At 40.0% G+C, this 217,864-nt stretch overlaps 1 protein-coding gene across 1 annotated transcript; it reads left to right on the forward strand.

Moving 5' to 3' along the window:
• Window positions 1–1,466: 1,466 nt before the first annotated feature.
• Sh3rf1 (SH3 domain containing ring finger 1) lies at window positions 1,467–164,518 on the forward strand. The gene is made up of 12 exons (XM_026389753.2): window positions 1,467–1,625; window positions 3,194–3,681; window positions 102,629–102,904; window positions 103,918–104,013; window positions 120,631–120,933; window positions 125,190–125,300; window positions 140,005–140,192; window positions 141,793–141,963; window positions 144,372–144,631; window positions 145,600–145,961; window positions 153,701–154,059; window positions 162,153–164,518. The coding sequence occupies exons 2-12, from the start codon at window positions 3,289–3,291 to the stop codon at window positions 162,319–162,321; spliced, it is 2,688 nt and encodes an 895-aa protein (XP_026245538.2). The 5' UTR covers window positions 1,467–1,625; window positions 3,194–3,288; the 3' UTR covers window positions 162,322–164,518.
• The last annotated feature ends 53,346 nt before the right edge of the window (window positions 164,519–217,864 follow it).

A 217,864-nucleotide genomic window follows, 5' to 3' on the forward strand; every position in this document is an offset into this window, starting at 1 on the left:
AGACAATATCACTCTCAGCACATTAATCTATTTAGAACAAAGCTGAGGAAGGATGACATAAAAGGTTGCTGTGCGACTTGAATTAATACATGTAAAGTGTTTAGCACAGTGTCTGGCTTGCAGTGAATGATAATTGTTACTTGTTATAATTTTTGCTTACTTAAGTGATCCTCATTTGTCTTGAATGGTTTAGCTATGGCCCTGGCTGGAGACCAGAGGATAATCTGAGACTCTTCCTCAAATTGTCAGTCTGGTTGGAGGCCTGGCAGGAATTGCCAAATCTCTGTAACCCTTTCTCCTTATTTCTGCCTAGTTTCTGCCAACGTTTGAAGAAAAAAAAATATATGTATATATAAATATAAATAAATATATATATATATGCAAATAAAATAATAACAACTTTGAGATCAATGACAAAATTTTAACTCGTTTTCCCATTTAATCAAGTCTGAAAAACAAACCTCCAAGCCTGTGGACAGGGCATTTTTCAAAACTATGCTTCAGAGTTTACAGGTGTGTGCCTGGGGCAACCAAAACAAAGATTACAGTGGTGAAGATGGCTGCCTCCCAGGCTCAGATAAAAGAGGTACCTCCCAGCGAGCTTCTCGGCGCCAGCCCACCTGAGGTCAGACTTTGAATTCTCCCGGTTTAGGGCAGGTGTTGAGTTTGGGTTTTAAGCTCAGCCCACTGTTCCCCTAGTCTTCCTCCATCCCGATTGTGAGTTTTGGGATCTGCAATGGTCCAGACTAGCTCGGGGTTGTGGGCGAGGGTGATGCTTGGGGGAGAAATGCCAGGCGGAATCCCGCAACTGGACCGCGGCCCCGGGACTGTCCCCCACCGATTCAGCACGCCACTCCGGACCTCAGGGGCACAAACACTTGGCTCAGGCCCTTCGGACAGTGTCCAGGACTGGGCGAAAAGGCGCAAAGCAGAGCGGATCGGTTCCCGCCAGGGCTGCTCCCGCCCTTCCTACGACCCAGCCCCTCGTGTCCCGAGCAGACGGTCTCGGGCCGCCGGGCACCGCGGGGCAGGAGGAGGACGCGGTCAGCCCTTGCCCCGGGCTCCTTCCTTCTGCACTCAGCCTCCACTTCCAGCGCCATCTCCCTGGGAGCTCCATTTTCCAGGCGTGTTTTCCTCCGTGAGAAGGCGTCGGTCCCCAAACCTCCCTCCTCGCTGCTCCCCAGGGATCTGGTTTCCCGGGCCCCGGGCTCCTGCAGCGTCTCCTCTGGCCGCCGCCCCCATCCTGCCCCGGGGTCCGGCGGGGCCGGGCGCGCAGGTAGCTCAGCGCCGGGAGAGCCGCGGCGCCCGGCGCCTCCCAGAGGTGCGGCTGCCGCTCCGGGGGGAGGCGCTGTGGCGCGGGGCCGCCCCCTCGCGCCCCGGGCGACGGCTGCGGCTCGGCCTCCTTCTCCTCCTCTTCCTCCGCCCTCCTTGGCTGGGAAAGTGGGAGGCGGCGGCGGCGGCGGCGTGCTGTGTGTGCGCGCGTGAGGGGGGCAGCAGAGAGGAGGCTCCCGGTGCCACCGCGGCGTCAGAGACACAGCGAGCGGCGGGCGCGGCGGGGCCGCATCTGCACCGGCCGCGGCGGCCTCTGCGGGGCCGCGAACAAAGAGGAGGAGCCGAGGCGCGAGGTAGGGCGCGCGGCGGGCGCGGGGCCGGGGGACCCGGTGTCGGCAGACCGTCGCCGCGGAGGCGGCGGAGGTCGCTGTGTCCCCCCCACCCCCGCACTGGTCAGCCTCTGCCCCCTCACCCGCGCTTCTCCTGGGGCCGGCCACCCGGACCTGCGGGAACCGAGCCCGCGGCCTCTCTGCCTTCTCCGGGCAGGAAGCTGCCCAGGCTCCGTGCCGCGGTTTCCCCGGGCGCAGCCCTGCGCCTCAGCTTCCCGGATGGCTGGCTGGCTGGCTCTCCGGGGAGTCGCCTCATCTCTGCGGGGCGACAGATCTGCTTCCCAGGGCACTTTGTGGGGCTGAGTTTCGCAACTTCAGGCTGCACGTTTATTTTTAAGTCCTTGAAAACTTCCCGCAGTCGTGGGGGGAATTTTCTGTCCTCAGCCTGACCTGATGGGAGACGGAGATGAGGCGGTGGGGTGAGGTCCCCGTTCCCGGACCCATCCGGCCGCGGCCGAGCCCCAGCCCCAGCCCCGGACCGTCCTCTGCCTGCGCCGCCGCCGACACCTGGCTCCGGGGTGTGTCTGCGGCGGGCGGCGCCGCGCCTCCTGCGGGGTCGGGGACTACCTGTGCTCGGCCGCGAGTAAGGGGGCGCAGCCCTGGAGCTCCCCAACCCCTACTTGGTCCAGAACAGCTGTCAGTGCTGCCATCCCAGTCTTTTCACTTCTCACCCCTTTGCTCCTAGGCATTCACATTTACATTTATTTTAGTGGTGGCAGTGTGTGGGGGGTGTTGCGTGGAACAAACAGTAACTGGTTTATAAATGCGTCTTCCTGAATGGGCCCCATTTTCATATTATGCTCACAGTTTTCAGCTCAGCATTCCATTGTCGAATTCTTTTGGTGGTAATTTTGCTAGATTTTCTGAATGGGATTAGGACCGGCCGTTCAGAAATCTGTTATCTGAGTTTGTCAACCACCACCACCACCAAGGGTGCTGTGATGTCTTAGATATTTTCAAGCACATCTTAGTTATATCCTTAAGAATTGTCAACCTTAAGGTCTTGGTTGGACAAGATTAAACAGTTGTTTTTAAGACAGAGCAGCAACATATGTATTTATTATTGGAATCTTGCCACCAGGGTCACGTGAGGTTTGGTTTCTTAAACGCTGAAATGGCTTAAAAAATCGGGAACTTCGTTAGGTTTAAAAGTAATTTCAGGTAGAGGAAACTCAATTGCTTCTGTTCAGCTTCTCCTGTGAGTTGAAGACTGTACTGAGGCAACTTTCAGAGCTGAAAAAATGTTCTTTACTGCATTTCATATACCCTTTTATTTCAGGAATCCTGTAAAATCGTTGATAGTCATTTCTGCACAGCAGACTCCTAGATCACATTAGCAATTAATTCTGAGTTGTTTAAAAAACCCTGTTTGTTTTTTGATTGTTGACTTTGGAGTTTAGAACCACATTCCAAAGCAAAGCTAAGCCATGCAGAGGAAGCACTTTTGTATACTTTTTGGTTCTTGGCTCCTCTGAACTTTTCTCCAGATAACACTAATTTTCTCTTTCCTCCTCCTTTCCTCATGACTCTAGAGCAAAGTCTGAAATGGATGTTACATGAATCATTTTAAGAGCTGCATACAACTATGAACATTTCTGAAACCCTTTTCTCAGTAAAGTAGATCAAGATGGATGAATCTGCCTTGTTGGATCTTTTGGAGTGTCCTGTGTGTCTAGAACGCCTGGATGCTTCTGCAAAAGTCTTGCCTTGCCAGCACACGTTTTGCAAACGGTGTTTGCTGGGGATAGTAGGTTCCCGGAATGAACTCAGATGTCCCGAGTGCAGGACTCTTGTTGGCTCTGGTGTTGAGGAGCTTCCCAGTAACATCCTGCTGGTCAGACTTCTGGATGGCATCAAGCAGAGGCCTTGGAAACCTAGCCCTGGTGGGGGCAGTGGGACCAACTGCACAAATGCATTAAGGGCTCAGGGCAGCACTGTGGCTAATTGTAGCGCAAAAGATCTGCAGAGCTCCCAGTGTGGACAGCAGCCTCGGGTGCAAGCCTGGAGCCCCCCAGTGAGGGTGAGTAGCCTGCAGAGGCAATTTGGTAAATAAATGTTGTGGTGACCATATTTTTCTGTATTCTTTAGCTTTATGTTTTCTAAATCAGCTCACTGCTTAAGAAGCTACACTTACTGGAACAGATTGGACATTATACCTCTATACCTCATGATCTTTATTTTTTTTTCTTTTTCCATCTTGGAATGAGGTAGGATGTAAATAATATAATTTTCTTGTTTTTAAAATATTTTCCAGCTAGTCTCTATTGTTTTTTAAGGTATGTTTTGGGAAATGGCATTTATTCAATGAAATCTAAAATAGCAGTTTTTCGTCCCTATTTTAAAATGAAATTTGATATGGTTTTCCCCTTTTTGTGGAGTTGGAGTCATAATTGTGGGAGTGTGTACATATGCATATTTATGTTGTAAATATGCATGTGGATAGAGCATAAGTAGGAAATCAATCCTTATTTTTTTGTGTTGCTTAGAGTCATTCTCCTGATTTTATGAATGCACAGCACAGAATTTACTGGTTGGAGGAATTCTTAACAAATCATGGCCACAGGTAGTAGAGTTTCGTTGCCATAGCAACAGAATATCACTTAGGACTATGCTGAACCATCTAGCTTTATATTGGGCTTTACAGGTAGTGAAATGAAATATTTCCATCAAAATGATTTTTCTTGGGGTTGGGCTGAAGTAATTTTAGGTGAAGTTAAATATTTGCACAGTTGTTACAATTTAAATTTCTAGAAGGTGGAGTATTCCACGTAAATAGAAATTGTGTTACATACGCTAGCTTCCTGATAAGATGGGCTTTTGTCAGTTTTTGCAAAAATGAAAAATGGTCATGGACATCAGATAATGAAAATGGTTCCATTTTTGTTGGAAGAAGCAATTTTGGTAATTGGCCAAACTCGTAAAAATCTACTTTTAGAAAGTAATTAAGCTGGATGAGAATTTTTTTTGAAATGCTGATAGTCAAAATTCAAAATTGACTTTTTTCATTTAATATAGAACTTCCTGTTAGGATAGCATTGTAATATGAATTTATGGATGTAGATATCAGACAACTGCAACTGAGTGGTAGTCCCCTTACCACCTTCTCAGGCTCATCTTTAACAAATGATATAACGTATTTACATCACTGGATGTGAAGTATGTAAACCATTGTTTGGTTCGTTAGAGTACAGTTTCCTCTTTTGACTATCGGGTTTCTTTTGATTCATATTTAATTTCCTTTTTTAAAGAACCAGACGAGGTGATATGGCCAGGCACGCCCGTAATTCCAGGGACTGGGGAGGCTGAGGCAGGAGGATTGTTAGAAGCCAGTCCAGGCAAGTTGGTGAAACCTTGTCTCAAAACAAAAAATAAGAAAAAAAGGACAGAGGATATAGCTTAATGGTAAAGTGCTTCTCTTGAATGAAGGAGACCCTGGATTCAGTCACCAGTTTAAAAATCAAAAACAAAACAAAACAACAACAACAACAATACATACACAGATAGAGAAAACTCTGGGTTAGGGAAGCTTTCCTTATCTGGAGCCCACATGTTGTGAAATTGACCTGCTTTTCTCTCCCCTTCCCTCCCAAAAGGGAAATTGCATGGAAATGAAGGCAGACCCTCATTGCTATACAAAATTACATATAAGAGGTTGTGAGGGGAATGGGAAAATAAACAAGGAGAGAAATGAATTATAGTAGATGGGGTAGAGAGAGAAGAAGGGAGGGGAGGGGAGGGGGGATAGTAGGGGATAGGAAAGGTAGCAGAATACAACAGTTACTAATAGGGCATTATGTAAAATTGTGGATGTGTAAACGACGTGATTCTGCAATCTGCATTTGGGGTAAAAATTGGGAGTTCATAACCCACTTCAATCTAATGTATGAAATATGATATGTCAAGAGCTTTGTAATGTGGTGAACCACCAATAAAAAAAAATAATAAAAAAAAATTAAAAAAAAAAAGAAATTGACCTGCTTACAGCTTTCCTTTTTACCTTTATTTTTTGACTACCTTGATTAGTGTATATGGATTCATGAATGTTTTCACCTCAGAACTAGTGATCAAGTGATAATTTCTAAGACTCTGGACCCTGGTCGCTTACCTTAATGAAGGGGTAGATTTGCATCTTAGTAGAGGTTTTGTTTCCCTCTTAATTAGAGAAAACATGGCTTCCGGCTGTGAGGAGGAGTGTCTTGGTTGTTGACACACCATACCTGTTGTGCGGAATGTGTTGAGTGTTTGATCACTGATAAAAAGGAATTTCACTGCTAAAAAGGAGAGGCTGAAGCATTCCACTTAATGTCCATTAAATTTTAAGTTTTCTTTCTAACATAAAAATTGACCATTTAATGCTATTTAAGTGAAAGAGCTGAACTGCTGTATTCCTAAGATTGAACTTCACTTTTCTTAGGTAAGTTGTTTGGAGATTTTGATCATGTTGTTGTTATTTTTCTGGCATATGTGATTTTCCTAATTTGCTTCCATTTTTTTCTTTGGCATGAGACAAATTACTTGCCAAGAAGCTGAACTGAACCTGAGCCTTATAATTCATGTGAAACAGTTGAGGTGACTCCAACAGATGTGTCTGTTACTACTACTACTGGTGGTTGGGTTGAAGCAAATGATAGAGTACTTATCAAAAGAACAACTTTTTTTTTTTTCCCCTCTAGTTACTCTTTAGCATTTACTGGTATCTTTTGCTTGCAAGTATTCAGAATAACCAAGGCTACCCATATGCTCCAAGCACCTGAAAGTAAATAATATCTCTAGAACATACTCCATTTAAAAGAAAGAATTCTGTAACATACAGCCACGTGGCAGTGTAATACACTCTTTGGGACACTTCCCTGAGGTGAGCCAGGGTAATAAATCTCAAACGTGCATCCTCCTCCCTCAGATGTTCTGACACAACCAAATGGTGCCGTGAGCCTGTTTCCACATGTTGTGCAAAGCTGAAAGTGATAACATGTGGAATGTTGCTTGAGTTTACTAGTTATGTTCTGTGTTACATTAGATTGTGACCATGTGGCTTCCTCATGCATTTAGCCAGGGTAGATTGAATGTTATCAGCAGATCCGAACATTTCCAATGTGTGACACACATCTTGTTCCCAGAATTTTAGTGTTTCCTGTCTAATATGAAGGAGAGAAGAAAGAGTAAGTGTTAGATTGGAGTCACCATGGGATCTGACAGTTCTTTACCTGGAATAAAGAGTTCTTATTGGTTGTTTGTTGGCTAGAATCAAGCAGCAGAATGAGCCATAGGGAGAAGGAGATGGCAGATACATACTGTTTTAATGCACTAAACCGGGTGCCTGTAGAACATTGTTGTCTATCTAATCCTCTCTCTATATATTATGTGTGTATGTGTGAATGATGAAGAACATATTTAAGTAGTTCCTATAGAATTGTGACCTAATAGAATAAATTTCTGCTTTCAATGTGTAATTCCATTGGCTTGAGATCTACTAATATCTGTACATGTGTTCGTCCACCTAGATATCATTACCTAATGATTTTATACTGTCTCCACCTCAATGTGAATTTATTCAACAAAAATAGATCACATGACCACTGATTCACACTAATTTTACTTTTCACTTGTTCTTTGTTTTATTTAACAGGTATTTATTAAGCGCTTATTAGGTGCCAGATTCTACACCAGCTGGATAGGTAATGATGGACAGACCAGAGGTAGATTCTGTTGATGAACTTTCTTTTCTTTTTTGCAATGCGGGGGATCAAACCCAGGGTTTTACTCACGTTAGGCAGGTGTTCTACAGCTGAGCTACATATATCTCCAGCCTATTGCACATGAATTTTTATGTATGTATGTATGTATGTATGTTTGTGGTGCTGAGGATCAAACCCAGTGTCCCACACATGCTAAGCGAGCACTCTACCACTGACCCACAACCCCAGCCCTGCACATGAACTTTTGAGTGCGTGGTCAGTCTCTCAGGAGAGATATTAATAACATAGCAATTCAGATATGTAACTAAAGGTGTTAAGTCCTATGACAGAGAGGAAGAGGAGCCCATAGGAGAAGGATCTGTGTTTCATGTGAAAATAAATGTGTAGCCCTTTGTGGTTGTGCATGCCTGTAATCCCAGCAGCTTGGGAGGCTGAGGCAGGAGGATCACCAGTTCAAAGCCAGCTTCAGCAACTTAGCAAGACCCTATCTCTAATTAAACAATATATAAAAGGGCTGGGGATGTAACTCAGTGGTTAAGCACTCCTGGATTTAATGCCTGGTGACCCCTACCCTTCCCCCAGAAAAGTGTATGTGTGGGAGTCTCAAAATTTTCTGTGAGGAAGAGGTATTAAGTAAGATCTTAACAGTGAAATGATGTTAATTTTGTGAGTGGGGCTGGACTGGAGAAGGGGCAGAAGGGAAGAGCATTCAAAGACCTTGACCTATAGCAGGAGGGGCTTGACTCCTAGGAAGAACTGACAGAAGGTGAGCCGTGAACTGAGCAAGCTGCAAGCTGCAGGAATAGTTAAAGCCAAGCCTCAAGTCTGTTAACCTACAAGGCATTAAGAACCACCACAAGGGGTAGTTAAGGGCTAAAAGGGTGCCAGAGAAGTCAGGACTCTTCACTTGGGATTGGAAAGGTGGATCATAGGGATTGGGATGATGAGCAGAGATTTAGAACTGACCTGGGATTGGAGCTTGGAGTCAAAGGATTGGGACAGAGGAAGGGTAGAGAAATCTAAATATGAAGGAACATGGGTGAAATTCCCTTTTCCCTGCAAGCACCGTGTATGCTTTCATTTCTTCATAGCCACAATCTCACCTCCTTTCCTTTTTCCAATTTCTTGCTCTTATGGGCTGAAATGTATCCTTCAAAATCTTTCTTATTGAAATACTAATCCTTGATACCTCAGAATGTGGCTCTGTTGGAGATGTGGTCTTTAAAAAGGTGGTTAAGGTAAAATGAGGTCATATGCATGGACCCTCATCCAAGATGACTAGTCCTCATATGAATAGAAGATCAGACAAGAGATGGGAGACCATGGGAAGACAGGTGGAGAAGATGGCCATTTGTAAGCCGAGGAGAGAGACATCAGAAGAGCCCTGCCAACATCTTGATTTCAGACTTCCAGGCTCTAGAATTGTGAGAAAACAGATTTCTGTGTTGTTGAAGCCACACAGTCTGCGGTTCTTTGTGACGGCAGCCACGGCTGACTGTGCATGCTTCTAAAGATCACCCCCTTGAGTGGCCTCTTGATCCACTGCCAGTCCCTTCAGTCCTTGTTTCCCACAGAGACCTGTGGTGGCCTAACCCATCTGTGTCTTTTCTTCTGAGGTGGAATACCCTTGGGAAGCAGTTCAGACCCTCCCACCCACCGCCACCGCCCAATTGCCTGTTAACAATTTCATAAAGTAGAAAGGAATGCTGGAAGAAAATGAGGCTTATATGACAAAGTTTTGGAGGAAAGGGACAAAAGAGTAGAGAACTCTTGCTAATCTCCCGTCTTGAACCAACTGGATTCATCCCTAATTGGAGTCTGACAAGTGCTTTGCGGGATGTACTGTTACTGGTGAAGATCTCTCAGGCTCAGTTCTATGCCATGATCTATACAATGCCAGGACAGGTGGCATCAGTGTGTGTTTTTGTTCAGAAAGTTTGCATTCTGGGGAGGTAGAATGCACAAGAAATGCAAATAAGGCAGCATATTGTGTAGCTCCAACTGGTGGAATAAGGTAGAGAATGAGTCCACATAATGAAGTTTGTGCTGAGTGTTCCCGGGATGAAATGTACAGTTCAGGGTGGAGTAGAGTGGACAAAACAAGCCTCCCTCAACTGTGGAGGGGTTAGTACCAACACTGTCAAAGAAAGGATGTCTGCATAGATGGGGATGAGGGTCTATATTAACTCATATTGGACCTACGTATGACATTTAATGTGGTAGTTTGGTTGAGGGAGCTGTTTTGTTGTTTCAGAATGAATGAATTGAAATAGGAAAGTTGAGTCTTTTTGGACAAATAACATTTGTTGCAGATATTCTTGACCTTGTACTTTATTCCTTTCATCCTGGACCCCTATTCCAGGGCTCATGTCTGTTTTACCCCTGAGCTTTATAGTATTCTTAAGTCAGACTTAGTGGTGACATCTCTGGTGTCAGGCTTTGATGGATCTCTCTCTCTCTCTCTCTCTCTCTCTCTCATCTATCTTTTTTCCTTTTGCCCCCTACTGCCCCTTTTTGTGATACTGGGTTGAATCCAGGTCCATGCTCCTGCTCCAGCCCCAGGCTTTGTCATCTTGAGTGGGGTAGAAGACAGGAATGGGAAAGGGAGACTGAGGTTCACACTCCATGGTAATTTAAAAAGAGAAATGTTTTATAACTTTTTTTTGATATAACACTTTTTATGTAACCACAGTCATATATATCTCCCAACTCCTCTTGGAGGAGAGTAGTATTTAAAAAAGGGAAAGAATGTAAATTTCAAAAGGAGTACATAAAAGTTTTTTGGTTGTAAACAATATTCAACATTATAGATGTATATGATATTAAGAATGTACGTAACTTCTATATCTTTTCATATATAGTTATATGTGTATGCATATAGTATTTTGGTTTTCTTTTATATAAATAGAACTTCATACAAGGCTTAGTTGGTGACTTGCCAGCTCCATTGCAGAGAGCTTGGAGGTATACAAGTGGGGGCTGGTGGGCTGAGTTAGGTTCATCTTTGACTTTTCAGAACCCTTTGTAGTGTCTGACGCGTAGTATACACTCACAAGAGGCTTGCTAAGTGAATGAGTGAACCACTCCTCACTTCTAGGGACCCTAAGCTACACATTCTCTCAATATTTTAACCTTTTTTTGGTGCTGTTTCCTCACAATCTTTAAAATAGGGATAACACTTAGCCTATTAATAGATTCTTATGGATAATGAGAGAATTGATGTACACATACTTGGAAGATTGTAAAGACTATGTAAATGGATGTATAATAATAATTATTATAAAAGTAGTTATTGGTTGTGGTTCAGTGGTAGAGCTTTTTCCTAGCATGTGTGAGGCACTGGGTTTGATTCTCAGCACCACATATGAATAAATAAATAAAATAAATGTTCCTCAACAACTAAAAAAAAATTTTTAAAAAAGTAGTTATTGTCTTCCTCACAAAGGAGTATAATTTTTGGGTGGTGAGAACATGAGTAATTGATAAGAAATGATAATGCATTGGATACAGTGTTTTGATGTAGAGCTACCCAGAATGGGAATGTGAGCTTAGTTCTTTTTTTTTTTTTTTTTGGTACTGGGGGATTGATTCCAGGGATCCTTAACCACGAAGCCACATTCCCCAGCCCTTTTTATATTTTATTTAGAGACATGGTCTCACTAAGTTGCTCAGGGTCTTGCTAAGTTGCTGAGGCTGGGTTTGATCTTGTAATCCTCCTACCTCAGACTCCAGAGGTGCTGGGATTACAGGTGTGCACCACCGCACCTGGCTTGTGTTCTTCTTTTATATGACTGGCAGTGTGGTAGGTTTGTTTACACCATTACCAACTACACGTGAGTGATGCTTGCAGTGTGACATTATGACAGTTTCGATGTCACTACATGATGGGAAGTTTTCAGCTCCATTATCATCTTAGGGGACTCTAGTTGTATATGCCGTCCGACCTTGACTGAAACAATTGCACGTCACTGTGTATCACTGTTGCTCCAGCCCTCTTTAAAAAAAAAAAAAAAATCTCCTTTGGGTGACTGAAGGAGAGAAAGAAGAGAAAAGATTATTCAGTTGTTGCCAGCTGGACAGGGAAAGGGAAAATTAGGGGACAAGTGTCCACCTTGACCCCTGCCTTTAGCTACAGCTCCTCACCGGCTTCTGCATCATCAGGTGCTGAACTTCACAGTTTGTTCTCTTTCCTGTCTCCCAGCCGTCTGCTTCCTTGCAGCTGTGGTCTGTATGCCAAGTGGTTGAAAGCAAGCGTGGAGGAGAAGGGTCCTTTTCCTTCCCTCAGTTGCTTTCCCAAATTGCTCTTTTTGCCCCCTAATTAGTTAATTGTCTCAGAGGAGGGGAGGAATCAAAGCAGAGGTCCAATAGGTGCATGGAGTAGGGGCAGTCCTCAATGCCTGCCTCTCTTCTTCTGTTGTCCATTGTCTCTTCCTCAGCCTCTCAAGGTCCCCTGGCTCCCCTTGGCACAACTCCATCCTTTAACTCTCTCAGCTCTCTCAGGGAGAATGCCTGCTTTGCCCCACAGACGCTCGCTCCATTTATTAATCCTTCCCCTCTCCAGTCTTGAAAACCCAAGACAGTATGTGAAGATCTTTTGATCTTGAGGCCAGAACGCAAATAATTTTGCAGTTCACTCTGTAGCAGGGTTGTTCACAAGGATCCATGAGTGTGGCAATCTAGTCCACGTAGTGAGGTGTCCTCAAGGTAGAAATCCTACGCATGGCGACCGAGGGGGGAACATAGATAGCAGGCAAGCCTCCCTTGCATGGAAGCAGAGTGTAGTGAGGGGTACTTAGGGTAGGAATTGAGTGATCGGAGATAGGTTTGCCGCTAAGACTCCCTCACTTGGGAACTTAGAAGCCCTCTCCTTCCCCCAGATTTAGCAGGAAGGATATGCATATCTCTTCCCCACATCCCCACTTGATTTTTTTTTTTTCAGGGACTTCTGAGAGTAGCAACCTTAAAAAAATATGCTGAGCCCTGGCTACCCTTCACGTGGGTCCCTTTCCAGCCTATGTGCCTGCCAATGCCTAGTCAAGAGGGTGGTTGGTAGCAGTTGTTTCATGAATGGCGACATATGGGTAGCTGTAAACACAGCCATTTTAAAGATAGATGTGTGAGTGGGCTCTTTCAGGGTAGCTGGGAAGGGAATGGAGGTGCCATTTCAGATGGCTGACAGTAGCAGTGAAGTAGTAGATTATTTGTGTTGTGAAACATGGAAAAAGTGAGCAGTAGGAGGATGTGCAAATGAATTTTTAAGTTACATTAAATATAGCGCAGAAAGACATGGCTGTCAAGTTTGAGCGTTTTTCTGTTAGCCTCAGGAAGTAAATTCTTTAACGTTTTTTTTTTTTTTTGCCGGGGGGGGGGGGTTTAAGGAAAAATTGTTTTGAAATGATGAACAGAAGTGAATTTTCATTATTTTAAAATGTAGTGAGTGGTCCTAAGCAATGAAGAATTATACAGAAATGAAAATAGGGTTTGCCGTAGGATATAATTTAGGTAAGGTGCAGTTATAATTGTGCAGTTATAATTTAGGTAAGGTTCCCCCAAAGTAATACCATAGCAATAGAGTAAGAATACCAATGTAGGATCCAGACAGCCCTAGCGTTTGTGTAAGATCCCTGGAAGTTGGTGTGAACCCTAGTGTTTTAAAGTTGAATGTTATGTATGTAACAAGGAGATTTTATTTCCTGTACTGCTAAAGGTATTCCTCCATTTTAAAAGTATATATCTGCCTGGTGTTTAAATCTATAAGGAACAAACAGTGAACACATATTAGCCCAGCATACGTGAGGCCTTGGGTTTGAACGCCATCACTGCAAAAAACACACAACAAACAGGCAAAAAAAAAACAAAACCAAAACAAAAACCAATTGAACACCTAGATTAAACATTAATAAATGTAATAAAATTAAATTTCAAACGTTAAATTTTCATTATCTGCTCAGACTACTCAAGATAACATTTAGTTAGCAAATCTTTCATTTTTTTGCTCCATTATAAAACGTGTTTTTTTAAAGAATTTTTAAGTAATAAATAATATATTTATCTTATTGATTTATTTTTATGTGGTGCATAGGATCGAACCCAGTGTCTCACACGTGGGAGGCAAGTACTCTACTGCTGAGCCCCAGCCCCAGCCCCATAAAACTTAGGTTTTAAGCACAGCTTTTGATCGCTATCTCTTCCCACAGTTGAACACAATTGAAGAGCTTACATCTATGAGGCTAAATATTTCTGCCATTTTTGAGAGGCCTAATTATTTTCATTCATGTCTTGATTGTACTAGTTGTGACACTTTTTTTTCCCTTTTCTCATTTTTATGAAGTGCAGAATATTAGAAGATACTGAGGGTGTTTAACACTGTTGCACCAAGGCTGTGATGTTGCTGGAACTGAAGTGTCGGTTGAAAGCACTGTCGTGTGACAGCTTGAAATGTTTATATATCACCTATTTGAAGAAAGTCCAAATCTGTCATCAGAAAAACATTGGGTCTTAATGTGTGAGGCATGAGAATGTATCGTGTGCAGAATCGAAGATCTAGACGGTGGAAAGAGTGAGGAGACCTAGTTTCCAGACCTGGCTTTGTGCTTGTAGGCCAGTGCTTTCTCTTCCGTAGGCCTGAGTTGGTTTCTTCATTTATCAAATGAGGCTTATCTGATGTCCGAGTTCTTTGCAGCCCAGAAATTTTATGCATAGTTACCCTAGCAAAGGCCAACTTTGATACAGACACTTAGAATAAACTGAGTTTGGTATCTCGATATCATCTTGGTAGGATGAGACCTGAGTCTCGCCAGTCACCCTTGGGCAGCAGTCGTCTGCCTCTGCTGGCCCTTAAGCCCACACCATGCCTGCCATGAAGCCTTCAGATGAATTGGGAGAAATTCTGTGTTTTTTTTTTTTTTAAATATATATTTTATTTAGCGAAAGGGTTTTGCTGAGTTGCTTAGCGCCTCACTAAATGGCTGAGACTGGCTTTGAAATCGCCATCCTCCTGCCTCAGCCTCCCAAGCTGCTGAAATGACAGGCGTGTGCCACTGTGCCCAGCTCTGTGGAGTTTGGAAGTGAGCCAGGCAGAGGATGAGGACAGTTTAGAGGCCTGATTTAAGCGCAGGCACAAGTAGGGTTGGTTTGCTTCATCTGCCCACCGTGATCTACCTCCGTTCTTCATGAATATTATCCTCGTGTAAAATTGTCACCCTCTGAAATCCCCGCATTCAGATCCTGTCCTAATAAGCTGTTGCACTGGAGCCTAATCTCCCAACATCTGAGACTGGGGGACACATTCAACCCTAGCAGCAGGCAACTAAGTTTCTCTGGGGCCAGCAACTCTGGAGGAGGCAATTCTAGTGGGAGTAACCCTGAAATTTCTCCTCCACACTGGGGCAGGGTGGAGAGTGGACAGGGATGCTGTTGGTAATCTTGCAGAGTCAACAGAAGTAAGCCAGGACTGTCAGGCAGACGGGGCCATATGGTCACCCTCACTAAGGATAGCGTGGGTAAGCCCAGAATACAGAGATAGGTTTCATCAAGCATAGGGAAGATGCCAAAGAATGCAAAGTCTTTTCAAAAAAAATTTCAGGGGAAATGCAGAGCGTTCGACTTCTTCCCGAATACTTCTTTTTGTGTACTTGGTGGTTCCTACTGCACAGAAAATGTGATACAGAGAAAAGGTGGGGGCTTAGCATCAGGAAGAGTTTCTCTATTTCTTGTTTTATATGTGGCTTTGGGCAAGGTACTTCCTTCCTTAATTTCTTCACTTATAAAATGATGGTGATTGTTTTCCAAGTCCATAAGGAACCCTCAGTGTTCAGTACCTAGTAGTTGCTTAATGAACATTGATACTTTCAGTTTTCACTTTCTAGAAATTATGACTTTTAGTATCACATTGCAGCTATGTTAAATAAATGGCATGTGTGTGTTGGGGGTGGGTGGGTGGATGGGTCCTGGCAATTTAATTAACCAACACCTACAGTGTTAATGCTGTAGGACATTTCATACTATTTAAATAGCCAACTTAAGCATTTGGTAACCAGGCAGTTTATAAGTTGGAAACTACAAATTATATTAGATATGTAGTTTAGTGTTGGTTCTACCACTGATTATAGTGTGATACTGGTTAAATCAGCTTTTGTGCACTTAATCTGTAACAGACAATGGTAAGCAATATTATCTCTAGTACCTCATCTTCCTCTCTTATTCGTGATATCTGGCCAGTGGAATTCATCATGTACCATCTGTGACTGTTTTTATCCTCTCTTCCTCCCTCCCTATGTAGGAAAATAACAGTTCAAAGAGTTTAATATACATATTTTTTTTTTGACTTAGTTCTTTCTTTAGTATGGAAAAGACTTAGTTCTCTATGTTAGTCATCTCCCCCTTACTGTGACAAAATGTCTGAGATAACTAGTTTGAAAGAGGAAAAGTTTATTTCATGGTTTCAGAGGTTTCAGTCCATAGTTGCTTGGCCTTGTTGCTTTGGCTCTGTTGTGGCACAGTACCTCATGCTCTTGCCATCACATGGTGTGGTTGAGGAGTCTGTTCATGTCATGGTGAGAGAGAGAGAGAAGAGAAGAGGGGAGGAGAAAGGAGAGGAGAGGAGGGGAGAAGGGGAGGCAAGGACGTGGCCTCAGGGACCTGACTTCCAGTAGGCTCCCCAATCTGGAGGCTAAGCCTTCAACACATGGCCTTTGGAGAACATTAAGGATCCAATCTACAGCAGTACCTAAGACTTTCTGTAAGGGAAATTAGGTGTGTGTTGCAGTGCAGTTCTAATTTTTAAAAATTAATGTTAGGAAGGATTCTCATGCCCTCATATGGTGTTTGGATGCCACTCATATGAGTGCATATGTATATGCATATACAGACACATGTATACGAATGAGGGAGGGAGAGAAAGGATGTATCCCTCTGTGTATGTTGTGTTTTAGTCATTTGTTTACCTTTTCCACCCTTCCCCATCTTTCCTGCTACTTTTATAGTATTAAGGTTATGTTGTGTAAATGTTATTGGTCAGTTTGTTCATGTTGTGACTCTTTTTATGTCTCTTTGATCTAAAACAACTGGTTGTGTTTTTTAATTGACTAAAACCATTTCTGATTTTAGTCGTGTGTATAAACAGATGCATTTATTTAACTGACAACTCTTTGATGAATTTCAGAAATGCAGCAACGGTCAGGAAGGAACCTTGCTATGCTTCAGCTTTCAATGGTTTTATTTATTTATTTTTTAAATGAGCTTCTAATTTATGTTAAATCACATACTGATTTTATAGGGTAAGAAAGGACACTGGGTGAACATTTTATGAAAACCGTCATTTACTGTATTTTAAAAAAGTGTCTTAAGAAGGATATTTCAAAGCTTTTGGCAACTTATTTAATGTCTTTTGGTCTTTTTAGCCAGGAAGTTTTCATTTTGTATCAAATATAAATCCCTGTCCTTGCAATTTAATCTCCTTCCACGTCTCGTCCCATGTTAATGGAAAGAGAAGTGCTCCCTGGTCCGCTCTTCTTCCTGACCTTGCAGGCTATTGTGCAGCCCTGACCTCCTCCCTAGCCATCTTTTATCTGAGCTAAATAACTGTGTTTGCTTTCCATGTCCTCTTAGGACTCATTTCCGAACATTTTAATCATTTCAGTCACTCTCCTTTGGACGCTCTCCAGCTCTTGCTCATCTTGCTGGGGTTCAGGTCCTGAAGAGCTCTTAGCGTGGTAATAAATAAAGTTCTGAATAGGGCTTCGTGTTGTGCAAGGGCCATCACGTGACCCTCCTGAGCATGCTGCTTGTTTTTACCTCTGGTTTTGCCTTCCTTTAAAAGTAACCCTAACTACACTGCTGATTCATACTTTAGTTCAACTTCGGATTTTCTCTTTAATTTTCTTCCATCTTTTATTTGAGTGCTTATAGTTTTTACCACCTTCCCAATTAAACTGCCTCCTGCTGTTTCTGTAATCCTTAAGGTAGTGGCAGTAATTTGCAACTATTAACAGGAAATCAGAAAATGTCAATCCAAATGTTATTTCTTTAATAAATGTTTGTAATGATATGGATGTTTGATCTTAAACACATATATAGCTTGTCTATTTTTTTAAAATATAAATATACATATTTAGATTTAAATATATATATATATATATATATATATATATATATATATATATTTTAGTTATAGATGGACACAATGCCTTTATTTTTATTTTTTTTTTTATGTGGTGCTGAGGATCGAACCCAGGGCCTCACACATGCTGGGCAAGCGCTCTACCACTGAGCCACAACCCCAGCCCTACAGCTTGTCTATTACATTGATTTTGAGTGTTCTCTGCCCACATGTGGTATTTAATTGTTCTCTAATTGTGTTTTAGTTTTGCCTTCCGGAACTTAAGAATAGGAGCAAATCTTTTTATAGCTTCTTTTTGGCGCGTGTGTGTGTTTGCACATACGTTTGTGCTGGGGATTGAACCCAGAGTTTCACCCATGCTAAGCATGTGCTCTACCACTGAGCTATACCACGCAGCTCTTTCTGTTCTTTACTGTGGTAAAAGTATTAAGTATTGGGTTAGGTATCTGTTATGTATGTATGTATGTGTATACCAGGGATTTAACTCATAGGGCACTTAACCACTGAACCATATCCCTAGCCCTTTTTAATTTTGTATTTTGGGACAGGGTCTCACCAAATTGCTGAGGCTGGCTTTGAACTTGTGATCTTTCTGCCTCTGCCTCCTGAGCTGCTGGGATTATAGGCATGTACCATCATACCTGGCTTCATTAACTATTCCTTGACGGAATTGGTGAATGATTGCTCATCTTCCAGAATATCATGATTCATTAGGACACATTCATATCTTCATAAGTGAGAGTGCCTAACCACATGTACATTTTTAGTGAGCTTAATCCCAAACATTTTTCTGTTATTTAAGTCAGCAATGAAAGTATTACCCAAAGACTTCATAAACCCTCATGAAACTTGACTATAATTGGATCCTGAATAACAATTCTCCTGAGAATGGCTCTTGAAACATTTGTGTTGCACCCACCTTGGTGGTCTAGAAATCATGTTTTCCTAGTTTATTAGAAAAAAACTGTTCTGTTGAGTTGATTCAAAAGCCTTATAAAAGTTAAAATATGTGGTCTGTTATCTCCTGTTCCCAGGCACATCATCCTGACATTGAGGAAGATGAAATAGACTAAAGGGAATTAACTGTCCAACAGTCATGTTGATTTTTACCAAACACCTTGTGATTTCTTTGCTTGCAAATCTATTTTTGGAATGAGAATGTTAAATTTAATAAAGGCCTCTGTTTTGATGCAGATAATCTATACACTAATTCCTGTGCTAAGTAATCCTGTGGATGGTCAGAAGTACAAGTAATGCTGTGGTTAGCAATAGCACCTCCTCATTTTAAATCCCACGAGAAGCAACATGCACATTCAAAATTAAATTAAAATTCTTGAGAATGAAGCGGAAAGAGGGAAGAAAAGGGCATTAGAAGAATAAATTAGTCCCTAGGGATCCTTTCCAATTCTCACATCATAAGCCAGCCAGCTGTGATATGAAACATGACAGGGGCCCATGGCTCTCTGGTGCAGATACCTGCAAGGCTGATTCTCTATGATTGTTAATGTATCAACTGTTTAACTATATGCATAGAAATACCTTGAGTTATTACTTCTCCTGGGAGAATAAGCTATCTGATACCTACAAATCAGGAACACTAGATCTATGTATCATTTGCACTATAGATTAAAGAGAATGGCAAATTTCTAGGAGAATTTAAGAAACATGTCGTGCTGTGGTTTCTAGGTACGCTGCAAATGAAGAGCTTTGTGTGGAAGGAGTGGGAATTCTATCATGATATAATCTACCCATCTGTAACTGTCTATAACTGTGGGTGGTTGCCAGTTTAGAATTAACTTGCCTATGTTCAGTGATATATATTGAAATTTAGAGTATATGGAAAAAGAGTTTATGTTTTGCTCATAAATGCATCAGTCCCTCAACACATTTATTTTCTGTGCTTGGACTGAAAGGTCACCATTCCTTGGCAGTATTACCAGGCATACTGGGATAGTAAGCCAAAGAACAGAATAGGTCGGTCAAAGATAAATTGAGGCAAAAATTGATTTGTAATTAGGTACTTAAAATCAATTTTCCTAGTCATTTAAATGTTACTTGACAGTTGTACTGAGTTGCTAATTATTAGCAACCATGTACCAGATAATACAATCTGCTCATTTGGGAGTAATTAGACTGCAACTATCTATCAGTAGCTTTTGGTTGAAGATGTAGCTATTGTATAGTTTGATAGCAGAAGCACTTTAATGATCATAAAAACATTTAAAAGCTGATTTTATAGAACTCTGTATATCTGAGTCCAGAGAGTCATTTCTTTTTGGTATTTGGGATTGAGCCCAGGGGCACTTTACCACTGAGCTACATTCCCAGCTCCTTTTATTTTTTTTCTTTTGAGACAGGGTCTCACTAAGTTGTTTAGGGCTTTGCTAATTTTCTGAACTTGTCCTTGAACTGGTGATCCTCTGGCCTCAGGCTCCTGAGTGGTTGGGATTATAGGTGTGTATCACTGTAGAAAAGTGAATTCTTTTTTTTTTTAATTTTTTTTAATATTTATTTTTTAGATGTAGATGGACACAACACTATGCCTTTATTTTTTATGTGGTGCTGAGGATCAAACCCGGGTCCCCCCTGTGCTAGGCGAGCACTCCACCGCTGAGCCACAATCCCAGCCCCCAGAAAGTTCTTAACACAGTATCTTGGGGAGAAAAATGTAACTAAATGTTTGTAATCTTGAAAGAATGAAGAAATATTTTAGCAACTCTGTGTTCTATTGGTTTCATGGCATCTACATTAGTCATGAATGAATTCACTTGTTCTCAAAGAACTTGTTTTGCATTGATATCACTGTTTGAAAAAGGAAGTGGTGATAAATTTCATAAACTGGAAAACGTAACATGTTCTAAAATGTGAAAATGGAATCCCTCTGCACTGTGGCCTGCAATGTGGATTTAATTGCTTTTCCCTATCACATCTCATGTGGACAGCATACCAGGGCCTTACCCTTGTAGGCATTCAATCTGCCCTTTACAGTCTCTAACTGATAAATACACTTATTTGGCACAAACACATATGATCAAAGGTGATCTGAACAATACATTGTTTTGATTAATGATTGCACAAGGCCTTTTTTTTTCCTTTAACGTTTGGACAAAGAATGATACCACAAAACAGTTTTTGTTAATAAAATAAATAGAGGTTAAAGAATGGGACGGTTTCTGGTAGGCTGTGCAGCCCTAAATCATTCAAAAGTAATGAAGCAGTTTTCTGAAACAGATTGTGTTTCCTTAAGAAGGAAGCCACCTTTGTTCCATGTCACTGATGCATTCCTTATAGGTGAGGTCACCCTGCATTGCTGATATCTCTCTCCTTTCATAAAAGGGAGATGTGGACCGCTCCCAGTGCATTCCATTTCTCACAGTCTGTAAAATAAGGCTTAAATGTACCTGTCCATTAAAAGCTTTTGAAGGACAAAAGCCAACCTTACAGGCTTTGTGAACCATGAATTGACAATAAAAGACAGTATGCTTCTGTTTTTCAAATAGCCTGTTTAAGGACAAAAGAACTATTCACTCCTACATGACTTTCATGTAGTTATAATAAAAGGCAGGAGGATGGTCATCTTGTTTTGTGCATGACTTTTAAGGCTGCTTGACTGAGATTATTTGAAACAATAGTTTTCAATTATTCAGACTAATAAAGTCACCCACAGGAATGTGGGTTATGGAGTGTATAAATGTTTCTATATTTATTTCCTTGGATAGAATGCAATTTAAGAAGTAACTCCCCTCTTTCTACCCCCTCATAAAAATCTAAAGAGTGAAAACATTTAAGGAATACCGGATTAAGGTCTGTGTGTGGAAAAGGGTCTCCTAACTAAACTTATTGTTCCCCTTGGGTCTTTTGTTTTATGTTTTGAGGTGTTGCCAAGGTTGTTGCCCAGGTTAGCCCCAGAATCCTGGTCTCAAATGATCCTCGGGCCCCTGCCTTCTTAGTAGCTGGGACTGCAGGTGCTCACCACAAGCCCAGCTTTACCTGTGTCTTTTAGAGTAGCTCCTTGTACCTCCATTAGTGTGACGAGTGTCTCTCTTACACAAAGCTATATTATATAATGGGTCATTAGACTTCAGCAGTACAACCAAGTCCTGTCTTTTCCTCCACCTTATCTCCTCAGCTTATACACTCTGCTTCAGCCTCAGAGTTTTCTTGCTGTTCACAAAAGCTTGATGGTGGAGCCTTTATACCTGCTCCTTGCCCTGCCTGGGAGGATGGCTTGCTCCTTCAGTTTTTTCACTTCTCTTCCGTCATTTCCTTACAAAGGTCATTTGTGACCACCAATTCCAAACAAGCCCCTGACGACTCTCAGCCATCTTCTAGCCTTACTCTGGTTTATTTTTCTTTGTGGTACTTATGTCCATCCAAAATTATGTTATACTTTTATTTGTTTACTGCCCCACCCCCAACAGAGAGTAGGCTCTTTGAGGGCCAGAACTTGGACTAAATTTGTTCTTGTCTGTATCCCTAGCAGCAGGCACACTGCCTGGTACATAGTCTGCTCTCAGTAAGAATTTGCTAAGATAACAAATAAAATCAGTGAATGAGTTTTACTTGTTGTGTGTTGGTGTTAATTATTCTGCAAACCTCATGTTGAAAAAATGTAGCAAGTAGGAAAATGATTGTTAGTCATTCAGATGTTTAAGTTAGATTGAATGTTTTCATAGCGGAGTGAATTAAAGTGTCATGTATGCTTATTTGGCATTTCACTTTGTGTTGTTTTTATGAAGGTAATTGTGGAATGATTTAAACAAATAATCTTGCTATGAGCCTTTTTTATTATTATTTTAAATTTTAAACCAGGAGATGAGCAACACAATTGCAAACTACAGCAACATCTCTGTGTTTAGCTCTTGGAAGTGAATACAATTCCTTTATAACTGATAGCGTTGGTGTACTTCAGTACTTACTTTTAAAGCAACCCAGAACACGTGATAATGAGAACACAGGGAGGAACACTTTTTCATGTATTTCTGCAAACTTCTGTGCTTAACGTATTCTTGGGAAGAGAAGTGACATTGTTTTTTGTACCTAAAACTGTTGAAGGAGTGGGTGGTAACACCTATTAATCTCGGCTGTGTCGTGACTTGAGCATCTTTCCTCATATAATGTAGTGTGGATTCAAATTAGCCTTCCCTTCCCATATCCTTGCTTCTCCCCCTTTGGCAACATATCACAACTGCATTGTGGGTTGGTTCTGTTGAGTGTCTGGAGCCTGATGACTGTAAGAAATGAATTTCCTTTATCTAATATGAGGTGTGTGTGTGTGTGTGTGTGTGTGTATAATAAAATTCCCTTAAATATGCCTGTGGAGGCACTCGTGAACATGACTGTATGTTTGACCAATTAGCATGCACTTAAGTCTGCACATGCTACCTTCAACTTATTGACTTAGGGAGCTACAGCATGCTAAACGCACATAAGGAACCGAGGCTTAGATGTGCACTGGTACATGGGCTCCTTCCCATGTAGAAATAGAGGGTGCCCTCTTATCCTCCAACAGGGTGTCTCAGTCCATTTCTGCTATCCCAACACAATACCTGAGATGGGGTAATTAATAAGGAACAGAAATTTATTTCTTACAGTTCTGGAGGCTGGGAAGTCCAAGACCAAGACGCCAGCAGTTTTGGCAGTTTTGGTCCCGGGGTGAGGGTTGCTCTGTGCTTCTAAGGTGGTTGCTCAGAAAGGAATATAGAAGGCCAAAGGGCAAGCTGACCTGCTGCCACATGAAGTCTCTCATAAGGGCCTTAACCCCTTCATGAGGGAAGATTCCCCCGCAATGTAATCACCTCTCAAAGGCCCTGCCTCCTCATACCATTATCACATTGGCAACACCTGAAATTTGGAAGGTACCCATTTCAAACCATAGCATCGGAAGTCGCCAATCATGTCGAGCAGTTCTGAGGGTACCGGAAATGAGCATGGCAGCTGCAGCTGGAGGAGGTCTGCTGCCTGCCACAGGTGACTGCAGACACCCTCCAGGTGAGCGCCACAATTCCTGCATGGGGAAACAGGGTGGTCTGTCCATGTGGGCGGTTCCCCTTTCCCATTTCTGTTCCTGTGGTCAGCTCAGAATTTCCAGCATCTTCAGGAATGTCCCGATAACCTCCTCAGGATGGGATCACAAGGCCCCAGATTCCTTTATTGTCTTCAGAACAGGAATACTCTCCCCTTTGGCCCCTAGCACAAGGTTGTGCTGCTCCCCAGATGTGTCACCCTTATTAGTCAAGCGACCCCACCTTGTTCACCTCTCCAGATTCCAGCTTTCCTCCTGCACTCAGGCACAGGATATGGCCGTCTCCAGCCTGCACATCTGTCTTCCCTCTCTCCACGATCCAGCTCATACCCTCAGACTTTGCCTCACATTTCCAGGCCTGAGTGCAGCTCTGAAGTGTCCCTGACTGATCACCTGTTAGTCATCTCCCTTGGGACCTGGTCCACCCCTCAGGTGTTGCTGAGGATGCTGTGCACAGTTCTTTCACTCTGTAAATATTTATTTGGGAGAAGATCCCTCAGCTGGCGAGTCCACCCTGCTCTTTGCCACCACAGTCTCTAAGCCTATCACACTTGTTCTCTGGTCCCGTATGGTTTGCCACCTGCGTCCTTCCCTCCTGTCCCACTGGCTTCTCCGGGCTCATTGTCTGAACCTTCCTTTTCAGTCGTTATCCTTTTCCCAATCAGCAATTCTTCTTACTCTGCTAAAATATGATAAAATAACACCTTTTATAATTCTCTAGCTACTTTTTGTTTAGGGTAGGACAGCCAGTGGATGGATAATAAAGCAACAGGGGAAAGGCAGCTTTTAATAATGAACTTCCCTAATTTTTCTGGAAAAGGGAGCTTTCATTCCCGCTTCCTTTTTGTAGACGAGCAGCTATGAGATGACTAAAGTTTTTTTTTTTTTTTTTTTCCCCGACAGCAGTCTTGCAAGGTTGTCATATTTACCAGGAAATTATTTTATAGATGAAAAAATTTCAACGAGCTTTTAGTTTCAGAATAAAATAATTGCCAGTTACATGACTTACATTAGTGGATCAGACCCCGTTAATGTAAGTTTGTGCCTCTCTTAAAATAAAAGTTGAAAAATTAAATTTGTTCCTTGGTAATTTGATTTGTAGGAAGTGAGAAACAAAGGATTCCAAACAGGGCTTTAAAAATCAGTTCTAATTAATTGCATGTGCAGATGCATCTGCTACGATGGGGAGGCAATTAGTCTAATTATGTTTAAAATACAGTTGCATGCTTAAATAGATAATCGCACCCTCAGGCCTGCCTATCCTTTTCTACTTTCTCCTTTAGGCATGTAGTGAATTTCTTTGGCTATTAAGCATGACCTCTTCAGTGTCTGTGGAGTAGAAGAAAGTGACAGAATGCAGGCAAGGAGGGCTGCCTGTGCTCCTAGCTGGAGTTTGATATGTCAGTGATAGTGTCAGTGCAACATGCCTAAATGAAAACTTTAAGAAATGCTGGGGCAAACTGATTCCAACCTGTGTTTTATTTTGGAGGATTTTTCTTTTTTAAAAAAATCCAAGTTCTTTCCAAAATATCTCATGCTTCAGTTTGAAATCACTTATAGCTGAATCCTAATTTGAATGTTATAAATTTCAAAGGGAGTCTTAGTGATGTCATCTCATTCTCTGGAAGTCGAGGCTGCTTCAGGTACCCCATGCAGAGCGGCCAGGTGAAGCGTCCTGGGGTTTCTGTAGTAGTTTCATAACCATGGAGCCTTCAGTTGCTGCAACTTAAAATGGATGTGGCACTCTTGACAAACTGTTTTTCTTTTAGACTTAAGCAACTCATATTTGCACAAGTGAATGGGCACAGGTGTTTATGATTGTTCTGCTTGCCTTTCATTAAAAACGAATGTGACCTCTTTTTCTCTTCAGTAGATTGGGTGTTATTGAAAGAAGCTTTTGAAGGTGGTCTTGTGCAAATACGCCCCTATTGCCCTTCCTTTGGTTTCCTGTAGCATTAAAAATGATTTACAAATTACATTTTCATTTTATAGGATATCCTGCTGTTATAAGACTAGTCTTTATTACTGACCTACCACAGCGATGCTGCTTTTCTTTCAGCTGCATTCGCTATATTTCTGGCCACGTTACTTGTAGCAGAAACTGAGGTTGACTCTCATTGATGCATTTGATACATTTGCCTGGTAGGCAAGAATGGGATCTTGAGGATAGACAGGGTAGAGATGGATAGACAGGTAGAGAGAAGATAGTTTTATTTAATGTACTATTTTTGCTAATCTGGTATAAGAACATAAGCTTACTTCATCTGTGTCCTATTAAAATACAGTGGATTTAGGTGGAGTACAGACAAACTTGAATGGAGGCTTGAGACAATCATTGGCTTATGATATGACTAGTATGCACAGTCATTGAGGTCTTGTGTTCACATTTCATCCATAGACACAGGCATCAATCTAAGTAAATTTGTTCAGAGGAAGTAGTTCATTTTATTTCCTTCTTTGAGGTTGTCTTGCAGTTGATAGTTAAAGTTGATTATTTATTGTCTGAAATGAATTAGTCTTATGGTAAACATAAGCAAATTCTTTTAAAATCTAGACCACTTTAGGATTTGGGTTTGTAAGGTACCAAGATGTATTATTTTAGCAGATGTTTAATGCTAATCACGCTATTGTTATGATGAAATATCTGCTTACATAATGTGAGTATTTTTAGTGTAGTGTGTTTACATCAAGGGGTTGGTATAAATATGTAGCTTTGAAAACTGGGTGTCTTATATTTTGGTTTGTTATATTTTACCTATTTTGTGTGCATGTACAAATATGTAATAATGAATCCTACCATTATATATGATTATAATGTACTAATAAAAATGAGAAAAACTTTTTACTTCTTTTCACTTTCACACAGAACCTTAGATACCACCCTTTTGTTTCTCATTAATAAAATGGTGATAGTACAATTTGAAGTATAAAAGGTATTTATTAGATTACAACACCTAAAAAACACACTGATAAAGTTTAGAAAAATTCAGCACTTTGAGGTTGTCCTTGTATCTTGGTTATACATGGGCAACTTAAAAAAATCATTATTTTGTTCTCTAATAGTGTTATTTTATTAGATATCAGCATATCTTAAATGTTTCCATCCACATTTGGTTAATCAGACACTGGGTTTGTGTCCTTTCCTTTCAAGTAATGCTAGTTATAGTTAGATGAATTTAAATTATTAATTTATGGTGTAGGAGAATTTAGATTGATTGACATTCTGGCATTGGAGATGTAATGTGTTCTTGAGTCCACAGAAAAGATGTATTGTGGAACTCTAGGATTGGGTAGAAAGAGATCATCTGTGTAGTGGCTTTAAAAAAATAAAAAACTGGGAAGAGCTTTTACAAAAGCAGCAGGAAGTACTTACTGAATCAGCACTGGTCCATTGTGTGGAGGGGTTTGCAGATTTTTAATTAAGCTGCTGAATACTTACAGTCCTCAATTCACATGGAAAAGATTTTAAATGGTGGAGGGTGCATGCACATTTGTGTGTTTGTGGAGGACAGGCAGTGACTGGGTCATGAAAATTAGAAGGTATGTATGAGAACAGTAAGAAAAATGGAAATAGAGTGTCTTAGAAAAACAGCAGAACAACAACAACAAAAATCACTCTGTGTAATTTTGAGATCAGACAAAGGGATGGCCAGAGCATAATGGGAGCATGTAGAAGCCTGTTGCTAAATCAGAAATGAACAGGAATGCAGCTCCAAACCTCATTTACTACTCTTTAGTCTGTTGCCCTAGAGACAGACTTAACATATTGACTTTGGCAACTCCAGGGTAGCCTGCCATGTCTGCAGTTATTTAAGTAAAGAAAGCTGAATTTGTGGCTTAAAAATATAAGTTTACTGTAGTCAGTGCAACAAAGTACATTTGTGGTTAGGTGGGAATTTCCAAAAGGTTTTAAGTCATCTTTTAGAAAATAATGAAATAAATAGAGCTGATAAAGAATTCCGATTCTGAAAAAGTTTAAATAGGAAACACAGAAACTGAAAGCAAGGCTATTTGAAAACCCAGTGCAAGAGGCTGTTGAGGACTGATTTAAATTTCAGGCATCATCTCACTTCCTAGCGTGGATGAGGTAACTGGAGAATGTAGATAACAAAATTAATAGTCAGGGGAGTGCTCAAAATATTATTTAAAGATTGTAATGAGAGAATTAGCCTAGAATGATCAAGATCCCATCCAGGTCAAATTTAAAACGATTCCTTAGAGCTACCGAGCTTTTCAGTTTTCTCTTATTCAGCTATGAATGTCTTGCCTTTTGATAGTATTGTGAGAATAACATTTCACAGGTTTTTTTTGAAATACAGTAAAGATTGTTTACAAGCTGTCAAATGAGACAATAAAAAAAAGCAGCCGGGAATGGGAGAGGGGTGAAGGTTGGGTGGCTATCTTGGAAATGAGTTCTCTTCCATGCAGTGCTGTTTCTGAGTCTGGTCTGAGGACCATCTGCATCAGAAACCCTAGGTGTGACACAATGCACGCAGCTGGTCACGTCCCACCTGCTCTATTCCGTTTCTCCGGGCTAGGATCCAGGAATCTTCATTTTGAGCTAGTTTCCCTGGAGACTGTTGTGTACACTAATGCTTAAAGAAAAACACTTCCAAAATATAAGGGCAAATCTTGGCTATTAGGACCTTATAAACTTAATGTTTAAAATCTTTTTTCCTTTGGCTGTAATTTTGGAGATATTTCCTCCTAAAAATGTAGCTTGATAATTTGTGTGGGGGAAAAATTTTTCATGTGAAAGTAGCTTTATATTTGTGATTCAATTATACGTCAGCTTAATGATTGGAATGAGTTTAAACGGATTATTTCTCCTTTGAGGAAGAGTGAAAGATAATCATTTAGCATTATAATTTTGACTTTTTTATTTCATTTTGTTTTTTTAAACATTTTTTTTAAAAAAACTTTAATTAATTATTTTTATGTGGTGCTGAGGATCGAACCCAGTGCCTCTCATGTGCTAGGTAGTGCGAGCATTCTACCACTGAACTACCAGCCCAGCCTGACTTTTGTCTTTTAAATTGAAATAGAAAAAGATTTGATTAAGAATTCATGGATTCTTTCTTTCCCACCAAAGGATCCTATTTATAATATCCATTGACATATAATCATTGTTTATATAATCTTTTTGGTAAAATTTTATTTATTTATTTATTTTGGTTGTGTCAATAGACCCTTATTTTTTATTTATTTATATGTGGTGCTGAGAATCGAACCCAGTGCCTCACACCTGCTTGGCAAGCGCTCTACCACTGAGCCACCATCCCAACCCCCATATCATCTTTTTTTTAATATATATATTTCAAAATTATAGATGGACACAATACCTTTATTTTATTTATTTTTATTATGTGGTGCTGAGGATCGAACCCAGTTCCTGTGTGTGTTAGGCAGGTGCTCTACCATTGAGCTACAACCCTATAATCTTAAGATTTTATTTAAAATATAAATGAAACTCAAATGACCTGATGCTGTGCTTTCTGGTTTTAACTACCTGGCAACAGACTTAGGTCTCTGGCCATGGGGCCAGAGAGGTGGGTAAACCCAGGTTGACTTTGCCAAGCTTTAGAGGGCTCCACAGGAGGAAACCAACTCCCATTTCCCAAAAAGCCTTGTATATACCTCAGTAGCCACACCTAGAGGCCAGGGTTTCCAAATGGCGATCCAGGAAGATCTCAGCCTGTGCTTCTGATTTCTCAGGTCAGCCCCCCATGGTCCCATTCTCTTTTTGGTGTAGGAGGATTTCTGGGGTGATGCATCTCAGGCCCTACCCTAGGACGCATGGGCTTTCTCAGTGTCTCCTTGGGTGGCATTCAGGAGCCTAGATGTTAGTCGTGAGCCTGTGCCCATGGACATCCCCATTTGCTCTGATGCTTCTGACCTTTCTCAATCCCTAGAGTCTTTACTTCAGTGCAGAGTAATTTAGAACCCAAACACTGCCCCCACAAAATCAGACCAAACCATCCTCCACATAATGAGGGGTGAAGTCCACTGTCTTTCTGCGAAGGGTCAATTTATTGAAGAAAAAAGCTATTAAGTTGAAAATGTTTAAACTTGTGTCCATTTCACACGGACTTGGACACAGAGTAGGTTTAAAAAATTTCAGCCTTAACCAAAAAGGAAGTTAATGTTAAATAGTCATGCTATTTAAAAAGACAGCCTAGCAGGAAGGGGGGTACTAGGTGGTGTTCAGTTAGACCTGGTGATACTTGGGAGTACTGTGCTGAGAGGGCCTTCTGTGTAAGTAGTGTTAACTCCGTGATGGATGAAACGGATTCATGCAGCATGGTTGGTTAATAAAGATGTATGCTTGGAATTTAATGTTCTCGTTCCCACCCCCCCCCAAAACGTGTAGTCATGGGTTACCTAATGACAGGGATATGTTAGGACAGGTGTGTTCATGGGCAGTTTTATTGTGTGAATATCATGAAAGTGTACTTGTACAAACTAAGATGAATGTGGCATTAGTAGATAACATAATTTATGGAACCACCATTGTACATATGGTTTATCATCGATTGAAATGACATTATGGGGCTGGGGATGTGGCTCAAGCGGTAGCGCGCCCGCCTGGCATGCGTGCCGCCTGGGTTCAATCCTCAGCACCACATACAAACAAAGATGTTGTGTCCCCCGAAAGACTGAAAAATAAAAATTAAAATTCTCTCTCTCTCTCTTAAAAAAAAAAAAAAAGAAATGACATTATGTGGCACGTGGCTGTCAGGTGATAGAGATAGTAACTCACTTGATCATTCTATGATGTATCCATACATAAAAACAGATTGTATACCATAAATAAATATGCCAATCACAAAAACCAAGAAACCACATAGCAATCATTAGTATTCTGAGTTGAACACAGTTTCTCAAGCCACTTTCATAGGGACTGGTGGTATAGCTCAGTTGGTAGAGTGCTTGCCTTGCATGCGCAAAAAAAGTCAAGCCACTTTCTTCAGTGATTAAACTGAAATTTATTGTAAATTTCAGTAAAACTGAGTTTTGTGAAATGCTTTGGGCAGTTTTAACTGACTTTCAGAAAGTTGATTTTCCTAAGAAGTAGCCTTTAGAACAGTTTCTATTTGAAATATCTTTGTTATACTTTACTCTTAATTGCAGTTATTAAGAGTGTACTCATTTTCATTAAGGTAGAGATGTATGAAAATGAGCCGGATATTGTTGAAGGGGAAATGGTTAAGCATTTGAAACCGTAGACTATTTTTAATTTTTTTTCCGAGAAATCTTGGATAAAAGTTAACTTTGAACAGTTATTTTAATAGCAACACATATACACGTGGGCTGAATTGTGGTAACTAGTTCACAGCTGTCTTTTTGTTTTCTGAACAGCACTTGGGATTCAGAATTCACTTCATTAGCCTCTCATTATCACCTTTTTTCTGTATGTCACTTGGCCATTCCGCCTTCAGCATATCCTTCACGTTTTAACAGAGATATGCAGTGGTAACAATAATATTCCCTTATACAAAGGAGGTAGATTTATAACCAGTCTTGTTGGCACAGATTTGGCAGAAACATCCGCCCACATATGGTTGCGAAATGGCAAAAATTCCAAGTTGAAGAGGGAGGTAAATAAGAAAAAAAGATGGATGAAGTACTACGTCAAGGACCCATACGTATCTAGTATATTCCAGTGTATTTAAGAATCCACCAAGGACAGTGCCAAGCAATTAAGCCATCTTTTTTTGTGAGTGCACAGAGGAGTGACATGGTACCTTGAGGCTGGGAAAGGGCAAAGTAGGAACAAAATTGGCTTTGAAGTTATTTACCTGTCAGATTTTATGCCTGAAATGGTTAAAATAGATCCACTTAAAATCAACGAGAAAGACAAAGGATAAAGATGCTGCTGATGCTGCTTTGAAAGTGATGGGAGGCAGGGCCAATAGGTGGAGGAAATAGAGGAAGATGCTAACGATGAGAAGTGTCTCATAGGAAAAGTGTTTTCATGGTGGACATGAACATTACGAGCACACAAGTCTGTAGTGGCTTATTTTTTAAAAATATTTATTATTTCGTTTTAGGTGGACACAATATCTTTATTTTATTTTTATGTGGTCCTGAGGATCGAACCCAGGGCCTCACGCACGCCAGGTGAGCGCTCTACCTCTGAGCAACAACCCCAGCCCCCTCACTTGGCCACCGTAAGGGTTCGCCTCACCCTTCCAAGTCCATGGCACCTGGTCACTCTCTTCCTCCTTGCTGAGCTGAGCTTTACCAGTGCAGGCTGGGTTTGGCTATCATCCTAATTCAGATCATGCTTGAAAATTATCTGATCCTTGTTAAAATGGTAAGGAAGATTTTATTGAAGACTTTTGCAGTCAGGAAGAAAGATTGAGCTCAACTCTGAAGATACCAAAGACCACAGGGTATTAATAGCCAAAGACCAGAGAGAGGGGGTCAGAAGAGATGCCAAGGGTGGGGGACTCTCTCCAAACGGACTGAGCCCAATTCTTGCTAAAACCAGGCCTGTAGGTCTTGAGAAAGCTCATTTTTTTGTTTCCAGTTTAACGCGGTAGTGTAGGGTGTACTTTCTGCAGTTTTATTATTAATTCCTTATTAGTAATATGTGGATGTCTTTAATATCTTGTAGCTTCTTGCTGACTCTTTGGGTCTCAGGGCACCTCCTTAAAATGTTTTTAAAATTCTCTTTAACTCTTTTCAGTTTCATTACTCTACATGTGACCCAGCTGGAGACGTCATTCCTTTACAGTAGCCACATTCAGAGTCTTCTAAATAAATGTATATTTAAAACTACACAAAATCTCACACGTAGCTGGGCATGGTGGTGCACGACTGTAAGGGGGCTGAGGCAGAAGGATTGCTTTTTTTTTTTTAATTTAAAAAATTTTTTATAAAAAGAATTGCTTTTTTTGAGGCCAGACTCAACAGCTTAGTGAGGCCCTAAGCAACAAGTGAGAGGGCATCTCAAAATAAAATATATAAAGGACTAGGGGTGCAGCTCAGTGGTAGAGCACCCTGGGTTCAATCCCTAATACCCCCCAAAAAGAAAAAAAAATCTCACATGCATATTTTTCTATACCAGCCCCCTGAAGACTTTATTTATTTATTTGGTTACCAGGGATTGAACTCAGGGCATTTAACCACTGAGCCACATCCCCAGCTATCTTTTGTATTTTACTTAGAGACAGGGTCTCACTGAGTTGTTTAGCACCTTGCTTTTTGCTGAGGCTGGCTTTGAAATCGTGATCCTCCTGCCTCAGCCTCTGGAGCTGCTGGAATTACAGGCGTATTGTTTTTTATTTGGGTAGGATATTTTCTTTAAATGTGTAAATCTAGCTTTTCTCTTCATGTTTAAAGAAAGTGTTTTTTTTTCCCCCCACACCAAAATTTTGTCTAATAAAGATTTCAGGTACTTGTGTGTTTGGCATGCCGGTGGTTAGCCAGTTACCTAGTAGGCATGCACACTATTTTCCCTCTCAAAATCAGTTTTAAATTCCTCCCAAGGAATTAAGGAAGTACCCAGTGAAGACCACCTTTGGAACAGGAGACCCTTTAAAATGTTCCCAGACTCTGAGCATGATCGTCTTCCTAATCCAGTCACTCTGCTCTGTGTCTAGGAATGGTCCAGGTTGACTTTCCTCATTGCATTGCTCCTTTCCTGCTTACTGTTGGTAGATGTCAGGGGGTGGTTTATCAGCAGACATTACTGTGCAGGTCACACAGCCAGCTGGCACTGCATTCTTGGCTCCTTCTGTCGGATCTTTTTCTAGTTGGCTGGCAAATTAAATCTATTCATTGAGAAGGGAGTGTGTGTGTGTGTGTGTGTGTGTGTGTGTGTGTCTGTGTGTGTCTGTGCTTGTTGATGCAGGTATTACTGGAAGGGGATGAGGCAAAAAACAAAAGTTAACTCAGTTAAGTCAGTTTAAATGCAGTCATCTCTCCTCTGCCTTCTAGTTTTTGGGTCCCCTGCATGTCACTTTGTAGCAGGGGATAATTCTCTGTTTTGTCATTCAGTCTGTTAGGCTAATCAGTCCCGTATATGGTAGCATTCAAGTCTGCATATTTATCATTTTTATTGGAATAAAATAACCAGTATAGAAGCAATATGTGTATTTATATATCCATTCCTCATGTTTAGAGACCTGTGATCTGAGTGGGAATATCTACACTTTAGTTTGCATCTAGGATCAAAAATGGGTTCTTAGCTGGGTGCTGTGGCACATGCCTGTAATCCCAGCAGCTCAGGAGGCTGAGGCAGGAGGATCTCGAGTTCAAAGCCAGCCTCAGGAAAAGTGAGGTGCTAAGCAACTCAATGAGACCCTGTTTCTAAATAAAATACAAAATAGGGCTGGGGATGTAGCTCAGTGGTCGAGTGCCCCTGAGTTCAATCCTTGGTGCCTCCTCCCCCCCAAAAAGTGGGTTCTTCCTGTGTGCTAGGCCATGTTTTGGGTGTTTTGTGTATATGAACTTACTTAGTGTAAGTGAGTTACCATTATCTCCATTTTACAGACGAAGAAACAGAGAAGTTAACTAACTTGATCTCACAACTAGGAAGTCCTGGTATCACTCACAATAATCTAAGTTATGGTACAGTAGCCAACAACCCTGGAATTTGAGAGGTGTAATACAGCAAAGGCTTATCTCGTACCTGGGATTCCTGTCTGGTGGGAGCCTCCTCATCGTCATCGTCGTCATCATCATCATTGTCACTCAAGAGACCCAGGCTGACAAAGGCTCTGCCTTAGTGCCTGCTTTCAGGAGGGGAACTTCGAGTTGACTCAGGCTTAAAGTTGCCACCTGGAAGCGTCATATTTACTTCTCCTGTCGTCCTGTCCAAAACAAGTCATTAGGCCATAATTTCACCTGACGGAGGTGGAAAGGGCAGCCCTGTCATGTGGAGAGAAGAGAATCGAGTTTGTGGTAGAGTTGGAACTAGAATCGAGGCAGCTGGGCTACAGAGGCCGTGCCAGTGGCTGCAACTGTACATAAATGCAGTTATTATGTGGAACAATCTTGTCACTTTGGATGCAGAAGAAATGTTATTGAAAGAAATTTTTTAAAAAGTTAAAAAAAAAAAGGGGCTGGGGATGTGGCTCAAGCGGTAGCGCGCTCGCCTGGCATGCGCTCAGCCCGGGTTCGATCCTCACCACCACATACCAACAAAGATGTTGTGTCCGCCGAGAACTGAAAAAAAAAAAAAAAAGTTAAAAAAATTAAAAATCCCCCAATGTGCTTATTATGTGGATTTGTAATATTAATGTGACATTAGTATATGAGAAGCAGTGTGACTTAACAGGTAAGAATATGGAGCTTCCCCCCAGACCCTCGACTTGGAGATTGAACTCAGGGCTGCATTGCATGCTAGGCAAATGCTGGATCATTGAGCTACATCCCCATCCCCAAAGACATAGATTCTGAGTTAGGCTACTTGGGTCAAAATGTCAGCTGTGTCATGGATTATCTGTGTGACTATGGGAAAGTTACTTCTCTGTGCTTCAACTGCCTCATATTTAAATGGGACCTCTTACCGAGTTATTGTGTTACTGAAAGTGGTTTTAGAAATAGTATTTGTGAGGGTAACACTACTAAAATCATAGTGTATAGTAAACATTGAATGAATGTTAGCTTCTGTTTTTTATTAGGAATTTTGTCATGCCACAGAGTAAATGATATCTTAAAAAACTTAACAATAAACAAAAAGTTTGACAACATTAATCTGTAAGGATATCACTGTGTGTATAAACCAGATTAATATAATGCTTGTTAATGCCTGTTGACTGTTTAATGTTTAAAATTTCAATTTGCCGCCCCCCTCCACCACAGTAGGATTATGGATGGAATCCTGTTTTAAGACTATCCATATAAATAACTTATTGATTTAGTTATTAAATATATGTGCACTTAGCACATCCCAGTGTATCAAAGTCTAGATGTGGAAAACTTAAAAATTAGAAGTGAATTTTTTAAAAACTCTGGAACAGTAGTTCTCAGTGGGGCTCTGGGAGTGATCTTGACATGTGGCCATCTGGAGGCTTATTGTCATGAGGGGGAGGGAAGGATGCTACTGGCATCTAATGGTAGAGTCCAGAGATGCTGTGCACGGGACAGTGCATAGGACAGCCAGCTTCCCAGACAAAGAATCATGGGTCTCAGATGCCCGCAGTCAGTACCAATGTTGAGAAACCCTGACCTAGACACAGAACTCAATTTACCAGGAATTGCTTTTAATAGGAAGATTCCTTAGAGTGCCAAATGCAGGTAGATTTCCTGTTGTAAATATCACAGCATTAACCTGTTGACATTAGTATGAAGCTCTCTGCAAGCACTGATTGGCAGTTCTTTTTTCTTTTCTTGGTACTGGGGATTTTCTACCATTGAGCTCCTTTCCAGCCCTTATTTGTGTCACCCCCTGCCGTCCCAAACTCCCCCATCCCTGAGCTGTGGATTGAACCTGGGGCCTCAGGCCTGCTAGGCAAGTGCTTTACCACTGAGCTACACTCCCCTCCACACACAGTTCCCTAGCCCTTAAAAAAAAAAAAAATTTCAAAACTGGGCGTGGTGGCGCATGCCTCCAGCAGGTCTGGAGGCTGAGGCAAGAGGATTGCAGGTTTGAAGCCAGGCTCTAAGCAAGCTGGTGAGACCCTGTCTCAAAATAAAAAGGGCTGGGAATGTGGCTCAATGGTTAAGTACCCTTGGGTTCAATCTCTGTGATTAAAAAAAAAAAATTGAGAGACAGGGTCTCGCTCTCTTAAGGCTTGCCAAGGCTGGCCTGGAACTTGTGATCCTCCTGCCTCAACCTCCCAAGCAGTTGGAATTACAGGCATGTGTCACTGTGCTCTGCTCAGGCAATTCTTTAAAAGCTGCATTGTGAGAGACATAGTAATGTCTATTAAATGACAAGTCCAGTGTTAGAAGTGTGTTGGTCCTCACCCATGAAAACGGCTGTCAGGACTTCACTGTTTGGGTGTGGTGAATGTTCTTCACCAAAATGTCCTTAGAACTGAACAGACACTTCACAGAAGAAATATAAATGGTCAATAAACATATGAAAAAGTGTTCAACATTCCTAGTAATTAGAGAAATACAAAATAAAACTACACTGAGATTTCATCTCACTCCAGTCAGAATGCCAGCTATCAAGAATACAAGTAACAGTAAATGTTGGTGTTTAGGGGGAAAAGGTAGACTGCTGGTGGGACTGCAAATTGGTGCAACCACTCTGGAAAGCAGTATGGAGATTCCTCAGAATAACTTGGAATGGAACAACCATGTGACCCAGTTATCTCATTCCTTGCCATATACACAAAGGACTTAAAATCAGCATACTGCAGTGACACAGCCATATCAATGTCTATAGCAGCTCCATTCACAATAGCTAAGCTATGGAACCAACCTAGGTGTCCTTCAAAAGATGAATGGGTAAAGAAAATTATGCTGATAAATGGATGAAACTGGGGACTGTCACTCTAAGTGAAATAAGCCAATCCCCCCAAACCAAAGGCTGAATGTTCTCTCTGATGTGCGGATGCTGACACACAGTAATAAAGTGTATGAGGGGAAGAATAGTAGTTCATTGGATTAGACAAAGGGAAATGAAGGGACGGGAAGAGGGATGAGATTAGGAAAGTAGAATGAATCGGTTATAACTTTCCTGTTCATATATGAATATACAACTAGTATAACTCCACATCATGTATAACCACAAGAATGGGAATTATACTCCATGTATGTATAATATGTCAATATACACTCTACTGTTTTATATATATAAAAGAAACAAATAAAAAAAATTTAAGAGAAAAATGAAAAACAAAAACACATACATAAATAAAAATGTCCTTAGGCTGCCATGGCAGTGTATTTGGAGAGTTCCATTTTAATTTGCATCCATTGATAACTGGGTGATTTGGTTCTTGGTCTGAGATCATATTCTAGACCAGGGTTTCTCAACCTTGCCTTGTTAACATTTTGGACCTGATGATTTGGGGAGAGATCTCTCCTGTGCATTGTAGGATATTTAGCTGCATCCTCAGTGTCCACTCAGAGGTGCCAGTAGCATACTCTTCCCTGATCCCCTGATTAATGGTCACAGTTGAGGTAGTCAGAAATTTGGCATTGCCACATGTTCCTAGGGGGTGGACAGAATTGTCCCCAGTGGAGATCCAGTGTTGGAGTAATTTGGATGAGGTTACTGTTTCTCCTGGAGTTCACAGACTGAGGTGGAAAAGGAGAAACCACAACAGCAAACCAGGAATACTTTGCAGCTTTAAGGAACGTGGGGAATCCAAATGGCAGTTGCAGGGTGTATCAAGAACACAGGACAGGGAAGCAGATGGTAATAGGGACAGAAGCTATTTTATAGCTGCTCTGGGGCAGGGGTAAAAATAGAGAAATCGTAGGGGAAGATCCTCAGATTTACCTGAAAGCTAGATTTTCAATTATTTCTCTTAATGAAATGTCAGCTTGTAAGGGCAGAGCTGACAGCAGGAAAGAGTAATGGTTCCATGCAATAATAGTGTAGAGGGAGGTGCTTTGCTGACGAAGTTGCTCATTATCTGGAGTCTAGGAGGAAAATCAGTCAATGAATTATTGTGGTGAAATATTAACTTTCATTTTTCTGGAAGGCAAATAACCAAAACAACCTAAAATAACTAGATTTGTTTTTTATGAGACTTACAAGAATTCCTATTTATCATTGTGTTAGATGTACCAAAATATAATGCAGTGAATTAATAGATGTAAAAATGCTTAGAAAAGTACCCATCCCATGATAAGCCGTCAGTCAATATCAGTTGTCATTATCTGTTAAAATGAAGACCAGAAATAATCACTCTATTGTCATGTATATCTAAAAAAGAAAAAAAAAGAAAAGGATATTCAGTATAGTATAGTTTCACTTGTAAATTCTTATATTCTAGCTCTTTGGAAAGAGAAAAGGTAGTTCTTTTATGATATTTATACTATATGTTAGCTTCCAGATAACCAGCATATTAAATTAACCAGAACATCTCATTTACCAACTGTTCTGAGTAAGCCAACGTTCATTATAATATGTCAAATATAAAGGCTTAATATTTATAGCCGGGCAGTTTACACCACTGATTGACAGGTTAGTAGAGTATGTTCAGAGTTTAGGGATTAAACCAAAGTCTTGCTTAATTGTTTGATGGGCATGAATTTATTTGTGGCTTTAAAGCACATCACTGAAGAGAGGTGATGAAAAATATCTTGTAGCAGCTGATTTTCGGGACTAATGCACCATTTATCAAAATTGACGGCACCATTTCATTTTATTTAGTTACTCTGTGTGTGTGTGTGTGCGTGTGCATGTGCGTGTGTGTGTGTGTGCGTGTGCTGTGTTTTGCTGTTGCAATCGGAAAGTATCCGACTAGTCAACCTCAGTTCATTTGCCCCCAACTAAAATACTGTCTAGAATGTGATATGACCCTAATTTGCCCTTGATTTTTAACTTCAAGGGACTGGGAAGAGAGGACCAGCGGAGTGAGAATATCTGGATTCTAGAGGACATTTCATTTCAGTCTTTTCTTCATTATTATGTGGCCTTGGGCAAGTCTTTTAATCACGTCAGAACTCCATTTCCCAATCTCTATGGGAGTAACTGTCCCCAAAGTTTTGGAAAGAGTGAAGGGATTTTGAAGGTTCTCTGACTTGGTCTATGCATTTCTAGTTTTTACTTCCTCTGTTTCATTCTCCATGTTAATCCAGCATCTTTACCAAATGTGGATCTAAATGTTGTTCCTTCAGAATCTTCTACTGAGTACAGAATAAAGTCCAGAAAATTTAGCGTGGTCTAAGGAGCCTGTTGAGACTGAGTCCCTCTCTCGCCTTGCAGTCCTTACTAGTGAGTGCTCTGGGTGTCCAGGGAGGACTACTTTAAACCAAGTCCTGGGAGCCTGCCTTCCTGCAAGTGTCCTCCTCTTGCAGTGCTGTCTGGCCAGCTCCCTGGTCTGGCGCACTCTCCCTACAGTGGACACAGGCACACCTTCCTTTTCGATAATACCATGTCTTGGATATATTTCCACTCAGAGTTTTGAAAACTGTTAAATATTTTTCACCTTCATGTCTTCCTAGACCAAGAGGTCTTTAAAGGTATCACCTCATCCTTAGATATATTTGAATGTCTATAGGCAAATAGTGCCTGGTATCTATTTGGTATTTGATGAGTATGAAGTGAATGAGTAAGTAGTTCAAGAGAGAACATTCATAAGGAAGTAGAAAAGGGAATTGATTGTGGAGGTGATTTGGAAGGAATAGTAGTGGGTAATTTGGATATGTTGGAGAAATAATTGTCCTGTAGCAACTTTGTGTAAAAATTAATCTTGGTTATTTAGAGACTTTGTATAGGAGAAATTTATTTTCCTTTTTATTCTGAATAATAAATTTGAAACAACAACCTGTTGAGCCTAATGCATTTATACTTAATGATTATAAACTTCAAGAAGTAGATCCAGTTTTTATAGAAATTTTTAAAAGAGGAAGTCAGTAATATTTGAATAGTTGATACTTTACATTTTTTGGTTAATGATAAAATTTTTGATTTATATTGAAATATTTCCAGAATTTTATGGAAAATCAGAGTGAAAATCATTTAAAAGACTTTATATCCCTTCAAAATTAACCTTGGTTTCTTTTAGTTGAATGTTGTATTTGATTATATAGTAGATGAAGAAAATCTCTTTGAGATGCTTTTTAAAAATCAGTCTGTTAAGCAACTCAGGAGGCTGAGGCAGGAGGATCACAAGTTCAAGGTTAGCCATAGCAATTTAGCAAGGCCTCAATCAACTTAGAAGAGAGACCCTGTCTTAAAGTAAAAAGGAAAAATGGTTGGGGATGTAGCTCAGTGGTTAAGTGCCCCTAGGTTCAATCCCCAGTACCAAATAAGTAAATAAATAAAAATTTAAAAAAATTCAATGTCTGGTGCTTATGAATAGAACATGGGATGTCCATGGTTCTGTTTGATGCCATTATTTTCAGAGAGATACATTTGGATTATTTATAAACATAATACAGTTTGTATAGACTTGCATCCTTGAAAGTCTTATTGAACGAAGCATTGGTTTTTAAATGTTTCATCCATATAAAAACAATTAGATAGGACAACAGAACCTTTTCATATTTGAATTGTTTCAAGTAAATTTTATCTTAGTTGCAATTTGGCATTGATTCAGCATTAGTTTGCAAATGCTTTTCGTGCATATCCCCTATGCTCTGGGGTTGGCTGGGTTAAAAACTGTGGAGTTAGCTATGTGCCACTTACATGAATAATAATACTCTGTGGAGTTGTGCCATGTATTCCTGCTCTCTTCTCACTTTCCTGTCTCAGCCCAGAGCATGTACAAAGGTGTTAGGAAACAGGGATGCTAAACCAAGCTAGAGGCTTTAGTGCTTTGGGACTTGTAACAACTTGTATGCACTGTGGCCCTCTTCAAGGGGGGCATAGTATGTATCATTTCCCAAACTTACATGACCTTAGAATAGTTTTGTTTTTGAAGCATACCAATTCATATTGCTCTCAGAAACACTTTGGACATTAAAAAAGATGTGTTATAGAGTGAATCATATATTTTGATTGCTGTTTTGAAGATTCAGAAAATTATTTCTGTGATCATTATTTAGTGACCGATGACAGTATTAGAGAATTGGATTGACAAAAGAACTATTCTTAATTAAATTCAAATAAAGAAGGAAGAAGAATTATGGAGATGACTCCATTTTCCTACAACTGAGTTTGGAATTAAAATGTCATGGTTTATTGTTATTGGAAAGTGGTGATATGTGAGACAGAGTTCAGCTATCTTTGATTAACTGAACAAAGACTTCTAAACTTTCTGGGAAACACTCTTCTAAGAGAAAGTAACATTAACTTGACAAAAGTATAGCCATGCATCAACTGCCTGTAGCTGAGGCATTACAACTATAGGCAGAAGCCTTAGGGCCATTCATCGGACCCCCAGCATACTCTAGTAGATGCAAACTACCTATAAATTCCGAAGATCTCTCTTGGTGGGGCTGCTGCTGTTTTTTTTTTTTTTTTTAATCAGGTTAAACTATTTTTTCACATTCTTGGAACCATTTAGATTTTTTTAAAAAAGAGATCTTTTTTTTTAAAAAAACAAAAATTTAACACAACAGAGTTATAGAAGACATTTGTAGAAGTATTCAGAATTAGTCTAGAGTTCACAGAGTAGGGAAATCTTCATGTATCTTGTGTGTGATTATAGTGTATATCAGTGTGTCTGTGAAAAAATAAAATTTGGTGTGTGTACTGACAGATGATTATGTATTGTGTCAGGCAGAAAAAAAAAACGCTCTTTATCCCTGTAAAGATATTCATCTTCTAACCTCAGAACCTGTGGATGTGTGGTAACGGGGCAAAGTGGAATTAGATTGCAGGTGGAATGAAGGCTGCCAATCAGCTGACCTTGAAGAGGGGAGGGTCCTGGGTAAACCCATTGAGTTCTGTGGAATCAAAGGTGTTTTCAGAAGGAGAAGAGGGAGGCCACTCCTGTTGAAGTAGAGGGAGGGACCATCAGCCAGGGAGTGCAGGCAGCCTTCAGAGCTGGAAGGGCCAGGGAACCGAGTCTTCCCAGGGGCCTCCAGAAAGCAATGCAGCACTAGCAGCACTCAGGTGTTAGCTCAGAGGGACCCATTCAGATTTCTCACCTCTAAAATGGTAAGTTAATAAATCTGTGTCGTCTTAAGACATGAAATTAGTGCTGATTGGTTACAGCTGCCATAGGAAACAAATGCACACGTATTCTGAAACCTGCTTAGGTGGACTCTCCCGTATTTTCAAACTACCTCCCTTCATAGCTGGCTTGCCTGCCTGCCTGCCTGTCTACCTGTCTATCCATTCATCCATCTATCACCCACCCATCCACCCACCAACATACACACATACTTTTGAGGTGCTGGGGATAGAACCCCGGCACACTAGGCAAATGACCTACCATTGAGCTGCATCCCCAGCCCTATTGCAAATGTTTTTTATTAGGATTTTTAATTCTTACTGAAAGTATACATTAAGAATATATATATTCAGTAATGATCTACTGTTGCTCCTGGTTAAAGCTTGAAACATGGAATAGTCAAATAGCTACTTGAATCAAGACAGAGTTTAAAGTCTATATATTACTTTCATAGGAAGGAAAATATTTAATAAAATTCGGATCAGGCATTTGGGATTCAGAATCACATCCTGACTTCATGATTGGTAGAGTTCCCTTCATTCATTATCATGACTTTTTTTTTTTTTTTAACAGTTTCCCTATTGAGTTTCCTGAAATGAAGCATTTCAGAATGCAATAAATTCTGCTCACATATCCAGGGGTGGTGCATTTCCCTGGGAGAAATTCCACTGTACCTACCCCGTTGCATTTTGACATTCCTCTTCAGAGTGCTGGGTTTGCTTCCGGTGGGTACGGTTCTGTGGCTGGGGATACGATTGTCTCTGTACTCACAAATTGTTTCCAGTTCACTGGTGGAGAAAGGCCCACAGAGTAAATTATAGCTCAATATGGTGGTATAGTAAAATAAATAATGCATGGATGTTATGGAACACCCAGGGATCCGGCCACCCCTGCCAAATGTTGTTTCAGAATATAAAATGATAATTCAGATTTAAAGAGAAACATGTTGCTGGGGCTCCATTACAAGTTGTAAAGCATAAATTCCAACTCAACACCTAACACCTGTTATGAAAACCACATATTTTTGTAGTCTACCGATAGTCTCCATGAATCATTTTGCCATATACCTATCAGTGAAAGATGAAATATCTGGTGACAGATACAGTTTATTCAGGAGGAAGATTTTTCCAAATATGTACGATAGGGAATCGTCTTTGTTTCTCATGGGTCACTTCAAATCTTTTTAGTGTTTAATAAATTTATTTTTTGAAATAGCTTATTGAGGTTACAATATAATGATTTTTATTATTTTATTATTATTATTATTGTTTTCTAATTGGAATTAATGGAACTCTGGATTCTTTTTTTTTTTTTTTCCCCAGTGTGTTTTTAAGAGCAGCTAGGTAACTGAGATAGTACAACCTAGATTTACAATTAGGGGTGACTAATGCTAGTTAAACTCATTCCATTTATCACCCAGTCACAGTTATTATAAGACAAGACTTTAGCTTCATTGACAATTTTAGCAGACTATATCAAATAGATTTAGAAAGATAGGTTTTCATCATCTGTAGTAGTCTCTTAGAAAACCGATGGTTCACGGTGGCCAATTATTTAAAAAACTACTGACCTAAATAAGCGTACTGCTGGCGTGTGCCGTTTCTCTACCTCCCTTTTTGGGAGAGTGTTGGGTGGTTAAATTGAGGTTAGCGTGGGCTTTGATGGATGGTCTCATCAGCCACTTAGTTCACATATTCCATCTCTTCTGCATGATCTCTCTCTTTCTGCGGTGCTAGGATTGAACCCAGGGCCTCATCCATGCTAGGTGAGTGCTCTACCACTGAGCTGTACCCCCAGATTCCCTCTTTTTTTAAACTCCAGCTTCACCACCTTTTTCTTTCTTACAGCATTCTTTACGTGTTGCTTCTCACTGCTGTGCCGTGGTGGTGTCATGATATATAGACAAAACTGTGGCAAAAAAGCAGAATCCTTTTGATTCATGAATTTGAGACTGAATTGTAAATGTCAAGTGATGGTGAAAGACAGACCACGTGGGAGTTTAAATTAATTTCAGAAACAAAACACACCCTTTTATATATATGGTCTGATTCGCATTATCTGGAAAGTGCTTCTTCATTCAGTTACCAAGGGCACTTAACCACCCACCTCTTTCCTTCATTCATGCGAAGCGCACTAAACAAAAGAGGCAAACCAACCGTGAGTCACAACATTTGGTTGTTCTAATGTCACTATATTAACTAGAATAATGGCGTTAGTCAGAAAATTGTTTCCCCTCGCCGTGAGTGTTGGGGAAGTGCTGCTCTCGGTAGCTTTATTGCCTGTCTCCTCTGTTGGGTTCCACATGGCAGCCACTGAGGTCACAGGCCTGAGGGTCGTCCCGTGTCTGCCAGAGGAAGAGGCGTGCCTTCTTTCCAAGGGGAACGGGTCTGCCCTTCTCTCATTTCCTGATCCTCAGTGGGTTGGGTCATCCTGTGGTTTTCAGGCTCTCCCTTTCCTCTGGGTGCTTGAAGCTGCCCACATGAATACTTAATTCTTAATTAATACTAAATTAATACTTAATTCTTAATTCTTTTCACGACAGACACATGCCTCAACTTCCCCACTCCCGCAGGCTACCACCACTTTTATCTCTTTCCCTTAAAAGCCAGCGGTGGAAAGCGTGTCCAGGCATCCACATTCCCTCAGCCTGGCTCACTTCCACCAATGCTCCAGGGTCACCTTTCTGTCTTGCCGAGAGTGGCACTCTTGATAGTTGCCAGACTCCTCTTAGGAAACCCGTCCGCTTTTTCTCAGTCTTCAGCTGCTTTGGATCTGTGCCCTTGACCTTCTGGCTCTCAGTGCCTCTTCCTCCAGGCCCTGATGTTCCCCCCAGGTGTTCTCGGCCCAGCCTCCTCTCCAGTGGAGGTCCTGTTTCAGTCTCCTGGCTTAGTGCCCACCCCCTTGGTGACTTCCCCCATCCCCAGCCCTCACCTGCGCCCGAGCTCTGGTCCCGCGTGGTCAGCTGGCTCTGCTGCCCTGAGGTTGGCCAGCACTCAAGCTCGGTCTGTCTGAAGCCGGCCATCTTCCTTCCTTCCTGCGTCCTCTTCTCCTTCCCCGATGCCTGGTTGTGCTGGTGGCTGTGTCCTCCCGCTGCTGCTCAGGGTTGTGCCTCAGGGCCACCCGGTCATGAGCCATCACTGCGTTCATCTTTGTGGTGCCTTCTGAATTTGTCCCCGCAGAGCCTCGCTCCCTTGACCCGCAGGAGTGTGGTCACTGGTGGCTCTCTGAGCTGGTCTCCCTCTGGGGTTCTCTCCTCTTTCCCAGCTGCGGTTGGATCATCTCTTAAAGCATAGAGTCCTTCTTGGGCATCCTGTTACCTGCAGAACCCGACGGCCCATCTCCTGAGCTGGCTCAGCAGGCCCTCCGTCATCTGGTTCCAGCCTCCCATTCCAGCCTCATCTTGGACTGTTCTTTCTCCGTACTCTTCTCCAACTGGGTGAAACCACCTTAGGCAAATAATTTTTTTTTTTGATGCTTTTTTAGTTAAACATGACAGTAGCATGGATTTGGACATCATAGATACATGGAGCATGACTTCCCATTCTTGTGGTTGTACATGATGTGCAGTTACACTGATTGTGTGTTTATATGTGAACATAGGAAAGTTATGACCAATTCATTCTACTGTCTTTTCCATTCCCATACACCCCCCTTCCTACACTCTGCCCTGTCAAATCCTATAGGAACTCCCCCACCCACCGCAAGTGTGAGTCCACATATCAGAGAGAACATTTGGCCTTCAGGTTTTTTGGGATTGGCTTATTTCATTTAGCACAATAGCCTTCAGTCCAGTCCTTTACTGGCAAATGCCATAATTTCATTCTTCTTTATGGCTGAGTAATATTCCATGGTGTATATGTACCATATTTTCTTTGCCCTTTCATCTATTAAAGGACACTAGGTTGGTTCCATAGCTTAGCTATTGTGAATCGAGTTGCTATAAACATTGATGTGGCTGTGTTACAATAGTATGCTAATTTTAAGTCCTTTGTGTATATGGCAAGGAATGGGATAACTGGGTCAAATGGTGGTTTCATTCTAGGTTTTCTGAGGAATCTCCATATTGCTTTCCAGAGTGATTGCACCAATTTGCATTCCCACCAGCAATGCATGAGAGTACCTTTTCCCCCACATCCTCACCAACGTTTATTGTTACTTGTATTGTTTTTTTTTTTTTAATATTTATTTTTTAGTTCTCGGCGGACACAACATCTTTGTTGGTATGTGGTGCTGAGGATCGAACCCGGGCCGCACGCATGCCAGGCGAGCGCGCTACCGCTTGAGCCACATCCCCAGCCCAATTGTTACTTGTATTCTTGATAGCTGCCATTCTGACTGGAGTGAGATGAAATCTCAGTGTAGTTTTACTTCATATTTCTCTTATTACTAGTGATGTTGAGCATTTTTTCTTATATTTTCATATATTTCTCCTTTTGTGAAGTGCCTGTCCAGTTCCTTTTCTCATTATTGATTGGGTTACTCATTATTATTATTATTATTTTGGTGTTAAGTTTTTTGAGTTATTTATATATACTGGAGATGAATGCTCTATCTGAGGTGCAGGTGGCAAAGATTTTCTCCCATTCTGAAGGGTCCCTCTTCATGTTCTTGATTGTTTCCTTTGCTGGGAAGAAGCTTTTTAATTTGAAACATCCCATTTATTGATTCTTGATTTTTCTTCTTGCACTTTAGGAGTCTGGTTGGGAAGTTGGTGCCTGGGCTGATATGACGGGAAGTTGTGCCTCTATTTTCTTCTACTAGATGCAGGGTCTCTGGTCTAATGCTAGGTCCTTGATGCACTTTGAGTTGAGTTTTGTGCATGTTGGGTCTCATGCATAGGGGCCTGATTTCATTTTGTTCCATGTGGATTTCCAGTTTTCCCAGCACCATTTGTTGAAGAAATTATCTTTTCTCCAAAGTATGGTTTTGGTGCCTTTGTCTAGAGTGAGATAACTGTATTTTTTTGTGGATTTGTTTCTGTGTCTTCTATTCTGTACTATTGATTTATATGACTGTTTTGGTGCCAATACCATGCTGGTTTTTTAAAACTGTAGCTTGATAGTGTCATTGAAGGCCTGGTATTATGATGCCTCCTGCTTCAGTCCTCTTGATGAGGATTACTTGGCTATTCTGGGCCTCTTATTATTCCAAATGAATTTCATGACCGCCTTTTCTCTTTCTATGAAGAATGTCACTGGAACCGTAATAGGAATTGCATTAAATCTGTGGAGTGCTTTTGGGAGTGTGGCCATTTTGACAGTATTAATTCTGTACTTTAGGTGATGGCCTTAGGTGATGGCCCCTTCTTCAACATAGCCCTAGTCTTGCTACTTCTTAGCCCTTCCGGTGTAAGCACTCCAGTCCAAACTGCCATGATCTTTTGGGTTGCTGCAGTCCCCTTATATCTGATTGCCCCGCAGCTACTTTGCCTCTTAGAGTCAGTTTTCCATGGATATCTTTCAAAGATAAAATTTAGATATTCCCTCTACGGAAACAGACAATATGCCATTTCGTGTTTACAGCTGTCTAGTGGCTTCCCCCTTAAACTCAAAACAAAATTATGTCAACTCTCGAGGACAAGCGGGCCGGACAAGATATGTCTCAGTGGGAAATCTTGTGCCCGTCCTGTCACTAGGACTGTTCAGAAATTAGTGGTGACTTCTTTGTCATAAGGACGGTATTACTGTCCATGATGCTCAATGAAAATGAGGCCATATTGTCAGGTACCAAGTGCCCATGATGCCCTTAACTGGGGACATTTGCACTTCTGCTACACGGGCTTTGTAGTTGTTCTTAGAACATAACAGACCATTCTGTCTCAGGGCCTTTGCATGTGCTTATCACATCCCTCTCTTTAAATCACTTTCCCCACTTGATTCTGATCTCTGTTCATATTACCACCTTTCCATCGATCATGGTTATGAAAGCCCCTCTGCATTTCTGTGCCCCAAGCTGCTTTATTTTTCTTCTTTATATTTATCTCAACCCGAGGTTAATTTCGGTATTCATTCATTGATGGGTTTGTGCATTTCCCCACCAGAAAGTAAACTCCTTGGGGGCAGTGGCTGCCTGCCTCACACTGGGCTGTCCTCCTCTTCCTCACCTGGCTGAAGGACACGCCTCCCCATCCCCCCCCACTCTTCTAGGACCCTTTCAGCAGTCACTTCTCCGTGCTGCCTTCTCTGATCTTGCCCATTCCTCAGAACCTTCTAGTGTCTGTGCCACACCCTTGCTGCTGGGCCAGGCTGAGAGCTCATTCCATCCTCGTGTCCTTATGTGCTGCGTGGAGCACCTTGCACGTGCTTCGTGGGCCTGGGCGACCTGTGGGTTGGACAGGGGTGTCACCTTAGAGGAAGTCTGTGTGTGGGAGGGCTGATGCCACGTGGGAAGGTGCCTGAACCTCATGAAGAGCTCCAGGGGGGTCAGCCCTGACCGTGGCCCAGGGAGGACAGTCTGGCTGTCCATGTCTGCACTACCCACTTGCCTTCCTCGCCGGCCAGCGCAGAACTTCCCTGTGTAGGACGGCGTGGCCTCAGCTGAACTCCTTTGGAAGCGTGGCCAGGGGCGGGAGGGAATAACCCTGTTCTGTGAAAGTTCCAGTGTCACCGAGTGGAGAGCTGTGCACGTCAGTTCCTTCTCACTTCCAGTTGTAAACTGCGTTTTAGAAGGTGAGAGATTAACAAGGGAAGCAGTAAACGGACGGAAATTTCTCCTCCGATTACCATTCCCCGCTTAGGGAAGCAGACTTCATTATTCCGTTATGGTATTTATCGAATAGTGTTGTTAAAGTTAAATTCGATGATCTTCAATTCCTGTTAGGAAATTGCCAAACGATCCAGAGCACCCAGTGATGTGTAATTGAAAGCATGTCACAGTGGCCACCGTGCGGATGTTCTTCTGCAGTGTGCCTTGCCTGCAGGGTGGGGGACCGTCGGTCTTAAAAAAGAAAAGCCCACACAAGTGGATTAACTACATATCGATGTCACAGAGTGGACATCTATACTTGAAAATGTCACAAGGAAAAATTAGCAGGAGAGCTTTTTGGTGGACGAGTGGAGAGAGCTGACTTTTAGACGGGTGCGTTATGTAGTCTGCTCTTATTGCCATCTGTGTACCCATTTCAGCTCAGTCGCTCACTGTGTGTACCATGTAAAGGTTTCGGATCCTTCTAGCCAAGGCTCTCGGAACTGCAGAACTCATACGTAGCCTGAAGAACAAATTTGAAAGCTCATGGCAAATAGGGGATAAAAGCTGAAGTGTTACGACATCTAGGACTGAGCAGTTATCTTCTTTTATTGTGAGACAGGAAGGATGTCGCCTTTCATTGTAGGTTATAAGGTATGTCACAGGAGTATGGTGTTCATGTGTTACAATGAAATGCTCTCATTAGGAGTGTTTTCAACTAATGCAGGTCTCACTGAACCAACCTTCTCTTCCAGTGTTAATGTTTTCCACCTTCTCAGAACAGAGTTCTCAGTACAACTGACGACCATCCATCTTAAATCAGAAATCATTTTTCTTTGATGAGGATCAAACACAGGAAGTAGGGCAATTTTCCCCCATATTTCTTTTTTTTATCAGTGCATCATAATTACACATAATAGTGGGGTTCCTTGTTGCGTAGTTATCCGTGCACAGGACATAACATTGTCTTTGGCCAGTATCGCTCCCCAGTATTTCCCCTTTCCTCTGCTCTTCCCTCTCCTCGGTCCCTTTCCTCTACTGATCTCTCTGCACTTTTCATGAGATACCCCCCACTTTTTTCCCTTTTCTTCTCTAGCTTCCATATATGAGAGAAAAGTACAAACTTCGACTTTCTGAGTTTTGCTTATTTTGCTTAACAGTGCTGTCCTGTTCCATCCATTTACAGCAAGTGACACAATTTTATTCTTCTTTATGGTTAAATAAAACTTCATTGTGTATATACAAGGCATTTTCTTTTCCATTCATCCATTGATGGACATCTAGTCTGGTTCTGTAGTTGGGCTGTTGTCAGTTGTGCTGCTTTAAGCATGGGTAGGCGTGTATTACATAGTGTGATGACTTACTTCTTTTTTTAAAGTTCTTTTTATTTTTTGGAAGTAGTTGGAAACAATACCTGTATTTTATTTATTTATTTTTTATGTAGTGCTGAGGATCGAACCCAGGGCTAGACGAACGCTCTACCGCTGAGCCACAATCCCAGCCTCTATTTACTTCCTTAGAATGCACATGAAGGAGTGGGATAGCTGGGTCCTGCAGTGGTTCCATGCATAGCCTTTGAGAAACCTCCATACTGATTTCCATAGTAGTTGTGTGAATTTACAATCCCACCAATAGCGTAAAATTACTCTTTTTCCTACCACATCCACTCTAACATATACTGTCATTTTTATTCTTGATGGCTTCTATTTTAACTGGAGTGAGATGAAGTATTTGTGTAGTTTTGATTTACATTTCCCTGATGGCTAACAATGTTGAACATTTAAAAAATATTTATTTGCTGGTTATTTGTATTTCTTCTTTTAGAAGTTGTTTGTTTAGTTTTTTTGCCACTTTATTAATTGGGTTATTTGTGTTTTTTAGTGTTAAGGTTTTTTTGTTTTTTGGTACTGGGGTTTGAACTCAGAGGCACTCAACCACAAAGCCACATCCTTATCCCTATTTTGTAATTTTTAATTTAGAGATAGGTGTCACTGAGTTGCTTAGTGCCTCGCTGTTGCTGAGGTTAGCTTTGAACTTGAGATCCTCCTGTCTCAGCCTCTCAAGCAGCTGGGATTACAGGTGTGTGCCACCGTGCCCAGCTAGTGCTGAGTTTTTGGAGTTCTTTATATACTATGGCTATTAACCCTCTGTCAGAAGAGTAGCTAGCAAAGATTATCTCCCATTCTGTAGATTCTCTCTTCACATTCCTGATTGTTTCCTTAGATGTGCAGAAGCTTTTAATTTGATGCCATCCTATTTATTAACTCTTGGCATTATTTCCTGAGTTTTTGGTGTCTTATTGAGGAAGTCCTTAAGGGCCTGTGCGTATATGTTGGAGTGTTGATCCTACATTTTCTTCTAGGAGTTGCATAGTTTCTTGATCCATGTTTTAGTTGACTTTTGTGCAGGGTAAGAGAGAGCAGTCTCATTCTACATATGTGTACCCAGTTTCCCCAGCACCATGTGTTAAATAGGCTCTTACCGCCAACATATGTTTTGGCACTACTTCTTTTTTTTTTTTTAATGGGTGCATTAGAGTTGTTCATTATGGTGGGACTTATTTTTACATATTCTCTCATCACACAACATAACAATATAATTTGGTGCATATCATTCCACAGTATTTCCCTTTGTTCTGGCATATCTCTTAAGGATCAGATGACTACATCTGTGAATATTCTGTTTTTATGCTAGTACCATGCATGTTTTATTTTGACTATAGCTCTGTCGTGTGTATGTCTGTCGACATATCTTTTATTTATTTATTTTTTGGGGGGTACCAGAAATTGAACTGAGGAGCACTCAGCCACTGAGCCATATCTGTAGCCCTATTTTATATTTTATTTAGGGACAGGATCTCACTGAGTTCCTTAGTGCCTAGCTTTGGCTGAGGCTGGCTTTGAACTCGTGATCCTCCTGCCTCAGTCTCCCAAGCCACTGGGATTACAGGCATGTGCACCCTCGGTCAGCTTCTGCAGTATCATTTGAAGTCAGGTATTGTGCTGCCTCCAGCATTGCTTTTTTGGCTTAGAGTTACTTTGGCCATTCTGAGTCTTTAATTCTTCCAAATGAATTTTAGAGCTGTTCTTTCTAGTTCTGTGAAAAATGTCATTGATATTTTGATGGGGATTACATTGAATCAATATATAGCTCTTGGTAAATAGAACAATTTTAAGTTTTATGTGTTGGAACATAGGTCTTAAATGGACCTCTAAGTCCAGGCCAGCAGAGTGAGGACTCAGCTAGTTGTTTGTCTATCTCGGTTTGTTAGAAAGAACTTCTTTTGAGGCTGGGACTGTGGCTCAGTGGTAGAGTGCTCGCCTAGCATCTATGGGGCCTGTGTTCGATCCTCAGCATCACATAAAAATAAATGAATGGAATAAAGGTATTGTGTCCAACTACAACTAAAAAATATATATATATTAAAAAAAAGAACTTCTTTTGTGTGTGTGTTCAGATGCTGCGCAGAGTTCTGTTTATAAACATTGTCAGCAGCAGAGTGTGTTAGGAATCTTCCACTTGAAAGGAAAATGACAAAAAGAATAAAATCAGCACTTGACTTGTCCACGGTGTCAGGTTCAGCCTCTCTGAGTGCCACCGAGATTACTCTTGCTCACTGGAGGGCACAGAGTGATGCGTCAGCACATTGAAAACTCAGCACATGCCGAGTGGCCTCTCACTAACCACTTGAGACCTTTCTGGGTAAAGCAAAGTTGTGTTTCAGCTGTTCCCTTCCCAGGGTCCAAAGACCGTGTATTTTTCACTAAACCAGAGCTGTTCCTCCACTGTTTCTGCCTTGAAGGCAAATTTAACCTGGGTCTGACCTTCAGTCTTGTTGATTTTAACCGTAATCAAGACCTCTTTGGGCTGGGGTGTGTAGCTCAGTGGAAGAGTACTCCCCTAGCAGGTGCAGAGCCCTGAGTTAAATCCCCAACACAGAGGGGGAAAAAAAAGTGTCCTTAAGACCTCTTCAGTGACTTTATTCTTGAAGATTGTAAGTATAAACCTCATAAAATGTATGGATTTGTAGATTCTTATTCCAGATTTCAATTTCATGTTTTATTTGTGTGTTACCCAGCAATAAATAATAGCAAGTTATGTATTTGAGCTTTGTGCTGCATAGTAGAAGACTGTAGCGCTTTGCAGGTCAGCTGTTAGGGGAGTCCAGTGCAGGGAAGGCCAGCCCCATGAGCTGAGTGCCTCCTTCCCAGACTTCTGGAAGCCCCTCAGGGCTGGGAATTGATGAAAACTCCAAAATGCCAGACAGTGCCTCTTCTCTTGGGACAAAGCCAGTGTTCTCCATCCCCAGCACCCTTCCTACTCCACCATCCACCCTCACCAAGATAGGTACTCTGAAAGTACAAGAAAAAGGAAAAATCATTCTGTGGAGGAGAGAATCAAACAGAAATTCAATTGGTCCATTCACTTCTGGCCGAGGAAAGCTAGTGTAAATATTTAATAGCAGATCTGGTGAAATGACATGTGTTTAAAATGAAATTTATTCTTCATCAGTGTTCGTGTGAAGAGTCAGCTAGCTGTGGACAACTTAACATTTTTCTTCCAGTTACAGGTATAAAAAGTTTATAGGAAAGAAAGAAAAGCATGTCAATTTCAATTTCATTATTAAGATAGTCAAAATCATGCACATTTATGCACATCTTAGAAATATTATTTCCTACATTGGTTACTTTTCTCCTGCTTAGATGAGAAATGAGACATGTTGGTGGACAGATGATTCTCGCTTTGACTGATTTAAGTAATTTTTTGGTATTTGTTTGAAGCAGAAACCCAAAGTTCCTCCTTTCTTTCTTCTTTCTTTCTTCCCTTCTGTCTTTCCCCTAATTTAGATTACCACATGCTGATTTGAATTGATTGCCTGGAAGCTGATTGCTAATAACCAACTGTCTATCCAAGGATCATTTTAGTCATCTTAGATAGGATAAACATCTGGGGGTGCAAAGCGTGTCATGGAAGTGGAGAAAATGATTTTATGCAGGGTGACAAGTGAGTAACTGATTCTGATGATGACTGGGTGAGAGGGGCACAGAGGAAGAGATGCCTCCCCCTGCCCAGGTTAGAAAGCCCTGGTTTCAGCAGTGAGAACCCAGGCACGCAGAGTTGTGGAGTGTGAGTTCTTGGAGTCGCGGGAGCAGCTGTCGGCTGGCCCTCTGCCTGCAAACAGGCCTAAAGGAAGTAGAGAGCAGTAGACAAAGGAGCACAAACACAAGCTGTCCTGATGCACCATCCCTCAAATATTTAGAGATTTCAGTGCAGAACATATCAAGTCCGCCCTGCCCCCCAGATGATTTCTGAGAGCTTTGAAATAGCTTCTTCTAGGAAGAAAAACTTGGAAATAAAGTAGTGACTCCTTTATTTGACATTGGTGAGGAAATAGAGGGTTTTGGTGGGTGAATGTGGAGCCAACTAGAGTCTCGTCTCTCATGTCCAAAATACCAGAACCTCTTTTTCAAACTTTTGTAATTTTCGTTGAATCTTACCTTAAACAATCCAGTGCTCCTGACGTTGGTTGAACGGAGAGGACATGGCATAAACTAGCCCTTCCCTAACGATTTACAGTTGCTGTTGTGTACACCATTGCTGCAGCATCTTAACATGGTCCACAGTCTGTTTCTTTTTCTGGCTCTGTGGAGGTCAGCCGTCACCTCTTTCACTGTTCTGACATTTGCGTCTCTCAGCTCCTTCTATTTTTGTAAGTTGAGAAGTCAGATAACTGAGCTTACTGTGAATTCTGTTATGTAAGGAAGGGTATTGAGGTCTACATAGTGACTCTGCGGCCAGTGGTGGAGGTAATTTGAGTGGCAGAATCATGCTTCTTTGCTCAGGACCATGATTTTGAGGGTAGAGTCTGTCAAAGGTCTAACTTCTGTGTACTGTCCACTACTACATATTGAAGGTACCTTGAAAGAGTAGTTAATTCCTAATAGCCTGAAGGGAAGTTTTATTTCCAGGTTACTTTTACTGAACACTTTAATTTTTAAATGCTTCCTTCCCTAATTAATGAGTTTATGTATTTATTAAGCACAGTGCTACCCACTTTGCATTCCTACAAATGCATTTCAGTGTCAGCTTCAGTCAGCATATAAATAGACAGTTAAAGCTGCGCTCATTCTTAAAATAACAACAAGGGACTTTGGCCTCATCTGCATTTTGGATTATGGGTGTGGGTGCTCCGTTTTGGGGTCTGCTCTGGGCCTTCCTTCCTTATGGGGAGAATGGTTAAATTCCCAATACCAGCCAGATTCTTCCAGCTCCAGGGAGATGCATGAGAGAGGGTTTATAGGAGGCCAGTGTTTCATTTCTCTTTGGAGGCAAATATTATACATATATACTCTCTTATAGGCGTGCAAGCGCACACACACTCTCCTCACACATGCATACACATTTAAGATAAAAATGGCTATCAAATTTGATCTTGGCTCCAGACTTGATTCTGGCCCAAACTCTGGCTAAGTGCTTATTCTCCCCAGGGATAATAGCATTCACATTTGAGTTGATTTCTGGCAGAAACTTCAGTCTACAAGAGAATTCTTTGTATCTTAATGATTTGGAAGATTATAGGAAGGTACTCAGCGAAGTTGAAATGACCCAGTGACTTTGATCAGTGATACTAGAAGACATTTGTTCCCTCATTAAAAAAAAAAAAAAAAAAAAAAAAACTTCTTTTGGGTAAAACATGCACAACATAAAATTTACTGTTTTAAGTACTTCAAAGGGTACAGTTCTGTGATGTGAGCGCATTCATACTGTTGTACCACCCTTGCTGCTGCCCATCGACAGAAGTGGGTTTTCCAGACATCCTGGTTTAGTAACCTGTCCTGAACAGGAGGAGTTGCTAACTGTGTCCAGAGCCCTGGTGGTATAGCTGTCTTATATACACTCTAGCTTTGTGCTTTGGCTTTCTGTCTCCATTGTCCAGAATCAGGTCCAGTGCTGATCTTGTCCAACCGGCCTAGCTCCAGGTGTTTGTCTAAGCCTCCTCTGACCATATGAGAATCATCAAGCTGCTGGGCATGGTGGTGCACACCTGTAACCTCCCAGTGACTCGGGAGGTGGAGGCAGAAGGGTTGCAAATACAAGGCCAGTCTCAGCGATTTAGCAAGATCCTGACTCAAAATGAAAAAAATAAAAAGAGCTGTTGATGTAACTCACACTGTCACACTGTCCCAGTGAGGTGAGCCCCTTGGTTCAATCCCTGGTACCATAAGAAAACAAAAAACAAACAAAACCAATTAGTTTACTGTTCACTAATTGAAAGAAATAGGTAACTTCTTTCTTTCTTTCTATCTATCTATTGTGTGTGTCCAGTAAACATCCATCCATCTGTCTATCTATTTATCATCTGCCTGCTTGCTTGCCTATCTACATATCTGCTTTCTTTCTTCCTTTCTTTCCATTTAGTTATCAATCAAAATAGCTAAGTACTTTAAATTCAGGACTTATGAAGATAAATAAAGATAAATAATTTTTAAAAAACTTAGATCTCTTAATTTTAAACAGTATGATTTCAGATTTTCCTAAAACTTTCAGAACATGAACTTTTGAAGATTTGTTTGTTATCTTTTGCCCACTTTAGGACACCATTATAGCAGCTACAACACATACTATATCACTTGAGTATTAGAAAGCTATTTAGTAGCCTATATTTTTATAGAATATAAATCCGTGAGTTTGGGGATTTTGAGAGAAGGTTAATGCAACACCTGTAATTAACAAAATAGAGGGAAATGAATAGGCAATCTGAATTAGTTTCATATCCATTAAAAAATTCAATCAATAATTATTAGCCTTTCAAAACAGAAAGCTTCAGGCCCAGTTTATTTTGCTGTGAATTCTATCAAAATTTAAGGAAGAAATTACACCAATTTTGATGCATTTTTTTTCAGAATAAAGAAATGAGGCACTTTTTCCTAATGTATTGTATGAGGCCAGCATTAGCTCAATACCAAAACTAGACAAAGACATTATAAGAAAAGGAAACTATAGACCAATACCTCTTGTGAACCTAGATGCAGAAGTCAAAGTATTAGCAAATCGAATCCAAAGATATATGAAAAGAACTATACACCAGCATTATTTTAAGTACGCAAGGCTGGCCAAACATTTAAAAATCGAGTAATGTAACCCATCATATCAACAGGCTAAAGAGGAAAAAAAAAGTCACATAATCGTATCATTACATATAGAAAAAGCATTTGACATAATTCAACACCCATTCATGATTTTTTTTTAATAAAGGGGAATTATCTCATCTTTTAACATCTACTAAAAACTTATATATAACATCATGTGTATTGGCAAGAAACTAGAAACTTTCTCACTAAAATCAGGAACAAGACAAGGATGTCTCTTCTCATCACTCCTTGTTGTCATCATATTGGAAATCATAGTTAATTAATAAGAGAAGAATGGGAAAGAAAAGGTATATAGATTGGGCAGGAAGAAATAGACTGTCTTTGTTTGCAGGATGTGATAATCTTAGTGAAAAATATGAAAAAACAAAAAAAAAAATGAAACACTCCTGGAACCAATAAGTCATTATAGCAAGATTGCAGGATGGCAGGTTAATACGCAAAAGTCCATCTCTTTCCTATATATCATTAATGAACAAGTGGAATTTGAAATTTAAAAAATACAATGCCATTTACCACCCCAAAGAATGAAGTGCTTAGGTATAAATCTAACAAAATATGTGTAAGGTTCTTACGAGGAAACTACAAAACTCTGACGCAAGAAATAAAAAACAAATAAAATAAATGGAGAGATAGTCCATGTTCATGGATAGGAAGATTCACTATTTCAAGATGTTTTGCTTTCTTCCCAACTTAATCTGTAGGTTCCACAAAAATCCCAATCAAAATTCAAGCAAATTGTTTTGTAGATGTTACAGAATGATCTGAATTTTATATGGAGAGGCAAAAGTCCCCAAATAGTCCATAAAGTATTGAAAGGACCAACAAAGTTGAAGGATTGGTGTGCTGCTGCTTCTTTGTTTAAAAAAAAAAAATCTTTATTTTTTTTGTTTGTTTATTTATTTGTTTATTTTTACGTGGTATTAAGGATCGAACTCAATGTAATATAGATGCTAGGGAAGCGCTCTACCACTGAGTCACAACTCCAGTCGGGACTGATGCTTCTTTAGATCAAGAATTACCGTAATGCTGAAGTAATCAAGACAGGATGGTAACGAGGGAAGGACAGACAAGTAGGGTAAATGGAACAGATTAGAGATCCCAGAAACAGACCCACATAAATGTAAGCAAGATATTTTTGACAAAGAAGCAAAAGGTATTACAATAGAGAAAAGATAGTGTTTCCAACTAATGGTGCTAGAGCAACTGGTCATCTTCATGCCAGAAAAATAAAACATCTAGACATAGACCTTATGCCCTTCACAAAAAAATAATTCAAAATGGGCCACAAACTATATGTAAAACTATAAAACTCCTTGGAGATACCATAGGAAAAAATGTAGATGGCCTCAGATTTGGTGATGAATTTTTAGATACTGTACCAAAGTTGCAACCATGAAAGAAATAATCAATAAGATGTACTTTACTAAAGTTAAAAACTTTTGCTCTGCAAAAGACAGTGTTGAGAGAATGAGAGACAAGCTGTAAACTGGGAAAAAATATTTCAACCCAAATATTCAAGAACTCTTAAAGCCCAACCTCATTTTTTAATAAAATAAATATGTATATTAAAAAATGGGTAAAATACCTGAACAGGCACTTCACCAAAGTAAATATGTGGATGAGAAATAAGCATGTGAAAAGATGCTCTTTCTGTATGTCATTAGGGAATGGAAATTAAAACAACATTGAGATCCCACTACACATCTCTCAGCATGGCAAAAATGTAAGAATGCTGTCAAAACCAAATGCTGATGAGAATCTAGAGCAACATGAAGCTTTCATAGTAGATAGGGATTCAAAATGGTAGAATTACTTTGGAGTACAGTTTGTCAGTCTCTTATAAAACTAAGCATAGTCTCACATGTGATCCAGCCATTATGTTCCTTGGTCTTTACCCACAAGAGCTGAAAACCTATGTCCACCCCAAAACCTACACATGTATGTTTGCAGTAATTTTACTTATAATTGCCAAAATTTGGAAAAAACCAATATGTCCTTCAATGAGTGAATGAATAAATTGTGGAACATTCTGATAAAGGAGTATCTTTTATCTGTAGGAAGAAGTGAGTTATCAGATCTTGAAAAGATATGGCGAAGCCTTCCATGCATATTGTCAAGCAAAAGAAACCAATCTGAAAAGATGACGTATTACATAATTCAAACCATATAACATTTTGAAAAAAGCAAAACTATGTAGGTAGTAAAAAGATCAGTGGTTGCCAGGGATTAGGGGGTAAGGAGGATAAATAGACAAAGCACAGAGGGTTTTTAGACCCGGAGACCATTCTATATGATACTATAATGATGAATTCATGTGGTTATACATGTGTGGAAACCCATAGCATGCCTCACCCAAAGTGGACTTCTGGTGAAAAGTATATCAATGTCAGTTCATGGATTATAGTGAATGTACCTCTCTGGTTAAGGATATTGTTAACGGGGCAGGCTTTGCTTGTGTGGTTCAGGGAGTTTGTGGGAACTCTGTATTTTCTGCTCAATTTATTGTGAATCACTCTAAAAAACAAAGTCTATTTAAAAAGAAAAAATGTTGAAGTAAATGATGAAAAGAGAAAAAAAAAAGCATAGGCTAGGCATCTCTAATGTGAAAATCTGAAATCTGAAATGCTCTGAAATCTGAAACTTTTTGAGCTCAAGCATGATGTCCAACTAGTAACTTCTGCACAAATATTCCAAAATCTGAAACACTTCTGATAACAAGCATTTTGGATAGGAATATTCATCCTATACGGAGAGATATATTTGCTTAAACATTAAAAAGCATTGAGATTATTGTGTTATTGCTTTGAACTAGAAACTTTTTCTTTGGTATTGATTAAATATCACAGACTCTTTTGGAAACTAGAAACACAAGATCTCATAGAAACGTTTCTTCCAGCAGTATCAATAAAAAGGTAAGATTAGGTACATTTGGGAAGAAGTATATAGCACTGGGATTTGCAATTTTTCTTTTATTTTTGGTAGTAAGCTGTGAAATAGATCATAAGGTAATACCACATTGAAGACCCCTCTGGAGACCTGGAGTCAGGAATAACGGCCATCCAGATGATGACTTGGGATGGGGCCAGCAAGATGTGTGAGTTTTATTGGTACCTGGCAAGTTCCCTGTCATGTGGTGAAACAAAACTTTAGAATATTTTTATCGGTAAACCACTTAAGTACATGCACACATTTGTATATAGACTTTAATTGTTCATAGTGATTGTCCCACCTTTAATTCTTGGAAAAAGCTTTAGGAGCACACAGACCTTCACTTAAATTGTACCAAGTCCAGTTCTGCCTGTTCTCATTCTTAGTAGACAGGTACTGACCTGCTTATTCTGAGTTCTCCAGTGAGAGGTGGTAGCTCAGTGCTTAGTGTTCTTTGACTTAGTTTCTTCTTTGGAGAACAATCTGAAATACTAAATCCCATCACCGAAGGGTGGTAGAATAGCGAGTTTTCATGGAATTTTAGGTTTAAGACTATAAATGTTGTGTCTTTTGTTCTTAGTTACTTGTCCTGTGAAAGTAATTCTCTTTTGAGGAAAGGGTTTCTATTTCTTTTTTTTCTTTTTGACAACACTGAAGCAACATCACAAAAATAAAATAATTATGTAAAATTATGCATAACAAAAAGAAAATATTTTACACAAATACAAGTAAATACAGTTCTATTTCAAAAGATTTTCTTTTAATTTAAAAGAGGCTTAGACCTCTTAGAAATTAAGGTCTGTACGTTGTTTCATTATGATTTGGGTAATTAGCATTTATTTCCATTTTTGCGTCAAGACGACAAATATTCCAAGGTTAAAACACGTTGAGCGCATGAGCCAAAGAGTCATATAAAATATTTTGTTGTAATGTGAATTAGAAGGTAAAAAGTTCACAGTTTCCAGTGCAAATGATCCTTCATGGTAAGAAGATTAAAATGAAGAGTGGGGGTTGGGGGCAGGGAGCAGAGAGGAGAAGGTAAGATGGCAGAAACTCACAGAAGGAAGCCAGGGGGAACAGCACCCATCAGAGTGGAAGGACTTGAGGACCGAGGAGAAGGCAGGAGAAAGCTGTTGGCAGTTATTGCATGACTTTCTGGTACGTATAGTATTGTCCGTCTTATCCTCTCTGTTTTACAAGGAAGGAGACTTAAGTATCTTTGTGTCGCAGTGTGAGTGAATGGTAGAACCAGGGTTTGAACTCATGTCATTTAATTCTCCATTAATATTTATTCTCCAGGGGGTAAACTTTGTACCACCTAGGTGTGGTTCCCGTCCAGGGGGGAGAGGATGAGGAACCGTTCACCTGATTCTAGTAGAGGAGCATGTGGAAGGAGAAACGGGACCCAGAGGGAGAGCTTCCTGAGTGGAGAGGATCCTTTGAGAACTGAAGGACACTCCACAGGGCCTCTGGCATGCCAGGCAAATGCTCCACTACTGAGCTAAATCCCCAGCCTCTTCGCCAGTCTTTATGTGTTCTTAATTTAATGACGAGGAATGAAATAATTCTTTATTAAACATTAGGAAAGATATATTGGACTTGATATGATCTCTCTGGCTCAAATGTTTTAAAGAAGTTTTGTATCTGTCCTACTAAAAAGAAATTTAACTTTATCATAGAGACTGAGTTTTGTCATCTCCTCTCTTCCCCCCTCCACGGGCTGATTCCATTGCCGATGAAGAGTTTCATTAGGAATATGAGTAAAAGTGACAGGGAAAAGGAGGGCCCAATGAGTTTCCGTGGGAAACAAAAGGATGAATGAAATTCCTATAGAAGATAAAGTGGGTGGAAGGGCAGAGGTCATTTTCACTCTGGGCAGAAAGTGCTATTACTTGGGGTCAGGCAGTGGGGGCTGGGATGAAGGAGGGTTAGTGAAGGAATGTGGCTTCCTTTTACGGAAAAAAAAAAAATAAAACTGGAGGCCTTCACGAAGCAACTGTGGGCCCACTTTTATGTTTCTAAATGAAGTTCGTTTTACTTTTTTGTACGTTTCATTTTGCCTACTGCATAGAATCTTACTCACAGATAGAAAAAAATTAAAAAAAAAAAGGGGTGGGGGAGAAAAAGGAAAGAAAAATAAAACCCGGCAAATCAGAGCAGAGCTGTTTGCTCCCCCAGCCCCTTGGTACTCCCCAGGGTGTCCTCAGGCTTCTGATCTGTGTCCAGCTCTGCGGGAGAGGGGCTGCTTCTGTTAGGGCTCTCTGCAAAGTGGCAGCTGTATAAACAACCCCATCTCTGGTCCTCTGCGGAGTCTTGGTGGCTTTTAACATAGTAGGCAAGGAGTTAGGAAGAGGGAAGCTTTCTCATGAGTGTCCTCCGCAGAGGTAGACCGATAGGGATCGGCCTGGTCATCACGTTCCAGCTGGGTTTATCTTCTCAGCAAAACTGGCAGCAGCCAGAGCCTGGAGGGCCCAGCCCCAGAGGTGAGGAAGACCACTGTGGAGCTGGCCAGCTTTTCAGTTCCTGGTAGGGTACAGTTGATTATGAAGCCAGGGCCTAATCCTAAAACCTATTAGTACATTGTCATGACTTGTTTTAAAATGTAGGAATTTTCGTTTAGTAGCTGATGTCATAATACCCAGAAGTTAGCAGACCTCATTTCTTATTGGATGGCCCCTCTACTCTCTTTGTCCCTAACTTCATTGGTTCTTCATTTCCCACTGGTAAAAATGAAAGCAATGCTAAAATCTCCCGTGGCCTGAGTATCTTCCACTGTGCACCCTATAAAGTTTGCACCTTGGATGGAGCTGAGGTATCCAGTGAACTTAGGGCAGGGATTCTCTGTGTAATCTATCTTTGAGAGCCAACGATGAGCACTGTAGATAGCAAGCACTTGCCTGAGGTGTTTGTCAGTTTGAGAAATTGAGACTGACTCCTTTGAGCAGTCTTGGTGGGTACTAGATGCGAGGGCAGAGCCTGCAGAACCTGCAGATCCCTTTGACTGGGGCTGGGTTGCTGAATTATTGCAAGGAGACCAGGACTCCAGTGTAGACTGAGTTGTATGTGTGTGCCATAGAGAAATATCATTTTCACATATTTGAAAGTGTTGCCCTTTATAGCAGTGAAGATTTTATAGATTTTCTCGTCCTTTCTTAATCTTTTGAAAGTTCTGATAGTCAAGAAATGCACGTTAGCATCACTAAATTTCTTGAAATATTCAGTCTTGAGTCTTTTTCTTTAGACTTTTTCACTAATGTTGTGTCTTCCATGGTCCCCATTTTATCACTGTTTTTCCCATTTAAAAACACAAATCAAAAATATGAATACATTGTTCTGTTGGCAGTGAAAGAAAGGACCAATTGGAAGGCCCCAAATTCTAAAATGTAAATGTCCCCAAAGATCCACAGTGGTTTCTTCAGAGGCCAGTTTGCCCTGCCAAGGAGGATTTGAGATCTCCTTTAGATGTGGTTTGCTTGTTTTCTCCATTCAGGGTCTGTGTTTTGTATGTGTCTATGTCTGTGGTTAAGAAATTCCTTAAATATTCTTTGGATTCCCTTTCCTTTTTTTTTTTTTTTTTTTTGAGTAAGAAAAATTGCATTCGGTGTCTGTATGGTATGTTGGTAAATTTCAAGAAGATAGAAATTTATTGGTCCGGTTGATGTCATTGGGCTTCTCTCAGAGTTACTGGTGATATTACTGAGTGAAAAAATGTACTGGAAGATTTTTCTGACAGGTGAGTATGTGTCAATACTTGGATGACATCAGATGGCTTAAAAATAACCTGAGAAGGCTGTGCTCAGCCCTGCCCTGTGCTCCGCCATTCAGGGCAGTTGGGTTTGACATGCTGGAAATTCGCCTGTTACTTGTAGATGATTTGATCTTATTTTTCCAAACTCAGTTATTAATATAAAAGAGATAGCACTTGGGAAAGTTGGCCATGCTTATTACTGCTTTATCAGTGGGATTACAAAAATATAAATTGGTTTTCATGATAGAAATCTGACAGGTTATTTCTGTTTCTCCAAAGACATACACGTGGTGTTAATTTTGACCTGATTCATGGGCCCTCCGATACCTTGAAGCACAAAAAGCTGGCGCAAAAAAGCTAGACTTAGTGGCATTAAGGAGGTTGTAGCTCTTGCCAACAAAGAAATACTATGTATTAAGTTTGAATCTGGTTTCAAAACAAATGTCAAAAAATTTAAAACACTGGATTTACTGGAACGTAAATAGTGCGTTTAATGAAGCTATTTCCCTGGGCTCCCTTATTCCTCTGTCAGCACATCAAGTAACTCCACATTGCTAGTAAATTTCCATTTTAATATATAATCGATTCCTCCCTTCTTTAGTTAACTAATGACTGATTGACACAGAGAAAGAAATTTTTGCTCTTTTACAAAGTCTTGTAACCGGCCCATCAACATCTTAATATTAGAAATTGGTTTAAATGCCAGAACCAAGATACACGTGAGCCCATACTCGCATGAATTGAATGACCAGGATTGAGGGTGATTGTGTCAATTAGTGGGGTATTAAATACTCGACTTCATACTCTTAATTGTTTCAGTGTAAGTGGAATAGTACACTTGGCTTACTTTGGGAAGGTCGTTGGAAGAAAGATTTGAACTTAGAAGAAAAAGCTGCATCATTTTGTCATAAAAATATACCGTCTTGATGTTGAGTGATAAAATCTTTGACTGAAAACATAGGAATTTAATGAAATTATGTGCTGGAAGTCTTGTTGAATTAGTTTGATTAAAAGAAGACATACACCTCAAAGAAACTACACTGCTTGAGGCCTTTAGGAAAGTACTAGGGGAATATAACGTTACAGTCTTTAGAAACTAATTCTTGTCGTGGGGGGCCTGGGATCCAGGACTGTGTGGGATTTATTTGTTTTGGTTTACCACATCTCATTTGATAATCCCCTGTGAAGTTTTACTTAGCCCTTGACAAGGTTCCTTTTTCCCCAGAATTTAAATTAGGTCAAGGTAAGTTGGAATGAAGGAAAGAGGAAGAGAGATGACTAATGTATTTTTAAGATGTCTCTTCTGTATGCCAAGATTATGCCAGGCACTTTCTTTATCCTAGCCTGTAGGACAAAATATTTTAATTCCCATTTTGCAAAAAAGTATCCGCGCAAGGTCACACTGCTAGTTAGAACAACCAGATTGTTTAAAGAGTGAGTTTTAAATCTGTTCAGCACCAAGGTCTGTGTTCTTTCTTCCTCAGTGTGCTCCTAAATATGTGATTTCATGGAATCCCAGACTTCTGGTACTCCTTAGGAAGTCAGGAAGAGCAGATCAGAAGAGTTATCTCGTGACTAGAATTAAGGGGTTGATTATTCGATCATTTATTCACTAATTTTTTTTTTAATATGCCCTGTCTTCCCAAGAGCCATTTATCCCAAATAGGGTCCGGAAGAGCCTGCATTACTATCTACATGTGGAATCTTTGTCTTCTTTATTTTATTGTCTTCCTGCTCAGAAAGCATTCAGTTGTCAGCATTTCAAGCTTCCTTTGATTGAAAACTACCTCAGCCTTTCTACTGGTGAATTAATTAAGCCGAGTTTAGGTGAAAGTTGAAGCATCTGATGACAGCATATCTAAGGAATTCAGAAGTATTTCGGGGTCTCATTTTGTCATAAGTGATTTCTCCACATGCCATGAAGTTGGTAGGCGGAAGTATCGTGTTATTTCTATAGAAGTTTGCAGTTACCCAGACTTGGAGTTAACCGATACTTTGGTTTCTGAAGGTAGGCATTTACTACCATGTGTTTTCAAAGGTTCAAACAGTTGTCCCTGTGCTGTAAACCCAGATCATAAGTATACCTGGGCTGCAAGCTGGGACTTTTATTCATTTTAACTTTTCCTTTAAAAAGAACTGCATATGGCTTTTTCAGATGAGATGGTCAACTGTGATCATACCGCCCAGCCTGAACTCTGGTTCTTGTCCACACAGAGGCTTACTGTTTGAGGCTGTTCAGTGTGTACTCTATTTGCCTGGATGTGTGGGCACTGGGAGAAGTAGAGAGCCCTGGGGAGCCAGGTCCATCAGTGGGAGGCAGGCTACCTGCTACCCTGGAGTAGGGTACAGGAATAGCTTTTGCAAGGGCCAGGGCACTAATACTATTCCTTATCTTCCCAGCACCAAGAACACTGCAAGGTATGAAGCAGACACTCAATAAATATTTGCTGAACGAATACAAAGATAACTGAAGATAACTTCCACTTTAACTCTATATCCTGAGGTCAGAGATAACTGAACATTCCGGGGGGAACCTCACATTATTTCTTACTTGGTTTGACATTGGCCAGGTGCTATGCTAAGCATCTGATATACCTTGTCTCATTTTAATTCTGACAGCTTTTTGAGGTACTTTTTTGATTTAGAGATGGTGAGTCAAAACTGGAAGATCAGGGCTGGGGCTATAGATCAGTGGTGGAGTGCTCGCCTAGCACGTGTGGAGCTACTGGGTTTAATCCTCAGCACGACATAAAAATAAATAAATAAAGGCATTCTGTCTGTTTACAACTACAAACAAACAAAAAGACCCCTGGAGTACATTGGTACTGTATGTCATAGCTGGTGGAACATTGGTACTGTATCTCATAGTTGGTGGAACCTGGTCTGAACTCCAGGTTATTGCCTCTGGGGCTTGTACTTTTAGCTTGCATCCTTTGCCTATAGGTTTCTCTACCTGGCTGTAGTCACGGTAGATGGTTTTTGATTTTCAGACCTCATCCCCAGGATTTGAAATAGTAAATCTTTGATTCACTTTGGAAAGGAGAAAATCAACATGATTTTAGCTGGGAAATTGGAGCCTAGGGAGAAGTCGATAGTGTTTTCTCTTTGACATCACAGGAAGTTACCATGGAAATGATTATGGTATTATGAATACAGCATTATAACTTTGAGTGGGAAAATAAGCTGCCTAAGGAGAGAAAATGCTGAGGAATAGCAAAGTCCTTGTCATGAAAATGCCTTTTAGATTTTAGATGAACAAATTTAGCAACATGAGGTCTAAATGCCTGGTCTCTTTCAACATTCCTGAAACATCAGTGTTAAATTATTCTGTTAACTCTCCCTGGTTTTGTTACTACTTTCAGAACTTGTTGAAAGTAAAATAATTCCCATGTGTGCCTATGTGTTTTTAGTTTAACAAATATTGTTTTTTTACAGATCCTTCTTGCCCCCGCCTGCCTCTAATCCCGTCTTCAAAATATTCCCAGTGGAGATACACTGTTTCCTGGCTTTTGTATCAACAAATTCACTGCAGAATAACTTAGTGTTCGTATTTGTTAATTGTTAAAGGCAATTCTGGCAGCTAGGTGGAGAGGGTATGGTAAAATCCAAAATGTGGCTTTCCCAATGGAAACTTCAATTCCGAATTTCATTGTTTCTGTTGCTCTTTACAAAATTTAATTCTTTCAGAAAATGTTTATTTAGAAAATATTGATCACATTTAAACCTTGTCTTAGAAAAGATGTTTCAGGTCTCGAGTAATCAGAGGTGGTATATTGCTGTTTGCTGTTTTCATTTCTTTCTGTTTGGAATCCTCTAGTGTTTTTATTTGTTTAACTGATAATGTGTCTGATTGGCTCCAGGGCACACTAAGGACTTCTGTTAGTGCTGTCATTTGACTTTGAAAGTCTAAGTATTCTAGCCGGGAACCTCATGGTTGTTCTGGTCCACCAAGCCCTAGGAACTTGTCAGTTTGCCCATTTCAGTTAGTAAGACAAATTATTCTGGGATCTAACATACCTTTCTCACCAAACCACTCTGGGATCTTCATAATCTGTGTTTCCTAATCTGTGATTAGGAAGGAAATGATAAATAGCAATGGAGAATGGTTTGTTTATTTAATGAAACAAAAAGGTGGGTTTAGGACAGTGAAAGAGGGCCAAAGGTGTGGATCAGTGGTAGAGCCATTGCCAAGTATGCATGAAGCCCTAGGTTTATCCCCAGCACCAGCAAAATAAAATAGAATGAAATGAAATGGAGGTAAAAGGAACACAGAGAGTTGAATTTGTCACAGTGTGAGTGCCAGTGTTTCACATGATGGCAATACTTAATACACGTGAAAGAGTATGTAGGCTATTTATATGACACAAATTTACAAGTCTACTGGAGAATTTATCACTCAATTTAAGACTCAGAACATGCATTGCCAACACCAGGGAGGTCACCTGTGTGTCTCTCACTGTCCCGTGTCTCTACCACCTTATGTTTATCATTTATTTGCCTGGTAGAAAGAGTTTGTAGTTGACCACATAGGAAAAGTTTCTAAGAAATGGCAGTGCACTAGCAGTCGCTCTATTTTTTTTTAACCTCAAAATTGTGTTTATCTATAGTTTAGTGAGCTATGGTTCATTCAGAAATTTCCTTTCTGATCTTTATTTTGACTCATGGCTTATTTGGAAGTGTTTTAAAAACTTTCAACTCATAGGTATTTAAATTTTATTTTTATATATTTTAATTGTTTTGTGATTAGGAGACATGGTCTGTATACTATCTATTCTTGGAAACCCATTTAGGCTTTTCTTGTGGTTTATCCCATGCAAACATACTTTGGAAAATATGTACATGAAAATGATGTCTATATCATTATTTAGTGTACCACATGTGTCCTTTACATCAGAATCTCCTATTATTGATAGGTTCATTTATTTTCTTAGTGTTTTCATTGAACTTTGTATATATACCTGAAGTTATTTTAATAGATATACGTATATTTGGAATTATTATGTATCCTGTTTTTAATTATTATGTAGGTGCTTTTTTTTTTATTCCTTTTGGGAGGGTAGAATCAATTTAAAATGGTGCTGATGTCCATAATAACTTTATTTAGGTTCATATTTGACATTTTCCACACATTTTCAGCCTTTCATGTCTGTTTTATAGGGTTTCTGGTAAATAGCACATTGTTAGATTCTGTTATTGTTTAAAATTTCATTATAATCTCTTGACTGGCAGATTGTTACATTTGTTGTGATTACTGATATGTTTGAAGTTGTTACTATCATCTTGCCCTATGCATTCCATTTGTCTCATCTTTTTATCCTTCTCTCTTTCCCTTAATTGCTTTTATTTTTTAATTGCTTGAATTCTATTTGTTTCCTTATTCTCACTGGTTTGGAAGCTGTGATGGAAACTTGTAGCTGCTTTCCAATACTCTGTTAATTTTTGAGTGCATGCTCAAGTATATTTTCTGGGCTCACTTCCTGTTGGCAGGTCACCATGTGACTGAGTTCTGGCCAGGGGGACATGAACAGAGAAGTAATGTATGTCATTTTGGGACCAAGGCTTTGAGGAATGCTTGAACCTCATCCATTCCCCTTTTCACCTTTTGCCCTCTAGATTCAAAAGAAAAGATCCTAAGTGTTACTTCCCACAGGTGGTATGAACCTGAGTCCTTGAATCTCTGTGTAGAGGAAAACCACTTGTTAGGAGAATGTAGGGTCAAGTGCCTGCAATCTAGGGTTGCTACAGCAGCTAATGTTTTCTTAAATAAAGGTAGAAATTATGTACTTTTTATTCTGTTAGTGGTACACTTGAAATTGTCCATGCATACCAGAGTCTAAAATTAAACCTGATGTTAAATGCAACTCTAGTTGCTTCCTTTCTACTTTATACACCATCCTTTAAACAAACAAACCAAAAAACCTTAGACATGATTATTGTTTTATTGACTGTTTAGATTTGTTTCTGTTTTACTAGTGTATTTTCTTACCTTTCCTTCTTTGAAATTCAGACTTGCTTTCTAGGTCATTTTCCTTCTTGAAGTCCGTCCTTGAGAGGCTGCAGGGTAAATCCTTGGTAATAATAAATCCTCTTTATTTTTATCTGTCTGCATAGATCTTTTCATTTTCTTGATCTTGTTTCAAGTCTAGGTTGATTTATTTTCTTTGATCACTTTAAAGATATTTATTTATTTTTTGCAGTGCTGGGGATTGAACTCAGGGCCTTCAGCATGCTAGACAAGTGTTCTACCACTGAGCTGCATCCCAGCCTGAAAGATGTTCTCATAAACTTTTTCCCCTCCATTGTTTGTTTCTGTAGAAGTTGTTTCTAGCCCAGTTGTCATTCTTTTGTTAGATGATCTCCCTTTCTCCTTTTTGAGTTTTCTCTTTGTCTTTGATGTTCTGAAGTTTCATTATAATATGTCTTCATGTGGTTTCTTTTCACTTTTCCACCTTGATATTCTTTTGAATAAGGTATTGATAGATATTTGTAAAGACTTATACAAATTGGATGCTTTAAAAAAGATCCTTTGATTATTCCCATAGAGAATGCATTATTTCTAATAACATGAACACGTTTCAAAGTATTATACAAATCAGATGCATGTTTTGGTACTTACATGTTATACTTAGCATAAAAAGTCGGAGCAAAAGCAAGTCATGTGAATTTTGGACATTTACAGAGGTGTATGTTTTCCAGCAAAACACGGGTGTAAATAAAACTAGGGTTATTAGAAGTGTTCATTGTGCTGGTATTCTAACAATTAGGCCTTTCATTTGTGGTTTAAAGTGCTGAAAGCTACAGTAACCTGAAAAATAATTTTTGAGTATGAAAACTAAATGAAAGATGGAGACAGAGGACCTTGTTTTGCACTTTTCCACAACGTAATTTGCTTATACGGCAAAGAAACCAGTGGACTGTGGGACCTGTTTAGCAATTTTATCTTGATCAAAATCCACTTTACTATTCTAGGCACACACAGTGCTAAAGAAATTTCATCATTTATTAGTTGTGGGAGTATCAGGTTTGTTAATTTGTGATTTTAAGATAAAATGTCAGTAAGTTTATTTCTATTTAAAGGATTAATTAGTTTACCTGTCAAATGTAATCTGTCTTATTCTGGGTTGGGCCTTTGTATAACTAAAATGAAAGTGATAGAATTAAGGATGAACTTTCCTTTTTAGTTTTTTGAGTGTTCCAAAAAGTGTTCTTATTTCTTTAAGAGTAAAATAGTCAAAACTAATTAAATAACTTAAAAATGGAGAATAATGTGACTTATTGGATAAAAATGACACAATTCTAGATTAATTTCATAGATTATGGATGGGGATTGAGGAGATAAAGAACAATTTATTATAAGGCAACACATGGCCATGAGCTAGGTTCCTATAATGGTGGGCCAGGTAATTTAGGCTTTACCTTTCTTCTGAGGGACAATAGAAGAGCAAGTTAAAGTATAAAATGTCTTCTGTACACATATAAGATAGTAGAGTTATGATGCCAATGTCACAGAATGAGGCCCAGTTTCTAATCTTCTCCTTCCCTGTAATTAGAGTAAGGTGATTGTAGAGTGCTCAATTTATTTCTACTAACAGTTTTGCAAAAACAGTGTCCAGTGGATAATCTAAAATAAGCATTTTTGGAGGAAAGAAACATTAGCAAAATCCAGGGGAAGGAATAGTAATTGAAAAATGCATTAGAAGCTTCATGGATTGGCATCATAGAAACAGACTTTAAAATTATGATGTTTAACATTTTTAAGGGAAAACAAGAATTCAAGAGAGCTAAGAAGTATAAAAGAAAGTGCTCCAAATTAACAAATCACTGGGTAGGTTTAACAACACATTAGATACAACCAAAGAGAGAATTAACACACTGAAAAATAGGTGAAAGAAATATAAAAAAAATAAAATGCAGAGAGTAAATAAAGGAAAACACAGAAGAGAGTCTAAGAAAAATAAAGAATGTGTTCAGAGATTTTTAAAACACTTATAGGTAAAATTTCACAATGACAACAGAGCAAATATAGAGCGCAGTCCTATTTGAAGAAGCAGTGACTGATAATTATAACTGATAAATAACTTCCATGTATAAACTGAAGAATGGGATGAACTCCAGAGAGAGGGATAAATAAAAAAGGAATTCATACTTGTTAAAGATAATAAAAGTAAGAAAAGAGAAAATCCTAAAAGCAAAGGACAGATTTCTTTCCTGGGTATTATAATATCAGCAACTGACTTCTTAGGAGATGCAGTAGAAGCCAGAGGCAGTGGGATGACACCTTTAATATGTAGAAAGAAAGTAAATATTAATCCAGGGTTTGATGCCCAGCAGAAATATTCTGCAAAGTATGTAGGTGGAATAAAAACATTTTTAGCCAAGCAAAATTACCAACTGACTTTAGCCAGAGAAAGGATTATAGGATGTTATATAGGTAGGAGAAAAAATATTCCAGGTGGAAGGTTAGAAATGCATCTATAAACATGATGGTGTGGAGAATTCAAAATGACTGTTGACTATATAAAACATAAACATTGTTTTAAAACATCTTTGGCTTAAAATACATGTTGTTAAAACACATGACAAATAGGCTTTTGAAAAGGTGCTTAATGTTATATGTTACAGGGAAAAGAGAGATTCCCACAGGGAGATACCATTACACCCACCTGATGTGGCAAGGCTGTGAGACTCTTAAACTTCATATACAGCTGGTGTGGAATGTGATTTGGTCCATCCTCTTTGGACCATGGACATAATCTACAAAATTTATGATATGTATACTCAATGATGCAGCAGTTTCACTCTTTAGAATATACTTAGAAATGTAAACAAAAGACATTCAAAAACATAGTAACACATTCATAATAATGAAAACCTGGAAAGAACTCAGATGTCTACTAAAATGAGATGGATAAATTGTTGTATATTTCTGGGTACAGTGGTACAAACCTGTAATCCCAGCTATTAGAGGCTGAGGCAGGAGGATCACAACTTTGAGGCCAGTCTGGGCAATTTAGCAAGATCCTGTCTCCAAAAAAAAAAAAAAAAGACTGGGATATAGTTCAGTGATAGGGCAGCCTTGATTTAATCTCCAGTAGTACCAAAAAAAAAAAAAAAAAAGAAAGAAAGAAAGAAACAAAAGAAAAAAAAGAAGAAAGATATATTTATGTGTGTGTGTGTACACATATATACATATGTATATTATATATATGTCTATATGTCACATGTTTGTACAGTGAAATAGTATGCATCTATGAAAAGCAATACGCTGAAAACTGGGGATATTCACACGGATAAATTTCACAAAAGTAATTTATTTAAGTAACATTTTTAAAAAGGCCAAACGGCCATAATGTTTAAAGAAGCATACTTAGGTAAAAATTGGGATGGTGGTTGCCTTTTGGGAAAGAGGATGTGGTGATTACTAGAGCCATGAGGGATGCTTGCACTTCTGGCCAGTGCTATTTCTTGTCCTGATGGTGGTTACACAAGCATTTCCCTTTGTGATACATCTTTGCACTGCAAGCCTTGTTTTTGTGCATGTACCCCTGATGCTTTATTTTGCAGTGAAAAGTTAAAATATATATTCAAGAAAATTTAAATACCACCCAGAACAAATTTGAGATGGAGAAATATCGTAACATCATGCTCTCCAAGTATGTGCCTCTGTCTTTCATTTAAATAAATATTTTGGAGATTGCTTGGAACACTTCTCTGGCAGTTCTCATGCTGGGCTAGTCTCCTTTTATCAGTCTGTCCCCTACCCCTTTTGGTTGCTTTTTAAAAGCTGATAAAAGATTAGGTCAAATATCTAGAGAGGGAAAAAGCCAATAACAATAGTGAAGAAATAAACCTGGTAAGAATCCCTTTTGTTCACATTTTGAATCTAGCAGCAGCTGATTTATTGCTAACACTCAGAGTCTGTCCTTTTCCATCAATGGGAGAGTTGACTTTTATCTAGAGAACTGAGCTCTAATTCTCAGGCTAAAGGACCTTTCATCCAGGTGACTGGTAGGGCTGTGTGGTGAGCCCTTGCCTCCTTACAGGGAGGGTTGTGCCCCAAAGAGGACCTACCCTGCAGTAATTAGTCAGCCATACTCTAAGCCATGCCATCATAGTAACAGCATCAACTCTATTTATTTGCCCCAAAGGGAGCAGTTTCAGAGTGACAGTTTTAACTTGCAGGCTTCATTTCTGTGCACACTGAAGTAAAACCTAACAGCCCCGGAGTAGCTGCAGGCATTTGTTTATGTTTAAAAGAAAAAAAAAATATCCCCCAAATAACTCTCCGGGGGCGGAGTCCTGGTGCTTTGTCTGCTGGAAGCTGACACATCTGCAGCATGTTTGCTGAAAGCCAGAACTTAAGCAAGCCTAAACTTAGCTGGCAGAAGGAGGAGAGAAAGAAAAGGAATGAACCTTTATTGAGTGTAGCAGACCTCAGGGGTGTTAGATGCCTTGCAGACTTGATCTCCCTTCAGCCTCACTATGCTCCAGTGAGGAAACTGACATGGAGGGAAGTGGACCAGGGGCCATGAGTGCACAGCAAGCAGCAGACGAGCTCGGGTAGGAGGCCAGGCCTTTCTGTCCCAAAGCTGGCTGGTTTCCTGTACACAGTACTTTCTCCAACAGTGTGGGGGAATACTGTTTTTTTTTTTTTTTTTTAACCTGCACTGATCCCCTCGAAACAGAAAATGTGTGACTCTTGAAGGATCTACACAAGAGTCCTGGGAAGAGGAGACAGTAGTTTACCTGCTTTTGCACACAGTTCTTTCCTGTCCCAACATAGATCTTGGCCTGGCATTTCCCATCCTGGGCAATGATGAGGAGTAAGAAAACTCAGGCTAACTCACATAGCTTCTGCCCAGGCATGGGGTCAAAGTAAAATATCACATTTTTCAAGGAAAGCATTTTTTTTTTTTTTTATGTACTAGGGATTGAACCTAGGGATGCTTACTCACTGAGCCACATCACTAGCCCTTTATGTGCTTATTTTAAAAAATATTTTATTTAGAGTCAGGGTCTCACTGAGTTGCTTAGAGCCTCACTAAGTTGCTGAGGCTGGCTTTGAACTTGAGATCCTCCTGCCTCAGCCTCTTGAGCTGCTGATTATAGGCATATGCAGTGCACCCAGCAAGGAAAGCATTTTGATGGGACTAAAATAACAGCAAAACATCAGCATGAGGTGCTGACAGCTTTACCACTTTATAACATAGTGGACTAATTGCAGATAGTCTCTTCTAAATTGATTTAAATAACTGAGGGGAGGATATTATATTTGCTTTCTTCTGGGTGCACTTAAATATTGCATCGGTGGAGGTAGGATTGAGAGAACCTCTGTGTGTTCCACCATAGACATTTGGAAAAACTTCCACTTGAACCAGTAAAAGTCTGTTCTGAATTCAAGCCAAAGCTGTTTTATCTGTACTAGAGTGAGACAGTTGAGTTGTATCCCCAGAAGTTTCCACCTTCAGGTTTTCATTTTGCTTTTGTGCTCTAACTTTTTGAAGATGTCAAGGTGACTACATAATTCCGTTGAAAAAGTCAGTTACATTGATAAACTATTTCCTCAGTGTTGCAGCCACCAAAATATTGGAGAAGAAAAGAGCATGTGTTTAACACTCCTTGCTGAAAGATTGAAGCACACACACAAAATTGATAGAAGGAGCATGGAAGAAATTATTTTGCCAGTTTAGCCCACTTTTGCACAAAGCTTTTCATTTAGAATTTATTAAACTGCAGTAGGCAGGTTGAAATGGTTAAATAAGCCAGGAAAGCTTTAAAGATTTTGGGTGCGTCAGTGTTTTTACATGTGGGCTTTTTTTTTTTTTTTTCCTGTCAGGTTTTCAGTAAATTATAATGATTGCAACTACATTTTCATTACTTCTTGCACTGTAAATAAGGGGAGGGTTTTCAGAAATGATTAGAGGGAAACAATATGTCGTTTCTTAGCAGTCCTGCTAACAGAACAGCCATGTGTACACAGGGCCTTTCATTTTGTAGTTAGGTTTTGCTTTTACCTTGGAGCAGTCTGGGGACACAGAGAACTTCCCTGAGGGTATGGACATCGTGATTTACAAGGGGAGTAGGGAAGGAAACGTGGAGATAGTGTCATTAAGGAATCTGCACTGGTCCTGCGTCTTTCCTGCTTTAGTATTCCACTTTATGAACCAGTGCGTCCCGGGAAAGCTGTTTCTCTCCAGTCATGCCATTTAGTCAAAGACACTGTATCACTTTCCTAGCCCTGCCATAACAAATTACCACAACCTGAGTAGCTTAAAACAGAAATGTATTCTTCTCTCCCAGTTTGGAGACTAGAAGTCTGAAATCAAAGTGTTGGCAGGGCTGGGCTCTCTCTGCAGGCTCTTGGGAAGAATCCTTTCTTCTTTCCCAGAAGCCCTTGGCATTCCTTGGCTGTTACCTGCATCCGTCCAATGTCTGCTGTCTGCCGGGGCCTTCTTTGCTTGCTGTGTCTTCACATGGCTTTCTTTACAAGGACATCAGCCTTTGGATTCGTGGCCCACCCGGATTCAGGGTGACCTCTTCTTGATGGCTTACATCGGCAAAGACCCTATTTCCAAAGAATCTTGCATTCTGAGGTCCCAAGTGGGTATCAGTTTTGGAAGACACCGTTGAATCCAGTACAAATATTCTTCCCTGTTTGTTCCAAAAGCACTTTTACTGGTCCCTTTATTACATCTGACATGAGCCTGCTGCAATGTTTTTATTTATAGATTCAGACACCTGGTAACATATGAGATCTTACTAAGACCTTTAGTACTATGCTGTTGCTGAAGACTACTTTAATGAAAAAAAGAGAATGAACTTGAAAAGTTGCTCTCAACCTGAAAGAGATGTGTCATAAAAAAGTACTATAGGGACAAGCTAATTAAAAGTGTTTCAGCCCGAAACTAGAGAAACAGTTCTAGTAGCCCAGTATTTTGAGGCATCTGAAGGGATCCTTTCTTGTGAAATAGAGGCCTTGAGGTTTTGAAGAGAATCATAACTTATTTAGAATAGGGATGATCGCACAATTTTAATTTAAAGGACAGATTCTTTATTGATCAGATAGTCTATTTTTAATAGGAAAATGCATGCAAAAATTTCATCATAGTGTTAACATTATATTTTCTAAAACAATACTCTGGAATAAATGAATTCAGAAGTTCCTTTTGTAATAGTTTAATCTTCACTATTTCTTCCACCCTAAGGAACAGGCTACTTTATAATGGGAAAAAAATAAGATTTTATTTAAACAATCATTTTATATATGGTCAGTCTCTGAGAAATAACATCAGTTTTATACAGTGAGCTACCTGGATTGCTGAAATAAATCAATACTAAACCCAGGCAGTTTCAAGCTGCTATTCTTCTTAAAGCGGCAGGACATTCTGTTTAGAAAATAAGGTAAACATTACTCTTGTTGGAGAAGTTATCATTTCTTGGACTAAGTTTTCTATATGAACTTCAGGTCTCTAATCTTTCAGCTCTGTGACATTACTCTTTCCTTCCTAGTTTGCGGCCCTGTCCTGTATGTTTTGGGAGGCGCGGTGTCCTCCTTGGTGTTTTTAGGATCTTGGGGAGGAGCTGCAGTGGGGAGTATGTAAGTGGAGGTGTGAGGAAGCTTGTGATCCGCCTTCCCCAGGTCTCTGTAACTTTGGGTTCTCTTTACCTTGTGAGTTCTTCCTTACTGTGATTTCTGCCTTCTCTCTGATCACATAGCCTCAAGCAGGGAAAAATTCCCTACTTTTCATTGCTCAAAGCTGTTGTTATTACAACAGACACCACTGAAGACTTGGGGGGTAGAGGCTGATTTAGAATGCAGGTTATAATGGACATGTCCAGTCCTTCAAGTTCCTATAGCTCTCTTTTTTTTTTTTAAGTTGTAGATGGACACAGTGCTTTATTTTATTTGTTTTTATGTGGTGCTGAGGAGTGAACCCAGTGCCTCACATGTGCTAGGCCGCGCTCTACCACTGAGCCACAACCCCGGCCCCTCCTGTATCTCTTGAAACCTCCCCAGCGTGGGCTGTGGCTGTGATGCCTCTCCTTTTCCTCCAGTGTAGTCCCAATCTTCCCCTGACCCCTTCTTCCTTTATCTCTATGTCCACCTTTGAAGATGGATGCTAATAGTTGGTAATCACCTTTCAAAAACTAAAATATTATCCTGAAAGAAAATAATATTTCTTTTTTTTCTGTGCCCATGAAGAGACTAGAACTCACTTGTTAAATTTCAGGTTTTTTTCCTTTCTCCCCACTACATAGTTCAGCTATGTGCAAAGGCTTGGAGAAGAGGGATACTGTTAACTCTCACTGCTTCTCTCTGTCACTGTCCCTGCCTTCAGGTGTGGGTTCCCTGACTGACTGCAGTGGCTGGATCCTTCTTGATTATCATTTATCCTGGGTGTAAACACAGTGATTGGCACATGGTAGGTATTTATTTGTGGGATGAAAGAGAAAAATGAAAGAAAAACCTTTTTAGATAACCATCTTCATAGGGAAGGAGATCTTGAAAGTCCTATAACAATTTATTCCTTTCAATTGAAACTTCATTCTGAAAGGGAGCTGACTCCTGATCACATTTGCAAGATATTGGGAATAAGGAGACTTATCTTGGTGGTCCTGTGGCATCAGGACTTGATAACTAATACAAGGCACCTAGAATCTGTCAGGAAATAAAATCCTTTATTTCACAGATAAAGATAGTTGCTTGCAAGTATCATCTTGTCCAGTGCTGTTCCTGTTTTGGCTTAATCCAGTTCAATTGTAGATGATGCTGTTCAAGGTAAAATTTAGATCGTACCTGCTACGACACAGGCTTTGTCTCACACTTCACCTATGTGCAAAAAGAAAAAAAAAAGTAACAGAACCCTTTAGGAAGTTAGGGATCCTTTGCCACCAGTTGTCTTCATCCTACAATGGGCATCTCCTATAGCGGCTCATGGTTAATTAATGGTTGCTTTGGATTGAACATAAAGGTCCTGAGGTTTAGTTCCTTTCTGAATAATATTACACTGTTAAATCTGAGTAGTTCAGAAGGAGAATACCTGTCCTCACATGAGGCTCAGGGAAGGGAATTAACTTGTGTTGGGTGCAGTAGCGCGAATGGAAGCCCAGGTCTGACTGACTTCACTGCCCACGTTGCTGACATGCTGTTGCATGACCTCACCATCTGGTTTTCTAGAATCAAGTGTAAAAGGTCAGGGCTGATTTGATATGTGTATGTGTGATATGCTCTGGAATTGCTGCTGAGCTAGAAACCCTTCAAGTTTGAAAAGAGTGAAGAGTCAGTAGATCATTTGCTCTGGCAACACAGCCCTCCTGCAAGAGGTCTGCCGCTCTGACGGATTGCAGAGGTGGGATGTGGGCTCGAGGTCAGCTGCTGCCTGGTGTGCCCTGAGGTCTGGCACCTTCTGTGCGGCCTGGGTACTCAGGTGAGTGAGTTTCCATTAGTGCAAGGATTGTTGCTCACATGCTCCAGCCTCCTTACTGCCATTTCCAGGTAACAGATTTAAGCCAAAAGAATGACACAAGCCATCACTGCTTCGAAAACAAACAAATCTTCCAATGGAGCCAGTCTGTCAGCTTTATCTTTGTAGCCCCATAAACTTCATGATTTTATAGGACTAATAAGGCCCTTTCTGCATTCCTATTATTTTAGCAAAGGCTTACACCAAGCAGTCATGTCCTAACTCATTTGTTTCTTGTTAATCTTTTTTTTTTTAATTTCAGCAGTTTCAAACAAAAACAAAACTACTAAAAACCACCTTTCTCCTTTTATGTCAGGAAAAAAGCAATTCTTTACCTATTAATGAATCTGTTTCAGAGTGTAATCCCTTTAAGGAAACACTAAGATTGTCATAATGTCTGGACAGTGACGTGTTTGAGTCATTTTGCAAAGTAGCCTACAAATGAAGAGAGGCAAGAAGAAGAGGTAAATCATTAACAGTGAAACTAGCCATTGGTGTTCAGTGAAGACCTTTCCTGTATGCCCTTTGTAAGTTATGTTATAGAGAAAGGCTGGGTCTAAAATCCCCAAACTAGTCTATGATAGAGACTAATAAAATATCTTACTTTAAATTCTAGAAGTTAATTTTTATGTTACTTTAGTTTCCATTCTCTCAATATTCATCATAATATTCTTAAGAAATTTTGAGTTTCTTAGGTGATATTAAGAACTTAGGAATACTTGGAAAAAGAAAGAGTATTTGGTGTTCTTTTAAATTATTGCCTGTGTGGAAACAGAGATCATACTATGCTATTCCTCCTATGCCAGCACTTGCTCAGTTAGTGATTGATTTTGATCATTTTTTGTATTGTGTTTTACCTGCTTTGGATATAAAAAACAGCCATTTCTAATAAGTCAATTATAGTAATGTATTATCTCCTTTTTTCCCGTTTGCAAACCACAAATAACTTTAAAAATTTTAACTTGATTGCATTGAATCAAGACTGTTTAGTGTAAATATGGCAATCACATGATTAGATTTTTTTCTGGAATATTTTAAAATATTCTATTTTGTTCTCCCTGCAAGCCACAAAACTCCATTTATTCATTCAACAAAAATTGAGTGCTTACTATGCAGCAGCTACAGACGGCTCTAAGTGCTGCGGACAAAATAGTAAATGAAACAAACATCATTGATCTCCCCATTAAAATTGGAGAGACAGATAATAATCAGTAAAAATAGGTGTCCAATAAAATACCGTATATGAGCAGAAAGGAAATGGACTGTAAGAACTATGAAGAAAAATGAGGCCAGATAAAGGGATTTAGATAGTGGTGGGCTCATAGATATTAGGCCATTTTTGTTGACCATGCCTTTCTTCTCTCGTATCAGAACCTTAGAAGAGTGAGGATCAGGCCAACAGCAGCCGAGTTCCAAAAGAGTGGGGAAGGTGGTGGGTTTTAAAATTGGACAAGATAATGAGATTTATGGGAATGTAATAGTTATCCACGTGCTGTAGATGGATGAGTCTTGGGCTTTTAGACACTCAAACAGTGTGACCTTTACACAATCCGGTATCATCATGGTGCCTCAGCTTTCATCGTTATTTTCATTTCTTTGGGGTTTGAAAAAGTTTTGTTAACCTTCAGGAGTGAAAACTTAATACTCTTTTTAAAAATGTGTGTTTGCTCCAAGAACTTTGGATATGAGACATAAGATGGGCTGAGGGAGAAGCTGAAGTACCAAATAAGGGAGGAAAGAAACAGGGTAAATCCCTTGGAGAAGCTGTTCTGTACAGTGTGACTCCTTGGACAGAGCACACCACCGTCCTTTGCCCTCTCCTGGAGCAGTGGCAGGAGGAACTGGCTCTCCCTGGAATATTTACCGTAAAGGGTTTTGAGAAAAAAAAATCAGGTTTTTTTACAGTAGTGGGTAAAAGATATTGCAGTTCTCTTTAGTAAAAGAACAATAGTGAAGGAGATCATTCCTAAGCTTCCTTCCAAATTTAATAGTTCCTAGAAGTGTGTTCTCAAACAATCGGAAAGGAATACCTGGCATCTCAGTGGGAGGACGGAGCATTCCTTCCCAGTGTGTCTAAGGACAGAATTTTATCTCTAATGTCCCCAGTGCCTGGGGCATTCCTTCCCAGTGTGTCTAAGGACAGAATTTTATCTCTAATGTCCCCAGTGCCTGGGTTGGGTGGCATTTTAGATACAATTAATTTTACTAAAGAAAGAATTCAGCACCCTAGAATGAATGTGTGAATAAAGAGAAAAGAGAAAGGTCCTTAGCAGGTGAAATTCTTTCTCTTATCTAGTGCTGGGAGTGCTAACAGGTTCTTAAGCCATCTGAGGATTTTGTTTTTTTTTAAGGTTTTTTTTTTTTTTCATTTGTTTATGTAGAGTTTAAAAAGTTGAAAAATAAAAGCGTTGAAATTTACGTGTTTTTGTGTGTCCGATGATGACGTTGAAGAGTGAAAATATCTGAGTTGGTTTCCTGTACATAGTGATCTGAGGTCCGTCATTATCATTGTTATTGTTATTGGGATTTTACTACTTCACAGTGCACATGAGGTGCCTTTACTGGGTCTTATTTACTTAAATGGGTAACGATCAAAGGCTGAATTAACTAAATAAAAACAAAGAATGAACAGGGGAATAAAAAATCCCCAAGAACCCCAGACTTACATGGGCCAGACTCTTCTTGTTTTCCCCTGTGTTAGTCTGCATACTAAACGTTCATCTCTTTTATTTCCCCACTTTTCCTTTGAAGACCAGCACAGATGTAGCTGGTGACAGGCAATTCACCAGAGTAGTTAAAATTCCTCCAGTTGTGGCAGTGTGTTAAGCTGCAGTGTTATTATTGTAACTGGCTAATTATGTAATGTCAACAATTCAATGAAGCGGAGGCTTAGTATTTATATAAGGGAGACTGGGAACATGAGCCCTTAGACTCTGGTTCGGGCACATTTTTTTCTCTATAGGTTTTTAGTTGACATTTTTTCCCTTTCCTTTGCCACACAATTTTATTCTTCATTGGAAATCGCTCTCCACGTTGACTCTTGATGTTGGAAATGAGAAAGAATCAGTGAAAGCCTGGCCTGCCTTTGCTACATTTGCTGCTCTGACCTTTGCCATGACGCAGATGGCCTGGCTTTGGTTGTTCAGCCCTTGGAACTAAAAGTCCCTTCTTGGTGCCTGCCACTCCATGCTGTGGATGTGGCCACAGTCCATGCAGGTTTCTTCAGCATGGCGGTTAAGCTGTTTGATGTATTCACACCTTCCTCTAAGAAGCTGATTGCAGAATGGATATCTAAGGGATTTGCTTCCAATCTGTCATCTACCGTGATTACCAAGGCTTCTGCTATGACTCAGTGGAAGGAATATGTCTTAGGGAAAAAATACATAATTCTGACAAGATGCTTTTGGAAAAGTCCAAGCAGCTGTTTCAAGTAGAACACTGTAAAATTTATTCACAGTAAATTTTGTTTCACTTGGAGGCAAATGTAGTTCAAAGAGTGAGCTAAAGTAAACAGGGAAATTTGACTTAACTCAGAGTTCGTGTAGTGTTGTCTCTGGATGGGGACTTTTGGGAGCCTTTTTTTTTTTTTTTCCTGTTGCCAAGCTGTGTACCATTCTCCTGAAGTTATCCTCATATAACCTAAGGAGACTGGGAAGTCCCTCAGAGAGAGGCATGATGTCAGGCCCTGTCTCTTCCATGTGGCATTTTGTTGCCACAAATTCCAGGCCACACGAGGATGTTGGCTGTTGGCGCACATGGTGTATTCGTTTTCTCCTACTAGTGTAACAAGTTTCAATAAATTTAGTAGATTAAAGCAATACATTTATTAACTTGTAGGTCAGAGGTCTGATATAGATCTCACTGGGCTACAATCAAGGTGTAGGTAGGGTTGTATTACTTTTGGGTGGCCCTGAGGGAGAATCTATTTCCTTGCCTTTTCTAGAAGTATTCTTTGGCTTATGGTACTCTTCTTCCATCTTCAAAGCAAGCAAAATTGCATCTCTTCTGACATTCTTCCTTAGTCACATCTTCTTCAGCTCTGAACTGAGTTGGGGATGTTCTCTGTCTTGAGAACCCCATGATTACTCGAGCCCCTCCATGTAATGATCTTTACATGTGTCAAGTCTCTTTTGCCATGTAAGGTAAACAGATTCACAGGTCTCCTGTGATTGGGATATGGACATCTTTGGAGCCATGGATTTGCTAACATATATGGTGGGGTCTATTACTGTGGAATACATTTCCTTAGAACTTCAGTCTTCAGCAAGAGTATTGAGCTATTAATGTTTTAAAACTCTTCGGTACTATAAAATAATTTTCAAGAATACAACCTGTTCTTGAAATATTTTTGTGTCATTTGTCCCATGAAAAGGAAATTTGGGGAAGGTCAGAGATAGTAGGGAAAAACAAGGAGACGTGTTCTTTCTGTACACACACACACACACACACACACACAAATCACCATCTGGGTCTGATTGGACTGATTTTTCTAGACAATCAAGAAAGAAAGGCCCAAACCATGTAAATTTTGGTGTCACAAATCCCAGTTTATTCTCTGTCCTGCTTTGGGTCTCTTCTTGCTCAGGTGTCAGACCTGAGCTCAGGTGTCCTGTGTAGGAACCCCACCCAGGTGTGGTCCTAGGTCTCAGCCTTACTGCTAATCATCTGTATGACTTTGGGCCTCAATTTACTTCCCTGTCCTGATATGAGGAAATTGAACTAAATAATCCTTAAAGTCTCTTAGCCCCAAATTCCTATGATTCTGTGCTTTAAAATAGGGGGTAGGCACACAGCTTCTTTAAAAACAACAACAACAACAACAAAAAACTTTTAAACTCTCAAGGACCTTTCCTTGGAGAACCAAGATCTTCACACCTTTATTAGCTTTTGTAAGTATGTATGTGTTCACATTATACACACATATTAATATTTTCATTCAAATATATAGGGAACTATATTAGGAACTACAGATTTCTAAACTTATGGAAACCCATTCACATATATGCAAGCAATTTGAAAAATACAGTGATACTGAGAAACATTTGAATAAATATTCAGTTTATTTAAAAAATAGTAAGTCAGACATAGAGTTAATATGTGCCTAGTTGAAAAACTAAAAATGAATTATGAATGTTCTTTGTTGTTTTTTTTCATACACCTTCATAGCATTTACAGATTTATTGTATTTCATTAAAATAAGTGTTAGGATCTTTTAGTGCTTAATTTTATAACATGTCTGTCTCTTCTTGCAAATATTAGCCTTTCTTAGACAATGAAAAATGTTTCCTTTGGCACAAGTGGGTGTTTATGAAGTAAAGATCCTCCAGTGTACAAGCTGAGGAAATCTTTAGGAAAACATCTTTGTTTTCTGGAATAATTTAAAATTGGAGGAGAAAGAGATAAGCAAAACTAAATCACAAGTCCACTTGTGTCTGTCTGCCAGAAGCTGTGTGTGCTGAGTTGGCATGATGACGTAGGATCTCTTGTACATTTTATAATAATTGAATTATGTACAAGTGCTATACTTAAAGATGGCTTGCTTCTAAGCCTTTCAAATGTAGCTAACCAACAGGGCTTCGAAGAGTTGTAAAAATTACCATTTGCTGTTCTCTGCTGTGGGTTTGGAGTGGATGTTTAGATAGAAAAGGAAGCTTGTATTCTTGAGGAATAATGCTGAGAGCAGGAGGAGACCCCTGTACCCCCACCCAGATCTGCTGCTTTCTGGGTGGCATACCCACAGATGGTTAGCCAGTCTCCACTTGAACATGCTGTTGACTAGGAGCTCATTATTAGAGAAATCCCGCAGTTCTTCCTCATATTGATAGTGAGCTTGGTCCTTGTAAATTTTTTCTGTGGTTCTTCTTTTGGGCCCTGGAGCTATAAAGAATAAGCCTAGGGCTGGGGGCATTGCTTAGATGCGGAGCAATTATCTATTATGTGCAAGGACCTAGGTTCAATCCCCAGCACCTCAAAAGAAAAGAAAAAGTCTAATATAGCTCCTTTATGTCTACTCTGCAAGTATTTAAAGACTCTCCTGAATGTCAGTGTGAGCTCTGGAATCAAATCACAGCATTTACCAGATGTATAATCTTGAGCAGATCACACACCCTCTCTGAGCCTTTGTTTTTGTTAGATAGAAATGGTGATGACACCTACTTCAAGCACATGTTGTTCATGCGAATGTGTGGCACATTGAAAATGGTCAGTGAAAGCTGACTGTGTTACCACTAGTGTCCATAATAACTGTGTCAACTTTTTCATCACTGTGATCAAAAGACCTGATGAGACCAATTTTAGAGGAGGAGATATTTATTTGGCACTCATAGTTTCAGAGGATTCAGTCCATCGATAGCCGCTCCATTGCTCTGAGCCTAAAGAAAGCAGCATCTGGGTGGAAGGGCGTGGCAGAGCAAAACAGCTCAGGACATGACCATCAGGAAGTGGAGAGAGACTGAAAAGAGACATATATACCCCAAAGGTATGCCCTCCAATAATCCTCCTCTTGTAGCCACACCCTACCTGCCTATAGTCACCACCCAGTTAATCCCTATCAGAAGGTTAATGCACTGATTAGCTTAATCTCAAAACCCCAATCATTTCTCCCTCTAAATTTTCTTGCATTGGTTCACACATGAGCTTTTGGGGAACGCCTCATCTCCAAATCATAACAACAAATATGCATCAAGTACCTGCAACTTGCCGGGTGTGGATGTAGATGATTGTGGTTCTCCAGTGAACAAGACAAATTCACTGTTTCAGGAGTTTATGGTCTAGTGTTTTGGTGGGGTTGGGAACAATAACCCAGCAAATGAATAACTAGTACAAATAAATGCCATGAAGAGAATGAGCAGGGCAGAAAGTGCAGGGTAGAGGAGGTGATGGTGCGCTGGTTGTGTGAGGCCACATGGAGACATTCAGGGAAGGCTTCTGTGAAGTGACATTAGAGCAGAGGACTCAACAATATCTAGGAATAGGCCTGTAAAGATGTAGGCAGAAAGAAAAACAAGAGGAGGATCCTGACGTCGGAAAGAGCCTGGAGTGGTCCGGAAGCGCCAAGGCCCTTGTAGAAGCTGGAAGTTAATGGGGTAGAAAATAAGTTGAAGAGAGAGTTGAAGAGGAATAAGCAGGGGCCTGAGGATGGGAAGCATTGGGAGCCTTAGGAAGGGATGGGCTTTTTATTTCAAGTGGGGTGGAAAGCCATTGAGAGGTTAATAGGCAAGAGACCCTGTGGAGAAAACTCTCTGGGGTCAGGGTTGGCAGTATAGAGACCTAGGTGGGGGTCAAGATTGGCGATAAAGGCCAGGCTTGGTGGTGCACAGCTGTAATCCCAGAGGCTTGGGAGGCTGAGACAGAAGGATCACGGGTTCAAAGCCAGCCTCAGCAAAAGCGAGGCACTAAGCAATTCGGTGAGACCCTGTCCCTTCATAAAATACAAAATAGGGCTGGGGATGAGGCTCAGTGGTGAAGTGCCTCTGAGTTTAAACCCCAGTACAGCTCCCCCACCTCAAAAAAAAAAAAAAATGATTGGTAATATAGAGATAGTATTGACTTGTCTGAGGCTGGTAGCAATAGAAGTTGTAAGAATGGAGAGATTTGGGATCCAACAGGCTTGCTGATGAATTGAATATGGGCTGTGAAAAAACAGGAAAGGAAGCATCATGGTAAAGCTCAGTGTTATGGTCCAAGCAACTGGGTGAACACAGCTGTTTACTCAGATGGGGGAAAGTGGTAAAGATCAGGTTTTGTTGGGGCAGGTGGAAATCAAGAGGCACGTGTTGGACGTGTCGACTTGTAGACACCTGGTAGACATTCAAGAGGAGACATGGAGTAGGCACTTGGAGATCAGGTGGGAAGTTGTCACTGAGATCAGGTCTGGGAGATGTCATGGTCTACATCCAACAGGTGACAGTGCAAAATATGAGAATTATTGAGGAGCTTTTAAAAATATATATGCTTCTTGACCTTACCTCAGATTATTTGTTTGTTTGTTTGTTTTGGGTGTGGGGGGTATAAAACTTTAAAAGAAGAAAGAAATGCCCTAGTTGATTGTAGTACTCTGCCAGGATTGAGAAGGGCTTATATAAATAGTTTTAAAAGATGGAAATAAGCTGGGCATGGTGGTGCATGCCTGTAATCCCAGTGATTTGGGAGGCTGAGGCAGGAGGATTGAGAGTTCAAAGCCAGCCTCAGCAATTTAGTGAGACCCTAAAGCAACTCAAGAGACTCTGTCTATAAATAAAATATAAAAAGGGCTGGTGATATAGATCGGTAGTTTAGCACCCCTGGATTCGATCCAATTTTTCGATTTAATTTAAAAAAAAAATTTTTTTTAAAAAGGAAATAGATGAGTTCATTTTGGTAGTAAATTTAAAGAGAAGAGAGAATCAGAAGATGGAGCCCTGGGGCAAAACTGATAAACAGCCAACTAAAGGAATTTGGGAAGGAGACTGATCTTGATTCTCTTTCTGCCCAGAGTATGGTTCCCCTGACAGCATCCTCATGATCTGGGAGCTGTTAGAAGTATAGAACCACATGCCCTATCTAACCTACTAAATCAGAAAAATGTGTTTAACAAGAGCCTCAAGTTATCTGTGTTCTTATTAAAGTTTGAGAAGTACCAGTTCTGATTGTGTTATTAGGGTAGTGCTGCTTTATGTATGAATCTAGTCATCATTCCCCACCCCCATCCCCTCCTCTTCAACAGTAGCTTGTGAACAGAGAGCTGGGAGGAGGATTGCACTTAGATTTCTGTTTGTATATGAAGTAGGTATTTTTGAAGGTGACATGTCAAGTGACTTTCTCACATTTCACAAGTTCAGAGAACTAACCCCTCTTGAATTGAGGGGACGGTATTCAGGCTTTTATTATTTTCTCCAAAGCTAATAACATGCTTAACCCTCCAGGCTTCTGGATTGCCAGTTCCTGGTATGAAGCTCTCAAGGTGAAATCACACCAATTAATTGAGTGACAAGATCTTGCAGAAGCAGAGTGCATGATAGTAGAGACAATTTGTGTCTTGTTTTTCTTTTCGAACAATTGAATATATTCAGTACATTTGCTTTTTCTTTGTATCAATAGAGGAACGTGCCATAGCAATCTAAGAAGTCTATATTAATTATAAGAAAGAATCTGAATAATGGGCATTGTGGGACTTTTACTGGTGTTTTCCCAACACTGTATTGAAGTCTTGGAGTCAGATTTTTAATGGAGATGAATATTCTGATCAGGAATAATTAGGAGAAAGTAGGAACTGGACTGGGTGGGAGGAGTGCGTATTTATATACAGTAGTAGTCAGGGCCTTCCTAAATTTTCTTATTGTTTTTAAAGCTAATCTACTGTGTAATTGGTTTAAAAAAAATAGGATGTTTCCATTGCATTTAAAAATGTCTTGTTTCTTCAGTTATATTATTTTATTTGTATGAATTATTTAATAAACCAAATTATCTATTACAGTTCAGAGCAAGCACATTAGAATTTTATGCACTGATTCATTTTAAAGTAATAACTTTTCATGAAAGAAAATCTATAACCACACAGTGCCCTTCCTCTCTCCCTACTCCTGCTTTCCAGAGGTAATGCCTGTATCTTTTCTTCTGCAGTTCCTCTGATTACCATTGCAACTTTAAATAATATGTTTCCATTTCTTGCTTTCTTAGCCTTGCACAGTTTCCAATTTCAGATACCAAATGGTAAAATTTCAATGACTTCTATCTCCCAACTCCCTTTCAGCATAACTTGTGATTTTTGTTCAGTGCATTGTTAATTCAATATTGTCAGAGTTTATAAACATTCTATTCTGTAGCTATAATTAATTTTTCTTTGCTAGGTGTGAAGACTGAATCTAAAAATGGAAGTCCTGTGAAAAGAGCATTTGCAGTATTATGATTATATAAGCATGATTCACAACAGTGTTGTTGGAACTATGAAGAAGCGAGTGTGACCTGTGTCACTATACCCTGCTCCACTTCTAGGTTCAGTGGATTCTCTTTATTTTCCATTTTATACATTTCTTCTAGAACATATTCATCCATCTGCCTTTTCTGTATCATCTATCATCTCTCTGGGAGTTTTCTGTGTTTTGGTAGTTTTTCAGCTTTATATTACAGGTATTACAGGTTGTTGTTGGTTTTTTTTTTCTTTTCTTTCTTTCTTTTTTTTTTTTTTTTTTGTGTGTGTGTTTCCATTTGAAATGCACAGGTGATAAACATTGAGATTTTTGTGTGTTCAACAAATGCCTTGCTGGGTGTGGTGGTGCATGACTATAAGCCCAGCCACTCAGGAGGCTAAGGCAAGAGGATCCCAAGTTCAAGGCCAGCCTCAGCAACTGAGTGAGGCCCTAAGCAATTTAGGAGACCTTATCTCAAAATAAAAAATTAAAAAGGACTGGGGATATGGCTCAATAGTAAAGCATTCCCAGGGTTCAATCTCTGGTACCAAAAAAAAAAAAAAAAAAACAAAAGATATTTTGTTTTTTGTTCACCCACTTATTTAACAGTTTAACTGGATAAGTTCCTCTAAGGTATATTCCCTTAGAAACTTAAAAGCATTGCTGTGTTTTGTACTCTCTTATCCAATAATGCTGCCAAAAAGTCAGATTTTGTTTCCATGATGGTAAACTCATCTGACCCAAATCTTGTATGATTTTTCTCTTATCTTTGGAGTTTTGAATTGTAATGAGCTGTGTCTGAATATGGGTCTTTTCTCCCCTCATTAATCCTGCGCGGCACTTAATGAGACTATTCTAGCTGAGATCTTATGTATCTTTAGCTCAGGAAAATGTACTCCCATTACTGTATTTCTTTCACAATTCTTCCCTTCATTATCTCCAATCTCTGTGAAACTCACTTTAGATAGACATTGGACATTTTTAAAGCTGCTTTTCATGTCTCAACTTTTTGGTCATTTTTCATATCTATTTTCCTTATGTATTAGGATGTGTACTTTATGAGGTGTGTCACCACATTGATCTTTTTTTTTTTTTTAACTATTTTTAGTTGTAAGCTGGGCGTGGTGGTGCACGCCTGTAATTCCAGTAGGTTGAGAGGCTGAGACAGGAGAATCATGAGATTTCAAAGCCAACCTCAGCAATTGCGAGGTGCTAAGCAACTGAGACCTTGTCTCTAAATAAAATACAAAATAGGGCTGAGGATGTGGCTCAGTGGTCGAGTATCCCTGAATCCAATCCCCAGTACCAATATATATATATATATATATATATATGTATTTTTTAGTTGTAGATGGACACAATACCTTTATTTATTTATTTATTTTAATGTGGTGGTGGGGATCAAACCCAGTGTGTCACGTGTGACAGGCCAGCGCTGTACCACTGAGCCACAACCCCAGCTCTTACCACCTTGGTCTTTAGCCCTATCCTATATAGACTTTCAATCTAGTCACTGAATTTTTTTGATTTTTACCTATTTTCATTCTTCTAGAAGTCTCTAAAAATTTCTGGCATAATCCTGGGTATTTCCCCCTATATTTTATACATGCTATAGATTTTTATTTTTAAAAAATCTTCTTATTTCAACATGACCTTGGGCAAGAGGTCACTAAAACAATTCAAATATGTTTAGCCTAATTGCAAGCAAGTGCCTTGATTTGTTTCCTTTGATTCCCTTGCCTTTTTAGTCAGGTAAAAGACACCCTTGTGTGCCCTGACCTGCTTAGTGGTACCTATAGGCAGATAGATGCAAACCGCCCACTTGAACTGAGAATGTAAGACTGGAGTAGAGAAACTTCCTGAGAAAAGCCCTAGAGATGGGAGAGATGGGACATAACAAGGGACACCAGGGAAACTAATTTGCTTTGGGAATATTTATTGGAGAAGAGTGTGAAGTATTTGAGAAAATCATTTGGGGCAATATTGTAGGGATCTTAAGTGCGATAGAGAAAGATTTGTGCTGTATTTGATAGAGAAGGAATTAGAAAGAAATGGATCAGACAGACCATCAGCTAAGAAGATGAATGGGGGGGGGAGCGGGATCTAAAATGGAATGAAGTAAGAGGCAGCAGTAAAGCAGTGGATTCTACGCCAGTTGATTTTATCTCCTGGTGGATTCTCAGGCTAAAGAGATGAGTGAGGTCCAGTTCCTGCCCACAAGGAGCTCACAGTCTGTGAACATGAAAAACTGGTTGCACTGTCTAAAAAGGACTTAGTTAAATAATTAGTTAAAGTAACTTTTAGTAATATTTTATAATATTAAAGTAATTTTTAAAAATCACACAGTTAAAATATGCTAGTATGATATTTCAAAACTGTCATTTAATATTTTGTCGTGGCCAAAAATATTCAGATTGCCAATTGTCTTAATTTTCTACTGCTATGAATACAACTGGCATGATCTGTTATCCTCTTATGCAATATAAATTAAATGCTTAATAAAAATAGTCTCAATGTGCACATGAACTCTCACTTGATTTTATATTCTTTGCTCTATACTTAATCACCTGTTAATATAAAAATAATATGTCATTTTTATATAAATGGCCCACTTGGATTGAAAAATCTGCAATTCATATCTGTTCAATTATTTAGAAGAAAATGAGTTGGATTTGGACTTGTCAGGACTGGCTTAGTTGGTAAACCTTTTCCCCTTAAGTTGCTCTAATTTTTTTTTTCTTTAATGATCAATATATTTAAATTTTTCTTTAATGATCTTTAATGATCAATATATTTTTTGGAAGGGAGCTTCAACAAAATAGCTTGCTTTGAAATAATAACATACCAGTTGGTAAAATTATTCATCACAAATGGATGCATCTTTTTCTTTCCAGTAGCATTTCTTGCAGTCAGATAATGGAGAAAGCGGAAAGTACAGGCAATTAGTATCTTCATGTAACACTCAACTTTAGTACCATGGAATATTGATAAAGTATTTGTAAAGTATCATTTCCAACAGACTTAATCAAAGGTGAAAGACCTTGGCTGGAAGAACTAGAAGGTTGCCTCTACATTGTTTTCTGTGAATTCTTTTTGAAAACCACAATTCCAATGCTTATGCAGGTTTATGGAGTTTTTTGTTTGTTTGTTTGTTTGCTTCAAAGTGAAAAGATGTTTCTCTGAAGTAATTATTCATTCTTTACTTTGTAACTTCGTATTTCATTGACTAACAGAGCATTCCTTTGAAGAGTAGTAACAGTAATACACACTTACTGTGTAGAACTTTTCTGACCTTGCAAAAATAAATAGATAAAAGGCAGCTTGGCTGCCAGCTGCCCTGAATGGTCTCTGCTTTTCTTGATGCCCCGTTGTAGGGGATTAGACTCTGAAGGATTGAGGCTGCCTTAATTTGACTTCTATAGGCTAATTCATGTTCTTATTATTTCTTTCAAATGTCTTTCTTGCTCATTCTCTCTATTACTACCCTCATTCTTGAGACTCAACCCTTTAAAAAAGAAAAGAGGACAAAATTATCAAGAATTATTTTTTTCCCCAATCATTTGATTGCCATAGAAATCATGGTATTACTAGAGATCATAAGTCAATCTCTTCTTTTGCCTTTGGGCAGAACCAAACTTGTGAGACTGTCCTGTTTTGAAATGCCTCCAGTGAAAGAGACATAATGATCCATTGCAATATTTAACAACCCTCTCTGCCAGGAAGTTCTTTTATCCAACTTGAATAATACATACATCTGTCAAAGTCTGCATTTTTATTTTCTGCAGTGAATATGAACTGGTCTTACTCTCTTTGTGTAAGCCCTTTTCATAGTATTTGAAATTTTAATTTTATCACTGTGAGATTTACTAACCATCTACTTATCCATCATAATATTTTCCAGCACTTTTCATCATCTTTATTTCACCCCAGTGACTACACGGCTTTTCTGTTCCTTTTGTTTGTGGATTCAGAAGGTGTCCTGGACATCTAGTGGGAGGCTGACTTGTGCTTAGTGCAGGGTTAGGTTATAGCTGAGACATCACATTATGCACACCCCTGTTTGTTTAGAGGTGCATTTACTGTTGGAAAAGTGGCCTTCCTTCAGCTCTTTAATCTCTGCACCCTTGGACTCCAGATTTTTTGTTTCTGCAGTTTTGCCATTCTGTTCTTTGCAGATGTAGCTTGGAATTCACTGTGATACTTGGGTGTACATACATAGTGACATATCTGCTATATTTGATTATACTTTTTTCCCTAAATGCTTCTAACTGGATTATGTGTATAAAACATTTTTATACTGAGATACATTTGCATGTATGAATCAGGTCTTAAATGTGCAACTAATGATTTTTGATACATTTCTATACCTGGGTAACCAATATCCTAGCAAGATGCAGAATATATTCAGAGTCTCAGAAATTTTCCTCAAGGCCCTGCCACTCATTCCCCATCCCACAGGGACCACTGCTGTTCTGGTTTCTATCACAATTGACTTGTCTTACCTATTCTTGAATGTCACAAAAATATAATCATATGGTATTTATTGTGATTATTTTCACTCACACATATCACATACCAGAAATTTGTGTGTTTCTTTGACCACTGAACTAAACCTATACCCCCACCCCCACCCAAACACACACTTTTAAATAGTTGAGTGGGATCCATTGTTTATTCTCCTATTGGTGGACATTTGAGTTCTTTCCAGTTTGGGTCTTATGAATACTGGTACAATGAGCATTTTTGTGCAAGTCTTTGTATAGACACAGTGTTTTCATTTCTCTTGGGTTAATACCTAGGATTGAAATTATTAGGTCATAGAGTAGATGTATATATAACTTTATAAGAATTGTCAAGCAGTTTTAGACTCCTGCTGGCAATAAACATGAGTTTTGGTGCTCCACGTTGTTGAACATTTCCTGTTGTCATTGGTTACGTTTTAATCATTCTTATGGCTGTGAATAACCTTATTGTGGTTGTTTTTTGCATTTCCGTGATTACTAATGATGTTGGGCCCCTTTCATTGCAATACATTTATCTTTCTTTTTGAAATATATTTTTAAATCTTTTGCCCGTTTTTAAGTTGAAGTTTTGTTTGTTGTTGATTTGTGGGCGTTCCTTTTCTGGATGTGAGTCTTTGTCAAATAGAAGCATTAAAAATAGTTTCCTAATCTGTGGCTTATATTTTTGTTTTCTTCATTGTGTCTTTTGATGAACAGAATTTTTCAATTTTGAAGAAGTCCCATGCATCAGTTTTTATGGTTAGGGTTTTCTTTGTTGTTGTTGTTGTTGTTTTGTTTTGTTTTGTTTTGCTTACCCTGTCACTAAGATACTTTTCTATTTTGTCTTCTAGAAAACTTCTGGTTTTCACATTTGATTATGGGATTCATCTCTTGTTAATTTCTCTACACAGTGTAAGGCTGGGGTCAACCCCTTCCCCTCGAGTTTTTAATTGTTCCAGAATCTTCTTTTGGAAAGGTGGACTTTCCCCAATTGGATTGCCTTGGCACTTTTGTCAGTTGTCGGTATATGTGTGGGCCTATTCCAATGTTGTTTTAATTCTGAAAGTTCCAACTGCCTTTCCCATTTAATGGTATGTTTAAATTATGTGAGCATTTTTTTCTCCAAGGTATTAACATTGCAAACACTGAACAAAACCCCAGAAACCAGGTAATTAAATTTAACTGAGGCCTTATCTGACCTCTTAAATATTAAAACCTATTCTCACGTGCCCTTCTCCTGTGTATTTCTGATTTTTCCTACCTTCATGGGTTTCTGTAAGGATTAGATAAAAGACTTTCCATGCAGTTTCTAAATGTGGTCATTCTTCCCTGTCTAGCTGCACAACCCTGAGCCCCAGGGTCAGGTGGGAGGCTTAGCACTGGGTGGAGGCAGGAAAAGGGCAGATTCTTTACCAGGAGTCAAACTGTTTCCAAATAGGTAGAAACATGACCTTTTACTAGGAAACACTCCCATCCTGCCTTGAGTCCTCAAGCTGGTAACTCGAGTTACTGTAGGGAATTTTCCCAGTAACATTTCCTGTTCTCTGCAAACTACTATTGTAATTAAACATGTAATGAAACAGAAAACTAATATTCAGGGCAGTGAATGACATGAACTTCCTGAATTTTACTTCAGTGAATTGTGTTCTCAACAGCTCTTTTCCCTTACAGCAATCCATAAGATTTGTTTTCTTTAATGATTTGTCTGTCAGTTGGACACTCCCTTGTCAAGACCATCCAAGGAAAAAAATTGTGTATCAGCTACATGACTATTTTCTCACAACTACTATATGAGTTTGTAAGGAGAATATTTGTTGACTGCGGTTACTATATAATTTGTTTCACATTTTTCAAATGCCAGCAGTTTTCTTAGTATAAAACACTCGAGGGCCCATGTCCAGAATGTATGATGCCTTTGGTCATGTTTCTAGGGCCCGTGGCAGTAGACACCCATTAGCAGAACTTGCTCACATCTCCCTGGGTTTTTCTGGAGCACTTTAGTGTGCTCCAGGTTTCCCCAGAAGCCTCGGGGAATATGAATGGAATTTCTTCTTCAATTTTCCTACTCCTCAAATGTTTCAGAATAGAGTGTCCATCATGCACTGTGTACATCAGAGACAGTAAGGAGAGACTAACAGTATGCCTTCATGAGGTGTACCTATGAACACATATATATATATGATTGCGTATGTCGGGCAACACTCGATGATAGCAATATATTATATAGATTGATGGCAGTATATTCAATGATGGCAAACCTAACTATCTATAGAATTGTCTTTTTAGCTGCTTTTCCTTTGGATATAGAATTTTTCTACTTATTCATCCACAACTTAGTGCTTAGCCCACTGGAGATAACATTTGTGTTCTCATTTACCCATCCAGCAAGAATTTATTCAGATGCTGAGGTAGGTGCTTATGATGTCAAGATGAATGACATATAGTCCCGGATGTTCAGGAGGTTGCCTTCTAGCAGGGGGAAGCAGGTTGTAAATGGAGTGAGGTAAAAGACATAATAGTAGCATGTATAAGACTTTGGGTGTACATAGGAGCAGCACCCTCATCACACTTAGGTGGGGGAAGGTTTGGGAGAACCTTCTTCGGTGAAGCAGTGCCTGAGTTGGGTCCTGAAAGACAAGTGACCCTTATATTTGAGGAAACAGTATGTCCTTTTGACCTATACAAGAATCAGATCTCTGCTCTTAACATTTATACCTGCGTCCAGACAATAGAAGCAGCCATCCTAGATAGACAGAAATGCAAGGGAAAGAAATGCCACATAATTACCAACTGTAGATGTATAATGATGCATATTTACAAGTACCAGGGACCTTTGAAGAGAGGAAAAGAGAGGAAAGATGGGTTGTTCTCAAGGAGGAGGAGGAATGGCATGCTTGAGATTGGAGGTGATGACAGAAGCCTGGTTTGCTTGCTGAGGATGAAAAATATGAGGTGGAACGGTCAATCCAAGTGGAGGGCCATAAAACTCATGATTTAGATCATTAATTTGATTTAAGAGATTTATCTCTAGCTTGTAAAGACACGGGTGGTGTGGACAAGACCATGTTTGAGGAATTATTTTTGCTACTATGGTTATATTTTGCTGATTCTCTTCCTACCTCCCTGGTTTCTAGTGCCACCCCTCCCCCAAGCTCTTAAGTAAAGTATTTTCCTAAACAATACCCCATAGTTCACATCTTCATCTACAACACTGTTTTCAAACTGGGCTCCTGGGTACCCGCTCAGGCTGGTCTTGATCATCCCACACATTCTTGAGCCAGGGTAAAATTGGAACCAGTTCTGGAGTAGATAAGGGCTGTCCAGACACAAAGATCAGATAAAGCTGATCAGAGTATAACAAGGGAGGGGGGTGTACTGGATAATAGAATAGGAGAATAGGAGGGGGAGAGAGAATAATTATTATGAGGAAACATTTTTCTTAAATGCTATTTATTTACAACTGCTATCCCCAAAGTGTTGGTAGATTTATGTTAGTTTGATTGGAAATTTCTATATGTGGCACATTTGGAGTGAGTGGGAGATGGAAGCTTAAGAAAATGATTATCAGATAAAAATTCCCAGTACAATCCTCTCCACAAGTAAATGTTAAAGGAAAGAACAAATAAAAGGTGGACTATAATGGGATTATAGATTCTTCATTCCTTTTGATATTGCTTTGGAAAAAATAACTTACAATAATCATCTTGGAATTTGCAATATTGAGATTGAAACATTTCACCCAGACATCTTGAGAACAGTGTTCAAGACTTATTCACTGTTAAAGAATCAGTATTTTCATGAAATACTCTTGTCATATCTTTATAGGTATTTTACTTTGTAGGGAAAAACCAGCATAGCATATATATTGTTGTACAAAGGACTTTTAAAATAATTCTTTCCTCAACCCCGTCTTACTGCTCATTACCGTACTGTGTGTGGTGCTTTTCTATTTCGGCGATTTCCTTGTGCCTCAGTTCTTTCTGGAAAGTTTTTGAAAGTCAAGTTGGAATCGGGCAGAGTTTGTGCCAATTCAGATATAACTAAAGTTTTAAGTTATACACATTTTATAGCTGTTCACACTATATGAGTGTCTTCTAGATTTTCTTTTTAGTAGGTCATTGAATCTTTTTTACTTTATGGAGCAGTAAGAAATGCATGAAGGAATTTGAATTTAGAGAAGCTGTCTTGCATGCATATCTTGGCATTGGCATTTAAAGTCTATAAAATAAATTGGCAGTGAATGTTTTATTTACCTGTTAGAATAGCAGCTAGCACGTCAAGCAGCATTTTTGCCAGATATATTGGAATACACTTGATAGCACAGAAATGGAAGTGTAAAGCATTTAATCAAAGATATTTGTGGGCATATCACGTGAGGATTTTAATGTCTGATACATAGGACAACCTGCATGTATAATTTAGAAGCAAAAATGATTTGAAAAATAAATTTGGTCCACTCTCATGCCTCATTTTTTTTTTAAATGAGCAAAACAATGCAGTGTTTACTAAGTTATTTTAGGTGCAGAATTGTTTTACTACTTTGCCTGAATTGCCAAGCTTTTTAATAAAGCTGGCAGCATGAGTGACAGCCGCACACCCAAGGTTACACTGTAGCGTCGGGTTCTCTCTGACTTTCTCTCCTTTAAGCCTCCCTTTCATGTGTAGCCAAGTGAAAGTCTCCAAGTGAAACGTAAGCTCTGCAGATCCTCAGGGGCCGTGGCCTGATGAAGAAAAGCAGCAGTTTGGAAAGGCTGTTGAAGTCACAGAGGGCAGAGGGCCGGGTGTTGACACGACTCAGACCTTTCTAAGGAGATGAATGAGAAGGCATTGCCTCCCTGGGCCCCGGACATATTTTACCCGGAAGAGCAGTACTAGGTTTTCAAACCAATTGTTTTGGCTTTATCCTTCAGATGTTGCAGAAGGAAAATGTGTTCTTTTATTGCTGTTCCAAGTTGTTTAACCATTTACCCTTAATCATCTGCAGTCTGTGTGGGAATAAGACTTCTAAAGATCACTGAACTTTGCTTGATTTGAAATCAGAATAGAATTCGTTTTATTTAATGTGGGAAACCTTCTTTTGAGAAATTTGACACAAGCTGGCTTTTTAGTCTCTTAGAATTTAATTGAAAAAGAACACCATAGAAAAACACTGCCAGATGCACACATGCCTGCTCTTGGGTTAGATTACCATAAGCTTTAGAATTTTGTTCCTATGGTTATTGATCGTTGAAATAACCCTAGCAGTCAACATTTAACAAGTCAGTGTGAATTAATGAATTTTTGGTTGCATCACAGAGATGAAATTCTAGGCTGGTCGTATCGTGTATCTCTGTTCTCATAATAAGTTTTCTCCTTGTCACTCAATCTGTTAAGAATACATGATGATTGTAGGAGCACTTCATAGATCTGCTTTGTGGAAAAGTTCATAAGTCCATTAGGCCACCGTTCTGTGGAAGTGATCTATAAAGAAATAAATTCCCTCAGTTCCCACATCAGCATATCACAAAAGAACCATACTGTGGGCCGCCTGAAATTTTATAGATCTCTTCAAGGAGCAATTCAGAATGGTTTCTAAGAGCCCTAAATCTGTATCTTGGTGCATGAATCTAGCTGGCATTAATTTGGGCAGAGTGGGCCAAATAGAGCTAATTGAGGTGGGGAAAAAAAATCGAGAGAACAGGCCATAATGGTGAATAGAGTTATTTGTCACCGAGTTTGTAATAGGATTTTCAATTAATTCATGCAGGCTTCCAATGCCTTACATTAGCCCTGTCAAGATGAACTACAGCCACATCTAAAATGCCATCCCCTATTAAACGGTGCATGTCAGTGAATTTGTAATTTCTTCTGTTCAACCAGAAGATGAATGGATTCTACTCAGAAAACAAATGTGTGCTTCAGAAATGCACATTTCAAAATCCCGAACACTTCCTAGGAGGAACATTCTTTGCATTGTTATACAGTGAGTATATGTTAAAAATGTGATGGTTATGTGAATCCATCCAAAAGGAAAAGCATCCAGCTGCAGAGAGACAAATATACTGTCAGGTGCCCCATTTCACTGGTGACCAGGCTTTTCCCACTGGGTGATAATGATGATGATGGTGATGACGAGGACCATAGTTCATGCTTGTAGCCTTTACTGCCTTCTGGGCCATTTGAGGGGGTTATATACATGAATTCACTAAATCCTTACAATAACCAGGTGAAGCAATTGAGGAAAAGAGAGGTTAAGCTGCCCAAGATCCCACAGTCACTGAGATGGTGTTCAAGCAGTGGAGTCCGTGCTCCCAACTAATTAGTTCCCTCTACCATGTGGTCATAGTCTCTTTGGCTACAGACAAGAGTTAATGTAGCTCTCTCATTCTTTAGTCAGTTCTCTATCTCTTCCCCCTTATGGTACTTTGGTGTTATTTTGTTGTTATCTCCTTAAACCTATCTTGGGAAATATTGGTAAGCTGTGGTAACCAGGCTTCAAGAAGTATGTAATAGAGAATGGAATGAAGCATATGTGAGATTAGACAAAAATTAAAATTCTCCCTTCCACAAATGCTAAGTGAAATAATGAGCAAAGTTCGTAGCACTGTGAGGGACCAGCTCCTGAATGGCACCTCCTTGCTGGAGGGACCAAAGGGCGCAGCAGAACTGCTTACAAGATTATGTCAAGGCTGAATGACAGGAGTCATGTCATTAGAGACCAGATCTTAAAGCAGGGTCCAGAAGTCAAGAGGGCATCAGTTACTTCTGAAAGGCTCAGATCTTGTTTTCCTGGGACATTGGCCCCTCAGAACAGCTTTAACTAACCAACCACAGCATCACGTGGACCAAGCCAAGGCAAAACGACTCCCAGGAGTGTTTTGAGAGAAGGAATTACTATTCCTCTGAAGCCATCCAAAAGTATTTAGCAAAAACGTTTGGCTTATGGGTAGTCCAGTCTCTAAATCTCTGAGTGAGAACCAAACAGTAACTGAAAACCATACTGTGAAGCTCTGTTAACATCAAGGATGTTAAACCTTTATCTATGTTTGTTGAAGGAAGGGGGAGTGTGAAGAAGCAATATGAGTAATACATTATTGATGTCCTTTCTTGAAAACATAAAAACTATTTTAAAAAATCAACTGTTTTAGGCTTGTGCATTGCACATAGCTACGTAGCTGTCTGCCCACCTGCCCACTTCACATTTTCTATTCTACTGCCTGGTTTACCGGTCTGCACAGGGTCACACCATGTCCAACTGTGTGCTTCAGACCCATGGGTGACTACATTGTTGGAAGGACACACAGATCCAAAGTCCTTAGTGTGTTATTCCAGACCCTCCATCCATTGGCCTCTGTCTACCTCTCACATTGCTTATGCTCCTTGACTCCCACACAAGAACACTGCGTTCTTTATAAACCCTAGTCCTTCTGCACATCATCTGATTCTCACTGCCCCATCTTTGCTGGAGCTATCTCCTCTGCCTGGAATGTTCTCACTTTTCTTTTTATTCTTCCACTCCAACTTTCTCTCTTTAGCTCCTATTATTCTTTAAGAGTAGGGAAGTGTTTAATTTTCCCAGGGGCTGGGGTCGTGGCTCAGTGGTAGAGCACTTGCCTTGCACATGTGAGGCCCTGGGTTCGATCCTCAGCACCACATTAAAATAAATAGATAAATAAAATAAAGGCTTAAAAATAAATAAATGAATAAAGTAATTTTTTTCATCCCTCAAACCTCAGTGTTTCTGCTCCCACAAACATGCATATCTTTACATTGCATTTAATAAACTGTGTTGTCATTATTTCTAAGGAAAAGAACTGTGCTTTATTTCTCATTAAATTCTCAACACTAATACAGTGCCTGGTAAGAGGTAAAAAGCTTGATAAGATGTTAAATTTAGTGTTTTCTAGATGAGTGAATAAATGATTGAGGACGTGAGAAACAGGAACCTGTAATCTAGCTCATTGAATTATTATAGTCAGTTTGATTTTCCATTTATTCTCTGAATCAATGATTGGCAGCAGTGTTCCAGAGAGGCCAGAGATCTTAAAATGACAACTAATGCTCAAGAATGGGCCCCGCTAATGCCATCGGGAAGTATTGTATTGAACTCATTTAATTCAATTGCCTTGGGGGTACACACCATTCAAAACCTGTCATTCAAAACCATAATTCAGTGCAGCAACATTTAAACCCTCCTGTCTTATCTTATCAGCCTAACAGTGTTCTCTAATGAGAAGAGAGCAAAGTTGACTAATCTTAAGGTACACCAGACCATGTGCCTGAACATGTACCGATTATAAACTATGAGAGGACAGGAACTGTGTCCTACTCACAGTTGCATTCCAGACTCAGGCAGAGACTAAGCCCTAAATAAATACCTATTGAATTCACAAAAGAATAAAATCCCCTGCCCACATTAAAAGCAGCATCAGGAAAAGTTTTGCCCACAGCCCTATCTCTGATTTTTATCAGTCAAGCTTAAGAACAGTTAGTGAATTGATGAATTATACTTCTGATTAAATTTTCTTCTCAGTGCTTATAATTCATTCTGATGATTAAAAAACTTAATATGGACCTTTTATGAGTTTTTGAATTTCATGTTAGAGAATTATACTCAGAAGTCACATTTTCATGTAATAATGATCCCAAACAAACAAGGAAAGGCCCCCACTAAATTAAACTTGAGAATAGAAGACTACATTGTAGCTGGTGCATGGATATCTTCTTATCTTACTATGGATGTTTATTTATTTTGTATTTGCTCTTTATTGATGGGACACATAGTTTTTTGTTGTTGTTGTTTGTTTGTTTGTTTTTAACATAAGATGTTCTTTTCAAAGGGCAAAGTGTGGATTTGACCTTGATTTAAAAATAGTGACAGTAAGGAGATATATACACATTTTTTTTCTGTTTTTTTTTTTTTTGTTTGTTTGTTTTTTTGGTGGTGCTGGGGATTGAACCCAGGGCCTTGTGTCTGCGAGGCAAGCGCTCTACCAACTGAGCCCTATCCCCAGCCCAGTAAAGTTATATTTTGATGAACATTTCTGGAGTGTTCATTGATATTTGTCTTTTTCTTTAAGGGTATACCTCAGTTACCATGTGCCAAAGCATTATATAACTACGAAGGAAAGGAGCCTGGAGACCTTAAATTCAGCAAAGGTGACATCATCATTTTGCGACGACAAGTTGATGAAAACTGGTACCATGGGGAAGTCAACGGAATCCATGGCTTTTTCCCCACCAACTTTGTGCAGATTATTAAACCATTACCTCAGCCCCCACCTCAGTGCAAAGCACTTTATGACTTTGAAGTGAAAGACAAGGAAGCGGACAAAGATTGCCTTCCATTCGCAAAGGTAAAGTTGGGATGAATTTACCAGATATTCTTCTGTGTGTGGAACGTGGCTGCTGTTTTCTCTTGGAAAAAAAGTTTTGTGTGAGCTATCTCACTGTGCTTCTAAAAATACCTAGAAGTAGTCTGCTTTGAATCATAAGAAACGTAATTTTGCACATAAACTTCTTCTATGAAAGATAATTAGGTTGATGCTCTACATGGAATGTTTTTCATATTTAGAACCTAAATTTATTTTAAGCCACTTTAAAGTATGTATGTGCCACTCAGGGATTTTACAATACTGAATCATGAATAATAGATGAGATGACATTATTTCCTTATTTTATATGTCAGTTTATTTGCATAATAGCACCTGCAATATATTTACTGAATTGATAAAATGGTTTGGAATTTTAAGCAAAAATATTATGGCTTTGTTTAAAAAAAAAAAAAGCAGTCGGATATGTGTTTGAATGGGCCTTTGGTATGTTATCAGAAAGTGAGAGGCATCTGAGAACCAATTTTTTTTTTTTTTTTTTTTTGTAGCAGGAATTGAACCCATAGGCGCTTTGCCACTGAGTCACATTCTCAGGCCTTTTTTGTATTTTATTTAGAGGCAGGGTCTCACTGAGTTGCTTAGGGGCTCTCTAAGTTGCTGAGGCTGGCTTTGAACTCACAAGCCTCCTGCCTCAGCCTCCAGAGCCACTGGAATTACAGGCATGCACCACCATGCCAGGCCTCTGAGAATCAATTTAAACAGAAATTCAAGGTGCTCAGGCAGATAGAATTTGAGGTTGCAGCTTATGGAACTAAATAAAATAAGAGGCCAACCCTTTGTGTCAAAGTTTGTGGTTTTACAACTAATAGAACGCCAGGTTGATGGGTGATTATCATTTAATTCATGCAGAGTTTGAATGTGTATAAAGATATGTCACAACATTTTTACTCATCTACTCTTGAAACTTGAGTTCTTTATTGCAAAGGAAAATGAGCTGATAAAGGGATCAGGGAGCCTAATGATTGTTGTTTCTCCAGGATGATGTTCTGACTGTGATCCGCAGAGTGGATGAAAACTGGGCTGAAGGAATGTTGGCAGACAAAATAGGAATATTTCCGATTTCCTACGTTGAGGTAAGTTAACCTGTAGACCCATGAATTGCGTTAGTGTTCAGTTTAGTAAGTAAATCTTAATTACGCAATTCGAGCCTTCAGGAGTCCTCATGGCACAAAGCAGCCTCAGAAATGCCTTCTCCTGGATCACTGGAAGAATTAGGAAAACTTCATTCTGTCCTTCAGTTACTGAAGATTGCAGAATGTTTCAAACTCTTCACTTCATCTTCCTGCTCAGAGCATTCCTGTGTCGGTTGAAGGTACACTACACCTTCTGTTCATCACCTGTACTGTTTCCAGGTGTTCTATTCCATTTGCCAGTTCCAGGATCAGAAAGTTAATGAAGTTCCTGAGTAAGGTGGAAGATGAATGTGTTTGTTTATGTGCTTATCTCTTTCATTATCTGCCACATCATCAGAACAAAATAGTGACTCACAGCCAAGACCTTTAATAAACATTTGTTGTATAAATCTTTCTCTATCATATCCCAGCAACTTCTTAGCTTCCTTCTCCCTTTTTAATTATCATGACTCCAAAAGCTTGTGGCCAGGCTTTCTTTTTAAAGAACATGCATAGGGCTGGGGATGTGGCTCAAGCTATAACACACTTGCCTGGCATGTGCAGGGCGCTGGGTTCGATCCTCAACACCACATAAAAGTAAAATAAAGATGTTGTGTCCGCCGAAAACTGAAAAATAAATATTAAAAAAAAGAACATGCGTAAAGTAACAATAGTTCTGTTATTTTAAAGAAAAGCTGTTATGGTTTGGATATAAGGTTCCCCAAAAAGCTTCCATGTTAATAAAGGAATATTCAGAGAAGAAATTGGATTACAAGAGATGTAACCTAGTTAGTGAGACTAGAATGAACTAACTGGGTGGTAACCATAGGCAGGTGGGGCTTGGCTGGAGAAGGTGGGGTATTGGGGGCAGGCCTTGGGTGTGTTCATCTTCCCTCTGCCCCTTCCTCATTCCCTGTCTGCTTCCTGGCTGCCATGAGGAGAGCAGCTTCCCTCCATCTCTCCCTTCCCCCATGATGTGCTGCCTTGCCTTGGGCCCAGAGCAATGGACTCAGCTCTCTGTGGACTGAGACCTCTGACACCCTGGACCAAGGTAAACACTTCCTTCCCCGATTTGTTCTTGTCACATATTTTGGTCAGAGCCATGGAAAGCTGACTATCACAAGCACAAGTTAAAAATGAGCTAGAAAGTTACAATTTGCAGTAGGCTTCCATGACATTGTGTATCATAAACTAAATGCCCTTCAATAATAAACATTTCTTGCTGAAAACAAAATCAAAGGAATTTTCCAAGAATGAAGCAACCACAGCCCCCGACAATCATACAAAGGTGCTTCGGTCAGAGACAGCTTCTGGGGAGAAGTGAGGTCCTTGTAGGGATCTGTGTGCTGGGCCGATGGAGGTTCACTGGAGAGATGGAAAGGGTGCATTTTATAGCAGAAAGAATACCCAGGAAGGAATGATGGCATGTGCAAAAGCCAGAAAGTAAAAGAGAGCATTGCTGGGGGAATTGAAAGTGATTCTGTTGGAAAATTTCAAAGCATGTATCTTCAGTATGTAAGATACAAAAATCATTTGTTTTGTCATCTTTTTATCTGAAGCATTTATTTTGGCATGATTCTGAATATTAAAATGACAAATTATGTCATCATAGCCAGCATTAAATTTCTTCCTTAGACAGGAGATTGCCAGAGTTAAAAAAAAAAAAATCAGTTTCACTACTGTATATCCAAGGAAGTAATTCAAACCATGTATATGAGTCTTGAATTTTATCCATACCTTTCCTGTTTATTGAAATTGTTTCCTCCTTTGAAAGTAAACAACAGGAAAAAATTCTTAACAATCTTTTTTTGCATGTTATTTATGTATTCTGACTGTGGGTCATGGAAAACTACAAGCATTTCCAAGTATTTGAATAGCTATGCTAAAGAGCATGAGTAAGCGCAAGGTTAGTAATAAAAGCCTGTCTTTACTTGTTAGGTATTATCAATATCACATGGGGATACTTGGTTTGTGAGGCATGAAAAGGTGTTGCTATATTTTCATTATAGGGCAGGTGAAGAATTGTGTAGATAGTCAGAAGACACCCCACCCATGGCAAGTCTAGAGTCAACAGGCACTTGAGTCATTAGGATTATTGACTCTGACTTAAATTGGAAAGGTGAGCTTCTGCCCAACTGAAAAGCATTTTCAGTTTTTTGCCCTTTTTCCTTCCAAGTGAGCATTTTCCTTATTTGAATCACATTTTTTTTTTTCTAGTTGAGATGTGGTAAACAACTCATTTATGTCTAGGAGCCGATCAACATTTCTTTGGTGTCAAGTCATCAGATTGACGCTCCTGGTGGGGAGCAAAGCATCTGGGGATTAGTGGCACCAGGGTTAGCCCTCAGGCAATTGAAGTAGCTGCAGATTTCAATCACAGCCTATCAAAATCCACCTATTTCAGTAGTGCCTTCCAGGGCACTATCAGATGCAGAAAAGGAAACTCTAAGAATCGAAAACCAGGACTGTTTCCTAAATAATGGTCTTTTTCTTACTCTATAAACCTAATCTTATTTGGCCCACTTTAGAGCCCAGATAGTCTCCAAAATAAAAGCAGGCCATGGTACAAAAATTCATTTGTGAGTGGTTTTCTTGTATCTTATGAACAGACATTTAAGGCTCCATCAGGGTGAGGTGCTTTTGCTTTTTCCACATTGCTGCCAAAAGCAGTTAACTTCCAGAGGTTTTTGAGAAGATGGAAAGAGATAGTTTGTTTCAAAAAGGTTCAGCACCACTGTGCATTTTGCAGAGTAGTTTGGAGCGCAGATTACACCAGATACCAGAGCATGACGATGATCAAATGAGAGAATCACCACCAAATGCATTCCCGAGTTTCCAGAGCCACATCTGACTTTGCACAGGTGTGTGCGTAGAAGCTGAGACTCTTCGAACTACTCCTGGTTGGCATTGGTAATAGAAATGTCCAAGGGCCTTGCTTTGGGCAGAAACGGAACAGGATGGTCCTGGGGGTAGGATTGTAGAACTGGAGTGGAATCTGTGGGTCAGAGGTTAGATGTGGAGCTGTGTGTGGAATATACGCAGATTGAAAGAAGCTGAGCATTGGAGGTGAGCAGCAGGAGGATTGGGATGGTGAGAAATGCTGCCTTCCCGTGTTCCATGGTCCTCTCTCTTCTCCCTTGACTCAGGTAGTAACTGTGAGCTCTAATCTCCACCTGCATTGTAGTGATAAGAGGATTGATAGTTTTGTGATTTGCATATGGATCTCCTTATTAAAGTAAAACACAAACCTCTTCAAGGTCTGAAGAGAAGAGTTTGTCTTGGTTTGGATACTGAGTAAAAAATGGCTATATAAGTGGCCCTGAATTCTGTCCCTTAGAGTCCTTGTCTAGCTCCATGAGGAGGGTTCTTCTGCTTTGATCCCATTCACCCTTCGCCTCTGGAGATTCTCTGATCATATCCTTTGTGGACATGGTTTAGATAGTGTGGATTGGCTTCTGTTGAGACTTACTTGTCCTTGACTCGAGCTAGCTGGGAAGTGGTGAGAATTTCCTTGAAAGACACCATGCCAGGATGTGTATACAAAGGGGATATTTGTCAAAGACTTGAGTGCAGTTAAAAAAAAATAATAATAAAAGAAAGAGAAATTAGTAGCCTGCTTCTTTCTTTGTTCAAAAATACCAGTTGTCTGTACAATAGAATGGAAGATTTTAACAAGCCTGTTAATTTGGAGCCGACTCATTCAGTTGTAGCAATTATTTGGACAAGGGTGACATGATTGTTAGCATTCAAAAGGTTTGAATGAAGTGTGCTAAATATGGGATTTTGGACATTTTCCAAACATTGTTGTGTATGTATTATAGGTTTATAGTGAACTGTACATTTTTATTAAATTTCTTATTTTATTTGATTTTTTTGTCATTTATTTGAAATATCACTTGGGTTTTTCAATAATAAAAAGTTACCTAGCAACTTGCTTCTTTGCCATAGATAATATGTAAGGTAAGCATTCCTTATGTGCAGATAATGTGTAGGAGTGGCCTAAGAGAGAGCTGTTTTTATTTTTGAGTTACTGTCAGAAATAGGGCTACAATTCCCATCCTTTGTGTCCCACTCCACTCTTCTGACAGGCTTTCTCTAAGGTAATTCTCCTTTTCGCTGCTTTATCTCAAACATGTTCTGGTTGATGGTGGGGGAAATCTTGGACTTTGGAGTGAGATAGCCAGGATTCAAGTCTTGGTCCCCAACACAAAGTATCTGAGTGACTTTGGGCCTGGTCTTCTCATGTTTAAAATAATAAAACATCTTCATAGGGTAAATTAATTTCAGTAGTACTAATGAACAGTGCCTGGTACCCTAAAAGAGCTTTTAAGTGAAGGCTAATTATTACCACCATATTATTATTCCTTCATAGCATGTTTTTCTAGCTATTTCAAATTATTTGTCCATCTGCTTACCAACTGTTCCCCATCCTTCCATCCACCATTAGAAAGTGAGCTCCAATGGCCAGTACCTTGCCATTGACCTCAATCTCCTGAGGCTCTCACACAGCAACTGCTAATGGTAGATACTCACTAAATATTGCTTGAATGAATGAACAATCTAAGAACTTGTAGGACCACAGTTTCTAAACCAGAGACAATCGAGTTTGTAGATTTTGCCCACTTTAAATTTTTCCAGCTCATATTCCCATCTTTCCCTATCTAGATATGTGTTTTATTGGTTTTTCTCCGGGTTATGTCAGGGAGTTACATTCCTCAGAGTCATTGGGTCTGTGTGACCTTAGATATTTTTCTTTCTTTTTTTCTTTTAAACCAGTCTCAGTGAGTGTTTGGTTATGCCAAGTTTAGAATTTTCCCAGGCCAAAATAATGGTAGCCATACTCTGCGGATTAGATCTGGCAACCCATGCTGTTTGTTTTTTTTGTAATATGTAAAAGACTTACAGGCAGGAGGGCAGGGTTGGGGAGATGTTGGCTAAAGGATACAGACTTTTGGATGGAAGGAATATGTTCCTCTGGCTAAGGAATATTATGTGTTGACAGCTTTGATCATGGAAGATCAAATGCACAGGACTCGGAAAGCACAAATGGTCTTACAAGTGGGATCTCTAGCTTCCTCCATTATAGAGTTAGGGGACTGGAAGATATTATCTGTGTTCCAAAGAAGAAGAAGTGGAGGTTTAGGTACATGGTTTGAAGTTGACAAGGTGACCCTTGCAGTCACTAAGAATAGCAGTGTTAATTTGATTTTTTTTTTAACTTAAAAGTCTTTTTTGTAGAGAATAATGATAGCAGAAGGACAAAATAATAGTCTTTGATGTAATAATCAAAGACTTTATATAGTTGATTGAACTATATAAAGAAATACTCTGTCATTTATATTTTTGAATGAATTTTTTTCCTTTAAAATTAAAAAGCATAATCAATGTTTATAAAAGAAATTTAGGGCAATTGTTGGGAAGTTAGAAAGGGAGAAGTGTTAAATTTCATAACACCCCAATTTCCCCTTCAGTTTTGAAGTAAGTTCATTTCTATCAGTGAAATTTAGAGATACGGTTGAGAAGTCAGTAAAGGAGAATGACTATGTGGCTTAGCACCATCCTTTCTTCCTGACCTGCTGATTACATTGGATCTGCTTTTGAGTAGCTTTCATCTGTTGGTCTTTTAATACTGTGGGGCAGGTCCCAAGGTGTAGGTTTCTTGTCTTCTGAGTGTTACCAGCTTCATACAGAAAAAAAAAAAAAAAAAAATGGTTGCTTCTCTTTCTGTCACAATGAAAGAAGAAAAACTGGGCACTGGCTCCTGATGTTCTAAAAGCAAGGACAGGTCTCCTCTGAGCTCTACCAACAGCTGCTTAATATAGGGCCAGAGATGCCATGTGAAAAAGAGTGGCTAGATTAGGTAAGGAACTTTATGTAGGGCAGTTTATGCTCCATCTATTATTCAAGAGAATTTAAGAGTTTCCTTTTGTTACCCACAAGGAAAACATTCAGGGAGCTAAGATTGTAAAGATCAGTGAACATTTATTGAGTCCTCCCTGTCTGAATGGGTAGTTTCTGGTTCTCCGAGTAGTTTGATAGGACATAAAAATGTATGTCTCCTGCCTGGCCTGACCAGAGATCTAGGTAATGAACACGTGGTATCTAATGTCCACCTTGATTCACCAGGAGTCCCGGGCAGGGACCACAGTCCTAGCTGAGTTTTACTGGTTGTTCCTATAAAACATACGTTGGAATTGCTGCCTTTAGAACTCATCTGGGATATTTCTTTGTCCATGTACCTGTAAAAAATTTACCCTTTCTTTACTCCAGAGGACTTGAAAAGGGAATAAATGATCCTAAATCTCATCACATATAATTTTGGTAAATACCCTTTCATTCTTTTTCCTTATGAATTAATGACATTACGTACATGATTTTGCCCTTCTGCCCATAACTGCAGTACTGCTAATCATCAGTTTTTAGAGCTACATAATAAACCCTCTAGTAACTAAACCATAATTTAGTTAATTATTTTTGCCATTTTTTAAGACAAAGTGTCTTGTTTAGGGGGACACAGTCGGTAATTAAGAAGAAATGGTAGTCTCCATCCTGCCCTAGGCGATTGCCCTGTACTTACCTCAGAGGACATGCAATGACGATTGTTCCTAACAGTATGCGAAATCACTATTATTATTTTGCCGTCTTAAAAAGTATATGGGATGTTTTGATTTTGCATAAAAAGTTATGAAAACACTTCCAAGTTCTAACATGTAAAAGGTTAATTTTCAGAAATGATTCATTACTCAATTTCAACTGTGCGGTTGCCTTTTAAAGAGAAAATCACAAATTAATCATGGCCATAATTAGTATTTTTTAAGTTTTATTGTTTAAAAGTATTATTATATTCTGTGTATATCCTAAATTTTGCTAGAACTAAGTTTTTTTTTTTTTTCTAAGCAAAGTAAGTTCCTTTTATTTAACCAACTGTTAAGTCGTGTCTAGTGTTCTGTGAAGAAGGCTGAATATTCTGTGCTGTGTGGGCATTTATTTGTGTGCATATGGAAAATAAAAGTGGCTTGAACAGAAGCATTTTGATTTTAAAACTAATGGGAGGAAAGCTTCTCTATAGTGAAATGGAATATTTTGTACAAGTTTGTCTAAGCATTGTAGAACAACATTAGTTTTTAGAGTAAAGGTTAGTGATAATGTTTAGAGTAAAAGTTAGTGATAATGTACACATCAGGCTTTACATACATTCTAGGCAAAACTTTCTCCATATGCTGAGAAGACTTCAAACAAATGTGTAAAGTCATGGTGGTCAGCATCCTCATTCTCCTCCTGTGCTAGATTCCTTCCCATTCACTTTCCTCCCTACTGCCAGTACATATCCCCCACCCAGACACACTCTGGGTTATCCAAGACCAGGGAGAAACCTGTCCATTGATTTATAAACTGATTACACATTACCATGGAATTTCTGTCAGTGTGTCATTTCACATTTGACAAAGCTTTGCTTAGAATTTAATGACAATTCCATATTCTGTACCTCTTGGGATGTGGGTATATTTCCTCCATAGTATTACTACATCTGGTAATGAGGTTCTGGAAAATAAAATGTATCATTGGAATGTGTACTCATTAGTAGGCATTTATGATTTATGATGTGCATTTAGTGAACAAATAGAAGATAGAAACATACATACAAACCTCATGTATCGTCAGTTCGTGGGCATTTACACGAACTGAGCCCAGTTTCAAAATTCTTCATGAGTCTCTCTCCCCAGTACCATAATTAGATTGGAGATCTATTGTCTCAGAAGTAGCAGGCCCCAGTAATGAGCCTTAATTTTCAGGGTTGTTTCCTTCTGTCTTTTCAGTTTTTCTGCACATAACACCGTCCATGATTGTGAGGGGCTCTGCTTTGCAGTTGCTGTCTTCTCCAGGTCTTTTGTCCTCCAGGAACTTGGTCACATCATTTGTATCTTTTTTTTCTTTGTTTTGCATGTCAATTACTCTCTTTCCCTTGGCTCCCCCTTGATTCAAGAAAATGATCTTGTCTTTAACTCCCTTCAAAAAGGTGTTCCAGGGCTGGGGTTGTAGCTCAGTGGTAGAGCGCTTGCCTTGCATCCGTGAGGCTCTTGGTTCGATCCTCAGCACCACATAACAATAAACAAATAAAAATAAAGATTAAAAAAAAAAGGGTCTTCCATAACTACCCTCTCCTCCTTACAGTTCTACTCTTTTCTTCCTTTTCCTGCCATAACTCTCAAAAGAGCCACTTATGCCCTCTTGCTTATTCCTATAGCTAGCCTTTGGCCCTCCAGACCCCCAAAGTGCCCTCTTGGCTGCCATTTACTGCCTTTTCTGAGCCTCTCTTTGGTCATCCAGATAACATCTAGCATTGTTCTCATGTTCCTGAGGGACTTTGCTTTTCATTTCTGGAGCATTTCATTTCTGGAGCATTTGCATTCATTTCTGGAGGCTTCGCAAAGTCTTCCATGTCTTTTCTGCCTACCCCTGTTCTTTTCTTCTGGATTTTTTTCCTTCCTAAATCAGACACCACTAACTCATATGGCCCTCAGGTGATATGCTTGGATTTCAAAGTGGTTTTTTTTGTTGTTGTTTGTTTGTTTTTTGTTTTTTAAATGTATTTTTAGTTGTAGATGGACACAGTATTCTTATTTTTATTTGGTACTGAGGATCAAACCCCGTGCCTCACATGTGCTAGGCAAGAGCTCTACCACTGAGTACAGCCCCAGCTCAAAGTGGTTTTGTTTTAATTAGTTAAGATGAAAAATCAGGAGATTTTACGTATGACTAATTTCTAGCTTTCCTTTAAAAGAAACAAAACAAAAACAGCTGATTCTGCCAAGCCACTTGCCCTAGAGAGAGGACAGACACACAGATACTCCCTGGGTCACCAGAATATGCCCACCACTCACTGTTCTTCCTTACCTGGCGAACAGTGAGTGACCTCCCTGTTCACTTACTAACCTCACCTGCCTGAGCTCTGTAGGTGTGTGAATTTGCACCTCCTACCCATATTAAGGATCCACTGTGCTATTTTCTAGGTTCTCTTTTCTCTTTTCCTATTCAATACTGTGCTGACTTATAACAATCACTCAAAAAACCTTTGCATGAGTAAAAGCCTCCATTTGGTTTGATTCTTCTCACTGTGGACCTGAGGGCATTATTGCTCTCATAGAGGTCTCTGCTTATTGAATCTTTTGGATGGGGCATTTTTGTTTTGGGTTGATAAGTTATTTGTACTACACCTAGGCAGGAAACTTTATAGATTATTAAGTCCAACTTCATGTAACTTATGAGAAATTGGGAGGCACAGGCAAGGTAAAGTGACTTGCCCGAGGCAACAAAGCTAGTGAACAGTGGGCTTGGACGCCCCTGAAAGGAAGAATTTCTCATGTTTGTATAGTACTTCATAGGTTACAAGGCACTTTAACCCACAGTCATTTCTACTTGGAGTGATAATGCCTTCCCTGTTTTATACACCCAAGGAATGGAAGGGGTTCATCCAAGATTACTCTACCTGTGTGGGTGGAGACCTGACTCTTCCCCCCCCCCCCCGCCCTTGTACTGGGGATTTAACCCCAGTACAGTGCTCTACCACTGTGTCACATTCCCAGCTCTTTTTAATTTTTTTTTTTTTAATTTTTAAACAGAGTCTCACTTAGTTGCTGAGGGACTTGCTATATTGCTGAGGCTGGCCTTGAACTTGTGATCCTCCTGCCTCAGCCTTCTGAGTGGCTGGATTAAAGGAGTGTACCACCATGCCCAATGGACACCTGACTCTAACCTAAATCTTTGACTTCAAGTTCAAGGATGTACCTGTGGTTTTCTTAGACAGTATCTTTTTCAACTCTCTCCTAAACTCAAATTCTTTTTAGACTTTCAATGACGTGTACCCTTCCTTTGTACCTTCATTTTAAAATTAGAAACCTGAAAAGGAAAATTCTCATTAATTTATTTTTTAACCTCAAGGGCCAACAGAGGTAAAGCAAAGGGCTAAGTTACAGATACTTCCCCTTCCTAACCTAGCGGAGTGGACAGTCCCTTTGTAAAACCTTTTCCCCTGGCAGGACATAGGGGGATTATATTAGGAGTCCCTGTTCTTCCTGCTGCTTAAGTGAATAAAGCTTGTGTCTTTACAACTGTTTCAGGGTTCAGGAGGCTTCCGAAGTGTGGGCCACAGGAGGTCAGGGGAGTAGTCCAGGCTTCTTTTCTCTGTTCAGCAAATTCTTGGTGCTTAGCGAGCGTGAGGAGGACAGTCACTTGTTGTTTGCATTCTTTCCCCTCATGAACTAGGTACAGACTAGAGCTGAGCTATCAATGCACATGTCACCTTCAAACAAATTGAAATGTGGCTAGACTGCTGGACATGGTGGCTCAGCCTGTAATCCCAGCAACTCAGCAGACAAGAGGAGGAGGATCACAAGTTTGAAGCCAGCCTCAGAAACTTAGACCCTGTCTCAAGATAAAAAATCAAAAGGGCTGGGGACTAGCTCAGTGATAAAGCATTCCTGGGTTCAATTGCCAGTAAGACCCCACCCCCTAAATGTGGCTAATCCAAACTGAGGTGGGCTATAATAAGTACATGATACAGACTGGATTTCAAGGACTTGGTAACCAAAAAAGCAGTGCTGCTATCTCCATTTTTTATATTGATTATATGTAGAAGGGATAATATTTTGGAGGTGTTGGGCTTAATTAAGTATGTCATTAAAATTAATCTTATCTTTTCTTTTTATCCTTTTAAATGTGACTACTACCAAGTTTGAAGTTATATGTATGGCCCATACAGTTGCACAGTACTAGTCCAGAGGCAGACTTTCCCCCCCTGATGATTCCAAGAGACAAATATTTTTATTCAGTCGACAAATATTTACAGAGACCTATATGGAGTTTTTGCCTAAGGGAGGCTTTTATATCAATTCTAAAAACCCCCAAGTAATCCTTTCAGTCTCTCAAGGTATTCCTCTTCTGTGGGTAAGTCTTGTATTATAAATGAAGACTGAGCTTGCCTTTTATATTTAGATCATCCAAACACAAAAGCTTTGTTACCTAAATTGCAGAGAAGAATAGAATACGAATGGGAATATAAATTCCACACTGCCACGTTGTCAGAAGCATCTTGCAAAGGACCAAATATTTTCATTTCTGCTAAGAGGGGTGTAAAGTGGACACGAATTTCTATCCCATAGCATTCATCCATTGGTTTTCTTCAAAGTGTCTGATTTATCTGGGGAAGAAACATTCAACCTAGAAATGCAGTGAATGTTGAAATACAACATTTACAGCATGAAGGCTTTATAAAGGTACTATTTCCAACCAGTGAGGAAAAGATGGACCATTAATTCAACAGTGATAGGGCAACTGGTGGAAGAAACACAGCACTGCCCTTCTGTATTCTTTTAAAAAAAAGCCATGCGGGGCTGGGATTGTGGCTCTGCAGTAGAGCGCTCCCTTAGCACGGGCTAAGCAGGTTTGATTCTCAGCACCACATAAAATAAAGAAAGAAAGGCCTCTCTCTCTCTCTCTCTCTCTCTCTCTCTCTCTCTCTCTCTCTCTCTCTCCCTCTCTCTCCCTCTCTCTCTCTCTCTCTCTCTCCTTATTTAAAAAAAAAAAAAAAGCCATGCAGTTATGTGGTTCAAAGGCTGAGGTACAAAGAGGAAGGAAGGAAGGAACCATTAAATACTAAGAGAAAAGGGTTTCCTTTTAAAAACAAACGAAATAAGATTTTTAAGTCTTGATGTTAAGTTGCTGTAATGGAAAAGATTGATAAATTTGAAGCAAAATATAATTTTCTTTACAAAAACATTAATTTAAATTGAAACAATATTTCTAGCTTAGACATGTATACACTCATATCTCAAATAAAGAGTACTTTATATATTAAGAATACCAATACAGAGAAGATGTGGAAAGAGGCAAATGCTAAAAGAGAAAACAAATGCTTAATCTCACTAATAAAATATAGTAATAGGAACTAAACAATACAATATAGTTTCTTACCTTTCCAACTAATCGAGGCTTAACCAGTCCTTGGTAACACTAATGGAGTTAACAACGTGGGGAAACAAAGACACTGTCAGAAGTGATATCATTTGACTATATTCTTCAAAAAATACTTTAAGCTTACACTGTGGTAATATTAAATTCACTTTTGGGAACTTACCCCGTGGATATGCTTGCATAAGCATGCCAAAATATATTAAATGATGACATCTGTATATAACAGAACGCCATGCCTGCTTCTATTGACATGGACATACGTCCATGAGCTGTTGTTAAAGGAGAGAATAGTATGTATTGCCTGGTTTCATTTGTGTTAAAAATTTTAAAAGTAGATGCATTATATGACATCTACATAGAAAATGTGTGGAAGGATTCTTTATGAATTTGTTAAGTGCAAATACACCCCGGAAACGGGTTGAGAGGAGACAGTTGTGGGTAACTGGTTGAGACCCTTGACTTCTTTCCCCATAATATACTACACACAGTTTATTTTCTTTAAAAAAATAACGAACTTGTTCCTTTTTGAAAGTTTTATTTACTTTTTATCAAAAAACAATTAGTTTGGGGATACTGCAGTAGATTATAGATTAAAATATTTCCTTCTCAGGCCTATTATTTTTATTCTCTGGTATTCAAAGCTAGAGACTGATTCATCTGAAAAGCTTCATATTAAATAGTGAGTACTAAATGTAGATTTCATTAAAATTATTTTCTCTTTAAAAAATGTCTCTTGGGCTGGGATGTAGCTCAGTGGCAAAATGTCCACCTTACATTTGCAAAGCCCTGGGTTCCACCCCTAGTTCCAAAAAACAATAACAACAAAAGAACCCTAACCCCCCCCCCAAAAAAAAAAAGATTAAAAAAAGAAAGTTTTAAGTCTCATCTTTTAAAAAGACCACATTCTCTTTAGCAAAGAGGGTAGCCACATGCACAGAAAGCTCATTTTAATATTTCTTAAAATGTCTTATTGTTATTAATATTATTTTGTCAATTTTCTGCCATGTTTACTTAAATTTCTGATAACTCCCAAAGACAAATCTTTATAGATTTTTCAGCTTCTCCTCAAAAAGGGACAAGAATTTTAAGATCAATAAATCCCTAGTCCCTGCCTTTAGCTCCAGTACACTGAATTTTACTTTGTATCAACCTAAGTCTTGTCCAAGTTCCTCATCAAATGCTTGGAAGTAGGTATTTTAGGGGACAAATTTATTTTGTGGTTGATGAGTACACTTTTAACTTTAAAGGTCACAGTTAGATAAATGTCACAGAAAGCTCATACCACTGAGCTCAAACAAACATTCATAAATGAATTTCATCAAAATCCTATTTAAAGCTGTCAGATCCTTGCTTTCCTGTTGTTACCAAAGGCTTAGTTACACTTACAACAAAAGCCTCTTGAGCTTCCAGTCTGATTTACCCGAAGCCTCCACCTAGTCCTCACTTTACCATTTTCTCTGGAACTTATAAAACGAAGCAAGGGGCAATGTGATTCATAGTAAGTTTTGCTGCTTCAGAAGAAATCTAAAGTGATTTTAAAGTGTGATGACATCTTACTAACTAATATGACTGACCCTATGTAAAAATAGAATGCAGAAAAAATACAGTAGGTTATTTAAGGGAATAGAAATAAAATAGGAAAATAAACTATGTGTAAAGTGATATTATGCATTGTACATGCGGAGAGCTAAAAGAGACATACAAATCATTGGCTTTGACATAATACTCATTTTATTGATCAGGAGGCTGTGATCAGTAGAGAGGTAAATGGGCCATGTTAAGGTCACAGAGTTAGTTAATGGCTGTACTAGCCCTAGGATTGTGGTCTTCTGTCTCTCAGCATGCTAATTCTACCATACCATGCTGTGGCTTCTGGTATATGCATGCATCTGCGTATAACTTTATTTTTGTAAATATATCCGCCTTATGGTCCTGAGGTTTTACTCCTGGGTATGTACCTGATATACTCACATGAGTGCTTATGTCCACTAAAAGACATGTACTAAATTATTCATGGCTGTATTTATTCTTAATATCCAGTCTATTGGAAGGAAGGAAAGGGAGGAGAAAATAAGGAAGAAAACCCAAACTTCAATCAGCAGTTGAATGGATAAATAATAGTTTATTTGCATGCTGGACTGTTAACACAGCAATTGAAAACAACTGATTCATGGAGCAATGTGGACAAATCTCAAAAAGCATATTGTTGAGCAAATGTAGCCAGACCTAAGAAATTATGGAAAGCATTTGTGTTATTTTTTTTTAAATGTGTGTTTATAAAGCTCCTTAAGGGCGGAGACCATTTCTCTGTAGATCTCCAGCACCTAGCCTGTTATCCAGCATATAATAGATGCTCAATGTGTTCTTCTTTTAATGGAGAGGATATGGTATAGAAAAAGACACAAAGGAAGCACCCAGTATTTTTATGAGAAAAAATGGTAATAAATACAGGGAACAGTGATTTAATTCTCAGATATTTATACCAGAGGACAGTCTATGGAAACCAGAAATATTAACACAATATTAGTTGTAAGTAGTGGTTGGCTGAGTTTGCTATTATGGTAATATTTCAAAGCAAGATCAGCTAATAGAGTTGATGAGTTGACTCCCAGATTAATCTAAACACCACATCAAGTAGATGCAGCAGTCTCCTCTGCATGTTTTTGGCCCCTAAGGAAGAGGAAGTGTTCTTACACTCCCTCAGGTTTCTCACTCAACAGAGCAGCAGTGTCCAGTTGATTAGCCAGATTCTGGAGTAGAGATCAGGCTTCTTGCTTTGGAGGGTGTGTGCCTTGGGGGGAGATGGCATCATAAGGTAAGAAGGCTTCTCCGTCTCTTCCTTCAGCACTGCTGGGTGCTCTGGCTTTCCCTTTCATAGAGGTGATGAATTTGGGATGGGGAAAGGAAGTAACTCTGCAGCCTGCTTTGCTTCCTGTTTGCTTCAGACCCTGCCCCCTAGGGCTCACTAAAGTTCCTGAGAGCTCTACTCTGAGGTCGGGCCTCCCCCTCCATAATAACAAAACATTACCTTGCCTCTTTGGGGCATTTGGTTTCCCTGGAGGCCACCTAGAAGGTGGGAAACCTAGACTAAAGTAGGATTTATAAATTCTGGATTTCCTGGCCAAACGTCACTATACTGATTTAGTCGGGCCACCCTTTTATAGCAATTTGGTTCTTCATCCCTGAACACACACCACAAGAATCTTCACCATCCTTTCTCCTGCCATGGGTACGTCAGGCATTGGTAAGGTCTTATTCAACACTGCTGCCTGTTATTCTTGAAAGTTTATCCCATTGAAAGACTCCTTGAAGAAGAAGAGATATTCCTGTTTGAAAAAGATTTATCCTTCCAATTATGGTTCAGACAGGCCACCTGAATTCCAGTCCCCAGGGAGCCATAGGAACAAATTGTCAGTCAATTTGCAATCTTCTGTAGAAGCACCTGGGCTGTTGAGCTGCAATTAACAGCTTCCCGAGGAGCCTGTGTGTGCTTAAGCAAGTCTATTTTGTTAAATATTGACTGGCAGGATTTCCCTTCTAGTAGGGCATCTCATCTTCGGGGTGAGAAGACATGGTCTGAAGAATGGAGGTGGGTAGGAAGAAAACATTAGACGATACTCTTTCATATAAAGGCATTGTGAAGTGCCGAGTGTGTCAATCTGAGATAGGAAAATCTCCTTTGTCCTTAACGTGACCTATGTTACCTTTTAACAGTTTATTATTTTTCACCTCAAATTTTTTTTTACAAGAGGTTAAGTAGTGTGCCCAGTGTTTTTTCATTATTGTAATATCTAGGTAAGTCATATGCAGCTTGTTATCATTAAAGGTTTCTGGAAATGTTTTATTTTTGCCTCAGGGAAAACAAAAAGCTAATGTTCTTTCCTTTCTTGCTGATCTTATCAACCCAGTACATATGTTTTGACCCCCTCATACTTTGTTTTTTATACTAGGACTTTTCTAATAGACCAAGTTAGCTTTGCTGAGAGGACTCAAATTTCATGTCTTACCCTATTATGATTTAAAATTTGAGCACATGTGAAAATAACTGACAAAATGACATGACAAAAATATATCAAGAATTTCTACCACCTTTTTTGTGGGGTCCCTCAGAGGCAGGAGGTTTTGTTTTTGAGCATGTGCATTAATACTGAACGGTTTTATTCTTTGTTGTCTTGCTCATTTTGGCCAAAGCCAACAGTTGTTCCCTCAATGTTCAAATTGAGCAAATGCCCAGTCATTACCGTGTAACAGGGTGATTCTGTCAAATACCTGAATACCCTTTTGGTGGTTCTCTAAATTTCGTCAGCAAGCTGAAATACGTCTTCATGTGTTTCTGGCAGATGTTAAAATTAGACCTTCTGAAAATTCCTAAAGAAAAAAGAAAGTGTTTTTACCTTTTCAAGTCTTGCATTGGAATTATTCTTGATTTGATATCTACCTGTGACAGCAATACAATGAAATCCCAGTGTCAGCAGGAACGATGTCTCCCGTGGTCAGAATGTAACTTGTAGGTGCTAACTAGAAAGTGGTGACACTTTTTGACAAAAACCACGTTGACAGTGAACCTCAATGAGACTTCTCACGCTGGCTTGTTGGTTGCTTTTGCAGTTTAACTCGGCTGCTAAGCAGCTGATAGAATGGGACAAGCCTCCCATGCCAGGAGTTGATGCTGGAGAATGTACCTCAGCAGCAGCCCAGAGCAGTACTGCCCCAAAGCACTCCGACACCAAGAAGAACACCAAAAAGCGGCACTCCTTCACTTCCCTCACCATGGCAAACAAGTCCTCCCAGGCCGCCCAGAACCGCCACTCCATGGAGATCAGCCCTCCTGTGCTCATCAGCTCCAGCAACCCCACAGCTGCCGCGAGGATCAGCGAGCTGTCTGGGCTCTCCTGCAGTGCCCCCTCTCAGGTAAAGCCTCAGAGAGGTATAAAAAAGAGCTGGGCCACAAAAGGATCTATTTGCAAGCGTGTTGGTTCACTAGCTGGGAAGTACAATTGATTTCAGCTTCTCAAGTAATAAGTGTACCTGGGACATGAAGCCTTTATTTTATTATTTTGGGTACCAAGGATTGAGCGTGGGGGCACTCGACCACGGGGTCACCTCCCCAGCCCTGTTTTGTATTTTATTTAGAGATGGGGTCTCATCCAGTTGCTTAGTGCCTCACTGTTGTGATCACTGTTGTGATCCTCCTGTCTCAGCCTCCCGAGCTGCAGCTTACTGCCCCGCGCCACTGCATAGGTGAAAAAATAGAGAATGGAAAGTTAACTCGGAGTATGTCAACCCAGAACTACTAAGTCTTCTTCAGAGGAAAGATGAGAACTTACAAGATGGGCCAAATAATATCAGTTTCACCAAACAGTCGCTCAGTTTTACAAAACCTTCTCATAGTGCTACATTGTTTTTTTTTTTTAAAGAAAGAGTGGGAGAGAGAGAGAGAGAGAGAGAGAGAGAGAGAGAGAGAGAATTTTTTAATATTTATTTTTTAGTTCTCGGCGGACACAACATCTTTGTTTGTATGTGGTGCTGAGGATCGAACCCGGGCCGCACGCATGCCAGGCGGGCGCGCTACCGCTTGAGCCACATCCCCAGCCCTCATAGTGCTATTTTGGAAGATAGTGTCAGCTTAAATTTGATCTCTCCTCAAATTTAAAATGCTCTTGTTGAAACATAACATTTGCCGCTCCTTACATCTGTATAACTCACCTTGATATTTAGACTTCCCTGTCAGAGTTGTAGAGAAAGAAGAGAAAGGATGGAAAGAAACGTTTAATTTAAATTAGAAATAGGCCTGTGGGTTATTTATTTATTTTATCCTCTACTGGGAATGGAACCCAGGGCCTCACACATGCTACACATGCACTGTACCACTGAGCTATATCCACAAGCCTTTTAAAATTGTATTCTGAGACAAGGTCTCTCCAAGTTGCTCAGGCTGACCTTGAATTTGCAGTTCTCCTGCCTCAGCCTCCTGAGTAGCTGGGATTATAGTGGTGCACCCTGAGCAAAGGTGCTTTGCGTTTTTTTAAAAGCTCATGATTCATCAATACTTGACTGTCTTAAAAATCAGTCATATAGCTAGGTGTGGTGGCACATGCCTATAATCCCAACTACTAGAGAGTCTGAGGCAGGAAGATTGTAAATTTGAGGAGGCAAGTCTCAGCTAAGTTAGTGAAACCGTGTCTCAAAATAAGAAAGGACTGGGGATGTAGCTCAGTGGTAGAGTACTTCTGGCTTCGGTCTCCACCATTGTGGGGAGGGAAGGAAGAAGCTGCACATAATTATTATGTTAATAAAAACACAGTTGACTGCAAACTTTCATTCATTCATTTGGTAAATGCTTATTGGGAACCTTATTATTGTACTCATCTAGGCAATGTGTACGTCAAAATACATAAGATATAGGACTTCCCTACCTTAGGCCTTAATTCTGGAGTATAAAATGAGCCTGACTGTGCACCTGCCTACATTCCAGTACTACTAGCTTTATCCAATTAGGTAATGGCTATATTTCCTTCAACTTAAAGGTCAAAAAGCTTAGTCCCAGGTAAAGCCTGCCACATGTAGGAGAAATTTCTTTCTAGTCTTGGCTCATTTTTTAAGATTCATGCAGATTTGACATTTACTTCACATTACAGCTTTGGGTTTTTAAAAATACATATAAATACAAGAGTATTTCCCCTTAAAGAAAAGAAATATAAAATAGTCCTGGTCCTTAAGAAGTTTACAGTTTAGTAAGTTCCTGTATTGGATCACAGAATAAAAACTTACCGCATAATTTTTGTGTTCCTTGCCGGTTTTATTGAAAATCCTTTTCCCTTATCATTTATTTAACACTGCTTCTGTAGAGTCATACTGTGTGTTGGGAGTTATATGCATCCACTTCTTGAGTGAGATGGTGCTGTTTTGACTTTTTAAAAAATGATTAGGTCGCACGACTTTTGATCTTCTTAGGGAAAGTAGGGCGCATACACACACACGCAAACATGAGTGCAATGAAAGGCAGAGGTCTTTTTTTGTTTTTTGATAACATCCCATAGGGCAGACATTCAGTGAGCACACAATATTCAAATGAATGAATCAGTTGAAAGATGAATAGAGGATGGAACCGTGTGATTTTAGTCATGTAACTAATCATCCCTATGTGAAAAACAAACATGGACTGAGGATCAGAGTGTGGAGTACTAAGTGAGGTGGACCTGGAAAGATTCAAAATGGAAGGTTTTTTAAATAAAGTTCTGCAGGAAAAGGCAGTCAAGACAGGCATTCACTAACAGGAAGCTGACCCTGCATTTCCATCTTGGGATCCAGCAACATTTGCACAGTGAGGTTTTCTTGACATGAAAGACAAGCTTCTGCTAAGAAGGGTGACAGCAGTGAATGAGAAGAGCCTCCAGAGAATGGACAGTCGTTTGGGGGAGTAGAAGAAAAATCAAAAGAGAAAGATAAATAGAGACTTTACCCCTTCTGCAGAGAGCTCAGCAGCCAGGTGTGAGCACATCTGCTCTTGCCACACCCAAGCTGGGAGTGAAGACTGTGAAAGTAGAGCTATTTTGTTGTTTGGGTTTGAATAGCTTAGGAAACAAGGCTCTTTCTGTGTTCCATTAAAACACTTTCCCCTTCAGCCACCCCACACTCCTCCCTGCTGCAGTTCTGTTCTCAGTGGTAGCGTGTTGCCTCAGGGAGGAGTTATTTCTAGAAGAGGATGGGAAGTGTTTGAAGTGCTTCCCAGTTTCTCCCGCCCAGGTTTACAGAAAACCCCACTTATCTTGGGCACTGTGTACATTGGAGGGAACCACAGTCCACAATAAAGCATTGAATATGTGTAGCATATGTGACATGTTCCCTCCTAACTGTGGAGATTATGGGAAATGGTCCATGGGAGGCTCTGAAACAGGGCTCAACTTTTCCTCTGCCCAGCAAAGGGCCAGTGTGCAGGTTTCAGTAAGGCCCATTGCTGAATCTGCCTTTGGCTATCCGCCTGGTTTCTGTCTTCCTTTCCTTACTCAGGCCCACCTTTACCTTCAGTTTTCTTTTACTTTTATATACTATTTATTTAGGAGTGAACCCAGAGGTGCTTTACTGCTGAAGTACATCCTCAGCCCTTTTTATTTATTTTTTTTAATTTTGAGACAGGATCTCAACTAAGTTGCTCAGGGCCTTGCTAAGTTGCTGAGGTTGGCCTGGAACTTGCCATCACTGTACCTAGCTGGGATTACATTTTTATTATAAACCAAGCTTTCCCCCTGCCTTCTCCTCTCATCCCAGTATGGGAGATCGAACCCAGGGTCTCATGCATCCCAGGCACGTGTTCTACTACTGAGCTCCATCCCCAGCATTTTTGAACCTAGCATTTTTGATGTATCATTGTTTCTTTGGAGAATCAAGGTTCCAGTGAACTACATTGCTTCTATACATGGTAGAGGAAAAAACAGTCTATTTCTTCAGGAACCCACCCGACTCCCTAGTTTTTACAGCATCACACAGCACCATTGCATTCTGAGTTGGCCCTGCTCTGCAACATGAGTGAAATTGATCAAGTAATTGAACACAGGCAATGAAATGACCCGAATAACTCAATTTCTTTCTAGTAAATTAATCTTGGGCAGTATCCTAGACAAGACACCTTTGAAAACAACTAATTTGGCTTGACATTGTTCCTTTAAAGGTTTTATAAATAATTGCCTGCTGTAGGCATGTCTAGGCAGCTGCATTTTAATTAAGCATTCCAACTGACTAGAAGTCATGAAAAATGATCTTGAAGATAACAAAATATTTAAGAATTTTTACCTAGATCCAACAATGGAGAGACAGGTGAGTGATCAGCCACAACTCACCTTAGCTGGTTCTTCAAAGGAATTGTTAGCTTAGTGGAGCACCAGATGTCTGACCATCTGAAAGGGCAGGGTGACCCATGGTAGCAGGCAAAAATGAGGTAGCAAGTTGTTGTGAAACTAACAATAGCTCAGCTCTGTGCATACAATATTGTAGTGTCCAGCTTTTGTCACATGCCTCTGCAGTATCCAGTAAAATGCCTTGTATAAATTCGGTAATCAGTTGGGTTGAATATACTGAAAAGAATTCTGCCTTCCCAAAATAACAAAAAGTACAGATTTTTTAAAATGGGACCTCATTCTTTTTAATAACTTGTTTTTTTTTCTTGGCAGGTTCATATAAGTACCACCGGGTTAATTGTGACCCCACCCCCAAGCAGCCCAGTGACAACTGGTCCCTCATTCACTTTCCCGTCAGATGTCCCCTACCCAGCTGCCCTTGGAGTGAGTATAGCTTCAATCTTTATTTTTTCTTTTTAGTATTTAGTCATGTGGATCTGGCACACTCTACTTCCTGTCACCTGCAGTTTATGCTGATACTTGCTGGGTGGGATGGATCCCTATCTTTAATCTTAATAACCTTAATCTTAATAGCCTTAGCTAACCTTACAAAAAAAAAAATAGAGAATCTCTTGCTTGGAACCTGAACATTGTTTTAACAATGAGGATCATTGGCCTGAAGCTATTGGAAGAACTCTGAAAAACACATTTAATTTTATTACATTTCAACCTGGTTTTCTGAAGTCTTGGCCTTTATTTCCCTAGAGTTTCTAGATCTGGCTTATTTCTTTTAAAGACCCAATTATAGAAATACTTGAGGAGATAGATCCCAGAGGCTAAAGGGTTAGCTTTGAGTCACACGATACATTGATACCAACTCTGCATTTAGGATTCATCCTTCAGTTTCTCATCTAGTGTAGCAATAGCTACCTAAACATATTGACTGTCCTAGAAGGCTCCCTTAGGTTGTGTTGATTTCCTTCTGAAAACCATCCTACAGGTAGAATAATCAGTAATTGCTTAAAAACATCTGAATGGGAGAAATTCATAGGGAGAATTAGAATAGCTGAGGGAGATGGATTCAGAGCAAAGGAACACTGGAGACGGAATTCAAAGGAACAAGCAAATGCAAAGACCTTAGGCAGTTGAGAGAATCAGTAGTCCCTGCTTCCTAAGGTTGTAGGCAGTTGAATTTCAAGAAACTGGCAACAGTGAGACACCTCTTGTCTGGGCACATACCTTGGCTTGTACATTCAGACTATTTGTTCCAGCACTGGGTTGAATAAAGACAAAAACATCAGATTGCCACACTTCTGGACCATGGCATCGCCCAATCCCGCCCCACACCTGTGATTTGTGATGATGCGCTTAGAGAAGCAGTGTGGCCCGAAGATGGAGACACGGACCTGGGATGGAACAGACCTGGTTTGAAGTTCAGCTTAGCCCCTTATTTGTTACATGAGAAAGTTACTCGGCCTCTTCATGCCTCAGTGTCCCTACTTGTAAACTGAGATTGATAGTGTGTATGTCACAGAACAAGATCATAGAGAGGGCTGGCTATTACTGGTCTAGCCCTCCACTGAGGACTGTTGCAAGGTGGGTTTGTGAAATGTGCCACCGGTTTACCCTAAGAATGCTTTGGAGGGCCTGCCTCACTTTGTTATGGTTTCCTCTGCTCTCTGTGGTGGTGAGGGTTCTCAGCAGCTGGTTTGCCTTTAGGGTGTGGATTTTATATATGTTGTAAAGATTATGTTTTTCTCTGCTAGACAGCTTAGAGTCAAATTTGTAGCCCTGTCTAGAAAGGCTTTCACAACCTATCAGTTAAAATGTTGACTCCTTCTGGTTTTATCGCCCTCAGTTTACATTTGCTTAATTTTTCTTATCTAATATTTATTTTTCCCTGATATAGTTTATAAAGAGTTAAAAAACTGATTTTGAAACAAGTACAAATAGAGTTATTACCTACCTTTTGAAAACTTTATAGAGAATTAAATATATTCTTATATTTAAATGGAGTTAATAATGTCCCATTAGAAGTTAAATTTTAATTTTTTTTAATGTTCCCTGGATGGTTACAACTTCCTTGATAGTGTAATTGTTTGGTGAAGGAGACTGTGCCTTGATTCATCTGGGGAGAAGATGAATTTCAGTTAACATTTTTTAAATGTGGTTTCCATGAGAATCTATTAGCCCCGGATGTTTGACTGGAGCCAAGTTTCATAAGCATCCTGCCCTCTGATCTCCTGGGGAGACTCTCCCCTTCCTTTCCCACCCCCAGTGCACACATATAACTAGTTGGTATTTCCATTTTAAGATGACCACTTTTCCTGGAAAATTCTAACTTGATTTCTTAAGGTAAAGGAAAAAAAAAAGACTTTTTCATCTTAGAAAAATTAATTAGTGGAAAAGACCTAAGGCTGGCTGAGTTTCAGCCCTTGTGAGCTGAAAATTTTACAGTATGGTAAATGGTCAATTCCTTTTAGCTGGGGGCCTAGTCTAGAGCAAATCAATAGGACAGGTCATAAGAGAACACGAATATATAAAAATTAATTTATATTCAACCATGTTATCCTAGGATTATATAAGAAAGCCTTCATGTTAAGCAAGAGAAAGATTTATTAAACAGTATGTCTAGTGTGCCAATTCCATTTAATGAAAAACTAATTATAAACAGACTTGTCTGTCATCCCTGGAGATGTCTCGATCTCAGAGTCCCTGGTAGGCCGGCAGAAATGTTTCAGATTTAATATGTTACGTTTAAGCGGGAAAATCTCAGCAGCCTGTGCCCTCTGCGTCTTACATTAATTGTAGCAAGTATTCTATTTAAAATCTGAAATAATTTCTGAAGACTTTTGAGTACTATCGCAGCAATAGTATACAGCTCAGTAGAAAAGAAACCAGACTTCTCATGGTATGATTTATATGTAATGAATGTCACCACTAGAATAGGAAATGAAGATTATTTCCAGTGTTTTTTCATAAATTGAGACTTTTTAATATTTTATACAGAATGAAGTTAGGAGCATATGTCCCATACATTTCACATGCAACGGTTAAAATGTTAAATGTCTAACATTATGAGCAATGCTGGTATTCCAACTGTTGTGCTGAGACATCAAACCATCAAGAGTAGTGAGGTTTTTTTGACTGATTTTGTGGGATGGGGAGGGTGGAGATCTTAGCCTTGTATCTTCTGTGCACTAGCAGAAGAACATTTGGAACAAGTAATTAACAATCCCTGATCCTCAGTGCCAGTTGAGAGCTATGCTAGAGGCACAGTGAGTGTTCTCGTTCATGAAGCACTCAGGGAGGATCTCTTACCTTCTGGCTGCAGAGCCAAGTGCCAGCAATACAGAGAAGTGTGAGACAGTCTCTGACTTTACAGTTTCGTGAATCGTGACAATAGCTTCCATTTGTTGAGCTTCTGCTATACTCTGGGGTATGAATGGCAACTTATGTAAATCCTTTAAAATTATTTTCTGATATCTACAACACCAAGATATACCCTGACATCATCACAAAAGCATGGAACAAACACAACCCACTCCAATTCAGTCCCCAGCACCTGCCCCCAACTCTACCAATCCCTGTTCAAGCCATATACAGTTTACTTTTTAAAAATAGTGTCAAATTAGTGTCCTGTAGATAGACCTGATGCCAGAACCCACTATTCCACATCTATGCATGCACATAGAAAAGTTCAGTTAGGTTCATTCCACAATTCTTCCTCTTTCCCTTCCCTTCTTCCTCCCCATCAGTCCCCTTCATCTGTTCTCCTGATCTTTCCTTCAGTTTTATGGAATTCCTCTCAATTTTTCCCCCTTTCCTCTCCCTACCCCATCATTTTGGATTAACTTCCCCATATCAGAAAACATTCAACCTTTGGCTTCTGGGGGCTGGCTTATTTCACTTAGCATCAGAGTCTCCAGTTCCATCCATCTAATTATTACCTCTGTCTTGCAGATTGGTATATTAAGGCATAAAGACCTTCCATAATTTACATAATTAACTGGCTGGAAATATCTCTTCTTTCTTATAGATTAAATGTGGAATAATAAATTACAGTTTATGCAGGCAGATGGTAATGCTGCTGAAATTGGAAGCACTGTTGACTTGAAGGAAGCATCTTCATGCAGTAGCTTGAACCATTCCCTCATCGACCACTGACATGTGTCTTGAGCTCAGTACCCAGAAAGACGGGTTAGAGATGTTGATATGTATGGTTGAAAGTGGGTTGATTGGAAATTAGATGTTTAAAGAGAAATGATGGGATTGAAGATGTTAAATGGTATTTGCACAAGAGACCCATTTTTTTTGTACCTGGGAAGTTTATGAAGAAGATTCATACATAAAAAGACATTGGAAAGGAAATGTTCCTTTTATGGTCAGTTGAGCTTGTGCCTGAAACTCGAGCGCAGAGCAATTTACTGGTAAACTGGCTTACAGCCCTTGGCCCAGGCTTGATACCTACTGAACAGTTTCCCTTATCCTTAGCCAAATCCAGATCTAACTGCTTTCTGGGCTGGTTGCATGAAAGGGCAAGAGGATGCCAGAAAGAAAGGGCTTCACACCCACGTACTTGAACTTTTCACTCCCAGTGTCAACTAGCAAATGAGGCCTGTCAGTATCTTGGAATACTGCCCTCAGAGAGAAGATGCTCCATTCCGTAGCTGCTCACTCTAGCAAAGGCGGGAAGTCAGAGACTGGCCTATGAGTCTGGACCAGGGTTGGAATCTGTCTTCTTTTCTGACAGCAAAACCCATATTGCTTCTACAAAGCAAACCTGTCTTTTTCAAAAATCGGGGTTCAGGAGAACAGACCCTGGAAATGGAAAACGGTGGCTATTAATTTCACGTTAGCAAGCCTCCGCAAACAAAATGTGACCTGTGTTCTTAGCAGGTCTGTAGGAGTTTGTTTGTTTTGTTTTGTTTTTGTCTGGTAGGGGAGAGTGCATCTTGGCCTCTGGTGCTTGGGCTGGACCAGACTGTGAGTTAATAGGCAGGTCTCCAGGTCCACTCCTGGTGAATGAAAGGCTATGGTTTTCTGTGTAGAAATTTCCAGTCTTGCAGGCTATCAAACTGCCTGAAGCACAATACATAGCAGATTACCTTTTGAACTTCCACATCACCAGAATATTTCAGTTTAGGTTGTTTATAAAGCAACCCACAGAACTTCCTTGTGTGTCCCAGCCCTGGACTTGGTCGAGCCCTATCATTTTACCAACCCACAGGGCCAAGCAGCATCTAGGAATCTGATTTTAATCAGTCTTTCTCTCTTGATCGTATGCACACTTACTCAGTACTGTGTGAGTGTGGGGTGGGGGGAATCTGTCCAATTTTATTCAGAACATCTATGCTTGACTATGCTTCAAACACAAAAAGAGAGAACTGTATTTTCTCTTAGGTACAATCTCCAGGATCTCTCAGAATATCCTCTTTTATGCCATATCTCAGTGTCTGACTCATTCTTTGCAAGTGTAATGTACATGAAGCATTTGTTTACTGTATTTTGTAGCAATAAGATGTGACTTTTCTTTACACGTGGTTATAATGTGACATATATTTATATAAGGCTCATAGATTTTTTTGGCTTTTTTTTTCCTTAAAGCCTATTTAGTGTAGCCTCCTTTAGATACAACAGATAAAATTAATTTCCTTGTTGAACACACGCCATTTGTCTTCTACCTTTCCACAGCTATGCTGTTTTGAGACTGGGCTTGGAAATCAGGGTTTTTTTTTCCTACAGTTTCTCACTATATAACTCTATATATAGTGCAGATTTGTTAGCTCACCCTCCAAGCCACTGATGTATTACTATCTTTCGGTCACTCAGCTGCTTTTTCCTGAGTATTTTCACCAGTATTATCTTTATTATTTAAAAAAAAATATTTATTTATTCAAATCAGTTATACACGACAGCATAATGCTCTTCAATTCATAGTACACAAACAGAGCACAATTTTTATTTCTCTGGTTATACCCAAAGTAGGGTCATACTATTCGTGCAATCATACATGTACCTAGAGTAATATGTCCATCTCATTCCACCATCTTTCCTGCCCGCATGCCCCCGCCCCTTTGCCCTATCCAAAGTTCCTCCACTCATCCCATGCCCCTGCCCTCGTTAAGCATTAGCATCCACTTATCAGAAAACATTCAGCCTTTGGTTTTTGGGGATTGGCTTATTTCGCTTAGCATGATGTTCTCTAACTTCATCCATTTAGCTGCAAGTGGCATAATTTTATTCTCTGTTAATGTTGAGTAATATTCCATTTTATATCTGTACCACAGTTTCTTTATCCATTCATCTATTGAAGGGCATCTAGGCTGATTCCACAGTTTGGCTATTTTGAATTGTGCTGCTGTGAACATTGATGTGGCAGTGTCACAGTAGTATGTTGTTTTTAAGTCCTTTGGGTATAGGCCAAAGAGTGGGATAGTTGGGTCAAATGGTAGTTCCATTCCAAGTTTTCTAATGAATCTCCATACTACTTTTCAGATTGGCTGCATGAATTTGCAGTCCCACCAGCAATGTATAAGTATGCCTTTTCCCCCACATCCTTGCCAGCATTTATTGTTGTTTGTATTCTTTGTTAACTGCCATTCTGACTGGAGTGAGATGAAATCTTAGTTTTGATTTGCATTTCTCTAACTACTAGAGATGTTGAACATTTTTTTATATATTTGTTGATCAATTATATGTCTATTCAGCTCCTTGGCCCATTTATTGATTGGGTTGTTTTTTGTTTGGTAGTTTTTTGTTTTGTTTTGTTTTGGGTGTTAAGTTTTTTGAGTTCTTTATATGTCTTGGAGATTAGTGCTTTATCTGACATGCATGTGGAAAAAGTTTGCTCCCAAAATGTAAGCTCTCTGTTCACCTCATTGTTTCTTTTGCTGAGAAGAAGCTTTTTAGTTTGAATCCATCCCATTTATTGGTTCTTTCTTTAAAATATTAATTGTAGGTGGATACAATACCTTTATTTTATATATTTATATGTAGTGCTGAGGATCGAACCCAGGGCCTCACACATGCTGGAAAAGCACTCTACTGCTGAGCCACATACAATCCCAGCTCCCCCATTTATTGATTCTTGATTTTATTTCTTGTGCTTTAGGAGTCTTGTTAAGGAAGTCAACGCTTAATCTAACACGATGAAGATTTGAGCCTGTTTTTCCTTCTATTAGGTGTAGGATCTCTGGTCTAGGTCCTTGATCCATTTTGAGTTGATTTTTGTGCATGGTGAGAGAGAGGGGTTTAGTTTCATTTTGCTGCATATGGACTTCCAGTTTTCCCAACACCATTTGTTGAAGAGGATCCAATGTATGTTTTTGGCGCCTTTGTCTAGTATGAGATAACTATATTTATGTGGATTTGTTTCTGGATCTTCTGTTCTGTGCCATTATTCTTCATATCTGTTTTGGTGCTGTTTTTGTTAATATACCTTTGTAGTATAGTTTAAGCTCTGGTATTATGAGGCCTCCTGCTTCACTTTTCTTGCTGAGGATTGCTTTGGCTATTCTTGGTCTCTTATTTTTCCAGATGAATTTCATGATTGCTTTTTTCTGTATCTATAATGAATGACATTGGAATTTTCATTGGAATCACATTGAATCTGTATAGCACTTTGGGTAGTATGGCCATTTTGACAATGTTAATTTTTTCTATCCAAGAGCATGAGAGCTCTTTCCATCTTCTAAGGTCTTCTTCAATATCTTTCTTTAGTGTTCTGTAGTTTTCATTATAGAGGTCTTTCACCTCTTTTGTTAAGTTGATTCCCTAGTATTTTATTATTTTTGAGGCTATTGTGAGTGGGATAGTTTTCCTAATTTCTCTTTCAGTGAATTTATCATTGATGTATAGAAATGCATTTGATTTATGGGTATTGATTTTATACTCTGCTACTTTGCTGAATTCATTTATTAATTCTAGAAGTTTTCTGGTAGAGTTTTTTGGATCCTCTAAGTATAGAATCATATCATCGGCAAATAATGATAGTTTGGGTTTTTCTTTTCCCTTCATATTCCTTTAATTTCTTTTTTCTATCTAATTGTTCTGGCTAGAGTTTCAAGGACAATGTTGAATAGAAGTGGTGAAAGAGGGCATCCTTCTCTTGTTCCAGTTTTTAGTGGGGAGTACTTCCAGTTTTTCTCCATTTAGAATGATATTGATCTTGGGTTTAGCAGAGATAGCTTTTACAATGTTGAGATATGTTCCTACAATCCCTAGTTTTTCTAGTGTGAATATGAAAGGGTACTGTAGAGAGAGAGAATTTTTTTAATATTTATTTTTTAGTTATCGGCAGATACAACCTCTTTGTTTTGTATGTGGTCCTCTTTGTTTTGTATGTGGTGCTGAGGATCGAACCTGGGCTGCACACATGCCAGGCGAGAGCGCTACCGCTTGAGCCACATCCCCAGCCCTGAAAGGGTACTGTAATTTGTCAAATGCTTTCTCTGCACCAATTGATATAATCCTATGATTCTTATCTTTAAGTCTATTGATGTGATGAATTATGTTTACTGATATCCGTATGTTGAACCAACCTTGCATCCCTGGGATGAACCACACTTGATCATGGCGCTCTCTTTTTTAACATATTTTTGTATGCAGTTTGCCAGAATTCTATTGAGAATTTTTGCATCAACGTTCATCAGGGACATTGGTCTGAAATTTTCTTTCCTTGATGTGTCTCTGTCTGGTTTTGGTATCAGGATGATACTAGCCTCATAGAATGAGTTTAGAAGGGTTCCTGCCTTTTCTATTTCATGGAATAATTTGAGGAGTATTGGTATTAGTTCTTCTTTGTAGGTCTTGTAGAACTTGGCTGAGAATCCATCTGGTCCCAGGCTTTTCTTGGTTGGTAGGCTTTTGATGGCATCTTGAAATTGATCTGTTTAAATTGTGTATGTCCTCCTGGTTCAGTTCGGGTAGATCATATGCTTCTACAAATTTGTTGGTGTCTTTGAGGTTTTCTAGTTTACTGGAGTATAAATTTTCAAATTAGCTTCTAATTCTCTTCTGTATTTCAATAATATCTGTTGTAATAATTCCTTTCTCATCATGAATGTTAGTAATTTTAGTTTTCGCTCTCCTTCTTTTCATTAGGGTGGCTAAGGGTTTGTCAATTTTATTTAGTTTCTCAAAGAACCAGCTTTTTGTTTTGTCAATTTTTTGAATTGTTTCTTTTGTTTCAATTTCACTGATTTCAGCCCTGATTTCAATTATTTCCTGTCTTCTTCTTTTGGTGTTGGTTTGTTCCTTTTCTAGAGCTTTGATATGTAATGTCAGGTTATTTATTTGTGGACTTTTTCTTCTTGAAATGAATGAACTTAATGCAATGCACTTTCCTCTTAGCACTGCCTTCATAATGTCCCAGAGATTTTGATAAGTTGTATCAGTTCTCATTTACCTCTAAGAATTTCTTTATCTCCTCCCTGATGTATTCTGTTTTCCATGCATCATTCAGTAGCATATTTAAATATTATTGGAGTGGCTTAGATTTTTTTATTTTAACCTTGATTTATAATTTCATTCCATTATGGTCTAATAGAATGCAGGGTAGCATCTCTATTTTTTTTTTTTTTTTTTTTGGTATTTGCTGAGACTTGCTTTGTGGCATAACATATGGTCTATTTTGGAGAAGAACCCATGTGTTGCTGATAAAAAAGTATATTTGCTCTTTGATGGATGGAATATTCTATATACATCTGTTAAGTCTAAATTATTGATTGTTTTATTGAGTTCTATAGTTTCTTTGTTTAGTTTTTGTTTGGAAGACTGTCCAGTGGTGACAGGTGTGTTAAAGGCACCCAGTATTATTGTGTTATGGCCTATTTGATTCTTGAAGTTGAGAGGAGCTTGTTTGATATACATAGCTGTCCTGTTGTTTGGGGCATAGATCTTGATGATTGTTATGTCCTGCTGATGTATGATTCCCTTGAGTAGTATGAAATGCCTTTCTTTATCCCTTTTCGCTGACTTTGGTTTAAAGTCCACTTTATCTGATATGAGGATGGAAACCCCTGCTTATTTACATGGTCCATGTAAGTGATATGTTATTTTCCCATCCTTTTTAAAAAAAAAAATTATTGTTGGTTGTTCAAAACATTACATAGTTCTTGACATATCATATTTCACATTTTGATTCAAGTGGGTTATGAACTCCCATTTTTACCCCATATACAGATTGCAGAATCACATTGGTTGCACATCCACTGATTTACATATTGCCATACTAGTGTCTGTTGTATTCTGCTGCCTTTCCTATCCTCTACTATCCCACCTCACCTCCCCTCCCCTCCCCTCCCATCTTCTCTCTCTACCCCATCTACTGTAATTCATTTCTCTCTCTTGTTTTTTTTTCTTTTTTCCTTTCCCCTCACTTCCTCTTGTATGTAATTTTGTATAACAATGAGGGTCTCCTTCCATTTCCATGCAATTTCCCTTCTCTCTCCCTTTCCCTCCCACCTCTCGTCCCTGTTTAATGTTAATCATCTTCTCATGCTCTTCCTCCCTACTCTGTTCTTAGTTACTCTCCTTATACCAAAGAAGACATTTGGCATTTGTTTTTTAGGGATTGGCTAGCTTCACTTAGCATAATCTGCTCTAATGCCATCCATTTCCCTGCAAATTCCACGATTTTGTCATTTTTTAATGCAGAGTAATACTCCATTGTGTATAAATGCCAGTTTTTTTAATCCATTCGTCTATTGAAGGGCATCTAGGCTGGTTCCACAGTCTTGCTATTGTGAATTGTGCTGCTGTGAACATCGATGTAGCAATGTCCCTGTAGTACACTCTTTTTAGGTCTTTAGGGAATAGACCGAGAAGGGGAATAGCTGGGTCAAATGGTGGTTCCATTCCCAGCTTTCCAAGAAATCTCCATACTGCTTTCCAAATTGGCCGCACCAATTTGCAGTCCCACCAGAAATGTACAAGTGTACCCTTTTACCCACATCCTCGCCAGCACTTGTTGTTGTTTGACTTCATAATGGCTGCCAATCTTACTGGAATGAGATGGTATCTTAGGGTGGTTTTGATTTGCATTTCTGTGACTGCTAGAGATGGTGAGCATTTTTTCATGTACTTGTTGATTGATTGTATGTCCTCCTCTGAGAAGTGTCTGTTCAGGTCCTTGGCCCATTTGTTGATTGGGTTATTTGTTATCTTATTGTCTAATTTTTTGAGTTCTTTGTATACTCTGGATATTAGGGCTCTATCTGAAGTTTGAGGAGTAAAGATTTGTTCCCAGGATGTAGGCTCCCTATTTACCTCTCTTATTGTTTCTTTTGCTGAGAAAAAAAAAACTTTTTAGTTTGAGTAAGTCCCATTTGTTGATTCTAGTTATTAACTCTTGTGCTATGGGTGTCCTATTGAGGAATTTGGAGCCCGACCCCACAGTATGTAGATCGTAGCCAACTTTTTCTACTATCAGACGCCGTGTCTCTGATTTGATATCAAGCTCCTTGATCCATTTTGAATTAACTTTTGTGCATGGCGAGAGAAAGGCATTCAGTTTCATTTTGTTGCATATAGATTTCCAGTTTTCCCAGCACCATTTGTTGAAGATGCTATCCTTCCTCCATTGCATGCTCTGTATATCATCGACAAATCTTCTGAAATGGAAATGAGGACAACCACTCCATTCACAATATCCTCAAAAAAAATAAAATACTTGGGAATCAACCTAACAAAAGAGGTGAAAGACTTATACAATGAAAACTACAGAACCCTAAAGAGAGAAATAGAAGATCTTAGAAGATGGAAAAATATACCCTGTTCATGGATAGGCAGAACTAACATCATAAAAATGGTGATATTACCAGAAGTTCTCTATAGGTTTAATGCAATGCCAATCAAAACCCAACAGCATTTCTTGTAGAAATAGATAAAGCAATCATGAAATTCATATGGAAAAATAAAAGACCCAGAATAGCAAAAACAACTCTAAGCAGGAAGTGTGAATCAGGCGGTATAGCGATAGCAGACTTCAAACTATACTACAGAGCAATAGTAACAAAAACAGCATGGTACTGGTACCAAAACAGGCGGGTGGACCAATGGTACAGAATAGAGGACACAGAAACCAATCCACAAAATTACAACTATCTTATATTTGATAAAGGGGCTATTTTCCCATCCTTTCACCTTGAGTCTGTGGATGTCTTTTCCTGTGAGATGAGTTTCTTGAAGGCAGCATATTGTTGGGTCTTTTTTTTTTTTTTTCTAATCTTCCAGTCTATGCCTTTTAATTAATAAGTTTAGGCCATTCACATTCAGGGTTATTATTGAAATATGGTTTGTATTCCCTGTCATTTTGGTTTATTTTTGGTTTTTAACTTGACTTGGTTTCTCCTTTGATTGGCCTTTCCTTTAATGTAGTTCCTCCCTTAGTTGATTGTCATTGTTGTTTTTCATTTCCTCCTCCTGGAATATTCTGCTGAGGATGCTCTCTAGTGCAGTTTTTCTTGCTATAAATTCTTTCAACTTTTGTTTATCATGAAAGGTTTTCAGTTCATATCAAATCTGAAGCTTTGTTTTGCTGGATATAAGATTCTTGGTTGGCACCCATTTTCTTTTGGAGCTTGGTATATGTTGTTCCAGGATCTCCTGTCCTTTAGGGTCTGGGCTGAAAAGTCTGCTGAGATCTGAATTGGTCTCCCTCTATATGTAATCTGATTCTTCTCTCTTCTGGCCTTTAAAATTCTATCCTTATTCTGTATGCTAGTTATTTTTATTTTAATGTGCCTTGGTATAGATCTGTTGTAATTTTGTGCATTTTATGTCCTGTAAATCTTTTGTATTTGATTTTCCAATACATTCTTTATTTTCTGATATTATTTCATTGAAAAGATTGTGCATTCCTTTGTTTTGAAACTCTGTGCCTTCCTCTATCCTGATAAATTTTAGATTTGGTCTTTTGATGCTATCCCATAATTCTTAGATTCATGGTTTCCTACCATCGTCACTGTGTGGTCAACTTTATTTTATATTTGATTGTGTGTTTGTGTGTGTGTGTGTGTGTTTGTATGTATATATGCTAATTGATTTATGTATATGTATATATACATATATATATACATATATACATGTATATGTATACATATATACATGTATATGTATATATGTATATATATATATGTATATATACATATACATAAATCAATTAGCATATATACATACAAACACACACACACACACTTTATTGTATATTTTGTCTTTATTGTCTGAGGTTCTGTCTTCCAAGTGATCTAGTCTGTTGTTGATGCTTTCTATTGAGTTTTTAAATTTGTTTTATTGTTTCCTTCATTTCATTGATTTCTGTTTGTTTTTTTCAAAATCTCTTTCTTTCTTGAAGTAGTCTTTTGCTACCTGTATTTGCTCTCTTATCTCTTTGTTGGTGTGATCAATTTTTGCCTTTTTTTTGTTCTCTTAGGTCATTCTTTAATTCCCTGATCATTTTAATTATGCACATTCTGAACTCCTTCTCTGTCATTTCATCTACTGTGCTGTCAATGGATTCTATTGTTATAGTATCTTGGTTTGTTTGGGGTGTTTTCCTCCCTTGTTTTTTCATGTTGTCTATGTGTCTTACTCTCTTGCAGTGCGAATCTGAGGTATTGCAGTTTCTACCCTATAATCTTGTAGTGTCCCTGCAGGTTAGGAATATATCACCTTTATGGGGGAGATCAATGTTTAGAGCACCCACAACAACTAATATGCAGCCATAAATCAATTAGCTTCTGTTTAGACAGTTACAGTTTTGCCCCTATAAACAGAAATGATGAGTACGATCATCTTCTAGCATATAGTCAGTAGGGTTTCATAAGAGTTTATAGTTTCTAGTGGTGCACAGAGAGAAGGAGGGAGTAGGATGTGATGTTTATGAGGTAGGATGTAAGAATATAGAGGTATTGGATTACAGAATGAGTGAAAGAGGATCATCAGCAGAAGTTGGCTGTTAGCAGGAGGAAAAAACAGAGAGGTAACCCCATGCAAGCCTCCCTGTTGCTTTTGCAACAGGATGGTGACTGGTAGTACACCTAGTAGAGATAATCTGGTGCAACCGGGCCCATAGGGACCTTGGGGATGGTCTTCCAGGACCTGGTTGTTGTCCTTAGGTGGAACGACCACATCCCTAGTTAATAGATAATGTACATGTTGATGAGATTCAAATTTTTATTCCAAAAAAATAGAAACAGAATGACTTATGAGCTATGTTTAGAAATCACTAAATTTTTCTCATCAATATGCTGATGCATAGAAGCCATTTATGCTAGGTAGGTACATCTATTAGTCTCCTTATTTCTCTTCTGATTCAATTTTTACGATTATGGGCTTCAAAGATTGGGGGAGGGGGTGGTGGGTTTTCAGGCAGTGCTTGTTTTCCCAGGAGTTTCAATATGCAGACCCTAGAGAATCATCTGGAGTTTATAGATCAGAAAGTAACAATTGCTCCATTGATTTTCAAAAGACTTGGAGTCCTGTAGGCAGAACCCCATTAGACTGTGCCCATAAAGGAAGGAGCAGCTTTTCACTGGTGTATTTGTTAAAGATTACCAGCCTTGATAGTCCTAAATTTCAAAAGCTAGCAGAGTTGAGAAAAGAATAAGCCAAAATAGCAACAATGGCCCAGTGACTGTGGCACGCTATTGTTTGGGCTTTTTGGAGACCAAGCATCAAAAGAAATTTTCTTTCAAAGGAATGATTTGAGATATAATGCCTCTAAATTGTTTTGTGTTGTGTTTAAGTTTCAGGTTACAGAAACAATCACAAATTAATTCCTAGCAAACAGCATGACATAGCTGCCCCCTCAACAGGCATTTGAATTCTGGTCCCAGTTTGTACTTTAAAGTGCTATTAATCTTAAAATTACACGGCATCATTTCTTTATTTTTTCCCCCTTTTCCTCTTTCCTCTTTCCAAGAGTGATTACTTACCTGTTTGGTAAAAAAAAAAAAAAAAAAAGTTGCTGTGGCTTGAAGATGAATTTTTAAAGGGGGTCTCATAGGAGGCAGCTTGCTGGTTCTGCTCTGTATGGATTCCATTCGAATCTTGTATAGATTTCTGGTGCCTTTTCCCTCCCACCTTCCATAGCAGATGTTAATAAATATTTTGTTTCCCCCTCCTTTTCTTTTTTCTATACTAGACCATGAATCCTCCCCTTCCACCACCCCCTCTCCTGGCTGCCACTGTCCTCGCCTCCACACCACCAGGCGCTACTGCTGCTGTTGCTGCTGCTGCTGCTGCCGCCGCTGCTGCTGGAATGGGACCCAGGCCTGTGGCAGGATCCACTGACCAGATTGCACATTTACGGCCTCAGACTCGCCCAAGTGTGTAAGTGAGGATGTCATTTATTACTGCTTAAGTATTCACTTAAAACTAAGCCTAAACAGTAAAGGTAGAAACACACCTTTCTGATATGAGCTGCTGACAGGCTTATGGCCCACCAAGTAGTTGGTGTTCTGCAGACCTCTGCCTGGTCATGCATATAATTAGGAAACTGCTGAAACAGAATGAGCCTAACACATCAGCGTGCTAGGCAGCTCTCTTGCTGTGGAATGGCCTTTCACAGTTAGGGAAACATGCCGTTTTCTTCTTTCTAATAGCAAATGTGTGGGGAACTGCCTTTTTTTTATATATATATAACTCCTATTTGAGCTTTTGGTCTTGATTTTCATTCCTTGTAGTAGGGCACTAAGAAACAGGAAGGTGTTCCACACAAATCAGATCTAGGCGGATGCTAACACATAATAAGAGGGAGTTGGGAAGAACAGAAGTTCATTGGATTAGACAAAGGGGAATGGAGGGAAGGGAGGGAGGTTGGGAATAGGAAAGACAGTAGAATGAATTGGACATAACTTTCCTATATTCATATATGAATACACAACCAGTATAACTCCACATCATGTACAACCACAAGAATGGGAAGTTGGACTCCTATGTATAATATGTCAAAATACACTCTACTGTTGTATATAACTATAAAAGAACAAATAAAAAATATTTTAAAATATATGTTAAAAAAACAAATCAGATCTAGGTATAAAAAACTCTACATCCCAGCAATAATTATCCAGAAAAGTTTATTATTCTGTCCAGAGTTTATTAGTGGCAGAATGCAATATAAGATTTTTGCAAATCCTGATTGTTCACAGCACCAGTCAGAACTGTAGATTAGTTTGAGTATCTGTTTTCAGGTGTTGATAGGCAGAATTACTTTACATTGTGGCGTTGTTTTGTACTCTCTATGACCTAGACCTTCTTTTCCTCTGAGTTTTTCAAATGCCATCTCCTTCCTGGCTGAGCATGTACAAACAGGTGCAGCCCAAGCCTCTTGGTTGAGCTTGTGTTTGGAAGGCAGCATATTGTGCTTCTCAATGGGATTTTATACCATATGTCCTCATTTGAGGCTACTTCCCAAGTCTATCAAGTGCCATTTGAAGTGCCCAGTTTTCCCAGTGGGAACCTAATCCATAGCAGTACATAAGGCACTCTTAGAAACAGCATTAAAGGGCTGGGGTGGTGGTTCAGTGGCAGAGGGCTTGCCTAGCATGTGTGAGGCACTGGGTTCAATCCTCAGCACCATAAATAAATAAATAAACAAACAAACACATAAATAAATATACATCAACAACTAAAAAATATTTTTTAAAAAAGAAACAGCATTAATTCTGTTACACCATACAAATACCATTTGATGGATACTTTTCCACCCTGGGAGGAGAAAATCTTGGCAAGGAAGGCCTGTAACTCCATTTAAAATGTAAACAGCAAAATCTCTTTCTAGGGAAACTTGCGAATGCTACTTATAGATTAAAAGTTTGTGCTTTCAGTAACATTTGTACAACATTGAAGATGTTGTAACAAACAAGAGTTTTGAGCACCTGGGTGTATGTCTGTTAGCCTGAGATCAGTTGTTTTCTTCCTATTCTAGGTATGTGGCTATCTACCCGTACACTCCCCGGAAAGAGGATGAACTAGAACTGAGAAAAGGGGAGATGTTTTTAGTGTTTGAGCGTTGCCAGGATGGCTGGTTCAAAGGGACATCAATGCATACTAGCAAGATCGGGGTTTTCCCTGGCAATTACGTGGCACCCATCACAAGGTATGGTTTTGAGTAAATGGTTTACTAAGTTCTAAACAGAACAGCTTTGTTCTTTCCCAGGATTTCCAGCCTGTTCATATTTCTTCTCACATTATAATTGCCTGTTACATAGCCAAAGTTTTTAAAATCCATATCTATATCTGCTAAAACCCCTTTTAATGCTAAGATCTTAGCTTACTTTTCACATGGATATGTGTGAAATTATAGGTTTCTACCATAAATATACTGGGTTGGAAGTTATTTTCTTTAATTTATATTTTAGAAGACTCAACTGTACCCTTTTCAGTTGTTTTCCTACTAGAAAATAAAAGGAATAACGTTTGAAATAAGAGCTATGTTATTAATACTTTTCTGTTATATAATGCCTACTATATACCAGGCATGCTGATTTCTAAACCCATTACATTTATCACCTCTCAGTCCTTAAACACGTCATTGATGTAGTTACTGTTATTATCCCCCACTTAATAAGTGAGGAAATTGAGGCATAGAGAGATCAAATAACTTGTCTGAGATGACACTGAAGAAGGTCTCAAGCCCATACCGTGTGGATCTATATCCAGTCATTAACTGGGCAATTACCTGTGAATTCTTAGTCAGAAATAAAAATGCCTTAAATATGGTGTTGATCCATTTTAAATAAGAGCAGTTTTGTTCCCCTGGGGACATTTAGCAGTAACTGAACATAATTTTGATGGACATTTGGTCACAACTGAAGGTGTGGGGTGCTGATGGCATTTACTAGGTAGAGCCCAGAGATGCTGTTCCATCCTACAGTGTGCAAGACAGCCCCCTACCCCACCCCACAGGAATAATCTGGCCCAAAGTATCATAGAAAATCCTATTACAGAATGATAGGCACTTTATATATGTAAGATTTTTCTCTATTTTATTTAAAGATAATTTACCTTCTGGTCACTGAGGAAACTATTCTCAGGAACTAAAGGAAATGACCAGTAATTAGGATCAACATGGAAAGAGCCCCAGGTTCTGACCATTGGACTTTTAATAATAGTCTAGGTTTAACTATGTTAAATCATTCTTCAAATGTCCTGATTTTAAACAAACGACTTAATGAACTGACATGTTTGTCAGCTGTTAGCCTTGATTTATAGGTTGGCTAGCAGCCTAATCAAATGAAAATCACTATTGTTGCATATGGTGACAGAATGTTAGCTTTAATTTGACTTGCAAATTTTTAATCAATATAAACCTTCTATTCTGTATATGTTAAAATCGACATTCAGAATCCAGCCCATCCAGAAAATGGCAGATAAAACCTCCTTGGTGCAAAATAATAATAATAATAATAATAAATACGGAACCTACAACAAACAACAGTAAATAAATGAAGTTGGTCAAGCTGAGATTCAAAAACAGATTATCATAAGTCTGTTTAACTCCGGAGCAATTCTTGCTTAGAGCAAGTGCTCTCTGAGTCATCATGATAAATAAGAAGGATGTTTGTGCTATTAAAATACCCTATCAGAGAATTGCTCTAAACAGAATGGTCATTGTCTAAATGATTTTAGGAATATAAAAAAAATACATTATACAAAATCACTTTGTACTTACTATAATTACATTCATAGGAAATAAATTTGTTCAGAGCTGGCCGTACCCCCCCAAAATGTGCAAATACTGAAGGAACAGAAAAGTCCCATTTTATACTGGTCCTACCTTCAAGGAACTTTCACTGCATCATCAGCATTAACACGGGATTTATTTCTAAAAAAAGAATACACATTTTGTAATCAAGGGCGAAATTAAATTAAGATACCTGTGTTGAATATAAAAACAGAACAAAGGAAGGAATCTGCATGAAACAGTGGAACCATAAGATCTTAAACTTGGACCCCAGGCAAGACTTCTGGAAATGATGGGATTTGTGCTGGGTCTTGAAAGAAATGAGACTGAAATTGGTCAAGAGCAGCCAGAAAGGACATTCCCAGAATGTGTGCATACGTGTGTGTGCGCGCGCGCGCGCACAGGCACTTGAGTGATGTGTCCGAGGCAAGCAGAGAGAAGGTCAGAAGCTGTGGAAATGAGGCTATTTAAGGGAACACACTTGGCTTGTCTGGTAGGTGAAAGCAGGAGAATCCAGGACGTTGGAAGTCAGTGGGATGCTTGGTTTGTGATGTGGAAAACCGAACCCAGCGACTGTATATTCTTGAGCAGAGTGTGACGTGTTGGTCTCTGGTGACTCAGAACAATTTCAAGACCTTTCTCTGCCTCAGGGCCATCATTTCTTTGAATTTGCTCTTCTTAAAAACTTTGTAAAAATAATTCCATTCATTTTTTTTATAACCTTCTATCTTTAAAGCCCTGAGTCATTTTTCTTGCATTTAATTGTTCTATCTCTCATTTTGCTGATGGATTGGGCTTTCTTTCTGTTTCTGTCTTGGCAGGGCGGTGACAAATGCTTCCCAGGCTAAAGTCCCTATGTCTACCGCGGGTCAGACTAGTCGAGGAGTGACCATGGTCAGTCCCTCCACTGCAGGAGGGCCTGTCCAGAAGCTCCAGGGAAATGGTGTGGCCGGGACACCCAGTGTCGTCCCCACGGCTGTGGTATCAGCAGCTCACATCCAGACAAGTCCTCAGACGAAGGTCCTGTTGCACATGACTGGGCAAATGACAGTCAACCAGGCCCGCAACGCAGTGAGGACAGGTAAGAGGAGAAGACCAGGGCACATCAGGGAAAGAATTTGCCTGTCTAATAGCAGATAATTTGTGGCAGAGGTTGAGAAAATTAGGTATAATATTAAAATGATGAACAACAGTAGAATAAGCTGGGAATGGTGGCTCATGCCTGTAACCCCAGCTACTTTGGAGGCTGAGGCAGAAGGATCTCAACTTGGAGGTCAGCCAAGGCAACTTAGTGAAACCCTGTCCAAAGAGTAAAAGAAAATATGACTTCTGTAATCAAGATTGTTAAGTCTCAGATATCACTGTTCCTAGCTCTGTGACCACTGTATGATTCTTTGCCAACTGGTGTGTTGATCATTGTTGATGAACTAAGTTGTGAATCTATTTTAGACCCAGTAGAATCTTAAATAGCTTTCTTGGTTCTGTAGCATTGAAAACCTACTGAGAATCTTGGGTAACAATGGTGGGGTAAACTAAAGGCTTGTAAATTCTATCGGAAAAAAGAAGAGAAATGGTTCGTTATGAGCCAGGCATGATGACACAGGACTGTCTATAATCCCATCTATTCAAGAGGCTGTAGTAAGAGGATCATAAGTTTAAGACCAGTCTGAGCAGCATAGCAAGACCCCCAACTCAAAAAAAGAAAAGAGGAATGGTTAATCGAAAAAGGACTTGAGGCTGATATTGTTCAACACTGTAGAGAACCATCAAAAACCTATTCTGTGTGGAAAGGTGTTCTCTTTAACTACAGGGTTTGGGGTTATAGATGAACCTCTAGGTTCTCAACAGAATCCAGGGCTGATCTGGAAGGAAAATAGTGTCTAGAGATCCAGCCAAGATTTTAATTGCATTTAAATTACTATCCATCCATTCTTTATTGTAATAAGTAGCAGGAGCAACCTTTCATTGTGTGTGATGCAGCAAACTGACTCATGTTTCAATGAGTAGCATTTGGTAGGAAGTTGACTTTTTCCTCCTGTCGTCTACCAGTTGCAGCACATAACCAAGAACGCCCCACGGCAGCGGTGACGCCCATCCAGGTACAGAATGCCGCCTGCCTCGGGCCTGCATCTGTGGGGCTGCCCCACCATTCACTGGCCTCCCCCCAGCCTCTGCCTCCAGTGGCAGGCTCCGCTGCCCACGCTGCTGCTGTCGGTATCAGTCGAGCCAGTGCCCCGCTGGCCTGTGCTGCGGCCACGTCGCTGACCTCCCCGAGCATCACCGCTGCCTCTCTGGAAGCCGAGCCCAGTGGCCGGACAGTGACCATTCTCCCTGGACTTCCCACATCTCCAGACGGCTCTTCATCAGCTTGTGGGAGCGGTTCAGCAAGCAAACCAGACAAGGACAGCAAGGTAAGAGCGCACCCTTCTCTGCCGGGGCCGTGTCCCGGGGTGTCTCACTAATGCACATACTCTTTGTTTGAGTCCTTCTGGTGCTTACCACGGGTGAGTCACTGTCCCTGAGCCAGGAACACAGTGGGGAGGAAACAGCGCACCACCCTGTCGTGCACTCAGACTCCTGCCAGTTGCCCGGCCCTCTGTGGGCATTAGGGAGGCTTCGGTGAGCCGCCTCTCGCAGCTTGGTCTCTGGGAGGAATTTTCTTTCTTCTTGGGTCACTCATTCTTTCATCATTTTGCTGTCCTTAATTTTTCCTGTTCACTTGTTCACAAATCTGTTAAAAAATAAAAAGAAAGAAAAATTTGAAGACACAAGGGGGTTGAAAATGTTGATTAAAAGTATTATTTGTTGCCGGGTGCTGTGATGCATGCCTGAAATCCCAGTGGCTTGGGAGGCTGAGGCAGGAGGATCCTGAGTTCAAAGCCAGCCTCAGCAAAAAGCAAGGTGCTAAGCAACTCAGTGAGACCCTGTCTCTAAATAAAATGCAAACTAGGGCTGGGGATGTGACTCAGTGGTTGAGTGCCTTTGCATTCAGTCCCCTGTACCCACCCCCACCCCCGCCAAAAAAAAAAAAAGTATTACTGGTGGCTTTATTTTATCTACAGCACATCTGACATCAGCATGGTTCCTTCAGAGGACCTGAAATATAGGGGAAAATTGATTTTCTAAACTCATATGTATTTTTCATGTTTTTCACTTGGGGCTGAATATCAAAGAAAATACAAGTAGAAAACTGTTTCAAGTACTCACCGATGGATGGGTTTTGAGACAGGTAGTTAAAGGAAAGAGAAACTGATAGTGATTAAATGTGACCAGGAGAGAAGAGATAGTAGCAAGGTCTGCATAATAGTACTGCAGTCGGCACTTGTTCCTCAATATTTCATGCATTCCCCCTGAAGTTGTGGATCAGTCCTCGGAAGCGCTAGGGTAATCAAACCCTCGGCACCTGGTTCAGCGGTGATGTATGTTGCTGTATTTAAATGGGTAGGTGAGCCTGTAAACAGGAATTTATAAGGAAATAAACTTTACCGCTTATTAAAAATATTTCACTTTTTACATGAGAAATTTTGAAAAAGATTGATACCTATTCCGTGTTTATAATCAACTACATTAAACTTGGGTTCAAGCTGACACATCCAACTTTGTTAATATCATTAAAAGAATTATTTTTATGGTTTAAATTTTAATGCATGGGCACGGTGTGTCCCAGGGCCCTGGTCACTGATGGGGAAGGGCCTCTTCAGCCCCTACCTTCCCAGGAATCCTGGTGTAGCATTCATCGAATCTCTGAAACTTGTTTCCTGAGGCTCCCGGAGATGTCCATCTCCTAATCCCTGGAAACTGGGGAAACGTTTCCTTGCTGGACAGAAGCATTTGACAAATGTGCTTAAATTAAGAGTGCCTATCTGGGAAGACCCAGGGTTAAGTATAAGGATTTTCCTGAAGGGGAGGCAGCGGGGTCAGGAGAGAACAGAAGGGGAAGCAGAGGTAGGAGTGAGGAGAGAAAGGAGCAAGCCAAAGAATCCCGGCAGCATCCTTTCCTACAGCATCCAGGAATGGAGCCCTACCAGCACCCTTGATTTTAAGAACTGCTTTTCACCACAGAAGTTGGTGGCAATGTTACAGCTGCAACTAATCCAGGACCCTGAGCATCATCATTCCCTTGAGTACTCATCCCTGACCAATGGCTATCGGCCTGTGCTAGGACACCACAAGGGCTGCTAGTGCCCTAACTCTGGATGGTCCCTGATCATCGTCAGACACCCTTAGCTCAGAGCAAAGGCACTGAGCACATGTGTCTCCCTGTGCCCTCCCTTCATTGTAAGGGACCTCGTGGAACATATCGATCCTTTTACATGATGCCCCGAGATGTTCGCAAAGTTGTCTCCTTATTTCTTCTTCCTTTTTTTAAGGTCATACTCTTGAAGTTGTTCATCATGTCACAGATTTCCACGTTTTCCCTTCTCAAGTCTACTACTTCATTTGATGTTCCAAGTCTGTTGATAGTACAGTAATTCCATGATCATCATCACTTAAATAATCACGAATCCTCACAACTAAGGGTCCTTTAGCCCACATTCCTAAATCACCTCTACTAGGGTATCACGGGGCCAATTGCCAGATGCTACATCGAGAGCAAATGTCTTTCAAACTCACTTTTTGCTATCACTCACTGGCAGCAAACTTTTCCTGGAAGAGTCTGCTCAGATTGTCATTTCCTTTCCTAAGTGCTTGTAATCCTTTCATTTAATACTATTCTAGAATTTCCGAGTCGGCAGAGTACCTTGTCTTCTTTTTGAAACGTCCCCATGTTTGCCTGTTGAGTTGACCTTGATCCCCAAGTTCACTAGTCTCTCATAGATTATTGGTTGTACTTCAGCTGTTAAGAGTATCCATTTGATCTATCAATCCCTCTTTTCACCCATTTCTCTCTTATCAAGATTTATTCTTCCTTTTCAGTATGAAGAGTATCCTTCCCTTTGCGCCTTCCATCTGAGAGCCATTGTACACTCCAGATAGCAGATCTGTGTCTTTCTTGTTCTTTTTGTTTCAAATATAACTTTTTAAATCCCCTTTTAATTTTTTTTTCTTTTTTTGTCTTTAGCATTTTGGCAACTTTAAGCTCATTCTGATCTTCAGCCTTCTTGAATCACCATGCACCATACTATGTTCTTTGTTATGGGCCCTTCTCTTCATCTTTTTGTATGTGTCCTTTAAAAATGTGACCCCATTAGGCTGCTCCCCGGGGAATCACATCAGTTCCTTTGGATGCCTCTACATTTTCATCTGCCCAGATAATTTGCAATTGTATGGGTAGAATTTCATTTTGAGAGTCTTCCCTTTCCTCTTGAAGCATCTTCCCTTTTGAGTTTCATGTCATACATGTTTTCTTTGAACTTTTAAAATCAATTCTTTTAAAAGGAAGAGTTCAAACCTACCTCCAGTCTCTTCTGGGCGCCTTCTTCGAAGTTCTTGGTATTTCTGCTTCTCCTGGAGAGCATGTCTAGCTCCTGGCTGGTCTCCTCTCCCCATAGTTGATCAGAATCAGATCCAGAATTGCAGTGTGCTTGGCTTTCTGTGAGATTGAGCTATCAGCAAGTCAAGGGAAAAGTATATGAGAATCTCTTCTGCCTATGCTGTTCCTTTTGAACCGTATTTTATTTGGAAGTCCTGTATTACAAAATCTTAGGAATATCTAAAAGTTACATTTTCATCCCAGAGTTAAAGTCTCTAGCTAACTTGGTATGTGTACTCTGTATTGGACCATAGTTATCTGGAATACTCTATATTTTCAAACATAATCTCAGTTATTACTTGTTTGAAATCTGGGCCTTTCTGTCATTGTTATTTTTCCTTCCATGAGATCCCTGATTTCTTTCATAATCATGAGTTTAACAGCTTTGTCTGCTGTTTTTCTAAAAATGGATAAAACATCAACATTTACTGCCGCAACTCCTCACCCCCAAGTTCCTCACAATTCTCTCTTAAGGAGCCAACCACAGGTTTTCTTCAGTCAGCCAACATTTAAGGACCTGTCTGTTATTCTTGATTTTCTTAAGCAGAGCTTCCTATCCGGTTTTTAAAGATTCATTGTTTTCTATTCTGAGCCCTTTTCCTGAAGTCCCTGCTGATTATTTTCTTTGCTCAAACCATTTTCCTTCCTCCCCATTCTTCTTTTGCTGTCAGAAATAAGATTGTCTATGTGTGTTCTGCCGTTCTGTTTGCTGGAAGGGAAGCCCACCCTCCCGCCCACCCTCCCTGTGACGTGAACACAGTCACTGTCCTGCCCTTGCTGAGAACTGGGATCCAGACCAGCTCCCCGAAGTGCAGATCCACACACACAGTTCAACCGAGAGCAGCCTTTGCGACCTGTGGTGACAGGGAAACGTGTCTGCTCCTATTATTCCCCGGCGCTTCCAGAGGCGTTGCTTGCACTGGACACACAGAAGAGCAGAGCGTGGGCCTGATTCAGATCTCACCATCACCCCTTGCTAGCATGATGATTTTAGGCAAGCTTAGAAAGCTTCAGGCACTGAGAATAATAGTTAATTCCTGCCTCATCAGGTTGCTGTGAATAAATGTAGAAATCCTTTCTGAAAGCTTTTGACAAAATTTTTGAAGCTAGTGGTGTTTTGATCATGTCTACAATTTCACATGATACTTCCCACAGGGCCCCCTCCTTAAAGACCCCTCCCCTGGCCCCCTGTATCTCAGGCAGCATCCCGGGTCATCATCACTCTCCCCTTACCCTGCTTTATTCTTGGCAGAGGGCCTATTTTATAGCCACAATTGTATCTCTGCTAGGCAACATGAGTCGTTCTTTGTCTTATTTGCTATTGTATTCCTGAGTCTAGCAGTTTGCCTTCTTCATGTTAGACACTCTGTAAATACTTGTTCAGAGTGTGAGTGATTACTGTAGATAATCGTGAATTTAGTTTTTGAGATTCCTTACCTAAGAACAATTGATTCTGAGTTTTAGGAGTCTGGCTATATAGATTATTGATGGCCTATGGCCCAGTAATACTACTTTTTTTTTTTTTTTTTTTTTTTGCTAATTTCTGCATGTCTGAGGGCAAAAACAAAACAAAAATGGAAGACTCAATGGGAGAATGTTTTTAATTGTGAGTCTTTAAAAGAAAGTTTATTTCTGCTCGGGAAAGAGCTCCAACTTGATGTTTCCCACTCAGACTCATTGTCTGTTATGTGACTGATAGAAAGGAATTAAGCTGATAGTTGTTTTGGTTTTTGTTTGTTTGTTTTGTTGGTATGTGATGCTATTTTAAATCGTCAGCTCTTCTGAAGGGAAAACGATTATTCTAAAAACATTATTTCATCTGGGAATAATTTATTGGAAAACCCACAGGAGATGAGTTATTAAGTAAGGTTTATGTTAAAAGATAGGCCCCTTTTTCATGTGTGCTAACGTTGCATTTAAAAAATTGCTTTGCTGAAGTGTAGTCTGCACTAATTCATCCAGTTTCCATTTCTGCTGTTTGATTTTGAAGAAAAAAGAAAAGAAAAAAAAAACAAAGGTGCCCTTAGATGATAAGTGTCTGAATTTGTAGTTATCTCTTCCAAGGGGCATGTTGCTCTGCTAATAGAGAAAACTCCAGAATATGAAATTAATAGCACAGCTCCCTAGAACTAGGGCTGCATCTTTCCTGTGTAAGCATCCCCTCCCTGTACCCCCTGCACCCTGCCATGATACCTAATCCTCTGCCTTCTGCTCCATGGGTAGTCAGCATCAGTTGATGATGATAACACATCCCTTAGAAGTCATTAAAGCAAGCTGTATTTAATGTGTTTAATCATTTTCAATGAACCAAGTCATCTTTCTTCTTAATCACTTTAAAGGCTGTTCCCTGAGTGCATTTCAGTTATCTGATATTCTTCTGAGTGCCCCGTACTGAGCTTTTAAGCAACATCTTTAGCTGTGGCTTGCTGAGATGGTAATTTATCAATGGACTCGATGTTCTTGGTAGATCCATGGGGGTCCAGGGATTAGTGTGCGCCCTCTTACATCATGGCAGGAATAGCTAGAAGTCACAGCTGATAGCTACCTTCGAAGTGTAAGCTATCAGACATTAATCTCCCCAGAACATTGCTCGACTCTTTTGACCTCAGACTCCTTCCAAGAAGTAGGGCCACAGCATTGGCAGCTATTTAGTCAGGGCATTTCATTGACCTTTGAAGAGAGGAAAGATTTTATCTCCTCTGCATTGGGGAAATACAAAACTCCTGTTTTATCTTCTGAGCCCTGTCACTAGCTAAATATTTGGCTTTCCTTCCATGGGTCTCATCCTGTTCTAGTATTTTCCTGGCCTCTCAGCTCTAATAGGTGAAAGACTCTGTGCTAGGTCCTGTGTAAAATATAGAGGTGTGTAAGATACAGTTTCTACACTCAAGCAGGTAGTCCAAATTTGTTGGCCCATTTATTGGAAGGCAGGTGGTAGCCTGTTGGATAATGTGACATTATATGTGTGATGAGTCGAAGCCCAGGCCTTGAGATGCAGAAGGATCTTGCTCAGCCTTGGAATGGGTTGAAGGGATCCGGTTCTGCTCAGCTACAGCCCGAGTCAAGCTGGTACAGAAATGACCTTAGCACTTACTCCCTATCCCTCTTAACCCTGCTTCCCATTTTCAGCCCAGGGGATAATGCATACTGTGAGCAGCATTAAGCAAATGGAGACTGTGGTGCAATTTCCCAGGGATGCTTGCTCATCATCTGATAAATGATTGCTCCGTCTTCCTCATTTCTGCCATTCTGGGTCTAATGGAATTGTGTTATTGTGGATTCAGATTCATTTCCCCAAGGGTTTTTCTTTTTTTTTTAACTGTATCTGAGCTAACTCATATTTCCAAGAAAAAAATTCTCAGTGCTTTGTTTCCTTGTGGGTCCCTGATAATTCCATGTCACCGTTAGTGGGCCTTAATAGTTCTGATTTGCTTACAGAGTTTTCTAAAGAAATAGTTCTCTATGAAATGTTTCATTTTCATGCAGAGTTTCCATAAAGAGGACTTAATGATGTGGTTGACATCTTAGTAAAACAATTTAAGATAATGATTTTAAAATGATGTTAAGCCTGGTCATCAAAAAACATTGGCACTTTCGAGTTTGTGAATGAAGGAAAGCTAGTTCAAGCTCTGGCTTTCTTAGCAGAGCCAAGCAAGATGTCTAAAGAGGCAAAAATTCAAGAGATGGTTTCTGGGAAATGAGGTTGTTGGGGAAAATTGTTATTTGTGCATTTGCTTGCAAAAAAAGATACTAAAGTATTAATATACTGATGCTTTCATTAAAATGTGGCATTTTGAGTTTCTTATCAAGGGAGTAGCTGCAGAATAGAAATGACTTGACTTTGTTATTATTGACTAGTTAAATTTAATCAAGGTGAGGATGAGTGAGAAATGGTTTAGCCCTACACTCTGATGAAGGTATCATTCCTGTAAATGATGAGGCTCAAATCTGTGGGTGTGGAATAACATGCCGTTAGGTTTGCATTTCATTCAGCTCCCTTACAGTAGAGACAGGATAGGCAGAATTTCAGACAGTTCAATCTATCATCTGAATTTTTCATTTTATCCTTAAATATCTACTTAGACTTTTATCAAACTGAGATAAATTGGTGGGTTTTTGTTGTATCTTTAAAAAAAATTTTTTTTATTTGTTAAAGTAGAATGCATTTATTCACTTTGATACGTCATACATAGATGGGGTATAATTTCTCATTTTTCTGATTATACATGTTACAGAATCACATTGGTCATGCAGTCACATATAAACATAAAATAATAATATCTATTTCATTCTTCTATACTTCCTATCCCATATCCCCTGCTCTTCCCTCCCTTCCCTTGTCCTCCCCTCTACCTAATCTAAGGTAACTCTGTTCTTGGCTAGTGTCCCCCTGTTGTGAATTAGCTTCCTTTTATCTTTTTTATCTGCTTATCCTCATTACTTCAGTAGAAGATGATAATGAACAAACAAAAGCCTGCAGGCTGAATGGGAGAAGCAGCAGCAACCCTCAGGTTTAACCCTGTACAAACAAACACTGGTCACCAGATTACCAGTAACCAAGTATCAACAAACAATTTCAAAAGATCCAAGGAAAAGCGGAAACTGGAGGGGCCTATAGATTACAACAGCAATAGCGCTGTCTGTCTCCAACTACTGTCCCTATTTCTCTTTTTCTAGAAAGAAAAAAAGGGGTTATTGAAGTTGCTGTCTGGTGCCTCCACCAAACGGAAGCCCCGAGTATCCCCTCCAGCATCGCCCACCCTGGAAATGGAGCTGAGTGGTGGCGAGTTGCCCCTGCAGGGGGCCGTGGGTCCTGAGCTACCCCTGGGAGGAGGCCACGGTCGAGCTGGCTCCTGCCCTGTGGACGGGGATGGCCCAGTCACCGCGGCACCAGCAGGAGCAGCCCTGGCCCAGGATGCTTTCCATCGGAAGACCAGCTCCCTGGACTCCGCAGTGCCCATTGCGCCACCTCCTCGTCAGGCATGTTCCTCCCTGGGTCCTGTTGCAAATGACTCTAGGCCTGTTGTTTGTGAAAGGTGAGTTCACTGTCATTCTAGGAGAAAACTCTGAATAGCAAGCTTTATGCTGGAAAATACAATCTGATATCTTAAGATATTTTCTTGTGTCCTTATTTTTAGCTGAATTTGTAATAACGGTCAAGCTCTGACTCTATTCACTTGCTGCAATGTACTCTGGTCTCCTTTGCCCCCATCCCTAGATCTCTTCCGTGGGGTTGGTCTCTGGCCTTCTTTTTCTTTATTTTCAGAATGGATGCAGATGAAATTTGTCAGTCACCAGAAACTGACTCGTATTTACTTCCTTCTTCCTGCTTCTGTTCCATTACCAGCAGTCACTCTCTCTATTTAACCTCTGCATTTATTAAAAGTTGATATCATCACCTGCTGGTTTAAAGTAGCTAGAGAATTCTTTCCTTCTTCCTCCTGACCCAGAAGAGTGTGGCTGTCCTTAGTCTTAGTTCTGACTCTTCTCCTGACCCAGTGACTTGGTTCAGTACACTCAGAATAACGAGGTCTGTTTTAGTGGTTCTGGCCTTGAATAATGATCAGAAACAGAAGCAGTTCTGCTTGACACAGCCAGTGGGATTCTAGGAGTGTGTTAGGAGAGAAAATACACTTAATGAGACAAAATCTACTTGGATTATACAAACTGAGAATGAAATACTATTCATTACCCAGGAAAACACATCATGAAGAACCCTAAAAGCAGTGTGCTATTTTCACATCAAATAACAAACGTTTTGCTTTAAGTGCTGTTTCATTGTTTCTGTAAGTTTCATTCCCTCATGACCTGCATTTCATAAATGAAGCAAATTTTAAATTCATGGAAGTATTGCCTTTTTCAAAGCATTTTCTGTGTTACAGAACTGAGATCTTACTATAAAACACTATATTTTAAAATTACTTAAATTCACTTCACCATTGCATTTAAAAAAAAAATTTAAAGATGTTGATGGATCTTTATTTTATTCGTTTACTTATATGTGATGCTGAGAGTCGAACCCAGTGCTTCACACATGCTAGGAAAGCGCTCTACCACTGAGCCACAACTCCAGCCCCTCACCATTGCATTTTTAAAATTTATTTATTTATTTATTGCTGTGCTGGAGAGTGTCTGGCCTCCCACATGCCCAACAAGCATTCTACCACCGAGCCAAGTCCCCAGCACTTACCTTTGTCTTTCAGATAAGAGCCATGTGAACATTTGTACTCATCAAAATCTAAAGTCTTCATTTATATGATTTTGTGGCATACTTTTTTACTTAAACTATGAGGGCTGGGGTTGGAGCTTAGTGGTACAGCTCTTGTATAGCACAAGTGAGGCGCTGGGTTCCATCCTCAGCGCCACATTAAAATAAATAAATAAAAGGTATTGTGTCCATCTACAATTAAAAATAAATATTAAAAAAAACTATGAAGTGCAGGGGAGTGATATTGGCCAAATTTTATTGTTATATTGTGTGCATGTGCAAATATGTAATAGTAAATCCCATCATTATGTACAACTATAATGCACCAATTTAAAAATATGGGGAAAAAACTGAAAAACGGAAAAGAATAAACTTCAAACAACCTGTGTGCATGTAGTACAAAATGCACAGTGTATGTTTTTATAGTAAAGTTAAATAATAATTCTGATTCTTATAAAACCAGTTGAGAAATGAAACATTATCCTAAAAAAAGCGTCTCTTTCTTACACTTGGAATCATTCTTTCTTCCTCTCGTCTGTTGTGCTCTGGTAAAGCTTTGAAGTTGTGTCCTGACTTCACTTGATCTCCTATTTTGAGCGGCAGGCTTTTTTTTTTTTGCAGTGCTGTTACTCTGCTTTCCAGGGACAGGAGGTCCTGTCCCTGGAGATAGTCCAGTCCCTTGTGTACTTTCTTTTGGTCCCAAAGGCTCCCTGTTTCCCTCCAGGCGATGATCCTGCATTCCGTGAGGCTCGCTGTCCTCTTTTCTCTGTCATTTTGGTATTTGTGTGACTGTTTCCAGGGATGGTTCACTTGCCCAGACTCCCCAGGCCCTGACTCAGGCACTGGGAGCCTCCTGCCCCATTATGCATTCCTTTTCAGTTGCCAGATGTCCTCCGTCTCTGTGGCTTCTGCATTCCAGCCTTTTCCTCTTAAAGGGGCTCTTTTGGAACAGCAGGCTCCTGCTGTTCAGCGCTCCTGAAAAGGAGAAATTACTAAGGAAGACAGGTGATGGCGTTTCAGGGAGCAAGGGACGCACATCAGACAGGGAACATGGAGAATTGAATGATGGGACAGATGGGCTCGGGCACTCTGGAATTCTCTCACACGTTTTTTAATATAACCATTTCAATTTTTAGGAGTGGGAAATAGGTCTTTGGAGAAGATTTCTGCCCACGTTTATACTTTTATAATTCATACGTTCAGTGGAATATTAAACACAATAGCTGGCAGGACCAACTTCTCATAGCCCTTTACTTTCATACAGTGATGAGAATCGTATTTATTTAGCTTGGATTCTTAAGTCTGCCTGACTGTAAAAACGTAAGAAAATGGGCTATTATCCACCAGAAATGAATTTTTTAATAGAAAACTTCCAAGGAGAGCTGGGGATATAATCAATGGTAGGGGACTTGCTTAGCATGTGAGGCCCTGGGTTCAATCCCAGCACCAGGAAAAATAAAAAGCTACCAGGTATATAATTTAGAGATTACCTGTTTGCCTATTTCAAAAATTTTACCACAGCAAAAAGTATTTACTGCTTAATATGAAGGAAAAAATCAACTTTCATATCAGTATGATTCAGAAAGCACTTGAAGATGTTGTGTTTCCTTGATTGACAATATAAACATCAACAGTTCTTGCCCTCTCAAAATGCAGAAGCCCAGGGTTCTGTTGGTAGAACTTTTGCTGATTGATTTTCATAGAAATATTTTTAGTCTATAATCATAGAAATATTTTTAGTCTATAATATCGGGGCAATATGAGATAGGGATCCCTACAGATGATAATGAGAGCCAGCACCAAACCTCTCGAATCATGACCCATAAATCTCTAAAGTAACAGGAATAAATAAACAAATAAATAAATGAGTAAAGTTTGAAGTAAAGAGAGAAAGAAAGAAAGAAAGAGAAAAAGAAAGACGTGACTGGGGCTGCCAGTGCTGTCAATGGAGAGAAGCATTCATGTGATGTAAAGACTTAAGCAGTCTCATAATAAGGAAGGACGAACCTTGAAGTGTGTTGACAGGTCTCAGTGTCAGCTGAGGGAATTCTCTAAGGAACAAAAGGATTCTTTTGTGTTTGTGAGAGAGACTGAAGAAAACAAGCAAGAAATAGCGCTCTTTCCTGGAGGCAGAAAATGTATAATTGATGACAGCAGAAATAATAGAACAAATATTTTAGGCTCTATTTTAGGATTGAGAAAAAATAATTAGGAAATTGCAAAGAGAAAGTAGAAATAAAATATTTCAGAAGAAATGGCAAATAAAAGTATGTGTGACAGACCCCCCCCCCCCGTATACATACATACATATATGTATGTATGGCTTAGGGAGACACAGCAAGTCAGCTGTCTCTATGTATTTTTAAGTTTAGAAATTAAACTGATAATCACATACCTATAAGCCCATCTCCTAAATTGGAAAAGAACCTATGATCTTTGATCAGGGATTAGGCTAGAATACTTGGAAACAAACAAATTGGATATAGAAAGGCAGTCGGGCTTAACCAACATGATTAATTTCTGTAAGTCAGTGACAATGAACCCACTGGGTGAAGCGACAGACATAATTTACTTGGACTTTGAGCAAGCTACCAAGCCAGCTATCACGGTTTTGCGAGTGAAATGCGTAATTGGATATTAGACTGCTCTGGCAACTGGCAGAAAATAGTGATGGTTACTCACCCAGGCCGAGGTGACGGATTGAGCGGCTCCCAGCGTTACAGGGAGGCCAGTTTGGGCTAAACCAGGAGAGATTAGAAATGAAAATCTGAGAACTTCAGAGAATACAAGAAAAGCCAGAGGAATCAAGGAAATAGAAAATGTGTACTAATAAAATACGGGTGAAAGCTAGACTACTGTAGCCCAAACCAGGAGGTTTGGCACTGGATATCAGTGGAATTTCTTTACTTGGCAGCGAGACTTGTTTCTCTAATTTTACCCTGGTAACTGTCCCTGGAAGGTGAGTGAATCACACAACCATGCAAAGGCCCGATTGGATCTGAGCCACACCCCACACCTACACCTCAGTTCTTTGTGCAAAGAGATCAGGGGGAATTTTCTTCTTCCCTTTCTTTTTTCTACTATCTCCATTCTTTTTATTCATTTGTTCATCTCATTTTTTGAACTGTGGTAAAATGCAGATAAAATTTACCAATTTATCAATGTGCAATTTAGCAGCATCAAGTACATGTGCATTGTTTACCACCATTCCATTCACCACCATCCATCTGCAGAAATATTCACCGTCCCACCCTGAGACTCTGTATCCTTTAGCAACAACTCCCAGTCTGGGCTCCCATAGGCCCTGAGCTGCCATTCTCCTTCCCATCTCTGGGAGTGACTGTCCTGGATGTCTCACAATACTGTGTATGTCCTTTAGTGTGTGGCTTATTTCACTTAGCATGATGTTTTCAAGGTTCTTCTATGTTGTAGCAGGTATCTGGATTTCATTCCTTTTAAAGAAACATTTAAAATACATTTTAAAAAATAGCTTTACTGTGTGGTTAGGCCTTTGCATCATGGTGCACGCTTAACAATAATCACTATATATAACTCTACTTGGTAGTGTGAAACATAAAGTGAATTTAGCATCATCTCACCCCTCAAGCAGATTATGGTCTGGTAGAATAAATGAGACAGGGACACGGATGCTAATAATACAATGTAGACTGTGCTAAGTGCCATAAGAAATATACATGGAGGCCTCTGGGATTAAGTCAAGCATGAAATTACTTCCAGCCATGGGGCTGGAGATTTCATAGGGGAGAATTGGAGTAAGGCTTTGAGAGATTGATAGGGTGTGGATGGGCAGAGATGCTGTTAAAGAAATTCCCAGAGGAAGGAACCAACACGAGCAAGGTGTGGAGTGGGAGAAGCGGAGGCCATATCTGGGAAGCGTGTTCCAGCTTAAGGGGGTGTTTGGTACATTCATGGTGATAATGGCAGCTCTAGCGATAGAGATTAAGGCCAGATCATTGATGGCTTTGTGGACTAGTCTGAGGATTAACCTTACAGGCATTGGGGAGCTGTTAATGATTTTTCAGCAATGGGTAGCTACAAATAGAGTTGCCACTTAAGAATATTAAATGTGTAGGATGAATTGGAGACAGGGAGAGATTCAAGACAGGAAAGAAGTAGATGTTAATGAAGTCACCAACCAGGATGGTGACAATGATAATGAAGAGGAGTAGACTGGGTGGAAGTGGATCGGCAGGTGCCATGGAAGTCATGAACTCCCGAGATTTAGAACTGCCCTAAATCCCTGTTCACATAAAGACAGGCTTAATCCAAGTGAGGCAGAGGGCGGGGCACAGATGTGAATGAAGGGCCTCTGCAGCTGGGCCTTACATCTGTTTGTGAGTCTGTGAACCTTCTATTTGGCAAAGCTTTTTCAATGCCTGAGATAGTTGGCCTGTTGTGCCCAGAATTTGGCCACATGAGTCTGTATTAGAAAACTGTGCAAACCACCTCACAAGGCTCGAGGCCAGGATCTGAGCTGGAAGAATTCTGAGTCTGTCACTGCTGCACCTGGTAGTCTTCATACGATCAAGATTGTGTCACAGTTTCCATTATGCACATAGTTTCTCATTCCACCCCCTAGAGGTTTATAACTGAGCAATGAAAATTTGCTCCCACTGGGAACTTGGCAGGAAGATTATGTTCTTAGCCCAGCAGCAGTTCTAGTTCAAAAAATTTTTTGACAAAATTGGTTTAGTGCATTTTATAAAATGCAGATATTAATGTAATTCACTTAAATTTTTCAAACTATTCTGGTTCCATTTTACCTTTAAGGCAGCTCGCAGAAAACCAGTTAGAATTGGGTCTCATAAGAGATCTACTCTGAATATGTTTGGAATCATTTGTACTTTTTTTTTTTTTCTAGAATTGTAGAGCTTTACTTAAATTTTAACTTGCCTCAATAGGGAAGTACATCATTTCTTTTAACCCAGATTTTCAGCATATTGGCATCAGACCTGAGAAATCTCATCTGCATCCTTCCTTCAGATAAAGCCATAATGAATTCGTTTGTCAGAGAAAGGATTCTAAAACTTTGATCATTCTCAAGTTTCTGAAGTCTTAAAATTATCAAGAGATTCTTTAGGTTGTGGCCTGAGTTTCCTGATTAGAGGTCCATCCTTCAAACCTTACCTCCAAGAAGTGCCAGACTCCTGCCTACTCTTATATAAACCATATGATCATAGTGGGAGCTAATATTTTGGGGTTGAATTCTGTGTCAGTTGCCATACGAGGGCTTCATTCAAAGCATCTCATCATAGTCCTATTCTACGGATGTGGAAACTGTGACTAAGAAAGCTAAGATAACTGACCCAAAGTTAAGCAGCTCCATGTGTCCCTAAAAACTTGTCAGCCCACTCCCTAGGCTAAGGCTTTCCTCACAGTGCCAGGCCTCATCCCCAAGTCTGCGCTTGATTGAACCCTGACACATGTGTTTATAAATGCTTGTGTCTGAATTAGCTAACCCTTTCTAAACAGCTAACCCACCTCTGTGTTATACTTTTGCTTGGGTAGCCACATAGCCTTTGTGTGTGTGTGTGTGTGTATTAAATAGTATAATAGTCTTATATATGTATGGTCTTTGTAAATATAAGTGGATATGAATGACTGAGGTGATTCATTCATATCACTATTGGCTGGATAGTTTGGGGTTTTGGAAAGAGACTTCTGTTCCTTTACAATGCAGTGGCCTTGTGGGGATGTTGAGTGTCCTTACAACATGGCCGTTGATTTTTTCTCAGTGAATGATCCAAGAGAAAGTAAACTGGAAGCCACATACCTTTAATCATCTAGCCTCAGAAATCACATGCTGTCACTTTCATAATACATTATCAGTCAGACAGGTCATCCCTTTGTGTTGTGGGAGGAGCCTACACAAGTGTTGAGAATACAGGAAGGCAAGGATCGCTATAGCCCCAGGGGATGTTGGCTGCCATACACCACCATTCCCATCCCCCACCATTTGGTTGGAAAAAGCAAAAGGAGTAAAGGAAAGAAATATCACTGGATAAACAGAGAAGGCTAAAAGAATATAGAACCTAAACTAAGTTACCTTCCTCCGGCTTTCTTGGCTGCTGAATAATCCCATGCAGAGAGCCTCAGCAACAAAGGAAATATTAAATCAAGCTACTGGAGTGTCTAAGTGCTAACTCTACCTTTCCCACTGAGAGCTGAGTTGAGAAACAAGGAGAAATGGGCACAGATCTAAGACTAACAGAATGTCAAACTCATTAATGGTGGTGGTGGATTGAATCTGTGGCCACAGTCTCCTTTCCAAGTCTGGACCTTGGGCTACCTTTCCAACAGAGAATGTGGCTGTGTAAAGCAGATGAACTTCCTTAGCATTCCTGCCAAGTCCCAGAATAAGAGTTGCAAAGACACAGGCTTTCAGATGTACTGCCAGCAAGCAGGCCTGACCCTGACCCCTCTCTGGTTACAAGGTACGGCAGAGCAGAGCCCACTCAGCCTACTGAAAGCAAACAATTCGAAGAGGCTTGAACCCAGATGCTCAGCTATTCTCCCAGTCTCACCAAATAAATACACTCTTCTCTTCTTGGAGTAAAGGGCAGGACACTTCTCCTGGGAAATTGAATAAGACTTTTCGGTTTCCCAGTTTGTAGGGCCAACATATAAACACTGGGAGGGGTCAAATGGCTCTCCGGCATAGCACCCAGATAAACCAGTCTGGACCATCAGTAATGGACAAATGCACATATCCAAACACATTAATGCCAAGCAAATCTCTACTGACAGAGAAGAGCTGTATTTTGAGTTTTTACAGACCCTTATAAACAAATTCATGCTATTTCCTATTCTGTTTATTTTGAAGGCTCATGCAGATTGACAAGTGCACCATTCTTATCACTGCGTTGATGGCCTTAACCAAAGTCTCCCTCTCTCTTGTAGGCACCGGGTGGTGGTTTCCTATCCTCCTCAGAGTGAGGCAGAACTTGAACTTAAAGAAGGAGATATTGTGTTTGTTCATAAAAAACGAGAGGATGGCTGGTTCAAAGGCACGTTGCAACGCAATGGGAAAACTGGCCTTTTCCCAGGAAGCTTTGTGGAAAACATCTGAGGAGACAAACACTGGGGAGACTCAAAATCACATCACACGACAAAAGAGCACAAAGCAGTTTGATGGAAAGAGCACATCTGTGGACTTCGAAGGGTCAGAAGCTGAGCAGAGGGTTGGTATGTGGCTCCGGAGCCTCAGCACAGCCACGCCAGCCAGCAGAGCAAAGCCGGTGTCTAGGTTTCACCACTCAGTTGGGATTGTAAGGTGTGCCTTGTACTGAGCAACCTTTTTTTGTTTTTGAAAGATGTCTAACTAAAATGGACAATTGTTTACAAGGCTTAACTAATTTATTTGCTTTTTTTTTTAAACTTGAACTTTTCTTGTAATAGATAAATTCTTTGGATTATGATTTTAAGAAATTATTAATTTATGAAATGAGAGCCAAGGAGAAGCTGGATTATCTCCTATTGAGAGAGAGAGATTCGTTTTGATGTCGAATGCATCTTCCCTCCCTCACCCCTGCCCCCCACCATTATATTTTGCTTCTCTAAGACAGAATTGCCAGTTCTCTAATTTGGGTTTTCCTCTTTGGGAAACCAAACATAGAATTGAATCAGTATAGAGAGGGCCTGGGGTAGGGAGAAAAACGCAAGAGAAGAAAGGTTAGTGATCCTTTTTTTCTAGTTTGATCAGGAATCAACCTGAAGACCTAGTCCTCAATTTAATTTTATGGGTTTTTAAATTTCCCTAGAATGGAACCAGTGATAAGGGAAAACAAAGCACAAGCATTGACTAGAAATATATTCAGAAATAATATTTAGTTTTTATAACAGAAGCAGCTCAATTCATTGGTTGGAAAGTAGGGAACATTGACGTTGTACTCGCTGTCTTGAGAATGGCTATGAAATGTAATTTCCATTTTACGGCAAGTGATCTGCATGCCCAGGACACAGTAAAACGTTTGTGAGATGTGGTGGTAAGTGATGCGCTCGTGTTCGGGTCAAAGGCTGTAAGAAACACTGTGAAAAGTTTACGTTCATCCGTTGTGGCTCTTTCTCCGCGGTCTTGCATGTGTTGCCAAGTCCCACAGTAACATGGACTGTGCATGGTGTGTATAGTTCATTGCCGTTTTCTGCTGAGGTTAGTTTGCATTCAGCATTGACCGATGCAGGAGATGTAAAATAAACAGCACTCTCTACCCCACAGCCTCTCCTGACCAAGGTCTGCTGAGCACACTCGCTCCCTCTCTGGCTAAGGTGTCCATCAGCCATCACACAAGTCATGACTGAAAATGCTCTGTGTCCTCCCAGCAGACAGATGGAAAGGATGAGCGTATCCAGGAGGCTGCTCCTGAGGCCGTTCCTGGGAAGCTCTGGCGGGAAGGCTTGGCGGGAGCCAGTGTGCCCACACCTTACAATTGTGGCAGGATCCAGCTGAGCCTGCCTTTTTATATTTATATCCATTCGCTGATGTCATTGGCCTCTTCCACCGATTTCAGATTTCATTACGGTGCCACGCAGTCGTGGACCTGGGGAGTCCTAAGAACAAAAGGAGGGAAGGCAGCCTGGTGGTGAGGTTGTTACCACAGTTTTCTCATGGGAACTAAGTAAAGAAACAACAAACCTTATTTTTTTTTTTTTTTACACTTTTAAGAATTAATGCTGGGAAATAGAAACATGGACTTAAAAGTCTTCTTGCAATAGCAAGAAGTTTCATCGTCTTAAAAAGATATAGAATGTTGTTGAAAATGAAATCATTCCTAAGTTAACCATTTTTTTTATATAAAACACTGTACATTATGTTCCTGTGTGTTGAATTTTTTTTTAAAAAAAGTACTGGGATATTCATGTAATATATAAAGGTTGGTGAAATGAACTTTAGTTAGGAAAAAAAGCTGATGCCAGCTTTCATCTGTGTAAGTTGACACCAATGTGTCATAATATTCTTTATTTTGGGAAATTAGTGTATTTTATAAAAATTTTAAAAAGTAAAAAGACTACTACAGGTTAAGATAATTTTTTTACCTGTCTTTTCTTCATATTTTAAGCTATGTGATTGAAGTACCTCTGTTAATAAGTTTCCTGGTATAAAGTTGGTTAAAATTTCATCTGTTAATAGATCATTAGGTAATATAATGTATGGGTTTTCTATTGGTTTTTTTGGAGACAGTAGATGGATTTTGTAACAAGGGCTTGTTACACAGTGATATGGTAATGATAAAATTATAATTTATCATTCCTTTTCATGTTAATGATTTGAGGACTAGATAAAATGTTTCAAGATTAAAATTTGATGTTCAACCTTTATAAGTCCCCTGTGTCAGTTCTTAAAATTTTCCTTTTTTTTTTTAACCTAGGACACTTTTGACTTGATTTCTGTTTCATAAAAATTCTTTGCATACATCTCAAACAGCAGGTGTCTGCAAGCATCAGATTGGTGGTTATACACTTTACCTCTCCAACTAACAAAAACCCTTATTTGTTTAGTTCCTCCAAGAAGCTTGAAGTCTTCTGCAAAGAGTCTATAAGGTCTCACAAGATACTGCATAGCATCTCTGCTCCCCCTCCTCCTTCAGGGTTACTAAAGAGCCTAGTAAGTGCTAGAAGCCATGGGAAAGGTTGACCTTCAGCCAACCATATGAACTGTTGGGTCTCAACATGGCTTGGGGACCTAATCCTGAGACCTACCATGATTTTAACCTTCCATGAAATGAAAAGACCACATAATTCTTGTTAAAAAATATTTTTCCATTAACTCTTGCTTACTCTCAAATGACTTGTCAGAATTAAAAATCAGGCATCCCAGGTTGTATTGTGGCTTTACCAAAAAATCATCTGTGTAAGTCAGTTATTAGTTTTTCATATTACTGGTCTGTCTGTCCCACTGGGTAAGGTGAGATGCAAAGGAGAAAATGTCACTGTTTTGAAACTTTTAATTTTATTACATTTGTATGTGGCATTAAATTCATCTCTAGTTTCAAATATTTTATCTCACTTTATTAGAGTACACAATATATAGTAATGGAGTCTAATTGCATTCAGAAGGAAAAAAGGAAGGTGATATTTCCAACTGCTGTGCATTGAATTGCCTATGATAATAAGACAACCATTTATTGATTGATTGATTGACTGACTGATGGACTATTTAATTGATTGAGACAGTGTCTTCTTATGTTACCCAAGCTAGTCTCAAGCTCCTGGACTCAAATGATCTTCCTGCCTTAGCCTCCTGTGTAGCTGGGACTATAGGCACTCACTACTCCACCCAGCTTAAGACAACATTTTTATATCTTCACAAGTTCATGTGAATATTTTAATCCAGAACTATGAACAACACTGATATTCAAGTTTGGAAAGTGCTTTTAATATATGTTTAACTAAATTGTGCAACTCCAAGTATGTATGCATGTAAAAAAACTTTTTTTTACATGTGTTTTGAACAAGTTAAAGCAAGTCCTTATCAAGATGGAGTAAATGGTAACCAGCCAAAGTAAATGGTGACATTTTTAAAATACCCTGTCTCTAGTTTACAAATGAACATTTCTTTGACTTCCTATTACAGCTAACCCCTGAACAATGCAGGTTTGAACTGCATAGGTCCACATATATAAAGGGATTCTTTGTTTGGAGATTTGCAACAATTTGAAAAAACTTGTGCTAAACATCACAGCCTAGACCTGTTCAAACAAGAAAAAATTAGGTATGTCATGGTGTTTGAAGTATATGTAGATAACAGTTTTATTTTGTCACTTACTACCATAAATACATGCAAATCTGTTATTAAAAAGTTAAATTTTATCAAAACTTAAGCACACTGTATGTGGCCCCATTCACAGTTGAGAGAAATGCAAGCAAACGTAAAGATACGTTGTTATCTTTATATCATAACTGCATAAGATTAACTGTAGAACTATAATAATCTTGTAGCCACCTCCTATAGCCATTGCAGTGAGCTCAAGCATTAAGATTATCTGCTTAAAACTCTTGTGTGCTACTGATCATCTCCACGTGAGTGGTTCATCTTTCCAGGAAGTTGTGTGTGGCAGGAAAAAGCTATTTCTGGTGGGTCTCACTTTTTTTTTTTTGGCTATATGCAATACATGTAACATAAAAAGTATGGATTAATCAACTGTTAATGTTATCAGTGAGACTTCTGGTTGATAACAGGCTATTGATAGTTCAGTTTGGCGGGAGTCTAAAGTTACACTCATTTTTGACTCCATGAGGAGGTTGGTGCCCCTAAATTGTTCAAGGGTCAAGTGTAATTACTTTCCGATTTGGCTCATTGGATTTCCATTTCAGAAACACCATATGGATCTTACTCTTGCTAATTCTCATCGTTCTGCAATGATCCAGACTCTCAGTAACTAGGTTGAAGGGATATGCAACTGACATTAATCTTTTTTTATTTTCAGTCTTAGGGATTGAACCCAGGGGCTCATGTATGCTAGGCAAGCACTTTACCACTGAAGTATATATGCCCAGCCTTTTGAAATTTTATATTGAGACAGGATCTCACTAAGTTACCAGGCTGTCTTTGAACTTGTGATTTTCGTGTAGGAGGCACTGTGAACCACACAGGTCATGAGAAAGACTGAGGTGGGAGTAAAAAATAGGAGCAAAGGGAATGTTTATCCCACTGCCTTTATTGGGGGTTTCTGTAGGAAAGCCCAGGCAAGACAGGGTGAGCAATCAATAATTAAATAATTTCACCAGGCTTTAGACCATGGGGCATGGGGCCAGGACTTCTGCTACCTGGGACGTGATTTCCTCAGTCACCATAGCCACATTTTAAGGATTCACTAGCCACGCATCTGCAGCAAAAGAAAGACATAACTAATCATTGCCTTCCTGGTGAACATTCAGGTTATTTCCAATATTTTGATATTATAAGCAAGACTGAGATGAATATGATAGTATTATTTTATACTTCATTAACAGATGTATCTGGAAGACAAATTCTTAAAAATTAAAAGAGGTTAAGATATTTGTAATTTTGAAATTAGGTACTCCTTATTTTTATAATTGGATTTTATTTAAACTAATTAGATTTAAATGCAAAAAAAAGCCATAGTGACAGTAGCTACAGTATTAGGCAGTGCAGTTTTCGAGAAATGCTATTTGAGAAAGATCGTTCAAAGAAGCAAAAAACAACACAAAACACGGCATTGCTATACTGTATCTAGCTCTCACAGGGAGGCAATTTATACATTAAGGATTACAGAACTCAATGTGTTAGAAACGCTGCCAGATATGTGAAAACACTTAACTTTGAGCAATAGCATTTTTCTTCTTAATTTTTTTTTTTTCCTGAAGTGCTTGGGATAGAACCCAGGGCCTCACACATGCTAGGAAAGTGCTCTACACTGAGCTGCATTGCAGCCCAGAGATCCTTTCTTTAATTTTGAATGGCTTCTTCCTCCCCATGTGCTCCAAACAATAGGCAAAAAGATTAGATTTGATTAGAGAGTATTGGGGGAACCTAATGAAGCCTTTTTGGTTTGGCTGTGTGGACCATGATCTTCCAAGCAAGCAGAGATGCATATTCCCCAAATATCAGGGCATATCTCTTGCACATCTGTCTTGATTTTAACGTTGGCCGTGAGCTTTAGTCCATGTAGGGTCCCCAGAATGAACACATGACTCCTAAAGCTGTTGGCATGATGGTCAGATGACCTGCCCACGGTGAATTTAACTGGTCATTTTCTCAGCAAACTGAGATTAGGGCTTATAGAGGGAAGAAAATGACACTCTAGCCCTCTAATTAAACATGAAGTGGCATCTCTAGAACAAAGGCCATGATTCTTAGTCCCCCACCACCACCACCCCCCACCCAGCAAGGTCAGTTCAAGTGAAGGCCATCGCCTTATCTTTCCAATCACATCTAGTTCATATCTTTTGCCTGTGAAAATTGAAAGCTTTAATGGAATTACCTTCTCCCTTTTTTTAAGCACTCAAGGGTGCTACAAAACATAAAGCAAAAATGTCCTTTTGAGTAAAACCAATTTCCTTATAAATTATATCACAAAAGCACATTCAATAAACTCCCTAAAGGCAGACACAGTGAAGACTGATACCTTGCTGCCAGCTCACTCTTTAACATAAACTATTCAGCCATCCCCTGTGGTCTTAATTTGTGTCTTTTTTTCTCCCCCTGTCCTACCAACATTTAGTTAAGACCTTCTGTTAAGAACTGATTCAGGCTGGGGATGTAGGTTCCCTCCCCAGCCCAAAAAGAAAAAAAAAAAAAGTTTATTCTGATTGAGAATTTGATGCTGGAGATGGTGATGGGGATTCTGTGAGTAAAAATCTCTTTTATGTTTTAGATACCAGATAGTGGCTTTAGACTACTCTATCACATGAGACCACTGGGTCACTGAAACCCTCTCTGTACAGTGACTAGACACAGAAATTGAGAGACAGTGCTTAAAAGTGGCTCATGCATATGTTTGTCCCCATTATGTTGCTCAAACAGCCAAACCCACGAGAAACAGCAATCAGCAAGGACACAGGTGAGGAGGGAGGACTAGAAGGGAAGAGCTGACTCCTGTGGCTCTGAGGGTACTGGACAGCCGGGTGCCGCCTCCTCTTGCTCAGGCCACAGGGCAGTAGGGTAGTCTCCATATATAGCCAGCACTGTTTGTTCTACTGGGGTAGCAATTGTGGGATTCCTATGATGTGGTGATGGTTGCAAAAATCAAAGTTGGACTTGAGTTTCTTACCCTTTAAACTGAAAAGTTTCTTTCCTGTGATTTATTTGCCCAAGACAGATTGTGGGATTGGCCTATTATCAGTCAGCCCCCATAGTAAAGCCCAAGCCAGTGAAGTTTTCAGGAACAGGAGGGTTGCAAAAGCATTGCCTCCCAGGAGCAGAGCTGCAATAATTTCTCCCACCATTTCAGTTCTCCCTGGGACTCAGGTCTAAGAAAAGCAGACTCAGAACTTTTAAAATCAGAATCTTTGCCTTTGATCTTGAACTATTTCTGATGCCAGAGAAGGCATTTTTTTTTCTCCTTAAAAAAAAATCAACATTTTGATTATTTCTTTCATTTCTGTTATCTTACTGCTCTCTCTGGATGCTTTCACCTCAGCCTGCCCTGCCCTTCTTTCCTTCCCCCACCACTCATTCCTTGGTGGAGGCATTGGATAGTGGTGCTAGATATCTGGTGGAATATTCCACAAACAAATGTCCTCATCTAAAAATAGTGTATTCCAGCTACTCCCTTTAAATTCCCATGTGCAAAATCTTTTTTTAAATTTGTTTTTGCCTTTTCTATCTCTTTAGTTTAGATGTATCAAGTCATTATCGTGTTATGAAATATAATAAATGACAACACAGCTGAATTGAGGGAAAGAAGACTTAATTCCATGAACATGTTTCTTTAAGAGTTTATAAAGATATTTGTATTTGCCTGAAGTTAATTCACATACAACCTGCTATATTTAAAAGCCCATTACATATTAGATGAGTGGGCTTTTACAAGTAACTGTGTGTTTAACACAGTGATCAATATTGTGAAAGATACAGAAGAAAATCCTTTTTTATTCTGCAAATATTTGGAGATGGCCTACAAGAACATATATAATAAAATGGGAGAAACAAAAATAAGTACAATGTCGGATCAGGAAAAAGAAATAGGCTCTCAAAAGGAGGGGATAATTTAAATGTATTTGGGGAGACAATTCAAAAATCAAAGTTATATGAAATATTAGGGGCCAGGAAAGAAAGAAAAGAAATATTAGGGGTTGGGGAGGTAGCTCAGTGGTCTAGTGTGTGCTTTGCATGTGTGAGGTCCTGACTGGTTTCAATCCCCAACACCAAAAAAAAAAAGGACCAAGGAACTACAATCATGTAGAAGATTAAGTAATGGAGAGCAGCTAGGGAGATTAGGGCCAAGGAGATCTGGAGTAGCAGGAGCTATACCCCAGGGGCAAGAGGGCAGGTAGAAGAGGAGATGAAGAGTGAGCAAAGCCCCAGGAGGCATTTTTTTACATTCATTTTTTAGTTTTTGGTGGACACAATATTTTATTTTTTTATGTGGTGCTGAGGATTGAACCCAGTGCCTCATGCCTAGTGGCGAGCACTGTACCACTGAGCCACAACCCTGGCCCGCCCCAGGAGGCATTTTTGAAAAAAGAGCCAGTTGAAACTGATGGCTGAATAAATATAGGAAATGGAGGAGATAAAACAAAAACAACCCTTAGGATTCATATCAAAATGACTGTGCAATGGTGGAGCCTTTGAAAGGGATGCAGAGATTGTACGAGAAGCCTGTTTCCAGAGTGTTATTTCAGAAACGCTGAGTTTGAAATGATGGTGGTGTTTTAAACTGGATGTCTTCATGGACAGCTGAAAATATGAAACTTGAGTTCAAATAGGGTGACAGAAAAATACCAATCGGTTGGGTTATTTTGAACTCTTTACCTTAGAGGAAAAGGAGTGTGTGTAGGTAGACTAGCCTAGGACCATTAGCTGCAGCCGGGAAACATTGACAGGGTACTGACTGCATGAAGAGGGGCAGGAACCTCACAGGCCACTTTCTTCTGGAAACAAGGGCAGAAAGAGGGGGTCAGGATAAAGTCACATGTCACAGAAGAGGGTGACAGTCTCTGTTGCAGCAAAGCAAGGAACTGGAGAAGAATTTTACATTTCCCAATCTCACAGCACTGACAATCCAGATGAATCCCTGAATGGGATGTTACATTTAACTTTCAGAGAGAATCTGCTCAGAATGCTTTGGAAACGAACCAAGAAGTTCTTGGCAGCCATCTTGACCCTTTTTTCTCTTTTGTTAAAAAAAAAAAAAAAAAAGGAAATGTTATTCCTCTTCAGGAAAGAATGCAAAGATCTTGTAGACCCAATCAGAATTGAAATGAAATTTCTGTGTTCTTGTTATAATTGTGCAATGATGTGTAAATCCTGCTGGCAGATCATATGGGCATTGATATAGTAAAAGGATGTCTTTAAAATCATATAAAAATCTCATTGAACACAGCACGCTATTTGATGTATAAAGATGACTTTGTTTTCCTTACATTGATTTTTCTTGTGCAAAGTATGAACAGATCATTTCTGAGAACAGTCACATATCACCCTGGCCTACTGCGCTGCTTATATAATTGTGTGCCGAGATCTTACATCCTGGTATGAGTAGCAATTGTGGCAAGTGCTTGCTGCTGCGAACACTTACAGGCATCCCCATTTGCCATTTGGATTCACATCTTGGCCAGTCATTCCCTTTATGCGATTTTTTCCATTGCTAATAATTTTCTCTGCTTCTTATATTACATCTCTCATTCTGGGCATATGGCCACAGGGAGGAAAGAAACACACATTGTTGTTGATTCTGCAGTGCTGGTGATGTCTATTAACTCTGCTGGTGATTTCTCAAGATCAAGAACATGGGTTGACTTTTAAAAATGTTTCTTTCTTGACAGGACAGAATGGAAAAGTACCAGAATCGTTTGTGTTTTGTCCTTGCTCTCGGGAGGCGTCTTGAGAGTTGGACAATGCTTTGCTGTTCCTCAGAGATAGGGAGTCCAGACCAGGCATCTGGAGGGATCTCAAATTGAAAGCATGTTTCTTTGTGCACATGTTGGAGGTCCAAAGCTTCCCTCCCAGGACTGGGAGTCTCAGGAAAGGGTGTCATCTCATGTGATTCAAGATCCCCCAGAGAGCCATTTTCTACCTTATTTTTTCTATCTTTGGTTGATCCATTATTTTTTTTAAAATATTTATTTTTTAGTTTTAGGTAGACACAATATCTTTATTTTACATTTATGTGGTGCTGAGGATCAAACCCAAACCCAGTGCCTCGTGCATGCTAGGCGAGCACTCTACCACTGAGCCACAACCCCATCCCGATCCATTATTTTTTTAAATATTTTTTTAGTTGTAGGTGGACACAATACCTTTATTTTATTCGCTCCTTTTTTAAGTGGTGCTGGGAATTGAACCCAGTGCCTCATGCATGCTAGGCAAGCGCTCTACCACTGACCCACCACCCCAGTCCCTGGTTGATCCATTATTATACAGTTCTGAAAAGGAAAGGGACAGTCAGATGTCCCAGGGCACCAAGCTATGAAGTGTTAGGTGGGTTGGAGGATGGAGCTCTAATGTGCAGTTGGCTGCCAGGTCACACACCCGAGTTCAGCTCCTCTCCTCTGTGTGAAGAAGATTCTCTGAGGAAAGCTGCAGAGAGATGCCCTCCTGGAATTCTTACTCTTTCTCCTTTATAATTACTCATTAAGAAATGACTGTTGCAGGTGGAAAGTGGCTGGGGTTATGGCTCAGTGGTAGAGCTCTTGCCTAACACAGGTGAGGCACTGGGTTCATCCTCAGCGCCACATAAAAATAAATAAATAAAATAAAGGTATTATGTCCATCTACAACTGAAACAATTGTTTTTTAAAGAATATTGTCTAGGTAAACATTTAAAAAAGAATATGCTTTTTTTTCCCCTGTTCTTCCTCTTTCTTGCACCATCTTTGAAATGAGTTAGCTACACTGGTATCTCAGATTCGTCTCCTTTGCACTGGTCAGCCTTTTTGTATGTCTGGTGAATTTTTGTTTGTAATTATTTTATTTCCCTTAAAGGAGGAGGCCTGTGTATCTAGTGAAGGGAAGTAAAATGCGTTCATTTAGAATGGTGTGGGTTCTATTTCAAACCTTTGGGAGAGGGAATGTTTAGATTGGTTTTAGTTTTTTTTCTTGATTGCTTACAGATAAGGATGAGGGCATATGGAGAGTTGTTAGTATCAAAAGCAGCCATGTACTTTGGGTCTAAAGTTTTCCTGGAGAAATAACGTAACCCATTCCATCCCCAGATAGCAAGTGCTCAAGAGCTGCCTTCTAATAATGTCAGGGAATTCAGATATCAGTCAACCTGAAATGCATCAAGCCTCTCCCTTGTCATCTATCTGTCCCCGAGTAGTGTGGGTGGGTGGGTAGTCTAAAAAGGCTTAGTGTCCTGTTGATATGCAATTGAGTAGAGAGGACATGATGGACAGACCCTGCTGTTGGCAAGTCAGGCTGAATTCACCTAATGGTCAAGATATTCAGGAGAGAGGCAGCATCCTCTGTAAACCCAGCTTGTACCCCCATGTCTTCCAGTCTAACTGGCCTTCAGTGATGGTTTTTTTTTTCTTTCGGGGGCAGGGTTTTACTAACAAACTTGAGATCCTCCTGCCTCAGCTACTCATGTTTCTGGGATTACAGGTGTAATCTGACTCAGGAACCTTTAGGTTAAAGACCTACATGTTACCTTCCTCTCAGGAAGATGTGAGCCCAACTGGCCCAGGGACTTTTTGCCAAACCCCTTCTATTCCTTGTCAGCTCAGTAAAGGGGCTCATGAGCAGTTAAGGAGTTGGGGGCGGACCATGAGCCCTTAAGGAGTTAGGGGTATTGTCCTGTTTGCTCAGTGGAAGGGGATGATGTGGGGTGGAATCTCTCCCTGAATTTCATATCTTCTGCCTCTTCTGTGCCACCCAGGCTAGTCAAGCCCTTTTGTTGGAGTTCTGGAAAGAGAGACTCCCTACACACCTGTCTGGTTGTAGGGATCTCACTCTTAACTAGGCCCAAACTCAGTGTTACTTCTACCTTCTCAAAGGATAATGTTCTTCAAGCCAGAAAGTACAAATCAAAGTATGTTTGAGATTGATTGTATTTTTCCTAGTAAAGAAAATTGGATTTCAGGCTGTTGAGAGAATTTGAAGATATGATTGATAATCTTTGTGTGCAGAGATCGTTAGGAAAATCCCTGAAGAATTATGAAACATAACAGAACTAGAAGAGATGGAAAAAAATGTATTTCTAATTTTCAAGAAAGAAGGCAGAATAAGCTAGTGAGCCTGATGTTGAGTCTTGGCAAGTGTCCTAAAGAGAATACTGGAAGATGGTTTCTGAGCTCTTAGTAGTGCTTGGCACAGTGGTACACATCTGTAATCCCAGCTACTCTGGAGGCCTAAGCAGGAGGTCACAAGTTCAAGATGATTTGGGCAACTTAGCAAGACTCTGTCTCAAAAAACAAATTAAAAAAAAAACACAGGATCACTAACAACAAATTGTGTCATACTAATTTCATGTTTTCTGACAGGATTATTCACTGACAAACTTGCAAATGAGGATGATATGGTTTGTCTACATTTCAGGAATCTGACATGATCACTACTATACCAAAGGATAAGGTGGAGAAGAAAGATATGTCACTTGTTTTTAGCTCAAAACAATAGGAAGAAATTCTGGTTCATTTAAAAAGAAGGGGATTTTAATTAAGGATACAGAGCAGCCTACAGACTCTCCAGAGGGCTGGTCAGCAGGCTTGACTATCACAAATCACAACCACATCCAAAAATCGCTGAACTGGTCTTCAGAGGATCTGACAGCCAGTCAATATTGTCCTGACATCACTGTCCCTGTCCCCCAGCTGACCTCACCCTCTACTGGAATGGACTCCTTTTTAAAGTCCCAACTTCTGAGCAGCTCTAGCTCCTGATTTGAGGTCCACCGTGATGTCTCTGGTTGGTGGAACCCAGATGACACCCTATACCCTAGCTATCAAGGGCTCTGGGAGAGCCAGTGACAGATGTTTTCACCTTGCAGAGTGGGAAGAGGTCTTGCCTTCTAGAAGACTCAAAGTTGATAATTTTCCCAAATCAAAAGGGGGTTTAGAGGCCATGCTGCCATGATGAATAGCTCATGTTCTTCTAGTGTTCGAGGGAGAGTATTGAGTATTGGGTATTTCTGGTTTTTTGTTTGTTTGTTTTATCAGTGACTTGGATGAAGACCAAAAATAAGCTTATCTTATTTGCAGGTGACACAGAACTTGTGCGGAATGCTAATGCATTCAAGGGCAAAATCAGAATCCCAGAAGATCTCTAAAAATCTGAACCAATCAGCTCACATTGCAAGATAAAATATCGGTAGGGGCTCAGTGTAGAGGACTTACTCAGCATGCATGAGACCCTGGGTTTTATCCCCAGCACTGCAAAAAAAAAAAAAAAAAAAAAATCAATAGTAAATGGCAGGCTCTATTTTGAGATTATAAAACTCCCACTACTCAAGTATATAGTTGCTGCTAAGAAACAAGCCATAGTGTAATGTGGTTACTAAGAAAATTAATTAAGTCCTAGGCTGCTTAATAAATATGTAGTATTTAGAACAAAGCTTTCTGCCTTGCTCTGCACTGGAGAGACCACAGTTGAATCTGACTCAAAAAAAAATAAAATAAAGGTATTGTGTTCATCTAATTGTAGAAATAGGAAAAAAGCATATTCTTTTTTTTTTAATGTTTACCTAGACAATATTCTTTAAAAAATATTGAGCCCTGTGCTGTATTGTCAGCCCCAGTCTACAAGGGACCTGACAAGATGGAGGATGTTCAGAGGGAGGCCGCAGGATGGCAATCTCAAACTCATGGTACAGGAAGAGGAGCAGGACTGGAGAGGCCTGGCCTGTGAACAGAAGTCTTGAAGGAGGAAATAGCATAGTGGCTGGGGGATGGAGTGACACGCACTTTTAGCCTTAGCTACTTGGGAGGCTGAGGCAGGAGGATCACTTGAGCCCAGGAGTTCAAGGGCAGCCTGACCTACGTAGTGAGACCCTGTTCTCAAAAAAAAAAAAAAAAAATAGTGATACAGTAGAGCAGTTGAGTGTATGCTTAGTATGCCCAAGGCCCTGGGTTCAGTCCCCAGCACCAAAAAAAGAAAGTGGGGGATGGTTTACCAATTTTTCCAAAGAGCTTTCACGTGGAAGATGGGCCAGTGGAAGGAAATTATATAATCTTCAATTTAAGGAAGACTCAGCTGAGTCATCCAAAATAAATGAGCTAGTGTGAAGACAGTTTTACCTGTCACTGAACATGTTCAGAGAAGAGAGGAGGGCCAGCCTTTAGGGTGCTGTTGAGGAGGCCTTAAGCCATGCTTAGATGAAATGAACTTTCAACTTTAAGATTCTATTTTTTATAAAAATATAAGGCTAAAAAAGATAAGAAAACTGTAGGAACACTGTATATATATATATATAGTATTTGGGGTGACACAGAACTTGTGTGGAATGCTAATGCATTCAAGGGCAAAATCAGAATCCCAAAAGATCTCTAAAAATCTGAACCAATCAGCTCACATTGCAAGATAAGATCTGTCAGTAGGGGCTGGGATGTAGAGGACTTACCCAGCATGCATGAGACCCTGGATGTTATCCCCAGCACTGAAAAAAAAAAAAAAATACCCATCAATAGTAAATGGAAGGCTCTGTTTTGAGATTATAAAAATCTCACTACTATATACTCAAATATATAGTTGCTGCTATGAAACAAGCCATAGTTTATATATATATATATGAGGATAGCCAGGTACAGTGGCACATGCCTATAATCCTAGCAGTTTGGGAGGCTGGGGCAGGAAGATTACATGTTCAAAGACAGCCTCAGCAACTTAGTGAGGCCCTGAGCAACTTAGTGTCTCAAAATAATTTTTACGAAAGGGCTGGGGAAGTGGCTCAGTGGTTGAGTGCCCCTGGGTTCAATCCCTGGTACCAACAAATAATAAATAAATAAATAAATAAATAAATAAATAAGGACAGACATTCCGTGGGTACCCTGAGGTTAACAGAGATTGCTTAGGAAGCTCCAAAGCCAGAGAGGAAATGCTGAGGGGGAGGTCCCCTCCACAAACAGGAGCAAGACTCTTCCTGGGTCTGTTTGGTTTGGATTCTGTGAGCCTGGGCCACAAAAAAAAAAAAAAAAAAAAAAAACAGAAAAATAAACTGCTGGAAATTCAATTCCTTTCTTAAGGAAGGATTGAGAGCAGAGCCGGGGCTGCTGTCCCAGGGAGCCTTATATATTCTGGCCTCCCACACAAACTATTCCCAGGGGCAACCAAACCAGACAACCAGTAATCTCTCGTTTATTCTCCACTGAATACTTGGGCTATACCCAATTCGTAACAGAACTTGAAGAACATCCTCATTTTTACCTACAGGGTTTGTAATGCTTTTATTTTAATTCCTCCTGAGTCATCACGGTCCTGAGAACCCCCTTCCTTACAGAAAGGAATGAATGAAATTATTCCAGAGAAAGCAACAGGGACGTTTGGCTCCTGGGCATTTAGAGAACCACAGTCTGAGCCTCTTGCCCCCATACCTAGAGATAAATAATTCAGAGGCCCAACAAAGAGAAGCGTAGTAGTCATTTTGGTTGAAGACCCGTGGGCTGTGCCCAGCCTGACGGAGGTGTCCCTCATCATTGTGGATGACAATTAAAGAAGGTAGTTATAGCAAATGCTATGTTATAATTTTCTGCTTTCAAGCTATCAGTCAGATTATAGAGGGGGAGAAATCAGGCGGAAAGCTGACATCATACTACTTTATCATATTGTCTTAGATTAAGACATCATGATAGCCATTATGATTATCAAGACGACATTGGGGCCATCAATGTTCATATCTTCATGACCTACGTGAGACCATTGAATCTCTCTCTCAAACACTTCCACAAATTACATCTCTATAAGCTCAAAGTTGTCAGGGATTGGTTCCAGGACAACCAGTAACCTCTCAACCAGTAATCAATGGATCAACCAATGGTTCCAAAATCTGCAGATTCTCAAGTCCCTTGTATAAAATGGCACACAATTTGCATATAACATGTACATTGTGCCATATATTTTACATCATCTTTAGATGGTTTTTAATACTAAATGCAATGTAAATGCCATGTAAATAGTTCTTAGACTGTATTATTTAGGAATATGCTAAGAAAGAAGTCATACCAATACTTTCATTTTTTAAATACTTTCAATGCACTGTTGGTTGAGTCCATAGACACAGAATCCACAGGTACAAAAGATACTGGGTGAAGTGCTTATTGCTGGGTGGCTGTCCCTGGTCCAGGTTCTGCTAATCACCCACCACAACCACCAAATGTAGGCAGATTCACAGGGTGCAAGACCACCTCTGTGATTTCAGGGGTTGGAGGAAGGTCAGGGATTTCAAATCCATGCAGTAGGTTTCATGTTGAACTTTGTTTGTTCTTGTTTTTTTTTTTTTTTTGGAAATGGGGATTGAACCCAGGGGTGCTTTACCTCTGAGCTACATCCCCAGTCCTTTTAATTTTGAGACAGGTTCTCACTAAATTATTTAGAGCCTCATTAAGGTGTCTAGGCTGTCCTCAAACTTGCAATCCCCCTGCCTCAACCTCCCAAGTACCTGGGATTACAGGCATGTACCACTTCACCCAAGTAGGGTTCAAGTTTATAGTAATATCTTTGATGTGAAGGTGAAATGTGACTTCTTTATAACTTCACTCAGCTTGCTTATGAAGTAGTTGAAAACTCTTCATCTTGGCGTTTTGGGATGACAAAAGGCCTCCTTTGAGTAATTCCTTGGTCCATTCAAGATTTTAATTGCGCTGGGTTCCTTCTCCTTGTTCTTTCCACGGGGTGAGCCCTGGGTCTGAGTTTCTCATTTCTTTTGTCTTGGAGACATCTTGTTACCTGGGTCATGAGTGTTAGTCTCTGTTCCTGTTGCTGTTACCTGTCTAGTTTGTCATGTGCTCTCAGATGGCTGCTCCCATCTGTCCTGGCCCCACCTCTGCAGTGGCTGGCTCTGCTCTCTCTGGCTGCCCCTCCCAAGACCCTGTGGGCTCTTTCCTGATTTCCTCACACATTTCCTCCACATATGTGCATGTTTGTACCATGTACCTGTAGTAATAGAAAACAGTGCGAGAAAGGGTGTAACACATAAGCCAGGCATGATGGCGCATGCCTGTAATCCTAGTGGCTTGAGAAGCTGAGGCAGGGGGATCACAAGTTCTAAGCCAGCCTCAGCAACTCAGTAAGACCCTGTCTCAAAACTAAACAATTAAAAGGGCTGGAGATGTGGCTCAGTGGTTAAGTGCCCCTGGGTTCAATCCCTGGTGCAAAAAAAAAAAAAAGTATAACTCCTAGCTCTTTTTCTCCTCTGCCTTTCTGCTTATGTGCCACTCTCTAGCCACCTTTATCCCAAATCAGGAAAACAAATGTCATTGCTTTCCTTTGTGAGGGGGAACGGACCTTGTACCATGACCTGCATCCCTGGGAGTTAACACTTGTATAAGTGATGCATGCAATGGTCTGGCCCCCCAAGCTTTTACTAGCATCTTAAAATGAAGCCCTTTTGGAATTCAAAACAAAACCACCTTCCTGTGTCCCATGACTAGTTCTTTCAAGTCAACTTCAGATGCTGTGAACTATACATTCCTTCAGCCACCTCCACTTCGGGCTTTGTTCCAAGCTGTTTCCACTGTCTCCTAAGCAGTGAATGCCGTTGAGCCAATGGAGGCAGAACCAATAACGTTGAGAAGGAAGAGGACCTGGGTTTAAAATATCATTATTATTATTATTTAAATATTATTTTAGTTTTTGACCATTCATGTACCTCAACTTGAGCAAATGAAGATCAAAATATATGAATATAAGTTAAAATCACATCAATCTAGGTTGTCCCAGTCCTGATGTGGCTTAAGTAAGAAAAAGCAGATATCAAAAGTAACTCACTGAGTCTGCTAATATTTCTGTTTGCAAACCATCTACATAGAGAATCACATCTAAGTCACACTGTCTCGTGGAGCCTTATGCCATCTGTCTTCCTCTTTTCATCTATAAACTTTTTTGGGGGACAGGGTACAGGGGATTGAGCTCAGGAGCTCTTGGCCACTGAGCCACATCCCCAGCCCTATTTTGTATTTTATTTAGAGACAGGGTCTCACTGAGTTGCCTAGTGCCTCGCTTTTGCGGAGGCTGGCTCTGAACTCTTGATCCTCCTGCCTCAGCCTCCTGAGCCTCTGGTATCATGAGCACTATGGTCATTATTTGTTCTGTCACCTGTCATGGAGGCTTTGCATTTTGGAGGGAAACTAGCTGTCTGTTCTTTATGTCTGCTTTGGGCTGATTTCATGTGGTCTGTGCTGTAATTTTATTAGGTATCTTTGGTGGCAATAATGACTCAGTGCAAGGCTAGCCCCAGAGATAATGGGGTAGCTACTGTACCCCTTGGGCCATCAGTGGAGGAGATGCTGCTGCTAGCACAGGCATCATTAGAGAGAGGTCACCTCACTTCTAGTGACCATCTTCTTTTGCTCCCCGAAGCCCACGCCCTCTCCAGCTCCCAGGGTCTTGTAAGTATTGATGGATGTCTGTCACAGTTGATGAGCTGTCAGTGGCTGGTCCTGATGACAGGCAGGGGAAGTGCCCTGGAGGAGGCTGCGTTACAGGACCCATAGAAATGTGTGGGCTCCATGCAGCTGAGGCAGGGCTGTGGATGAAGCAGGGAGAGATTAAAGACCAGAGGGAATGATTTTTAATGAGGGAGAGGGCAGCATGGAACTCCGCAAACATTTAATGTGCGCAAATCTCAACAATTTACCTGCTACATTTTTACATGTTGTGAAAGCATAGGCAGATCCAGGTTTGAGGGCCTGAAGTTTACATAGTTGTGGCAGGAGCCTCTCTAAGTAAAAGAATATAAAATCGGGTATATAAAATTAGTTATGACATCATAAGTAAAGAAATCACAACAAATTGCATGTGATAAAATTGAATGATATAAAATCATAAAACTCAATAAAATATCATTTGGTTGGTTAACTGCCTATTATGCATTCACAACACTTTCTCCTCCTAACATATTCTTTGAATGTATGTTCTCTGGTCATCTTTAAAGAAAATATTTTTATAGTTTCCAAAAATATTTTTTTTTGTAGTTTCATTTTCTCTAGGGAGAATAGGATCATTTAATCTTTTCTCTGGCAGGGCTGATTGAAATTTGCTTATGTATACTTAAAAGTTTTGTTCGGTTATGTCATTTAAAATTCTAAGGTTGTTTTTGCATTTGGAATAACCTCTAACAAGTTCCCTTTATATGTAAACTGTAAAATTTGAATGAATATCCCCTAAGACTAGCTTCTGGCTCCAAGTGTTTCAGACTGTTTTAGGTTCAGGAACCACACACTTGTGGTATAGATGCTGTGTTACACATTTATATTATGAGGCAAATCCTGGGTTTGTACCTTCCTGTCATGATGCAGAGGTGAGTTGGCACTGTGGGTGATAGTTTTCCTGGAAGCCACTCCCATATCAGGATGACTAGCAATAACTTTATATCCAGATAGGTCTGCAAATCAGATGAATATGTTTCATCAAATCCAATCAAATATGTCCCTAACTCGTGTGTGTGTATTAAATTCCTATATGTTGTATATGATAATATTGTTATAATAATAATATTGTAATATATATCACACTGCTATATATATCACAGTTATACACACACATATATGTGTGTATACATCTATATGTCACATTGCTAGGAGACTTCCTAAGACCTTTGGAATAACCCCACGTGGATGAACAATTCCAAAGCTTCCATTTCATCAGCTTTACGGTGTGGATACTCCTCAACCAGATGGAGATAAGTCCTAATAAACCTATCATAAGTTGGAAATATCATAAATCCAAAATGCGCATATCGTGCCTAACCCACCAAACACCACAGCCGAGCAACACAGGACTCTGTAGTGTTGGTTGCCCCCCTTATGATCACGTAGCTGACAGGCAGCTGCCACTCACTGCCACTGCCCAAGAGTACTGTGACACATTGTTAACCTGGGAATTATCAATATTCAAAGTTCAAAGTATGGTTTCCACTGAACGCGTGTCACTTTCACACTATCATATAGTTTGGAAAACCAAAGTCTAAGCAAGGCGAGTCAGGGACCATCTGTCTAGCCACAGCTGATGAGGTGGGAGGACAGACAGCAAAGACAAAAATCAGATTCTTGCTGAGACAACTAGCACAAAAGACCACAGTACTGTTCAGTGACTTGCTGACTATGTCATTTTGAAGGAGAGGTGAGGGTAGGGATAAAGCTCTGAGTGGTAACTCAGGGGAAGAGAGCCTCTTCTGCAGACTCTGAGCATTTGCTATCCCCAGTACCCACAACACACACATCACCCTCTCTGTACCACCTCCTCATGATGGGTGCCAAGAGAGATTTAAGCAATGTCACTGCCATCTTAGCTTTTTGGACACTGAAGTGCTGTGATCCTTTTATCATTGTTTTTCTTGTCATATCATTGTTATGTTACTACTTCGGCTGGTCAGACTTGATGTTCCATGATGCATCTGTGAATAGAGGGTACATCTAAAATGCAGAGGCACTCCCAGACTCCTGTGCTAGAGGCTGGTGGGGGAGCACATTGACTTAGAGGCCACAAAGGCAGCATTTAGCTGAGGAATTACAGTTGTTACCCATTAGGGTGTATTTTACTCTGCCTGGAAAAGTTAATGTATTTCACGGTTGCTACCAGGGACGGGCTTAGGCCCTGGGAGATCTTGGTTCAACAATGGTTGGCTTATGTAACAGAGTCGTTGGCTTTATGACCACCTTAGGAACCACTAAGGAACATAAGAAATACACAGAGCCGTTTGTGGGGCTGCCCTTTCTCCCTTCAGTTCAGAAGGGAAAAGATAAAGCCACCCAGCCCTGGGACCTCTTGCTTAAGAAACATCTTGGTTTAGTCATCAAGGCCATTATGATTGCTGAAAAATTAGTATGGAGCCGTGAACTTGAGTGGCTACTTAAACAGTGCTTGTCCTATGTATGTTCTAGCTGGTACAATGGGGACTGTCTTTTAAACACCTTTTCTATTCAACGCCATCTGAATTCTAGAGGTGATATTTAAGCAAAATAATTACCTTTTCTTCCCCCTTCCTCCCTATTCTCTCTTTCCTCTGAATCACTGCCAAAGTAACTAGAGTCATATAATTTTAGAGCCGGGAGCCCAGGGAGAGAGGTTAGGATCCTGATGAACGGAGCATGGGAGAAACTTGAAAAAATTTGAACGACCCTCTGTTTGGGATCCCACACATTTACTTAATATTAGCTGGGGTTGGCAGAGGTTTGTATGGAAAAGACTGCCACCTTCTCTGCCCTGCGGAAACAAGATAAAACTTGGGGAAAGGCGTGTTGGTTTAATTTAAAAGGTTCTGCTTTTTATTTGATATGGAGCAAAGCATGCAGTTTACAAGTCCTGTGACGCTGGAAGGTTGAACCGGCAGTCTGTAACATTCTGGACAGGGGGCTGTAAAAGGCAGCTGTCAGATGGGGGCTCTGGAAATATGAGTCATCTGTAAATAATAACGTTTGGGTATTTCACCTGTGGTTGCTTCTTTCTTTATATTATTTTGTTTAGTAATTTATTTAAATCTGCCACCCTCTCTTTGTCCTTCAAATGCTGTTTACCAAAATATATATTATTGGGACAAGAATCAAATTGGAGGGCTGAGCTGAATGGTGCTATTCTCCAATCTGTCAGCTTTTGTTTTTAACTTTAGCATTTGTATACATGGCATTGGAAATCTTCAGTACTAAGTTATGAATGTACATGAAAATATTACACGGTTTGGGACCAGAAATCCCATTTAGATGTTTTGTTTAGCAAATAGAACGTGTTGCTTGGATCTTTCTCTGTGCTCTGCAAGCTGGGTGCTATGCTGGGTACATTCATTCTCCTCTGACCGGAAAGGCTAAAAGTTTTCAGAGGAAATTCATTTCCCCTTCTGCTAAATGTATACCCAGGCCTGAGGTGAGCTCTGTTCTCATGCCCTGTCCCCCAAAAGAAGAAGCAACAGCAACAGAGAAAATGATTTCTGTTATGTCAATAATATAAATCTGTACTGTTGATTTAGTGCTGGCCACAGATACCAATCAAGATGATGAGATTCCAGGCCATTTTCCCTGGTATGCTGGACACAAATTTGTGTCCAGCAAGTGTTTGGCTAAATCGTCCATGAAGGTAAGTAGAGGAAAAGAATAGCAAGTATGAGCTACCAGAAGAACGAAGATATATGGTAATTTTCCAGACTGGAATGAGAACTCAATGACATTGACCTTCAAATTCCAGGACTCTAGGAGGCACTGTGATTCCAGTGGTCTCAGGAAGCTAAAAAAAATGAGAGATACAATATGGTTTTTATGAAAGTTTCTAATTACTCATCTCTAAGAGTGAAATTCAGAACTCAAATGCTTTGATGGAAATGAAGCAGACTTTGGGAGGTCTGGTTTCGGGGGTGCTCCAAGAGCTGAATGTTAAATTTTTATTTGTTCCAGAAAGTCCTGGCAACTTGGAACAGCAAATTTGATCAGCGCCATACGTCCGACCTGTCTCAGCAATGGTGCCATGCGTGTGACTAGGCTGCAAAGCAGCTTGTGTTCATGGGGAAATGACAAGTACCGGAAGGGAAAGCTAGGGACACTGAGACTGTTCCCAATTGTGCAGCAGGAAAAAGGAAGGCTACTGTCTGCTGAGTGGCAAGTTGGCAGGAAGAATGTGGACTTCTTGTGTGATCTGACAGAAGAGGCAGCTATGTGGAGGAGCTCTGGATCAGAGAAGAGACACAAAGCTGCAGGAGAAACAGATTTCATTTTTCCCAATTGGGGCTGTGCAGGAAGCCAAAAGGAGGCTTTCTTGGGAGCCAGGGGAAGGACTTCTGTTCTCAAGGGATGAGCTGCAGACTAGATGCTAACTGTTTCCAAAGCCTGCAAGGTCAGAGGCAAGTTTGCTTCTCTTTATTGAATTCTGGCTTGAAAGATGTCTACGCTTCCTCAAAATGGCTTCTCCTTGTAGAAGTCTATGGCACATGGGTGGACCCCTAGGACATATATTTTTCAAGTTTGGTTTCTAGTATATTTAGTCTAAAGAGCTAGTTTACTGGAATATTGCTATCCTATCAGGCCTGCCCCGTGGTTAGTATGGCTGAGGTTTATCAGACAGTGGTGTCTCCAATGTAGGCCTGTGTGAAAAGAAAAACTGAGGTCAGAAAAAGGAAGTGTTTGTCAGCTTTGGGAAGTGCCGAAGGCTTAGAGAGACTGTTCAGAACTTGCAGAAAGGTGCTCTGGACTTGTCCAGGGGAAGGGAACGCAGTGCTGGAAACCTCTGGAAGGCCTGGGAGCTCCCCACCCCACCACCCACTCAGGTCTCCCAGTGTCACACACAGCCTGGGAGGAGAATCATGGCCCCTGAGACTCAATGCATGCTTTGATGTGCTCTCTCAGAAAAGCACCATGGTATCAAGTGACATAAAACCAAGCCCGAGTCAGGCACAGTGTGGGGTGGACGGGGAGGAGACTCCTCTGTCACTGTGCTTGAGTTACAAGTGATTCTGAACATGGGAGTGTACTGTGGCCTAACCGCCAGTGGTGGGTATGTGACTTCCCAAGCTGGTGGCTCACCACAAGAAGACTATTATAGACTTTGTGTGACCCACAGCCCGAGAAAAGAATTACCACCTCCCTCTCTATCCCATGACCTCTAACATGGAGGTCAACCACATGGCCTTTTGTTCTTGGAGAGGACAGGAACTTTGGAAAGTAGAGTTGCTCCATTGCTTCAATAGGTCATCTTCCCAGACTAGCCGAAGCCTCAGAATCTCAGTCTTCTGCTGTTTTATAGCTCCTTTAAAAATTTTTAAAATATGAATTCCTGCATTTCAATCGAAGAGTGTAGATAATAAGATAATAAATATCCAAGTACCTACCACCCAGATTTTAAAAATATTAACATTTTACCCCTTTGTATCTGATACTTTAAAATTGTAGATAGAATTAAAACCTTGCATATCTATTTTTAGTCGAGGGAAAACATAAACAATTTAATTCTAGTAGGTTGCTGGCTGTATAACGTAGCTTCCTCTGAGTCTTCAGACAATGGAACTCTGAATTTGTGTACAGAACCAAAGTCCCAGAGATCTGCCCAACCAGAAAAATTGCCAAGAAAGTGTTTATTTCAGTATTTGAACAAGTATTCTCAGGCTTACATTGTGTGTCTCTCTCCACCAGTTGATTAAATGTCCAGAAGATTAATACCCATTCTAACCAAATGTCAAGAGCCCTGGGACTCCAAAGGTTACAGGTATGCAAAAGCACACCCTAATCTACTCAGAGTTTTGTCCCATTAAATAAGAAAAGATTAGCAAATATTGTCAGAAAGTTAAACAACTCTTTAAATATATTTATATAGATATTTGTGGTGTTGGGGATTCATGTATGCTAAGCAAGTACTCTACCACTGAGCTATATTCCCAGCCCCATGTTCAAACATTTTTAAGATTTACAAAACCCAAACCCTTGGAAAATTAAGCATTAATTCACCTACTGTTACAGAGGCTAAACTGTTTCAGGGTTTACACAGACATCTCTCTGAATTTTAGTCCTGAATTTCCAATTCACTTCATTTCTACTCGAATGTTGTGTGAATATTTCAAGCTTGAAATGCCTGGAGCCAAACTCATTCTCTCTCCATCCAATTATTTTCTCTTTCCAATTTCCTCCCCTCCTTCCATTAAATACACCATTATTCTTCCAGCCACCCTGATTCAAAGTCTTGGGGCCAGCTCAATTCCCTCTTCTCCTTTGTCTTCAAGAACCTATTGTTCACCAAATCCTGTTGGGTCTTTCCTAAAATATTTATCATACCTGTTTACTCCATTCCAGTCCCACTGACACCATTCAAGTGGGGATATTTTTTTTACCTTTGTGGTTTAGCTATTGCAGCAAAATCTGCCTTCCTCCTTTTCTTTTCAATCCATTATCAGTATCAGATTAAACTTCTGAAAAAAGAACTCTGTGTACTTCTGTGCAAACTAAACTCAGTGGTTCCCAAATAGCTTTCCAAAGATAATTTTTATATCCACAATCTTCAGTGTTTTCCACAGTCTTTTACATACCTTCCTGACTAGATGTATTCCACATTATTACCCCATGGAAGCCTCCACCCTAGGCACAAAACTCAGGTTGCCCCCTCGAAATTTCTGATTGTTACTTCTTGTGCAAGAAACCTCCCTCCCCTCCTTCATTAAACCAATCAGTCTTTACTGGGGACCTATCATGAGACAGATTATATGGTGGGCCTATCACACAACAGTGAACAATATACAAGTGACACCTGCCTACGTAGACCTTACAACCTACTGCAGAAAACAAAAGAATAAATAGGAAATTGACATGCCAGGTTTTATCTATTCATTTATTTTTTATTGAACTCATTTATTTATTCAAACTAACAGCATTGAAAACTTGCCACAGACCAGACACTGTTCTATGTTCCAAAGATATAGCAGGGAAAAAATGGACAAAAACCCTCGCCTTCATGAAGCTTACCTTCTGCTGGGGGAGAGAGATAAGAAACAAGACAAAAAAATAGAAAAATATGGAGATGTTAGCATAAAACAGGAAGGTACAGGAAATGAGTAGATGTAACAAAATATTAGACAAAGAGGCAAGCTCAGCCTAGTGAGCAAGCAAGGGTTGATTAATGACATGGAGGAAGGACAGAAGCAAGCCACATAAACAAGTGCAGGAAGGGAATTCCAGGAACAGCAAGTTCAAAGGTACCCGGTGGCAAGGCAGGACAGAGCCCTGTGGATTGTTGTGAGAACTTTAGCTTTTATTCAGAGTGACATGGAAAACCAGTTTGGAGCAGAGGAATGACCTTTTCAGACTTGTATTTTAACAAAATCACTCTGGGTACTGTGTCAGCAATAGTCTGAAGAGAGACTATAGTAGAAACTGGGAGAACAGTTGGGAGACTATAGCAGTCATTCAGGCAGAGGGTAATGATGACTTGGACCAAAGTGGTAGCCATTGAGGAAGAAAGAAGTGGCAGAACTCTGAATGTATTTTAAAGGTAGAACCAGTGGGACTTATAACGGGTCACATTTGGGGTGCAATAGAAAAATTGATTCCATTTTTGGCTTGAGCAACTATTAGAATGGAATTACTATTTACTGAGATGTGGAAGACATCTCAGAAGGGAAGGAATTGGTTGTGGAAGGGTCAGGAGTTCAGCTGTTGGTGTGTTGACTTAGGATCATCAGGCAAGGTTTCACTGCAAAAGAGACAGTTGGGTAAACACCTGAAGAAGTTGAGGAAGCATGACGTGAGAAGACTAAATGAGAGGATGTTTGAGAAAGCACCCTGCATCGTGCAGTACCAGTCAAACTCAGCCTCAATGAATTCCATTCTCTTATCTGTTACAAGCTCCCTAGGGTCCAGTAACTGGTGCTTATGCATTGTAATATCCTCCCACTAGTGGGTAACTGTACCTTGTCCTCTGTGGTGGCTAAACTATATTTGCTTGAGTGCATGAGAGAAAGGAATAAGCTCTAATCAGCCATTCCTATCAGCTTCCTTTTCTCCTTCCCTTCCAAGGAAGGGATCCTGGCCAACATGCTCTTGCATCTGGAGGAGGGGAATTGGAGGTCTGTACCCCCTATCTTCTCTCTTACCCTTCGTGGTATGGCAGTTCTCCAAATGTGGCGCCACCTGCAACAGAATCAGTGGGGACAGTGGTAAAATGTGAATTCCTGGACCTTTTCCCAGACCTTCTCATTCTGAATTTCTAGGAGAGAAGCTGGAATCTCTCAGTCAAATGATCCCTTGGAAACGAAATTTTAAGGACTACCGTCAGTAAAGAAGATGACCCTTCATGGACACTTTTCCTCAGAGGAGGGATAATTTCTAGCCATGATGTGGTGAATTACAGCCCCTCTGCAATTTTATGATAATGTGTGCTCATCACCTCATCAAACTGCTCCAGCTGAGTTCGACCCTGACTGGCTCAGATCCCCACTCCAGTTGTCAGGTGATTGCTTCAGCAAAAGGCCATTCTGCCAAATACCTCGCCCTTGAACTTTGCAGCTCAAGGAGGGAAGTATGAGGGAACTCATAAATGCCAAGTCTCTTTCATCCTGAGTTTCCAAACAATGGATACGATTCCACCACGCATCCTCAAGAAGTAGGGCAGCACAACTATCTCAACTACCAAGAAGCAAGAAACTCCATTCCTTCAAATGGCTCAGACTTTCGGCACCATTTTTAGTGCCAATGCTTATGGCCCATCTTTCCATGCCATTAAAATGCCAGCTTCGTGAGGGCCATGTCAGGGGTGTTCATTGCCCTCACCCCAGTACCTAAAAGAGTGTCTGGCACACAGTAGTCATTCGATAAATGAATAAATCCATTCCACTTCCGGAGGTGAAGAGCCAAGTTTACACACATTTCCATCTGTGGAGCATCACTGTTTCCTGTAGTTTACTTCTACATTCCTCACCCCACCGGTTCACTATCCCCTATATAAATCTGTGCAGTTTTCACTTAACATATAACTTTCTGGTGACCCCATAAAAAAATTGGCAGAAATTCTCGGAAAGGATGATATTGTAATTGGTCTTGTGGGGGAATCCATGGAGGGATAAATTTCACATTATTCATGTTTCCAGATGGGCTTCAGTCCCCCGGGCAGTCATTCCAGAACCTTTTCTCAGCATTAAGTTTACTCCAAGAAATATAAACAGTGATTTAGGGCTTGATTGCTTCCACAAAAGGCTCCCCTGTTTTGGTGCAGAGTGGGAAGAAGAGCCAGCTGGGAAGCAGGATGGGGGGGGGGCTGGTGTCCATGGGGAGCGTCCTGTGCGTGAGCAAGATGCTGGTCTACAGGGTTTCCCTGGAGGAGGAGAGCTGGGGGGCAGGGATGGTGACTAGCAAGAGATGGAATTGTCCTTAGGCAGTTCAGGATGTCGTGATCAGCAAGAAGCCTTGGATGCTGGCACACAGAGGTTGGAGTAGCTGGGGGTCCATTCCTACCTCTCCATGGAAACAGTCTTCAAGTGTCTCTCCAAGGCCCCTTCCAACTGGTTGGAATGCTGCACTACTAAGGTTTAACTGGTATTTTTTTTTTTGAGCTTTTAATAGGCTGACTTATTACCACCTTCAACAAATATTTGTACGTCAGCCTGTGTGTAGGGATACAGCCGTAAACAAAGGTGTAAACTAAGTACCGTTTTTTTTTTTTTACTAGTGAGTTCTTCAGTTCACAGACTCAGAGTTTAGCCCTTCATACATTTTTCCAATATCTGATGGTGTTTTCAAAGGGGATCCTTCAGAATAGGTAGATCAGAGTAAATCCTTCCCAAGTCCTGAACGATGGGTCAGCAGAACCCTGATACCCTCAGGATATGGTGATATAATTTAGGATTGAGAATTGTCACACCAAACGCATGTTAGGCATTCCATTCACGTAAGGCTCAAACAGAATTTCAGTATGAGCCTGATCAGATGGAAAGTTCATTTGTGAAGAGCAACATCATGGCTTGCCTAGGCGACTGCAAAGCCTCCAAATTGGACTCTCTGCTTCCACTCTGGCTCTGCAGGGACTGTCTTCTGTTCAGTAGCCAGTGCATTCTATCGTGATTCAGTTGAAAACCCTCCAGTGGCTTCCTGTGGCAATCAAAATAAAAATCCCCTCTCCTTACTAGGATCTATATGCTGCTAGGATTGGTTCTGCCTGTAACTGTGGCTTCTCTGGAAACTTATTCTGGCCTCTTCTGGCCTTATTCTGAAACTTTGACTTTAATCTTTGCTCAATTCTCTAGGAGATCCTTCCTAAACACTGGCTTAAGTAGTTTCATACCTTTTTTTTTACAATATCACTTTACCTCCTGGCACATTTCATATTCTTCAAAGCAAGAAATATTATAGCAATTGTAGTCATAAATATGTATCACAGTTACTAAACAAACACCCAAGGGTTTTCTGGAGATGTTTATGACTTAATGGATTTGACTTGCAAATAGTTTGATAGTATTTTTTTTTTTTTTTTTTTTTTGGACTGGGGATTGAAGCCCTGGCACTTAACCACCAATCTACATCCCCAGCCCTTTTTGTTGTTTAATTTTGAGAAAGGGTTTGGCTAAGTTGCTCAGGACTTCACTAAGTTGTTGAGGCTGGCCTTGAATATGTGATCCTCCTGCCTTAGCCTCCCAAGTCACTGGGATTACAGGTAGGCACTACCTCATCTATCCTTTTGTTGGTACCAGAGATTGAACCCAGGGGTGCTTAACCACTGAGCCACATCCCCAGCCCTATTTATTGATTGATTGATTGATTTGTAGAGGGAGGATCTTGCTAAATTGCTTAGAGCTTCATAAATTGCTGAGGCTGGCCTTGAACTTGTCATCCCCCTGCCTTAGCCTCCTGAGTCACGAGGATTATAGGTCTGCACCACTTCACCTGTTTTTTTTTTTTTTAACAAAAGTTTATTCTTAAATTTACAACAGACTCCAACACAACACTTGTGACTGGTTATAGGTGACAAAAGATGTTTAAATAGGAATGGGATCCATGGTCACCGTCATTTCAGGCACAAGAAGCAGCTTCCTTTTGGTCAGATTTCTCAATTGCACCTGTGGCCAGTTTCCCCGCAGCCTTCACTTTTAGCTTCTGGAGTTTCTTTGGCTCCTCTTTTTGTTTCTCTTTGAAAGCCTTATCTTCCTCATTCACTTCCCTGGGGCTGTTTCAGGGGCTTCTTCTTGCCACCCTCATGGCTGCACGTGGCACCTGGTGCCCCTACCCCAGACCTTGCTCCTAAGGCCCCCATCACCTATTTGACAGCAAATTTTTTAAAAATATTTTTTTTAGATGTTGATGAACCTTTATTTCATTCATTTACTTATATGCGCTGCTGAGAATCGAACCCAGGGCCTCACACATGCTAGGCAAATGCTCTACCACTGAGCCGCCACCCCAGCTCTGTGAGACAGCAATTTTTATATCACATTTGAAAACACGGTATATGACACAGAACTCCAGTGCCTGGCATTAACATTTTTAAAGATAGTATTTATATATGTATATATATATATATATATATATATATTTTTTTTTTTTATAAAATTAACTTGAACTCAGTCAGCACCAAGCCAGTGAAGCACAGCAAAATCACACGTGGCCAAAGAATTCCATTGATTGTGCCAGACAGTGACCCAGGAAGAGTTCATAATGGCTGCTGATTAAAACTGCCAATGTCATTCCACATTTCCCTTTCTGGAAACCCAGGATGATGGCAAGGCCCAGGGAGCATCGTGCTACCCAATAAAAGCAGGAGCACATAACAGGGGCAGAATAAGGGCAGGGCGGTCTGAAACTTGATTGAAGGGTAATGGCACAGCGGTCTTGGGCTTGATGTCATGTTGAGACTGGATGCTGGTAGGACGGTTCCCTTCTGTAACATGTTTAATAGCTGCACTTGGTGAATTGACAGCCTCTCTGTTTAAAACTGACAAGGAGAAAATTAAAGTTTCCCTGGTTCTTTTTTTTTTTTTATGGTCACACATGAATAACCAATTGAGTCTTAGCGGTTAGTTAAAATTCATATTTCCCTTGTCAGGTTTTTAGCAACTGTGAAGATCAGGTTAATGTAAGTCTCCCCTCCCTTTGCCCTCTTGGCTAACTAGCTAGCTATATTTGCATTTCTTTTTATATCTTTTTCCCCCTCTGTCCCTTTGACAGCACAGTGTCAGAAACAGTATATTATCTTCACAGATGTTCCATGTGGGAAAGTGTTTGCTCTTATATAAATAGAGAGACATAAAGGGACACTTTGCATGTATTCAACTGTTTTAATGACTTAAGGTCAAAGACTGTTTTTTTTTTTTTTTGGTTTGTTTGTTTGGTTTTTGTGTGTGTGTGCCCCCCCCCACTCCCCACAATTCCCTTGGGGAAATAACCATCAACAAAAAAGATTTGTCAACCACCAGGAATTTGAAAGTTTTCTAATTCTGCTGGAATGGAAAGTTCCAAGCATGGTGAAATCGTTTTCCATCTATATAGATTCACTTGCAGATCCTAAACAAGTTGCTTTACTGCATTCTGGAAAGGAAGACTCACTTCAAACTATAGCGTCTTTTTCACACCTGGGAAACACCTGGCGTTGGTATCCCTCTGCCTCCTATCTAATGTCAGCTCTGGAGAATGATCAACTCTCAGAACCGTGGAAAACAGACAGCCTTGACTCTCACCCCGTCTTCATGATCCACAACGTACAGAAGATTGCAGCTGAGCAGCACTTATTGGCAGCTGTCACCACAGATCTTCTCTCCAAATTGCAGGGAAATCACTGAGTGGGGAATTAAGAGTTATCTCTAGGTTTCACAATCGGTGCCCCGGGAACAGAGCCGGTCACCACCCTGTACAAGAAATGAGAACTTGAGAGCAGGATATGAATTTTTCTCACCTCAAAGAAACCCAGGAGAGAGACTCTCCTAAGGTTTATAAGAAATTTGTTTCTGACCCCAGGGTCAGAGAATAGCTTGCTATGAATTTTAATTGGCTGCCAAGTAATTGCTAATTCATCTCTGACTTTGGCAAAAAAAAAAATTAATGTTAAAGAAATGAATTAAGCAGGAAGACTTTTTCTTTCCTTTCCCACCCCCCCCACTTCTTTCCTTCCTTTCCATCTTCCTTTGTCCCTTCCCTCTTCTCCTCTCTCTCTCTCAGTACCAGGGATTGAACCCAAGGGCGCTTAACCACTGAGCCACCTCCCCAGCCCTTTTTATTTTTTTATTTCAAGACAAGATCTCACAAAGTTGCTAAATTGCTGAGGCTGGCTTTGAACCTGAGGTTCTCCTGCCTCAGCCTCCTGAGCCCCTGGGATTATAGGCATGCACCACTGTGCCAGGCTATTTTTTCTCTATTCCTCCCTCCCTTCATTTCCTTCCTTCCTACCTTCTGTGAGCATGATATCATAGCAGCTGCTAAAAGCCAAACAGGGGATGGTAAATAAGCCTATGGAGTTAGAATGTGTTCATTTTCAGAACTTTCTGCTTCAAGAGGGGTCTGGAAAACTGCAAGATTCATTTTTGGATTATAACTCTTTCATGCTGACAAGTTATTCTGCTACTGTCCCAAATCGGATGAACCAATTTTGTGATTCTGTGAGACAAGGTAAAGTGTGGGTGGGAGATGCTGAAGGGACAGGGCACCAGAGAACTGTTGGACCATGCAAGTCAAATGAAACCAACACCAACCATGGACAGTGGTGCACGCCTGGAATCCCAGCTGTTTGGGAGGTTGAGAGAGGAGGATTTCAAGTTTAAGGCCAGCTGGAAGGCTTAGTGAGTCCTTGTCTCAAAATAAGATAAAAAGGGCTGGGTAGTGGGAAAGCACTTACCTCACAAGTGCAAGGTGCTGGATTCAATTCCCAGCACCACAAAATAAGTAGATAAATAAAACTTTAAAAAGAAACCAACATCAAGCTGATAGTTTGAGATACTGTAGTCCCAGGTCTCAGACCACCTTTCCCATCCTTGAGGACTTCAGGGGACCCATTTTTCTCCATAGCTATTCCCATTTCTTCCTTCCTAAATCTCTTTCCTGACTTTCCTCTGCTCCTACTCAATTCTATGCATATGTAACATAAAATAAATTAAACAGTTATAATGGAATCATCAAACATCCAAACATGTGTAACAAAATTGAACACTCTTTCTGGGAATTTATGGTGCTTGACAGATAATGTCCATCTGTTCATTCAACATACATTCCCCGTCACCTTTGCGCTTATCTTCCTTTGCTGTAGATGCTAGAAAGAAAAATGCTGAACTTCCCAACTTCCACTGAGGAGTCCAGCTCCTGGCTAGAAACTCATGTGCGACTTTTCAGGTTTGACCATAGGCGATTACAATCCACCTAGCATGGGAGAAAGTGGGTCTCCCACAGCAAACCTGGTGCACCTCCCATTGCACTGCACTCTCTGAAAGGCAGTGTAGTCAAGGACCCCAAGACCCGTGGTGGGTCATGCCTATCTGTATTCCTAGTACAGGAGCCTCCATTGAGTGGCCTCAGGGAACCTCAATGATACTTTTCTCCACTCAGTACTTTTCTTCTCTTAGACCTCCTTCAATCTCCCTTTCTGCTGGGTCTCAGGACCATAAAACTCATTAAACCATAGTAGCTTTCCCCCCCCCCCCAATAGTCCCCTTAAGAATGAGACACACCCATACCTGTGCTGGTCCACCTGGCTCTTGACCTGGGTGGATGCATCAATCCAAGTGGGAAAATGAAATGGGGGAGTGGGCCTTTCATTGCAATAAGTGATTGAAGGCTTCACTGTCACTTTCGTTTTGCTTTGTTGTTGCTTCGTTGTTGCTTCTCTGACACCTGACAGCTCAGCCCCCTCTCCCAGCTCAGCTGAGCTCCTGACAGAACCATCTTGACACAATTCCAGACAATTAAATCTAAGAGGAAGTCAACTGCATGTTTCATAGGAGACTGGAGAGTGAAGAGCAAATGACATTCTGCCTTCATCCTGATAAGAATCTGGATGCAATGCCCCGAGGGTGGCAGCCCCTATAGGCACATAGCATGAGAAGCCAAGACCCTAAAGAAGTGGAGGGGAAAGGTTGAAAGAGTCTAGGACTTTGCTAACATTGTTGAGTCACTGCAATAGCCTTGGGATAGCTATCTTCATTCTTCTTGTGTCTGAAAAAATAAACTTCTTATGGTAATCTTAAAACAGATCCACAAATTCTTTGATCCTCTTCCCATCAAAAGAAAAAGTCCAATTCTCTTCGACTTAATTATAGATCAGCTTCAGCTTGTTACTTCTCACAAAAAGAAATAGCCACGTTCTTGAAAGAACACATAAAGAAGCCACAAGAAAGATGTCCAAGGAGTCCTTCTATGCCAGTCCCTGGATATTGGAATCTTCCTTGATTGCAGATAAGTGGGTGAATGAGCTTTTACATGTGGGAGGTTGCAAGCCCCTTCCAGCTGATGCAAAGTGGAGATTCCAGATGAACTCTCTATTGAGCCTGATCAAAATGCAGATTTGTAAGCAAAAGGAATTTTTTTTCCCCTAAAGCCACAAAGTAGCCCTGTTTTGTTACAGAGTATAGATAGCCAGAATGACTCTGTTAATTTAAGCTATAGTCAGGTACAGCTCCTGTGTGTAATCAGAAGCATTCCTGACTGATCAATCTTGCAATGTTAACAAGGAGAAGTCAATGTTGTTGTCTCATCAAGGTAATACAAGTTGCTTCTCTAGGATAATTACCTTCACGGCAAACCTCAATTCCAAAACTTAACAAATTCAACTACAACCTAGAGCTGTCACCTTGCATTTTATAGGAGACATACCTATAGTAAGAAACTCCTACATTAATTGATTTCTATAATTGAAATCTTGGCTAGATTGAATGCTTTTTCTCTACTTTTTTATTATTAGAATTAATATCCATTCATGGAGCACTTGCTGTGTGCTAGATGCTAAGGACAGAAGAGTGAACAAGACAATGAGCATGTCAATATGATGACTTCGTGGAAAGGTGTATTAGGAGGAACAAACCAGTGTGGGAGCTGTGGGGTGATGGGACATAGGTGGTTTACTTTAGCTGAAATGCCAGGGAAGCCATCTGAGGAGGACACCTCAGAGACCAGATTTAGATGATGAGTGTAGCCAGCTCTGGAGAGTTCCAGGGAAGAAGTGTTCAGACCAAAAGAAAAGCCAGTGCCAAGGCTCTGAGGCCAGAGTAAGCTTGGCAGGTTCCAGGAAGAGGAGAACAAAAGGAGAGGAGCATCAGGAGAGGGAAGTGGGTACAGGCAGAGCCCAAGTCACTTAGGTCCTCGAAGGCCCCAGCAAGGAATTTGGATTTATAAACAGGGTGGTGACATATAATTCCCCATTTTAAAAGAACACTCTGCGGAGACAGAAGAGCCGTTAGAGACCACACCAGAAGCGAGGATGAGTTGGCTGTGGCTTGCAGACACGTTGAAGACAAGTGAAGCTGATGAGGCACCAGGAGCTCTGGGATCTATCGGGATGCGTTTTGAAAGAGAGCTGATGGAAACTGCCGCTACCGTGGCGGTGGATTTCTGTTGATGGCGTTTGTAGGAGAAAACAAAGGAGCAGAGGGGCCCAGGCACCGGGAGTTTAAAGATGAGGCCCAACAAGTCCTGAGCATTGTTCCCACAGGTGTCTAGTCAATGCCCCTCTCTGGCTGGTCTGCAACAGGCTGCAGGGCCCCCTCCCATGATGTCATCCCTCCAGTGCTGTCTTCCTTTTGTTCCAAATCAAGCAGAGCCCTAGGATTTGGATTACTGAGGATTTATTATGAATCATTCTTGTGGGACTGGGAGGAAGGTAATGAATGCCACTAATTAGCTTGCTAAGTATTCTCTGTAACCAGAGGATATTTGGTTGCAAGTAGAAAGCTGAGGTAATTACGTATGAATCTTATTACATGATCCACATGGGCATTTATGACTAGTTAGCTCAGATAAATGGATGAACAGGTACAGGCTAATGACATCACAGATTCATGCCCCCTAGCTTCCTTCTGTTCGAGGAATCTAAGCTCCATCGCCTGTCGTATAATTTAGTTGCCATGTCAGGAAACACAGATCATTCTGTTTTGTCATGTAATATCGATAGATCATTTCTTTGTTTCCCCTGGATTTCTAGACTTTCTTCCCAAAGTCTTGCAGCACTTAAATAATTTAAGTGCATTCCCCTTCTATCGTAGAGCCCCAGCATCATCTTTAAACGGCACGGTCAGTGGCATCCATTCTGCCCACCCAGGGACACTCCTCTTTCTACTCCCAAACTGACTTTTCTTCTATTAGGAAAGAGTTTCCCTGAGGTATTGACAGAAGAATCTGCTGTCTGAAAAACAATTTCAAATACTCACATTCCAGCAGGTCTTCTCCAAAATGAAAAGCTTCCCCAGGTGTCCATGACCAAAACATCCTAAAAAATTGTTTGCATTGCCCTTTACTGAAGTTATCTCCACCAAGTACAACCAAACAGAACTACTCTCCTAGCACTGGTCATATGTACAATGCCACCAAACTGCACCTTCTTTGATGATAAGGGTGATATTTCTGGTTTTTTAATGGGTAGCAACAGGGTAAGGGCAGGAGGAATAAACCTCCTTATTCCAGTGCAACATCTCCTTCTGGTTTATATTCTGGTAACTTTATAAGACTGGGAAAAAATTTGCCCTCAAAATGGCCAAAGGCTTTAAATATGCATGAGAAAGGCAGGCATGAAGGAAAGTGAAAGGCTAACAACCCAAGTAGAACGAGCAGAAGCAGGGGTGGGAAGCAGATCATTAGATGAGTTTCTCAAGAGTAAGGACCCCTTCGCCCTGCAGCCAAGCACTTTGCTGGATGGAACAGGAAATCAATAATGTTTGTGGAGCAAACTGCCTGAATGCACAAAGGATTGAAAGGAGTGATAAAATGAAAGCCCCCCCCCCCAAAAAAAAATCCTATATAACCCATTGCTAATAGTCCACAAATTTGTTTCTGTTGAATTTAAAGTCTGCAATCCTCTTGAATTTGTTCACCCAATTAGAATCTGCTATAACCTCTGTCAGGCTTCCACAGTTAAGGCTCTTATACTATTTCAAAATTAGATATAAATCACAAACCCAAGGACTTTGACCTTCCCACTGTATATATGAATTTCAGATATTATATGGGACCACTTTCACTATTCGACTCCGGTCCCCCTATTTCATATAAAAAAAAAAAAAGATAGAGGAAGTGCTGGTGACCTGGTGCATGCAGCCTAGTGCAAGCCCTGTCATGGGGCATGAGAAACTATTGCCACCCCATTTTAATTACAGTGTCTGGAAGAAGAGGCTGAACCCCCTCTGATTTGGAGAAAGCATGGTTTCTTTATCTTATTAACAATCACATATCCCAGCGCTCCAGTAATTACAGACCTATTCCTGAAGCAATCAAATTGCTTATTTGAAAGAAAGACTGTTTCCCTTTCCTAATGAATGCAAAGGGTCCCCCAGAGCCCAAAGGTGATGTGTATGAAAGCTCCTCTGTAACAATGAAAAGCGATCATAAATAAATGACACAGAGCTGCTCTGTTCTTAAAAATCACTGCATGATCAATTTGAGAGACATGCATACAGATGGGACTCATGAGATTTTGTTTTAATTATTCCGCCCGAAGGAAAACGATACTTTGTTCTTTGCTGGCACTATTGTACAGTGAAGCTTAAAGAGACTTGGAAAACATGATCCTATTCATCTTTCTCGAACTGCTGGCAGATACAGTTGCCTTCATTTTTTAGAGGGGGAAACAGGGGTGCAGATAGATGGGCATTTTTTGATCTTAGTGGGATGTTTAAAGGATTGTATATTATCATATCCAACAAATTTTAATGCCTCTCTCCTATTCAAATGCTCTGATGATTGTTTGCATTTGAAAATCCACCAAAGGGGTGAAATTAACGACAGAAGGCTGTGAAGGAGGTGAACTTTTAATTTTAGAAGTTACCAACTTCATAACCTAAGTTTTTGGTTTGTTTTGTTTTTGAGGTACGGGGGGTTGAACCCAAGGTTTGACACATGTTAGACAAGCGCTTGTAATTTTAAAATGAGGTGTGTGTATGCATACATGAATGCAAAGGCATGTTTGAGTATGTCTTGGTTTGGGATCAGTAGTAGGATGGAAATAGCAGAGAGGAGGCTATTTCACTTCAGCCATTGCACACTGGACTATCTGCCCCCCATTGAAGCTTGTAGCAAGTGGATTAGAAGAGACTCAAATACAGTTCTGTCAGACCAGGGCACTGCTGGAATAAAATCTTTCAGAATTTAAATGAAAAGCCTGGTTATGCATTGATATGGATCCCCCATGTGAGTCCTGCTGCTGCCCAGAATGGAAGTTTGCAACTAATTTTTTATTCAGGATCATCAAGAAGGCCTCTGAGAGCAGACTCAGAAATTAACTTGTATATTTCACCGTGCTTTAAAAAACTGAAAATTAAATCCATTGAAAATTCATAAATATGAGCCTGCAACTGTACAATTTCCAACACAGTAAACTAAAAATTCCTCAGAAGCTTGGGTATTTGTATTTCCTGAGATTCCTTACTGCACAGTGAAGTTACCTGTTCTTCTTAAATGAGTTCCTTGATTCTGGATGACACGTGACTGCATTGCCTCTTTGCATACTTCTTAGCCACGTGACATTCATCAGGAGTCAGCAGAATCCCCTCCACCCCCAAATTCGGAGGACACTTGTTTCTACTTACTTCTAAAAGAACACAGAAATGATTTGGAAGAGTCTCTGAAACGTGGCTCTCTATATGGTTGGATGGTTTTAAGTGAATCAGCAAATCACATTAACCAAATTCTAGCTAGTTCTGTAAAGCAATTGCTTAACTGTGGGTTGATGATTAAATCCATCAACTGTTCTTGTTCTGGCTTTTCATTTGTTTTGGTTTTGGATATTGTGTAGGCACAGCTCAAGTGAAGCCAGTTGGACAATTTAGTCAATGCTTACAGAAAAGAAGTAGAAAATATGTGTAAAAAGGTGACAGTCCTGGGGCTGTGGTTGTGGCCTAACGGCAGAGTGCTTGCCGAGCATGGGTGAGGCACTGGGTTCGATCCTCAGCACCATATATAAATAAATAAAAATAAAGGCAATTTGCCCATTTACAACTAAAAAAAAATATTTTTTTAAAAAGTGACAGTCCATATGGAAAACTAGAACTTTGTTAAAGAATTAAAAGGAATTAAGTGGGTTAAGCTCACCTGAAAAAAGAAAAGAAAAGAAAGAAGAGGGCTATTCCTAGCAGGAAATGAAGTCTCTGCAGAAATGGATTATGCAGAGGGTCCCTCTGGGCCTTGGAACAATTAGCTCTCAGAAAATTAGAGGACAGCCTTTGTGCTTCCAGGGACTCAAGTGTAACAGGTGTCTACTGTCCCTTAGGAAAACTCTCACTCCTTCCAGCCTTTCATTTTTTATGGATGCTTGCCCCCATGGGGTAAATTCAAACCCTTGAAAGTTAAAGATTTCAAGTCATCGAAAGCCTGAATAATTGGATTCTTGGAAGACATTAGTTTTGCAAGACTCTGCCAGAGATTATGCTTCCTGGGGTATTTTCTGTCAAAGAAAAAAAAAAAAAAAGAAACTTTTCCTACTGAGTAAAAGGCAAGAACTAAGATGCCAAATTTCCTAAAGTGGAAGATGGAATAGAGACTTTTTTTTTTTTTTTTTTTTAATCCCTGTTGCTTTACTGACTAAATCCTTAGGGCAATGTGAACAGTGGGACAAGGTGACTGGGGCAGAATCTTCCAGAGACCTGAGAAGAAGGAACCCTGAGCTTCCTTCTGGTGTGTGTGGGGGGGTGTTACCAGGGGTGGGCAGAGAGCAGGGAGAGCACCAAGGCCAAGAGCAAAGGAGAGCAATTTTCTCATTTACCTGCTGAGAGCGATTAGGCATATTTATGCCAGAATGGTGTTATGAAACTGATGAAGGACAGTCTGACAGGGAGTTAATTAAGGAGACCCAGCGTTCAGAGCTGGAGCGGATCTCTGCAGCACTGTGTGGGAGGAGGAAGGTGTGGGAAAGGCGCGCCTGAGGCGGGGGTGGTGAACACTTTTCCCACCAGGAGTCAACAGCTCACTCTTTCTTTCTCTCTCTTTTTCTTTTTTTCTTTTTTCTTTTAGATGTTAACGGACCTTTATTTTATTCTTTTATTCTATGTGATGCTGAGAATGGAACCCAGTGCCTCACACATGCTAGGCAAGTGCTCTACCACTGAGCCACAACCCCAGCCCCATGTTCTTCTTTAGGGTAAAAGATTTTATACATTTTGGAACGGGGCTTGCCATATTGTGTATTTTTAGCAGCTGCTGTGGAAATTCCTCCTAAGAAGATGTCCATCTTTGAGGAAATGGCCTCTCCCAGCCTCCGTCAGTAGGAGCTGATTCTCCCAGCTTTGGCCAAGGTCCAGTTTTCAGAGGCCAGGGTGGAGTGACTTTACCTAACTGGGGGTGGGACTTGAAAGAAAGAAAGAAGGATCTAGAAGGTGGCCCCGAGAGGGGCCTGTGGAATGGTTGAGTGCCCCGTACCACAGGAGGTGACCGCTCTGTATGGCTCAATACTTCTTCAAGAATAGACTGAAACTGTCAAAAATCCAGGAACAGATTTTTTTTTTGGAAGATGGTCCCCTAGGAGTGAGACAGAGACGGAGTGTGTGGAGGTAAGATCTGGAAGCAGAGGGGGTCTCTAACACTGTAAGGAGGGTTGGACACAGGAACCACAGTAAGCCTCCCCAATGTCTGAGTGACGGAATGAGACTGGCTTGGCCTTTCAAAGTCTGCATCATACTTTAATATATGGTCGTACAGATCAACACACAGTGGAAGAAGAGAAAGCCACTTTCAATACAGAAATCTATTTCCATTGATGATTTTAACATACGTGTCTACACTGGCACATCCTTTTTGGAAGAAAATGCACAGTATCTATCAAAACAAAAAAATTGGCACGCCCTGCCATCAGGCAATAATTTCACTTCAAGGAATCTGCCCCATAAAAACAGTCATACATGTGTACAAAGTATAATTATAGGGCTGGGAATATAGCTCAGTGGTAGAGTGCTTGCCTAGTATGCACAAGGTCCTGGGCTCCACACACACACACACACACACACACACACACACACATTATTTGTAACAGCAAAAACTGGCAAACAACTCATTGTCCTTAAACATGGGATTGATTACATTGTTATATAAGTATATGGAGACATCTCCAAGACAATGGGAATTGATTTTTTAATATTAAGGTAAAATTCACATAATATAAAATTAACCATTACATTTTTTTCTTCTTTCTTAATTTTGGCATTACTGGGGACTGAATAAATCAAGGGGCACTCTACCTACCACTGAGCTACATCCTCAGTCCTTTTTATTTTTATTTTTTTGAAACAGGGTCTCCACATTTTTATTTTGAAACACCTTGCCCAGCTTGTCCTTGAACTGATGGTTTTCCCACCTCAACCTCTTGAGTTGCTGGGATTACAGGCCAGCACCATCATGCCAGACCCCATTGTGTTAAAGTATACAGTTCAGTAACATTTCATTCATTCCTTCACAGTGTTGTGCAACCATCACCTCTGTGTAGTTCTAAGACATTCTCAGCATTCCAAAAAGGAATCCAGATCCATTAAGCACCCATTTCCCATTTCCCTTAGAAATGATTTAAAAATGTTATAGACAGTGATATGGCATTCATGCTTTAAAAGCCCTCCAATCTAAGTCCTAGGCACATACACTTACATAGCCAGTAAGCAGTGATTCTGGCCAGGAGCTGGAGACAGCCTGCCTAGTTTCCCATTCCTGGCTCTGACACAGACCAGCTGTGTGTCACTGGGCAAGTATGTGCCTCATCTGTGCCTCTGCTTCACAGGTGTAAATTGGGAACACAGATAGTCATGAAGAGTAAATCAACAAAGGTAAGCCTGATGGGTCACTGTTGAATCTGCTTTTGTGTTGTTAGATTTTTTTGTTGTTGTTGTCAAAATCATGAGCAAATAAAGTGGAAATGGGTTTGTGTAACTGAAATAGGGAGCAGGTGTGTTGAGCAGAGTCCTCTTTTTTTCAGGCTGCTGACAGGGCTGTACCACTACAGAGGCTGCCTCTTGCTCAAAGCAAAGGCTTCAGGGAGCGGCTTGTTCCCGTGTAAGCCACAGAGGAGTCGTTCCTTTCAGTCTCCTCCACAGCACAGCAGAAACACGGCAGGCTTTCCTTAGCAACAAAATTCTGACTCAAATATTCATGTGAATCACCTGTTTTAGGACTCCATCAAGAGACTGCAGGCGACTTAGAGAGCAAGAGGAAGGGGTCTCTGTGAAGCCGAGACACCTGAAAGGGGAAGGGAGGAAGAAAGGGAGGGAGAGGAAAAGACAAGAGGGACCCGAATCCGTTAAGGTGGAGGAAAAGAAGAAAAGAGAGTCAGAAGGACAAGGAAAATGGGCAGGTATGGAGGAAACCCAGCGCTACTGGGACAGCCGGCTGGCTCGCTTCAGGCTGAAACAGAGAATGCAAAGAGCATTTCAATCAAAAGCTCAAGGGAGCTGTAAGAGAAGCACTTGGGACTTCATCTTCATTTTCTGCAGCAAGGTCAAACAATGCAAAGCGGCTGAGCACGGAGGAAGGCGCATGGCCGCCTCGGAACTTCCATGTGGCAGCTTTTTTCCATGTCTGTCCTCAAGGGTGACCAATCCCCACCTCCCCTCCTCCAGATGCCTGCAGAAACTACTGCATGGACAATCCCTGGAGAAGCTCTCAACTTCCCACTCTGAACACAGTCTCCATCAGACTCTGGGATGCCATAGATGCAGGGATACTTAGGAGGTAGTGAACAGAAAGCTCAGGTCCTGTCAGTTCCTTCTCAGGAGGAGGTAGAAATGCAAGTCCAGCACTTACAAAATGAAAAAAGCAGTTCTGTATGGAACTTGTAGCATTCCAAAGAGAATATTTCAAAACTCAAATGCTATGGTACCCACCAGAAATGAGAGAGAACAGAGAGCTGGCATTGTGCTAGCAGAGATTTTCAAGTATCTTAAGAAGGTTTCTTGTGATTCTGCTGACTTAATGAAGTATCTTGAAAAGGGTAAGCAGGGCCTGGCATCTTCCAAATGGCGATTTTGCTTCTGATAATTTTCCAGAAAAATTAAATGTGCTGGGAAGGATAAATTACAGTTTGATGTGAGTTGTCTTGTTAAAATGTCATTCCTCTTCCCCAGCAACCTACTTCCCGTCTCATTAAGCCAGTTGACTGGATCTATCTAGACAATTATGATGGTGATTTACTACCTTCATGCTCAATTGTTACTGGGAGCAGAGGGGTGGGGGCAGGGACAGCACATTCCCAACTTCAGTGGCTCTTGGCGGGATGATCAAGTCCTCAGCTGTAGCGTTAAACACAGCAATAGGAAGCAGAGACACAGTAAAGCATTTTCACTGCTGTTATGAGCTGAGATATAAAATGAGATTTATTTGCAACAATCTGATAGAGAAAATTGAGTCCTGGGAATTGATGTCCTAGAAAGGCTTTCAAGTCACCCAGGAGTTACTGTAGGATGTGAGTCACACAGCAGGGGGAAAAAAAAAAAAGAGTTGAGGAGGGGAAAAAAAATTGAGCTTTGACATTTTCTGCAGCCACTGTTAAAGATAAAGGAATTGACCAGTTTGTACAATATGAAATATGGTCATAATTACAGTCGTCCCGGGTCTAGTCTCTCCTCACAGTTGGATACCTTGGGTCCTTAAATTGATGCCATAATTCAGTTTTTTTGCTTTTTAGAAAAAAATGCAGCTCTTCTGCCAATGTGATGCCAAATAAACAAAATCCCCCAAATGACACCTTTCCAATTCCAAAGGTTTAATCCTGGCAAGAACTCTCACATAGTGGTAATGTTTTATCCTCTAGCCTTTTACATTTTATTTCTTAAATTCTCTAAAAATGATTGTTGAAATTTGAGTTTAATAATATTTTAATCCCAAGTTAATAAATAAGAATGGAAATTAGAGTTGATGTCCAATTCCACTGACTCAAGTATTCATTTTACAGCCCATATTTGCCATGGTTTTGATGTGCATGTGACATTGTAGGCCACTTTCAGAAGACACATATGATTTTCCCATTTGCATAATCCATTTAGTGCTTCCAGAAGATTTCCCATGTCAACAAGTCTGCACACTGCCAGAGGTCACAGGTAGAACTAAAAAAAGTACAAGAGTTCCTGAATATAGTAGGGCTTTGCCAAAGTCCCGGATCACCCCTTCCCTGCTGGCTTATTTGGCTCTTATGAATAAGCAATGAAAGTCTGAAACTTCAGGACACCAGGAGACTGCAATGAGTTTTCTGCTGGATCTTCGTGTTCTTCCCAAGATAATGCTAGAAGACATTTATGTAAGACTCACACTTGCTTTGATGGCAGTAATTTTTTCTGAAAGTTTTAGCCATCTGGACTCCCCTTTTACTCGATATTGGGGTTTTGGCCCCTCATCTGCAGCTGTGTCTATGAACAACCGGATGACGGCCTCAAAAAAGTAAAACCTGACCATTTATTATCCCCTCTAAAAAGAGATGAGGATTGTGCTAACAATCAAGGTCACAGTCAGTTATACTCCTACCTCATCTGAAGCAACCCTGGGGGACTCCATGGTCAGCTTTCTTTTATTCTTCTCAAAGTTTGGTAAGAATTTTGCATTCATTTCCTGCTGTACTTGTGAATATGTACAATCTGTTTTTCTGGGAAAAGTGCATACAGTGTTTCTGTAGCTTGCTTCATAGTCTCAATTTGTTACTTTCATCTTTTTTCCCAAGAGACAAGAGACCTGACTAGTTGTATGGTGGGTGACAGTCTTTATTCAGTATAGAAAGAGTAATTGCATCAAGAGTGTCCCCCAATTAAATTAATTAATTAATTGATTAATTAATTTTTGTACCAGCAGTGCTTAACCACTGAGCCACCTCCCCAACCCTTTTTATGTCTTAGTTTGAGACAGGGTCTCGCTGAGTTGTTGAGGCTGACTTTGAACTTGTGATCCCCCTGCCTCAGCCTCCCGAGCCGCTGGGATTACAGGCTTCACATCTGTGTTGTATTTATATGTTATTTATTTCTTGACCATTAAGTATGCTTGGATAAGACCGTTAAGTCCAATTTTGTGAAAATATTTTTGCTATTTCATGATCATTCATCTTTAAGTCCAAAGGATATCTATTCTTCCTTGTTTTCTTCCCCACTCATGCCACCTTAGTTTTCTCTGCTTTCTAGACTTATGCCACATTATAAAGCCAAAAATCTACCCAGTTTAAAGACTATATGAGAAATTTTAAGAAAAATGAATGTAGATCTCCCTTAGAAAAGATATTCTGGATGATTAGTTACCTCTTTTTCTGATTATTAAGGCTGACTTATAAAATTCTTTCTTCTGAAATATTTATAGACTAACAGAAAGTTGTAAACGTAAGGTAAAGAATTGTATATGCTCTTCACCTGCCTTCCTCCAATGGCGACATCTCATGTAACGGTAGTCCAATATTAACACCAGTACAATGTCTAGGATAACACTGTTACCTAGACCATGGAATAGCACTGTTACCTAGACCATGGAGATCTTACTCAGGTTTCACATATCCTCATCTGTGTGTGTGTGTGTGTGTGTGTGTGTGTGTGTCTATGTGTGTGTTTATAGTTCACCACCTGTAAGATACAGAATGATGTCATCACTGCTGGGCATCTTGGTGCATGCCTGTAATCCCAGCAGCCCTGGAGGCTGAGGCAGGAGGATTGAGAGTTCAAAGCCAGCCTCAGCAATTTAGCGAAGCATAAGCAACTCTGTGAGACTCTGTCTCTAAATAAAATACAAAATAGGGCTGGGGATGTGGCTCAATGGCCAAGTGCCCCTGAGTTTAATCCCTGGTACCCCACCACCACCACCAAAAAAAGAGACCCTGTCTCCAAATAAAATACGAATTAGGGCTGAGGAATCCCCAACCCTCTCCCCGCCACACACACACACAAAAATTGTACCATAACCACAAAATAACTTTTTTCTCTACCCCATCATATTCACATCCTCCTTCCCTCCCCTCCCAATAGCATGTTAGAGATAGTACAGTTCCATCTATAACATCCTGGATGTGACAGAAGTATGGAACTAGAGAACAGAGTAATGGTTGCCATATGCTATCTGTAACATGCTATGGCTTAAATGTGTCCCCCCAGAAGTTCATGTGTTGTTGGTTTAGGAAATGACTTCCTTAACAAGACTCCTGAAGTGCAACAATAAATGGGATGGCATCAAACTAAGAAGCTTCTTTACAGCAAAGGAAACAATCAAAAATGTGAAGGGAAAGCCTGCAGAATGGGAGACAATCTTTACCATGCACACCTCAGAGAGAGCATTAAACTCCGGGATATTATAAAAAACTCAAAAACTTAACACCAAAAAAAACCAAAACCAAACCAAACAAAAAAAAAAAACCCAATCAATAAATGGGCAAAGGAACAACAGAAAATAGATTAAGGAGTATGTAAACTTTTGAGATTGACTTTTTTCACTAGGCACAATGCCCTTGAGATCCATCCGGGTTGTTATGCATGTCAGCAGTTCACTCTTTTTTATGGATGAGTAGTTCATTCCACTGTGTAGGTACGCCAGCGCCCATTTAACCATGCATGCTTTGAGAGAAGTCTAGGTTCTGCTCAGGTTTTTGTTGTTACAAAGGTGCCATGAACACTCACGTGTTCACAGATTTATTTTGGGTGTGAATGTTCCTGTCATAAGTGTGCAAGAACAAATGATTGCTAGGTTGTATAGAAAGTGTTTATTTAGTTTTATAAGAAGCTGCCAAACAACTTTACAGGGTGGCTGTACATCTTATATTTCTACCAGGGGTGTAGGAGAGATCTAGTTTTTCTGCATCTTTGCCACTACCAAATTTTTTGAGAGGTAAATGAATATCTAAACATTGTTAAGGGGCTGGGGTTGTGACTCAGTGGCAGAGCGTTTGCCTAGTATGTGTGAGGCACTGTGTTCAATCCTTGGGGCCACATACAATACATAAATAAATGAAGGTATTGTTTTCATCACAACTAAAAAAATATTTTTAAAAAATGTTAAGTGACACAGCTCAGCAACCTGTGCGAAAAGAGATATTTGGCTTGTGTATGAGCCTCAGAGCATCATTTTAGGATAGCTCGCTGCAATTATTATAATAAATTTCCCTGGGCCTTATCAGCCTGTAGCCATGAATCAGTTAGCAATGTCTGCAAGTGACAGAAAACCCAACTATGGTCGTTTAAGCACACGGGGCTATTTTTCACATAGAACAAGATATTCAGAAATCAGCAACAGCAGAAGCTCAAAGATGATGATTGCTGCAGCTTCAGTAATCATGTCCACATTCCTTCAGGAAGAGAGAAGGAGAAAGGCCATGTTTGTATAAAGAGGGAAAGTGTTGTCCCAGGAACACAGTCTTCTGTTTTTGTCATGTCGCCCAGGACACCGTCTTGGATCTTGCTATGGTTTGAAGATGGCTTGAGTGCGTCCCCCACAGGTCCGTGTGTTAGATGCTGATCTCTGTGTGGCAGTGTTGAGGTGGTGGAATCTTTACAAGGCAGGGCCCACTGAAAGGGCCTAGTGGAAGGGGGTAGGTCACTGGGAGAGGGGGATCCTTGGGAGAAATTTATGTAGTTCTTATTGGGACCCTGGGTTAGTTTCTGGAAGAACAAGTTGTTATAAAAGGAACAAGCCTGGCCTGTGAATTGCTCTAGGTTCCTGTCTTGCCAGGTGATCTCTCTCTCAGTTCTACCATGAAGTCATCCACCATGTCATGATGTAGTTAGGAGGCCCTCACCAGAGCCAAGCAGATGCTGGTGCCGTGCTCTTGAATCTCCAAAACAGTGAGTTAAGTAACTTCTCTGCTTTATAAAAAAGATATATTGTTATGCAACAGAAAACAGGTCCCCTCATAGTTGGAACACTGTAGAGAGAGGGTCCTGGAACACTGCTTGGATCAAGCACACAATTGTTGCAGAAACCCTAACAACAGGCTAGAGTTGTAGCTCAGTGGTAAAGTATTTGCTTAGTAAATGTGAGGCACTGAGTTCTATCCTTAACACCACATATATATAAGTAAAGTAAAGGTATTATGTCCATCCACAACTTAAAATAAATAAATAAATATTTTTAATAATTATCCCATACCTATCATATATATGTATATATATGATAGGTATGGGATAATTATTAAAAAAAAAAAACTAACATAACCCTCCATAGCTTAGTGCTGATATGGCACCTCTACCATACCAAACATCCAGTTCCCTTTTATATTGCTGTTCTACCATACTCACATGTCTCCAATTTCTGTGTCTATATGGCTATTTAGCTCTTTTGTGGTTTGAATATAGTTCAAGTGTGTCCACCAGAGGTTATATGTTGGGAGTTTGGTCCTCAGCAATGTATGAGATGATAGAATCTTCAAGAGTTAGATGTTACTGAAAGGTCATAGAGAGCCCTGCTCTTTAAAGGAATTAATATAGTCGTCATCAGACTCTAGTTGGTTCTTGAGAGAGGTTTGGCCTGTCCCTAAATTCTGGCTTCCTGTCTTACCATATAATCTCCCCTTTTTACACACACTTCTGCTATTGTAATGCCATCTGCCATAAATCCTTTATTGAGTTGAGCAGAAGGCAGTACCATGCTCTTGACCATCCAAAATTTTTAACTAAGTAAATCCCTTTTCTTCATAAGTTACTTAGCCTCCGGTATTTTGACATAGCAACACAAAATAGACTAATGCAGATTTTTGCCATCAGGTTTAAACCTAGCCAGAAAGAAGGAGGAAAGCAGAATAGGAGGAAATACTCCCTTGTTCTTATGGACATGACCAGGAAGTTTCCCACACAATTGTCCCTTCAATTCTATTAATCTAACTGTAGCAACATTTCTCCACTTAGCTGCAAGGGAGGTTGGGAAGTATGGTCTTTATTCTAGAAGGACATATGATCATCTAGAGTTTCTATTAGTGGAACAAGATTGTAGAAATTAGAGAGAAACTAGCAGAAGCAAGTACAATGTCTTCCATGTTTGGGACTGGGAAGAACTACTACTATTGAGGGCAGAGGTTCTCAACCAGAGGCAAGTTTGTCCACCAGGGGACATTTGACAATGTCAGGACGTATCATTGGTTGTAACAACTGGGAATGTGTAAACTCTGAATATCTGGTGGATAGATGCTGGTAAATACCCCACAACACACAATACAGCAACCTATGATAAAAAGGAAATTATTTAGCCAAAAATGTTAATGGCGCTCAGTTTGAGACATCCTGCCTTATGGATCTATCTTTCAAAACCTCAGCCCTCTGGGCTTTCCTATTTTTGCTTTTCTAGGAAAGTTTCCAAGACTGGTGTCCTCTTAGGTGAGATCTGGGTGATAGCAATGCACTTCTAATGAATTAGAATTAGAACAGTAAGACACAACGACACTGGGAAGTTTGCCATTGGTCATTTTAATAAAGAAATGAAACATGTTGACCCTGTGTGTAGTTCCATAGTCACTGTTACCAACCCAGCTTTTGTCCTGAAGAGCAAGATTTCCTTTTTGGCATTTCCCAAGCTAGTTAATAACATATATCATCTCACTAATCCAGAGGAAAGAAGTAAACCTATTCAATTAAAGACAAGTGTAATTTTGTACAATTAATCATAGTCTTCTTAAGGGAAAATAAAAATAATTTGTTTTTAGTAAGAAGAAACCCATAATTATTCAGTGAGAGAGGAAAAGCCTATTCATGAATATATCATGTTTACCGTGAACGTGGGGAAATACATTGCAGTTTTTGCTGTTCGTCTTGGGCAGGAAAAAAAATGGTGTGTTAAATCTCGGCCTTTCTGCTTCTGATAATCTGCTTTAATGATAGATTAAAAATCCAGTTTGGCATTTCGGGACATAAATCTCCAAAAATCAACCTGAGAGAACAGCACCAAACCCCCCAGAGAGGTTTCTAACATGAGACGATGACACTTCTTAATAAACTCAGAATTAGTGATGTCACTTGTCACCGGTTCTGCCAGAAGAAGCAGGAAAATGACATGGTTGCTCCAGTGACCACTCAGAAGTTATGTTCCATAAATCTGCAAAATCAACTTCTGGAAATCCTCCCCTGGGATGAAGATATACGACGTGTCAGCCGTGCATCCAGCAACCTTTATTATTTAAGGTTGTTATGTAGAGATCAGGCATTTTTCTTACAGACAGGGACAACCATATTATTCCTTGTTTCCTACTTCCGTGGATCTGAGCTCTGTCCTTGTAGTTCTTCATAGGACTTCATAATCATCCTCTAAAACTTCATTTCACAGTAATTCATATATTATTTTTACATTTTTATTTAATTTCCATCTTCTTTTATATTTTTCATATCCTTATTATTTGCCTTTCTAATCAAGTAAAGTTTCACTTCCTATACTTTATTTTTTAAATATAATATCTGGTAAGTTCCTTATATAAACAATACATCTGTAGTGATTTTTATGTTTTGGTTTTATCTTTTTTTTTTTTAATTTTTTTTGGTGGTGCTGGCGATTGAACCCAGGACCTTGTACATGCTAGGTAGGCATTCTGTCACTGAGCTAATCCCCATCCTTTTATCTGTGTTTAATACCTTAGCTATTAGTGTGAGACAGTATGAAATTACTTTGTTCTTACTATTAAAGAATAAAAAACAATTTGGAACACACACAAAAAAGAAGAGAGAATAAAAGATCCACATTTTATGTGATCACGAGATATTGTAAGTAGGAAAAGAAATGCACATAGACACACAAAAGTCGTATTTAGAACTTTAATTGTTGTATCTGCTGATACCTGGTAAAGGTTATTTAAAGCAGATTGCATGTGAAATGTTACGCTTCTGGAACAATGAAAGGAAACTTTCATATTCCTGTTCCTTCGTTCCAGTCCCACCAAGGGAATATTGTCCTGTGTCCTGGATGCCTTGTCATGCTCCACCCCACACCAGCTGTGGATCCATGAGAAGTTGTCTTAGCTTTATCAAGCCTCACTTGCCTTGTGCATCAAACAGGGATTATGGAACCTTCCTTTCAAGGCTCTTGTGAGTGTAGAGTTAAATGAGTTGACACACAAAGCAACTAGCATATTGCTTGGTAGTGTCAGAGTTCTTCGACTACAAGCAATAGAAACTAATTCTGCCAAACTTAAAAGAGAAAAGTACGTTTATTTGAATGTTCTTGGGTACCTTACAGAAGCCAGGAAGAGGCGAGCAACAGAGTTTCAGAACAGGGAGTCCTGACTATTTTTTGTGCACAAACATCTCGATGGACGATTGAACTCATTTTCAACCACTCTTGGCTCTTTGGAAGATTTCATTCCCAGGAGAAAGATGCTCAGTGCTCTCGATTAGGTCACCTGGTTTTACAAAGGCTGGGGGATTGGGTTAAGTTTTTGGCAGCCTCACCAGACCCAAAGAAAAATGGAAAAAATGTCAGACAAAAGACAGATATCTACTAGAATGGCACATCGTGCTCAGGAAATGTCCATTTCTTTTTGGTCACCCATTTTTCACTGTTTTATATCTTGCAGTATGTGTGTTTCTATGACATTATGAGATCTAATAATTTTTTCACAGTTGATAAAGAGGCTCTCTTCCCTCTGCTGAGTGTATTCCACCTCATCCTAGACACTTCTATCCTTCAAGAGAGACTCTGCCCTCTGGCTCATACTCTTCCCTCTTTACCCTAAACCCAGTCATCAGCCTGATGGACTTCTAGATACACATGGTCATGCTCCCCAACCGCAGCCTCTCACTCCTTTAATTCTTCCCTCTCAATGACCTTGCCCCCAAGTCTGTCTCAACCAACCATTCCTACAGTTATCTAGAAAACCACCAATGCAGACACCATTTCTTGGAACACGACCAACCTCCAAACCTAGCTTGCTTTCCCAAACCAGTGTGCATTTCCTCTCTTCTCTTACCTCTTCCTGCTTTAGTGTCTTCCTTATACAACTGGAATTCCCTGGCACCATCCTTAAGGTCATTCACTTAGTTGTTCATTTTCCATACTTGTGTGAAAAAAAAATTAACAATGCTGGGTAAATTTGATAGCCCCTTAGGTTCCCCCAGGTGCAGAGGACTTCTGGGGAAATGACAGCCATCAGCCTCAAGGGGATCCTCAGTGGACTCCAGAAAATCCACTGCATTTATCTGGTCATCTCACCCTCTCATTCTCTGTTCTATTAAAAACCATTAAAAAAAATCCATGTCCTGAAATAATCAACCTTTCTCCATCTTCCCTGTGGCCACCCCAATCCAGTTCACTATAACCTCATTTCTGGGTCACTATTATAGCTTCCTATTTGGTTTCTATACGTTATCCTTTACTCCCTCCTAATCCATTTGCACTCATGTACACAAGGTATTTATTTATTTATTTATTTACTTACTTACTTATTTATAGATAATCTTTCCTCCACATGTCCTCTGCTCATCCTAGAACCCAGGGTTACTTTACCACTGAGCTACATCCCTATCTCTTTTGGCAAGGAGGTGGGGATGGGGTGGGGGGTACCAGGGATTGAACCTAGGGACACTTAATCATTGAGCCTGTCCCCAGCCCTTTTTTATTTTTTATTTTGAGTCAGGGTCTCAATAAGTTGCTAGGGCCTCATTAAGTTGCTGAGGCTGGCTTTGAACTTGGGATCCTCTTTCTCAGGCCCCCAAGCCTCTGGGATTACAGGCATGCACTACTGGTGCCAGGCCCCCACCCTTTTAAAAAAAAAAAAATATATATATATATATATATATATATATATATATATATATATATATGTTGTAGATGGACACAATACCTTTATTTATTTATTTTATATGGTGCTGAGAATCAAACCCAATGCCTCACACATTCTAGGCGAGTGCTCTACCACTGAGCCACAATCCCAGCCTCCGCTCCCTTTTTTTAAATGAATTTTTTCGGTATTAGGAATTGAACCCAGGGCCCTGTGAATGCCAGTTAAGCACTGTGCCACTGAACTACATACCTAGCTCTTTTTTGAGATGGGGTCTCACTAAGTTGCCAAGTCTGGTGTTAAACCTGCCATTGCCTCCCAGGTAGCCAGAGTTGCAGGTGTGTACCACCATGTTCAACCCAAAGTGATCTTTTAAATTTGTTCTCTGTTATCTTTAAAATGTACTTTAGAATTTGCAATGTGTTTTCTGAGGCCTAGCATGACCTCACCCATGTTTCTTCTTCTTTTCTTTTTTCTCACATTGTTTTACTATGTCCCTCTCACATTTCAGGCTCACTGGACTGATGCTTAGTTGCTAGGACAGTGTCCATCTTGTGTCATTACATAGTCAGGTACCTGTGCCTCTCTTCTGTTTTTAACCTCCAGCTCCATTACCTTCTTCACCTGATGAACCGTTTCTCACTTGCCAAGACTCAACTCATAAACTATCTCCTTGAGGACTTTCTCCTGATGACCCAGGCTAAGCTAATTGCCCCCGTTATGCATCCATGGCCCCTCCACTTTTCTTTCATAATGTTTGTCACAACTATAATTGCTTGCCGAATATCCATCTTCCCACCAGACTATAAACAATACGAGGGGATTAGCTATTGTTCATCATCACTCCCTTAGGCCCTTAACCAAGTGAGGAGATGCAATGAATGAAAGTCTTCTGTGGCAGGTGATTCCAATGAGCTCAACTAAAGTATTCCATTGCTTTCTCGAAAATGGAGGAAATGGAAATCTTTTGCTACTGCTCATAAAATATCATGTAAGCCAACAGATTTTTTCCCCCCAATGTTAGTATTTCTCTCATCTTTATTTTAAAATTGGCTTGGATCTTCAAAAATACTAGTAAATCCCTCAATTTAACAAAAAAGCACCAATCAAACATTAATAGAAAAACTTGAAGATAGCTGTTATCACATTTAGTTTTAGAGTTAGCTTTCCCCTCATTGATGTGGATCTGTGTTTGCGATATATTTTTACTTTTCTATTCTTTTGTTTTTGAGATGTGGTCTTGCTGTGTTGTCCAGGCTGTTCTCAAACACTTAGGCTCCAGCAATCCTCCCATCTCAGCCTTCCACTTAGCTGGGACTACAGGCATGTGCTACCATACCTAGCATGCAACATATTTTTAAAGTACCGAATGTATATAATATGTAGTGTATTTTTTTCCTCTGAAGGTTATTCTTAGATCATGTAATAAAATTAAATATTTTGATATTTTATGGTATTCCACAAAAAAAGATTCTGTCTTTTGGTTGCTATTTGTGCTATTACTGTAGGCTGGTATGTGTTAACATTTTTCTGTTCTAGAAAAGATGAGGATGAAACATCCTAGGGTGATTCAATGTCCAATGAGCACTACTTTAATTATCTATATCTATTTCTCTTTGATTCACCACTTAATTCATAGCTCCAAAACAGCTCCCAGAATTCCACATAAGTCCAGGCTTGTGCTAAAATGAGGATGTGATTGATGCTAATAGGTAAATACAATTTATCACGTTTTTCTGAGAATTGGAACTTTAGAAACATATCTGAGAGTAATCCTTCACAAATAAGGAAACCTGTCTGAGCGGAGCCCTCAAGTCTCACATATATTTTTATTCATTGATTTGAAAAGAATGAAAGATAGAAACCAGGAATATGATTGGCACATTTTGTCTGATACACCAAGAAGGAATAGATATAAGGAAAAAAGCAAGTGCAAGAAAGAAGAGAAAAAGCTTTCTGACCTAAGAAACTGAATAAAGATATAAAGCAAGTGTCTCAATTTGATGGCTAGAACACAATTCTCTGCCATATGCGCTCAGAATTTCCACTGAAAGAAGGTGCTACTGATATTAGGAACCATGAGGTGACAGCTTGTGTGAAATGTTTTACACAGAATCAACTCATCTTGTACCTGTAAATAACCTCCTGTCAATATTATTGTCCCTAAAGAAATTTTAACTCAGAAAGTTTAATAACTTGCCCAAGATCACAAGCTTGTGGTATAGCCACAATTCAAATTCAGATAGTCTAAATCTAGATAGTCTAAATCAAAAAAGATGCTATATGGCCAATCTTGTAAATATTTACAGAATCTTGCCTAACTACTTAAGCTGTGTTCTATATGTTGAATGAAAACTATTCGTGTTCTAGTTTGTCACTTTCTAGAAAATTCCTTGCAGCTGATTTATTCTCTTTATTCAACAAAGGGGGAAAGAATACTTGCCATGGTTTTTGTTAAGAATTATTGACTTTAAAATTTTAAAATTCCTGTGGTTTAGGGGTTACTCTTAACAAATTAGCCAAATAAATGAATATGTTATGATGAATTTCAATCCTTTTTTCCTATTATAGACTATATAGAATTCCATAAATATTTTATTCATCAACTCACTAACGTAAGCAAACAATGAGTACGGACACCCAGAGGGGACAGGTTCTTGCTCCTTATAGGACAGACACTTGTTTAACTTTTTGTATCTTCCTCGGACCTTATCACCTCCTTTTCAGTTTCTTTACATATTATGTGCTGCATCCTGGTTCTGGGATCCACTACTAGTTACTTAGAACAAAATATCTCCAGATGTCATGAGGTATTGAGCTCAGGTACTTTAAAAAGAGAGCAATGCAGTCATTACTTGAGGAGAGAAAATGGTGCATATTTTGCATTTAAGATAGAACTTGTTTTGAACAAAGATCCTGTGGGAGGAGAAGCTCCTATGAGTTTATCTGACCTTCTGTGCAGTGATCTGTCTACCCGAGTCTCCTTTAATGAACTGCCTCCCACTCTAGCTCCTGGCGATGGCTTTTGGCTACGGGTGGCACCTTCATCTCTGAGCACCCCACTCACACAGCAGCCCCTGCCAAACATTCTCCATGGAGAGCTAGTCCATCAGTGATGATGACCAGTCAAATTCTCTGTCTGGAGCTGGGGTTATAGCTCAGCTGTAGAGCACTTGCTTCGCACTGTGAGGTACTGGGTTTGATCCTCAGCACCACATAAAAAATAAATAAATAAATAAAATAAAGATATAAAAATTTTTTAAAACAACTTCTCTGTCTGGAGCAGAAGGAGTCAGAATTTAGCCACTTGCACTGAGAAGCCCTGTGGCGCTAGAGTAGTCATTTCCCACCATGTGAATGTTGTGAAATAAATAGGGAAAGTGGGTCTAGGAGAAGAAGGTGAAATTTGGAACAGTGAAGTGCAGAGAAGAGGGATCTTGTGGCCTGAGAGAGAATTAAGGAGGTAGACAGATGTGCTGCTTTGTTCCTTGAGGCTACCTAATTATCAGTTGCAGTTCCCATGGGGCTCCAGCCGGCTGCTTCCATCATGATGTTGTGTACGATAAATCCCTTCCTATTTGAATTG

Source organism: Urocitellus parryii, chromosome 14 (genome assembly GCF_045843805.1).
Source record: "Urocitellus parryii isolate mUroPar1 chromosome 14, mUroPar1.hap1, whole genome shotgun sequence".
NCBI lineage: Eukaryota > Metazoa > Chordata > Mammalia > Rodentia > Sciuridae > Urocitellus > Urocitellus parryii.

Excerpts from the sequence above, each read along its gene's own strand:
- Sh3rf1 (XM_026389753.2), top strand. The coding sequence starts at position 3,289 with ATGGATGAATCTGCCTTGTTGGATCTTTTGGAGTGTCCTGTGTGTCTA. Across the intron at positions 104,014-120,630 it reads TTCCGATTTCCTACGTTGAG|TTTAACTCGGCTGCTAAGCA; the intron begins GTAAGTTAACCT and ends TTGCTTTTGCAG. Across the intron at positions 154,060-162,152 it reads AGGCCTGTTGTTTGTGAAAG|GCACCGGGTGGTGGTTTCCT; the intron begins GTGAGTTCACTG and ends TCTCTCTTGTAG.